The sequence below is a fragment of the Lepidochelys olivacea genome (genome assembly GCF_965140295.1).
Source record: "Lepidochelys olivacea isolate rLepOli2 genome assembly, chromosome: 5".
Classification (NCBI taxonomy): domain Eukaryota; kingdom Metazoa; phylum Chordata; order Testudines; family Cheloniidae; genus Lepidochelys; species Lepidochelys olivacea.
In genome coordinates this window covers 682,238-961,884 of record NC_140415.1, presented here as the reverse complement: position 1 = coordinate 961,884, position 279,647 = coordinate 682,238, and the positions used below count along the sequence as shown (strand labels likewise).

At 55.7% G+C, this 279,647-nt stretch overlaps 7 protein-coding genes and 1 long non-coding RNA gene across 14 annotated transcripts in view; 4 read left to right on the top strand and 4 right to left on the bottom strand.

Annotated features, from left to right (window-relative positions):
* Nucleotides 1–481: 481 nt before the first annotated feature.
* Nucleotides 482–52,892, bottom strand: NPR2 (natriuretic peptide receptor 2). 2 transcript variants are annotated; one of them, XM_084628184.1, is made up of 22 exons: nt 52,149–52,891; nt 31,617–31,816; nt 24,588–24,701; nt 18,455–18,590; nt 18,021–18,115; nt 17,519–17,651; nt 16,952–17,036; nt 13,762–13,882; nt 13,241–13,315; nt 13,073–13,150; nt 12,428–12,532; nt 8,041–8,112; nt 7,413–7,572; nt 5,839–5,994; nt 4,755–4,923; nt 3,877–4,023; nt 3,456–3,579; nt 3,045–3,113; nt 2,626–2,800; nt 2,317–2,415; nt 1,909–2,000; nt 482–1,389 (listed from the first exon to the last, which is right to left on the bottom strand). In XM_084628184.1, the coding sequence occupies exons 1-22, from the start codon at nt 52,855–52,857 to the stop codon at nt 1,327–1,329; spliced, it is 3,177 nt and encodes a 1,058-aa protein (XP_084484310.1). In that variant the 5' UTR covers nt 52,858–52,891; the 3' UTR covers nt 482–1,326. The 2 variants fall into 2 exon arrangements, with proteins under 2 accessions (XP_084484310.1, XP_084484309.1); XM_084628183.1 differs by having other exon boundaries at nt 13,073–13,315; nt 52,149–52,892.
* A 1,407-nt stretch (nt 52,893–54,299) lies between these two features.
* Nucleotides 54,300–59,215, bottom strand: LOC311521237. Its single transcript, XR_014711832.1, has 2 exons — nt 58,692–59,215; nt 54,300–55,419 (listed from the first exon to the last, which is right to left on the bottom strand). It is a non-coding gene; the product is annotated as an uncharacterized lncRNA (long non-coding RNA).
* Nucleotides 59,216–113,503: 54,288 nt separating this feature from the next.
* LOC311520961 (uncharacterized protein) lies at nt 113,504–137,964 on the bottom strand. Of its 3 annotated transcripts, none has more exons than XM_084628986.1 (2): nt 136,816–137,964; nt 113,504–118,407 (listed from the first exon to the last, which is right to left on the bottom strand). In XM_084628986.1, the coding sequence occupies exon 2, from the start codon at nt 117,302–117,304 to the stop codon at nt 116,342–116,344; it is 963 nt and encodes a 320-aa protein (XP_084485112.1). In that variant the 5' UTR covers nt 117,305–118,407; nt 136,816–137,964; the 3' UTR covers nt 113,504–116,341. The 3 variants fall into 3 exon arrangements, with proteins under 3 accessions (XP_084485112.1, XP_084485114.1, XP_084485113.1); XM_084628988.1 differs by having other exon boundaries at nt 137,521–137,964; XM_084628987.1 differs by lacking the exon at nt 136,816–137,964 and adding an exon at nt 132,928–133,006.
* A 7,345-nt stretch (nt 137,965–145,309) lies between these two features.
* MSMP (microseminoprotein, prostate associated) lies at nt 145,310–148,676 on the top strand (the record flags this gene model as incomplete). The annotated part of the gene is made up of 3 exons (XM_084629606.1): nt 145,310–145,421; nt 146,686–146,794; nt 147,480–148,676. 3 exons carry the CDS (start codon nt 145,310–145,312, stop codon nt 147,667–147,669), a joined length of 411 nt encoding a protein of 136 aa, XP_084485732.1. The 3' UTR covers nt 147,670–148,676.
* A 630-nt stretch (nt 148,677–149,306) lies between these two features.
* RGP1 (RGP1 homolog, RAB6A GEF complex partner 1) lies at nt 149,307–166,760 on the bottom strand. 2 transcript variants are annotated; one of them, XM_084627903.1, is made up of 9 exons: nt 166,673–166,760; nt 165,535–165,673; nt 154,627–154,763; nt 154,093–154,176; nt 153,007–153,156; nt 152,763–152,909; nt 152,168–152,295; nt 151,691–151,868; nt 149,307–150,636 (listed from the first exon to the last, which is right to left on the bottom strand). In XM_084627903.1, the coding sequence occupies exons 2-9, from the start codon at nt 165,648–165,650 to the stop codon at nt 150,413–150,415; spliced, it is 1,164 nt and encodes a 387-aa protein (XP_084484029.1). In that variant the 5' UTR covers nt 165,651–165,673; nt 166,673–166,760; the 3' UTR covers nt 149,307–150,412. The 2 variants fall into 2 exon arrangements, with proteins under 2 accessions (XP_084484029.1, XP_084484030.1); XM_084627904.1 differs by lacking the exons at nt 165,535–165,673; nt 166,673–166,760 and adding an exon at nt 156,672–157,223.
* Nucleotides 166,761–167,110: 350 nt separating this feature from the next.
* On the top strand, nt 167,111–237,733 carry GBA2 (glucosylceramidase beta 2). 3 transcript variants are annotated; one of them, XM_084628943.1, is made up of 19 exons: nt 167,111–167,317; nt 167,973–168,091; nt 183,198–183,289; nt 187,902–188,017; nt 189,620–189,838; nt 190,864–190,938; nt 199,150–199,389; nt 200,070–200,172; nt 218,453–218,606; nt 219,615–219,740; nt 220,636–220,820; nt 221,208–221,312; nt 222,669–222,776; nt 223,407–223,558; nt 223,698–223,804; nt 224,929–225,071; nt 225,296–225,411; nt 236,017–236,208; nt 236,292–237,733. In XM_084628943.1, exons 2-19 carry the CDS (start codon nt 168,087–168,089, stop codon nt 236,526–236,528), a joined length of 2,475 nt encoding a protein of 824 aa, XP_084485069.1. In that variant the 5' UTR covers nt 167,111–167,317; nt 167,973–168,086; the 3' UTR covers nt 236,529–237,733. The 3 variants fall into 3 exon arrangements, with proteins under 3 accessions (XP_084485069.1, XP_084485067.1, XP_084485068.1); XM_084628941.1 differs by lacking the exon at nt 167,111–167,317 and having other exon boundaries at nt 167,873–168,091; XM_084628942.1 differs by lacking the exons at nt 167,111–167,317; nt 190,864–190,938 and having other exon boundaries at nt 167,874–168,091.
* An 18,901-nt stretch (nt 237,734–256,634) lies between these two features.
* Nucleotides 256,635–265,553, top strand: LOC311520450 (avidin-like). The gene is made up of 4 exons (XM_084627901.1): nt 256,635–256,761; nt 261,055–261,265; nt 263,116–263,236; nt 265,119–265,553. Exons 1-4 carry the CDS (start codon nt 256,687–256,689, stop codon nt 265,150–265,152), a joined length of 441 nt encoding a protein of 146 aa, XP_084484027.1. The 5' UTR covers nt 256,635–256,686; the 3' UTR covers nt 265,153–265,553.
* Nucleotides 265,554–272,831: 7,278 nt separating this feature from the next.
* LOC311520451 (avidin-like) overlaps nt 272,832–279,647 on the top strand; it is a 10,068-nt gene continuing 3,252 nt past the window's right edge. Inside the window, exons 1-2 of the mRNA XM_084627902.1 lie at nt 272,832–273,669; nt 275,868–276,075. Coding sequence (XP_084484028.1) covers nt 273,598–273,669; nt 275,868–276,075 — 280 coding nt within the window. The 5' untranslated portion in view covers nt 272,832–273,597. The remainder of the gene's footprint in view (nt 273,670–275,867; nt 276,076–279,647) is intronic.

Here is a 279,647-nt window from a genome sequence, read left to right as displayed (position 1 = left end):
GTGCTCCAGGCAATGGTGCCTTCCAGGAAGGGGCTGGCTGAGAAGCCGGCGCTGAGCTCACAGGAAAGTGCTCCGGCCACCAGCCAAAGCAAACCCAGTGTGGGCAGCGAGCCGTTCTCTGAACGTGGTCCAGGAGACGCAGCGAGGCAGCCTCCAGCCCCGCTCTGCACTCAGGAGCCAGGCGGGGCCCACGGCTGCTGCATGGCCTTCCTGCCAGGGCTGGCCAGGTGGAGGGCGGGTGCATGGCCGTGCCCAGGGCATCACTGCACACAGGGCAACCGGCACACAATGCAGGAGCCAGTGTTCACAGCAGCCCCTGCAGCTGGTCACCAACTACCTGGCCAGGCAAAGAAGCCTGACTGGCCAGGTCTCCTCAGCCCTCCGCTCAGGGTGGCACCAGCTTCCCTCCACCCCCCAGACAGCCGCCCAGGGTCACACTGCGGCAGTGCTCTCCGCTTAGCCCCCCCAGAGACGTGCAGGGTCTGGTTCGGGAAGTCTGTATTTCAACACAATCGTCTGCACAGTTTGATCCCTATCTGTACACTGGAGGGAGGCTGTGGGCATGGCCACGCTGTGGGCGTTTGCCCAGCCCACTGGGTAGTTACAGGGCAAGGGGGAGGAATGCGGGACAGTTACAAGGGAAGGCGTGAGCAGCTGCATCGTGCTCGTGTGAACCAGGCCACAGGACAGTGGGTGAGGAACACCCCCACCTCCAGCTGAGGGCCAGCCCTGGCAGCAGCCCCCAGTTTGCTCACTTCGGGGGAGGGTGCAGAGTACTGGAAAGAAGGCCAAGTGCCATGGGGGAGCAGCCAGGCCCCTGGGGGGACGGGCTCAGAGCCGGCTGGGCCCAGGGGGTGGCGAGGCTGAGGGGCTCAGAGCCAGCCGAGCCTGGGGAGGAGATACCAGGTTACAGAGACTCAGGGCCCCGGGGGCTCGTTCTCAGGCGCTGCCCGGGGCCCTGCCAGCCCTGGTACAGCCAGGTTCTGAGGAGCCGAGTGGGGTCGTGGGCCCGGCTGGCTCCCGCTATCCCCGCCAGGCCCTGCACTCGGAGGCTGAGTGGAAGGAGACTGCAGCTGGGCGGGCAGGGCCAGGTGGGCAGCACGGCTGTGTATGTCTGCCAGCAGGGCCCGTGGAGCTCGGCTGGGTTGGTTGGGGCCTGCAGTCCGGAGGCAGAGCCCGGTGCCAGCCCAGGAGCCACCTGTGTGCTGGGCGCTCCCTGCCGCGGCCGGGGAGTGGTGCTCAGAGACGGCGCGCAGCCTCCTGCGTGCGGAGCTCAGTGACGAAGCCCCGCTCAGTGCAGAGCCCGAGTCAGCCCAGGGGCCCGCCTCAGATGATGCTGTCGTCTGTCCGCTCGCCCAGCAGCCAGTACGTCCGCATCTTCCCTTTCCCCTGGAAGGCAGAGGGGAGCAGGTCAGGCCCGAGCCATCACCTGGGGCTGGGCCCCACGGCCGGGCGGGCTCACCCGCCCCACATCCTCCATGTCCCGCAGCTGGGGCCAGGCCTCTCCAGGCTTCCCCTCTGCAGAGCTGGGGCCGCCCATGCCCCGCTGCACTCCCTGCCCCAAGAAGGGATGCCGCATTGGAGAGCTCGGCAGTGCCCGTTGTTCCAAGCCGTGCAGTGCGCTCCCGAGGGGCTCTCCCCGCTGCCAAGATGTGCCCGTCATGGGCAGAGCTGCTGTGGCTGAAGTTGGCACAGGGGCTGCTGGGCTCTCAGCTGTGCAGGGGCCCGTCCGTGCATTCCCATGGCCATGGCATCCTGGCTGCTGGCCCCACACCTGGCCCCTCCACCTGCTTCCAGCTCCGTGCTCACCTGCCAGTGCCCAGTGCCCCAGGAGCACTGAGATGCCAACAGCCCTGCCCCCGTCCATCTGGTGGGACCGGTCCTGGCAGAGCGGGACCCCAGACTCACCTTCATTTCCACGTCACCTCGGAGCTCCAGCTCGAAGCAGCCAAACTCATCCAGGACCTCCTTGGTGGTGGACGAGATGTGGATCTTCAGTGCTGGGTCAGAGGAGGGGGAGGAGTCACCAGGGGCCAGAGCAAGGGGTCTGGAGCTACCCCTGTGGACCCACGGCTTGGATCTGGGCTGGGGGTTCCTGGGCTAGATGGGCTCAACTGGGCAGTTCCCATGGTGCTGCCTCCAAGTCACCTTGCCATAGGGCAGCGAGGGCCAGCCCTGAACTTGCCCTGCAGCTGGGCGGGGGCCCATTGCCGTACCCACCAGGGAGCGGCCCAGGAGTAGGGAAAGCGGGAGGGGGATGGGTGAGCTGCGATGCCAGGGCACAGGGCTGGGCTGCCCGCTGAGGGGGAGACTTACCCTGCCCGTTGGACTCCATGCGCGAGGCTGTGTTCACCGTGTCTCCAAACAGGCAGTACCGGGGCATCTTCAGCCCTACGACCCCGGCACAGACAGGACCTGCCGGGGGAGAGAGCCGTCACCTCTGCGCAGGACCTGGGAACCCCTGCCCTCGCCCAGGCCCCCTCTGGCCCCAGGACAGCACGTCCCCCCCAGTCCTGCTGGTGACTCGGAGCGTGGTGCCCCACCAGGGAGCTGGGTGCAGGCCCTCCCTGGGCCCACCCGCTGGCTGCATGAGCCTCGTGTCTGCAGAGCGGGACCGCGGCTCACCGGTGTGGATGCCGATGCGCAGCCGGAGCTGGTCGTTGGGCCGATGCCGGATTTTGAAGGTTTTCACGGCTTCCAGCAGCGCCAGCGCCATGCGGACGATCTCGTTGGCGTGCAGTTTCCCGTTCCGCACCGGCAGCCCCGACACCACCATGTAGGCGTCTCCAATCGTCTCCACCTGGGGGCCAAGCAGAGTCAGGGACGAGCATCAGCAAACGCATGCCCGGGTCTGCCACCCCAGGGAGTTCAAAGCGGGAGACCCCACCCACACTCCCATCCCGCTGAGAGCCAGGCCCCGGGGCCCCTTGCCGAGGAGCATCTTCTCAGCTCCCCACCCCCTCCCTGGGGCACGAGCGCTGGGTTCCCCGCGACCACCAGGCCTGGCCCTGAGAGCACCATGCACAGCGGCCGGCCCGTCTCACCTTGTACACGTCGAAGTTATCGATGATGGCGTCGAAGCAGGTGTAGAGATCGTTCAGGAGGGTCACCACCTGGGGGCGGGGAGCACAGGTGAGGGCCGAGCGCCCAGCCTCCCTGGCCGCTCGCTGCGCAGCCGGCACTGCCCAGGGCGCCCAGCCACACCCCGCGGGCCACGGCTCCCCACGCACGGGGCCAGCCCATGCCGAGAGCCCCGGGAACTGGGCTGCCGGGGGGAGGGGAGGCTGCTCCCCTACAGACCCTCTCCCACAGGGCACCCCCTGGCTACCCGCAAGGCACTGTTCTCCCCCTCCCTGGCTACCTGCATGGGCTCTCCCCCCTGGTTGCCTGCATGGTATGGTCTCTCCCCTCCCCCGGTTACCCGCAGGGGCGCTGCTCCCCCCCACCTAGGTTACCTGCATGGGGGTGCTCTCAGCCGACAGGGCTGTGAACCCCACAATATCGCTGAAGTAGATGGTGACGCTGTCGAAGGCCTCGGCCCGCACCGTCTCCCCACGCTTCAGCTGCTCGGCCACGGAGCTGGGGGTGGGGGGCAGGTCAGTGTGAGCGCTGCTGCCCCAGACTGCCCCCCCGCTGCGAAAGGGGAGCAAGGCAGAAGCACCAGGCCCCTGCCCCCCGCCCCAGGCACCGTGCAGGGTGCACCAGGGCTAAGGCCTGTAAGCCCCATCCACCACCCACTCCCGGGGCACTCTGCCCTTCACTCCACCGCACGCTCACCCATCCCACGCCAGCGCACCCCCGTGGCGGAGCTTGGCATGTGCCCCCCGGCGTCCCCCCTTGCTAGCGCCCGCTCAGGGGCTTGTGTGGGTCACTCACTGGGGCAGGATCTGGTAGAGCAGGTTCTCGGCCTTGCGCTTCTCCTCCAGGTAGGCCTGCGTCCGCTCTTCCACCAGCTTCTCCAGGTTGTTGGCGTACTGCTCCATGCGCGACAGCAGGTTGTCCAGGATGCTGGTGCTGCCTTCCCTGCAGAGACAGGCCGGCAGAGAGGCCACGGGAGGAGACTTGTGGGGGGCCTTGTGTCCACGACACAGGGGCACAGTGACACCCCCCCCAGAGCCTGCTCCCCAAGGGCTGCTGCTCCCCAGTCGCCTCCTGGGTCTGGCGCTCAAGGAGCAGCTATGACACCACCCAGAACCCCTCTTGGTACCGTGACCGAGCGGGAAGTTTCTGGAATGACTTTGTGCTGTGCCTCAGTTTCCTCTATATTTTGCATGGGTCCGTGCGGGAGGGGGGAGAAAGGACCTTTTGTTCTCAGGGCGGCTGACACACGGGTCTGAACGTCACCCCGCTGCCTGGTCTGAGGCCGGCCCCACATCAATGGAGGAACCCAGTCACCAGGACAGTGACAGCCGGCACCCAACACCCCAGGGGGAGCAGAACCCCCGCCCCAGCTGAGCACACAGGACTGGGGAGGTGGGAGATAAGAAACCCCCCGTCTTACCCCTGCCTGAGGGGCCGTGTGCGACACCGTAATGCTCCTGTGTTCGCACACCCCGGGTGCTGGGAGTGACACCGTCCTGCTTCCCCGTTCCTGCCCGGAGCGTGCCCCCATCGCACATCTCGGCCCCGCTCCCAGCTGTCCCCACGCCCTGAGGGCGTGCATCCAGCCGCACACACCTCCCCCAGCGCCCCTGGGTGCCAGCTGGCATGAGGCCGCGCCCCAAGCCCTGTCCCACCCCGGCCGGGGCACCCACTTGTTGAATCTGCGGATGAAGATCTTGATCTGGCTGAAGTCAGGGCGCTCGGCGGGGTCCTGCGCCCAGCAGCGCTCCATCAGCACGGCCAGCTCCTCGCTGTGCAGCCCCAGGTCGATGGAGGGCCGGAAGAAGGGCTGCTGGCTGTTCCGCACCTTCTGCACCACCTCTGCGGGGACAGAGCGCGGCACGGCGTGGGCCACGCGCCGGGGCAAGGGCACGGGGGGGCCCAGCCAGGCCCGGGTTGCCGTCTGAGCGGCTGGCTGTCCTCGCCCTGGGCTGGACCGGCCCTTGCACCTGGGGCTCCGGGCCCCCACCGCCCTGTCACCTAGGGACCCAGCCCCACCCCCCCACTCGCACCTGGGGCTCCAGGCCCCCCACCACCCTGTCACCTAGGGACCCAGCCCCACCCCCCCACTCGCACCTTGGGGTCCAGGCCCCCCACCGCCCTGTCACCTAGGGACCCAGCCCCGCCCCCCCACTCACACCTCGGGGTTCAGGCCCCCCACCGCCCTGTCACCTAGGGACCCAGCCCCCCCCCACTCGCACCTCGGGGTCCAGGCCCCCCGCCACCCTGTCACCTAGGGACCCAGCCCCGCCCCCCCACTCGCACCTCGGGGTCCAGGCCCCCCACTGCCCTGTCACCTAGGGACCCAGCCCCGCCGCCCCCCACTCGCACCTCGGGGTTCAGCCCCCCCCCACTCGCACCTCGGGGTTCAGGCCCCCCGCCACCCTGTCACCTAGGGACCCAGCCCCCCCCCACTTGCACCTCGGGGTTCAGGCCCCCCGCCACCCTGTCACCTAGGGACCCAGCCCCCCCCACTCGCACCTCGGGGTCTAGGCCCCCCACCACCCTGTCACCTAGGGACCCAGCCCCGCCCCCCCCACTCGCACCTTGGGGTCCAGGCCCCCCACCGCCCTGTCACCTAGGGACCCAGCCCTGCCCCCTGCCACTCGCACCTCGGGGTCCAGGCCCCCCACCGCCCTGTCACCTAGGGACCCAGCCCTGGCCCCGCCCCACACACTGTCACCTTGGGGCCCACCCCTCCGCCACCCCATCCCTAGGGACCCAGCCCCCCCTCACCCTTGGGGCTCAGGTCCATGCCCTCGATGTAGAAGGGCCCGTTGCGCAGGGCAATCTCCTGCAGGATGATGCTGAAGCTGTACACATCGGCCTTCTGCATCCCCTGGGGGGGCAGGCGCCCCTTCTGCAGCAGCTCTGGGGCCGTCCACAGCTTCTCTGGGAGGAGCAAGGGGCAGAGCCACGTCTGACCGGAGCCCCACGGGTCTGACCTTCACCCGCCCTGAGAGAACCCAGCAGCCCAGAGCCCCCAGGGCCAAGCCCCACCCAGCTCAGAGGAGCCTGGCCGGGAGCAGTGCGGTGGCAGGCTGTGGGGCAGCCCAGGCTTGAAGGACCACATGGAGCTGCCCTCTCAGCCCTGGGCAGGTTGCGGAGCATAGGCGCCCCCTTCTCCTCTGTGACGTTATTGACATGACCCGTGACCGTATAGATTACTGCTGTAATATTCGCAGCAGATATTGTACAAAGGTTGTCGTGTGCGATGTCTAGGGGAAGGTTCTGGTTTGCTGGTTAGGATGATGCTGTCTGTCTGGGTGTATCATTTTTGAGGCTGAAATTATGAATATTGGCTCTGTACTTGTATCGCAATGTGTTTGATTGTAAGTAGCCTCAGTGAAGCATGTGGTCAGCTTCTTGAGGAAGGAATTTGCAGATTAAGTGCCCAATCAGGAAACACTTAACTGACAATAGACCTTGGGAGACTCCAATCCACACATGAGAAGTCTTCCTGGGACGCTCAAAGTAGCATGTGAGCAATGGCTGCGGCCTGCAAACTGAGTCATGCATGGACATGTGACTTGCCCACGTGACTCCAAACTCCATCTTGTTGCTGTGATTTTGCACAGGAGAACAAAGGGGTTTCCGCTCACAAGAGAGAGAATATAGGAGGACCTGGAAACCCCTCCATTTAGTCTTCCATCCTGCTTCTTACCTCTGGAGGGACTTTGCTATAAACTGAAGCTCTGAACAAAGGACTGAATGACCCATCCCAGCTGGGGATGTTCTCCAGAGACTTGATTTGAACCTGCCGTTTATTTCATCCCTGCTACAAGCCTGACCCAAGAACTTTGCCATCACTGTATGTCATTGATTTCATTGAACCCATTCTAGCTCCCATCTCTATCCCTTTCCTTTTATGAATAAACCTTTAGATTTCAGATTCTAAGGGACTGGCAACAGTGTGATTTGTGGGTAAGATCTGATTTGTATATTGACCTGGGTCTGGGGCTTGGTCCTTTGGGATCAAGGGAACCTTTTTTCTTTTACTGGGGTGTTGGTTTTCATAACCATTTGTCCCCATAACGAATGGCACTGGTGGGGATACTGGGAAACTGGAGTGTCTGAGGGAATTGCTTGGGTGAGACCGAAGTCCTCTCTAGCTGGCTGGTTTGGTGCCTTAACAGTAAAGGACCCCCAGCCTTGGGCTGTGACTGCCCGGCTCTGAGCAATTTGTCCTGAATTGACACTCTCAGTTGCGTCCCGCCAGAGGCAGCATCGTCACATGCTCCTGGAGCGGGGCTCCTGGGGAGGAGGGGGAGGGCGGGGAGCAGGTGCACGCCGGGGTGGGGGGTACTCACTGGCATACAGCGCGTGGCTGTCCTCAGCATCGCAGCTGGAGCGGAAGCTGGCCAGCCCGTAGTCCGTGATCTTCAGCACAAAGCGGCTGTCCACCACGCAGTTGGAGGACTTGAGGCTGCCGTGGTGCCCAATGATGCTGTTGTGCAGAAAGGCCATTCCCTGTGCCAGACAGACACTGCTGAGACGTCGCCTGTCGGGACCCCTGGGGCTTCCAGACCAGGAGACAGCCCCGACCTATCCCCCAGCCAGAATCTGGGGGCACCCCATCGGGGCAGAAACTATAGCCCCTACGGCCCAGGGGCCACGAGAGCTGGCACGACCCAGCCACGGCTACCAAAGGGTCACCAGAGGGAGATCGCCAGTGCCCCACCCTGGCTAGCGGGCTGGTGCCATGGGGCTCCACACTTCCTGAGACATCGAAATCAGGGACAGCTGGTTCCCTGGCACCTTTCCTAGTGGGGTGTGGGGCCTAACAGAACAGGGAGTGTTGCCTGCAGGGCTGGTGATGCTGTCTGGCCATGGGGCTTGCTCACCCCAGTGCTGCTCCCCCAGTGCCAACAGGGCCCCAGCACGAGGAGCCAGACCCATGGGTCCAGGGCAGAGAGGAACCCCGCCACGCTCTCGTACCTTCACGATGTCATTGATGAGTGAATAGCGGAACATCCAGTCCAGGTTGATGCTCTCGTTCTCCAGGATGTCCTGGGAGAGGCCAGAGAGGGAATTGTGTCAGGTGTGGGCTCCAGGCACCCCAGCCAGGCCCTCTCATTGGGCAGGTGTGCCACACCCCATAGGACACACCAGACAACAGCACCATGACTCCCCCACCCCAAGACATGCCCCAGCCTTCATGACCCCATGCCAAGGCCCCTAGCCCTGGACACAGCAACCCCCACACTGAGACACGGCACTGCAATCAGGGTCATGCCTGGCGTAACGATGGGGTTTCTCTTTCATAGATTCACAGAGCACCAGGCCAGAAGGGGCCATTAGATCATCTAGTCTGAAGTGCCGCAGAGCACAGGCCATTCTAGTTCCCCCACATACCCCTGTACAGAGCTCACTGACTTTGTTTGGCAAAGCATCTCCCAGAAAGGCTCCAGTCTGGGTCTGAAGGGCCCGAGATGGAGAAATTGCCCTGGATCTTGGCAGTCTGTTCCAATGGTCAGCCACCCTCACTGATCAATACTGATGCTGTATTTCCAAGTTGAATTTGTCTGGCTTCAGTTTCCAGCCATCAGTGCCCAGGGTTTGCTGTCTGGGAAGGTCCTTACACACTGTCAGCAAGTCGCTGCTCAGTCTTCCCTTTGATAATGAAGTGTTGGGGGGATTTTACCTCTCTACAGCATTGGGGAGCCCGATACTAGATACTGCATCCAGTTCTGGTGTCCGCATCTTCAACCAGATCTTGGAGAGGGGGCAGAAAAGAGCCACAACAATGATTCGAGGGCTGCAGAAAATGCCTAACAGTGAGAGACTTAAAGAGCTCAGTCCAAAAGAAGGTGAGTGCCATGATCAGCGTGTAAACACCTTCACAGATGGAAAATCCCTGGCACCGAAGGGGAAAAGCAGAACCACCACCGATGGCTGGACGTTAAAGCCAGAGAAATTTCAATTGGAAATACGGCTGCTGAAGCATGGGAACGGACTGCCACGGGCAGTGGTGGATTCTCCATTTCTTTGTGTCTGCAGATCAGCCCCGGAGGCCTTCCTGGAAGATGCTTTAGTCAAACCCAAGTTCTGGGGCTCAGTCCCAAGGTAACTGGAGGGATTTCTCTGGCCTGTGCTCTGCAGGGGGTCACTGTCAGAGTAGCCATTTAAACTTTATGACTACAGGAATGTTCTTCACTTTGTACATTCTAATTCACATCGTTTGCCGCTGATACCTAGTTCCCCTTTTTCAATTTGAATTGCTGGCATCACTTCCCCACTGAACCAGGACGGGCTCTTCGCCAGAGTTCGCCTCTTGCACAATTGTGGGATCATTTTTGGCCAGCTAATAAACTCTGCTTTCAAAACTCCCACTTTTCAGTCACATTCTTCTCTCTAAATTTTTCCTCACCATAAATTGCACTCATAATTTTCCTCTGCGTTGGGAGAAGCCCTTCTGAAGCAGCAAGTACTGATCTCACTGGTAGAAACTGTCCTCCACTTGCTCGCACTGAGTGTGGTCAGGTCTCAGTCACGGTCCCTGGGCAACCACCAGCCTCTGCACCAGTGACGGATTCATCTGTACCCACCATAACGAGCTCCGCGGGCTTGGTGCAACACCTTTTGTATTCGAAAAGCACCATCTCTAATGTCTAGACACTGCTGAACTTGTACCATGGGAGGCAGGAGACCTCCCGACTGACGTCACCCACGACAATGCAACTTTCCTTTCCACTCACTGCAGAGAGATGCTGTGACGCAGCGGGAGGGGGGAGGTTTCAGTTTGGTGCTGGGTGGTGGAACGCAGGGAACCCCAGGGCTGAGGTCTAAGCTCCCTGCTCCCCCAGAAGGACTTGACTGAGGGGTCCTGGTTGTACCCACAAGCTCTGTTTTGGGCTGTGTTCCTGTTGTCCAATAAACCTTCTGTTTTACTGGCTGTGACGATGTGACTCAGCAGGGAGGGGGGAGTGTTGACCTGGGAATGTGCCCTGGGGATGGGAGACCTGAGAACCTGTCACCTGAGCCAGGAGGGGGAGGTAACACCTCTGCCCAGGAATGTGAACAGGGGCTGCAGCAGGGAACCTGCTGGGTGAGTTTTTAGTTTCAGTTTGGGGCTGGGGAGAGGAACACAGGGAACCCCAGGGCTGGGGTCTAAGCTCCCTGCTCCCCCAGAAGGACGTGATTGAGGGGTCCTGGTTGTACCCACAAGCGCTGTTTTTGGACTGTGTTCCTATTGTCCAATAAACCTTCTGTTTTACTGGCTGTCTGAGAGGCTCAGTGGATCCCAGGAAGAGGGGTGCAGGGCCTGGACTCCCCCACACTCCGTGACACTGGCTGGCTGAGAGTCTCAGTGAATCCCAGGAAGAGGGGTGCAGGGCCTAGACTCCCCCACACTCCGTGACAGGTGCCTAAGAAGGAGTTTGTCCTGCTCTCTTGTTGGGCCTGTGGTCTGCAACAGTCCCTGCCAGCCCCTTTCCTGGGCTCTGTCAGCTGCCGCAGCGTCTCCAGGGATCACCGCCCAGCAGCAAGCGAGCTGGTGGCATGCCCCATGTGACGTTATTGACATAATCTGGGACCATATAGAACATTGTTGCAACCAAGGTCCTGTCGTGGCACCAAATCTTGTATAAAGGGGGTCAAATAAGGTGTCTAACACTAGGTTATCGTTGGCTGATTATGATTATGCTGTCTGTATGTGTGTGTCATTTTTGCAGTTAAAGTTATGAATATTGGCTCTATACTGTCTGTAGTTCAAACTTGTGCTGTGCCACTGGGGGACACCCCAGACACGTTGGTGTCAGCTCTGCCCAGCCTGCTGGACGGCCCATTAAGGACCATCAGCTACACACCTGACCCGTTGAGAGAAGGCAGACACGCCTGGGGACTCAGCCAGGTAGGCAGGGACCTGAACTATGGAGAGAATTCTGAGGTGTTTCCAGGCCAGGTGATGGGCAGCTTGTCCTTGGGACAAAGAAAGAAAGACCACATGGCAAGAGACTATCAAAAGCTGCTGCAGCTCCTCCATCTTGTCTTCAATCCTGCTTCTTTCCTCTGGAGGGACTTTGCTACATAATGGAAGCTCTACACAAAGGACTGATGACCCATCCCAGCTGGGGATGTTCTCCAGAGACTTGATTTGAACCTGCCGTTTATTCCGTCACTGCTACAAGCCTGAACCAAGAACTTTGCCATCGCTGTATGTCCTTGATTCCATTGAACCAATTCTAGCTCTCATCTCTATCTTTTTCCTTTTATGAATAAACCTTTAGATTTTAGATTCTAAGGGACTGGCAACAGCGTGATTTGTGGGTAAGATCTGATTTGTATAGTGACCTGGGTCTGGGGCTTAGTCCTTTGGAATCGAGAGAACCTTTTTTCTTTTACTGGGGTGTTGGTTTTCATAACTATTTGTCCCCACAACGAGTGGCACTGGTGGGGATACTGGGAAACTGGAGTGTCTGAGGGAATTGCTTGTGTGACTTGTGGTTAGCCTGTGGGGTAAAACCAAAGTCTTCTCTGTCTGTCTGGTTTGGTTTGCCTTGGTGTGCAAATAAACCCCAGTCTTGGGCTGTAGCTGCCCTGCTTGAAGCCATTTGTCCTGAATTGGCACTCTCAGGTGGGTCCCACTGTGACGAAGCAGGACTGTTCTTAATGTTTCCTCTGAATAGTGTGGGGGTGCCTCAGTTTCCCCTAGGCAGTTCTTAAGTCTCTAGGTGGTGGGATAAGGGACTGTAATTGTTGCAGAGCAAAGGGCCAGGGTACATAAATGGCCGACACTCTGTCTCCTGGCAACTGATGGCCTGGGCCCTTCCCCCCTGCAAGGTGAGAGCTAAAGCCTTGGAGAATCCGGTGCCCTCCTGGCCCAGGAAAGGAACAAAGCCCAGAGGAGGAAGGGCTGGAGGGAGTTTCAGTTTGGGGCTGGCTGGGACATGGAGTGAAGGGCAGACGTGGTTGTCTGGCTCACTGCCCCCCAAAATGGACCCGGCTGAGGGGTCCTGTTCTCTGCACCTACAAACTCTGGTTTAGACCATGTTCCTGTCGTCTAATAAACCTTCTGTTTTACTGGCTGGCGGAGAGTCACATCTGACTGCGGAGTTGGGGGGCAGGACCCTCTGGCTCCCCCAGGACCCCGCCTGGGCGGACTCGCTGGGGGAAGCGCACGGAGGGGCAGAGGAGGCTGAATGCTCCGAGGTCAGACCCAGGAAGGTGGAGCCGGGTGAGCTGTGTGTCCTGCAGACAGGCTGCTCACAGAAAGGCGACTGCCCCAGAGTCCTGCCTGGCTTCATGGGGAGCAGTTCCAGAGCATCACCCGGGGACTCTGTGACACCCAGCAGAACCAGCATCATTACACCCCAGCCCCTGTCACCTGCAGGCTGCCCCGCGGGCAGTATTCTGTCACAATGCAGACATTGGGCGGGTCGATGCAGGCGCCGATGAACCTGGTCAGGTGGTTGAACTGGATGTCCCTCATCTAGGGCGGGAAACAGAAGCAGGGACCCATCAGAACCTGGCGGGTCACCGCGCACCACCCAGGCCTGAGAGGGGATGGAGCCAGTCTGGTTGCTGCAAAGCTCTAGGCCGCACGCACTCTGGAATCAGAGCCGCACAACATGCCTGACGGGAGCACAGCGATGGCTGTTCCTGGGCCCCGGCTCAGGCCCTGAGAGCCAGATTCGGGCTGGATGATAAAATGGGGCGTGTGGAGTTCTGGGTGGAGCAGGGAGGTGGGTGCATCTGCCCGTGTGCGTTGCTGCTTGTGTGCCCCCCACATGGACACGTGTCTCTGGCACCTTTGCCATGTGGGACCCACCAGGCTCCACAAGGCACCTCATTGTGAGCTGAGCACGGCCAGGCAGAAGTGCTGCCAACCAGGGCTCTGAGCCATGCCGCGCTCAGCCAGTGCTGGGAAGCCCCCGCCGGCATCACCTCACCCGTACCCCAGCACAGACCCCTGGGCCCCCCATCACCTCCCCGGCCGGGAGCCCAACCTGCCCGGCTGCCCAGTACATACGTGTTTGAGTTCGAAGAGCACCTGCCTCGTCAGCTCGATCCGCTTCTTATTCACATGCTTGATAGCCACCACGTTCCCCTGGGGGCCAGGGACAGGGACAGGGTCAGCGCCGCACGGGGCGGGAGGCTCAGTGCAAGGGGACGGGGCAGGCGAACACCAGGGACTCACCTTGAAGTGGCCAGTGTTGGCAAAGATCTGGTATTTGCCATGGGCCGTCATCAGGGAGCCATAGCTGGAGCCGCGCTGGGAGGGAAGAAGGCAGTTAGGAGAGCACGGCAGGGAGAGAGTGGGGGGCAGGGGTGTGGCCTGGGGGCGCTCTGGGCTAGGGGGTGGCATGAGGGCCAGGGGGCAGCAGGAAGGGCGGGGGTAAGGCATGGACTGGCTTGGTGGGTGCCTCGTGGTGAAGGGTGAGTTATAAGAGCCACATGGGGATGGCTGGGGAGGCGACGGGATAGTTCCTAGAAAGGTTCTATGGAGGATGGCTGAGGGAGCGTATAGGGCACGGTACAAAGGGCAGGGCTCCACAGGGGAGGGGCCGAGGCGTACGGGCTCTATAGGGCAGGGGCCGAGGCGTAGGGGCTCTATGGGGGAAGGGGCCGAGGCGTAGGGGCTCTATGGGGGAAGGGGCCGAGGCGTCCGGGCACAGGGATGGCTGGAGGCGTGGGGCGTAGGGGGATGCGGGTTCTCACCAGCGACAGGGTGAGCCGACTGCCCGCCCCCTTGTAGTTGCGCTCGGCGTTCCCAAACTGCAGCTCATCCCAGCGGATCCTCCACAGCATGCTGGCCAGCTCCTTCTCCAGCAACAGCTTCCTGGGGAGCACAGGGTGTCAGGGAAGCCCCCGGATCCCCGCGCTCACAGGTGACACGTCTGTGTGTGGGGGGGGCTTGGCCTGGCGTGTCCCAGAGGGTCCAGCCCCAGGGACTGCCCGGGGTGCAGTGAGACCCTTGTGCCACGCAGCCCCCTCCAGCCCCTCTCGGGGCTCTGTCCAGTCACACTGGGCGTGCGCGCAGGGGATTCACTCTGCTGCGTGTGAGCAGCACGCCCCTGCAGTGGAGCACAAAGCCTGTGCACATGTAACACGGGGTGGGGGCCCGTGACCGTTAGCCACAGCACCGGGGTGTCTGAGGGAATGGGGCGCTGCTCCCTGGGAGCAGCCCCCTCCGGAGCCTCCTGTGGGATCCCCGTGGGGGACCCAGTCACCCTGCGCTGGGCGTCTCGTGGATGCCGGGGCTCGGTGCCGACCAGACGGGAGCCAGGGAAGGAAAGGAGGCGCTCGGGTGGTGCAAGCAGCAGGCTCACTGCTGGAAGGGCCCCGGAAAGCCCTGGCCACAGCCTCCCGGCCCCTGCACCAGTGCTGCGACGCCAGCCAAGGCCTTCCCAAGCAGCCTTCGCGGCCTCTCTCCCTCAGGCTGGAGGGTTCCTGCCCTCGGGGGGAGCAGCTCTGCCCCCCAGCAGGCACCACCCGGTGCTCCTGGCAAGTGTGGGGGTGGGGACCGGACTTGGACCAAGTTGGGCACTACCAAAAATTACACAAACCTGCCGCCCCTGACTGTGCCGGGGGGGAACACCAGGCCAGTGGCTTGGATACCGCGGGGCGGGAGGCAGGCTGGTGGCTCGGACGCTGTGCCGGGAGGGAGCGCCAGGCCAGCAGCTCAGATACTGCCCTGGAGGGTGCCAGGCTCATGGTTTCCCAGTTGAGACGTAGTGGGATGGTGCCATGGGGCTGAGCTCCCCGGGAGACTCAGGGGTTAATACAGAAGCTCTGAGCAGAGCAATTCCCAGAGGAACCCAGCTGCCGGAAGTGAAGTGCTCTGGAAGGTGGGCGTGCCCCCAGGCTGGGCAGTGTGGCCTGGAGCCGGCCGGGCGGAGGACCCAGAGCTGCCCTCCGAAAGGCAGCTGGTATCAAGGGACCTGGCCGTGCTGTGTACGGCTGCTCCCCTCCACAGCTCCCTCCCCACTGGGGCTGCCTGGGCAGAACTGCTGGCTCAGCAATCACAGGGTAGGACATTCGCCCAGGAGCCCCCAGGACAGGACGACTCTGCCACCAGCCAGGCCCTGCGCCTTGGCGCTCTGCAGATGGGACTGGCTGGGCCAGGCACCGAGCACCCAGGGCACGGCAGAGCCACCCCCACTCCCGGGCCCCCTCCTGAGGGCTCCGTTCTACAGGCCCCTCTGCCTTTGGCCTCTGCTGAGTGCCAGTGGGGAGGGGGCTGCTGAGGACCCACCCCACCGCACCCTGCACACGCACCCTCCAGTGCACACGCACTGGCTGTGATCTAACTGGGGTGGGACACCAGGCTCCCTTGGCGTTCCTGGCAGCAGAGCACCAGGCTGGGCCCCGGAAGCAGGGCACCATGGCTGGGCCCCGGGAGGAGAGCGCCAGGCTGGGCCCCGGGAGCAGGGGGCCAGGCTGGGTCCCGGAAGCAGGGGGCCAGGCTGTGCCCCGGGATCAGAGCGCATGGCTGGGCCCCGGGAGCAGGGCGCCATGGCTGGGTCCCGGGAGCAGGGCGCCATGGCCGGGCCCCGGGAGCAGGGCGCCATGGCCGGGCCCCGGGAGCAGGGCGCCAGGCTGGGCCCCGGGAGCAGGGCGCCATGGCCGGGCCCCGGGAGCAGGGCGCCCTGGCCGGGCCCCGGGAGCAGGGCGCCGTGGCCGGGCCCCGGGAGCAGGGCGCCGTGGCCGGGCCCCGGGAGCAGGGCGCCGTGGCCGGGCCCCGGGAGCAGGGCGCCGTGGCCGGGCCCCGGGAGCAGGGCGCCGTGGCCGGGCCCCGGGAGCAGGGCGCCTGGCCGGGCCCCGGGAGCAGGGCGCCCTGGCTGGGCCCCGGGAGCAGGGTGCCATGGCTGGGCCCCGGGAGCAGGGCGCCTGGCTGGGTCCCGGAAGCAGGGCGCCATGGCTGGGTCCCGGAAGCAGGGCGCCATGGCTGGGTCCCGGAAGCAGGGCGCCATGGCTGGGCCCCGGGAGCAGGGCGCCATGGCTGGGCCCCGGGAGCAGGGCGCCTGGCTGGGTCCCGGAAGCAGGGCGCCATGGCTGGGTCCCGGAAGCAGGGCGCCATGGCTGGGCCCCGGAAGCAGGGCGCCATGGCTGGGCCCCGGAAGCAGGGTGCCATGGCTGGGCCCCGGGAGCAGGGCGCCTGGCTGGGTCCCGGAAGCAGGGCGCCATGGCTGGGTCCCGGAAGCAGGGCGCCATGGCTGGGTCCCGGAAGCAGGGCGCCATGGCTGGGTCCCGGGAGCAGGGCGCCATGGCTGGGTCCCGGGAGCAGGGCGCCATGGCTGGGTCCCGGGAGCAGGGGGCCAGGCTGGGTCCCGGGAGCAGGGGGCCATGGCTGGGCCCCGGGAGCAGGGCGCCATGGCTGGGTCCCGGGAGCAGGGGGCCAGGCTGGGTCCCGGGAGCAGGGGGCCATGGCTGGGCCCCGGGAGCAGGGCGCCATGGCTGGGCCCCGGGAGCAGGGCGCCATGGCTGGGCCCCGGGAGCAGGGCGCCATGGCTGGGCCCCGGGAGCAGGGCGCCATGGCTGGGCCCCGGGAGCAGGGCGCCATGGCTGGGCCCCGGGAGCAGGGCGCCATGGCTGGGCCCCGGAAGCAGGGGGCCATGGCTGGGCCCCGGGAGCAGGGTGCCATGGCTGGGCCCCGGGAGCAGGGTGCCATGGCTGGGCCCCGGGAGCAGGGTGCCATGGCTGGGCCCCGGGAGCAGGGTGCCATGGCTGGGCCCCGGGAGCAGGGCGCCATGGCTGGGCCCCGGGAGCAGGGCGCCATGGCTGGGCCCCGGGAGCAGGGCGCCATGGCTGGGCCCCGGGAGCAGGGCGCCATGGCTGGGCCCCGGGAGCAGGGCGCCATGGCTGGGCCCCGGGAGCAGGGCGCCATGGCTGGGTACAGCCATCTCACCTGAAAATCAGAAAGCTGGAGATTCCAAACATGACGAGGGTGAGGCCGGTGCCCAGCGCCACGATGGCCAGCGTGGAGAGTGGGGCTGGAGAGAGCGGAGAGCTCGTTAGAGGGGGCAGGACTCCCCACACGGCCCCCAGGCCCTGTCCTGACCTGTCAAATGCTCAGCCCTTCCCTCGGGGCACCCAGCATGTGCTGCCCGGTGCCCGATGGGCCCAAACCCCAGCCCTGAGGGCAGCAGCCAGAGGCCTGACAGAGCTCCCCATGCTCAGAGATCAGGGGAGAGGTGGGGGGCTCAGGAGGGCGGGCAGCCCCAGACCTGGCAGGGGAGCAGGAGGCCTGCAGCCCCAAGGCTCCCGGCTTAGCTGGGTATTTTCCTGCATGTGGGGCAGGCGCCTTCCAGTCCAGATGCTGCTGGGGCAGAGGGATGCAGGGCCCCGACCCGCCCATCCCCAGGGACAGGCTGAATGGGAGGCAGGGATGCCGGGGGCTCAGGAGAGAGGCCCAGCAGGATGCAGACTGCCCAGGGCAGGGGTGCAGGCCCAGGCAGCTCCCCATCACACCCACTTTTATCACAGGAGGGATCATCCACATCGAAGACGCAGGGGGGGTTGTCGAGGGGGGGGACCCCCTTCACCCAGTGAATGGGCCTCCCCAGCCAGTTCAGCTTCTTCTCCGCGCCCGCGTAGTGCCCTGCCACCTGCATGGAGAGAGGGCACAGCCGGGCCTCTGCGGGGCTGCTCCACAGCGACCCCTCCCACACCAGGCCACCAGCCCCCCCGGCCCATACCAGCACATCCCCCACCCCTCTACGCACCCCCTTCCTTGACGAGCAATCCCCCAACAGCCCAGAGCACGGGAGTCACTAAGCCTCCCCCTCCCCCCATGCACCCGCTTTGTCCCCCCAGATCCCTCCGACCCCTGCCGGGGGCACTGACCCTGCTGCATCTCCCTCCCCCAAACCCCATGGCAGGGTCAGCTCCTGCTCCCAGCCCTGCCCTGGAAGGTCACTCCGCAGCTGGGACAGTCCTGTGGACTCTGGAGCCCCCCGGCTCGGGGCTGCACCCACCTCGTATTCCCCGCTCTCGGGGTCGCCCATCACCCACAGACTGAAGTCCGTGTCCCGGTCATTGTTGCTGTCCATGCTCACGAGTCCGGTGACCCCTGGAAGGGAGGGGCAGGGGTGAGCACCTGGGGCTGGAGAGGCAGAGGGAGGGGGTGGGGGTGGGGGTGCGGGGGTCCCCTCCTGACCAGTGAGCGCTCGGCACCAGCTCCTCTCCCGAACTCCGACGAGCAGCAGCTGGGCCTGGGGCTGCTTGTCCCCGTCCCCCGGCAACTAGTGTGCCAGGCCGGGCGCTGAGCCCGAACACACCCACGGGGGCCAGCACAGGCCCCGGCTGCCCTGGCAAAACGCTGCTGGGACAGTGAGGGGGAAGCGGCCCGTGCCAGCCAGAGCACCTGGGCTGGTATCTCCCTCCCCGCACAGGCTCCCCAGGCCGGTACCCTGGAACTTCCGGTCCCGCATCTTCTGCACGATGCGGGTGCCGTCCTTCTTGGAGCCGCCCTCGGCCAGCGTCTCGTTCAGTGCCATGGCGTAGAGCAGCACGCCATCGTAGAAGCAGCCGGCCACCAGGTTCATCTGCCCGCGGGAGAGAGTCATCAGAGCCCTGCGCCTGCCCTGGTGCCTGCACCAGAGACAGCCCCGTACCCGGCACAGCGCCAATCCCCAGCACGGCCCCCCAGCCCTGATCCGCGACACGGCCCCCCCAGCCCTGATCCCCGACATGGCCCCCCAGCCCTGATCCCCTATACAGCCCGTACTGCCCTGATCCCCTACACGGCCCCCCAGCCCTGATCCCCGACACGGCCCCCCAGCCCTGATCCCCTACACAGCGCGTATAGCCCTGATCCCCTACACGGCCCCCCAGCCCTGATCCCCTATACGGCCCGTACTGCCCTGATCCGCGACACAGCCCCCCCAGCCCTGATCCGCGACACGGCCCCCCAGCCCTGATCCCCGACATGGCCCCCCAGCCCTGATCCCCTATACAGCCCGTACTGCCCTGATCCCCTACACGGCCCCCCAGCCCTGATCCCCGACACGGCCCCCCAGCCCTGATCCCCTACACAGCGCGTATAGCCCTGATCCCCTACACGGCCCCCCAGCCCTGATCCCCTATACGGCCCGTACTGCCCTGATCCGCGACACAGCCCCCCCAGCCCTGATCCGCGACACGGCCCCCCAGCCCTGATCCCCGACACGGCCCATACAGCCCTGATCCCCGACACGGCCCGTACTGCCCTGATCCGCGACATGGTCCATACTGCCCTGATCCTCTACACGGCCCCCCCCAGCCCTGATCCGCGACACGGCCCCCCCCCAGCCCTGATCCCCGACACGGCCCGTACAGCCCTGATCCCCTACACGGCCCGTACAGCCCTGATCCGCGATACGGCCCCCCAGCCCTGATCCCCGACACGGCCCCCCAGCCCTGATCCGCGACACGGGCCGTACAGCCCTGATCCGCGACACGGCCCCCCCAGCCCTGATCCCCTACACAGCGCGTATAGCCCTGATCCCCGACACGACCCCCCAGCCCTGATCCCCGACACGGCCCGTACAGCCCTGATCCGCGACACGGCCCCTCCAGCCCTGATCCCCTACACGGCCCGTACAGCCCTGATCCCCGACACGGCCCCCCCAGCCCTGATCCCCGCCATGGCCCCCCCAGCCCTGATCCCCGACACGGCCCGTACAGCCCTGATCCCCGACACGGCTCCCCAGCCCTGATCCCCGACACGGCCCGTACAGCCCCCCCAAAGCAGCTGCCGTCTCTCTGTCCAAGCTCCCAGTGGGAGGTGCCTGGCGCCTGCACACAGCAGGTGGGCTCCCCACACGTTCCCCAGGGCACCACCAGATCCCCTGGCTTGTCCTGGGCCACACCAGCAGGCAGCAGGGGAACCCACTCCAGCTCCATGGGGTCACACTTGGGGGGCAGCACGGGGCCCTTGGGGACAGCAGGGGTTGGGGGAGAGGACAGCTTCCCAAATCTCACTCCAGAGATTGCTTGGCAGAGAAGATCTGCCCCCAGGCACTGAGCCCTGGAGTTTCCTGGCCTCTGGCCCAGCTAGCCTGGCTCCCTCGCTGGAGCTGTCCCCTGCCCCTGCCCCTGTCATTGCTGTGCAGGCCGTGAGCTGGCTCCTTGGGAGGGGAGTGTCCGCGCCCGCCACTCGGGCAACCCCAGGGAGCGGGCGCTGCCCGACACAGGGAGCCAGGCAGTGCTGCAGCCTGAGCATCACCCATCACAGTGCTGCACCCATAACCTGGGGGACTGGGGTCTGCCGGGCAGGCACCCCAGGGCCCTGCCCAGCCCCACTGCAGCTGGCTGGGCTCCCAGCTCAGCCCAGCCAAACTGGGAGTGCCGCCAATCCAGCCACGCTCCAGAGACTCACCAACAGCAAGAGCAACCCCCGGCTCCAGGCCCCTGCTCCAGTCATTCCACAGCAGCCTTCAGCCCCGTCCTGGGGACCTCGGCCACCCACCAGCCCAGCCCCACGGGGAAGCTTCTAAAGGTCCGTCTCCACAGCAAAGAAACACCCACGACCGGCCCATGCCAGCTGACTGGGCTGCGGGACTGTGTCATTGCTGTGGCTGGAGCCCCGGGCTCTGGGCCCTGCGGGGTGGGAGGATCCCAGAGCTCAGGCTGCAGAATCCACACAGCAGGGAAACAACCCCGCAGCCCAAGCCCCATGGCCCAAGTCGGCTGGCACGGGCCAGCCAGGGGCTTTGCTTTGCTGTGCAGGCAGACCCTGAGACGACTACAGACTCCAGCTTCCTGTCTGAGGAGTGACTCCCAGCCACCTGGCCACAGGGCAGTGGAGTCTGGGGTCCAGCTCAAACCAGGACCTTCACAGAATGGGGCTGAACCCCGAGAATATCCCCTCTGCAGCACGGGCTGCCCTCATAGGAGGGATCTCAGCAAACGGCATCACCAGGCAATTCCCGTTGTTCATAAAGACACAGAGAAGTTAAGCAACTCATGGTGCTACCTGAGCCACAGAAGCCAACGCCCCACTGAGGAGCTGAGCCTGCCACAGCCCTGGGCCAGCCCCACGCCCCAAGGAGGGGACGGCAGCCCCCTCACTCAGGGCTCTGTCACTGCGAGGCACGGGTCCCTTCCAAACTGTTTTTAATCTTGTGCACACGTGTGAGTCTGGCTGGTTTCATTCACCACAGAAATAGCTGAGCCTTCCCTGGGCTTGCAGCCTCAGTGACACCTTGTGGCGGAGAGTTCCGCAGGTCGATCACACATAGTGCATTTCCTTTGATCAGCTGTAACGTTGCTGCCCCTTGGTTTCCCCGGAACTTCCTTGTCCTCGTGGCACGGGAGAGGGCTCTCACGAGCAGCCACCCCCGCCCCACGTGCACAACCGGCACTGTACAGAGCGACAGCCCAAGAGACTCCCGCTGCCGCGTGCCCGATTCGACCGCACGCGTCGCCCCTTCCGTGTCCAGGAGGTTGTTAAGCGACACTCTCGGAGCCTTCCTAAACCCAGGCCCTGAGCAGCAGCCCTCAGCCTCCCCCTGCCTGCACCACAATCAGAGCTGTAATTCCGTGAGCCTGCCGGCAGGGCCAGCCCACGCTGCCCTTGTAGGGGCCTCCCCAGGGCCAGTCCTCAGTGAGTGACAGAGCCTGGGGGAGCTCCCACGGCTGCTTGGGGTTGGCGGGTCAGAGACAGGGCTGGCAGCCATGGCTCTGCCTGGCCCCCGGGCTCCGGGACGCCGCGCGTGTGGACCAGCTCACTGGCGTGTGCATGCGTGTGGATATCAGCACTGTGTGTGCGTATGGTCACCGGGCATGTATGCTCAGCGTACGTGTGTGTGTAGGCAAGGGCGGCGTGCGTACGTGTGCATATATGGGGAGGGCTGAGTGTGCGTAAGAGCAGTGCTCGTGCAGTCAGCGTACGTGTGGGCGTGCACGGTCCGTAGGTGGGGCGTGCGTATAAGGACGGCGCTCGTGTACAGTGAGTGGACGTGCGCATAAGGGCACTTTGCGTGTGTACATGTACATAAGGGCAGAGTGCACGTGTACCGTCAGCACACATGCGTGTGAGGGCAGGGTGTGCATGCATAGGGACAGCGTGCACACATACCAGGTCAGCGTGTGTGTAAGGTCAATGTGCACGTACGGGCAGTGCGTGTGCGCGCATAAGGGACGTGTGCAGGTACAATCAGCGTACATATAAGGGCGGGGTGTGTGTGGACGTGTAAGGGCCGTGCATGCGTGTACGTGTGTGTGCATACAAGGGCAGGGCTGTGTGTGTCAGGGCAGTGTGCACACGTGTAAGGGCAGCGAGAGTCCGTAAGGACAGTGTGCACACGTGTAAGGGCAGCGTGTCTGTGTAAGGACAGTGTGCACACACGTGTAAGGGCAGCGTGTCTGTGTAAGGGCAGTGTGCACACGTGTAAGGGCAGCGTGTCTGTGTAAGGGCAGTGTGCACACGTGTAAGGGCAGCGTTTGTTTGTAAGGGCAGTGTGCACACACGTGTAAGGGCAGTGTGTCTGTGTAAGGACAGTGTGCACACGTGTAAGGGCAGCGAGAGTCCGTAAGGACAGCGTGCACACACGTGTAAGGGCAGCGAGAGTCCGTAAGGACAGTGTGCACACGTGTAAGGGCAGCGTGTCTGTGCAAGGACAGTGTGCACACACGTGTAAGGGCAGCGTGTCTGTGTAAGGACAGTGTGCACACATGTAAGGGCAGCGTTTGTTTGTAAGGGCAGTGTGCACACACGTGTAAGGGCAGTGTGTCTGTGTAAGGACAGTGTGCACACGTGTAAGGGCAGCGAGAGTCCGTAAGGACAGCGTGCACACACGTGTAAGGGCAGCGAGAGTCCGTAAGGACAGTGTGCACACGTGTAAGGGCAGCGTGTCTGTGTAAGGACAGTGTGCACACACGTGTAAGGGCAGCGTGTCTGTGTAAGGACAGTGTGCACACACGTAAGGGCAGCGTGTCTGTGTAAGGACAGCGTGCACACGTGTAAGGGCAGCGTGTCTGTGTAAGGACAGTGTGCACACGTGTAAGGGCAGCGTGTCTGTGTAAGGACAGTGTGCACACGTGTAAGGGCAGCGTTTGTTTGTAAGGGCAGTGTGCACACGTGTAAGGGCAGCGTGTCTGTGTAAGGACAGTGTGCACACACGTGTAAGTGCAGCGTGTCTGTGTAAGGACAGCGTGCACACACGTGTAAGTGCAGCGTGTCTGTGTAAGGACAGTGTGCACACACGTAAGGGCAGCGTGTCTGTGTAAGGACAGTGTGCACACGTGTAAGGGCAGCGTGTCTGTGTAAGGACAGTGTGCACACGTGTAAGGGCAGCGAGAGTCCGTAAGGACAGCGTGCACACGTGTAAGGGCAGCGTGTCTGTGTAAGGACAGTGTGCACACGTGTAAGGGCAGCGTTTGTTTGTAAGGGCAGTGTGCACACGTGTAAGGGCGTTTGTTTGTAAGGGCAGTGTGCACATACGTGTAAGTGCAGAGTGTCTGTGTAAGGACAGCGTGCACACACGTAAGGGCAGCGTGTCTGTGTAAGGACAGCGTGCACACGTGTAAGGGCAGCGTGTCTGTGTAAGGACAGTGTGCACACGTGTAAGGGCAGCGAGAGTCCGTAAGGACAGCGTGCACACGTGTAAGGGCAGCGTGTCTGTGTAAGGACAGTGTGCACACGTGTAAGGGCAGCGTTTGTTTGTAAGGGCAGTGTGCACACACATGTAAGTGCAGCGTGTCTGTGTAAGGACAGTGTGCACACACGTAAGGGCAGCGTGTCTGTGTAAGGACAGCGTGCACACGTGTAAGGGCAGCGTGTCTGTGTAAGGACAGCGTGCACACACGTGTAAGGGCAGCGTGTCTGTGTAAGGACAGCGTGCACACGTGTAAGGGCAGCGTGTCTGTGTAAGGGCAGCATGCACACGTGTAAGGGCAGCGTTTGTTTGTAAGGGCAGTGTGCACACATGTAAGGGACTGTGTGTGTAAGGGCTTCCTACAAGCTCAACCAGTGCCATGCACGTGTGAACAAGACCCTGCAGCCCCACAGCACAGACCTCAATGGCTGGGGCTCACGGAGAAGCACTGTCAGGAATGGGGGCTGGGTGGGGCCCCAAGATACCCCGCTGTGAACGAGGGCTGGGCGGGGCCCCTAGAGCCCCCAGTGTGAATGGGCCAGATGGGGCCCCTAGATCCCTCCACCGCGAACAGGCCAGGCGGGGCCCCTAGATTCCCCTGGTGTGAATGGGGGCTGGATGGGGCCCCTAGATCTCCCATTGTGAACAGGGGCCAGGTGGGGCCCCTAGATCCTCCGGCGCAAACAGGCCAGGTGGGGCCCCTGCCAACCCGTGGCACAGCCAGAAGGGCCCTTTGCTTCTACCAGCCTGTTCCCTTCCTGCTCGGAGCCCTGGGAGAGGTTTCCCAGAGCGGGGCAGGTGGGTGGGATGGGGACTGGCCGGGACCCAGCTGTTTCCCAGCCGCCAGCACTCCCGAGTGGGGAATCTCAGGGCCTGCGGGGGGAGGTGTGGGTGCGTGTGCGTGGGAAGGTGCCAGGCAGACAGCAGCCCCGGCACACGCACAGGCAGGCCGAGCCCACTTACCAGCGAGTAGCCGAGCTCCACCTTGAACTCCTCCTTGGCTCGCAGGATCAGTTGGGTCTGGAAGTGCTGGTACTCGGGGTTCTGGGGTTCATGGTAAGTGATCACCAGCACCGTCTGCAAGGCAAAGCACAGGCCACAGCTTCAAACCCAGCAGCGAGCCCACCCTGCTGGGGCCAGGGAGGAGAGGGCGACAGCCCCGCTCAGAGAGGGTGTTCTGTCTCAGGGCCCCAGGGGTGACCACATGGGAATTTTCTGTAACATTTTTATGCAATCTATGTGTGCCTCAGTTTCCCCTGTGTGCTGCACTGTTACCTAGTGGGTAGAAAGGCTTGGTGCTCTCTGCAGCGGCTCAGAGACTCATAGAATCATAGAATATCAGGGTTGGAAGGGACCCCAGAAGGTCATCTAGTCCAACCCCCTACTCAAAGCAGGACCAATTCCCAGTTAAATCATCCCAGCCAGGGCTTTGTCAAGCCTGACCTTAAAAACCTCTAAGGAAGGAGATTCTACCACCTCCCTAGGTAACGCATTCCAGTGTTTCACCACCCTCTTAGTGAAAAAGTTTTTCCTAATATCCAATCTAAACCTCCCCCACTGCAACTTGAGACCATTACTCCTCGTTCTGTCATCTGCTACCATTGAGAACAGTCTAGAGCCATCCTCTTTGGAACCCCCTTTCAGGTAGTTGAAAGCAGCTATCAAATCCCCCCTCATTCTTCTCATCTGCAGGCTAAACAATCCCAGCTCCCTCAGCCTCTCCTCATAACTCATGTGTTCCAGTCCCCTCATCATTTTTGTTGCCCTTCGCTGGACTCTCTCCAATTTATCCACATCCTTCTTCAAGTGTGGGGCCCAAAACTGGACACAGTACTCCAGATGAGGCCTCACCAATGTCGAATAAAGGGGAACGATCACGTCCCTCGATCTGCTCGCTATGCCCCTACTTATACATCCCAAAATGCCATTGGCCTTCTTGGCAACAAGGGCACACTGCTGACTCATATCCAGCTTCTCGTCCACTGTCACCCCTTGGTCCTTTTCCGCAGAAAAAGGTGTGGATGGCTCCCAGCAGTCTGGGGCTTGGGCCCCATATCCAGGTAGTTTGTGAGACGACAATGGCAACCCCAGTCACCAGGACTTTGATACCTAGCAACCAGCGGCCATGGACGGCTACCTCTCACCAGGAAGCCAAGCAGCATTTGCCCAGCTGGAGAACAAAGGGCTGGGGAGGTGCCAGGGGCTGGTTTAGGGCTGGCTGCTGAGGGCTGGGGGCACACACCGACTGGGACACGGCAGTCAGGGGCTAGGTTTGGGGCTCTGGGCGGACCTGACAGGCTGGAACTTTCTAACCAAGGACTTTCCGTGCTGTGTGCGAGTCGACTAATGACCCCGACTGTCTGCTCACACTGGCTGTGTCCCTGCAGACGCTGGCCGAAGGCCGCGCTGCTCCCCAAGATGGACAGGTCTCCCTCTCAGGGTCTGCCTCAGAGGGACTCGCGGAGCGGAGCTCACGGGGTGGAGCAGGGGGGCTGCAGGCCCAGTGGTCCTGCTGAAGGAGGCGGAGAGGCCGCGTGGCTCACCCTGGGGCAGAGTGACACCCTAGGGTGTCTCGCACAGGATGGGATCCTTGCAGAAGCTGTTCCAAAGCTGGGGTCATAGCACCGGTCCTGTGGGTCTGACACCATGTGTCCCCCTGGGGTCTCCCAGAATCCCCCCACGGGTGGGCGCCCACTGCCCTGTGTCCTGCTCACTGAAGCAGGAATGGCTTTTGTGGGGGCCCCCAAACCTGACCCCAGGATTGGACCTGGAAGCCCTGGTGCAGCCCCGACCCCTGACCCCCAGCCTGGCATCGGCCCAACCCCGACCCCCAGCCCTGACTGTGCATAGGCCCAACCAGTGATGAGCTGCCAAAATCTTAACAACCGGTTCCCTCCTCACCCCACGAGGGGGTCGTTGCCCAGCCCTGCCCTCCGGGACTCCTGCCCCATCCACCCCCCTCCCCTGTCCCCTGAGCCGGGCAGGAGGGTCTCGTGGGCCACCGTAGTGGGTGCCCACCCCGCCCCTAAGAGCCAGAGGCACCTGCCGGGGGGCGAGGTGGGGAGTCCCGGCGGTGCTTACCTGGGGCAGCTCCCGGGAAGCCTCCGGCAGGTCCCTCTGGCTCCTAGGGGCGGGGGAGCGTAGCTGGGGGGGGAGCAGGGGCGGGGAGCTGCCGGTGGGGGCTCTGCACCCACCAAATTTTCCCCGTGAGGGCTCCAGCCCCGGAGCACCCCCGGAGTCGGCGCCTAAGGTGCCACTTCTGGCCGGTGGTTAAATTTAGAAGCCCTTTTAGAGCCGGCTCTCCATCGCGGAACCACCGGTTCTAAAGGGGCTTCTAAATTTAACCACCGGCTCCAGCTCACCACTGGGCCCAACCCCTGACCCCCGGCCCCGACCTGGCGTGGGCCCAACCCCTGACCCCAGCCCAGTGCCCGGCCTGTGACATGGGGGAATTTTGGTAATATTTTTATGATCCCCACGCGTGCCTCCATTTCCCTCTGGCCTTGGCGTGGCCAGGCACTGAGTGGAGGGGAAGAGAGGAGGTGCTGACTCAGCAGCCTGGCTGGAAACCAGAGTCATTAACGTGACTGAAGTCCACAGGTGTGTGAGGGGCAGCTCCGGAAAGCCAAGGCAGCCCCTTTGGTGGGAGCGTCGCACCGAGCGATAACAGCCGAGGAAGGAGATTCCCCTCCCTCTCTGCAGGGAAGCAGAGCAAAGCCCTGAGTGGAGCCCAGAGGACCGGTGCCAGGTGGTGGTGCTAAGAGCTGAGGGTGCAGAGACCCTGAGCACACACCTGGGACAAACAAGAAAGGGCGAGACAGCGAGCCAGGGCCCAAACGGATTCTACAGCAGCTTGGCTGGGTGTTGGCTAGACTGACCCATCTGAACCTCTGCATCTGTCTGCTGACCTCGGGACCTTCGCACGCTGTGCCAGGTGACTAATAAACTGCTGCCAGGTATCACCGAGCACGCCGTGCCCTGGGGGAGCTCCCTCGGGGGTCTGGCTCTGCAGGATTTTCTGCAGGGAACCTATAACGGGGTGGCTCACCCCTTAACAGCTGGAGAACTGGGGCTGGCCTACCCTGATTGCAGACTGAGCGCCCCCAAGAGGAATCAGGTGATGCCAGGAGAGAAGCAGCAGGAAGCTGCGGAGAAGGGGGAAGTCCAGGAAGTTGTGGTTATGTCTGCAGAGAGCAAGGCCTGTCTACACTCCAGTCAGGCTGATGTGAGCTGCCTTGTGTCGAACTAGCCAGGCATGTCTCAACACTTCCATTTCTATCCCGCCCACGCAAGCGCCCTGTTACAGCGACGCAGTTACACCGCCTCCCCGACGGGCGAGGTAGGTAGGTCAATGCAGCATGACGATGTCGACCCTAACGACCCTCCAGCTGCTGTCCCCCAATGCCCAGCACAAGCACTCTGGTCACAGCCGTGAACTCGGCTGCCCAGGGGTCACAAAGACCGGAACCCACCTCCCTATTGAAAAACCACCGGACATTTCTGAAATGGCTTTTCCTGGTTGCCCAGCTCGCCTAGCGGCTCTCCACTGTCGTGTACAGCCAGATACTGGATCTCCCGGGCCTGTGGGGAGCACAGCCACGGACCAGCCATAGAAACGTGGACAGTTGTGAGCAGATTGCTTGGGGGACGCAGGCGAAGGGGTACGGCAGAGACCAGCGGCAGTGCCGTGTGACAGCAGAGGAGCTGTGGTGGGTGTACCAGGAAGCCAGGGAGGCCAACAACCAATCTGATGCCAAGCCACAGACCCGCTGCTTATACAAAGAGCCGCATGCCATCCTCAGCAGAGACATACACCCCCCCCCCCCCGCCAACCACCCTGGATGCCTCCAAGAGCCTGAGGCAGACCACTGCTGTCAACAGTGAGGACGAGGAGGAGGGACACGCAACTGGTGGGTCCTGCTACGCCACGAGCCAGGACCATCTGAGACTCCCCACAGGCCAGACAGTCCTGCCTGGATGCGCCTGATGCATGGGAAGGAACGTGAGTGCATTTCTCATGGAGTTTAAATGCAGTGGTGGTGACGGGCCGCACTGTTAAAGGACACAGCAATCCACTTCTTATTCGTTTACGCGTACTAGAAGAGGTAACACACATCGACCAGAGGGAGAGTTGGTATCTGCTTTTCACTGCCCTGTAGAGTCAGGCAAGGGTGGCAGCTGGAGCAGCTTATTTATGTGCTCAGGGATGTTCCTTGACTCCTCCTTAGAGCTCTCGGTGAACCATTCACAGAGGTACTCTGCCATCCTCTCCCGAAAGCCTCTAGGGACGGCAGCCCGATCTCTTCCTCCACAGTAGGACCCCTTCCCACGCCAGTCTGCGATGAGCTCGCCTGGCGCCACTGCAGGAAACCGGCTTCGGGACACCAGCAGCCGCTGCGCTCTCTGTGCCTCTCGTGAGCGAGAGCTCCGCTGAAACCCCCAAGGCCCGTCGAGTGCCCGTCTTCAGTGCCATCGCCCCGTGTGTGTTTACAACTCTCTCCTCACTCCCTTGCCCCCCGGCCCCAGCCGCCAGGGTCCCCAGGGCTCTGAATGCAGAACAGAGCTGGGCACAATCTCTCCAGCCAGCAGTGAGAAAGTCTTGTTAAACTGTTAGGGGAGCAAGGGGATTTCTGCACCTTTGCTTTCACTTGCCGTCGTGACTACGCTGACAAGGGTACCGCCACTGCGGCTTTGGGGGGAATGCCTGAGCCAGAAGAGGAGGAGAAAGAAGAGGACTCGGGATGCCATATCCAGTGAGATCCTGCAAGGCAGCGCTGCATCCGACTGTGAGCAGAGGGCCCTGAGAGAGAATACTGCAGACTGTATGGAGAAGGAAAAAGCAGACAAGAGAAAGGCCCCAGGGTCCCAGCAGGCCAAGGAGAGGGAGATGCACCAGGCCATAATGGGACTTCTCCGGCAGGAAACACAGATGCTGCAGACTCTTGTGGACATACAGGGTCAACAAGCCTGGGCTCTCCTCCCTTTGCAGTCCATGGAGAACTCCACTGCAGCACCTCCCTATAGCCCTCTTAACAGTCCACGTCGCCTGAGGGGTGCCCCCCTGCCTGCACGCCTACACCCCGAGAACCAGCAAGGACAAGCCCAGGTTCCTATACACTGACGTGGGAGAGCCACGACTGCGGTATGGGTGGCCAACACGGGATGAAAGAGACAAGAATGTTCTTTCCCCTTGTTTAGTTCTGTTCCTTTCTTTCTAACTTTGTATCATATTGGTTTTTAACTGCACACCGTTTCTATGCACTGGTTTTGGTACCCAATAAAATCTGATTTGGGGGAATACCATTTATCTTTATTTCGCCACACAGGATACAATAGGCCTAGTGCTACTGAAAGCACTCCCGACTTGTTGTTGTCCAGGGCACCAGAATTCTTGGGCTTGGCGACACACAGTGTCATAATGATAAAGGTACAGCACGCAGCGCCAAATTAACAGGTCCACTGACAAACTGCTATAATCAGAAATGGTCACCAGCCCCCGCACAATTCGTAACAGCCCCAACACGTAAGGGCCGGCTGGAGCACTGTCCCCCACACCACATTGCTCTGGCTCACTGGTAAAGGGCTCTTTCAAGGCCTCCCACAACCACACAGCTCTGCACTGAGCTCTTCTCACAGTCCTTCTGTCTAGCTGGTCAAACTCAGCAGACAGCCACTCCCTCTCCATGCCAGCGGCAGCTTTCTCCCCAGTGCCTCACTGATATTCTGCAGGACACAACAGACAGCTCTAACCATTGGGATGTTTTTCTCACTGAGATCCAATCTTGTGAGCAAACACCAGCAGCGTCTCTTCACTTAACCAAAAGCACATTCCACTGGCACATCTTTCCTCGGTGCTGTCCAGGGGGCCGGTGTACGGCTTCCTGAGCCAGAGGAGTAAGGGGTAGTCTGGGTCCCCAGGATCACTACCGGCATTTCAGCATCACCAGAGATGATCCCCGGGTCAGGAAAAAGTCCCTGCCTGCAGCTTTCTGAGCAGCGCTATCTTCTAAAGATGTGCACGTCCCCTGTGCACGTCACGCACCTCCCCTGACCAGCCAACGCTGATGCCGGTGAAGTGTCCCTGGGGGTGCACCAGCCCTTTCTGCTGATGTGCTCTGTGGCAAGGTGGTCTGGGGCCAAAATAGAGCGAAACGCGCCGTCTATTGCTCCACCACTGTTCGGGAACCCCACAGCTGCAAATCCAGCCACTACGTCCTACACGCTGCCAAGAGCCACGGTCCTGCCTAACAGGAGACGATTAATGGCCCTGGGGGCTCGCAGGACAATGGCCTGCGCTGTGCATTTTCCAATTGCAAACTGATTTCCCACTGACCGGCACCACCACCCTTCCCCAAAAGCCAGCGTGATGCCGGATGATGCGAGTTCGCGTTGGGACACCAACCCACGGAGCGCTGCCCTGAGCATGGCCACAGCGCCAGGACCCCAGCAGGCGCCTGCAGGAGTGATGCACCAAGTGCAGCGGCGTCCTGCCGCGAACCGGGCGCCAGCCACTGTCTGTAGCGTAGACGTGGCCCGAGGCGGCTCCTGCAGGGCCCTGAGTCAGCCGCTGAGGGGGAGGCCTGCGGAGAAAACCCACTCCAGGCGGGAGGTGCTGGGGGGCAGGACTGTGCCGGCTGCAGCTGGGAGGAGGGCTGCCTAGCGTTCTATCTGAAAGCCTGCTCGCTGAGCTCATGAGGGGACACGCTGAACTGGGGCTGGAGAGGCAGGGGCAATCGGATCCTAGGCAGGGAATGCTTCATTCTCTTCGGACCGGGTGGTGCTCCTTTAAGAAGCCCTGAGAAGGGGAAAGCAGAGGCTGAGCAGTGCAGGGTTGCTCTGGAGGCAGAGGGAGACAGGGACCGTGTGCACCCACAGGCCCAGGGCTGGAGTCTTGGAGGCTGTGGGACTGCCTGGGGGCTGGCACCCTGGAGGGTCGCTCCGCAGGGACTGGCGTGGGACAGGCCCAAGCCAAGCCCCAGCCCCGGGGGGTACCTGGAAGGCCTGACGCAGGCCCACGTCCTGACTCTGTCTGTTCTGCCAGGGTTTCAAGGCGTCGCGAGCGGCATTGGCACGCAGGCTCTCCCCAAACACGTCCACGTAGAAGAAGACATAGTCGCCATTAGTCAGGCTCTCCCGCTGGGCCAGCCTCATAATCCGGTGCAACATCTCCAGGGGGCCGCAGATGTAGATGACTGTGGGGGTGGGAAACACAGGGGCAGCGTCAGTCACTGTGGGGAAGAGAGGGGAGGGAAGGGGCAGTGTCAGTTTGCTGCAGAGGAGGGGGACAGGCTGTGTCAGTCGCTGCGGGGCAGAGACAGGTGGAGAAGGGGGGACAGGCTGTGTCAGTCGCTGTGGGGCAGAGACAGGTGGAGAATGGGGGTGATGAGGTGTCAGTCGCTGCGGGGCAGAGACAGGTGGAGAATGGGGGTGATGAGGTGTCAGTCGCTGCAGGGCAGAGACAGGTGGAGGAGGGGGGACAGGCTGTGTCAGTCGCTGTGGGGCAGAGACAGGTGGAGAATGGGGGTGATGAGGTGTCAGTCGCTGTGGGGCAGAGACAGGTGGAGAATGGGGGTGATGAGGTGTCAGTTGCTGCAGGGCAGAGACAGGTGGAGGAGGGGGGACAGGCTGTGTCAGTTGCTGCAGGGCAGAGACAGGTGGAGAAGGGGGGACAGGCTGTGTCAGTCGCTGTGGGGCAGAGACAGGTGGAGAATGGGGGTGATGAGGTGTCAGTCGCTGTGGGGCAGAGACAGGTGGAGAATGGGGGTGATGAGGTGTCAGTTGCTGCAGGGCAGAGACAGGTGGAGGAGGGGGGACAGGCTGTGTCAGTCGCTGCGGGGCAGAGACAGGCGGAGAATGGGGGTGATGAGGTGTCAGTCACTGAGGGGCAGAGACAGGTGGAGGAGGGGGGACAGGCTGTGTCAGTCGCTGCGGGGCAGAGACAGGTGGAGAATGGGGGTGATGAGGTGTCAGTTGCTGCAGGGCAGAGACAGGTGGAGGAGGGGGGACAGGCTGTGTCAGTCGCTGCGGGGCAGAGACAGGCGGAGAATGGGGGTGATGAGGTGTCAGTCACTGAGGGGCAGAGACAGGTGGAAGAGGGGGGACAGGAAGTGTCAGTCGCTGGAGGGCAGAGACAGGCGGAGAGCATAAGCTTCAGCCACAATGCACAGCACAACCACATGCCCCTGCTCACAGCCCCAGGCCTGGGCTCTCCCGAGGCTGGCCAGCTGGGACCTGCCGTGCAGCTCAGGGCTGCGGGCCCCCTGGGAACACTCAGAGCCGTCTTGGGCAGGAAAAGCTGGGAGCCTGCGCAGAGCTGGGGGACTGGTCCCAGTGTGATGCAGGGCCCCGAGCCCTGACGGTCCAGCCTGACGGAAGGGCAGTGCAGGAGGCTCAGGGCCGATCACACCAGATCAGCAGAGGAACGTACCCAGACCCCACCCCCACCACGTGGACAGGTTCGCAGGCACATGGGCACTGCCAGACAGGACTGAACCGGCACCCATCAGCCCAGGGCCCCGACCATGGGCAGTGCTAGATACTCCAGAGGAAGGCGCAACAACCCCACAGTCGCAGGTGTGGGATTATGTACCCCACCTCAGGTCCCACCCTGGTCTCTAATAGTTAGAGATTGCTTCAAGCCCTGAGAACAACGTTTAATCTCCCTGCCAGAACGGTTAGCATTAACTGCACCCTGACTATTGCTGTAATGCTCAGGAATGGCCAATCCCCTTTGAAACTTGTTAAAAGTTTGACCTCAATTAAATCCTGTGGCAGTGAGTTCCACAGGTTAATTACACACCGTGTGAAAAAGAGTTTCCTTTGATCCATTTTCAATGTCCCTCCTTTCTCCTTGTGGGGGGAGCTGGGGACAGGGAAAGTTCCCAGTCTACCTTTCTATTTAAGGCGACTTCACTCCCACAAAAAACCCTCAATGCTCCATCATCCCCATCTGGACGGCACTTCTGCACTCCAACCCCCCCCCCAACAAGTCACCCCCCCCCAGTGAGTCACCCCCCGGGACAGCACATTTGCACCTCAACCCCACCCCCAACAAGTCACCCTCCTGAGACGGCCCCTCCACATCCCAACCTCCCCAATGAGCCATCCCCCCATGACAGCTCCTCCACACCCCAATCTCTTCCCCAACAAGAACCACCCCTCCACACGGCCTAGGGTTGCCAGGTGCCCCCTTTTTCGACCGGAAAGTTCAGTCAAAAAGGGCACCCGACAGTGTCCAGTCAGAAACACTGACCGGACACCCAAAGTCCTGCAGGGGCGCCAGGACCGTTGGGGCCAAGCAGGCGGGCAGGGAGGCGCTGTGAGGGGATCGGGCACAGAGCTGGCAGCGGGGGCAGCAAGGGGCCATGCCCCCCACTTTGCTCCTCCCAGCGTGTGCCCGCGCGGGAGTCTCCATTCCCGCCTCCTCCAGTGGCGGGAGCAGGGGCAGCAGCGCCAGGGATGGGCCGCCCAGGCTCCCACCCTGCTCCCGCTCCCGCCCCCCACATCAGCGCCCCTGCTGCACTGCTGCCCGCTCCCACCTTGCATGGGTGAGTGGCTGGGGCAGAGTGCCCCTGGCCCAGGGCAGCTCACAGGGAAGGAGATCCCTGCTCCCTCGGGCAGGGGGGCTGCACCTACCCCTTGGGAGTGTTTCACCTCACTGCCCACACCCCGCACACAGAGCCTGCAGCTGCCCTGTCCCCAGCCAGCCCCTGCGGCGGCAAAACCCCCGTGTGCCCCGCTCCCACAATGGGGCCGGCTTGGCTCCGAGCCTCATCCCCCTTCCTGGGCACGCACCCTGGCCACGCAGCCCTCCCCCATCCCTGCACAGGACCTAGAGCCAGCTCCCCTGCCACTCATTCCCCAGGAGGACCACAGATACCACAGTGTCCCCCCCCCGCCCGATCCCAACACCCTGGAATTACTATGTGTTGTTTCCTCGCCTCTGGTGTGTACGTGTGTGCTGGGGGGGGGTCCATGTCAGTTTTGGAGTTTATTTAAAGGTCTTTGACTTTTTTGGGAATCTTTTTTGGGGAGGGTGCTGAGGTTTAGCTCAGTTGAGTCAGTATCTCCCCTTCTCCCCACATTCTTCCCTCAATGATGTGTCTTAAAGAGGGTCCTAAACACCCGCTGCCCTGTCGGGGCTATTCCAGGACTTGCCTGGTTGAGCTGTGGACCTTTTCTCTGCACAGCGCAGAGAGCTCTGTAGAGAGGACCACGTCACCTGCTCTCACCGTGAGCTCGCGGAAGGTGGGGCTCAGGTGCTGGCTCTTTGGATAGAGGAGGGGGCAAGAACGAACTTCTCAGCCAAAACGAACACGCAGCCAGCAAAAGTCCCTGTTTTGCTCTCGTCGTACGGAGGGGAGAGGGGGAAGCAGAGCAGGTGTCCGTTGCTGAAATGCATTTCCTGTGTTTATATCTCAGGCCGCACCGTACTTGTGTAGTAACTCTCAGCATCCCAACGGTTCTCTGCTGAAGGGTTGTTCTGGCAGCAGGCTCATCCCTCGTCTTGCGCACAGCGTCTCTGGCGCGCTGCGGTGGCAGGGATACAAGTAATGGTACTTAATGCAGTAGGAGCCAGCAACTCCTTGACACTTCCCAGATACCCTGACAAATACCAAGATAAGTATTACAGCGAAGCTTCACCGCCCCCTTTCCTCAGAACTTGTGATAAGGGTTAAGATTGGAAGAGGGGGTAGGAAACACACAATTTCCTGCAGTGATTCCTCCTTTGGGGTTTAGGTGTTTTTGTTTTGATTGGAGGGGAGAGGAGTGAGTGGGGGCAAGGCCTCAGGGAGATGGGTCAAAGCAGGGTGTCCGGTTTCCATGCACCGCTACAGACTAGGGACCGAATGGCTAGGCAGCAGTTCTGCGGAAAAGGACCTAGGGGTTACAGTGGACGAGAAGCTGGATATGAGTCAGCAGGGTGCCCTTGTTGCCAAGAAGGCCAATGGCATTTTGGGATTTATAAGTAGGGGCATAGCGAGCAGATCGAGGGACGTGATCGTCCCCCTCTATTCAACACGGGTGAGGCCTCATCTGGAGTACTGTGTCCAGTTTTGGGCCCCACACTACAAGAAGGATGTGGATAAATTGGAGAGAGTCCAGCGGAGGGCAACAAAAATGATTAGGGGGCTGGAACACGTGACTTATGAGGAAAGGCTGAGGGAACTGGGATTGTTTAGTCTGCAGAAGAGAAGAATGAGGGGGGATTTGATAGCTGCTTTCAACTACCTGAAAGGGGTGCCAAAGAGGACGGCTCTAGACTGTTCTCAGTGGTAGCAGATGACAGAACAAGGAGTAATGGTCTCAAGTTGCAGTGGGGGAGGTTTAGGTTGGATATTAGGAAAAACTTTTTCACTGGGAGGGTGGTGAAGCACTGGAAGGGGTTACCTAGGGAGGTGGTGGAATCTCCTTCCTGAGAGGTTTTTAAGGTCAGACTTGACAAAGCCCTGGCTGGGATGATTGAGTTGGGGATTGGTCCTGCTTTGAGCAGGGAGTTGGACTAGATGACCTCCTGAGGTCCCTTCCAACCCTGATATTCTATGATTCTAACTGGAAAGTTGGCAACCCTATCACACACAATCCCCCAATGAGTCTATGACGCAGTGGAAATGTTCTTAATGTTTTGTCTGAATACTGTGTGTGCCTCAGTTTCCCCTATGTGTTACTCAAGTACCTAGGTGGTGCGACAAGGGTGTGTGATCATTGCAGAGGCCCCTAGAGGGCAAGTGTGACACCGACTGGCTGCCTGAGACAGAGAATGGCTGACAACCTGTATCCTGCCAACTGATGGCCAGAGCAGGCCCCTGCAAGAATCAGCTGGGGATGTTAGAGAACAAAGAGAGAGGTGGAGGCCAAGTGAGGTGACCTGCTGTTTGCCCAGGAAAGAGACAATGCCCGGAGGGGGGCAGCTGGGCCTGACAGAGGCTGGGCTCCTGCAAGCTGGTCAGTCTCCTGTTTTGGGACTCAGGGAGGATGGGGGGAGCGCTGGGCTCTGGAGTCCCCCCCAAGATGGACTTTGCTGAATGTTAGTTCAGAAACCAGGAACAAGCTCTGCTCTACGCTGGGTTCCCCTGTGATGAAGTGGCACTGTTCTTAATGTTTCCTCTGAATATTGTGAGGGTGCCTCAGTTTCCCCTATGCAGATCTTAAGTATCTAGGGGGTGGGATACAGGTGTATGATCCTTGCAGAGCCCTAGAGGGCAGGTGTGTGCAGGGGTCTGGACACAGAGAATGGCCAACACCCTGTTTCCTGGCAACTTCCTGCAAGGTGAGAGCTAAAGGGTTGGAGAACAAAGGAATCAGGTGACCTCCTGGCCAGGAAAGGGACAAAGCCCAGAGGAGGAGGAGGGGGTGGAGAGAGTTTCAGTTTGGGGCTGGCTGGGGACATGGAGTGAAGTGCAGATGGGGTTGTCTGGCTCACTGCCCCCCAAAATGGACATGGCTGAGGGGTCCTGTTCTCTGCACCTGCAAGCTCTGTGTTAGACCATGTTCCTGTCGTCTAATAAACCTTCTGTTTTACTGGCTGGCTGAGAGTCACGTCTGACTGCGGAGTTGGGGGGCAGGACCCTCTGGCCGCCCCAGGACCCCGCCTGAGCGGACTCGCTGTGGGAAGCGCACGGAGGGGCAGAGGAGGCTGAATGCTCCGAGGTCAGACCCAGGAAGGGGAAAGCTGGGTGAGCTGTGTGTCCTGCAGACAGGCTGCTCACAGAAAGGAGACTGCCCCAGAGTCCTGCCTGGCTTCGTAGGGAGCAGTTCCAGAGCATCGCCCGGGGACACCGTGATATCCCCACACTTAATAACCCGTCTGTGTCACACGCTGGCTGGGTCACTGCTGGCTGCGGAGTGGGGGCAAGAGCCCTTTGGGGGGGTGAAGCTCCCCAGGGGGACTCACTGCGGGGAGCTCCCAGGGCAAGCAGGGGGCTGAACGCTCCCAGGTCAGACCCAGGAGGTGCCGAAGCCGAGCAGGCTCCTTGCCCTGGTGAGGGTGCCCTGAGACGCTGCCCCAGAGTCGTCTAACTTCATCCAGAGCCGTTCTCACTGAGACTCCGTGACAGTCACCCCCCAGAACGGCCCCAACGTGCCCCTGAATCACTCCCCGGGTCAGCCCCCCCAATGAGCGTCACCGCCCCCCCGGGACAGCCCCTCCACCTCCCACCAAGGCGAGTCACACCTCCAGTTGAGGGTCGTTGCCAATGCCTTCCCAGCAGCCTCTGGCTGGCTGAGCCAGGCCTTCCCCGGCTAATCCACTCACCGCACAGGGACCAGCCGGCTGCACCCCAGCCCCAGCCCCCATTAGCTGGTTCCCCAGAGAGCCGGTGGCTCCCAGCTGCCTGTGCCGGGCACGCAGACAGAGGCTCTGTGACTGGTCAGGGGGAGAGACGCAGCCAGGGCTGAGGGGAGAGTGAACTGGGCCCTGACAAGAGCCGGCCAGTCCCAACGCACCGGCATGTCTCCTCCCCAGCCCAGCCCCTCTCCTGGCACCCTCAGCCTAGAGCGCCCCAGGGCCAGATCTCCCCAGCTCTCCAGGGCTGTCTGCAGCCAGGAGCTGGGGGCTCCTCCCTCGACCCCCCAGCGCTCGGTGCTCCTGGTGCTCGTTCGCTGTGTTCGGCCGTGTAGCACGAGCGGCCTCCGAGCAGGGCAGCACTGCAGCCCCGGACGCTTGGGAACACAGGCCGTGCCAGGCCCTGGACGACTCGGCCCGCCAGTGCCTGATGCCCTAGCCCAGGCGTTTACAACCTTTTTAGAATCACAGAATATCAGGGTTGGAAGGGACCTCAGGAGGTCATCTAGTCCAACCTCCCTGCTCAAAGCAGGACCAATCGCCAATTTTTGCCCCAGATCCCTAAATGGCCCCCTCAAGGATTGAACTCACAACCCTGGGTTTAGCAGGCCAATGCTCAAACCACTGAGCTATCCCTCCCCCGCAACATGCGATACAAAGTGCCCGGCCTGCCTGTGGCCCAACAATTGCTAAACGCCGGGGCCGGTGCTAGGGGTACCAAGCAGGGCAATTGCCTGGGGCCCCTGCAGAGCTAAGATGCTCAGGCTTCGGCTTCAGGCCTGGGTGGCGGGGCTCGGGCTTCGGCTTTCTGTCCTGAGCCCCAGTGAGTCTAACACCGGCCTTGCTCTCTGGTTTATCTTGGCGGCCCCGGACACCTGGTTGAGAACTGCTGCGCCAGAGGAAGGCGTAACCCTCTGCGTAGCCGCACCAGGCCCCTGCCCACCTGGCCCAGTGCTGTGTGGCTGATGCTGGGTGTGTTACTTGCAGTGCCAACGAGGCTAGTTAGACTATTGCGAGCAGCAGAGGTGAAGGGGCTGGTGCCTGGTCAGGGCCACTGCCCTTGCTGGACGGGGCAAGACCCTTCACCCAGCCAATATGGCGTCACCCCTGCCCTGAGCGGCCCCCACCACCTGCCAGGGAACCTCCCAGCAGAGACAGACCAACGTCTGGGGAGCCAGTGTTTTCCCCAGGAATTGAAACTGGGGGAGTGTTTGAATTTACCGGGGAGGAGGTGTCAAGGCCGCAGAGGGCTGAGACCGTGAGGGTGAAGGTGGCTGTATGGCATGATAGTAAAAACTGAAAAATGTTCATGACCATTTCATTAGATTTAACTCACGTTTTAAAATCATCACACAAATTAAAGTTGGCTACTCAAGCCTTTTATGAAGCACGACATCTGCATCCTTCTTGGTTTCTTGTAATAATTTTGCACAACTCTGTTAATGAACTTCTTGAATGCAATGCGTTCATCTTCGGTGGCTTCTCGTGTGTCCGGTACTTCCAGTCCTTCAACTGATAGGCTCATTAGTTCAGTCACAGGATCAGGCAGAAGGCGACTTCTTTCTGAACACAAAATTTGATTCAATGAGGCAAAAGAACGCTCAGCTGTGGCTGCTGTGACTGGGAGTAGCAAGAGAGGAATTCCGACTTCTTTCCTCCCAAGAAACAGAGCACAATGATCGGGCTAAGCCACGAGCGATGATAAAAAAGAAGTTGAAGTCAAATCTTCATTCATTCGTCGTATGATATTCCACTCTGTGTTCAAATTCTCTATTCTCTCTGGAGCACACGGCAGCCCCATGGCTGCTTGTGCCTCACTCCCCTCAGCTGTCAGTGTTTTATAGGACAGGGATCTGTAAAAGCTACGTAGAGGTTGAGTAGAATCTAGAGGTCGCTGTTGTAGATTTTTAAGAATCAAGTCTTAAACACTTCTTGTCCTTTTCACTTAAGGATTCAATATAAAAGCCTTCATTAGTCAACTTCTGGAAGGAAGTCTTTCCTTCTTCCAGTACTTTTTCAATGGATAGCTCTCGGATTGATCCAAATGTAGCTTCTGTTGCTGGACAAAGATCTACTACTGTTGTAGCAGATGCCCGGATGGCATTGTTTAATGACCCAAGTGGTTTCCACAATAGACTTACGAGAGAGAGAATGGTGATAGTCTTCTCTGAACGTAGTAGCAAAAGTAATCCACCAGCCTCACTACTTAGATCCATCCCACCTTGGTAGGACTTTCCAAAGACAGTAATAACGGCTGGAGTAATTTTAAGACAACAGTCAAAGATCGCTCATGAGAAAGCCAGCGGGTTTTCCCAGGTTGGACTAATTTGAACTTCAGTCCCAGTGTATCTTCTATTTGTTTCCAAGATATTCAGTCTTTTTGGACTCTTACTGAAAAAAGAATATAATGAAGACATTACATTTATAGCTTTTTTAATGTCTTTTGAAGATTCTGCAGCTCGTCCTAGCGCTAGTTGGAGTAGATGGCCTCTGCAGTGTGTATAGGAGAGGCTAGGGCTACACTTTTCTCTGAGCAAAGCTTGTGCTCCACCATGTCTTCCAGAGAAGTTTGCGGCTCCATCAAATGCACAAGCAGCTATCTCTTTGGGGTCCAATTGACAAGCATTTAACTCTTCTAAGGATGTGGGTTGTCACAGATGCAGCCGATGTGTCTTCTATAACTTGAACATCTAGAAACGCATCTACTGGCCTATCACTGACATCAAGATAACGTACACAATGACTTAATACTTGATGCCCGTCACGGAGTCCCTGGGCGATGCTCTGGAACTGCTCCCTACAAAGCCAGGCAGGACTCTGGGGAAGTCTCCTCTCAATTTTTTGAATGTGGTGAGAGAGTTCTTCACTTTTTCAACTGTTGAGTCTTTCACTGTTGCACCGCATGCATCTAGCCAGTCAGCTGAGTTTCCTGCAGAAAGACAGTGAGCATTTGCTGGTCTTGTTCGGAACCAGTTGTTCAACTCTAGGATGAACAAGTGACCATGCACTTAACATTGGCTTCCGGTTGGTAGCGTGTGGTATCTCTTGCTTAAATGGAAAGTAGGATGCCACAGCCATGTTTGTTCACATGAACTGTGTTGTGTCTCCAGCATTCTTACCAACCTCATTAAGTACTTCTAAAATTGCCTTTGAAACTGGGCTTATGAGGCTTTCTGCATGTTGATGCACTCCACAGGCATGGTGTTTTGCAGCCTTTCCACATAGTTTGTCAGCATTCGCTTTGCTGATCAGTCTGACAAACCAAGCTCCTCCACTTTTACCAATTATAGCATTGGGAAGCTTTCCTTCTTCGTAAGCTTCTTTGCAAGAGGTGCACCAGTAGCCATCTTTTGTAACTTCAATAAATGGGAACACTTTGACCGACAAACATCAGGAAATGCCTTTAGGTTTTGGAGACACTGTTTCTTCAGTAGGTAGCTGTATTCGTGCTTCAGGCTGGTCGGATGTAGATACACCACTTGAACCTTCAGACGACATGTTGATATGTTCTTGGTTCTTGACGTGTTCTTCACCTTAGTTGGTTTTTGAGGCCTTTGAGTGGAAAAATTGTTGCATTGTTTTTTGTCTTTTCATTTTCACTTTGACCTGCAACATACAAAAGAGATATGAATAAAGTAAATGTTTTGTTAGGATAATGCAAATTTAACATAAGGGTAACGCAAAATACACCAAAACACATAACAGTTGTAGATTTCTAAAACAAATGTAATTTTTTAAAAAATTTATTTAATTTAAATTGACTTTTGAAAAGTAAGCCATCATGGGATAAGAGGGAAGTCCTCTCATGGATTAAAAGATAGGAAACAAAGGGTAGGAATAAATTATCAGTTTTCAGAATGGAGAGAGGTAAATAGTGGTGTCCCTGAGGGGTCGGTACTGGGCCCAGTCCTATTCAACATACTCATAAATGATCTGGGAAAAGGGGTAAACAGTGAGGTGGCAAAAATTGCAGATGATACAAAACTATTCAAGATAGTTAAGTCCAAAGCAGACTGCGAACAGTTACAAAGGGATCTCACAAAACTGGGTGACTGGGCAACAAAATGGCAGGTGAAATTCCGTGTTGATCAATGCAAAGTAATGCACATTGGAAACCATCATCCCAACTAGCCATAGCAAGTGACAGCATCTAAATTAGCTATTACCACTCAAGAAAGATCTTGGAGTCATTGTTCTCTGAAAACATCCACTCAATGTGCAGGGGCAGTCAACAAAGCAAACAGAATGTTGGGAATCATTAAGAAAGGGAGCGATAATAAGACAGAAAATATCATGTTGCCTCTATATAAACGCATGGAACGCCCACACCTTGAATACTGCATGCAGATCTGGTCACCCCATCCCAAAAAAGGTATACTGGAATTGGAAAAGGTACAGAGAGGGGTAACGAAAATGATTAGGGGCATGACACAGGAGGAGAGATTAAAATGACTAGGAATTTTCAGTTTAGAAAAGAGATGACTAAGGGGGGATATGATAGAGGTCTATAAAATCTTGACTGGTGTGAAGAAAATGAATAAGGAAATGTTATTTAATCCTTCACACAACACAAGAACTAGCAGTCACCCAATGAAATTAAATGGCAGCAGGTTTTAAAAAAAAAAAAAAAAGGAAGTATTTCTGCACACAACATAAAGTCAACCTGTGGACCTCCTTGCCACGGGATGCTGTGAAGCCCAAAACTATAACAGGATTAAAAAAGGAACTAGATAAATTCTGGAGAATAGGTCCATCAGTGGCTATTAGCCAGGATGGGGACGGATGCAACACCATGCTCTGAGTGTCCCTCGCCTGTGTGCCAGAAGCTTGGAATGGGCGACAGGGGATGGGTCGCTTGATGATTGCCCTGTTCTGGTCATTCCCTCTGGGGCACCTGGCCTTGACCACTGTCGGCAGACAGGATATTGGGCTATATGGACAGTTGATCTGACCCAGTGTGGTCATTCTTATGTAAAAAATAATTATAATAATAAAAATGTTTAGTACAGAAACTCCCCAACATAATGACCTCTCAAGATAGCAACAAGGTGAGATAACAACCTTGGCAAATAATGTATTTTAAAAATCTTGGCCTCCTAGGAAACATATGTCTATAAGTTTCCATTCCCAGTCACAAATCTAGTATTCTGGAGCAAAGTCACTAAAATATAGTCCAACAAACAAATGTTTATTTAACGAGCCCCTCGCTTTCCCCTCCACCGCACCCCACTCACCGCTGTTGTCCTTGGTCAGTGGAGACTCAGAGTTCAGAGGTGCTTTCACATGAGTTCATCTCCCAGGTGGGGGCAAGAAGGCCCCTTGCTCGTTCCTCCAGCTGCTCACGGTTCGCTCTGGCCACTGCTGTTCGTTGTGCCACCGTTCGCTCCATCGCTCTGTCCCCCATGGCCCTGCGCCATCACCTTCGGCTGCCACCTCCACCGTGACCTCTGCGAGTCGGTCTCTTGAGGTTCCACCGGCTCTCAGTGACTTCAGCCGAGCGCTCGGGGGGGAACCTCGCGGCGAGTGCAGACTGGGCCGTGTCTGCCACAGAAACCCTGTCCCCCAGCCGGTCTGAGCACTTAGACCTGATTCTCAGTGACTTCAGCCGAGCACTCAGGGGGGAACCTCGCGGCGAGTGCAGACTGGGCCGTCTCTGCCACAGAAACACTGTCCCACGGCCGGTCTGAGCACTTAGACCTGATTCTCAGTGACTTCAGCCGAGCGCTCGGGGGGGAACCTCGCGGCGAGTACAGACTGGGCCGTCTCTGCCACAGAAACCCTGTCCCCCAGCCGGTCTGAGCACTTAGACCTGATTCTCAGTGACTTCAGCCGAGCGCTCGGGGGGGAACCTCGCGGCGAGTGCAGACTGGGCCGTCTCTGCCACAGAAACCCTGTCCCCCAGCCGGTCTGAGCACTTAGACCTGATTCTCAGTGACTTCAGCCGAGCGCTCGGGGGGGAACCTCGCGGCGAGTGCAGACTGGGCCGTCTCTGCCACAGAAACCCTGTCCCCCAGCCGGTCTGAGCACTTAGACCTGATTCTCAGTGACTTCAGCCGAGTGCTCGGCGGGGAACCTCGCGGCGAGTGCAGACTGGGCCGTCTCTGCCACAGAAACACTGTCCCACGGCCGGTCTGAGCACTTAGACCTGATTCTCAGTGACTTCAGCCGAGCGCTCGGGGGGGAACCTCGCTGCGAGTGCAGACTGGGCCGTCTCTGCCACAGAAACGCTGTCCCACGGCCGGTCTGAGCACTTAGACCTGATTCTCCGTGATTTCAGCCGAGCTCTCAGTGGGGGAACCTCGCGGCGAGTGCAGACTGGGCCATCTCTGCCACAGAAACACTGTCCCCCAGCCGGTCTGAGCGCTTAGACCTGATTCTCAGTGACTTCAGCTGTAGGGGTCACTGAGCAGAACAAAAGACTCGCTATGGAGCCTGATCAGCTCTGTCTTTAAACAGTGGAGAGGGGCAGGTCAAATCGTACTTGTGACTCAGGCAGACCATCAAGCAAAACACCTGTCCCCACCCTCTCTCTCTCTCTCTCTCTCTCGATGCCCTCAGTCAGCACAGGCGAAGTACCGTTCTACTGCCCTTTACTCAGACAATAAGAACAACAACATTTCATTCCCACCCACCTCCCCCCGCATTCAAGTGATTTGTAACCCAGCTCCAGCCAAAATCTATCACTTGGGCAAGGCAGCTCTGTTTGCTGGATACCTCAGTAGATGAGGTGTGAATGTAAATACAATCTGGTCCTGAAGCCTTTCCCCCCAGCCCCCAGCTCATCACTAGCTGTCCGGGAGAGTGTGACATTGCACTCTATATGATTTTATGAAAATATGCTAATGAGTGTGAATATGATGCAACTTGAATATACTTCATGCAAAAGGTCTCTTGTAAGGTATCACTACAAAGCTTCTAATCTACTGAGTGTGGTCATCCTAGTTGTATGTATGTATCATTCTTGTATCTGAAACTAGAAATATGAAGTATAACTCTGAGGGCCTATTGTAACGATGCAAAGTGTGGGCCATTAATGGTGGTTTGGAATTTTGATGGCTCTGTTTACTTGTAAGTCTTTACTTGTGCTGGCAAGTGGGTAATGAAGTCTTACAGTGACATGTGATCATGTCACCTGACCTGGAATCCATCTTTAAGCTGGTGCTTTTCCATTCAGAAGGAGGGGTGGGGACCCAGAGAGGGAAAAAGGATTCCCACCTTGTGCCAAAGCTATATAAGGGGGTGGAACAGAACAAAGGGGGCGGCAGTCATGAGAAATCCCCTCGCGACCACCTGAGCTGGAACAAAGACTGTACCAGGGAAAAGGATTGGGCCCAGACTAGGAAGGCGTCCAGTCTGTGTTAGAAGCTTATTGAAACATCTCTGCGGGTGACATTTTATCTGTATTCAGATTTCTTACTGTATTAGGCTTAGACTTGTGTGTTTTATTTTATTTTGCTTGGTAATTCACTTTGTTCTGTCTGTTATTACTCGGAACCACTTAAATCCTACTTTGTGTATTTAATAAAATCACTTTTTACTTATTAATTAACCCAGAGTATGTATTAATACCGGGGGGAGGGGCGGTCAGCTGTGCATCTCTCTCTATCAGTGTTACAGAGGGCGAACAATTTATACGTTTACCCTGTATACGCTTTATACAGGGTAAAACGGATTTATTTGGGGTTTGGACCCCATTGGGAGTTGGGTATCTGAGTGCTGGAGACAGGAACACCCCTTAAGCTGTTTTCAGTTAAGCCTGCAGCTTTTGGGGGACGTGGTTCAGACCTGGGTCTGTGTTTGTAGCAGGCTGGCGTGTCTGGCTCAAACCAGGCAAGGGTTCCAGAGTCCCAAGCTGCCAGGGAAAACGGGCTCAGAGGTAGTCCCAGCACATCAGGTGGCAGGTCCCGCGGGGGGTTCTGTGACCCAACCCGTCAGAGAGAACTCATTTAGACTTTGCTTACAAATCGTCATTTGAAATTATTAGGTTGGTCAACATCACTGACATTGTCATAAAAAACAACAGCTGTATAAGGAAGCTAGTCTATGTTCATACTTTTCAAATCTGTGATACTTTTTCAGATACGCGTATTTTATCATACACTGTATATGCTTTAAAGTGTGTATTAATGTTTCCATTTCAATTCAAATTTCCAAACAATCACTAAATTGGCAACACTGAATGTAACTAGTTCACAAAACTGGGGGGGGGGGATTGGGGAAATTCAGGGGTGTGTAGGGAAATCCCTATGGGGAGCAGTGGATAAACTGTCTCAGCTCTGCAGGGGCAGCCCCACACTCAGCACAGGGCGCCAGGAGCCCATCATGGGATGGGTCCAGCTTGGAAATCCCGCTCCCCGGAGGATGGGGACAGTGGAGAACTCGGCCTGTCGGTGAGAGTGCTGAACCCGACCCCGTCCCACACTACATTCAGGGCTGCCCCGGACGGAGTCCAGTGTCCCGAACCTGCTCGCCTCCATGCCCTGAGCTCCCCAGTGCACGGCCCTCATGGCACTGGGGATCCCTGGACCAGCCCTGCCCCCACCCACAAGCTAGCTGGGGGCCAACAGAGGGAGGGAAGGTGAGGGGACGGGGGTGGGGGACAGGCAGCTCACTGGGGAAGAATGGGAAGTTCACCTGGCTCCTTCTCCCCTGGCACCCGGTCCACCCAGCCCCTCACCCACCCCCCGCTCTCACCCCCCCCACTGACACCCACAACCCCCCACCCGGGCTGTCACTCAACGTGCCTCTTCACTGCAAAAAAGGCTCCTAACTCGGTCACAAGAGCAGCGCAGACATGACCCGTGGCTCGCCGAGTTCTAGCCCAGGCTGCCCCACAGGGTGTAACTAGGCTGCTGGGCCCGGTTAAATGCCACGGAGCCGAGTCAGCGCCACGAATGGAACTCGAGGTAGGAACACACCTTTCCAGCAGTGCGGAAACAGCCCCGCATGCACCCCACCCGCACACCCACCCGCATGCATCCACCCGCACACCCACCCCCGCGCGCACCCCCGCATACCCACCCCCGCGCACACCCTCTCACGCACACCCCCGCACGCACACCCCCGCACGCACACACCCCCGCATGCACCCACCCCCGCCCGCACCCTCTCGCGCACACCCACCCCCGCGCGCACCCCCCCCGCCCGCACGCACCCACCCGCACGCACCCACCCCCGCACACCCTCTCGCGCACACCCCCGCATGCACCCACCCCCACACACCCTCTCGCGCACACCCCCGCATGCACCCACCCCCGCATGCACCCCCTCTCCCTCTCCCCACCTCAGGCTGCGGCCCGAGAGCCGATGGTGCCCGAGCGCGACAGGCCTGTTGCTGCATGTCACACTAGCCAGGAGCCAGAACATGGACATCCCCCCCCACAGCGCCTTCCCAGGATCAGCCGCTCCAAGGGCAGCCCCCCTGTGCCCCCCTGGTCTGACCCCCGTAGGACGCGGGACGGAGGCGCCAGGAGCAGGTCTCTTTGCAACCCATCCCATCCTGAGTGAAAAAACGGTCACTGGGGGATAACCCACCTCAGCCCTTGGACACTCGTCCCCAGGGTTCATAACCCTCCCCCCGCCCTGCCCCTCACCCAGCTCCTCTCTCTCGGCACACCCGGACCAGAGCTTATGGCCCTGCCTGTCCCGCCTTTGCTAAGTGCCATGGAGAATGAAAGTGCCATTTCTAGGGTGGCCGGCAGGGGGGTTCAGTCCCTAGGGTGGGGGATGAGGGGGACCCCCTGCAGAGACTTGTATGATCTTACAGGAGAAAAAATGATATACATGAATGTGACCCCCAACCAGCCAGCCCCTCCCCGTCCCTGCGTGTCCCAAGCCAGCCCTCCTGCATGCCCCCAGCCATCCAGCCAGCCCCCCACACCTCTAGCTAGCTCCCATAGAATCCAACCAGCCCCACAGACATCCTCAGTGAGACCCATGTGCCAGCCACCCCCACACAGACCTCCAGTCAAACCTCTTCGCCAACCCCCCACATGCTGGGCACTGCTCCCCTTGCAGGCCTCCAGCCAGCCCCACGTACCAGGCCGACCCCAGCAAGTAGCAAAGTAGGGACCTGCCCTTTCCCACTGCTCCAGCCTCGCACCTGCCCCCCATCCCCTGCTCTGGCACCTCCAGAACTCAGCCCCCACCTGCCCCTCTTCCTCTTATCCCCCGGCCCAGTCCCTCTGCCCCTGACGGGGCCTCACCCGGCCCCGGGCCTGCCTTTGATGGGGGACAGGCTTCAAAACTGGCCCCGGCTGCTCTGTGGGCTCCTCTGGACGGGGCAGAAAACTTCTGGGGGAAGCCTGCTCTGAGCTGTGCCCCTTGGCTCAGCCCCAGCCCTGGGGCCAGGAGCCCCGACACCCACATGGGGCAGAGCCGAGGATCCCTGGCCAAAGCCACCAGGCTCCAAGCGGGGTGAAAACATGTTTGGGTTTGCGGCAGCGGCAGGAATGTGCAGGTCCCTGGATTCCGGCGCTAATTGGAAACAGAGCGGCTGCCCTGCCGGCGCCTCCCCGGACAGGAAGGGGACAGCCAGGCTGCTCTCCCCAGCCAGGCTGGAGCATTGCCCACAGCCCCCGGCCCGCCAGCTGAAACCCCCTCCCCAAGGGGGCCCCTTGCCCCAGCAGGGGGGCCAGAGGCGGGGAGCAGCCAGGGCTTCCCCCAGCCCGCGAGCAGGCCGGTGGAGGAGGCTGCGGCAGGAATGTCACAGGGTGCCGCAGGCCAAGCCCCGGCACACAGGCATGCCCACGCCCACGCGGGGGAGAGGGGGCCGCACCGGGGGCTGGAGCAGGGCAGCAGAGGTGAGGCGGCTGCAGGGCGGGGGAGACGCCAGGCTCTGGCACAGGGCTGGGCGCTGGAAGGAGCCAGGAGGGCGCAGGGTCCTGGTTCCAGTATCACTCCCAGGCAGGGATCCACTAGCTCCGGCCTAAGGCCCACCTTCCGTCTCAGCCCAGCGCTTCTCAGGCTGGTCTCAGGCCTTCAGCCCAAGCTGAGGCCTGCTGGCCCCACAACGAGTGGGGCGGAGCGGGAGCTCCCTTCTAGCCCCTAGTGCAGTGCTTAGGACGTTCACCTGGGACGTGGGAGACGCCGCGCACCCAGAGCGCGATGAGCAGAGGAGACCTGGCTGTGGAGTTTCCGCACCCCGAGCAATGGGGCCAGTCAGTCGCTGCCACCCCTATAAATAACTAACCCATCCCTGGAGCAGGGACTTAGCAGGGGTCTCCAGCACCTGGCGAGTGCCCTGGCCACTGGACCACCCCTAAGGCCCCTCCTCTGGCCTGGCCCAACTGCCCACTGTCAGTCACACAGCCCTGGCGCTGGTGTGAGGGCCGAGTCACTGACCCCTCCCTGATCTGAGCGTCGGGCCCTGGGGCCCAGCATTCAGACCCTTGGCTAAGTTCAGGGGCCGGGTCCCCTCACGCTCACAGGGATGCAAAACCCCCCCAAGGGCCAGGTCACTGCAGCTCCCAGTTCCTAATGCTCAGCAGCAAGAACTGAGGCCAGAACTGCGTCTCCAGCCTGGGCCTGCACCCACCTGCCCCAGCATGAGTGTGGGGCAGCACAGGGGGCACCCCAGGCTCAGCACCTGGGGCAGGAGCCCGTGCGAAGCACCGACTGCCCCAGGCCCCACTCCTGCTGTGGCCAGGCTTCCTGGGAGCAGAGCGGAGTGCCCACCAGCCGCGCCGGCTCCAGCATCCCGACTCCCTGCCCTTCTTAATGACACAGCATCTTAGGATCCATTAGCCAGCAGCCGAGCAGCTGCCTCCGGAATCAATAACCCCTTCTCATCAATAATGAACCAGCCTCAGGCTGCCCTTGGGCTCCAGCTGCTCTGTAACCCTCTCCATTTCCTCCTGCTCCCAATATAGCCGCTCTCCCAGGGCCACCTCCCCAGGCCGGCGGCAGCTTTATCAATCCATCAGCAGGCTGGCGCAGCCCCCAGCCCCTCCCCCCTCCCCCGGGCCTGGAATCCCAGCTCCGTCCATCTGCCGGGAAAAGTCACGCACTTGATTCCAGCTCCGCGCTCTGCTCCCCTGCAGCTGCCCCTCCCGGGGACCGTGCTGGGGCCGGAGAAGGTGACAGTGCCCAGCCTGGCCCAAAGGGCGCACGGCAGCTCAGAGATTGGCACTGCTCTGCCGCTCCTGCCAGGGGGGTTAGCCCACGTTGCCTTCCCCAAGCTCTGCCCAGGCCAAACCCCACCCCCCGCATGGCGCTAGAATGTCCTTTGCCACTACTGGGCTGCCCCCTCCCCTCTGCTTGTCTCTCGCTCTGCATCAGCGCGGCGCCCGGCCCGACGGGGCCCCCGTCTCGGCCGGGGCCCGGGCAGCGCCCCTCTCGGCCGGGGCCCGGGCAGCGCCCCTCTCGGCCGGGGCCCGGGCAGCGCCCCTCTCGGCCGGGGCCCGGGCAGCGCCCCTCTCGGCCGGGGCCCGGGCAGCGCCCCTCTCGGCCGGGGCCCGGGCAGCGCCCCTCTCGGCCGGGGCCCGGGCAGCGCCTGGCCCGACGGGGCCCCCGTCTCGGCCGGGGCCCGGGCAGCGCCCCTCTCGGCCGGGGCCCGGGCAGCGCCCCTCTCGGCCGGGGCCCGGGCAGCGCCCCTCTCGGCCGGGGCCCGGGCAGCGCCCCTCTCGGCCGGGGCCCGGGCAGCGCCCCTCTCGGCCGGGGCCCGGGCAGCGCCCCTCTCGGCCGGGGCCCGGGCAGCGCCCCTCTCGGCCGGGGCCCGGGCAGCGCCCCTCTCGGCCGGGGCCCGGGCAGCGCCCCTCTCGGCCGGGGCCCCCGTCTCGGCCGGGGCCCGGGCAGCGCCCCTCTCGGCCGGGGCCCGGGCAGCGCCCCTCTCGGCCGGGGCCCGGGCAGCGCCCGGCCCGACGGGGCCCCCGTCTCGGCCGGGGCCCGGGCAGCGCCCGGCCCGACGGGGCCCCCGTCTCGGCCGGGGCCCGGGCAGCGCCCGGCCCGACGGGGCCCCCGTCTCGGCCGGGGCCCGGGCAGCGCCCGGCCCGACGGGGCCCCCGTCTCGGCCGGGGCCCGGGCAGCGCCCGGCCCGACGGGGCCCCCGTCTCGGCTGGGGCCCGGGCAGCGCCCGGCCCGACGGGGCCCCCGTCTCGGCCGGGGCCCGGGCAGCGCCCGGCCCGACGGGGCCCCCGTCTCGGCCGGGGCCGAAGTGCTGCTATCCCAAATAACAATCAAGTCCCACCCAGTGCCCCGGAGCCAGCCCAGGAACCCACACCGGAGCCAGGCCTACAAAGCCTATGGGGGTGTGGGGCCGCGCCGGAGGGGTGCGGGGCCACGCCGGAGGGGTGCGGTTCCTGTAGGGCACAGCCCGGGGCTGGGGGCTCCCGGCTAGTTCGTTCCCCTCTGGCTGGTCTCACCCCCCTGCCTGGGCACAGGGCTCAGCCCAGGAGCCACTGGGGTCTCTCCTGGCTCCTGCTGGCCCCGCCCCACCCCGCAGCTCCCTTTACACTTCGGCCGGAGCCGCTGCGTCCCCCGCCGCAGGGCCCCCCAGAGCTGAGCCGCCCACGCTCCAGGCTGGGAGCAGCAAGCCCCTGCCCCGGCTCCCCGCTCCGCGGCTCCTCGCCCCCCTGCGGCTCGACCGCTTCTGCCCCCACTCCGCCCCCCGAGACCGCCGGACGGCCACAGCGCCGGGCAGGCTGGGTCCAACCCGGGGCCGAGGAGAGCTGGGCGGCTGGTGCTCCTGGGCTGGGGGCGGCGGGGGCTGCGCCGGACCGGGACTGCCCCTCGCAGCGGGCCGGGCAGGGGCTGCCTCCAGCGGTTGTGCCCTGTGCCGGGGCGGGGACGGCGCTGGGGCAGGTGCCGTGGAGGAGACCAAGGCGTGGCCGGTGGCGGGGCACCGGGCGGAACCCCGGGCTGGTACCGAGACTCCTCGGGGCGCGGCGATGCCTCCTGCTCCGCTGATGCTCCCGCGCGCGCACTCAGCCCCATTTCCAAAGGGCTGCGCGCGCCCTGGGTGCCCACCCAGAGAGCAAAAGGGGGAAGGACCCCCGAGTGCGCCCCGCCCCGCGCAGGGCCCCGCGCCCCCCGCCCTGCCCCGCCGAGCCCCGCGCCCCCCGGCCGCTGCGCCCCCGCGCAGAGCCCCGCGCCCCCCGGCCGCTGCGCCCCCGCGCAGAGCCCCGCGCCCCCCGGCCTGCCCCGCCGAGCCCCGCGCCCCCCGGCCGCTGCGCCCCCGCGCACTCACCGCGCCCGCGCGCAGAGCCCCGCGCCCCCCGGCCGCTGCGCCCCCGCGCACTCACCGCGCCCGCTGGCCCGGATGAAGTGGATGGCCGCCTCCGCGCCGCCCTCGTCGGGCGCGTAGATGTGGTACCGCACGGTGAGGTTGAGCGCTTCCTGCAGCTCCTGGTACACGCCCTCGATGGTGAAGTAGTGGGGCCGGTCGTCGGTCTTGTGGTCGGCGTAGAGCAGCGCGGCGCGGGCGCTCCAGTTGAAGTGCGCGTGGAGCTGCGAGACGAAGGCGCCCAGCTGCGGCGCCGAGGGCCCGGTGCGCACCGTGGTGCCGTAGTGGCCGCGCTTGTGGCTGAAGCCGGTGGCCACCGCCCCGGCCGTGATGAGCGGCAGGCGCCAGTGCGAGGCGAAGCGCCCCACCGAGGCGGCGGCGTAGACGCAGCCCGGCCCGAAGAGCACGTCGGGGTCGTGGTAGAGCTTCAGGTCCACGGCGTTGAGGGGCGCCACGTACTCGGAGCAGGCGCCCTCCAGCTCCGAGCTCCTGAAGTGGAGGCGCACGGCGAGCGGGCCGGGCAGCAGCGGGGGGTCGCCGCGCTCCAGCGCCTCGAGCGCCAGGCGGATGGCGGGGCCCACGCGCGGCCAGGCCCACGCGTAGCTCACGTTGCGCTCGGGCAGCACCACGGCCAGGCTCAGGCTGCGGTTCGCGCCCTCGGGCTCGGCGCGCCCGGCGGCCCGCAGCGCGGCCAGGAGCAGCAGCCGGAGCAGCAGCCGCGGCGCCATGGGGGGCCCGGCCCGGCCCGGCCCGGCCCCGCTCCGCCCCGCTGCGCGGCCCCCTGCCCAGCCCCGGCCGGCGGCTCCCTGCTGCCGCCGCTCGCTGCCTCCGACTGCGCCCGGCTCCCCGGGAGCGGCCGCCTCCGCCCCGCGGCCCCCGCCCCCGGCCCCGGCCCCCGCTGCCCTGCGCCTCCCTCCGGACGTGACTGCACAGAGCCCGCCGCGGAGCCAGCCCAGCGCCCCCTGCCGCCGCCAGCCCCGCGCGACCCCGCCGGGCCCCCGGGCTGCGCGCGGGCCGGGGCCGGGCCCCCGGGCTGCGCGCGGGCCGGGCCCGGGGCCGGGCCGGGCCGGGGCCGGGGCGCTGCTCGGGCCTGGAAGCGGATCCGCGGCCCCGCGGCCCCGGCCGCTGCTGCTCGCCGGGGGAGCCGGGGGCCGGCGCCAGAGCGGGGCGTCCCCCCGGCCAGCCCCGACCCCCCGCAGGCCGGCGCCGAGCTGGGGGCTGCAGCCCGTGTGCGCCTCGCGCGCTGGCCCCGCGGTCCCGGGGCGCTGCGGCCGGGCAGGCAGCCGCGGGGGAGGAAGCGCGTTCACTCAAGGCTCCTCGGTGGAAGCTCACAGTGCTCCGCCATCCTTAGGGACAAGAGTCAACGTCCTGGGGAGCTGAAAGGGGCTCTCCTCCTCTCCGGGCTGGGCTGCCTCTCCTAGAAGCTGGGGGCACCCCGTCCCCAGCAGGACCCCCCCCCCCTGCGGGACAGGGGGGTGACATGAGCTGTGGTCCTCAGGGAAGAGCCTCTGCATCAAGCCACCATCACAAGTATCCCCCTTGCAGGCAGCAGGACTATGCCCCCCTCCACATTACACCCCCCCCATGGCTTCCACCAATGCCCCCCCATCCCTGCCTCCACAGGCCCAGGGAAGGTGGCGCCTTCCCCTACCCTGTGCTCCAGCCCAGCAGCTCCCCAGACTGTGTCAGGCCCTTGGATGGTCCTTCCACAGCAGAAGCGCAGCCACCCGAGCTGCCAAACCAGCTGCAGGCCGCTGGCCCCTCCACATAACCCCTGCCTCCAGCAATGCCCCCAGGTGGGGGAGCCGCTATGCCATGGAGTTATACAGGGCCCTGGCACAGGACTGGAGCCAGAGCATAGGGTGGTGGTGGGGAGATTACACAAAGATTATGGCAGTGGCATGGGAGGGTGTCACGGAGTCCCCGGGCGATGCTCTGGAACTGCTCCCCATGAAGCCAGGCGGGACTCTGGGGGAGCCTCCTCTCTGGGAGTAGCCTGTCTGCAGGACACACAACTCACCCGGCTTCCCCCTTCCTGGGTCTGACCTCGGAGCATTCAGCATCCTCTGCCCCTCCGTGCGCTTCCCCCAGCGAGTCCGCTCAGGCAGGGTCCTGGGGAAGCCAGAGGGTCCTGCCCCCCAACTTCACAGTCAGACGGGACTCTCAGCCAGCCAGTAAAACAGAAGGTTTATTAGACGACAGGAACATGGTCTAAAACAGAGCTTGTAGGTGCAGAGAACAGGACCCCTCAGGCAGGTCCACCATGGGGGGGGTGAGGGCCTCCCTCTCTTTCCCCAGCCAGCTCCAAACTGAAACTCTCCAGCCCCTCCTCCTCTGGCTTTTGTCTCTTTCCTGGGCCAGGAGGCCACCAGGTCTCTGTTCTCCAATACCTTCAGTTGGCACCTTTGCAGGGGGGAAGGGCCAGGCCATCAGTTGCCAGGAAACAGGGTGTCGGCCATTCTCTGTGCAGACACCATCACACCTGCCTAGGGCTCTGCAACAATCTCACCCCCTTATCCCACCACCTAGATACTTAAGAGATGCATACGGGAAACTGAGGCACCCCTACAGTATTCGGAGAAAACATTAAGAACAGTCCTGCTTCGTCACAGAGGGGCTCTCAGCTGGCAAACTAGACCAAGCTTTGCTGTTGGAGCGGAGTTGAGCGGACCCAAGCTCTGCTCTTCACACACGTGGAGCAGGAGGCCTCATGGTACCATCTGTGCGAGCGCTCGAGAGCGTTGGGGGTGTGGCTGGGACGGGGTCCCGAACCCTGAGTTGCGGGGCAGAGGAGCTGCTCTCCCCAGGACAGGCCTGGGCCTATGCCACTCAGGGCCCTGCTAAGGCTGTTTTCTCAGCAGACTGCAGCCTCGGGCCTGGCAATGTGGCACACTCCGGCATGTGGACTCCACGGCTGCTGGTGGGAATTTGGTCCGGCTCCATGGCGCAGAGCAAGTGGGGAGCCCGTGCTCAGCACAGCTCCCTGGGGAACGACTCCAGACAGTGCCCTGGGTGTCCTCCGTAGCGCCAGTGCGGGCAACATCTGGGAACCGCAGCTGTGGCTCCTGTCTCCTTGCACAGCAGCTGTAGCGTGGGAGGGTGGCTGAGGGACGAGCCCCTGGCTCCGCTGCATGGGCCCTTCTGTTGAGAGCATCGTGACATGCCCAGGCAGGGCTCTTCCGCCCGTCTGAGCAGCTGCTGGGAACTCCACTGGTCTCTGCCGAAAGCTGAGCACGAGCGGATCCGCCTGGCTATTGCCAGACATTTGCATGGGAAGGATTTGATGAGCTCTGTAAAGTGTAGCATGTGAGGTTCCAAACGACTGGAGCTGCTTTGGAGTCTGCTCCCCAAAACCCCTCCCAGTCTGTGCTACCGGCTCCCCCCTCGGACACACTGCCTTCAGCCCCCTCTGACCCTGCCCTCCTGCCCCCCAAAATCCCCTCCCACCCTGTGCCACCGGCTGCCCCCTCGGACACGCTGCCTTCAGAGGCCTCCGAGCCTGCCCTCCTGCCCCCCCAATCCCCTCCCAGCCTCGCCCCTGGCTCCCCCCTCGGACACGCTGCCTTCAGCCCCCTCTGACCCTGCCCTCCTGGCCCCCCCAAATCCCCTCCCACCCTGTGCCACCGGCTGCCCCCTCGGACACGCTGCCTTCAGAGGCCTCCGAGCCTGCCCTCCTGCCCCCCCAATCCCCTCCCAGCTTCGCCCCTGGCTTCCCCCTCGGACACGCTGCCTTCAGCCCCCTCTGACCCTGCCCTCCTGTCCCCCAAAATCCCCTCCCACCCTGTGCCACCGGCTGCCCCCTCGGACACGCTGCCTTCAGAGGCCTCTGAGCCTGCCCTCCTGGCCCCACCCAATCCCCTCCCAGCCTCGCCCCTGGCTCCCCCCTCGGACACGCTGCCTTCAACCCCCTCCGAGCCTGCCCTCCTAGTCCCCTCCCAGCTTCGCCCCTGGCTCCCCCCTCGGACACGCTGCCTTCAGCCCCCTCTGACCCTGCCCTCCTAGTCCCCTCCCAGCTTCGCCCCTGGCTCCCCCCTCGGACACACTGCCTTCAGCCCCCTCTGACCCTGCCCTCCTGGCCCCCCCAAATCCCCTCCCAGCCTCACCCCTGGCTCCCCCCTCGGACACGCTGCCTTCAGCCCCCTCTGACCCTGCCCTCCTAGTCCCCTCCCAGCTTCGCGCCTGGCTTCCCCCTCGGACACGCTGCCTTCAGCCCCCTCTGACCCTGCCCTCCTGCCCCCCAAAATCCCCTCCCACCCTGTGCCACCGGCTCCCCCCTCGGACACGCTGCCTTCAGAGGCCTCCGAGCCTGCCCTCCTGGCCCCCCCAAATCCCCTCCCAGCCTCACCCCTGGCTCCCCCCTCGGACACGCTGCCTTCAGACGCCTCTGAGCCTGCCCTCCTGGCCCCCCCAAATCCCCTCCCAGCCTCATCCCTGGCTCCCCCCTCGGACACGCTGCCTTCAACCCCCTCCGAGCCTGCCCTCCTGCCCCCCCAAATCCCCTCCCAGCCTCACCCCTGGCTCCCCCCTCGGACACGCTGCCTTCAGCCCCCTCTGACCCTGCCCTCCTGGCCCCCCCCCAAATCCCCTCCCGCCTTGCCCCCGGTGAGTCACCTGTTCAGAGCTGAGTGGTGCCCTTGGCCAAGTGCCCTGTGGGGCTGAGGTCGCTGTTTGCCACGGTCACTCGGGGGCTGCCTGACCAGCTCTGCCCCAAGGCCAGCGTGAGGAGCCAGTGATCACCAAACCGCCCCCACGCTGGCCCAGTATGTGCACCTAGACGCTGCGCCCTGCAAGCCCCCCGCTGCCTCCCTCGCAGAGCCAGGAAACCCCAGATCAGCAAGACGTCCTACGTAACCCGCCCCCCTGGCCTTGCCCCGTCCCACTGGCATCACCCCTCCCCAGGCAAATGACGGGGGGAGGCAGGGAGCGGCTCTCGGGGGGACGTGGACCAACAGGCTCTGAGTGAAGGGCGCTCGCTCCCCTCCAGAAGCAGGGGTCAGAGCCCGAGCTCAGGTGGGCTCTGCGGGAGTCACCCGGCGGCAAAGGGCCAGAACGGCCCTGCCCATTGGGGGTTGCACCCAAAGGCACCATGGGCAGTGCTGCCCCTGGCCTCACCAACCGGGGCGCAGAGTGCCCGTGGCCACCCTCCTGTCCGGCTGCCTGGTGCAGCCTCCTGGTTTCTGAGACGGCGCGCTGGGCCGGGGGAGCGGGAGTGTCTGGCTGGGGCCCTGGAGCTGGGGCCGGTGCCCAGCGCCTGGCCTGGGCTGCGCAGCACAGAGCAGGTTTGCATGTGTCTGTCTTGCGCTGCACGCAGCATTCCTCTCATTCCTGGGCAGGCCCCATGGTCCCACGGGGCCGGCCCTGGAGCAAGGCCTGCTGCATGCGGGGCCGGCCCTGGAGCAAGGCCTGCTGCATGCAACGCCAACGCCAGCCCTCGTAAACTCGGCAGCAGATGTGAGAGCCGCTCCCCACCCCACCACAGAGGCAGCTCCCCCTGGGCCCCGGGCTGCAGCCTGTGCAGGGCTGTGGGAAAGGCCCCAGCCACCTGGCCTGATGCGCGGGGGGCACCAATCCCCTGCCACCCCTCGGTGCCCACTGGTCCACGCACAAGGAGCTGGCAGTGGTGCTGGGGAGGGCGGTCCTATGTGCTCCTGGTTCGGAGCTCCCAGGAGCAGATAGGACCCAGGGAGGTGGAGGCAGACACAGAAGTACAAAGGGCCGAGGGTGGGCTGAGCAGACAGGGAGAAAAAAGGGCTCAGAGGCAGAGGTGAGGCCTGGCAAGGGCAGTGCCCGGTGGTGTGAGGGGCAGGGGGGTGGGGCCAGGGCCCTGTGATGTAGGGGGCAGGGTAGGGCCCAGCAGAGGAAAGGGGCAGGCCCTATGGTGTGGGGGGCAGGGCAGGATCCAGTGGGGGAGGGGGCAGTGGCCTGTGATGTGGGGGGGAGGGGACAAGGCACAATGGTGTTGGAGGGGGGAGGCAGGGACCAGTGGTATGCGGGGGGTGGACAGGGGACAAGGCCTAGTTGGGGGGGGGGGGAAACAGAGCCCAGTAGGGGCGGTGGGCAGTGGCTTGTGGGGTGGGGGAAAGAGTGCCCAGTGGGGTAGGGGTAATTCCCCCCATCCCTGCCCCAGGCACAGACACTAGGCCTGAGGGAGGTGGCAGGTTTGGCAGGGCCCTCCGTGGGGTGAGGCCCCAGCCCCAGTGGGCACATTCCCACCATGGGTGTCATTTGAGGAGGGTGAGGGGGCATTGTCCCCCCCAAACTACAAGCTCAGGGCAGGTGCAGGACCCCCCCCCTGCCCCCGCGCACACACAGATGCAAAGCCCCATTGGCCTGGCTGGAGCTCCCCCCCATACAGCAGAAACGGGGAGTTCTGGGCAGCAGAGATACAAGCTGGCCGGCCGCACGCCTCGTCGGGAACCGCAAGTCCAGTCGGGCGGCAGCGACCGGTACCACACAGTAAGTGAATCTCGCTCAGTTCTGTGCTAAACGCAAGCTACTAAAGAATAAAGGGCAAGTTTAGAAAAGCTTTGACGGGGCAGGAACCTCTTTCATTTAAATTCACCTGGGTAAAAGCAGCGTTTTCCGCGGCACCGTCACCTTTCGAAGCTGTGGTACGTCTCCGGTCAGCTGCAATCCCGAAGGAACCTGAAGCTTTTCTCCGAGTGACGCACGTCTCAGAGCTACGAGCGCCCTGCACCCCGGGGGTGGGAACGCGGAGCTCTGCGGCAGACCTCAAACTCTCCTCCGCTTCCAGCGCGCCGTCGGCCGCCGCGAGTGGGCCCCACTCAGAGCCCCCAGCTCTGCCCCAGAGCTGCACCCGGGGGCCGGGGCCTGCTCCGCCCCGCAAGGCCTCTCCCTCTCTGGGGGCTGCCTCAGTGTCCCCAGCCAGCGCTGGGGTGGCTTTACTGACGAGAGGTGACACCTGGTGGCCACTGGGGGAAGTCCAGGCGCCCACCAGCTCCCGGGGCAGCCGGCTGCAGGACATGGCCCCCAAGGTCAAACCGCACAAGCCAACCCCACAGATCTTCACATGAGGAGCGTGTGGCATTTGGCCTGGCCTCTGGCTGTCAAGCTCCCCCAGCGCCTCCACGGTCCTGCCAGCAACCCCCACCCTGGCTCATCAGTTAATTCTGCCCTCTAGCCCTGCTCTGCACCCCTCGCAGCAATTAATGGAGTGGCCCAGGCCAAGTGCTGGGGATCGTTCTGGGCCTGGCCCCAGGGCAGCTGTGGTACTGCCCTGCTGGGGCTGGGCTGTTCTGCACCCCAGCCCCAAACTTCCCTCCTGCTCTGGGAGCCTGCGTGAGCTGTGCAGATGGGCTGCTGCAGCTCCCAGCACAGAGGACAAAGACCCCAGCCCGTCTCTGTGAAGAGACCACACTCAGGGAGAAAGACACTCCCCGCAGAATGCCAGGCCCCTCGTGCACGGAGCTGGCCTTCCGCCCAGGGCCTGCGGTGTGCACAGTTCTATGCACACGCTCACCCCTGGTGTGCCCACTCTCTGATCACAGGTGTGTGCAAGTCCGCATTGCATCTGCTGATCAGCCGGGTGACTGCACACACACTTTGGGCATGGAGCTGCACAGATTTAAATGTGAAGGCGAGGCCCATCCGTGCTCGTTATGTGCACACGCGGAGGTCCCCATGCAGGCAGTGCCCCTTGGGCTATGGTGGGAAGCGGCCTGAGGGAAAGAGAAGGGATTGACGCTCGTGCTGTCCCTCAGCACCTGGACCTGCTGCTCACGGGCCTGGAGCCCGGCCCCTCATCAGTCTCCTGTTCAGGTACCTGTTGGCGGACTGTGCTTGTGACTTTGTGGGGACTCGGGCTCCCTCCCAAGCCTAGACCCCAAGGTGAGGGCCCTCTGGGAGCCCAGCCGGAGAGCACCCCAGGGTGGGGGTCAGGGCTTGCGCATGGCCCTGCTGTGTGGAGGATGTGTGTGACTGGCGGGCGCAGGGCTGCAGTGGCCAGGTCAGGCTCTGTGCAGACACGGATGGGCCACAGAGAGTCCGTCCCAGCCAGAGGCCAGATTTACTGTTCTGTTACCCCAGCGAGTGTGGGGTGAGGGGGTGCCCACTAACAGACATTTCTTAGTGTTTCCTCGCTCGGCCCGTCTCCGCCAGCCGGCCCAGCTTACGGTTACCTGGCACCAGCGCTGCAGCGTCCAAGTCCTCCCCAGGCAGACCAGGGCTGCCCAGAGTTCTCTGTCCTGCACCTCCGCGGCCCAAGTGAAGAGGAGAGCACACAGACCACTCCCGCTTCTCGCCCCAGGCTAAGCTCCCGCTTCACACATCCCCCCCGATGAGCGCACTGCCCTTCCTTCCCAGGCTCGTGGTGTCTGGTAAGGACCATCCCTTCCCCCTTGATCAGGGGGCTCCCCTGTGCAGGCTCTGGCCCCCCACTCTGGACTGCATTCAGCCCCCCAGCTGCAGCAGCAGGGCCCTTTGTCATGTGATCTAGCAGATTTCTGCACCTCACCCAGCACAGCAGAGATTAGCCTGCTGTGATGAAGTGGGACTGTTCTTAATGTTTCCTCTGAATAGTGTGGGGGTGCCTCAGTTTCCCCTGTGCAGTTCTTAAGTATCTAGGTGGTGGGGTAAGGGTGTATGATCATTGCAGAGCCCTAGAGGGCAGGTGTGTGCAGGGGTCTGGACACAGAGAATGGCCAACACCCTGTTTCCTGGCAACTGATGGCCTGGGCCCTTCCCCGCTGGGAGGGGAGAGCTAAAGGGTTGGAGAACAAAGGAATCAGGTGACCACCTGGCTGGGAAAGGGGAGAGCCCAGAGGAGGAGGAGCTGGAGGGAGTTTCAGTTTGGGGCTGGCTGGGACATGGAGTGAAGGGCAGACGTGGTTGTCTGGCTCACTGCCCCCCAAAATGGACCCGGCTGAGGGGTCCTGTTCTCTGCATCTACAAGCTCTGTGTTAGACCATGTTCCTGTTGTCTAATAAACCTCTGTTTTACTGGCTGGCTGAGAGTCACGTCTGACTGCGGAGTTGGGGGGCAGGACCCTCTGGCTTCCCCAGGAGCCCCGCCTGAGCGGACTCGCTGTGGGAAGCGCACGGAGGGGCAGAGGAGGCTGAATGCTCCGAGGTCAGACCCGGGAAGGTGGAAGCTGTGTGAGCTGTGTGTCCTGCAGACAGGCTGCTCCCAGAGAGGAGACTTCCCCAGAGTCCTGCCTGGCTTCATGGGGAGCAGTTCCAGAGCATCGCCCGGGGACTCTGTGACACAGCCCTGACAGGGGTTTGTCCAACCTGGTCTTATAAACCGCCGACGACAGGGATCCCCAAGCCTCCTGTGGGCACCTGCTCCAGAGTTTAGCTCCCCTGAGAGTTCAAAAGTCTTTCCTAATCTCACCTACATCTCGCATGTTGCAGATTAAACCCATCATGTGTTGCAGTTTGCTTCTTCTTCTCCTGTCAGTGGCCATGGAGAACAGTAGATCCCTGTTATCTTTGTAACAGCTCTTAATATATCTGACGACTTATCAGGTCCCCCTCAGTCTCCTTTTCTCAAGGCTAAACAGGCCCAGTCTAACCTTTCCTCACAGGCCAGGTTTTCTGAACCTTCTTGTTTTGGTTGCTCTCCCCTGGAGTCCCTCCAATTTGTGCACATCTTGCCTAAGTGGGGTGCGCAGAATTGGACACGGTATCCAGCTGAGACCTCCCTGCTGTCAAGTTCAGAGGGAAGATTACCTCCCGTGCCTTACGTGCGACACTCCGGTTAGTGCCCCTCAGGGTGACATTACACTTTTTCACAACTCCACTACGCTGTGGACTCACATTCAGTTTCTGATCCACTACAACCCTCAGATCCTTTTCTGCACTGCTACCACCCCCCCAGTTGTCCCCCATTTGTAGCTGTGTATTTGATTTTGCCTTCCCAAGTGCAGTACTTTGCACTTGTCTTGATTGAATTTCATCTTGTTGATTTCAGATGAATTCTCTAATTTGTCATGGTCGTTTTGAATTCCAGTTCAGGCCACCAAAGTGCATGTAAGCCCTCCCGGGTGGTGTCATCCTCATATTTTATGAGCATATTCCCCACTCTATCAACAATGGAGTAGTACCAGAACCAGGACTGACCCCTACAGGACCCCACCAGATTTGCCTTCTAGGTCTGACAGCAAACCCTTCAGACCTACTCTCTGAGTACAACCTTTCAACCAGTTTCAACATAAGAACAGCCGTTCTGGGTCAGACCAAAGGTCCTTCCAGCCTAGTCTCCAGTCTTCCAACAGTGGCCAATGCCAGGTGCCCCAGAGGGAATGAACAGAACAGGGAATCATCAAGTGACCCATCCCCTGTCGCTCATTCTCAGCCTCTGGTAAACAGAGACTAGGGACACCATCCCTGCCTATCCTGGCTCATAGCCATTGATGGACCTATCCTCCATGATTTTATCTAGTTCTTTTTTGAACCCTATTATAGTCTTGGCCTTCACAAGATCCTCTGGCAAGGAGTTCCACAGGTTGACTGTACATTGTGTGAAAAAAATACTTCCTTTTGTTTGTTTTAAACTTGCTGTCTATTAATTTCATTTGGTGGCCCCTAGTTGTTATGAGAAGGAGTAAATAACACTTCCTTATTTACTTTCTCCACACCAGTCATGATTTTATACATCTCAGTAGTATATACCACGATAGTATTCACCACCATGTAATTTTTGACAGGTTTTCACGCCCCCTTTAGGGCTTACGTCCTGCCCTCCATTCCCGTTGGTGTGTGCCATCGGCCCTTATGAATTTCTTTTTGATTATTTTATGTTTGAATAGGGAGTATGTTGCATGTTTGTGCTTTGCTACAGGTGGTTGATTGTTCAGAGGAAAAGGTTGAAAAAATAGAAAGAAAAATAAAAGATTTTTTTTGTTTTTAAAAGGGTTAGTTTGAAAGAATAGAGGCAAGTTATAAAAGAAAGATTTTTGGTTAGGTTTAGCAAGGAGAGATGATTTTAAAGGCCTAGTTTGGCACGTTAAAGAATAAAAAAATTGAAATACATTTAAAAACTATTAAATATAAAGATAAGTTAAAAAGAACACATGGCAAAAAAAGGACATTTTATAAAGTGGAGACTGTTTGGTAAGCACATGGTAAAATATAAAGGGAGGTTAATAGAAAAGCATTTAAAATATTACATATAAGGCTAGGTTAAGAAAAGAGCATTTAAAAAACATTAAAAAATATTGAAAAATATAGACAGAGAACAGGGAAGAAAAGGGAAAAGAAAGCCCCTTTGCAAAGAGCAAAGACAGGCAGCACGTGATTGAGTCAGAGAGAGAGAGAGATCTTACCCCTGCGACTGTTCCTGGGGAAAGAGGGAGCTCCCAAGGCTCACAACCCCTCAGGCTAGTTATCGCCACCTTTGGATCGGACCAATCAGATGCTGCTCTACACCTGCGTCATAGATTACATTTTCCTGAACCAATCCTGTAGTCAAGGTTTTTAAACACGAGCCATGTCCCGCCCCTCAATACTCCCCTGTAGCATATCAAGCACTCACTGCTGCGGCACCTCATGCTGGTCGTCCAGGAATTAGCTCAGTTCCAGCACTCAGCACCTCCTGCTGACTGCTCTCCCTCCCAGACCCCAGTGCCCCTTTTCTTGGGGTGCTGCCCCACAGCCGTGCCCCCACACTCCCAGGGGAACCTCTTCCCCCTATCCCCACCTTGCCTCAGTGGCTACTGCCAGTCATCATCTAGCCCCCTTTCTCTGGGGGCAGACTGCAGTCTGTAACAGCCATTCATCATTGTCAAGGGGGTTGGACCAGCTGCCTCTGCCTATCCCTGGCCTGTACCTCTGCAGCCCCAGTACCTGCCTTGGGCCTTTAAACCAGGCCAGCCTGCTCCTCTTGCCCTTCCCCAGCACTGCTCTGCCCTAGGTCCCCTGTGCTCCCAGCAGCCAGGTCCTTCTCCCTCCAAGGCTGGAGAGGGACTGACCCAGCTCCTCTTTTAGCCCTTAGATCAGGGCCAGCTGTGGCCTCACTGGGTGCAGCCACAGCTCTGTCCCCTACTCAGCCAGCCTCCCTCAGCTGCTCTCACTCCTTTTTTCCTAGGAGCGGGTTAACCACCTTGCTGCACCCCCATGTCAAAATCCCACCCCTGGGGGTAGGGGAGGTCCGCTAGCCTGCGTGACCTGGAGATGTCCTGCCAGTCGCACTCGCTTCTCTTCACTGTCCTTCAGCTTCAGGGCCAGGTCTTCCTTCCCCCTGTGGGCTTTCTGCAGCTCCACCCCACTGTCCAGCGGGCCTGCTCCACTGCCTCCAACCGCGCCTGCAGGTCAGCATCCCCCAGACCCTCCACCTTTGGGTTCTGGGTCCATTTTGTGGCCTTCCCCATGACCACCTGAGTCCCGACCTCTTGCTGGGCCCACTCTGTCACAGTTCCTTTGGTTGAGACCTCCCCAGTGACTGTCCGGATCCTGACCTCCCGCTGGGTCCCCGATGCGGCCTCCGCCCCCTCCCGTTGGTGGCCTGTCGGCCATCAGCCCTGCGGCCTCAGCCTCAGCTCTGCAGCCATCATCATCAGCCCTGCAGCCATCAGCCCTGTTCATTTTTGACCATTCCGGGGCCCCAGGCACCTCCTTCCTCAGCCCCTCTCTTCCCTTGAGGGGGCAGTGCCTCTTAATGTGGCCCGGTTCATGGAAGCCCCAGCAGGCTCCCCATCTCTTCACTGCTTTGGGCCTCTCGTGGTCTTCCTTGGGTCCAGCTTTCTCACGGGGGCTTACCTGGACCCCCCGCCTCGGGCCTGGGCACACCCACTGTACGTGTCCGCGATGCCGACAGGCCCAACATGTCCATGGCCCCCTGGGTTCCCTCACCAGGCGGGCTGTCTTAGGGACTTGCTCCTTCCCCGGCTCGAGGTGAGGCACCCTGTCCCCATCCCAGTAGGGACAATCCCTTTTTAAATGTCCACACCGCCCACAGGCGTAGCAAGCCCTGTGCTCCGCCACAGGCCTCCTGGCCCTTGGCTTCTCACGCCATTCTCCACAGCTCCTCCGAAACTCCCTTCTGAGGAGTTTTACCAGGGTCCTCTGTTCCTCTGCCAGCTACCCTAACTGTTCCTGCAGGGCCCACTGCACCTCACAATGCCTCTGCTAGGTCTCCCCGACCTCATGCACACGTCGCTCAAGCCTCTCAGGCTGCTAGACTGCCCCTTTCCTCAGGGGACCCAACCTGTGGGACGGCACAAGAACCCTCTGCAAAGAACACCTCCGTGTAACCTGGATCCATCATCCCCTCTCTCCTCTGCTCAGCAATAGTCCCAGTCCTGTCCCTTGTATCGGGGTGACGGGCTATGCCCGCATTCTTCACCACGTGTAACAGGTCGGGACTCACCACCATGGCACCTCCTGCTGGTCATCCGGGCATTAGTTCAATTCCGGCACTCAGAGCGCCTCCTGCTGACCGGTGTCTTTCCTGTCTCAGGCCCACCATGTCCCTCCCAGAGCCCAGTGCCCCTTTCTTTGGGGTGCTGCCCCACAGCAGTACCCCCACACTCAGGGTCTCCCCTCTCAGGGGAACCCCCTCCTCCTATGCCCATCTCGCCTCAATAGCTACTGCCAGTCATCATCTAGCCCCCTTTCTCTGGGGCAGACTGCAGTCTGTAACAGCCACTCATCACTAGCAAGGGGGTTGGACCAGCTGCCTGTCCCTGCAGCCCCAGTACCTCCCTAGGCCTTAACCAGGCCTCTGCCTGGGGAGTTGCCAGGCTAGAGCTCCCCAGCTCCTCTTGCCCTTCCCCAGCACTGCTCTGCTTGAGGGACCCTGAGCTCCCAGGCAGCCAGGTCCTTCCCCCTCCAGGCCTGGAGTGAGGCTGACCCAGCTCCTCCCTTAGTGCTGAGACCAGGGCCAGCTGTGGCCTGATTAGGTGTGGGCCAGCTGTGGCCGCTTCCCCAATCAGCCGCCTCCTTTTTACTTAGGAGCGGGGTAAGTGCCCGGCTACACCTGCCTTATTCTTGCCTAAAAAAACAGAGCCCAAGCATCTCTCCCGCCAGGCAGCACTGTTACACAGGTGCTTTCATAAAGCTTAAAAGCATAAGCCCTTAGTTACAGTTTTTAACACCCCCCCCCCACCCCGTTTTAGACTAACATTGGTCATTTTTAGTGAGGAGAATTTGAAGCTGCAGCAAAGCCCGTTAGCAAAAACAGCGTCTGTGAGCCAGTGGGTCGGAGAGAAGAAGGCTGCTTCTCCCCCACTTTTTAACAAAGACAAGGGAAGGTTATATTCAGTTTTCAAAGGAATAAACACTTTCAAAGACAAGCCTATGTGAAGACAGAGTGTGTTTTTATGGAGCTCAAGGGGTGCGGGGTTTGTCAAAAGGGCAGCAGGTTGCCCCCAGAGTGCGCGTGCAGCTAGGTTACAGTTTGTCAACAACAGCAAGAAGTAGAGGAGGAGCGGGCTGCTCCCCTAGCGAAGGCCCACACGCCTCCCCCAGCCTGGGGGGATGTGTAACTGTTGCTTTGCAGGCCCTGCTACAAAGTATCTTTAAGTCTGTTTTTGTTAATATTTCTGACAGGCTGTAGGATGGGGGAGATAATACCTCGGGAAGTGGGAAGGAGCTTCCGCTTGCCCGTGCTAAAGCATAACCGCTAACACGGAGCGGCTGCCTGCAAACCTGTTTCTCTAAAAGAGTTGTCAACCTTCCCTCTAAAACTCAGGTCAGGTGTCTTACCCCCGTGGCCTGAGCTCTGGGGCTTTTTAATTTGTTTGTCCTCGGTTTAAATTTTAAAAAACATTAGAAAAGAAGAAGGGGGGGGAGTAGGAAGGTGTGTGGGGGCGAGGCAGATCCCTTATCTCTGGTAAAAACAGCAGCAGCCCCAGCAGCAGCTCACTTGTTTTACATAAGCTAATTTTTTCTTGGTTTTTTGTATAAATCCAAACTTTAAAAGCAATCTTGTCTATGTTTTGTTAATTTTGTTTTGTTTATTAAAACACATGTAAACTCCCCTCAGTTGCCATATTCTTACCCAGTTGCTGTTTTGGTATGTAAAAAACGCAATTTTTAAAAGGCCAGTGTTGCTTTTTAAAGCTGGTTCTGGCGGGACCCAACTGAGAGTGTCAATTCAGGACAAATTGCTCAGAGCAGGGCAGTCACAGCCCCAGGCTGGGGGTCCTTTACTATTAAGGCACCAAACCAGCCAGACAGAGAGGACTTCGGTCTCACCCCACTGGCTAACCACATGTCACACAAGCAATTCCCTCAGACACCCCAGTGCCCCAGTATCCCCACCAGTGCCCCTCGTTATGGGGACAAACGGTTATGAAAACCAAATACCCCAGTAAAAGAAAAAAGGTTCCCTCGATCCCAAAGGACCAAGCCCCAGACCCAGGTCAATGTACAAATCAGATCTTACCCACAAATCACGCTGTTGCCAATCCCTTAGAATCTGAAATCTAAAGGTTTATTCATAAAAGGAAAAAGAGAGAGACGAGAGCTAGAATGGGTTCAATGGAATCAAGGACAGACAGTGATGGCAAAGTTCTTGGTTCAGGCTTGTAGCAGGGATGGAATAAACGGCAGGTTCAAATCAAGTCTCTGGAGAACATCCCCAGCTGGGATGGGTCATTCAGTCCTTGGTTCAGAGCTTCCGTTTGTAGCAAAGTCCCTCCAGAGGCAGGAAGCAGGACTGAAGACCAGATGGAGGAGCTGCAGCAGCTTTGTATACTCTCTTGCCATGTGGTCTCTGCTTTCTTTGTCCCAAGGACAAGCTGCCCATCCCATGGCCTGGAAACACCTCAGAGTTCTCTCCATAGGCAGGTCCCTGCACACCTGGCTGAGTCCCAAGGCGTATCTGCCTTCTCTCAGTGGGCCAGGTGTGTAGCTGATGGTCCTTAATGGGCCGTCCAGCAGGCTGGGCAGAGCTGACACCAACGTGTCTGGGGTGTCACCCAGAGGCACAGCACAAGTTTGAAATACAGACAGTCTAGAGCCAATACTTATATCTTCAACTACAAAAATGATTCACACATATAGACAGCATAATCATAACCAGCAAACTTTAACCTTGTCTGAGACACCTTATCTGACCCCCTTTATTCAAGATTTGGTGCCACTACAGGACCTCGGTTGCAACCATGTACTATATGGTCCCAGTTCAAGTCAATAACATGACAGCCAGGCCAGTATCTTCAGCCTTTTTAGTTCACTAAACTTCTACAAAATATCCCTGAGGGGCTTTGTTTTGTTACAGCTCCGTCAATGCTGCTTTTTCATGTTAAACTTTAAAAAAAACAAACCAACCTAATAGGCTGCAATAGGCCTCACTGCACACAGGTTTCAGAGTAACAGCCGTGTTAGTCTGTATTCGCAAAAAGAAAAGGAAGACTTGTGACACCTTAGAGACTAACCAATTTATTTGAGCATAAGCTTTCGTGAGCTACAGCTCACTTCATCGGATGCATACCATGGAAACTGCAGCAGACACTTCATCCGATGAAGTGAGCTGTAGCTCACGAAAGCTCATGCTCAAATAAATCGGTTAGTCTCTAAGGTGCCACAAGTCCTCCTGTTCTTACTGCACACAGAGTAGCCTTAAAAAAGGTCACGTAGAGTTACATCTCCGTCAATGCCATATTTTCACGTTAAATGTTAAAAAACCTTTATATAATGAAACACGGCATGTTTAGCAAGTGTTAAAAGTCTGGGGGGAAAGTCAAGGGGTGGGGGTGTTCTTCAGACAGGCTCTTTCTGAGCTTCATGCAGTCACAAAGCAGTGTTTTTTGTCTTTTACAACCAGTAAATGGAATAAATACTTGTTATAACTTTTACAAAGTGTCTTTCAATGTAGTCTCACCATTTGTTAAAACTTTAACAGTGTTTAAAAAGTTAGGAAAGAAGTCTGTGTAAAAAAACAAACAAACTGAAGGGGTGACTGACCCCTCGGGCATGGCTAAGGCAGAGTATAGTGCATGGATCACTGTTCGCCTTATCTGCTAGTCTGATCTGTTTTTAAAATGTAGAGAAAGCCACAGACTTCCCCTCCCCACCCCCCACCCAGCACTGGTGCTTGTGCACAAGGGATATAGGCTGTTGGGGCATCTGGACCATTGCAAAGCAGCCCAAGAACCCCTCTTAAATCATACCATCTTCTGCTTTGGCTGGACCTTTTCATTTCCCCATGCAGGCCCTCTGCATTAGGACTTAATCATGACCCCTCTGATTTCATAGAATCATAGAATCATAGAATATCAGGGTTGGAAGGGACCCCAGAAGGTCATCTAGTCCAACCCCCTGCTCGAAGCAGGACCAATTCCCAGTTAAATCATCCCAGCCAGGGCTTTGTCAAGCCTGACCTTAAAAACCTCTAAGGAAGGAGATTCTACCACCTCCCTAGGTAACGCATTCCAGTGTTTCACCACCCTCCTAGTGAAAAAGTTTTTCCTGATGTAAGCAGTGTCAGGATGAGCTCCACCCTGACATCTGGTGGTGAGGTGTGGCAAGTTGTGGAAAAGAACTTCAGGGGCCGATCTCATTTGCATAGGCACACCCACCACGCCTAGAATGAGACCATAGCTGCCCAAATGGTCACTTTGGCTGCTGTGGGATCCCCAGTGTCTCTGTTATTGGGGCAGGAAGAATAAATTGTTATTACCCTGATTATGGGAACTGTGCTTGGAACTGTACGTGGCCTTTTGTTATGATGGAGGGATTCACCATCAACTAAGTAGCACTCGCTAGGCAAGGGTCATGGGTTCCAAAACTGTGTGAATGGAGAGAGGCTGGGGACAAGTAGTAGTACTTGGTGGCATGGGCCCCTTGGTGAGGGCCTTACATGCTGATTGCACTTCCTCCTCTCTCCACTGTGGAATATCAGAGCTAATTTTGATTTCATTAGAAGTCTAGTTATAGGCTGCTGAGCTGACTTTGGGCTGACAGTGCACCAGCACTGGGGCTCCCCTACTACAAGCTGAATTCACCTAAGAGCTGAAATCACTGAGTGTTGTGTTAAGTAGTGGGGGAGCCTGAAGATATATTGTGGAGCAGTTTGCGGGACGGCTGGTGAAGCAGTTCGACGCGGAGCAGTGTGTGGATGGCAGGAGCTGCTTGTGGGCCGTGGAGCTGAGTTTGTGGGGCAGCTGAGCGAAGGAGTTCGTGGGGCGGCTGACGGAGCGGAGCGCAGCTGAGCGAAGGAGTTCGTGGGGCGGCTGACGGAGCGCCGCTATGGAGCTATGGGGCGGTCAGCTTCAGATCACGTAAGGTGCCTCTTACCCCCGTCCCATTTCCACCCAGGTTGGGAGATAAAGCTCCGCCGATAAACTTTCGAACTCTGGGGCTGCCCTGACCAGGGACAGAGACTTTTGGGGCATTGGACTTTTGGGGTTGCTGGACTCAAGAACCAAAGGGAAAAGGGCATGCCCCAATTTGTCTGGGGTGGGGTTGTTTTTGCTCATGGGTTGTGTTATGAATCCTGTTGGGGGTGTTTCCCCAACATAATGCCACATTGTTTCTCTCTGTTATTAAAAGACTTTTGCTACACTCAGACTATGTGCTTGCGAGAGGGGAAGTATTGCCTCTTGGAGGCGCCCAGCGGGGGTGGTATATATTTGTCCCAGGTCACTGGGTGGGGGCTCGAGCCGGTTTGCATTGTGTTATTGGAATGGAACCCCTAGATATTGAACCCGGCCCTTGTTGCTGCCAACTCTGACGGGCAGAAGGGTTACATTTTTGGGGGCTCGTCCGGGATCGCCTGGGTCAGTACCCCTCGCAAGCACCTGTTGAGTGATCCACTACATTGGGAAACAATTTATATTTTTTTTTGTGCTTATATTTTGAGGAAATTACTGTTTGTATAATGGCTAATATGTCAGGTTTGTTGGGCCCTGGCTCAGCAGCTTCTAGCTCGGAGGCTGCAGCCTCGGCTGATGATTGGACAAAAGCTCTGGGGCAAATATTGGAAAAGGTTGTGCTGCCCCATGCTGAGTCAGACTCTTGTCGTAAGTTAAGATTATTTGCTGGGGAGGAGGAGTTTGAACCCTGGTTAGAGCATACCACTGAAATGCTGCAAGAGTGGGCCGTACCAGATGCAGAAAAGCGAAGATGCCTTATAGAGAGCCTTGGCGGCCCAGCATTAGATGTGATTCGCACCCTGAAGCTCATTGACCCTGGGGTCAGTGTGAAGGACTGCCTAGAGGCCCTTGAACACAACTTTGGGAGCGTAGAGGGCCCTGAAGACAGCTACTGTAAGTTCCTTAATTCCCGACAACAAAAGGGCGAGAAGGCTTCAGCCTACATACAGAGACTGGAGAGACTGCTTCAGAGAGCTGTCATGAGGGGAGCAGTGACTGCTGAGCAGATGGATCAGACCAGACTGGCTCAAATTGTAAGAGGAACTCAGTATCAGAACCCGATTCTACTTCATCTCCAGCTAAGAGAACGACGGGAACATCCCCCAAGTTACTCCCAGCTGATAAAAGAGGTCAGAGAGGAGGAAGAAAGGCAGGCTGCCAGTGAGTTTTGGGAAGCCCAAACATCGGAGCCAGCCAGCACAACACCACTGCAAATGGCCAGTGTACTGATGGTGAGCACCAGAGAGGAACTTGCCCAACAAATGCAGGTCCTGACGGAACGGATAGCTGAGCTGCAAAGTACCGTTGACCGAGTTAAGACTTCTAGGAATAAGAAGCCTCAAACTGTGGCGATTGAGAAGCCCGCACTTAGAGCCACCATCCCCCCCAGGCGAAGGGGGAAAGGTCAATTCTTCTGCTACCGATGTGGTCAGGATGGACACAGTGCTGCCAAGTGCCGTAATGAAGAAAACCCCTCCTTAGTGTATGGAAAGCTGAGGATCAGTTGGGAGAGATCCGGTAGCTGCCAGAGGGTCTGGGGACGGGGACCCCCCAGGTCTGCAGGATTTGAAGATTCCCCCAGAAAAGACTGTCCAGCTGGGATCCCTGCAGGACTGATAGGGCCTCGAGCAGAGGTCATGGTGAGGATCGAAGGGGTGGAGTGTAAAGCAGTGCTTGACACTGGATCTCAAGTGACTATTATATTTCAGTCATTCTACCAACAGATGCTTAGGCACCTGCCTATACAGCCACTGACTGGCCTTGGCCTATGTGGCCTCAGCATGGATGAATACCCCTATCAAGGGTATGTCATAGTGCACCTGGAATTCCCAGAGGAGGTTGCTGGGGTAAGAGAAGAGGTAGACACAGCTGCCTTAATATGCCCTGACCCTAAAGGGACTTCTGATGTGTCTGTGCTGATAGGGACCAACTCCAGTCTCTTCAAGGTACTCGCGGATTACTGCAGAAGGCGGGCTGGGGACCAGTACCTGAATACCCTGATGATCCATACGCTTTGTGCTGAAGCCTATAGGAAAATTGAGAGCGCTAAAAGGGACACATCTGAGCTACCGCTTGGGGCACTGAAGTACGCGGGCACAACCCCCTTAGTAGTGCCTGCAAGGATGGAGCAAGAAGTGCTTGTCATGAGTACCTGTCTGAAAGGCAGTAAAGGGACGTTAGCAATGATAGAGCAGCCGATGGGAGGAGAGCTCCCTGAAGGAGTGCTGGTCCCCAGTGGAGTCATAACCCTACCTGCTGAAGCCCAGGAAAGGGTGACTATACTGATTGCTAATGAAACGAGTCGTGATATTTTTGTGAAGCAAGGACAAAAGATAGCAGACCTCTTTGAGCCTGAGTCGATTGTAAAACCCCAGTATGAAACTCCACTTTCGGCAATAGACCCAGCAAAGTTTGACTTTGGAGATTCACCAGTGTCCGAGGACTGGAAAGATCGCCTGAGGAAGAAACTTTGTGAAAGATCCAAGGTGTTCTCACTGCATGAGTGGGATGTGGGATGTGCAAAAGGAGTAGAGCACAATATCAGACTACATGACTCTCGACCTTTCAGGGAGAGATCTAGGAAGATTGCTCTCTCTGAGATGGAAGATGTGCGACATCATCTTCAGGAGCTGGCTGCGAATGGCATCATTACAGAGTCCCGCAGCCCATACGCCTCACCCATTGTGGTAGTCCGCAAAAAGAATGGGAAAATCCGGATGTGTATTGACTACCGCACCCTAAACAGCCGTACTGTGGTCGACCAGTACACTATGCCTCGAGTGCAAGACGCCTTAGACTGTTTGCTGGGAAGCCAGTGGTTCTCTGTGTTGGATCTTCGAAGTGGATACTACCAGATCCCTCTGGGAGAAGAAGATAAGGAGAAGACAGCCTTCATCTGCCCATTAGGGTTTTATCAGTTCGAACGCATGCCCCAAGGGATTTCTGGAGCACCTGCCACCTTTCAACGTCTCATGGAGAAAGTTGTGGGAGACATGAATTTACTGCAAGTGTTAGTTTATTTGGATGACCTGATTGTGTTTGGAAGAACCTTAGAGGAGCATGAAGAAAGACTTCTTAAAGTGCTTGATAGGTTGGAGGATTATGGTCTGAAGCTTTCAATTGACAAATGCCAGTTCTGCAGAACCTCAGTGAAGTATGTGGGTCACATTGTGTCCCAAGAAGGTGTGAGTACCGATCCTGATAAAATAGAAGCACTCACTACATGGCCACGTCCAAGTAACTACAGAGAACTCAAGACCTTCCTTGGATTTAGTGGCTACTACCGCAGATTTGTGAAAAACTATGCTACGATTGTAAAGCCTCTGAATGATCTTACCAGGGGACATCAGTCCAGCAAGAACAAATCTAAGTCCAAGAATAAGGGGAGGTCCCCAAAGCCTCCTGTGCAGAGACACAATGGCCCCTTTGCACCATTTGGGCCACGGTGGGATGAGAGATGTGAAAGGGCTTTTCGAGAAATCATTACTTGCCTAACTCATGCTCCAGTCCTAGTTTTTGCTGACCCAAGCAAACCATTTATCCTGCATACTGATGCCAGTTTGGAGGGTCTGGGAGCAGTCCTGTACCAGGAAGTGGAAGGCAAATGTAAACCGGTAGCCTTTGCCAGCCGAGGATTGTCTGATAGTGAAACTCGCTATCCCACCCACAAGCTAGAATTCTTGGCCTTGAAATGGGCCATCACTGAGAAATTTCGAGACTACTTGTATGGTGCTCAGTTCCAGGTGTGGACAGACAACAATCCACTGACTTATGTGTTAACAAGTGCTAAGCTGGATGCTACAGGGCAGAGATGGGTGGCCGCCTTGGCTAGCTATGAGTTCAGCATTCAGTACCGATCAGGGAGAAGCAATGTAGATGCAGATGCATTGTCCAGGCGTCCGCAGGCTCCAGAAGTTGCTGTGATACCCACAGATGGAGTGAGAGCTATTTGCAGTGTGAGTCGCCGAGAGCCAGAGGCCCGTGAAGGCTTTCAGGGATGTGTTGCAGAAGCTTTGGGCCTGCCCCCTGAATGCATGCCTTCTGCTTCGGTGAACTATATTGCATTAGACCAATCTCCTTTGCCCATGCTCAATGCGGCTGACTGGCAAGAAGCCCAGCGGCAAGATATTGACATTCGTGATACACTACTTGCCAAAAGGGAGGGGCGAAGCCCAGCTGCGGTTGTCCCACCTAACCCGGAGGGTAAACTACTATTGAGAGAATGGACCAAACTAAAACTGATTCAGGGAGTGCTACACCGAATGACCACTGACCCTTTACAAAAACAACGAGCACAACTAGTACTGCCAAAAAAGTACAGAGCCCTGGCCATGAGGGCCCTGCATGATGACTTTGGGCATTTAGGGATGGAGAGGACCCTGGAACTTATTCGTAGTAGGTTCTATTGGCCCCGAATGGCTGAAGATGTTCGCAGGAAATGTGAGACTTGCGCTCGATGTGTTCAAAGGAAAACTCTGCCCACGAGGGCTGCATATCTCAAGAACATCACCAGCAACAAACCTTTGGAGTTGGTATGCATTGATTTCTTGTCTGTGGAGGTAGACAAGAGGAATGTTGGAAACATTCTAGTAGTGACTGACCATTTTACACGGTATGCACAAGCATATCCCACACGTGATCAGAGGGCCACCACCGTTGCTCGAGTATTGTGGGACAAATATTTCTCAGTCTATGGATTCCCGGCTCGGATACACTCTGATCAGGGGCGGGATTTTGAGAGTCACCTTCTGAAGGAGGTGCTGAAGATAGCAGGAATTAAAAAGTCTAGGACAACGCCTTATCACCCCCAAGGTGATCCTCAGCCCGAGAGGTTCAATCGAACCCTATTAGATATGTTGGGAACTTTGCGACCAGAGCAGAAGGCAACCTGGAGCCAGCATGTCGCATTTCTGGTGCATGCCTACAATGCCACAAAGAACGATGCTACGGGAGTCACCCCATATCTCTTGATGTTTGGGCGAGAACCAAGATTACCCATAGACTTGTGCTTTGGTGTATCAGAGGATGGAGATAGCTATGAAACTCATCAGCAGTATGTATCCCGACTAAGAGAAAAGCTGCGGGATGCTTATCGCTTAGCTACCGCTGCGGCTCGGAAGAACGCAGACCGCAACAAACATCGATATGATGCTAGAGTGCGTTCGCAGGAGCTCCAGCCGGGGGACAGAGTCCTGCTGCGAAATTTGGGTATTGCTGGCAAACACAAGATAGCTGACAGATGGAAGGCAATACCTTACCTGGTGATGGAAAAGCTGGGAGATCTGCCGGTCTACAAGATCAAACCTGAAGACGGTCCAGGGCAAATAAAGACGGTGCATAGAAACCTTTTGCTCCCTGTGGGGGAATTGGTAAGCACCCCTTGTGAGATGGGCCACGGCAGGGCCGCCGGGCAGAACAGAGGTGCTAGACCAAAGCCGCCATCCAACACAGACAGTGGGCCCCCTGCAGCTAACTTACCCCTATTCTGCACATCTGAGAGTGAGTCTGAGGAGGAAGACACAACCCTGGTGTATCCTGGGATGGAGACAAGATTTCAGTCTCGATCAGCTGAACCAAACGAGAGTTTTCCCTCTTCCGCCCTAAACCCAATGGCGGAACTATTTAGGCCCCTTTCTGATACCCCGGTGCTGCTGATGAGACCCCCCTGTGATGACAAACACAGGTTATTGGACAATGGGGACAGACAGGTAGAGGATGTCCTGGGCACCTTGGACCCTCCAGCGTTAGAACTAGGAGTGCAGGGGCCTACGCCAGTAGCCGAGGGACCCTCCAGGGAAGCCTCTCCATCCGTCACTCAAGAGGATGTTCCCCCTACCTCGGCAACAGAGATTCTCAATAGACGAGACAGGGTGATAAGACCAGTGAAACGGTTAACTTATGATGCACCTGGGGTGACTAGTGAGGAGCCAATACATTTAGCACACAGGCTTGTGGAAGCTAAAGTGGGCTTCCTGAGGCCCTTTGGAGGAAACCAATGAGTTGGTATAAAGGGAGTGTGATTTGTCGGGACGACAAAGTCTCGGCTGGGGGGAGGATGTAAGCAGTGTCAGGATGAGCTCCACCCTGACATCTGGTGGTGAGGTGTGGCAAGTTGTGGAAAAGAACTTCAGGGGCCGATCTCATTTGCATAGGCACACCCACCACGCCTAGAATGAGACCATAGCTGCCCAAATGGTCACTTTGGCTGCTGTGGGATCCCCAGTGTCTCTGTTATTGGGGCAGGAAGAATAAATTGTTATTACCCTGATTATGGGAACTGTGCTTGGAACTGTACGTGGCCTTTTGTTATGATGGAGGGATTCACCATCAACTAAGTAGCACTCGCTAGGCAAGGGTCATGGGTTCCAAAACTGTGTGAATGGAGAGAGGCTGGGGACAAGTAGTAGTACTTGGTGGCATGGGCCCCTTGGTGAGGGCCTTACATGCTGATTGCACTTCCTCCTCTCTCCACTGTGGAATATCAGAGCTAATTTTGATTTCATTAGAAGTCTAGTTATAGGCTGCTGAGCTGACTTTGGGCTGACAGTGCACCAGCACTGGGGCTCCCCTACTACAAGCTGAATTCACCTAAGAGCTGAAATCACTGAGTGTTGTGTTAAGTAGTGGGGGAGCCTGAAGATATATTGTGGAGCAGTTTGCGGGACGGCTGGTGAAGCAGTTCGACGCGGAGCAGTGTGTGGATGGCAGGAGCTGCTTGTGGGCCGTGGAGCTGAGTTTGTGGGGCAGCTGAGCGAAGGAGTTCGTGGGGCGGCTGACGGAGCGGAGCACAGCTGAGCGAAGGAGTTCGTGGGGCGGCTGACGGAGCGCCGCTATGGAGCTATGGGGCGGTCAGCTTCAGATCACGTAAGGTGCCTCTTACCCCCGTCCCATTTCCACCCAGGTTGGGAGATAAAGCTCCGCCGATAAACTTTCGAACTCTGGGGCTGCCCTGACCAGGGACAGAGACTTTTGGGGCATTGGACTTTTGGGGTTGCTGGACTCAAGAACCAAAGGGAAAAGGGCATGCCCCAATTTGTCTGGGGTGGGGTTGTTTTTGCTCATGGGTTGTGTTATGAATCCTGTTGGGGGTGTTTCCCCAACATAATGCCACATTGTTTCTCTCTGTTATTAAAAGACTTTTGCTACACTCAGACTATGTGCTTGCGAGAGGGGAAGTATTGCCTCTTGGAGGCGCCCAGCGGGGGTGGTATATATTTGTCCCAGGTCACTGGGTGGGGGCTCGAGCCGGTTTGCATTGTGTTATTGGAATGGAACCCCTAGATATTGAACCCGGCCCTTGTTGCTGCCAACTCTGACGGGCAGAAGGGTTACACTAATATCCAATCGAAACCTCCCCCACTGCAACTTGAGACCATTACTCCTCGTTCTGTCATCTGCTACCATTGAGAACAGTCTAGAGCCATCCTCTTTGGAACCCCCTTTCAGGGAGTTGAAAGCAGCTATCAAATCCCCCCTCATTCTTCTCTTCTGCAGGCTAAACAATCCCAGCTCCCTCAGCCTGTCCTCATAACTCATGTGTTCCAGTCCCCTAATCATTTTTGTTGCCCTTCGCTGGACTCTCCAATTTATCCACATCCTTCTTGAAGTGTGGGGCCCAAAACTGGACACAGTACTCCACATAAGCCCTCACCAATGTCGAATAGAGGGGAATGATCATGTCCCTTCATCTGCTGGCAATGCCCCTACTTATACATCCCAAAATGCCATTGGCCTTCTTGGCAACAAGGGCACACTGACTCCTATCCAGCTTCTCATCCACTGTCACCCCTAGGTCCCTTTCTGCAAAACTGCTGCCGAGCCACTTGGTCCCTAGTCTGTAGCGGTGCATGGGATTCTTCTTTAGATTTTAAAAATCATAAGAAAAGAAGGAAGTGGTGGGGGGAAGTCCGGGGGGTGGCATGGGGACAGACTCCTTATCTCTGGTGACAACAGCAGCAGCCCAGGCAGCAGCTCACTTGTTTTACATAAGCTAATTTTTTCTTGGTTTTTTGTATAAATCCAAACTTTAAAAGCAATCTTGTCTATGTTTTGTTAATTTTGTTTTGTTTATTAAAACACATGTAAACTCCCCTCAGTTGCCAGTTTTCATATTCTTACCCAGTTGCTGTTTTAGTACGTTAAAAATGTGATTTTTAAACGGCCAGGCCAGTATCTTCAGCCTTTTTAGTGCACTAAACTTCTACAAAATATCCCTGAAGGGCTTTGTTTTGTTACAGCTCCGTCAATGCCGTATTTTCACGTTAAACTTTAAAAAAACCAAACAAAGGTAATGCTTCCAGTAGGCCTCACTGCACACAGAGTAGCTTTAAAAAAGGTCACGTAGAGTTACATCTCCATCAATGTCGTATTTTCACGTTAAATGTTAAAAAACCTTTATATAATGAAACACGGCATGTTTAGCAAGTGTTAAAAGTCTGGTGGGAAAGTCGAGGGGTGGAGGTGTTCTTCAGACAGGCTCTCTCTGAGCTTTATGCAGTCACAAAGCAGTGGTTTTTGTCTTTTACAATCAGTAAATGGAATAAACACTTATTACAACTTTCACAAAGTGTCTTTCAATGCAGTCTCCCCATTTGTTAAAACTTTAACAGTGTTTAAAAAGTTAGGAAAGAAGTCTGTGTAAAAAAAGAAGCAAAGCGAAGGGGTGACTGACCCCTCGGGCATGGCTAAGGCAGAGTACAGTGCATGGATCACTGCTCGTCTTATCTGCTAGTCTGATCTGTTTTTACAATGGAGAGCAGCGGTGGCCAACCTGGGGCTCCGGAGCCACATGCGGCTCGTCAGAGGTTAATGTGCGGCTCCTTGTCTAGGCACCGACTCCGGGGCTGGAGCTACGGGCACCAACTTTCCAGTGTGCCGGGGGGGCTCACTGCTCAACCCCTGGCTCTGCCACAGGCCCTGCCCCCACTCACCCTTTCCTACCCCCTCCCCTGAGCCTGCTGTGCCCTCGCTCCTCCCTCCCCCCAGAGCCTCCTGCACCCCAGGAAACAGCTGATGGGGAGGGAGGGGAGGTGCTGATCAGCAGGGCTGCCAGTGGGTGGGAGGCACTCGGAGTGGGGGGGAGCCGATGGGGGGCTGCTGACGTGTTACTGTGGCTCTTTGGCAATGAACGTTGGTAAATTCTGGCTCCTTCTCAGGCTCAGGCTGGCCACCCCTGATTAGGGAAAGCCACAGCTCCAGCCTGCGCTGTATTAATTTAATAAAATCCATGGACCCAAAACAAACACAGGAGCTTGTCCCTGTGTCTCAGCACAAGGGTTGCAAACATCTAAAAACAAAGATATTCGGGGGCCATTTAGGGATTTGGGCAAAAATTCGGGATTGGTCCTGCTTTGGGCAGGGGGTTGGACTAGATGACCTCCTGAGGTCCCTTCCAATCCTGATATTCTATGATTCTATGAGTCTAATAATGCAACAGAAAAATTCATTCTTAAATCTCAAAGTCCTAAGAAAATGAAAGCTTAATAGAATTTTCACACGGATTTGTTGAAAAGTGGGGAGGAAAAACAACTTCTCTCTGATCCACTGGATTACAGAATAAGGGGAATATAAATTAGCTGTTAACACGGTTCTGTGCTTTTCACTCTGGGGCATTTCTCCATGCTCTCTCTTTCTCTCTCTCTCTCTTTTTTTATTGAAACACACATGTAAAAATGTTAAATAAAGGGATGTGTCTTCACATAGGCTTGTCTTTGAAAGTGTTTATTCCTTTGCAAAACTGAATATAACTTTCCCTTGCGTTTGTTAAAAAGTGGAGGAGAAGCAGCCTTCTTCTCTCTGACCCACTGGCTCACAGACGCTGTTTTTGCTAACAGGCTTTGCTGTAGCTTCAAATTGTCCTCATGAAAAGGATACGGCAAAGCTTTTAAAACCTTTTCGTTAGTAAGGGTCTGTGGGTTTAACCCTGGGGTACTGCTGCATGCTTATTCGTTATTGGAACACACCTGTAACAGTGTTCAATGGAGGGCTGTGACTTCAGATAGGCTTGTCTTTCAAAGTGGTCTTCTTCTTTTCTAATCCACTAACTTAAAAAGGCATCTTCAAATTGTCCTCACCAAAAAATGACCAAGGTTAGTCTAAAGTATAGGGGAACTTCTTAAAAACCTGTTTGTTACGAAGGGTTTATGGTTTTAACCTTTATTAAAGCACCTGTGTAAAAGTGCTACATGGCGGGAGAGATGCTTGGGGTCTGTTTTTTTAGATAAGAATAAGGCAGTTAAAGTGGGGTGGGGGTAGTGAGGGGAGGGGAGGGAATCATAGAATCCTAGAATATCAGGGTTGGAAGGGGCCTCAGGAGGTCATCTAGTCCAACCCCCTGCTCAAAGCAGGACCAATCCCCAACTAAACCATCCCAGCCAGGGCTTTGTCAAGTCAAGTCTTAAAAACCTCTAAGGAAGGGGATTCCACCACCTCCCTAGGTAACGCATTCCAGTGTTTCACCACCCTCCTAGTGAAAAAGTTTTTCCTAATACCCAACCTAGACCTCCCCCACTGCAACTTGAGACCATTACTCCTTGTTCTGTCATCTTTTACGTAGAGAATAAATGGACATAGGGGGGTGGGAAGAAAACCTGGATTTGTGCTGGAAATGGCCCAACTTGATTATCATACACATTGTAAGGAGAGTGATCACTTTAGATAAGCTATTACCAGCAGGAGAGTGGGGTGGGGGGCGGTATTTTTTCATGCTTTGTGTGTATAAAAGATCTTCTACACTTTTCACAGTATGCATCCGATGAAGTGAGCTGTAGCTCACGAAAGCTTATGCTCAGATAAATTGGTTAGTCTCTAAGGTGCCATAAGTACTCCTTTTCTTTTTTCTTTTCTTTAATAACTTGCCTCTATTCTTTCAAACTAACCCTTTAAAAACAAAAATCTTTATTTTTCTTTAAGTTCTCTCTTTCTATTCTTTCAACCTTTTTCTCTAAACAATCAACCAAATGTATCAAAGCACAAGCATGCAACATACCCCCTATTCAATCATAAAAAATAATTAAAAAATTCAAAATGGCTGACAGTGCCAAACCTCGACATCAACGGAAACGGGAATGGAGGGTGGGACATAAGCCCTAAATTGGGCATGGAAACCTGTCCAAAAATACACGGTGATGAATACTATCATGGTATATACTACTGACCTCTATCATATCCCCCCTTTATCGTCTCTTTTCCAAGTTGAAAAGTCCCAGTCTTATTAAGCTCTCTTCATATGACAGCTGTTCCATACCCCTAATCATTTCTGTTGCCCTTTTCTGAACCTTTTCCAATTCCAATATATGTTTTTTGAGATGGGGTGACCACATCTGCACCCAGTATTCAAGATGTGGGCGTCCCATGGATTGATATAGAGACAATAGGATATTATCTGTCTTATTATCAATCCCTTTCTTAATGATTGCCAACATTCTGTTAGCTTTTTTGACTTTTTTTATAACCACCTTATAGTAATTTAATCTGGTCCACATTTCCCCAGTTTGCTTATGAGACTATCATGTGGGACTGTGTCAAAAGCCTTACTAAAATTAAGATATACTACATCTACGGCTTTCCCCCTATCCACTAGGCCAGTAACCTTGTCAAATAAGGAAATTAGGTTGGCTTGGCATGCTTTGTTATTCACAAATCCATGCTGGCTCTTCTTTATAACCCTGTTATCCTCTAGGTACTTACACATTGATTTTTAAGAATTTGTTCCAGTATCTTTCCAGGTATTCAAGTTAGGTTGACAGGTCTATAAATCCCCAGGTCCTCTTTGTTCCCCCTTTTATGGAGAGGCACTATGTTTGCCCTTCTCCAGTCCTCTGTGATGTTAGGAGTTCCTCTGTCCTCCAGGAGTTCTCAAAGATAATTGCTAATGGTTCTGAGATTCCTTCAGCTAGTTCCTTAAGTACCCTGGGATGAATTTCATCAGGCCCTGCATCTAACTGATCTAAATATTCTTTAATCTGTTCCTTCCCTATTTTAGCTTGTGTTCCTCCCCACTTGTTGTTAATATTAATTGTGTTGAGTATCTGATCACCATTAACCGTTTTAGTGAAGACTGAAGCAAAATAGGCATTAAACACCTGAGCCTTGTGATGTCATTATTTACTATGTCTGCTTCTCTGCTGAGCAGTGGACTTACACTTCCATTCATCTTTCTCTTGCTCCTAATATATTTAAAACCCTTTTCTCATTGCGCTTTATGGCCCTTGCTAAGTGTAAGTCCTTTTGTGACTCAGCCTTTCTGATTTTGTCCCTACATGCTGTGCTGGTCTTTTGTACCCCTTTGCTATTCATCCAGGTTTCCACTTTTTGTTGGGTTCCTTTTTGATTTTCAGGTCATGAAAAAGCTCTTCATGGAGCCATATTAGCCTCTTCCTATTCTCCTACATTTCCTTTGCACTGGGATAGGTTGCAGTTGTGCCTTTAATTTTGTCTCCTTGAGAAACTGCCAGCTGTCCTGAACTCCTTTGTCCCTTAGATTTTCTTCCCATGGACCTTACCTACCAGTTGTCGGAGTTTGTTAGGGTTGGCTTTTCTGAAATTCATTGGCCTTATTCTGCTGCCTTCGATCCTTCTTTCCTTGGAATCAAGAAATCAACATTTCACAATTACTTTCACTCAAATTCCCTTCCTCCTTCAGCTTCGCTACCAATTCCTCCCTGATGGCCAGAATCATGTGTAAAATGACTGTTCACCGGGTTACCTCCTCCACTTCCTGAAACAAAAAGTTGTCCCTGACACATTCCAAGAACTTACCAGAAATTTTGTGTTTTGCCGTATGACTTTTCCCACAGATGTCTGGGTCATAGGTGCGGGAACTAGGGTGCGGGGGGTCCCCCAGGTTATACACGGGGCTCCGCTCCTGACCCCACACTTGCCCCCAGACTGAGCTCCCTTACCCCTGTCCAGGTCCCCCCCTCCTGGAGACATGGCCCAGCTCCAAGCCCCAGCTCTGGTGGGCAGTGCAGGGCATGGAGAAGGGTGGGGGGCACAAGGTAAAAAGTTTGGGGACCACTGCTGTACAGGTTCATGGGCTTTCCGCCCCACACTATAAAAAGTGTTCCAGTGCTGGCCTGGGCAGTTAAAGTCCCTCACTACTGCCGGGTCCTGTGATTTGGACATTTCTGTTATTTGTTCTAGAGATGCCTCATCCGCCTCCTCCTCCTCCTGATTGGGTGGTTTATAATAGCCCCCCATGACATCACACCTACTTCCCCCCTTTTATCTTGACCCAGCGACTCTCCACTGCTCTGCTCCTCTCTCCTCCTGGACCTCAGAAGAAGTGTGGATATTTTTGCTGTACAAGGCAACACCTCCCCCCTTTTCCCTGCTTGCCCTTCCTGACCAAGCTGCTCCTGCCCGTAGCAATAGTCCAGTCATGAGACTTGTCCCCCTGCAATGCCAATTAAGTCATCATGTAGCAGATGTGGCGACACGTCCAGTCCTTCCTGGTCATTCCTTATGCTCGTTGCGTTTGTGTACAGACCTCTAAAATGTTGGGCAGATTACCCCACTGATTTCCCCCGGTTGCTCCTATGACCCGATTGGAAACCCCCCCTCCCCCCCTCACAATATCTACCCTTGAGGTTGCCTTTTTTGTTGTTGTTGCATGTGGGCTTTTGTCACCTGCCCCCTTTGAACCTAGTTTAATGCCCTCCTCATGAGGTTGGCAAGTCGGTCAGATGCTCATGTGGATCCTACCTCTTCCCAGCAGCCCTTCGTCCCAGCACAGCGTCCCCTGGTCGAGGAACCCAAAGTCTCGTCTGTGCAGCCACATATTCACCTCCAGGATGCATGTGCCCTGTCTGGGCCCTCACCTGCAGAACACACCCTGCACCCCGACTCCTTCACCCTCACTCCAGAGCCCTGTAGTCACAGCTGATCAACTCTGGGTCACGCCAGGTGCCCACGCGGCTGAGCAGCATGGGCTAATGGTCAGAGAGCTGGACAAGCCTCGGCAACCTTTCCGTGACGTTTCAGATGCAGGCTCCAGGCAGGCCGTGCACCTCCCGGGACATCAGGTCAGGGCAGCAGATGGGTGTCGCCAGCCACCAGCTTCCTCTCGGGTGCGGTGTCCATAGGCCTTCAGCTTTGAAGCAGGTGGCCCCTCCCCAGCCACTGGGGTCTGCTCCTCATCTCCTGGGGCCAGTACAGCATTTGGGTCCTTCATCAGGACTGGGTCAGTGAGATGTTCCTCGGAACCAGCCGTTAGCGGCTCCTCGGAGCTCCCATCACGTCGCCGGCCTGGACTTGGAGGGGGAGCGGTGGGACTAAGGGCCCGAAACTCATACAGATAGAAACCCTATTAGCTGCTGTACCGGCCCCGGGGCAGAGGCCACAGCCAGGAGCTGAGGGTGGGTGCAATCTAACCACAGAGCACCATGCCCCCCATGGGGACTCGGAGCCCAGCACCCCCCTCACCCCACTCACCCCCATCCCAGCGGCTCTGTGGCCCCAAGCAGCTCAGCGCTCTCGGCCCAGAATTCCTCACACTGGTCATGGTTCTAATGACACGTGTTCCCGCCTGGCTCGGGGGCAGGGAATGTGAAATGGGGCCTTTTCCCTCTTGGGGGGCAGCTCTCATCTAGCCTCAGGCCACCCAGGGGACTGGCTCCCCCATGCTGCTGCCCCTCAGGGCTTCTTCCCTGGAGTCCTTCCCCTGGTCTGCCTCAGCACAGGTGACAGATCCTTCCCCCCATCCGTCTGGCTGGGATCTGGCCTTTTCCAGGGTCTCCTCTCCAACTGCCCCAGGAGACACCCTCCCTCTGGCTGCTACCTGCCAGCCCCCACCTGCAGCCCTCCCTCAGCCCTGCAGGGAAATGACCCAGCTTCTTCCCAGCTGACCCCACCCATTTCCCCAACCTAGTCCCCAGCCCGGGAGGGTGGGGGTCGCCGATCTGTCACAGGGGAGCGCAGACTCAGCGTCACCTAAGGGCTAGCCAGCCTGGGACAGTCCCACGTCTACGCAGCAAAGCTAAATATCTGAACACGTGCCTCCCCCGGCACTGCAGCCGTGTTGTGTTGTGGCAGGGAACACAAGCCAGCCTGGGCTGAGCCTACAGAAACCTGCCTCCTTATTGAACTACGTCGCTAATCGCCGCAGCACAGAGAGAGAGAGACAGACTCATTCTTGGCTTGAGCACAGAGGATAGTTACAGATGGTTGGACAGAGAGGGCAAGCACAGAACTCCAACCTTATTATGTGTAAGCAGGGTCTGAAGGAGTTCTCCCCTGACAGCTCACTGGGATGGGGAGAGACTTCAGGAGCAAACTGTATTTGCATCATGAACACACCTACTCTGCGTCGGTATCCAGCATTCAGAGCAGTGCTGCCCAAAGTTACCAACGTTGGCTAGCGTTGGGATACAAATCACTTTAGCACTGACTGCAGGGGGAGTGAAATGCTGTTATCCACGTTGTTGTCTTTGTTGTATGAGTAAAGGGGAGCAGGGCTGTGCTTAACCTGCCCAAAATGAGGGGTTTGCCCTCAGCTAAAAGGACCTTGTTAAGCCAGGGGCTCGAATGCCAGAGCCCCATGAAAGTAAGAGGGGTGGGGACAGGTGTCCTAGCCAGGGGGTGTTGATTCTCCCTAAAGGTCCCCAGTCTGCTTTAACCTGTTCCTCCCCACTGTTCAAAGATAGAGCTCAATAGGCTCCATTTAGAGCCTGTTATTTTTAAGTGTTTAAATCAGAGCTGAAATCTCTTGTGGTGAGGCAGCGTTTCTGCCTGGCCTGCTAAAATCTGAACAATCACTAAGAGACGGACCTGCCGAGGTCACAGCCGAGAGGCAGGGGCAGCAGAAGGTAACTAACAGTCGGCTGGCAGGAGCCACATGAGCACTTGGCAGGGCAAGTGCTCAGAGGCCGGAGCAAGCCAGGTGCCTTCTCCCCCGGGTGGGAGGGGAACTCACACAGCTGCGCCTCTGAACCCTGGGTCCTCACTGACCCAGGACAACCCCTGTGAGTGGGGTGTGGTGAGGGAGCAGAGGGGGGCACAGAAAGGGAACTGTTGGTTGTAGATCTCAGGATCATGAGGCAGAAGCTCTGCCCCACGCAGTCTGGGTGGGTGTCCTGCTCACAGTTTATGTTTATGAATCCTGCTTGTGGCATTTTCCCTAATTAATGCAGGGCGACTTCCCTCCTTTCATTAAAAGTTTCTTTTCTACATTCAGACTCTGTGCTTGCGAGAGGGGAAGTTTTGCCTCTCGAGGTGCCCAGGGGTGGGGTGTAATTGTCCCAGGTCACTGGGTGGGGGCTTGAGCCGGTTCTGTGTCGTATGGTTGAAAAGGGACCCCTAGATATGGAACCCGGCCCTGGTTGCTGCTGGCTCACCTGGCAGGAGGGTTACATACTCCCCTAAGGAGTCGGAGTATCTGGGGTGGGTGCTCATTATTAACGACTCAGGTGATCATGCCACCAGTCATAGGCGCCGACTCCAGGGGTGCTCCGGGGCTGGAGCACCCACAGAGGAAAAGCAGAAAGCTCCTCGCCCCACCCCCCCGCCCCAGCTCACCTCTGCCTCTGAGCGCGCCGTCCCTGCTTCTCCTCCCAGCTGTTTGGAGGGGCTTTGTAACAAGCTGTGGGAGGGAAGGGAGAAGCGGGAGCCGCGCGCTCAGGGGAGGTGGCGGGGAAGAAGCAGGGGCGGGGATTTGGGGAAGGAGTCCAATAGGGGCAGGGAGGGGGCAGAGTTGGGGCGGGGACTTTGGGGAAGGGGTTGGAATGGGGGCGGGGCAGCGGTGGAGTCGGGGCGGGCCCAGGGGGGTGTAAGCACCCACTGGGGCCAAGAGAAGTCGGTGCCTATGGCACCAGTAAGTAGACTGGCGGTGCCAACCTCGCTACATGAAGCCCATCCTGGCATTGCACGCGCGAGGGGGCTCGCACACCCTTGTGTGAGATGGCTGGGAAGGGACTGGGAGATCACAAGTGTCGGGCGACACTGTGCGGTTTGCCAGTCCAGCTGCCATGCTTCACCAAAAGTTCCTTTGCACCCATGGGCGTGGCCTCAGCATCCCTGGGAGAGGCTTCATGGCGACTGTGCAGGTCCATTCAAAGTGGATCGAGGCAGGCGTACTGCCCACTCCACAGCCCAGACTAAACTGCGACTTCCCTTTGCCATTTGCCTCTACCTGAGACAGAGGGGAGGGACAACGGCACCCAGCTCTCTCGTGCTGCAGTTCGGGAATTTATTTTATGACAAAAGAGCATCCAACACGTTGGAGCTGCGCTCTGCCACCCTTCTTAGTGTGGGCTGTGCAACTGAGACGAGAGGGAATAAAGACGATGGCCCATGGGAGCCCAGCAGGCCAGGCTTCTTTTCCAAGATCGCGGGACACCAGGAGCGACACCTGGAAAGCCAGATGCAGAACTCTTAATGGGAAGGAACCTAGGAATTCACCTGCTCTCTCTGCACCCTGATGAAGCTGCTGAGAGAGGAGCAGGCTGGATCCAATGTACGAGCATCGCCACAGACTTTAGGGGTAAGTAACACACTATATGCTCTTAATTTTTGCAGTGGCCCTTGCTGGTTATCAGGTCACATGGTAGCACAGGTGGGACACTGTCTTGGGCGCCCAGGTTACCAGGTGGAAGGCACATTGGTAGACATTAGTCAGGTTAATCTGCAGGACCATGAGCAGATGCCTGCAGAGAATTCTCATTCGGAGCTGGCGGTACCAGGTGTTATGGTGCCATTAGACCATCCAATTGCTCCATCCAGACATATGGAGACGGCTGAGGCCTGCGTACCCATCACTGCAGTGGACCTGGATGCGAGGCCAGCCCAGGGGGTGTGTTGTCAGAGAGCCCTGCTGCACCCACTGTCAAGAAGCACGAGTGTTTCCACTGAGCCGTTCCAGAGAATCTCCCAGCCCTAGACACCGACTGGCTGAGCAGCGACACGATACTGACAGCAGAGGGTGGAACAAGCCTTGTAAGGGATGGAGGATCAGGGACGTTGATCTGAACGCTTCCTGAGCAGGTTGGGTCGGGCTGTTAGAATGGCACCCTGCACTCTGTCCTCCCCCCTCCCCACAGGGCGCCCTGCACGCCGTCTCCCCCCACCCCCGACCCACGAGGCGCCCACACGTCCCCTCCAGCTCTGGCCCCAGCTCCACTGAACGGACCAGCTGCACTGGAGCTGGGCTCTCTGGTACACCGTGATGCTCCTCTTGACGGAGGGTGGCTTCGTCACTGAGCCAGCGGGTCTCCAGCGCCGAGGGACGTGTGAGCCATCCCATGGGACAGGCACATGGCAGCAAGGCCTACAGCACGGTCCCGCTCCTCTCCGGCTGCTGAAAGCCAGCGAGAAACCCCTGGGCCACCACCGTTGGGGATCACCAGCACCTCCTCCAGGGAGGGTAGCCAAGCACCAGCCCTGAGTCGCAGGCCAATCCATGGGGCTTGAGAAACTATCACTCGCTCCAACGGGTTTTCTGACTGCAGCCATGTCTACGAGTGTCCCTGGCAGGGCTGGCGATGGGCTAATCCCGGCAGCACCTGCCTGACACCGTAGGGACTCTCGGAGACAGAATCTGACCTGCCCTAAACCCTGGGTTATTCTGCATCTTAAATGAGCCATCAGCTCTTGAGGGCTCCCTGCACACGCCGCCCAGAGGAGCAAACACACCATGTGGTGGCGCTATTTTGCACAGCTCCTCCCAAGGAGATCCTCACCTCCCAGAGGGTGTGACCCCCAGGCTGCTGCACACAAGCAGGAGATGATGGAGACCACAGGACACTGTGTCTCCGTTGCCATGGTTGGCACAGAGATAGCCAAGTGACGGGGCCCACACAAGAGACTTGACAGGCAGATGGACGTGTGGCTTAGGCAGCAGGGCACTTGGTGGTGAGGTCAGGTTCCACTTCCTTCCAGGGACACTGCGTGATCACACCATGAATTGGTGGGGGGAGTCAGGCCCCGTGCTCCCAGTGGGGTGTTTTGCCTGCACCGAGAGCCCTTGCAAGGGTCACGCTGACACCCTCTGCGCAAGGGGACCGGCAATGGACAGGCTGCAGGGCCTGGCGTGTGCTCCCCGCCCAGGGCGAAGGCACACTAGCAGCATGCTGCCCATTGTCCAGGTGAGACAGGCCAGACTGGCAAGAACACTTGCATGACTGAAGCACTTGCATGAGAGGAAAGTGATCAGGAACAGCCAGCATGGATTCACCAAGGGAAGGTCATGCCTGACTAATCTAATCGCCTTTTATGATGAGATTACTGGTTCTGTGGATGAAGGGAAAGCAGTGGATGTATTGTTTCTTGACTTTAGCAAAGCTTTTGACACGGTCTCCCACAGTATTCTTGTCAGCAAGTTAAGGAAGTATGGGCTGGATGAATGCACTATAAGGTGGGTAGAAAGCTGGCTAAATTGTCGGGCTCAACGGGTAGTGATCAATGGCTCCATGTCTAGTTGGCAGCCGGTATCAAGTGGAGTGCCCCAAGGGTCGGTCCTGGGGCCGGTTTTATTCAATATCTTCATAAATGATCTGGAGGATGGTGTGGATTGCACTCTCAGCAAATTTGCGGATGATACTAAACTGGGAGGAGTGGTAGATACGCTGGAGGGGAGGGATAGGATACAGAAGGACCTAGACCAATTGGAAGATTGGGCCAAAAGGAATCTGATGAGGTTCAATAAGGATAAGTGCAGGGTCCTGCACTTAGGACGGAAGAACCCAATGCACAGCTACAGACTAGGGACCGAATGGCTAGGCAGCAGTTCTGCAGAAAAGGACCTAGGGGTGACAGTGGACGAGAAGCTGGATATGAGTCAGCAGTGTGCCCTTGTTGCCAAGAAGGCCAATGGCATTTTGGGATGTATAAGTAGGGGCATAGCGAGCAGATCGAGGGACGTGATCGTTCCCCTCTATTCGACATTGGTGAGGCCTCATCTGGAGTACTGTGTCCAGTTTTGGGCCCCACACTTCAAGAAGGATGTGGATAAATTGGAGAGAGTCCAGCGAAGGGCAACAAAAATGATTAGGGGACTGGAACACATGAGTTATGAGGAGAGGCTGAGGGAGCTGGGATTGTTTAGCCTGCAGAAGAGAAGAATGAGGGGGGATTTGATAGCTGCTTTCAACTACCTGAAAGGGGGTTCCAAAGAGGATGGCTCTAGACTGTTCTCAATGGTAGCAGATGACAGAACGAGGAGTAATGGTCTCAAGTTGCAGTGGGGGAGGTTTAGATTGGATATTAGGAAAAACTTTTTCACTAAGAGGGTGGTGAAACACAGGAATGCGTTACCTAGGGAGGTGGTAGAGTCTCCTTCCTTAGAGGTTTTTAAGGTCAGGCTTGACAAAGCCCTGGCTGGGATGATTTAACTGGGAATTGGTCCTGCTTTGAGCAGGGGGTTGGACTAGATGACCTTCTGGGGTCCCTTCCAACCCTGATATTCTATGATTCTATGATTCTATGAACAGCGCTCAGGGCCTGGATGGAGGGAGGCAGGACAGACTGACGAAGCCAGGGCTTGTTTCGTCTGCAGCCATCTGGCAATGAGGAGATGGGACCGGAGGAGTAAAGCCAGCTCAGGGCTAATGCAACGTGAAGGAACTGCCTGAGGTCGGTGGGCAGGCAGGAGCTCAGGGCACCGAGAACAGAGGCACCCGCAGGGGCTGCCAGCCTGGGCACTGTTACATGTAAAGCACTAAGATGGCAGCTCCAGGTGCAAGGGAGCCCTGCCCAGAGCCGGTCCCTCCTGCACTATGGGATTGGGGTCTGAGAGGCACCAAAGGGGGCAGGGGCAGGAGAACAGCTTACTGGCTCCTCTCCTGGCATTCGCACAGCCAGCCAGGGCAGAAGGGAAAGGCACTTGCTGTTAACGAGCAAGGGTGCCCCCTAGGAGTCCGTCTTCAAAGGTGGGCAGCAGTGGTCAGGAGAGAAGGAGACCCGTATAGATGGGAAGTGGGGCACGGGCAGCAGGTGGAGAGAGACCCATTGCTAACGCAGAGACTGACCAGGGACATCCCCCAGGGTCCCCCTCCCATCCGGGTATCCCAGGACGGTGGAGCTTAGGCATTCCTTGCAGCTCTGGAAGAATGAGACCCATCCTCCTCACATGGGTCTGGCCAAATGGCAGTGCCAGGGGAAGCAAAGAGCCATCAGGAGGGACCACCTTGGAAGAACTCAGCTCACGGGGAGACAGTGATGCCCCTCTGACTGGGCTCCCATCCCTGGCACCCTGCCGCACTTCAGCCCCTGAGATAGAGATGATGAAGGTGAACACAGGTCACTCAGAGCCAGCAAAGTACGTTAAGATGGACTGGCCTGTGCTTTGGGATGGGTCCTGCCCCATGTGCAGCGCAGCGAGCCTGCGGCATGAGATAATCCATGGGGATGGATTCCTGCACACGGGGTGACCTTTGCATTTACAGGTTTCCTGTGCCCTTGTTGTCACGGTAACCTGAAGGATTCCTTGTTTGTGTTTGGATTTTATGTGCCAATGATGGAAAAAATGGAGCAGAGGCAAATATTTGAAAGGAAAAATGTGGGTAATGCAGCAGCTGTGTTGTTCCACGGGTTCAGGGCAGGTTCAGGGGACAAGCTTGTTTATGAGCGGGCTGGAGGCCGGGAGCATCTATCTATCTTCTCTGGGTTGGGCACTGACCTCTAGCCCTGAAAGCCCCAAAGGCACCCCATGGCCCCAGTACCACAGCCCAACTTGGCCAGCTCACCTCAGAAGAGACACTTGCATGCAGAGACTTTAAGGCCATACCAGACCCCAGTGATCATCTAGGCCAACCTCGTGCATAGCACAAGCCCTAGAATTTCACCCCGTGAGTCCTGCATCCAGATCCTTACTTGTGGCTGAGCTAGTGCGTATCTTGCAGAATGGCATCCCATCATGCTGGGTGTGACCAGAACCGCCGTGTCTCATGGCCAACAAAGTGACATCTTCAGCATTTGACTTGGTGCTCAAAAATAGCATTATACCAGATCAGTGCAGCACGTATGAAAGGGATTAGACACTAACTGACAGATCTCAAAATGTATTTGTAAATCAGGAAAATCATCCAAAGGGGCTGTTTCTAGTGGGGTCCCACAGGAATCTGTTCTCTTCCCAATGAAAACCAATGTCTTTATCAATGGTCTAGAAGGAAATGTAGTGTCCTTTTCTTCTTATCTGGCCCCTCCATCACTGGAGGTTTGCAACCAGGGTAGCCCATTCAGGACAATCCTCTGCTAATCTCTGTGTGGATGAATAGACCTTTTGGTCCCCCCAGAAGACCATGTGTCCAGCCAAGATCTTCTTTTTCTGCCTTAAGAAAAGGAGGACTTGTGGCACCTTAGAGATTAACCAATTTATTTGAGCATAAGCTTTCGTGAGCTACAGCTCACTTCATCGGATGTATACTGTGGAAAGTGTAGAAGATCTTTTATACACACAATGCATGAAAAAATACCTCCCCCCACCCCACTCTCCTGCTGGTAATAGCTTATCTAAAGTGATCACTCTTCTTACAATGTGTATGATAATCAAGTTGGGCCATTTCCAGCACAAATCCAGGGTTTAACAAGAACGTCTGGGGGGGAGGGGGGGGAGGGTTGGAAAAAACAAGGGGAAATAGGTTACCTTGCATAATGACTTAGCCACTCCCAGTCTCTATTCAAGCCTAAGTTAATTGTATCCAATTTGCAAATGAATTCCAATTCAGCAGTCTATCGCTGGAGTCTGGATTTGAAGTTTTTTTGTTGTAAGATCACAACTTTCATGTCTGTAATCGCGTGATCAGAGAGATTGAAGTGTTCTCCGACTGGTTTATGAATGTTATAATTCTTGACATCCGATTTGTGTCCATTTATTCTTTTACGTAGAGACTGTCCAGTTTGACCAATGTACATGGCAGAGGGGCATTGCTGGCACATGATGGCATAGATCACATTGGTGGATGTGCAGGTGAACGAGCCTCTGATAGTGTGGCTGATGTTGTTTTTTCCTACCCCCCCCCCCCCCGAATACAGACTAACATGGCTGTTACTCTGAAACCTGTTTTTCTGCCTTGTGTTCTTCTGCCGTCAACTTTTCCTTCCAGTGCCCCTAAAGATGCATCGCCTGCTGAACCTCTGAAGATGTGCCCTGCACATTAAATCTCACTTCAAAAGGTCTCTAACTGGTTTCTCAGAGAACGTAAAATCATTGATGGTAAAATCTGCAGATAACAAAAATTAGTTGAATGGTAAATAATGACAAGGGCAGGTCAGTTCAACCAAGTGATCTGGGTCGCACGGTAAACCGGGCTCATTGGGACAACATGCGTTTTAATAAAGCAAAAGGCAAGTGCATCTATCTAGTGAATGCAGGTCACACTTATAGTTCGGGGACTGGATCTCAGAGAGCGGTTACTCAGAAAAGGACTTAAGCTTCATGGTGGAAAGAGTCTGCACATGAGCTCAGAGTGCGATGTGGGACTAAGAGAGTGAATGGGATGCGTGGGTGTCTCAGCCAGGAATATCCCGTGGGCGCAGGGAGTAGCATTACCACTGTGTCTGACATCAGGGAGACCGTGCCTGAATACGGGATTCAGTTCTGGCGGCCACACTTCGGAATGAAGGGTGACTAACTGGAAAGGGTTCAGAAAAGAGCTACGAGAATGAGTCAAGGTCTGGAAAACTGTCTGGACACCGAGAGACTAAAGAAACTGAGTCTCTTAAAAAGAGAAGAAGGTTAAGAGGTGACTTGATCACAGTCTGTAAGTACCTACCCAGGGAGCAGATTTCCAACAGCAGAGTGCTCTTTCGTTTAGCCGACAAAGACAGAACAAGAGCCAACGGCGGGAGGCTGAAGCTAGACAAATTCAGGTGCTAGTTTTTCATAGTAAAGGTAATTAACCATTGGCACCAGTTCCCAAGGGACATGGTGGATTCTCCATCACTCCGAGTCTTTAAATTGTGATGGCATTTCTGTCTAATATGACTGCTCTTGCTCCCAAGTAGCGCTGGGTGGGGTCATGTGGGCTACGCAGGTCAGACGGGATGGTGCTGGCTTTAAAAATCTCTGAATTTACAGGCTGGAAACTCGGGGTAAGAGCTACTCTGGCTGTTGCAGCCCTCCTGGCTGCCCTTCACAGCTCAGGTGAGGAACCAGATTTCCTCAGATGGGAGCAGGGACAAACCCAGCCACCCTCTGACCAACCCCCAACCCCCTCCCCAGGGACACCGAGCTGCCAAGGAGCTGGAATCGGGACCGGAGTCCCTCTGGGAGTCAGGAGGAGTCATGCAGAGGAGACCTGGATGAGACTCCCCAGCGCACATTCACCTAGATTCTGTCTAGTCTACTTTTAAATACCTCCAGCAACCGCGCTCCCAGCCCTTCCCCGATTGGGGCAGGTGTGCCGCGGCCTGATACACCTGGCTGAGCTTTCCCCTTGCAGACATCACCCTCGTATGCCGCCACCATCCCACTCTCAAGGGATTGGTTCTGAGGTTCAGCCTGAATTCTCTGTGATGTCCTTCTGCTGAGATCCCCACACCCCTTGTCCTGCGTCACCCTTCTCCACCCTCCCATGCAGACTGACCCTGGTCCCCACCGTTAGTGAACAGGGATTAAGATGCGAAAGGGCCGTCAGGATGTTTCCTGAAGTTCAGTGATCTGTTCCAAGCTGGGTGAACTCCAAAAAGTGAGTAGCCGAAATGATAGAAAGTAAGGGAAGATTTTTCTACAATTGTTTCAATTGTTAGATTCAAGAGCTGGTAACAAAGTTCCTACCGTCTTCCTGTGAGAAGGTAACAGATTTTTTCAACAAAGGAAATGCAGTAGGTCGAATCTACCTGGATGTCAGGGAGGCGTTTGATACAGTTCCACAAGGGAAATTATGAGTTAAATCGGAGAAGATGGGGATTAGAAGGAGAATTGAAAGGTGGATAAGGAACTGGCTAAAGGGGAGACTACAACAGGTCACACTGAACTGTCAGGCCAGAGGGAGGTTACCAGTGGAGTTCCTCAGGGATCAGTCTTCAGACCAATCTTATTTAACATTTTTATTCCTGACCTTGGCACAAAAAGTGGGCGTGTGCTAACAAAATCTGCAGATGACACAAAGCTGGGAGGGATTTGTCAATAGGGAGGAGGCTCAGAATGTCCTACAGGAAGATCTGGATGACCTGGTAAACTGGAGTAATAGAAATGGGGCAAAATTTAATAGTGCAAAGTGCCAGGTCATGCACTTAGAGACTAACAACAAGAATTTTTGCTATAAGCTGGGGACTTATCAGTCGGAAGTGACAGAGGAGGAGAAAGACCTGGGTGTATTGGTTGATCCCAGGATGACGATGAGCCGCCAACGTGATGTGGCCGTGAAAAAGGCTAACACAGTCCTGGGATGCATCAGGCGAGGTGTTTCCAGTGGAGATCAGGAGGCGTTAGTACCGTTATACAAGGCACTGGGCAGACCGCACCTGGAATACTGGGTGCCGTTCTGGTCTCCCACGTTTAAGAAGGATGAATTCAAACTGGAACAAGTGCAGAGAAGGGGTACTAGGATGATCCAAGGAATGGAGAACCTATGTTATGAGAGGAGACTCAAAGTGTTTGGCTTGATTAGCCTAATCACACAAAGGCTGAGGGGAGATAGGATCACTCTCTGTAAGTACATCAGAGGGATAAATACCAGGGAGGGGGAGGAGTTATTTGAGTAAAGCACCAATGTTCTCACAAGAACAAATGGGTATAAATTGGCCATCAACAAGTTCAGGCTTGAAATGAGACGAAAGCTTCTAACCATCAGGGGAGCGCACTTCTGGAACAGCCTCCCCAGGGCAGCAGTAAGGGCAGAAAACCTAACTGGCTTCAAGGCTGAGCTTGATACGTTTATGGGGGGGTTGGTATGACAGGACTGCCTACGATGGTGTGTGGCCCATTGGTGACTGCCTGTCACAAAAATCCCCAACCGCTGGAGACAGGACACTAGATGGGGAGGGCTCTGAGTTACTACAGAGAATTCTTCCCCAGGTATCTGCCTGGTGGGTCTTGCCCACATACTCAGGGTCTAACTGATCACCATATTTGGGGTTGGGAAGGGATTTTCCCCCAGGTCAGATTGGCAGAGACCCTGGGCTTTTTTTTTTTTGCCTTCCTCTGCAGCATGGGGCATGGGTCATTGCAGGTTTAAACTAGTGAATTCTCTGTAACTTGCAGTCTGTGAACCATGATTTGAGGACTTCAGTAACTCAGCTGGAGGCTAGGGGTCTGTTACAGGAGTGGGTGGGTGAAGTTCTGTGGCCTGCGATGTGCAGGTGGTCAGATCAGATGATTGGGATGGGCCCTTCTGACTTCAGTAAGAGTATCTGAGTAAGAACAGACATTACAATTTTAAACGCAACCAGTGTCCCATAAGCGACTTGCCACAAGATGTCAGAACATGTTCGTGTTAGAGCTGAGTGGGTCTAATATTTCATTTTCTTTCTTGAGATAGGTTTCAGAGTCACAGCCGTGTTAGTCTGTATTCGCAAAAAGAAAAGGAGGACTTGTGGCACCTTAGAGACTAACCAATTTATTTGAGCATGAGCTTTCGTGAGCTACAGCTCACTTCATCGGATGCATACCGTGGAAACTGCAGCAGACTTTATATATACACAGAGAATATGAAACAATACCTCCTCCCACCCCACTCTCCTGCTGGTAATAGCTTATCTAAAGTGATCATCAAGTTGGGCCATTTCCAGCACAAATCCAGGTTTTCTCACCCTCCCCCCTCCCCCAAACTCACTCTCCTGCTGGTAATAGCCCATCCAAAGTGACCACTCTCTTTAAAATGTGTATGATAATCAAGGTGGGCCATTTCCAGCACAAATCCAGGTTTTCTCACCCCCCCACCCCCTTCCAAAAACCACACACACAAACTCACTCTCCTGCTGGTATCCAAAGTGACCACTCTCCTCACAATGTGTATGAAAATCAAGGTGGGCCATTTCCAGCACAAATACAGGTTTTCTCACCCCCCCACCCCCTTTTTTCAAAAAAACACACACACAAAAACTCACTCTCCTGCTGGTAATAGCTTATCCAAAGTGACCACTCTCCCTACAATGTGCATGATAATCAAGGTGGGCCATTTCCAGCACAAATCCAGGTTTTCTCACATCCCCCCCACCCCCATACACACACAAACTCACTCTCCTGCTGGTAATAGCTCATCCAAACTGACCACTCTCCAAGTTTAAATTCAAGTTAAACCAGAACACCTGGGGCGGGGGGTGTAGGAAAAAACAAGAGGAAACAGGCTACCTTGCATAATGACTTAGCCACTCCAAGTCTCTATTTAAGCCTAAATTAATAGTATCCAATTTGCAAATGAATTCCAATTCAGCAGTTTCTCGCTGGAGTCTGGATTTGAAGTTTTTTTGTTTTAAGATAGCGACCTTCATGTCTGTGATTGCGTGACCAGAGAGATTGAAGTGTTCTCCGACTGGTTTATGAATGTTATAATTCTTGACATCTGATTTGTGTCCATTTATTCTTTTACGTAGAGACTGTCCAGTTTGACCAATGTACATGGCAGAGGGGCATTGCTGGCACATGATGGCATAGATCACATTGGTGGATGTGCAGGTGAACGAGCCTCTGATAGTGTGGCTGATGTTATTAGGCCCTGTGATGGTGTCCCCTGAATAGATATGCGGGCACAGTTGGCAACGGGCTTTGTTGCAACGTGCTCCTGTCAGATAATTTCTAAGTTATTATCTGCAAAAATACTAGAGTTTTTAGTTGCCTAAGTAGCCCCTGGAATCACGGGTACAGTTGTCTCCTCCCCCAAGTCTGAAATGGCGCCCCTTGGGCAGGCACAGAATCCCCCCCCACGTGCTGGCCTGACTGGAGCCGCCCCCACAATACAGAAATCAAACTACGCCCATGGTCCCACTCCCCCTCCTGCGTGGAGCTGCACGTATAGCCCCAGTGCTGGAGTGTGACGGCCTTTTGCAGCCTTGTCCCATTGCAAACTCATGTCCAGTCTGCAGCCCCACTGGGTCTTTCCAGCTGTCCCTGACTCCAGCCCCTTTCCCTGTGGAGCGCGTCGCTGCACCCTTCCATCCTGGCAGCTTCACCAGGCCCTTTGCTCACCTGTCTGAGAGGTGAGTTAGAGGGGACAGGACCTACCATTGATCCCTGCAGTACCCACTAGCACAGGGGTGGGCAAACTACGGCCCGGGGGCTGCATCCGGCCCTTCAGATGTTCTAATCCAGCCCTCGAGCTCCTGCTGGCAGGAGTGGGTGGGGCCTCGGAGAAGAGGCGGGGCATGGGTGGGGCCTCGGAGAAGGGGCGGGGCATGGGTGGGGCCTCGGAGAAGGGGCAAGGGGCGGGGCAAGGGTGTTCCGTTTTGTGCAAGTAGAAAGTTGGTGACCCTACTGCCCCTGCTCCCCCCGAAGCCCCACCTATACTCCACCCCCAGCCTCACTTGCCCCCCCCCGCCTGCCACTCATGCCTCTTTGCCCCCTCCTTGCTGGCCAGCTGCTCACTGCTCGTGGGCGCCTCTTCACCCCTCCTGTGAGGCTCCCATGAGGGTGGAGCGGGGACAGGAAGAAGGGGGGTCTCAGTGGAAGAGGACGAGCAGGAGCAGGGTCTCGGGGCGCAGTGTGGGCGGGGCCATGGCTGGGGGAACCCCCTTTTCGGCAGCGGCGTGCTCCAGTCCAAAGGCGGTGGGCTGGCTGTTTGGAGAGGCTTAGCCTCCCCGTCTCCTATACCCTCTGCCTAGGCGTGGGTGTATATTTACATTCTCTCTCCCACTCACTTGCACACTGTGGGAGTCACGACCGTTTTGCCTCGTGGTGGGATTTTACCGCGATTTCAATGAAGCGGGGGGTTTAGTGAAGCTGGGGAAGCAGCTAATGCTGCTGCACAATGCCGCTCAAGGGCATAAACCCCGGCCGGGCTGTGCAATCAAGGTCTGGACACAGGCATGGGAAGTAGGGGTGCGGGGGGTCCTGTAGGACCCCCATGTTTTGCAGCCAGCATCTCAACCACCCGGGGTCCTGGCCGCCAGTCTCACTGCTGGCCCGGGGTCCCGTTGGAGTGGGGGTGCTGAGCTGCATCCCTCTTACCCCTGTCCGTGTCCCCCCCTCCCATAGCCACGTCCCTGCTCCCGGCCCCAGCTTTAAGGGGTGGTGAGGGGAACGGATAGGGATAAGAGGGGTGCAGCTCAGCACCCCCTCTCCAAAAACTGTTCCAGCACCACTGGGTCCATCGCGCTGCACAACCCAGACTCTTGGGTCAGGTGCAGAGTGGGCCGAGGACCGCGTGTGTAGCGTCAGACCGTGGTGCGGGATGGGAAGGGCAATGGGAGAGGAGGAGCCAGCCCCAAGGAAGCCGAGTCCCAGCAGTCTGTGGGGAGAGTGTGACTGGGGGCAGAGTGACGGCAGTGACGTGATCTCACTCACGCTGCCGGGGAGGAGAGAGCGGGATCCCCCCACCCAGGGCAGTGCATCTGATCTCTCACCCCGCATCCCAGAGCCCTGCCACCTCCCTGCTCTGATTACTAAGCTGTCTTGGGGGCAGAGGCACAAAAGGGGCCAAAAATGGCCAGGAGACAGAAAGCGAAGAGCAGGTCAATGTTCACTGGGGAAAAGGTTACCAGCAGGGTCTCCAGGCTCTGTACTAGGTCCCGTGTTGTTTAATATATTTATTAATGAGCTGGGACAAAGTTATTTAGGTTAGTCAGGACTGTGAGGAACTTCAGAGAGACCCAAGCAAGCCAGACGAACCAGCAACTTGATGGCAAATGAAGCGGATGTCTCTAAATGCAAAGGGATGGAAGGGGGGATTTAGACTCTCCTGACACCTGACTGGGTTCTACGTTACCTGCCTCAGTCCAAGAAAGGGACCTGGGTGTCACTGCACAATGGAGACCTCTGCTCCCTGCATCACTGCGGTGAAAGCGGCTAACAAGAGGTCAGGAAACATTGGGAATAGGATGGGGAATGCTGCAGAGAATCTCCCAATGCCTTGACAGAGAACAATGGTGCATCCACCTCTCAAATACTGTGTGCAGCTCTGGTCACCCCAGACCAGACTGGGCAGAACCAGAAGAGGTCAGAAGGACAAGGGGAGGCCCAAAGGGCCAGATGAAAGGAGAAGGAAGATTGGGATTGTGTCCTGAGAAAGGAGACGGGTAAGAGGGGAGATGATTAAAGTCTATAAATACTGAATAGGCTGGAGAAGGGAGTTTGGGAGCTTTTCTCCCTGTCTCAAAACACGAGAACAAGAGGACAGCCAAGGAAACTGAAAGGTGACAGATTTGAAAGGCATCAGAGGAAATGCTTTTTCACAGAGTGCGTAATTAGCCTGTAGAACTCATTGCCACGGAAAGTCATGGAGGCCAAGAACTTGTCAAGAATCAAAGAGGGAGTGGACATTTATAGGGTTATCAGGCATGTCTGGAGTTATCAAAACTAATGCTACCAAAAATTCTGGCAGGGCTATTAAATCTTCTGCTTTATGGCTTGAGCCAAACTCTAACTCTCAGAGACCAGGAAAAAACGGATGTTGGGGCAGATAATCTCACACCTGCTTGCTGTGCACTTCTTACATGTTCCTCTGTCAGAGCTGATTCTGGTCAGTCGAGACGACAGGATATCGTACTAGGTGGACATCAGGTCTGACCACTCGACAGCTCCTATGGTCCCCACCCCTCTGCTTACTGTCACATCTGGAGCCTCCTGAGCCAGGACATGAAAGCACCAAGATGTCCACATGTCAAAGCTGGGTCCCCGGGCTCGTGTCAGTGTGACCCTCACCCCATCCCCACAGGGTCATAGATTCAGAGACCTTAAGGCCAGAAGGGTCCATTAGATCTAGTTTGATCTCCTGTACATCACAGGCCAGAGAATCTCACCCAGGTACCCCTGCATTGAGCCCAGTGACTCATTGGGCTAAAACATCATCCAGAAAGGCCTCCAGTCTGGATCTGAAGACACCAAGAGATGGCGAATCCGCCACTGCCCTGGGGAGTTTGTTCTCAGGGTTAATCAGAGATACAAATTTGTGCCTTTTTTCTAACCCGACTTTGCTTCTGCTTCCAGCCATCGGTTCTTGTCCTGCCTTTCCCTGCTAGATGCCAGAGCCCTTCGGTTCGGGGATTTTCTCCATGGGAAGGTATGCGGGCATTATCATCAAGTCACCTCTCAGTCCTCTGTGTAGTATGCGGCACAGATGGAGTGCCTCACGTCGCTCACTGGCAGAGATCTTTGCCAACCCTTGAATCTTTGCTGCGCCCTCTTGTCACAGGACGGCACAGGCCACTCCATAGGCCTTTGGAGAGGGAGGAGGCCAGTTCACCTGTCAGGTGATCCCCATTAGAAAAGGTGCCTGGAGCCTACAGAGGGGGAGCATGGGTGACTCAGGCCTGAGGGTCAGCTGGGAAGGGGGCAGGGAGAGCAGACATGGGGCTAGGAGATCGGGGCTGGGAACAGGAGACTGGCCAGAAGCCAGAAGGCTGGGTAGTGGGAGAAGGAGACTCCCAGGGAAGGCCCAGGGGAGCGCTCTGTGGCCACGGTCCTGTACACAGGGCAGGGAGCTGAGACAGGGCGGACAGACCCAGCAGGGACATGAGATGCTTATTATGCCCCAGGCAGCGGGTGCTGCTCACAATATTGCTCTGTTTGAACTCTAGCAGTGGGTTCCAGGGTGGGCCCCGAGCTCGCCAGTCTGAAGGGGATGACTGGGCTGATGAGGAGCAGGAGGAAGGAAGGCGGCGGAGGTGTCCATCTCCATAAATGAGCCTGTTGCATAGTCCAGTCTGTGCCAGAGAAGTATTCTTGAGGAGCCCTGGGAAGGAGAATCGGGGGGTGGGACATCTGCAGGGCCAGCCCATGCCGGAAGGGCCGCTCTGAGGTGGCGACCCTATGACAACACTCCAGTTTTTCAAGACCCTTTGCAAAGTGTGCACACCAGAACCAGATGCAGGATCCAGCATTGGTTTCACCAGGGCTGTGTACAGAGATGTGGCATCGACACCATGCCCTGGGAGACAGCAGCCCAGGACGGGGCTCACTGGCGAAGAGTTGCCAGAGAAGGAACGGTCACTTGTGAGGAAAATTGCCTTGCCCTGGTCAGAAAAACACCAGAAAAGAAAGGATAGATGAGTGGCATGCAGCAGGCTTGGCCCAACCCTGCCTTCCAACATCTCCTGCAACATCTGCCACCAAGTTTGTGGCTCAGGGATTAGACTCCTGTCACCGAAGGCCCCATACAAAATAAAACCTGCGGAAGAGATCATCCTCGGCCCCGAGGGCCTGTTGACACTGCCCAGAGGTAAAATCCCCTCCTGTGCCTCCCCCATTTCACCCCTCACAGACGGCATTAGACCTTGTGCCACAGCGTCATGGGGGGGCTCCCGCTGGGTTGCTTGCGCACCGCAGGCCCTAGATCCCTTTCAGAGTCGCTGCTTCCCAGCTCAGGCCCCCATTCTGCAGGCAGGGCCCGCACGCCTCGGCCCTAGACGTACGGCCTTGTATTTGGCTGTGCTGCTGTGAGTCCCACCCCCCTCCAGGAGGTCCTTTCGCTACGAACCCTGCCCTGTCCCGGGGGGGGGGTGTCGCTGCAGCCTCCTCCCATCCCCAGGGGGTTGTCTCACGGCCTTTCTCTGCCGTGCACCCCGTTACTCTCACTTGGTGCACGGGCTGGCTGCTGTCGGTCGGGGCTGGCGAGAGTGTAAGCACAATTACAGTGTCTGTAGCCCCCACTCTGCCCCATGCACTGAAGCCCTACAAGCCCCCAACACCCTGCATCACCTCCACGATACCCCAGAAGCCTCCAGCGCCGAGACAGGGCTGCGCGGTCAGCCAAGCCCTGGCCCTGAGAGGTGGCTGCAGCTCCTTTGCTCCCGGCTGGGTCACGGCTCCCAGCACCTCCAGCACTGAGCCAGGGCTGAAGCCAGTCTGAGCCCTTCCCACAGTGCTGACTGCATCCCCTGCCGCACCCCCAGGCCTGGGAATCTCCCGCCTGGAGCGGGCAGGTCGGAACGTGCTGGCCCCCTCGTTCCTCCGGATGCTGGCTGCACGGGCCGTGCTGCTGCGCCCAGAGTTGTTTGCACTTGGCGGGACGCGACAGGAGGGACCCAGGGTGTTTAGGAAAACAGGACTTGGCGCTTGTGGGCCATACTGGGAAAATAAAAACACCCGGGCAGCCAGCTCCGCAGTGAGTGTGAGGGGCTGGCACTCCATACATTTCCTTCAGCAGGTGCTTTGTAGTCTCAGCACGGAAATGAGCACATTATTCATTTCAGCTTAAACCCCTCAATGTTTCCTGTCCTGTGAGTCAGAAACAACCCTGGGAGATCACAGCTCATTCCTGCACCATGAGGGAAAAGAGCTGTCCAAGCCAGTGCCAGGCTCCCGTCAGGGACATGGCCAGGGGTGCGCACGAGAGCCAGGGGCATGGAAACCCCAGCGAGGGGCTGTGGGGTGACACGGGGTGGGGGGAGGAGTGTTAGGGCCCTCAGGAAACCCCAGGGAGGGGCTAAAAGATGACAGGGTGTCCTGATGCTCTGGAACTGCTCCCCATGAAGCCAGTCAGGACTCTGGGGAAGTCTCCACTCTGGGAGCAGACTGTCTGCAGGACACACAGCTCACCCGGCTTCCACCTTCCTGGGTCTGACCTCGGAGCATTCAGCCTCCTCTGCCCCTCCGTGCGCTTCCCCCAGCGAGTCCGCCCAGGCGGGGTCCTGGGGAAGTCAGAGGGTCCTGCCCCCGAACTTCGCAGTCAGATGTGACTCTCAGCCAGCCAGTAAAACAGGTTTATTAAACGACAGGAACACGGTCTAACACAGAGCTTGTAGGTGCAGAGAACAGGACAGGTGCAGCTGGGTCCATTTTGGGGGCCAGTGAGCCAGACAACCCCATCTGCACTTCACTCCATGTCCCAGCCAGCCCCAAACTGAAACTCCCTCCAGCCCCTCCTGCTCTGGGCTTTGTCCCTTTCCCGGGCCAGGAGGGCACCTGATTCCTTTGTTCTCCAACCCTTCAGCTCTCACCTTGCAGGGGGGAAGGACCCAGGCCATCAGTGGCCAGGAAACAGGGTGTCGGCCATCTTCTGTGTCCAGACCCCTGCACACACCTGCCCTCTAGGGCTCTGCAACGATCACACACCCTTATCCCACCCCCTAGAGACTTAAGAACTACCTAGGGGAAACTGAGGCACCCCCACACTATTCAGAGGAAACATTAAGAACAGTCCCGCTTCGTCACACAGGACCATGGGGATAAGAGTCCTGCCTGGCCCCCAAGAGGTGGGAGGACACATATGCTAGACCATAAGTTCCCGGACAAGATGGCAATCTGGGGCAGATAAGTATGGTGGCTAAACAGAGCTAGAAGCAGCTGGAAAGGCTTCCCAAGGGTCAAAGACCTGAGGTGAGAGATCAACCTGTCCTGGGACAGTCCAAGGGAAGCAGCCACACGCAGTGGCTAATAGAAGAGAGCAAAGAGCGGACGCAGCTAATGGTGCCAGGGGGCAACGGTGAGACCAAGGGAAAGTACAGCCATTATTAAATGTGGGTGGGCGGGCCCTGTCCATGAATGGTGCACAGCTCAGCTGCAGGGGGCTCTGTTACAGAGATGTGTGTGCAGCCAGGAGTGCATTTGCACAAGAGGTTAATAAGGGACCCCAGTAAAACACCTAGAGGACATCTACACTAAAGAAAAAAATCCTGCCGCAGTGAGTCTCAGACTCTGGGCCCACTCAAAGTAGCAGTGTAGACACTCCCGCTGGGGCTGGTGCCGGGGCCGTGAAACCCGGTGAGGGGGAGGGTCTCAGAGCCCAGGCTCCAGCCCGCGTGGGAATAGCTACACTGAGCCCCGCAGTGCGAGCCCCAGGGGCCTGAGTCAGTTGACCTGGGCTCTGCCGCTCGCTGTCGTGGGTGTTATCTTGCAGCGTAGACGTATCTCTAGTGACAAAGAGGGAACCATGGGCAACAGGCCCATCGAGCAGCCAGCCCAGGCAACAAGCCACCAGGGGGTAAGGGAATCAGCCACCAAGCGCTCTCGCCCACTGATGTTGTAGAGAAGCGAGGAGGTACCGACAGGCTGGGGACCGTGGCACGGATCCGTGACTCCGGAAGGGAGATGATCCTGGCGTTCCATCCCCACGTCGAACTTCTATTCTTTGCACAGTGGAGGCATCGGAGCATGGCCAGGACTCTTGGGCAGCTGCTTTCTGCCACGGTTCCAGCAAGGAGGGGTGAAGAGGCACCCACGAGCAGTGAGCGGCTGGCGGGGGGAGGGGCGAAGAGACACGAGTGGCAGGCGGGGGGGCCAGTGGGGCTGGGGCATGGGTGGTGCTTCGGGGGGGAGCAGGGGTGGAAGGGTGGCCAACTTTCTACTTGCACAAAACGGAACACCCCTGCCCCGCCCCTTCTCCGAGGCCCCACCCCATTCACGCCACCCCCCCTCACTGTGTCACTCACTCTCCCCAACCTCACTCGCTCGCTCATTTTCACCGGGTTGGCTCAGGGGGCCGGGGTGCAGAAGGGGGTGAGGGATCCGGCTGGGGGTGCAGGCTCCGGGGTGGGTCCAGGGATGAGGGCTTTGGGCTGCAGGAGGGGGCTCTGGGCTGGGGGGTAGAGCTGAGGAGTTTGGAGTACGGGAGTGGGCTCTGGGCTGAGGCAGGGGGTTGTGGTGTGGGAAGAGTTATGGGCTCTGGCCTGGGGGTGCAGGTTCCAGGGTGGGGCAAGAAATGAGGGGTTCAGGGTGAAGGAGGGGGGAACTGGGCTGGGGCAGGGAGTTGGGGTGTGGGGGGGTGAGGGCTCTGGGTTTCAGGAGGGGGCTCTGGGCTGAGGGGTTTGGAGTGCGGGAGGGGTCTCTGGATTGGGGCAGAGGATTGGGGTATGGAGGGGTGAGGGCTCTGGCTGGGAGTTCTGACTCTGGGGTGGGGCCGGGGATGAGGGATTTGGGTTGCAGGAGGGGGCTGCGGGCTGGGATCGAGGGGCTCAGAGGGCAGGAGGGGGATCAGGGCTGAGGCAGGGGGTTGGGGTGTGGCCTCCATCTGGGGATGCAGGCTCTGGGGTGGGGCTGTGGATGAGGGGTTTGGGGTGCAGGAGGGTGCTCCAAGCTGGGATTGAGGGGTTCAGAGGGCAGGAAGGGGATCAGGGCTAGGGCTGGGGCTGGAGGTCCAGGAGGGGGTTAGGGGTGCAGGATCGGCGTGGCGCTTACCTCAAGCAGCTCCCAGAAGCAGCAGCATGTCTCTTCTCCAGCTCCTATGCGGAAGTGCGGCCGGGTGGCTCTGCACGCTGCAGTATCCACAGCCACCACCCCTACGGCTCCCATAGGCTGCAGTTCCTGGCCAATGGGAGCTGTGGGGGCGGCGCTTGGAACTGGGGCAGTGTGAGGAGCAGCCAGGCCACACCTCCATGTAGGGGCCAGAGGGGGGACATGCTGCTGCTTCCAGGAGCTGTTTGAGGTAAGCGCCACCTAGATCCCACCCCATTCCAATCCCCGTCCTGGGTCCCCTTCGTCCCCGGATTCAGGCCAGTGCCTGGCACAGAGCCAGCACTCTCTGCCCCCCCGGGATGCCCTTCTCCTGCCTGTAGTCAAAGGGAGCCCATCCACACTCATAGGTGCCATTAATCACACCTGTCTTGCCTAGAAGAGGCTACAGGGATGAAAGGAAACACCCTGAAATGGCTTGGCTCTTTCAGATCTAACCTGGAGGGCTGTCCTGGACAATGGCCCCCACCAAGCACCTAACAGCGACTGGTTTCTACTCCAAGCCCAGAAAGGTGACTTTTAATATAAATAAATTATTCCTTAATTATTACCTGGAGGCTGGCAGTGATTATGAATCTTGACAAGCTCTGAGCTTTCTGTTGATAGCTCATGTGTTCTTCTTTATGTGCAAATATCCTGTAAGATGGGTTTGGTGTGGTGAGTTTGTCAGGTCTGAGGTGAGAGCTGGTTGCAAAGAACAGGGGAGCCTTTGCCAAGGGGTCTTTGTGTCACAATGCCAGGATTTGGCACCTCTTGAATTTTAGAGTGCCAAGGGCCTGTGAGAGGAGTGGGTTGGAGAGCATGTGTGTTAAAGGGGCATATGGGGGCACTGCAGAAAGAGGGTCTGAGCAACCTTAACTCTGCACCTCCTGGGGTCCAGAAATTTGAGTTTTGCTCTGCTCAGTGTTCAGCAAGAGGACGACCTACCACCAAGCAACTGTAATAGTGGGTTAATGTTTTTTGTTTGCCATGGAATTTCCTAGTTTTTAACAGGAAGAGAGATGTTTTAAGAGGAAGAGATATGTTAGGGATTAGCAGTCATTTAGGCAGTTGTGCGTATCAATGTTTCACAGTTTGCATACTGGGCCAGCCATCCCCCAACCAGCTGGGCTCCACCAGACCTGCTTCGGCCGACCTATCCAGCCATGCTTCGACCCAGTCACTGTATTCCCCCCCACTATTGTACCCACACTCTCCTCTCCCCTCCCCACAAGCAGGGAAGTTTTCACTCCCTTGTTGCCATTTTACGCATGGCCACACTCCAATTCACATCCAGTGCCTGGAGCGAAGGACAGCTATGTTACAGTGGAATGGCATTCCTGGTCGTGTTTCACAATGGTTGGTGGGTGAAGATTGTGGCAGGGTTGGCAAGAGAAATCACAGACAAGGTTTCTATTCCAGAATATCAGAAGGGTAGCTGTGTTAGTCTGTATCCACAAAAACAATGAGGAGTCCGGTAGCACCTTAAAGACTAACAGATTTATTTGGGCATAAGCTTTCATGGGTAAAAACCCCACAGATGCTGTGTCACGGAGTCCCTGGGTGATGCTCTGGAACTGCTCCCCATGAAGCCAGGCAGGACTCTGGGGCAGTCTCCTCTCTGTGAGCAGCCTGTCTGCAGGACACACAGCTCAGCCGGCTTCCCCCTTTCTGGGTCTGACCTCAGAGCATTCAGCATCCTCTGCCCCTCCGTGCGCTTCCCACAGTGAGTCCGCTCAGGCGGGGCTCCTGGGAAAGCCAGAAGGGCCTGCCCCCCAACTCCACAGCCAGACGGGACTCTCAGCCGCCAATAAAAGGGAAGGTTTATTAGACAACAGGGACATGGTCTAACACAGAGCTTGTAGGTGCAGAGAACCGGACCGCTCAGCTGGGTCCATTTTGGGGGGCCGTGAGCCAGACAGCCACGTCTGCACTTCACTCCATGTCTCCAGCCAGCCCCCAACTGAAACTCCCTCCAGCCCCTCCTCCTCTGGGCTTTGTCCCTTTCCCGGGCCAGGAGGTCACCGGATCCCTTTGTTCTCCAACCCTTTATAGATTCATAGAAGGTTAGGGTTGGAAGGGACCTCAGGAGGTCATCTAGTCCAACCCCCTGCTTGAAGCAGGACCAATCCCCAATTTTTGCCCCAGATCCCTAAATGGCCCCCTCAAGGATTGAACTCACAACCCTGGGTTTAGCAGGCCAATGCTCAAACCACTGAGCTATCCCTCCCCACCCCCCCTTTAGCTCTCACCTTGAAGGGGGGAAGGGCCCAGGCCATCAGTTGCCAGGAAAAAGGGTGTCAGCCATTCTCTGTGTCCAGACCCCTGCAACACCTGCCCTCTAGGGCTCTGCAATGATCATACACCCTTATCCCACCACATAGGTACTTAAGAACTGCCTAGGGGAAACTGAGGCACCCCCACACTATTCAGAAGAAACATTAAGAACAGTCCCACTTCGTCACATCTCTCCCCCCTTCAAGATCGAACTGAGCGGGGTCACTTTAGCCAGTGACCCGGGGAAGTTCGAAGTCACCAACGTTCCTATGGATGCCCCAGCATCTCTCCCATTCCTTGGTAGGAGTTACACCAGGCCCTTCTGGTTTCACGCCCTCCCTTAGGTCGGGGGTGGTCGATAGCACTCACAGGCTGCATGTGGGAAGATTTATGCGGCCCGTGCCCTTTGGCCACCCCCAAAACCCCAAGGGGTCAAACTGGGATTCAGTCTTCTCCCCAACAAGCTGGCCAAACACAGCCACTTGGTTATAGGACTGTTTAACTTTCTTAACAGCTTTCACTCCATCTGAGACCTTCTCAAAGCTCTCCACACTGGGTCTTTCAACAGGACAGTCAGTGGATCCATTCACAACAGAAAATTTCTGGCTCTTAGGAACTGAATCTTTCTCGATTAAATCACTTTCACACTCTTCAGTTGCAATAAACTGCTTGCAAAGACTCCATGAGGATTCCTTTCCCTGGGGCTTTTCTATGCAACAATTCACCCCTCACAGAAATTCTGCTCTCACCCTCTTCACCTAGGGCTTGCTCCAGAGGAACACTTTCCTGAGCAACAACAGACTCTTTCTGGGTCTCCCTTACATCCAGATTCACCTCTGGCCTATCCGGTGGATTCCTACACAATCCCCTTTTCAGGCAAACTGACAGACTGCCTAGATAAAAGGTCAGAAGCATTCTCCTTCCCTTTGCCACACACAAGTTCAGGAATCCTTTCCTTCTTGGTACAGGTTTCCACACCCTCAGTAGGTAACACAATCACATCACCTTCATGCTCTCCTTGTGCCCTGGCTAGGATCTCACCCTGATTAGACAGAGTTGCGACACCCTTTCCAACAACACACTAGCAACAGGCAAAATACAAGCACCAGAATTGTCCGGTCTCTGGGATTTTACATAGACACTAACTGGATGTGACCTAGTTACAGGGCCATTCTCCCGAGCAGACCCAAACTTAGGACCCTTCCCTTCCTGGGCTTTAGCTGAATCCAGAACAAACTCTGAGACAACTGCACGACCCTCAACCATCACAGGCTGAAAGGCCCCTTCTGTCTGCTCCACAGACAAAGAAGAGCCGGACACACTTTCTCCTTTCCCAGACACACAGCTTGGGATCTCTTTCCCCTTGTCCCAGCATACAAGGCTGGTCACAGACAACTGCTTGGAGACCAGGGTAGCTCCCTCCATAGGCAAGTCAATACCCCTGACGGACACAGGCACGTTTCCTTCACTGTCCTAATTCTCCACCCAGCTAACAGGTAAGGGCCAGGGACACTCATCTTCCACTCTCCTCGCCTTCCCACCCTGCTGACTAGACACAGCCATCAGCTCACAAGGCTGCCTAGGCTCATTCAGACTTTCCTTACCAAGCACCTTGCCACTCCCCACAGATCCCCTGCCCTGCCTGTGTCTCCCCCCCTCAGCTGGGGTCTCAGCTCCCACTGTGCTCAGCGCTGCCCTTGCTGTCCCAGTGGGGGTAGGCAGCGAGCTCCCTGCTTTCCTCACTGCATCAGAGCCAGCGTGAGCCCCCTCTCCAGTGTGCAAGGGGGCAGGGAGCATCTCTGTCCCACGCAGCCCCAGGGGTCTGGTTACAGGCAGGCCAGTAGCCTGACCCTAGCCGCTCCTCCCCGGTGCCAGCCAGGTCATCTGCATTTTCACGGACCATTTCCCTCTCCACCAATTGGTTCCCTGGATTCAAATTCAAACCCTTGGCAGTTACAGGAGCAGGGCCTGGATCCTGTCCCAAAGAGAGACAGTCACCCCATAACAGGGTCTCACAGCTGATATCCCGGAGCACCCCAACGACCAGCCAGCCCCACCCCTCCTGGGTCTGCACAGGGATCTGGGCCATAGGCAGGGCGAGGGGCTTCGTCCCTGGGACCCTCACCCAGCTCACACAGCCCCTCAGCATCTGAGGCTGCACCACCCGGGGCCTGACACCAGTTCTCTCTGTCCCAGGATCTCGCCACCCCAGGAATGTCTCCCCATTGACCATCACCTTCCGCTCCCACTGGCCCCAGGAAACTCCACACAGACATAGGTCGGGGTCAGGAGTGGGACTGTCCACCTCCCCACCCATCTGGCTGACAGAGTCTATGGCCTTGGGACCCAGCAAGGGAGCTAGACACCGGGGCTTTTCTGCAGGATCCCCCTGGTTCAAATCGCCAGCCTGCTCAAAGGCAGTGACGTGGGCATCCACATCCTCCCCATCCTTAACCAGAGGCAGCAATTTAGTCTCGAGGTTCCCTGTGGAACTGGCCCCCCGGGGTCTATCCCCACTCACCCCGGGGAGGTCCCCTAGGCCTCTCCGCTCCCCACCGCCATTTCATGCTGCTGCTGCTTCTGCAGCTCTTTCTCGGGCTCTCGCTGTCTCCCACAGTCCTCTTGCTCTCTCGGACTCAGCTCCAATCCCGTCCGTCTCCGATCCCCAGATGGGGAACCCGATCATGAAGACCCCCGTCTGGTCGGGGACAGGAGTCTTGGTGATGCCTGGCTACCACTCCAGCTGCTCCCAGATCCTGCTATAGCCCCATTTGGCTCAGGAATCTGTTCCTTAGAGCGGTCATCCTCCTCCAGCTGCACGATTAACTCTGCTTTGGTGAACTTTCCAATGCTCAACCCTCTCTTTCTGCACAGGGTTACAATGTCCTTCTTCAGGAGACGGTGACAGGCCATCACTCCGCTGTTCAAGTTGTTGTGGACTCACAGGCCTGTGTGCTGTCAGCTCCCCACAGTTTCCAGGGAGAACCCCTCGTGTGCCAGCCCTTCTCGAGGTCTCCACCTCTTTGCCAGGGTTGAGCTGCAGACTCCTCCACCCCTTGGACTGCTCGCTGCAATCCCCAGGGGGACCCCATTACTGCACAGTCCTTCTCACTGGTCACACACTCCAGGGGTTAAGTGCCCCCTGAAATTGCTCCTCTGAGCCTGCAGCATGCCTGGTCCTCGTCAATCCCCCTTTGTTTTACTGCTCCCCAGTTACTTACTGCAGGAAGCGCCATCCATGGGGTGCAGTACATCCCATTGCTGACACCAGTTGTCACTGAGTCCCTGGGCGATGCTCTGGAACTGCTCCCCATGAAGCCAGTCAGGACTCTGGGGCAGTCTCCTTTCTGTGAGCAGCCTGTCTGTAGGACACAATAACAGCTTCCACCTTCCTGGGTCTGACCTCAGAGCATTCAGCATCCTCTGCCCCTCCGTGCGCTTCCCACAGCCAGTCCGCTCAGGCGGGGTCCTGGGGGAGCCAGAGGTTCCTGCCCCCCAACTCCGCAGTCAGACGGGACTCTCAGCCACCCAGTAAAACAGAGGTTTATTAGACGACAGGAACATGGTCTAACACAGAGCTTGTAGGTGCAGAGAACAGGATCCCTCAGCTGGGTCCATTTTGAGGGGCAGTGAGCCAGACAACCACGTCTGCACTTCACTCCATGTCCCCAGCCAGCCCCAAACTGAAACTCCCTCCAGCCCCTCCTCCTCTGGGCTTTCCCCTTTCCTGGGCCAGGAGGGCACCGGATTCCTTTGTTCTCCAACCCTTCAGCTCTCACCTTGCAGGGGGGAAGGGCCCAGGCCACCAGTTGCCAGGAAACAGGGTGTCGGCCATTCTCTGTGTCCAGATCCCTGCACACACCTGCCCTCTAGGGCTCTGCAATGATCATACACCCTTATCCCACCCCCTAGATACTTAAGAACTGCATAGGGGAAACTGAGGCACCTCCACACTATTTAGAGGAAACATTAAGAACAGTCCCACTTCGTCACATGCTGAAGAAGTGGGTTTTTTACCCATGAAAGCTTATGCCCAAATAAATCTGTTAGTCTTTAAGGTGCCAGCGGACTCCTCGTTGTTTTCATTCCAGAATAGTTTTATCTTTGAAAGATCCTCTGACCCCCGCTCAATAGCTTTACCCTTCTCTCAGAAACAGCGAGGAGTCAGACATGTAATGTTTTGATGCCAGAACAGTTCACATTCTCTGGTCATCCAGGAATCTTCCATATCCCCTGTCAAGGTTCCTTCCCCACACTGAACTCTAGGGTACAGATGTGGAGACCTGCATGAAAACCTCCTAAGCTTACTTTTTCCAGCTTAGGTTAAAACTTCCCCAAGGTACAAACTATTTTAGCTTTTGCCCTTGGACTTTATTGCTGCCACCAAACGTCTAACAGATATATAACCGGGAAAGAGCCCGCTTGGAAATGTCTTTCTCCCCAAAATCCTCCCAAACCCTACACCCCCTTTCCTGGGGAAGGTTTGATAAAAATCCTCACTAATTTGTATTGGTAATCACGGACCGAAACCCTTGGATCTTAAAGAACCATGAAAAAAAGATTCTTAAAAGAAGAATTTTAATAGAAGAAAAAGTAAAAGAATCACCTCTGTAAAATCAGGATGGTAAATACCTTACAGGGTAATTAGATTCAAAACAGAGAATCCCTCTAGGGAAAACCTTAATTTACAAAAAGACACAAACACAGCTTATTTTCTCAGCCATTTAAAGAAAACAGAATCTAACGCATCTCTAGCTAGATTACTTATTAAGTTCTAAGACTCCATTCCTGTTCTGTCCCCAGCAAAAGCATCACACAGACCGAGAGAGAGGCTTTGTTTCTCCCTCCCGCCAGCTTTTGAAAGTATCTTGTCTCCTCATTGGTCATTGTGGTCAGATGTCAGCAAGGTTATCCTAGCTTCTTAATCCTTTACAGGTGAAAGGGTTTTTCCTCTGGCCAGGAGGGATTTCAAAAGTGGTTACCCTTCCCTTTGTATTTATGACATGCCCCCCCAAATCACAGATAGGGTGAAACGATGGCTGTGATTTCTTCCTGGAGCTCTAGGAAAAAACAGAGTTAATAAGACACATGTACCTCTAAATATACTACCTAGTACATAAAGACTAACAATATTTTCCACATCTCAAGGACGATTTTAACCAGTTGATTCTGGGAAACTTTCACGGGAGAGTGCATCAGCCACTTTGTTAGAAGCTCCTGAGATGTGTTGGATGCCGAAATCAAAATCTTGGAGAGCTAAACTCCAGCGAATAAGTTTTTTGTTATTTCCCATGGCTGTATGAAGCCACCATAGCGCAGCATGGTCAGTTTGCACGTGGAAACGCCATCCCCAAAGATATGGGCGTAGCTTTTCCAGAGCGTAGACAATGGCATAACATTCTTTTTCACTGATTGACCAGTGGCTTTCCCTCTCAGACAGCTTCTTGCTGAGAAACACTACAGGGTGGAATTCTTGATCCAGTCCTTCCTGCATTTAAACTGCTCCCACACCATGCTCGGACGCATCTGTGGTTACTAGGAACAGTTTGTCAAAGTCTGGGGCCCTTAGTACAGGGTCAGACATGAGTGTCACTTTAAGCTGGTTAAAGGCCTTCTGACGCTCTTCGGTCCACCAAACGGCATTTGGCTGTTTCTTTTTGGTTAGGTCTGTCAGTGAGGCGGCGATTTGGCTGTATTGCGGTACAACAACTTTTTGTAGATGTTCCAGGTGTTCTGCCCAGGAATCCGAAAATATGGCCACATCGTCAAGGTAGGCGACTGCATATTCTCCTAATCCCGCGAGGAGACCATCTACAAGTCTTTGGAAGGTGGTGGGGGCATTCCGCAGCCTGAAAGGGAGGACATTAAATTCATACAGCCCGACATGGGTGGTGAAGGCTGACCTTTCCTTGGTGGATTCATCTAGCGGTACCTGCCAGTACCCCTTGCTTAAGTCCAAGGTAGAGATGAACTGGGCCCGTCCCAGTTTCTCTAATAGCTCCTCTGTGCGTGGCATTGGATAGTTGTCTGGGCGAGTTACAGCATTTAGCTTACGGTAGTCCACGCAAAAAACGTATCTCCCCATCTGGTTTGGGAACTAGAATCACAGGAGATGCCCATGCACTTTCAGAGGGGTGGATTACCCCCATCTGTAGCATATCCTGGATCTCCTGTTCTATAGCAGTTTTAGGAGTTTGAGGAGACACCTGGTAAGGTTGGGCTCTAATTGGGTGAGCATTACCTGTGTCAAGGGAGTGGTATGCCCGTTCAGCCAGTCCTGGGGTGGCTGAGAACGTCGGCACATAGCTAGTGCACAGCTCCTGTATCTGCTGTCGCTGCATACACCCAAGGGTCATGGAGAGGTTCACCTCTTCCACACCACCAGCACATTTCCCTTCGTAGTAGACACCTTCAGGCCACTCAGCGTCCTCTCCTCCCTGGGCTGTAAACTGACAAACCTTTAATTCTCTGGAATAAAAGGGCTTTAGAGAATTAATATGGTGCACCTTAGGCTTTCGGTTGGAGGTGGGGAATGCTGAGATAATTAACAGCTCCCAGGCGCTCCTGGCCCTTCCCACGACGCTTCTATTTTATGGGCCTGGAGCGCCTTTAAGACCATGACCTGGTCTCCTACTTTGAAGGAACATGTTTATCATACCAGGCTTTTTGCTCTTTTTGAGCATCCTGTAGGTTCTTTAGCAAGGGCTAAAGAGGTTCGGAGGGTGTTTTGTAGGTTGGTTACAAAGGCCAGAATGTTAATTCCTGGAGAAGGTGTAAATCTCTCCCATTGCTGCTTCACCAACTGCAATGGCCCCTTAACCTCACGGCCATATACAAGTTCAAATGGGGAAAACCCTAAACTGGGATGTGGTACAGCTCTGTAGGCAAAGAGCAACTGCTGCAACACTAGGTCCCAATCATTGGAGTGCTCATTTACGAATTTACGTATCATGGCCCCCAAAGTCCCATTAAACTTCTCCACCATGCCATTTGTTTGATGGTGGTAAGGAGTGGCAACCAAGTGATTTACCCCATGAGCTTCCCAAAGGTTTTCCACAGTTTCTGCCAGGAAATTAGTCCCTGCATCTGTGAGGATGACGGAGGGCCAACCTACGCTGGCAAAAATGTCTGCTAGTGCCTGGCACACACTTTTAGCCCTGGTGTTGCTTAGAGCTACTGCTTTCAGCCATCGGGTGGCAAAATCCATGAAAGTCAGTATGTACTGCTTTCCTGTGGGTGTCTTTTTTGCAAAAGGACCCAGAATATCCACAGCTACACACTAAAATGGAACCTCAATGATGGGGAGTGGCTGGAGAGGGGCTTTGACCTGGTCTTGAGGTTTTCCCCACTTTTTGGCATACCTCAAAAGACCAGACATAGGTAGAAACATCCTTGCCCATTCCCTCCCAGTGGAATGACCTCCCCAACCAGTCTTTGGTCCTGTTCACCCCAGCATGGCCACTAGGATGATTGTGAGCTAAGCTCAAGAGCTTGGCCCGGTACTTAGTTGGACTACCAACTGTCTCTGAGGATGCCAGTCTTCCGGGTGTCCACCAGAAAGAGTTTCCTTGTATAAAAGTCTTCTTTCTACAACAAACTTGGAACAATTAGAAGTGCTGAGAGGCGGTGGGTTGCTCTGTGCCGCTGTCCAAGCTCTCTGGAGGCTTTCATCTGCTTCCTGTTCGGTCTGGAACTGTTCCCTTGATGCTGGAGACATCAGTTCCTCATTGGATTGTGGATCTATGCTTGGTCCCTCTGGAAGAGATGTAGGGGATGGGGCTGTTTCCATTGACTGTGAACCGCTCTCCGCTGGGGCACTATGTTGGGGTTCAGGCTCCGGCTGAGCATCTTGTGTAGGGTTATCGGCTGCTGCCAGTTCAGGTTCGGTGGGGCCCTCTGGTGTTGGGGTTGCAAGTACTGGGTTCGGTGCTGACACTGGGTCTGGTGTTGGTTGTTTGGCTGGTTCCGGTTCTGGGACTGGTTCCGTCTGGGTCTCTGGGACTGGATCCACTACTGCTGTTGCAGACATTGGCCTGGGGTCTGGATCCATCACCTCTGACCAGATCCTGATAGAAGTTTCCGGAACAGAGCTAGGCCTCACGGCTTGTTTAGCCTGGTTGCGGGTGACCATTCCCACCCTCTTGGCCTGCTTCACATGATTGGCCAAGTCTTCCCCCAACAGCATGGGGATGGGATAATCATCATAGACTGCAAAAGTCCACATTCCTGACCAGCCCTTGTACTGGACAGGCAACTTGGCTGTAGGCAAATTGAAAGAGTTGGACTTGAAGGGTTGAATTGTCACTTGGATCTCTGGGTCGATTAAATTTGGGTCCACTAAGGAAGCATGGATAGCTGACACTTGTGCTCTGGTGTCCCTCCACGCGGTGACCTTCTTCGCACCCACACTCAGTTTCCCTCCGCTCCGAAGGTATCTGGGAGGCATCTGGGACTGAGGACCTCTGGTGTGATTCCGGTGCAATGAACTGTAATCTGTTGGGGTTCTTGGGGCAGTTGGCCTTTACATGCCCCGGCTCGTTACATTTAAAACATCGTCCAGCGGATGGGTCACTGGGGCGAGGTGGGCTGCTGGAGAATGGTATGGCGGGACGATAAGGTGGCTGGAGAGTTCCTTGGGCAGTAGGTGGGGCCTTGGGCTGCCCCCGGTAGTAGGGTGTGGTCTGAGGTTGTCGCTTCTGGTATCCGCTCCAACTGCGACCAGTTTTTTTTCTTTTCTGCCACCTCCACCCATTTGACTCCAATCTCCGCCGCCTCGATTACAGTTTTGGGCTTCCCATCTAGGATGTATTTTTCTATTTCCTCAGGAACACCCTCTAAGAAGTGTTCCATTTGCATTGGGAAGGGCAAATCTTCTGCAGATTTAACACTTGCTCCTGATATCCAGGCATTCCAATGTTTCACAATATGGTCGGTGCGTCGGGTAAATGACACGTCTGGTTTCCACCTTAGGGCTCTGAACCGCCGACGGGAATGCTCGGGTGTTAGCCCCATTCTGACTCTCGCCTTAGTTTTAAACAGTTCATACTGGTTCATTTGTTCCTTAGGCATTTCAGCTGCCACCTCTCCTAAGGGTCCACTGAGCGGTGGCCTCAGCTCTACCATGTATTGGTCTGTAGGGATGCTGTACACAAGGCAGGCCCTTTCGAAGTTTTCTGAGAAGGCCTTCGTATCATCGCCTGCCTTGTAGGTGGGGAACTTTCTGGGATGGGAAGGGGTACCTGGAGGAGGATTGCTAGGGTTTGTTGGTATATTCTGTGGAGCCTTTGCCTTCTCCATCTCCAGTGCATGCTTCCTCTCTTTTTCCTTCTCCTCCAGTTCTTTGGCCCTTGCCTCCATAGCTCTCCTGAGGGCAGCCTCTTGGTTTTTTCGCTGCCTCCATTTCCGTGTCCTTTGCCTCCACTTCTCTCCTGTGGGCAGCTTCTAGGGCTTTTTCTGCCTCTTTCACTGCCTCCAGTCTGGCTCACTCCAATCTGTGTTGTGTCTTGGTTTCTGTCATCTTTGCCTTTCTGTTTTTAACTAACTTTACACCTGAGAGTTAGAAAACAAAACAAACAAAAAAAACCTTGGCTTGTAAAATTTTGCTGTGCTGTAATAGGATACCTATATTCTCTGATAGTTCCTTCCCCACTCTGAACTCTAGGGTACAGATGTGTGGAGCTGCATGTAAACCTCCTAAGCTTACTTTTTCCAGCTTAGGTTAAAACTTCCCCAAGGTACAAACTATTTTAGCTTTTGCCCTTGGACTTTATTGCTGCCACCACCAAACGTCTAACAGATATATAACTGGGAAAGAGCCCGTTTGGAAACTTCTTTCCCCGCAAAATCCTCCCCAAACCCTACACCCCCTTTCCTGGGGAAGGTTTGATAAAAATCCTCACCAATTTGAATAGATGATCACATACCCAAACCCTTGGATCTGAAGAACAATGAAAAAGCAATCAGGTTCTTAAAAGAAGAATTTTAATAGAAGAAAAATTAAAAAGAATCACCTCTGTAAAATCAGGATGGCAAATACCTTACAGGGTAATCAGATTCAAAACACAGAGACTCCCTCTAGGCAAAATCTTAAGACACAAATACAGGAGTCTACATTCCATTCAGCACAGCTTGTTTTCTCAGCCATTTAAAGAAATCAGAATCTAACACATCTCTAGCTAGATTACTTACTAAGTTCTAAGACTCCATTCCTGTTCTGTCCCCGGCAAAAGCATCACCCAGACAGAGAGAGAGAGAGAGAGGCTTTGTTTCTCCCTCCCCCCAGCTTTTGAAAGTATCTTGTCTCCTCACTGGTCATTTTGGTCAGGTACCAGCGAGGTTATCCTAGCTTCTTAACTCTTTACAGGTGAAAGGGTTTTTCCTCTGGCCAGGAGGGATTTTAAAGGCATTTACCCTTCCCTTTATCTTTATGACAGCCCCATTAACGTTCTTCCAACACTTGCCAATAGCTTTCATAGTGTTGCTATAGCAGTTAGCTATAGCCAAATCCGAGACAACTATCACAGCTCCTAGCCACAAATCTGCACTGCCCTCCAAATCTGCTCCCCTACGGTGTCTGAGGTGCACAGCAGGAACACGCCGGGATCATGTCCATCCTCGGGAGTCATCGCAATGGCCAGTAGATCACAACCTCTTACGTCACAGGTCAGACACTGCAGAGTAGGCACAGCATGGTGCCAATGTCAGCCACCAATCTCCGCCCGTCACGGAAAACTCAGCTGCATTGTGCTGTCCAGCCAGGAGGAGGTGTTGTGTGCAACGTACCTCAGCCACTCCAGGCAGGACATTAAAGGGTCTCGTGGGAACATCTCAAGAGTGTATCTCTATGATAAGGAAGCTCTGAAGCCCATCCATAGCTAGTAGAGGAGCCTGACCTGCTCGTAGCAGCCCTGCAGGTACAGGACCTGGTGCCAGCAGTAAACTAGTGCCAGAGGAGAAGAGAAACACAAGGGAAGCAGCAACAAAGGTCGCAAGCAGAAGGAACAAGGTTGCAGGATCAGTCTCATCCACATGCCACTCTCCAGTGCCTCAGAGAACTTCCAGTTTGATAGAACTACATAAGGAATGGATAGACTGGAAGAAGTATTTTGCAAGACTTCACACTGCAACAAAATTCCACAAGGAAACTGAAGATATACAAGTACCCTCTTTAATTTTTGCTATGGGGAAGTAGGCAGGGCACATCTTTAAATCCTTTGACTTTATTGAAGACAGTCACAAAGATGACTAGGAAAGGGTTTATGGCTATGCTTGATGCATACTTTATACCCCAGAGAAATATGGTCTATGAAAGAGTGTGTTTTCACAAAAGAATTCAAGGGCCAGAGGGAAATGTTAACAGTTTTATCTGAGCTCTGTGTACATTGGCCGAAAACTGTGATTTTGGGACTGCAAAACATGAAAATATCAGAGACAAAGCTGTAGAGGTAGCAAAGCAGTCTGAACCAGTCAAACAGCAGAACAAAAGGCAGGAGCAACTTGAAACACCTGAAACTGGCTTTGAAGCTGTAAACAAAAATGACGGCTAAAAGTCAATATAATAAAACCCCTGAGGCAAGGAGAGAACTCCTTAACTAAGAGGAACAAATGCCAGTCAAGCACCAAAGCCTTTTAGCCTAATTGCACGAGATGAGGAAAACTGAATAGCCCAAGAGATGATGTCTGTCCAAAAGCACAAGGTATAATAAATGCACAAAACAGGGCATTTTGTAGCTGTTTCCACCACCAAAGCTGTCAGGGAATGGATTGATATTACAGACAATCAAGAGCCATTGTTTCTGGGATGTGTCACGAGTGATGATACAGAACCTGCCTGGAGTGTGAAACTGAACATTCATGGCAAGACTATTGACGTTAAAATTGACTCAGGAGCTGATGTCACAGTGCTCTCAGAAGGGACTTACAATCACCTTGAACCCCTCCCAGAGCTGGCATCACCTGGCCCAGCTCTGACTAGCCCTACAGGTGTTCTGAGCTGCAGGGGCCAGTTCACCACAGAAATAACTTCCAGAGACAAAGGCTGTGCATTCACCATGCATGTGGTCAAAGGATCAAAGACCAACAACCTTCTCAGCTGCAGCGCGGCAGCCGTGATGGGCCTAGTGAGAAAGGTGGAGAAACTCGATGGACTATTTGGTGATGCTGGACTTTTGAAAGGAGACCTAGTACAAATCACCTCTAAGAGAGAATGCTGAACCATATTACCTTGGCTGGTACCTACAAGACAGAGGATGTGGAAAAAGCTAATGTACTCAATGCTTTTCTTGCCTCTGTCTTCACGAACAAGGTCAGCTCCCAGACTACTGCCCTGGGCAGCACAGCATGGGGAGGAGGCGACCAGCCCTCTGTGGAGAAAGAAGTGGTTCGGGACTATTTAGAAAAGCTGGACGAGCACAAGTCCATGGGGCCAGATGCGTTGCATCCGAGAGTGCTAAAGGAGTTGGCGGATATGATTGCAGAGCCATTGGCCATTATCTTTGAAAACTCATGGCGATCAGGGGAAGTCCCGGATGACTGGAATAAGGCTAATGTAGTGCCCATCTTTAAAAAAGGGAAGAAGGAGGATCCTGGGAACTACAGGCCAGTCAGCCTCACCTCAGTCCCTGGAAAAATCATGGAGCAGGTCCTCAAGGAATCAGTTCTGAAGCACTTAGAGGAGAGGAAAGTGATCAGGAACAATCAGCATGGATTCACCAAGGGCAAGTCATGCCTGACTAATCTAATTGCCTTCTATGATGAGATAACTGGTTCTGTGAATGAAGGGAAAGCAGTGGACATGTTGTTCCTTGACTTTAGCAAAGCTTTTTACACCGTCTCCCACAGTATTGTTGCCAGCAAGTTAAAGAAGTATGGCTGGATGAATGGACTATAAGGTGGATAGAAAGCTGGCTAGATTGTCCGGCTCAATGGGTAGTGATCAATGGCTCCATGTCTAGTTGGCAGCCAGTATCAAGTGGAGTGCCCCAAGGGGCCGGTTTTATTCAATATCTTCATAAATGATCTGGAGGATGGTGTGGATTGCATCCTCACCAAGTTTGCAGATGACACTAAACTGGGAGGAGTGGTAGATACGCTGGAGGGCAGGGATAGGATACAGAGGGACTAGACAAATTGGAGGACTGGCCCAAAAGAAATCTGATGAGGTTCAACAAGGACAAGTGCAGAGTCCTGCACTTAGGACGGAAGAATCCCATGCACCGCTACAGACTAGGGACCGAATGGCTCGGCAGCAGTTCTGCTGAAAAGGACCTAGGGGTGACAGTGGACGAGAAGCTGGATATGAGTCAGTGTGCCCTTGTTGCCAAGACGGCCAATGGCATTTTGGGATGTATATGTAGGGGCATTGCCAGCAGATCGAGGGACATGATCGTTCCCCTCTATTCGACATGAGTGAGGCCTCATCTGGAGTACTGTGTCCAGTTTTGGGCCCCACATTACAAGAAGGATGTGGAAAAATTGGAAAGACTCCAGCGGAGGGCAACAAAAATGATTAGGGGTCTGGAACACATGACTTATGGGGAGAGGCTGAGGGAACTGGGGATGTTTAGTCTGCGGAAGAGAAGAGTGAGGGGGGATTTGATAGCTGTTTTCAACTACCTGAAAGGGGGTTCCAAAGGGGATGGCTCTAGACTGTTCTCAGTGGTAGCAGATGACAGAACAAGGAGTAATGGTCTCAAGTTGCAGTGGGGGAGATTTAGGTTGGATATTAGGAAAAACTTTTTCACTAGTCGGGTGGTGAAACACTGGAATGTGTTACCTAGGGAGGTGGTGGAATCTCCTTCTTTAGAAGTTTTTAAGGCCCGGCTTGACAAAGCCCTGGCTGCGATGATTTAATTGGGGATCGGTCCTGCTTTGAGCAGGATGTTGGACTAGATGACCTCCTGAGGTCCCTTCCAACCCTGATATTCTATGATTCTAAGACCTTTCTACACTGAAAAAACCAGGGAATGAACTGCTAAAGTTCAACACACCTTGGCTCTGGGGGCCAAATCAAGAAATTGTCTTTAAAAAGGAAAAAGAAATGACCTCCACAGCTCCAGTTCTCAAGTACTATGATGTGAACAAACCCATCCTGGGCAGTGCAGATGCAAGCAGCCCTGACCTAGGTGGTTTCTTGTTCCGACAGCATGGCTCTGTGTGGAAACCAGCTGCATTTTGCTCTCAGGCTTCACAGAAGCAGAAAAACGGTATGCACAGATTGGCAAGGAGCCTGGCAAGCGTATGGGCATGTGAGAACTATTACAGCTATCTGTGTACACAGGATTCATTTACATTGATACCAGACCACAAATTGCTTGTAAACATTGTTTATGGAAAAGACCTGGACCAAGCACTGCTGAGATGCCAACATCTATTGCTAAGGTTAATGTGATTTAACCCAACTGCTAAGTATGTTCCTGGGGAAAATCTGGTTGCAGCAGACACTCTGCACAGAGCCCAGCATCGCACTCAACTACTAATGAGCTCGAAGAGGACATAAAGGCATACATGGATGCTGTGGACACATACAGACCAGTATCAGGAAGGAGACTACTCCAGTTACAAAAAGAAACCTTGACAGACACGCAACTTCAAGAAGTTCTAAGTTACATTAGGGGCGGCTGGCCCAAGTGTCTAAAGGACACAAAGGAACTGACAAGGGACTACTTTGTGGTACATGGATAATTAAGCTAGCCAAATGGACTCATGATTAAAGGCAATTGCATCATAATCCCAAACAAAATGAGACAAGAAATCCTAATCCTCATCCATGAATCACATCAAGGATTCATTAAATGCCGTGAACAGGCCAACCAGTCAGTGCGGTGGTCAGGCATCGTCAAGGGCATACATACAATAAAGTATCCACCTGTTACCATTGTAGAATTAACAGACCAACACAACACAACAAACCTTGAATAACAACACCTCTACCAGTCAGACTCTGGAAGAGACTAACTGCAGATTTGTGCGAATTCAGAGGACATCATTACCTGGTCACAGTGGACTGTTTTTCCAGGTATATAGAAATAATGTACTTGAAAGACATAACATGTTGCAGCGTTACTGAGCAACTGAAGTGCACTTTAGTTTATTTTGATATTTCAGTACAACTAATGACGGACAATGGACCACAATTCACTGCAACAGAATTTAAGTCTTTCTGAATGAAATTCCATTTTGATCATATTACTAGCAGCCCACATTACCCTCTCAGCCTCTCCAGAAAGCCAAGAAAAACCTACAGCAGGAAGATCCATTTCTTGCTCTTCTGAGCTACAGATGAATACTAGCAGGAGCTATTGGATATAGTCCAGCCCAACTCCTGATGGGAATACAACTCGGAACTACTGTTCCAACACTGGAAAAGAGCCTGTCTCTAAAGTGGCCAAACATGCAGAGAGCAGCCAAATCGGATTAAAAGGCAAAATGAGCTTATAACACATTTACACAAAAGACGTCTATCAGAGAACTGCTGGGTCTAGAACCTGGTGACCAACTTCCTATCAAACTGGATAAAGAGAAAGGATGGACAACGTTCGGTGTTGTAAAGAAAGAGAATTCAGTACCCCCCAGACGATATGTGAGCAAGACTGATGGTGAGAGTTCACCTGAAACCATCGAGAACTACAGTTTGTTCCCCAGAAATAACAAACAGAGCAAACTCTACCGATGGTGGATGCAGAACACGAAGGAGACTCAACTATTAAGCACAGCCCGTTGTTGTAACTAATGGACAGCCAGACGACCAAGTTGTTATGTGTTCGAGTCCTGTAATTAGAAAACTAGAATGACTGCGAGACACTTCACAGGCTGATCTGTCTCCAACTTCACAGACGGCGCGATTGTATGCGATTGTATGCGATGCATCCGATGAAGTGAGCTGTAGCTCACGAAAGCTCATGCTCAAATAAATTGGTTAGTCTCTAGGGTGCCACAAGTCCTCCTTTTCTTTTTACACATCTCGTGTCTCTCTCTGTGGCCAGGCCAGATCTCTTTGTAGCCGGGCCAGATCTGGTACCTGCTAATAGCAGCCTCGCAACCTGCTGTGTACACGGTGTAAATGACAACATCCAAATCCGCCTCTAGTCAGCAACCCCCCGGCTCTCCCACACACTTCTGCCACCTTGTGATCCAGGGAGCAGCCAGAATCCACATGCTGGCTATGCTACTCGCACTTCTTTTCCCTCTGTGGCCAGGGGACCTGTGTGGTCAGTTCCAAACCTCTCTGCTACGTGTTTTTAGAAATGCCGCATGAATCGATGCTCCAAGGTCAGGAAGTAGCCACTTGCCCCATGCCCCCCACAGGCCTCATTGAGTAAAATACAGATTTTCCAAACCACCAATCCAAATCTTGCTTGCCACCCGTCCTCATTTCCCACCCTCTTTGCAGGCATAACTCCTCTTGCGGTCAGTGTTCCCTGCACCCTCACTGCAGAGTCATCTGGCTCCTCTCCACCTGATACAACAAACATTTTGGTTAGATCGCCTGCTGACTATTCTGCGGTGTTCCCAGGAAACCTCCCCATAAAATAAAAACATGTTCTATTGTAACGGAGAACGGGTAGCAAGCAACCTCGGTTATCAAATCTTTGTTGCACAGGTGTACAAAGGTTCAGACTAGAAAGATCAGTGGCCTGGTTTTCTCCTGGGCAGTGGCCTTGCTACACTCCCGCAAACTACCCAGGCAAGCATGAAGCAGCTTCATAGAACCCATCTCATTCCGCCCCCTTTTTTGGCACATGCAGCCTGTAAGCCTTCCAGGCTCCACATCTATGCAAGCCAAGAAGGAACATGTTCTTAAATACCATTCCCAGCTTGGGTCCCCCAAAGCCTGTGTGGAAGCCAAGCACGACCTTGGTAAAAACTGACCAGCTGAAACCAATTGACCCACACCTCAACGATTTAGTTTGATCTCTAGCTCTTCAAAAAAAAAAAAAACCAAAAAAAACCAACACACACCTAGAACCATTTTGAAAAATTGCTTTTTTTTCAGGGCTTATATCTCCACAACCCCTGGATCAAATGACCCCAAGTTTGGGTCACTGATCCTGTCCTGCAGCCTCTTGAGGCAAACCAAATCTCAAAGGAATCAGAGTGAGCACATTGATTTTAGAGGATTTAGAAAGGTTGTGATGCAACCTTAACTCTGGTGACACTGCTGCATCACTACAACAAATCGTGTCGCTTCTGAGCCAGGCTGACGACTTCAGGCAGGCTCTCGTAGGCATTATGGCAGAAATGAGCCTTGAGAAGGGATCTGGGGAAGGATCTGGCTCCCTGGATTGGGCAGAGGGAGGGCATTTCAGGTGCAAGGGGCTAGCAGTGTAGAGTCACCTAAGAGAGCCCATTGCCGACCAGTGGTGGGGTGCCCCTGGGGGGCCTGTCAGGGGAAGTATGGGCCTGACCATATATGCCCAGACCTAACATGGCTCTGTGAAGCGGTGAGAAGGGGAAGGTCTGGTCTTCCTCTCTCTCCCAGGGGGATATAACCCTGTCACCTGGGACAGCACATTCCCACCAGCAGAGAAACCCAGTGGATTCTGGCCAGTCCCAGTGCCCCAGACAGGGCTGAGCTGACCCCTTCTGCAACCCTGTTCAGATGGAGCTTCTGTCCCCAATGCCTTCTGCTCTGCATCCCCAGAAACCTCCCAGAGAGACAAGCACAGTTGGGCCTGGGCTGGGGCAGGACATGTGCGGCTGGGTGACACGTGGAAAAAAATACAAGCTCTGGCAGCCGTGGAGGCTGCAGGACTAAAGTAAAACCGGGAAAAGCATTTGCCAGGCCAAATCCAGCTGTCGTGCTGAAGGTCCCATGACCAGCACAGAACCAGAGAAATGTGGGGCAGGAAGGGACCTTGAGAGGCTGCCAAGTCCAGCTCTATGCGCGGAGGCAGGACCAAGCAACCCTAGATCATCTCTGACAGGGGTTTTTCCAACCTCTTTATAACCTCTTTGATCACCATCCTCTTTATAACAGCCCTTAACGTATTTGGAGACTTATCAGGTCCCCCTCAGTCTCCTTTCCTCAAGCCTAAACATGCCCAGCTTTTAACCTTTCTTCATAGGTCAGGTTTTCTAAACCTTTTATTGCTTTCTTCTGAACACACCAATTTGTCCACATCTTTCCTAAAGTGCAATGCCCAGAAATGGATGCAGTACTTCAGCGGGGGCCTCCCCAGTGCCGAGCAGAGCAGGACAATTACTTCCCATGTCTTATACACCCCGGAATGATATTAGCCTTTTTCAACTGCATCCCATTGTTGACTCATTCCACTTCTCATTGACAAGAGCCCCCAGATCCTTTTCAGCAGCGCTACCACCTAGCCAGTTATTCCTCATTTCGTAGTTGTGCATTTGATTTTACCCTCCTAAGTGAAGTACTTTGCACTTGTCTTTATTGAATTCCATCTTGAATTCAGACCAATTCTCCAAATTGTCACAGTCTTTTTGAATTCTAATCTTGTCCTCCAACGTGCTTGCAAACCTCCCAACTTGATGTTATCTGCAAACTTTATATGCATACTCTCCTCTCCATTAGCCACGTCATTAATGAAAATATTGATTAGTACTAAAGCCAGGATTAATTCCCGTGGGACCCCACTAGATATGCCCTCCCAGTTGGACGGTGGATTATTGATAAGTACTCTCTGAGTACACTCTTTCAACCTGTTGTGCACCCACGTTATAGTAATTTCATCTAGACCATATTTCTCTCATCTGCTTATGAGAATATCATGAGGGACTTTGTCAAAAGCTTACAAAGATATATCACTTCTACTGCTTCCCCTCTATCCACTAGACCACTAAACCCGTCAAAGAAGGAAATTAGGTTGGTTTGGCATGATTTGTTCTTAACAAATCCATGCTGGCTATTCCTTATAATCCTACTTTCCTCTGGTGCTGACAAAATAATCATTTAATAATTTGTATCTTTCTTAGGATCAAAGTTCAGCTGACTGGTCTGTAATTTCTCAGGTCCTCTTTGTTCCTCTTTTTAAAGAGAGGCACTAGGTTTGCCCTACTGCTGGCCACTGAAACCTTACTTGTCTTCCAGGAGCTCTCAAAGAGAGTTGCTAGCAGTTCCAAGCTTGCTTCAGCTAGTTCCGGAAGTACCCTAGGATGAATTTCATCAGGCCCTGCTGACTTGAATATTTTATCTAAATATTCTTTAACCTGTCCCTTCCCTATGTCAGCTTGCATTCCTTCCCTCTTGTTAATATTAACTGAGTTCAGTATCTGGTCACCATTAAGATTTTTAGTGAAGACTGAGGCAAAACAGGCATTACACAGCTGAGCTTTCTTGATGTCATCAGCTATTAGCTCTCCTGCCCCGCTAAGTAGGTCTTTCTCTTGTGCCAACTGTATTTAATGAACCTCTTCTTATTGCTGTTTACACCTGTGAACAGGTTCACAGTCCAGCACCTCATGGGTGGAGACCCTGGCAGCTATCTTGCCTAGTGGTTACAGAAGGAGGGGTAGGGGAACCCCGGGCCCTCCCACTTAGAGTTGCCAACCCCCCAGGGTTGGCCTGGAGTCTCCCAGAATCGGCACTGATCTCCCGGTGACTACGGAAAGCAATCCAGGAGATTGTAATAGGATATTTTAAGAAAATGACATTATGTCATGTTGGGAAAAAAAAATCTCCTGGATTTGGCCCGCAAGGACTGCCACTCACCGATATTCATTCTCCCAGTCTGGATCCAGCTACATTCTCCTCCAGAGCTCTCAGAGCAAGTCCTTCTCCCTGCCCGGTCTGCTCCCACCTGAGGTGTCTGGCTTCCTTTTAAACCCCACCTCCAACTGGAGCATGCTCAGCATGGGCAGTGGGGCTGGGCCCTGCTTTTTATCCCCTTGCTGACCAGTGAGGGGTTTGTACACCCCATCACAATGCCCCTTGCCAGGTGTAACTCGTTTGACTGATATTTTGTACTCCTCCTTAGCAATTTGTGGAGTTCCTCCAGAGGCTCCCTGGAGAAAGCCAGAGCCACAGCCGAAACGTCACCATGCAGAAGAGTACCAGACACATGATGGTTCCTGCCCTGGGGACTTGTTGAAGTCAATTTACCTGCCCCTTGGCTCTGATCTGCTCAGGCAGAGCCTGGGTCTGGGATGATGCACAGGCAGACTCAGGGGATCCAAAGGGGAGTATTGTCCACATCTCTAGTACTGGCTTTCTGGGGCGTTTCCAAGTTTCAAGTCAAGGTGGCAGATGCCAGCAGCTGCAGCTGTTTAAAAGGGCTGGGCCCCAGTTATCCTGAGATACCCCATCCTCAAATAGTCCCACTGCATGTAGAACTGAGCTGTTCCAGCAGCCACTCCCCTGGGGTATTGGTGCGGCGGGCTGGGTCCCCCAAGTGGGCCTGTGACGAGCTGGGGAATCCGTCAGTACAATTCTGGCTGACGGTGTGCAGGTGTTCTTAGGAAAATGCCTTTCCACCTCTGTGTACCCACCATGGGCTGGCAGGGCCGGTAGCACATACACACCACACTAGGGACAACGGAGGGTAGGTGACCTTAATGACTGTATTCTGACCAGTCAATAGGTACGCTAAGGAGGTTGGCTGGAGCTGGGAGAAGCCATTTCCTTCAGCTTGTCTGTAGGGGGCTGGGGTGGGGAGAGTGGAAAATGACTAGCAGCAGCAGAAGGGCTGTGTAAAGGGCTGTGTAAAAGGCAAAATCACCTCCCTGCTCCTGTTTCTGCACCCAAGGACGGCGTTACCCTTCGGGCGCAGGATCCCTCTGGGAGCCATGTTGTGTGCCCCTCGATCCTTTCAGGGGCACTGCTTCCCCAGATGCAGTCCCCAGGCCTAGGAGTGCCCTGCCTTCCTCCTTCCTGGATGTATGAACTTCTGTCTTCAGTGATAGGAATGCAGGGAAGAAGGTGGCTAGATGAAGGGGTGGAGGCCGTCTGTGCGGGACTGGAGGATGAACTGCGGCACCATGAGCCCTAGGGCCACAGAGAAGTCAACACGACCCCAAGAGATCAGAGACATGGGCAAGAAACAGCAGCTGGTGAGTAGCGTGAAGTCGGGGAGCTGGAATGGCTCATGGGCATGAGGGGGAGGGAGCAGCTCACTGGACAGGAGTTTGCCTTGTCATGTGGTAGTAGGGAAAGGCAATGGGATGTGAGGGGCAGAGCAGGGCGGTTCCAGTCCCTCAGCCCCGTGGGGCCACCTGGCCCAGGTGTTTGTGTTCAGTTTCGGGTGTCTTGATATCAGAAAGGGCCTGGTGACCCGGGGATCAGCGAACGCACAGGGACAGAAGGGGCAGGGCAGGAGGGGAAACACCCCTTGACACAGCGAGGCTGTGCCCAGCACTGGACCGGGTCCTGGCAATGCAGACAGGTGGCAAGGGAGTGCCATGCTGTGAACACAGACAGCCTCTGGCCCTGGGAGAGAGGCAGTCCCATGGTGGGGATCCCTGGAGCTGGGTGGGGTATCGGAGCAGACTGGAGAATGGGCAGGAGGCTCTGGGGGCTGAGGGGCCCGAGGGAGGAGAGGAGCGATCGCACCCTCCAGAATGTCAGCAAGGGGAGGTGCTGAGCCAGGGCCAGGAGCTGGGAACCAGCGGCATGGAGCCGTGGTCTGGGCAAGGGGGCACTTGCCGGAGACTTCCAGAGACCATTAGGGAAGAGACAGGAGCCGCACAGACTGCGTGGGGCCTCGGAGCCAGTGACGCAGCTTCCCCCTCAGGACGTTGTCCCTGGGAGCAGGGGGACGCTGGGGCGGCCGAGCTCAGCCCAGCGATAAGTTTGATTTTTTTGCTGTTTCGAGAGAAAATAAGGGGAACGGAGCCAAGGCCTCCTCGGAGCCTAAAACAGCAACTGCCACTTCCTCGGGTTTATGGTGTTTGCTCTGCCAGGGCCAGCAGCAGCCTGTTGCTTCCTGCTCTGCAGCTGCATCCCCGGCTCTAGGCTCTGGATTCTGGTTTTACAGCCACTCCTGGGTCCCTCCAAGGGCAGCCTGTCGTCCATCTGCTTCCATTGCCCAACACTTCCTGTGGGTTTGTTGCTGCGGCATGTCTCTGCAGTGTCTCATCCTGCCCGGACACCGCCCGGCCTCCTTCCCTGGCAGCGTCGCCTGCACGCCCCCCCGGGCCACGCCCGCTGACAAGAGACGGGCCCTGCGTGCCACGTTGCATCGCTTTGGATAAAGGGAAACCCCCCACTGCACCCACATGCCAATATCTCCCCCAATCTGGCCCAGGGCCCATCTCTAACTCAGCTTCCCCATCCTAGCCTCTCAGAGACACCAGCAGCCTTGTAAAAATATCCCAACGCCAATGTTCATCGCCTTCACCAGTACAAATTTCTGCCTAATTTCTGATTTGAATTTGTCTGGCTCCAGGTTTCAGTCGTTGGTTCTCGTTCTGCCTGTCCCTGCTAGGTTAATGAGCCCTTAGTACCCTGCCAAGGTCACTTGAAATCTTCTTTTCGATACACTGAACAGATCGAGCTCTTTAACACTCTCACTATCAGCCATTTTTCCCAGACCTGGAATCAGTTTTGTGGCTCTTCTTTGTACCCTCTCAAATTTTTCAACATTCTTTTTAAAATGTGTCCCCCAGCCCTGGACGCAGGACCCAGGATTGGTCTAACCGAGGCCCTATATAGGGGCAGAATCACCTCCCCACTCCTCCTTGCTACTCCGCTGTTTATGCATCCAGGCGCTGCATTAGCTCTTTGGGCTGCAGCACCGTGTGGGAGCCCTTGTTGAGCTCTTGTACGTTCTGACCCTGCGTCCTTTTCAGAGTCCGGCTGTCTAGGGCACAGTGCTCCGGTCCGGAAGGAAGGCCAGCATTTCTTGTTCAGCTTCCAGAGTCCATCAGGGCCAGGCAAAGCCCCGGGGCTCGGTCGCTTTATTCCCTAACCAATCCCACGTGGCAGGTGCTCGGATACCACAGTGAGCGGCACCAGCAGAGAACCCCAGCGAAATAGGCCCCTGAAGTATTTCTAGCAAGGACCCAGGCTTTCAGGAGTCCCTGAGAAAGGAGGCAGTTGTGCCCCAGACGAGGCTGCCAGTCCGTCTCAAAGCGAGCGGCATCCGAGCCCAACGTGCACCATCCATGAGCCCCGGCTGCTCATCAGTCATGTCTGGCACCCATGGCGAATGTGGGGCAAGTCAGACATGCCCTGTGCATTGCAGAGCAAACCCCCACAGTGCTTGGGACTGCCGCTCAGGGGGCATGGGGGAGTCTGGCTGATGAGACTGAGTGGGAGCTGGATGGAGCCTCACACCTCCCAGAGGAGATCAGACAGGGCCCGCTCTGCAAGGGGCTAAGAGCTTTGTTTCAGAGGCCTCAGCAGTGCTGCACCCACCTGCCAGGAGCCCTTCCACACTGACTGCAGAGGTCCTGGTGGCACAGCGTCCCTGGGCAATTATCAGTACAGAAAACCACAGCGAGGCCCTGGCCACAGCATCCAGGGAGGGCAGGCCAGTGACCTGCGGCAGGATCCTTGTGCCTCCTTTAGCTGCTTTGTGTTGACACTCTGGAAATGGCAGCATCCTACCAAAGCTACGCACTGCCTGGGGGCCTCTTGATCCCCCAGACTGTGTCCCTCCCGCTGCAGCATGGGGAGGCTGGGAAGGGATTAATCCGAGCCCCTTTTACGGCAAGGAGGCTGTTGGGTACCTGGGGGTTCTTGCTGCCCCAACAATGAATCCTGCTGGCAAGTGTTTGTCACCTTGCTCTGGGACCTGATCGCTCTGGTAGCTGGTGTCTTGGGCGTGCTCCAACCCCGACAGCTCTGAGAGGTGCCCATTGAGGAACAAGTTAAATCCTGGCACTGGTCTGGCTGATACAACGGTCAGTCGTGCAGCAGAAATGGCAGATGAGTTCCCTGGCTACTTCTGTGTTAGGAAAGAAGCCGGATCCTCTGCTCATCTCTGACAGTGACAAGGAAACACGTTCTAGTCCATCAGTAGCTGGGAGAGTGTCACATAGCAGCTAAACATTTCTAAGTCTGTGGACCCAGATAATTTACAACTTGTCCACACTTCCAGAAGGACTGAAAATTGCGGAGGGTTCAGAGAAGAGCCAGGAGAATGATTAAAGAATTGGAAAACACACCTGACAGTGAGAGACTCCAGGAGCTCCATCTGTTCAGCTTAAAGAGAAGGTAAAGGGGTGACTTGATCACAGTCTGTAGGTACCTATGTGAGGAACAGAAAGTTGTGAATAGAAGGGTCTTCAATCTAGCAGACAAAGTTATCACACGATCTAGTGGGTAGAAGATGAAACTAGATCAATTCAGACTGGAAATAAAGGACAAATTTTAAGTGAGGGCAATTAAGCATTAGAACAATTTCCCAAGCGCCGTAGTGGATTCTCTGTCCCTGCCAACGTTTAAATCAGAACTGGACGTTAGTCTAAAAGATCTGGTCATCAAGCAGGAATTAAGCCAGGGATGCCTTATGGCCCGTGCTGTGCAGGGGGTCAGGCTGGTCCTAGGGCCCGTGCTGTGCAGGGGGTCAGACCGGTCCTAGGGCCCACGCTGTACAGAGGGTCAGACTGGTCTTATGGCCCATGCTGTACAGGGGGTCAGACTAGATGATCACAATTGTCCCTCTGGCCTTGATGTGTGACTCACATCCCTCTTATATGTTGTCTCTTTAAGATAAACAGTTCCTGTCTTTGCACCCTAACCCAACCTAGGGAGTCTCTTTAGCTTCTAATCTTTCTCACTGCCCGTCTCTGACCCCTCTGTTTCTGTGGTGTCCTTTCTGAGACGGGGTGAGCAGAGCTGTATACCAGGTGGGTGTTCCAATGATTAAGAGTCATTCGGATATTTTCCATATAATTCTCCATCCCAGCCTGTCACGGAGTCCCTGGGCGATGCTCTGGAACTGCTCCCCATGAAACCAGGCAGGACTCTGGGGCAGTCGCCTTCCTGTGAGCAGCCTGTCTGCAGGACACACAGCTCACACAGCTTCCACCTTCCTGGGTCTGACCTCAGAGCATTCAGCCTCCTCTGCCCCTCCGTGTGCTTCCCACAGCAAGTCCGCTCAGGCGGGGTCCTGGGGAAGCCAGAGGGTCCTGCCCCCCAACTCCGCAGTCAGACGTGACTCTCAGCCAGCCAGTAAAACAGAGGTTTATTAGACGACAGGAACATGGTCTAACACAGAGCTTGCAGGTGCAGAGAACAGGACCCCTCAGCTGGGTCCATTTTGGGGGGCAGTGAGCCAGACAACCACATCTGCCCTTCACTCCATGTCCCGGCCAGCCCCAAACTGAAACTCCCCCCAGCCCCTCCTCCTCTGGGCTTTGTTCCTTTCCTGGGCCAGGAGGGCACCTGATTCCTTTGTTCTCCAACCCTTTAGCTCTCACCTTGCAGGGGGGAAGGGCCCAGGCCATCAGTGGCCAGGAAACAGGGTGTCGGCCATTCTCTGTGTCCAGACCCCTGCACACACCTGCCCTCTAGGGCTCTGCAACGATCATACACCCTTACCCCACCCCCTAGATACTTAAGAACTGCCTAGGGGAAACTGAGGCACCCCCACAATACTCAGAGGAAACATCAAGAACAGTCCCACTCTGTCACATCTCTCCCCCCTTCGAGATCGAACTGAGCGGGGTCACTTTAGCTGGTGACTTGGGGAAGTTCAAAGCCACCAACATTCCCATGGATGCCCCAGCATCTCTTTCATTCGTTGGTAGGAGTTACACCAGGCCCTTCCAGTTTCACGCCCTCCCTTAGGTCGGGGGTGATCGATAGCACTCGCAGGCCGCATGTGGGAAAGTTTATGCGGCCCGTGCCCTTTGGCCACCCCAAAACCCCAGGGGGTCAAACTGGGATTGGGTCTTCTCCCCAACAAGCTGGCCAAACACAGCCACTTGGTTATAGGACTGTTTAACTTTCTTAACAGCTTTCACTTCATCTGAGACCTTCTCAAAGCTCTCCACACTGGATCTTTCCACAACAGAAAATTTCTGGCAGTTAGGAACTGAAACTTTCTTGATTAAATCACTTTCACACCCTTCAATTGCAGTAAACTGCTTGCAAAGACTCCATGAGGATTCCTTTCCCTGGGGCTTTTCTATGCAACAATTCACCCCTCACAGAAATTCTGCTCTCACCCTCTTCACCTAGGGCTTGCTCCAGAGGAACACTTTCCTGAGCAACAACAGACTCTTTCTGGGTCTCCCTTACATCCAGAATTACCTCTGGCCCATCCGGCGGATTCCTACACAATCACCTTTCAGGCAAACTGACAGACTTCCTAGATAAAAGGTCAGAAGCATTCTTCTTCCCTTTGCCACACACAAGTTCAGGAATCCTTTCCTTCTTGGTACAGGTTTCCACACCCTCAGTAGGTAACACAATCACATCACCTTCATGCTCTCCTTGTGCCCTGGCTAGGATCTCACCCTGATTAGACAGAGTTGCGACACCCTTTCCCAACAACACACTAGTAACAGGCAAAATACAAGTACAAGAATTGTCTGGGCTCTGGGATTTTACATAGACACTAACTGGATGCGACCTAGTTACAGGGCCATTCTCCCGAGCAGACACAAACTTAGGACCATTCCCTTCCTGGGCTTTAGTTGAATCCAGAACAAACTCTGAGACAACTGCACGACCCTCAACCATCACAGGCTGAAAGGCCCCTTCTGTCTGCTCCACAGACAAAGAAGAGCCGGACACACTTTCTCCTTTCCCAGACACACAGCTTGGGATCTCTTTCCCCTTGTCCCAGCATACAAGGCTGGTCACAGACAACTGCTTGGAGACCAGGGTAGCTCCCTCCATAGGCAAGTCAATACCCCTGACGGACACAGGCACGTTTCCTTCACTGTCCTAATTCTCCACCCAGCTAACAGGTAAGGGCCAGGGACACTCATCTTCCACTCTCCTCGCCTTCCCACCCTGCTGACTAGACACAGCCATCAGCTCACAAGGCTGCCTAGGCTCATTCAGACTTTCCTTACCAAGCACCTTGCCACTCCCCACAGATCCCCTGTCCTGCCTGTGTCTCCCCCGCTCAGCTGGGGTCTCAGCTCCCCCCTTGCTCAGCGCTGCCCTTGCTGTCCCAGTGGGGTAGGCAGCGAGCTCGCTGCTTTCCTCACTGCATCAGAGCCAGCGTGAGCCCCCTCTCCAGTGTGCAAGGGGGCAGGGAGCATCTCTCTGTCCCACCCAGCCCCAGGGGTCTGGTTACAAGCAGGTGGGTAGCCTGAGCTTAGCCGCTCCTCCCCCATGCCAGCCAGGTCATCTGCATTTTCACTAAAAAGAAAAGGAGGACTTGTGGCACCTTAGAGACTAACCAATTTATTAGAGCATAAGCTTTCGTGAGCTACAGCTCACTTCCTCAGATGCATATCGTGGAAACTGCAGCAGGCTTTATATATACACAGAGAATATGACCATTTCCCTCTCCGCGGATTGGTTCCCTGGATTCAAATTCAAACCAGTCACCCCCCAACAGCGTCTCGCAGCGATATCCCGGAGGACCGCAACGACCAGCCAGCCCCACCCCCACTGGGTCTGCACAGGGATCTGGGCCATAGGCAGGGCGAGGGGCTTCGTCCCTGGGACCCTCACCCAGCTCACACAGGCCCTCAGCCTCTGAGGCTGCACCATCCAGGGCCTGACACCAGTTCTCTCTGTCCCAGGATCTCGCCACCCCAGGAATGTCTCCCCATTGACCATCCCCTTCCGCTCCCACTGGAGGTCCGAGGGGCCTGGCCCCAGGAGACTCCACACAGCCATATAGGTTGGGGTCAGGAGTGGGAGCCTGTCCACCTCCCCACCCATCTGGCTGACGGAGTCTATGGCCTTGGGACCCAGCAAGGGAGCTAGACACCGGGGCTTTTCCGCAGCGTCCCCCTGGTTCAAATCGCCAGCCTGCTCAAAGGCAGTGACGTGGGCATCCACATCCCCCCCGCCTTAACCAGGGGCAGCAATTTACTCTCGAGGTTCCCTGCGGAACTGGCCCCCCGGGATCTATCCCCACTCACCCCCGGGGAGGTCCCCTAGGCCTCTCCGCTCCCCACCGCCAGTTCATGCTGCTGCTGCTTCTGCAGCTCTCTCGGGCTCTCGCTGTCTCCCATGGTCCTCTTGCTCTCTCGGACTCAGCTCCAATCCCGTCCGTCTCCGATCCCCGAATGGGGAACCCAATCGTGAAGACCCTCGTCTGGTCGGGGACAGGAGTCTTGGCGATGCCTGGCTCCCACTCCAGCTGCTCCCAGACCCTGCTATAGCCCCATTTGGGGTCAGGAATCTGCTCCTTAGAGCCGTCATCCTCCTCCAGCTGCACGATGAACTGTGCCTTGGTGAACTTTCCAATGCTCAACCCTCTCTTTCTGCACAGGGTTACAATGTCCTTCTTAAGGAGACGGTGACAGGCCGTCACTCCGCTCCTCCCAAGTTGTTGTGGACTCACAGGCCTGTGTGCTGTCAGCTCCCCACGGTTTCCAGGGAGAACCCCTAGTGTGCCAGCCCTTCTCGAGGTCACCACCTCTTTGCCAGGGTTGAGCTGCAGACTCCTCCGCCCCTGGGACCGCTCGCTGCAATCCCCAGGGGAACCCTGTTACTGCAAAAGTCGTTCTCTCTGGTCACACACTCCCAGGGTTAACCGCCCCCTGAAACCGTCTCTCTCTGAATCTTCAGCACGCCTGGTCCCCATCAATCTGCCTTCCTTTTACCACTCCCCAGTCACTTACTGCAGGAAGTGTCGTCCACGGGGTGCAGTACATCCCACCACTGCCACCAGTTGTCACGGAGTCCCTGGGCAATGCTCTGGAACTGCTCCCCATGAAGCCAGTCAGGACTCTGGGGCAGTCGCCTTTCTGTGAGCAGCCTGTCTGCAGGACACACAGCTCACACAGCTTCCACCTTCCTGGGTCTGACCTCGGAGCATTCAGCATCCTCTGCCCCTCCGTGCGCTTCCCACAGCGAGTCCGCCCAGGGGGGTCCTGGGGAAGCCAGAGGGTCCTGCCCCCCAACTCCGCAGTCAGACGTGACTCTCAGCCAGCCAGTAAAACAGAAGTTTATTAGATGACAGGAACATGGTCTAACACAGAGTTTGTCAGTGCAGAGAACAGGACCCCTCAGCTGGGTCCATTTTGGGGGGCAGTGAGCCAGACACCCCCCCCCCCCCGTCTGCCCTTCACTCCATGTCCCAGTCAGCCCCAAACTGAAAACTCCCTCCAGCCCCTCCTCCTCTGGGCTTTCCCCTTTCCTGGGCCAGGAGGTTACTGGATTCCTTTGTTCTCCAACCCTTTAGCTCTCACCTCGCAGGGGGGAAGGGCCCAGGCCATCAGTTGCCAGGAAACAGGGTGTCGGCCATTCTCTGTGTCCAGACTCCTGCACACACCTGCCCTCTAGGGCTCTGCAATGATCATACACCCTTACCCCACCACCTAGATACTTAAGAACTGCATAGGGGAAACTGAGGCACCCCCACAATACTCAGAGGAAACATCAAGAACAGTCCCACTCCATCACACAGCCCATCTCCATTTGGTTTGTGTCTTTGGCCCGGGCCCCTGCTGCTCACGGAGCAGAGATTTCACTGAGGTGCCCAAAGTGATACCCTGGAATTTGTCCTGCGTCGAGAGTTAAACCAGCACCGTGAGAGCTGTAGGAGCAGGTCAAGTGACTCTCTTTATCGTACGTTTCTGAGCATTGACACACGGAATTCCCCGGCCACCCTGCTGCCCGTTCGCCTGGCTTGGTTAGGTCCCTCTGAAGTTCCTCATGGTCCTTTCTGCTTTTATTAACCAAAATAAGGTTGTCACCTGGGAATTCTGCCCCATCCCTGTGAGCCCATGTTCCAGGGCATTAATTTATTCCACCAGGCGAGGCCTGGCACAGAACCTGGGGATGCCCCACTGTAAGTCTTTCACCGTGTTCAAACTGGCGATTCACGCCTCGTCTTCGCGTTCTGACTTAGCCAGCACAGCACTTTGCCTCTAACCCCAGCACTACTTAGCTTCCCCGTCGGTGCTCGGAAGCCCAAGGACACTATACTGGCGGGTTCTCCTTTATCCACTGTGCCCTGACATGCTCAGAGGAGTCCTGGAGGCTCCTGAGGCAGGATTTTCCTTCGCAGAAGCTGGGCTAGTTTGTCCCATTCGTGTCACAACCATCTATTGCTTCGGCCAGTCTGCCAGGGGCCGATTAAAGCTCGTTGCTCTGAAATCCCCAGCCTCCTGCCTTGCCTCTTTCTCGAAGTCAGGGAGCCCAGAGGATGCTGGGGAGGTTCCTACCACAGCCCGGCTTCTCCTGGTAGTAAAGCCGAGGACCCGTCTGAGACTGAGGGGTCAGAAGCAGGGGGGCTGGACCAGACAGATCAGTTAACAAGCAGAGTCCCTGGGCCTGGGGGTTCTGAGGAGCCTGCGTGTGAAGCAGGTGAGCTGATGACAATATGCCGCTCTCTGAAACCAGCTCCTGCCCCAAAAGGCTGGACGGTGGGGAAAGCTGCACCTACACTTAAATAAGGCCGTTGGGGTACAAGCTGCTGGCTTTAGGGTAGCCAACTTTCTAATAGCAAGAAAACCAAACACCCCTGCCCCACTCCTTCCCCGAGGTCCTGCCCCTGCCCTGCCCCTTCTCTCAGGCCACGCCCACCACTCACTCCACCCCCCCTCCATCCGTCGCTCACTCTTCCCCACCCTCGCGCACTCACTCGTTTTCACCAGGCTGGGGCAGGGAGCTGGGGTGCGAGAGGGGGTCAGGGCTCTGGGGTGGGGCCAGAAATGAGGGGTTCAGGGTTCAGGAGGGGGCTCCGGGCTGGGGCAGAGGGGTTAAGAGTGTGGCAGGGGGCTCTGGGCTGGGCCAGGGGGTTGGGGTGCGGGAGGGAGTGAGGGATGCGGGCTCCGGGAGGGAGTTTGGATATGGGAGGAGGCTCAGGGCTGGGGGTTGCGGTGCAGGAAGGGGTGTGGGTTGCAGGCTCTGGGAGGGAGTTTGGGTACTGGAGGGGGCTCCGGGCTGGGCCAGGGGGTTGGGGTGCGGGAGGGGGTTGGGGCGTGGGCTCCAGGTGGCGCTTACCTCAGACGGCTCCCAGAAGCGGCCGGCATGTCCCTCCAGTTCCTCGGTGAAGGGGCAGCTACAGGGCTCTGCATGCTGCCACTGACCACAGGCGCTGTCCCGCAGCCCCCACTGGCTGCGGTTCCTGCATTTGCTCACCGGGATGGAGGGCGGCAAACCGAGGCCCAGCACAACTGAGCCACTCCCATTGCTGATGCTGCAGGGCCTTGGGTGTGATCCTGCTGTGCCGCCAGCTGGCAGGCGGCTGCATCCTGTCCCTTCATCCTATAAAAATCAAAAGGGAGGGTCACCAGTCAAGCCCCAGCCCAGGGTGCTAGAGCCATTATATAACAGAAGCCGCTTCAAGCCGTGGGGTGCAGCAGCTCCCCAGCACCTCTGCCCTGTCTGCTACGAGGTGAATGGGATTTGTTGGGGAAGAGTCAACATGGCGTTTGTAAAGGGAAATGAGGCCTCCCCACTATATTACCTTTCAGTGCGCGGGGGGTCAACAAGCTTGTGGGCAAAGGGGGCCAGTGGACAGAGTGTACTTGGACTTTCAGACAGCCTGTGACAAGGTCCCGCGCCAAAGGCTCTTACGCAAAGGAAGCTGCCATGGGATAAGAGGGAAGATTCTCTCCTGGGTTGGTAACTGGTTAAAAGACACGGAACAAAGGGAAGGAATAAATGGTCAGTTTTCAGAATGCAGAGAGGTGTTCCCCAGGGAAACAGTGGTGTCCCCCAGGGATCTGTACTGGGCCCAGTCCTATTCAACATATTCATAAAGGATCTGGGAAAGGGGTAAACAGTGAGGTGGCAAAATTTGCAGATGATACAAAACTACTCAAGATAATGAAGTCCCAGGCAGACTGCGAAGAGCTACAAAAGGATCTCTCAAACCTGGGTGACTGGGCAACACAATGGCAGATGAAATTCAGTGTTGATAAATGTAAAGTAATGCACATCGGAAATCATAATCCCACCTATATGTACAAACACATGGGATCCAAATTAGCTGTTCCCACTCAAGGAAGATCTTGGAGTCATTGTGGATAGTTCTCTGAAATCATCCACTCAATGTGCAGCGACAGTCAAAACAGCGAACAGAATGTTTTGAACCATTAGGAAAGGGATAGATAATAAGACAGTAAATATCATAATGCCACTAGATAAATCCAATGTACGCCCACATCTGGAATACTGTGTGCAGATGTGGTCGCCCCATCTCAAAAAAGATCTATTGGAATTGGAAAAGGTGCAGAGAAGAGCAACAAAATGATGAGGGGTGGGGAACGGCTTCCATATGAGGAGAGATTAAAAAGACCGGGACTTTTCAGCGTGGAAAAGGGACGACTAAGGGGCGATATGATTGAGGTCTATAAAATCACGACTGGGGTGGAGAAAGTGAACAGGGAAGCGTTATTTACTCCTTCTCATAACACAAGAACTGGGGTCATCAAATTAATTTAACAGGCAGCAGGTTTAAAACAAACAGAAGGAAGTATTTCTTCACACAACGCAGAGTCAACTTCTGGAACTCGTTGCCAGAGAATTTTGTGAAGGCAAAACTATAAATGGATTAAAAAAAAAACCAATTAGCTAAGTCCATTGAGGATAGCTCCATCAATGGCTATTAGTCAAGATGGTCATGGATGCAACATCTAAGCCTCTGACTGCCAGAAGCTGGGAGTGGACGACAGGGGATGGATCACATGATGATTGCCCCTGTTCTGTTCATCTGGCAGTGACCACTATCAGCAGACAGGACACTGCGCTAGATGGACCATTGGTCTGACCCAGTATGGCTGTTCTTATGTTTCACATCTGCCATTACTTTGTGTAGCTGCTTTCATTTTCTCTTCTGCTGCCTCAGTTTCCCCTCAGTTCCCAGGGCTGATTGCCAGCCTGCATTCTCTCCATGGGCAGGGCTTCCAGCCCAGCAAGGCCTGACACCTCACTGACCTTTCACTGTGTGCCTCGCTCTGCTCTGGGGCAGCCACAGGAGCAAATCTCCCTCCTGCAGCACCTCTCCAACAGAGTCTCTCTGCCTGTTATGGAGATCACCTGACTCCTTCCCAGCTGGGTCTGAGAACTGAACATTGCTGGCTGGCTCCAGCCCCCCTAGCCTTTAAAGGGGCAGGCAACCCTGTTACAAAGGGTGACCCAAGGAATTACAGACTAGTAAGCCTTGCCTCTGAACTGGGTAAACTGGTCAAAATGCTAATTAAAATAGATTAACAAAACAACTGGAAGACCATGACATGATAGGGTCCGAGCAGCATGGATTTGGCAAAGGAAAATACTTTGTCACTAATCTCTTAGACTTCTGTGTCAATAAAGTACTGGATCCAGGAGAAAAGGTTGACTTTCAAAAGGCCTTTGACTAAGGTCCCCACAAGAGGACACTAAACAAGCCTTCAAAATACACTGTCAACCCAAGCCAGGGAAGTGGGTTTCATCGCAGACAGTGCAATGAAAACCTCTACAAAAGCCAGCACGTCGTCAGGAGGCATAAGGAAAGGGATGAAGAATAATAAGAAAAACATGACCTTGCAATGATGAGTCAATGGTGTAGCCCCATCTGACCGCAACGTGCAGCCAGCCCACCTCCCACAGGACAGCACAGAGCTAGCGGGGTTCAGAGATGGACAAGGAAAATGCTCAAGGGCTTGGAAAAACTCTCCTGTAAAGAGAAATGGAAAAGAGTGGGACTGTTACCTTAGAGACAAGATGAATAGGAGGATCCATGATAAAAGAATATAAGACAATGATCGCTCCAGAGAGCTTCCTTTGTTGTGTGCAGTGCTGTTGTAGCCATGTGGGTCCCAGGCGATCAGAGAGACACAGTGGGGTCCTAATACCTTGTATTGGGCCAGCGGCTGTTGGTGAGAGAGACACACTTAGGAGCTACACAGATCTGAGGAAGAGCTCGGGGTGAGCTCAAATGCTTGTCTCTCTCCCCAACAGAAGTTGGTCCAATATAAGATATCCCCTCCCACACCTTGTCTGCTCTAGAGAAGGGAGGGCAAGAGAATAGAAGCTGCGGGTCTCATAACACAAGAACAAGGAGACATTCAATGAAACTGAAAGGAGGCAAATTCAAAACTGACAAAAGGAAATACTTTTTCACATAATGCATGGTTAAACTGTGGAACTCACTGGTACAGGAAACCATTGAGACCAAAACCAGCACAATTCTAAGAGACTGGATATTTTATGTGGATGAGAAGAATATCCAGAATAATAATTGTTATTTCTAACAAGAATTCCATACGGAACATTAAACCTCGTACTTCAGGGTTTAAAACAACCCCTAACTATTGGGAATTAGGATAAGCCCTAGTGCAGGGACAAATATCCCACATCTCCTACTGAGGGGTTCTTGCACCTCCCTTTGCAGCAGCTGGCAAAGGCCACTGGGAGAGAGAGAGAGGACCTTGAGTCCGACCCAGTCTGGCTACTACCCTCTAGCCCTCTGGCACAGTAGCTGATTCTAAGGAGCAGTTGCAAACTTGTGTTAGCAGATTAACCACTTCATGTGTAATTTCCTGCAGAACTCAGGGCTGTGCCATCTGGGCTGGGGGACTTGTGGCTCTTTGATTTATCAATTTCTTCCGGTATCCCCACTTCCGACACCTCGGTCTCTGGAAACACCGCATCCTTTTTACCAGAAAGGAGCAGGTCCAGAACAGGAATCTCCCCAACAGACACGAAAAGAAATCGTGTCGCCTCTCAGCAATATCCTTATTTTCCATGATTGCTCTCTGTATGCCCTGCTGATCTGGCAGATCAGCTGGTTCGCTCACAGGCTTCCTGCTTCTCATCTGCTCCAAGAATCTCTTGTTCTTATGTCTCTGGTTCTTTTTTCTACTAATTCACCTTAGCCTCCCAATTCCTTCCTGCTTGTTCCCTGCTGTACACCTGGCTCCTACCTCCTGGCCTCTCTCAGGCTGTTTCCAGGCTCTGAGCGGTTACTGCTTGGCACCAGTAACCCGGGACCTGCCATTAACCAGGCGGCTCACGCGTCCACGCCGTCGTGCATCTCGCACATTTATTACCGCAACCTCCATGCGGAGTTTGAGGGTTTTCATTTCCTCATCTGATAAATCCCCCATTTGATGGAGATTCCCCGTCTGAAGTTCAGGGTCCCGGTCAGTCGCTGGTGCCTTTCCTACCCCAAGGACACTGAAGTTAGCTGCACTGCGGCTCCTGTCGCTTGGCAGAACCCGCCTCTGGCCTGGCCACAGCGGTGTCTCACCAGTGGGGGAGTGACAGGAGGGGACTGAACACTCCCTCCCACTGCGCATTGCCACACCCCCACACCTGCGGCCCCTTTGAGACAACCAGTGGGGGGATGGGCACCCACAAAACCAGGAGTGCAAATGTGCTCCGCTGCTCAAAGGGTGCCAGAGGGGTGAACTCCCTGACATGTGCGTGCGGACCCGCAGGGGCAGGCGAGCTCTCTGCTCTGCAGCAGCTCTGAGGCACTCTGCTCATCAGGGAGACGAGGGCATCCTGGCAGGGAGGCTGTGGCCATGGTTGGTGAAGGGAGAAGGCTCAGACAAGCTCTGAACTCCAACTCATGGGGGCTCATCCCTGATGGAACTCCAGAGAAATCCATTGGGTTTGCACCAGGTATTAATTCGACCCATTGTCTCTGTGGATGGCCGAAGTCATGGTGTGACTGTACTCATGGCCCCGGTTGTTGTTGGTAGCTGTAGTCACATTGGGTCTTGTGGGGGTTGTCGGTGTGTTGTCTGGTGACGGCTGTGTGTTTGCTTTGTTGCTTGGTAGTTTTGGTCCCGGGCTTTCTGCAGGGAATAGTAGCCAGGTTTGTGTGCAACTTCATCTTTTGACTGGGCGCTAGTTTCCTTGCTTTTGCACACGATGGACGCTTGACTGTCTTGGTTAATATCAGGAGACAAAGCCCAATTAGTTAGTGCTTTGCAGGAGCTGAAGGTTCTGGTCACTACAGAAACAAAACACCCCCTGAAATCTCACTGGTGGAGGTTTTCCGGGATGAGAGACAGCTCAACAGAACCGGGGAAGCTTCCACAAAGGCCTCTTTCCCTTGACCCCCGTCACTGCCAGCCCTGGTGGTTTGTCTCTGAGTGACCCTGCACATGGAGACCCAGAGAGGGTCCCTGCTCCATGACCTCTCTGCCAATCCTTGCACCTGCCAGGATTTCCAACTGGAGCCGGTTCTGGAGGGCATGAATCAGCTTTTCACAGCTTGTTAAAAATCTTGATCCTACCTCTTGTTTTCATGCCTTTCACATCAGGAAATGAGTTTTACAACTTTTCCAGTGGGGCACAGCTGGTGGCCAGGGTCATAAAGCTGAACTTTATAAATGTCTCCTGGTGGGACTGAGAGGAGACGTTCAGACAGGAGAGGGAGAGAGAAGGAGCAAAGCACAGAGACGGAGAGAGAGGAGCAGGGGGACTTCATCAGGATTAAGAAGGGTGCAAGCACAAACTGCTGCCATGGCCAGGAAGGGGCAGAAGCTTGCCTGTGCCTGGGGCAGGATCTGCCTGCTGGTCTCTTTCCTCCTCCAGCTCCAGGGGTCCCAGGCGAAATGTTATTTCCAGGCGCAAGGTAAGGCAGCCGCGGAGATTACAGCTGGGATGTGCAGGTGCTGGGAGAGGCCTTCAGCTTTTCCTTGGGGTTGTCAGGGCAGTGGGAGCTCCGGGCTCCCGGGCTGCAAAGCAATAAACAAATTGGGCTGAGCCTTGGGAGTGTGATTACGGGCCAGTGATGACTGAAAAGCAGCCCGTAGCCCACAGCATAGCTCCCCTGGGCTCTGGCTGAGAGCCGGCCTGCTGGGCCATGGCCTAGCTGCTGCCAAGAGCTGGGCCGTGGGCAAGGCACGCGGCCGAGGTAGCGAAGGGAAAGCGGAGGTCACCGTCCCTGCAGGCGGGCAGGAGTGCTGGGGCCGTGCCGAGGGGCACAGCCGCGGGTGGGCAGGAGTGACGCGTGTCTGCATCAGGTCCAGGCCTCACTGCGTCTCACAGCACAGGAGGACGTGGCACAGAGACTTGCCAAGAAGGCAAACAGGTGGAAACGTGTCTGCTCTCTGGCCCCGGCCACAGCTGCCGGGGCTTCTCGGCCTGGTGCCGGAGCCCAGGCATGAGTGTGGGGCGGGAGTTACTGGTTATCTTCAGCGGCACAGGGCTGGTGGAGTGGCTCTGGGGTTGCTCCCCCAGCCCCTTTCTCACATCGGGGGCAGGTGGGGGGACCTGGGGTCACACCCCCAGCTCCTTTCTCACATCGGGGGCAGGTGGGGGGACCTGGAGTCGCTCCCCCAGCTCCTTTCTCACACTGGGGGCAGGTGGGGGGCCCTGGGGTCACTCTCCCAGCTCCTTTCTCACATCGGGGGCAGGTGGGGGGACCTGGAGTCGCTCCCCCAGCTCCTTTCTCACACTGGGGACAGGTGGGGGGACCTGGGGTCACTCCTCCAGCCCCTTTCTCACACTGGGGACAGGTGGGGGGACCTGGGGTCACACCCCCAGCTCCTTTCTCACATCGGGGGCAGGTGGGGGGCCCTGGGGTCGCTCCCCCAGCTCCTTTCTCACACTGGGGACAGGTGGGGGGCCCTGGGGGTCACTCTCCCAGCTCCTTTCCCATATTGCGGAGCAGGCTGGGGGACCTGGGGTCGCTCCCCCACCCCCTTTCTCACATCAGGGGCAGGCAATGGGGCCCTGGGGTCACGCTCTCAGCCTGTCCTTTCCCATGGCAGAGAGAAGGCAGCAGGCCTGGGGGTCCCCAGCCTGTTCTCACATTGCAGAGCAGCTGGGGGGCCCTGGGTCATGCTCTGGGTGGGCAGGGTCATGTGCGCTCATTGGGGCCGGCTTCCTTGCAGCTCCCTGTCACTATGAAGGGAAGCAGTTCACCCTGGGGGAGTCCTGGCTCAGCACCACCTGCCTGCTCTGCACCTGCCTCCATCCCGTCGGCGTGGGCTGCTGTGAGATGTAAGTGGGGACGTGCCGGGGAGGGTGGCTGCTGTGGTTCCATCTATTGTGGTTGCCCCAGGAGCCCCGGTCAGGGATCAGCCCCTGGTGGTGGGGGCCGTGCATGCGGAGCAAGCGCCAGCCTGTCCATGTGACAAGCAAACAGGCCCCACTGCGGTGCAAGCCGGAGCGTCGGCACCCGGCACCCCGCCTGCGCAAGGGGCTGCAGGGCCACGTTGGGACCTGTGTGGGGGCTGGGGCCTACAGGGAACGGAAATGGCATCTCCCTTGTGCTGCCGTAGCTGCACCCCAAGCAGACAGCTGCACCCCACTTGCGCTGGGAGGCAGAGGCGAGGAGGCCGGGGGAGGTAAGACCGGGGCACCGTGGGGCTGGGCTGTGCTCAGGGCTGGGGCAGTTCATGGAGGGGGCCGGGAGAAGTATCACTGACACAGGAAATCCGGAGAGAGGCTGACCTGTGGGGTAGCCGGGAGGCGCAGGAGCGGGGCTAGGCCGTGGCCAGGCCTGGGGGAGGGAAGCGCTTCCCGTTTACCTTACAGGTGAGTCAGTGGAATGCACTAAGGAGCCACTTGGCCCGGCCTGTGATCCCTCCCGATGCCCCGTAGGGTCTGGGCTTTCCAGGCAGCTTCCCCGCTTCCTGCAGGATGGCTGCAGACAAAGCACCCCTCTCCCTTCTCTCCTGTCCAGCACCCAGCACCCCATCGATTTTCCAGACTGGTGCATGGCCCACTACGACTCGCAGACCTGCCAGATTTCGGTGGTGCAGAAAGCCAACCCCAGCCTGCCTTGCGTCAACAGCCTGGAGCACGAGTGGGGCTCGGCCGGCACCCCGGAGCCAACGATCAACAAGGTGCTAGAGACTCGGCTGAGCAGGTAGAGGCGGGGACGCGCCGCCTCCACCCCGGCCCAGCGCGAACCGCCACCGCCCTGACGCGTCTCTTGCATGTTCCGTCCCTGCACCACGTCCCGTGGGACGCCGCTGCAGCCGCCTTCCAGGGAAACCACTCGCCGCCCACTACTGGAATCTCTAAGTTAATATTTACAACCTAGCACTGCCTTGCCCCGGCTTTGCCTTTGCCTTCAGCTTCCTGAACCAAACCAGGGCTCCCCCCCGCGCCCCAGTGCAGGCTTCACACACACGAAGGGAGGTCCCGGCAGAGACGGGGGAGGGGGGGGCGCTGGACGAGCCCCTTGCTCCCTTTTTCAAACCCCAGCCAAAACACCTCTGAGGAAGGCCTGGGAAGCAGGGGATGCTTGTCTGAGTGCCCTGGATCTGTGAGCTCAGCCAGTGCAATAGCCTCAATGCTCTGTGGGCACCAAGGAGAGCAAGGAGGAGTCCGCGATGCCTTCCTGGGGGCTGGGCTGGGCAGCCGAGCTGGGCTCCCTCCAGGCACACAGCCCTGCAGGGAGCAGGCAGGCCGATTTCTGGCTGCTGAGGTGGTGGAGAGCTGCTTTTCTAATATCTCCCCGTAGAAAGGATCGAATTCGCACAGCACTGTGGCAGCCTCCGTCTCTCCCTGCATCACCTAGGAACTGCACCCTGGGCCTCCCCCTGCAGCAGGCCAGCAGCCCCAGTGCAGGGCAGTGACACAGGGCCAGCGAGTGCTGTGGAGGCCCGGGCCCTTTGCACGCACACACCCTGCTTGCAAAGTCACTGCACCTCCCCTGCCGGCCCCTTTGCCTTTTGGTGAAATGGGTGAGGCTCTGTCCTGCCGTTGAGGTGTGGGGGCAAAAGCCTCCTCTGGAACCACTGCAGCCCCTGCACCCACAGCTCCCTGGGGAGGAAGACGCCCGCCTGCACCACGTGCCGCCCCCCAGCCCTGGTGCAGGAGAGCTCGGCCCGGAGGCAGCCGTGTGCTGGGGGCACGGGGTGCCCCAGGCCATTCCTAGGAGAGGAGTCTGGCCCCCTTGGGCGAGAGCGGGCAGATGGGAAGTGTGTGAGCCCAGGAGCCCTGCTGAGGCTCAGTGAGCTGAAGTGACCTGAGCGCCGGCTGTGAGCTGGCTGCCCCGGCAGCCTGGCCCGGCCAGCGCCACATCTATGCTGTGCAGAACCTTGTGCAGATGTTTCTGTTCTTGCAATAAAAGTCTGAATTAAATCCCACGAGGTCTCTGGTCAGTGACTGTCTGGGAGGGGACAGCTCCCAATAGCAGGAAAGGGCCCCATATCACACCCCCTGCACGGAGCACACGCTGACCTCCCACAAGGGGCAGGCCGGGCCACACGCAGCAGCACTGGGGCCGTTTGCTCAGAGCCAGGATGGGACGTGGCAGGAATGGCCTGTCGGACAGCAAGGAAGCACCCCGCCACCAGGCAGGGGCAGTTACAGGGATCCGTCCCCCCAGCACAGGGCAGGGCTGGGGCAGTTACAGGGACCTCCCCCCTCCCCAGGGCTGGGGCAGTTACAGAGATCCATGCCCCGCAAAGGGCAGAGTTAGGGCTGTTACAGGGACCTCCCCCACCCCGTCCGGCGCAGAGCAGAGCCAGGGCTGCTGTAAGGACCTGTGAAGGCTGTGGGCTGGGCACTCAGGTGTTTATTCATTTGCACACCCAGAGCAGACAGCGGGGAGAGAACTCAGGAGCCTGGAGGGGTCGGGCCTGGCCCCTCTGCTGCCTGGCCCCGGTCAATCCCAGCACTTGGAGCACAGCGCTGGGTGCCCCAGGGCTTCAGCGAAGCTGCTGCCTGCTCTGATGGGCGGGGCTCTCCCCGGGTGCCGGTCGGTCGATGGGACCCAGTGCTGCCCGCACCTGGGGGCAGGGGGGTGTGACACGTCGCTCGGCTGCAGGGGGGATTTCACTGCCCGAGCGATGGAGTTACACTGACCTCGTTGCCTGGCCCGGCCCAGAAGCAGGGAGAGAAGAGGCACCACTCATCCGCCCTAGGGAGAGCAGGGCCAAGAACCCAGCCTCCGGGCCAGGATCTCCTTGCTCCCAGCCCAGGCGGGGCCCCCTGGTCTAAGGCCCTGGAGCAGCAGCACCTGCCCCTGCCTCCGTGGGACCCTGGCCTCTCCCTGGGGAAGCCAGCTACATGCAGGAGCTCAGCTTGGGCGTGCAGGGCACCTGCCTCCCCTCTGCTGGGGTTGCCCCAGGCCGGGAGCTGACTCTACCAGAGGGGGCTGCAGTTCCCATGCGGGATGGACACGCCTCAGGGCGGTCACAGGCTGGAGGGCTGTTGCTCCCAGCAAGGGCACTGGACATGTGTCAGCTGGAAATGGGGTCCTTCCCGTGGCGAGGAGGGGGGGAGATCCCAGCGGGAATGGACGTGGGCTTCCTAGGAGACTGGTGCGGGTAGTCACTGGAAGGGCGACCCTGGGCTGGGCACAAGGCCCCGCACTGGGGAGAAAGCAGCCAGGCCGCGCACTGCTAGTCATCCCCCTTATAGAGAGCACTGGGGTTCCTGTGCACACCCAGGGGACCAGGAGCCTGGCTCCCGGCCCAGAGACGCAGCTCAGGAAGGAGAGGCCAGCTAGTGTTGGGCACAGAGTGTTGTCTCTCAAACAGGCAGGGTCGCCCAGCTGGCACAGGGCCTCCGAGTGGGCCTGTGCCCCACCGCCCGGCAGCTGCCATCCCTAGCAGGTGACGTGAATGGCGCCCCAGGCTCCCACCTAGATCCTGCCCCAGCTCAGATAGTGATGGAGTTTGTGCTGGAGAACTGGGACACATAGGAGGCCAGGACGGGATTGGTCGGCAGGACTTTGATGGGCAGGTCCCAGCTGAAGGTATCCACTTCGATTTGCTCCACCCCAGTCCAGGTGATGGTTTCCGACGGGTTCTCAGGGACCGTGTGGGCCTCCCCTGAGTCCCGGGAGGTCACGAACTCAAAGTGCAGCCTCCACTTCAGAGACACTGTGGGTGAAAGGAGGGTCAGAGGCTGTGAGTGCGACGACACCTGGACGGCACGGCAGGGGGTCCCCGCTCAGCAGCCACATTAGCTCCAGCCAGCTTGGTGAAGGGGTCCCCCTTTCTAAGAGGGCAGTGTGACGAAGCGGGACTGTTCTTAATGTTTCCTCTGAATAGTGTGGGGGTGCCTCAGTTTCCCCTAGGCAGTTCTTAAGTATCTAGGGAGTGGGGTAAGGGTGTATGATCATTGCAGAGCCCTAGAGGGCAGGTGTGTGCAGGGGTCTGGACCCAGAGAATGGCCAACACCCTGTTTCCTGGCAACTGATGGCCTGGGCCCTTCCGCCCTGCAAGGTGAGAGCTAAAGTGTTGGAGAACAAAGGAATCAGATGACCTCCTGACCCGGGAAAGGAACAAAGCCCAGGGGAAGAGGGGCTGGAGGGAGTTTCAGTTTGGGGCTGGCTGGGACATGGAGTGAAGTGCAGATGTGGTTGTCTGGCTCCCTGCCCCCCAAAATGGACCCAGCTGAGGGGTCCTGTTCTCTGCACCTGCAAGCTCTGTGTTAGACCATGTTCCTGTCGTCTAATAAACCTTCTGTTTTACTGGCTGGCTGAGAGTCCCGTCTGACTGCGGAGTTGGGGGGCAGGACCCTCTGGCTTCCCCAGGACCCCGCCTGGGCGGACTCACTGTGGGAAGCGCACGGAGGGCAGAGGAGGCTGAATGCTCCGAGGTCAGACCCAGGAAGGGGAAAGCTGGGCGAGCTGTGTGTCCTGCAGACAGGCTGCTCACAGAGAGGAGACTGCCCCAGAGTCCTGACTGGCTTCATGGGGAGCAGTTCCAGAGCATCGCTCGGGGACGCCGTGACAGGCAGCAACCCCCCCAGCACCGGTACAGCTGTCTCCTCTCTGGCGCCTGTCTCTGACGGGGGTATGCCAGCACAGGGCAGGGCAGGAGTCTGAGCAGGCGTCTGAGCAAGCAGGGGCAGGAGCCTCTAGGGATGGCAGTGGGGCGATGCCAACCCCCCCCAGCCGTGAGCACGAGCAGCTCCCTTCCGGGCACTCACCGATATTGGTGGTGAAGCCGGGCGTGGAGCTCAGCGGGACGGGAAGGCTGAAGCTGCTCCTGGCTGTATGCAGACAGGATTCCTGGTGGCGGGCGTGTGTGCTGTAGGAGACGGGCTGCCCGCGCCGCCGTTGGAACTCCTCCTGGATACTCTCCTCTGTCTGCAGGCTCACCGAGTACTGGGAGCAGGCACACACATGGGGGAGGGCAAAGCGCCCTGGCTTTCAGACACCGCTGCGCGATCCCAGCCGAGAGCTCGGCAGAAGGCTCTGAAGGGCCTAGCTCTGAACAGCTCGCAGCCCCCCCCCCAAACCAAACCCACCAGGAAGCCCAAGGCAGGACTCTGGACTGCCCAGAAGCGCCCAAAGCAGCCCAGTGTCTGCTGCACTGCTGCGAGCCCGCCTGCCCACGTGCACCCCTGGCCAGACAAGGGACGGGCTGCTTGGCCGCGTGGCCGGGAAGCAGGAGCTGCACTCACCTGCAGGCAGGGGATGTCCCCTTCCGAGAAGTTAAATGTCCCGAGGATGTCTTCTCCAATCTTATAGACAGTCTTAAAGATCCCGAACTTGCCCACCTTCCCCCGGGTGTTGCTGATGTTATACACGTCTGTGGAGAAAGGAGACGGGCAGATGAGCCAGGGCTGCTGCTACTCCCCGCCTGGAACAAAGCCCCAGCCCAAGAGCATGGCTGTGCCCCTGAAAGACTGGACTCCTGCCGAGGACAGCTCTCGGGGAGCATCGGGGACCCCTCAGCACACGCACTGTGCACGCTGGTCACAACAGGGCCCTGGCTGGCTATGGACAGAGATGATTTGATCTGTTAGGGCCTTACACAGGCAGGGCAGCGTGGGGCAGCTGTCAGAACGTCAGGGCTCTGGACACGCAGCGAGGCTGCTGGATTGGCTGGTAAGAAAGATCTGCAGAGCCGCTGCTGAGGAATCCAGGGAGCTGGGAATGGGAGACGAATAGGCAGCAGTGCGCACGCCCGCTGGGGACAGGGCAGAGACCGCACAGACCAGGCACGAGCTGGAAGAGGCAGGGAGGGATGGTACGATCAGGTGGGGAACAACCTACGCAGGCTGCGCCGGGAGGTGGCTGCCATCAGCAGCTCCGTGGCCAGGTCCGCCAGCCGGGAGTCTTTCTTCACCCTCTCCTCCTCCTCCAGGAAGGGGTTTGAGGGGGCGACCACTTCGTCCTGGGGGAACTGATACTCTTTGAGCCCTGGGGAGAGAGCGCAGAAAGGGTCACAGCCTGGCAGTGGGCTGCGCATGCCCTGCCCTGCCCTGCCCTGCCGGGAGAGTACCGCAGCAGGCCTTACCGTGCAGCACCAGCACCCGGAAGGGCACCCGCAGCAGCTTGATGGGAGAGTTCACCCGCTGGCAGCCGATGGTCAGCTTGTACACATACTTCACTGACTGCCCCCGGAAGGAGGGCGGCCCGTCCACAGGCAGCGTCTCGCAGTACGAGTCTGAAAGGAGGGGGGCAGGGCTCACTGTCCATGGGTCTTACAACGGAAAGAGTTGAGCAACCTTATCTGTGGGAGCCAGCTTGGCCTATACTCCACACAACACTCCCCTGCAGTCTCCCCTCAAGAACGCCGGAGCCTCACAAGCTTGAGGGAATTACCCTACAGCGCCCCCACCTGGGGCACAGAGGCGTACTACCACCCCCGTTTCACAGACGGGGACCCGAGGCGTCGTGGGGTTCGGTGGATTGGTGGTAATGTGGGACTTTAACTACCCAGACATCTGTGGGAAAAGTACCACAGCAAACCCCAACATTCCCAGGAAGCTCTTGGAATGCACTGGGGACAACTTTTTGTTTCAGAAAGTGGAGGGAGTAACCGGGGGACAGCTATTTTAGACTTCATTCTGACCAGCAGGGAGGAACTGGCTGTGAATCTGAAGGTGGAAGGCAACTGGGAGAAAGGGATCAGGACATTACAGATTTCATGATTCCAAGGAAAGGAAGGAGTGAGAGCAGCAGAATAAGGACAATAAATTTCGCAAAAGCTGACCTTAACAGACTCCAAGAACTGGTAGGTAAGGTCCAAGGGAAGAAAATCTAAGGGACTAAGGAGTTCAGGGCAACGGGCAGTTTCTCAAGGACACAATAGTAAATGCACAACTGCAAACTAGACCGGTGCGAAGGAAACGTAGGAGAATAGTAAGAGGCCAATATGGCTCCATCGGCAGTTCTTTAATGACCTGAAAATCAAAAAGGAATCCTACAGGAAGCGGAAGCCTGGATGTATTGCTAAGGAGGCATACAAAAGAACAGCACAAGCTTACAGGGACAAAATCAGGAAGGCTGAGGAACAAAATGAGTTACACCTAGCCAGGGAGATAAATGCGCCGTGAAACAAGCCCCCTCTCTCCCCGAGGGACGAGAACACAGTCCTTACAGGATTTCGACTCTCCGGGATCCAGGCGCAAGTCACAAAAGAGAATCTTTGGGGATGTGGACAGGATACACTGACCCCGCTCTCCTGAAAGGTAAAGAACAATAATTGCTGCACAGGACCAGAGCACCAGGCGCAACCAGCCCAGTGTCCCCCCACCCCTGACACGTCCCTCCCAGACAGTGCTCAGTGCAGGAGGCATCCTTGCCCAGCTGCCTGTCACCCGAGAGAGGCAACTGCTAGAGCATCTGATGTGCCCTGGAGCCGCAGGCCTGACAGCTCCAAGAGCTTAATCCTAGCTGGGGTCACTGCTTTTCTGAATCTCACTGTTTGGGGCCGAAGGTGGGAAATAGGGATTCTCTGCCCTGCATCTCAGCATGCTACGGAGCAGCCCCGCAAGCTCTCTCAGTACCAGTCACTATTTTATCTCTTCTCAGTCTCTTACTCCAAGTCCCTGCTGCATCCCCTCACACGGGCACCCTTCCCCCTGACACACACCCTGAGGCCCAGCATAACAGAGGCCAGGCCAGCACTCACCTCTGTTGGGGACAAACACTGTCTCGTTCTCAGCCTGCACATCGTGCTTGCTGTCATCCGAGGGAGGCAGCGCCACCCGGTTCTCGCTGGCATGAAACTGGCAGTGAATCTGGGCGCTGGCCCATGCCAGCATCTCACTGGGTGCAGAGGAGAGAGACAAGCAGTGAGACATAGCCCAGCAGACACCAAGTCAGGCAACGCACCCAGAGGGGAGGACACAAGGGGAATCACTCTGCTCCCCGTGACATCACATGCCCCGGAACCCCACTCGCTGCACTTCTCCAGCTGCGGGTGCTGAGCCCAGGGTCAGGACAGCACCTAACATATAAAACCTGGATGGTTAGGGAGATGCCCCTCCCCATGCCATAGGATTCTGCCACAGCTCTATCCAGCAGACCCCCAAACTGCAGCCCCCTTAGTCCAGGTGCTGCTACCGGGGAAATTCTTTATTAGACTTTGTCCTAACAGACAAAGAGCAACTGATCAAAGAACTAAAAGTTAATGGTAGCTTAGGTACCAGTGATCATGACTTGATCACATTTATAATGTGCAAGCAGAATAAAGTCCAGACCCATAATATATACACTTGGTCTTTTAACAGGGCCAATTTCACAAAGCTGAAAACAATTAGAAGCTAAATCAGCTATTGCGAATAATTGAATCAGAAAAAATTGAGTGGTAATTTGGGATCATTTAAGAACACCTTACTAGAGGCCCAAAAAGCTTCCCACAATTGAGGAAGACCACCACGCCGGTTAAAAAACTGACCTGGTTTAGAGAGGAAGTTAAGGACAGCTATAAAAAATTAAATAATAATATATTACAAATGGAAGAAAGGGCAAGTTGATAGTAATGAATATAAATCAGAAAGTAGGAATTGTAGAAAATTGACAAGGGAAGCAAAGGGACACAGGGAGAAATCTATAGCTGTCAGAGTCAAGGACAATTATTAGGAACAAAAAGCTTCCTCACAACGGTATTGGTCCATTACTCGATGGAAATGTTAGTTATCAATTATACCACAGAAAAGGCAGACGTGTTCAATACATATTTCTGTTCTTTATTTGGGGTAAAAAAGATTATATAGTCTCATTATATGAGCAAAAACAACGAGGAGTCCTTGTGGCACCTTAGAGACCAACACATTTATTTGGGCATAAGCTTTCGTGGTCTAGAACCCAATTCATCAGATGCATGGAGTGGAAAATACAGGAGCAAGTATAAATACATGAAAAGATGTGAATTGCCTTACCAAGTAGGAGGTCAGTCTAATGAGACAATTCAATTAACAGTAGGATACCAAGGGAGGAAAAATCACTTTTGTAGTGGTAATGAGGGTGGCCCATTTCAAACAGTTGACAAGAAGGTGTGAGTAACAGTAGGGGGAAATTAGTATGGGGGAAATTAAGTTTTGTAATGACCCAACCACTCCCAGTTTTTATTCAGGCCTAATTTGATAGTGTCCAGTTTTCAAATTAATTCCAGTTCTGCAGTTTCACGTTGGAGTCTGTTTTTAAAGTTTTTTTGTTGAAGAATTGCCACTTTTAGGTCTGTTATTGAGTGACCAGGGAGATTGAAGCGTTCTCCTACTGGTTTTTGGATGTTATAATTCCTGATGTCAGATTTGTGTCCATTTATTCTTTTGCGTAGAGACTGTCCGGTTTGGCCAATGTACATGGCAGAAGGGCATTGCTGGCACATGATGGCATACTACAATATTGTGATATTTTGTCTTATTTTGTATCCCTTTCTGAATAGTTCCTAATACTGTTAGCCCTTTTGGCTGCTGCTGCACGTACAGCTGAAGTTTTCAGAGACTATCCACGGTGACTCCAAGATCTCTTTCTTGAGAGGTAACAGCTAATTTAGACTCCATCATCATACACGTATAGTTGGGATTATGTTTTCCAATGTCCGTTACTTTGGACTTATCAAAGCTGAATGTCATCTGCCATTTTGTTGCCCAGTCACCCAGTTTCATGAGATCCCCTCTAACTCTTTACAGTCAGCTTTGGACTTAACTATCTTGAATACTTTGAACTTACCAAGGGCCACGGTGGAGTCTTCATCACTGACAACGTTTAAATCAAGATGGGATGTTTTTCTAAAAGATCTGCTCTGGGAATTCCGTTGGCAAGATCTACAGCCCGTGCCGTGCAGGGGGTCAGGCCGGTCCAAGGGCCCGCGCTGTGCAGGGGGTCGGTCCGGTCCTAGGGCCCGTGCTGTGCAGGGGGTCGGGCCGGTCCTAGGGCCCGTGCTGTGCAGGAGGTCGGGCCGGTCCTAGGGCCCGCGCCGTGCAGGGGGTCGGGCCGGTCCAAGGGCCCGTGCTGTGCAGGAGGTCGGGCCGGTCCTAGGGCCCGTGCTGTGCAGGGGGTCGGGCCGGTCCTAGGGCCCGTGCTGTGCAGGAGGTCGGGCCGGTCCTAGGGCCCGTGCTGTGCAGGGGGTCGGGCCGGTCCAAGGGCCCGTGCCGTGCAGGGGGTCGGGCCGGTCCTAGGGCCCGTGCCGTGCAGGGGGTCGGGCCGGTCCAAGGGCCCGTGCTGTGCAGGGGGTCGGGCCGGTCCAAGGGCCCGTGCTGTGCAGGGGGTCGGGCCGGTCCTAGGGCCCGTGCCGTGCAGGGGGTCGGGCCGGTCCAAGGGCCCGTGCTGTGCAGGGGGTCGGGCCGGTCCTAGGGCCCGTGCCGTGCAGGGGGTCGGGCCGGTCCAAGGGCCCGTGCTGTGCAGGGGGTCGGGCCGGTCCTAGGGCCCGTGCCGTGCAGGGGGTCGGGCCGGTCCTAGGGCCCGTGCCGTGCAGGGGGTCGGGCCGGTCCTAGGGCCCGCGCCGTGCAGGGGGTCGGGCCGGTCCAAGGGCCCGCGCCGTGCAGGGGGTCGGGCCGGTCCTAGGGCCCGTGCTGTGCAGGGGGTCGGGCCGGTCCTAGGGCCTGCATTAGATGGGGTGGGGGGAGGGGTCAGACTGACTGACCACAGTTGTCCTTTCTGGCCTTGGAATCTAGGAATCTCAGTGGGGATACCGTGACCTGGGGACTTGCTCCCTCCCATGCTCAAAGCAGGCTGTAGATTCTGCCCGCCAGCTCTTACTGCAAGCCTGGCTCCAGGGTCAGCCTTCTGCAGAGGGCTGAGAGATGTGCAAAGCTCTCTGTTTATTAGCAATGCTCAGTAGTGCCTGGGACCCCAGACAGGATCAGAGCCCCGGTGTGCTGGGTGCTGCCCAGAGACAAAGTTAGTCAGCCATTGCCCTGAAGAGCTGGGAGCCAACTGGCTAGGCAGCAGTTCTGCAGAAAAGGACCTGGGGATTACTGTGGTCGAGAAGCTGGATATGAGTCAGCAGGGTGCCCTCGTTGCCAAGAAGGCTAACAGCATATTGGGCTGCATTAGTAGGAGGATTGAAAGCAGATTGAGGGAAGTGATTATTCCCCTCTATTTGGCACCTGGTGAGGCCACACCTGGAGCATTGTATCCAGTTTTGGTCCCACCACTACAGAAAGGATGAAAACAAATTGGAGAGGGTCCAGCGGAGGGCAACGAAAATAATTAGGGGGCTGGGGCACATGACTTATGAGGAGAGGCTGAGGGAACTGGGCTTATTTAGTCTGCAGAAGAGAAGAGTGAGGGGGAGATTTGATTGCAGCCTTCAACTACCTGAAAGGGGGTGTGATGAAGTGGGACTGTTCTTAATGTTTCCTCTGAATAGTGTGGGGGGTGCCTCAGTTTCCCCTAGGCAGTTCTTAAATATCTAGGGGGTGGAGTAAGGGTGTATGATCATTGCAGAGCCCTAGAGGGCAGGTGTGTGCAGGGGTCTGGACACAGAGAATGGCCGACACCCTGTTTCCTGGCAACTGATGGCCTGGGCCCTTCCCCCCCTGCAAGGTGAGAGCTGAAGGGTTGGAGAACAAAGGAATCAGGTGACCACCTGGCCCGGGAAAGGAACAAAGCCCAGAGGAGGAAGGGCTGGAGGGGGTTTTCAGTTTGGGGCTGGCTGGGACATGGAGTGAAGTGCAGACGTGGTTGTCTGGCTCACTGCCCCCCAAAATGGACCCAGCTGAGGGGTCCTGTTCTCTGCACCTGCAAGCTCTGTTTTAGACCATGTTCCTGTCGTCTAATAAACCTTCTGTTTTACTGGCTGGCTGAGAGTCACGTCTGACTGCGAAGTTGGGGTGCAGGACCCTCTGGCTTCCCCAGAAGCCCCGCCTGAGCGGACTCGCTGGGGGAAGCGCACGGAGGGGCAGAGGATGCTGAATGCTCCGAGGTCAGACCCAGGAAGGTGGAAGCTGGGTGAGCTGTGTGTCCTGAAGACAGGCTTCTCACAGAAAGGCGACTGCCCCAGAGTCCTGACTGGCTTCATGGGGAGCAGTTCCAGAGCATCACCGGGGACTCCGTGACAGGGGGTTCCAAAGAGGATGGAGCTCGGCTGTTCTCAGTGGTGGCAGATGACAGAACGAGGAGCAACGGTCTCAAGTTGCAGTGGGGGAGGTCTAGGTTGGATATTAGGAAAAACTTTTTCACTAGGAGGGTGGTGAAGCACTGGAATGCGTTACCTAGGGAGGTGGTGGAATCTCCTTCCTTAGAGGTTTTTAAGACTTGGCTTGACAAAGCCCTGGCTGGGATGGTTTAGTTGGGGATTGGTCCTGCTTTGAGCAGGGGGTTGGACTAGATACTTCCTGAGGTCTCTTCCAACGCTAATCTTCTATGATACTATGATAACTGTAAGAGCTCACAGTGTAAACAGACGAGGCAGAGAGGAAGCATTATTATCCCCATCTGACGAAGGGGAACTGAGGCCAAGAGAGACGAAGTGACTTGCCCAGGGTCAGACAGGAAGTCTGTGTCAGAAACAGGAGTGCTCTCTAATGCCTTTGCTGACTGGTCAGGGGGGCAGTGCTCATGTACACTGCCGGGTGAACCACGGTTCTAGTCATTCTTAAGAGGCTGGTGATGGATACAAATCAAAAGGGACACATACAATATTGCGTTCTGAGGGGTGGCTTAGAACGATGGAGGAGCTCTACAAATGGACCCCTCTCTGCGCAGATTAAACTGAAGTTGGAGACAAATGCTCCAGCCTGCTGAACCCAGCTCTCCCGGGACTGACTCCAGGAGGGTCAGGCTAGACGCCCCTCTGTTATGTACACATCAAGGCCAGGAGGCTGTGTCCGCCGGGAGGTGAACTCCCCCAGCCGGTTTCCGACCTGGACCAATACCAGGAAACCCCAAGATGCTGGATTCGGGAGACAGGTGCGTATCTCCATCAGGGATACCTCTGAAAGCTGCATCCACCCTTCTCAGTAATCCCTTCTCTGCACTTTGGGACTTTGGGGAAAACGGGGCCTTTTCTCTTGTGCTGCTGTGTGCTCTGAGCCCAGGCCGCCCCCTCCAGTGCGTGTCACTAGCGCCCCCAAGAGCCTCCCCAGACGGCACGTCTGCAGCAGCACCGCGGGTGTCTCCTGCACTAGGGCTCAGGACAGGGAGACTCCCCAGGCGGGCCTCTGGGGACCGCGCTGGAGTGAAGGGGTGAAACAGAGTGCAGGAAAGGACGGACCTTTATTCCTCGGCCCCAGTGATGCGGCAAGAGTGTGGTAACAAAGGGTGACACCTGGCTCACGTGACAGGGAGCAGCCGCTACGGATCCCAGGAGACGCTGTTACATCTTTTCTTTTTAAATTACACGGGAACCAAACGTAACACCAACGAAAGCGACATCTGCAAACGAGTTAGCCGACTAACACAGCCCCCAAATGCACGCCTCTGGGACAGAGGTCGAGATACTGACCCCCTGGCAGTAACGACCCCCCTGAACCTCTGAGGAGTTTGGAGCACATGGTCATTTCTTGTTCTCAAAACACTCCCTTCCGCAGTGACCTGACAGGCTGCTGAGGTGGATCCGCCACCTGGGCCCGCTTTTCTGGCTGGCGGGGGCAAAAGCACAACCATTACGCTCAGTGCTTTGAGTAGCCTTACACAAGCATGGCCTGACTGGGTCAGACCAAGGGTCCATCTAGCCCAGTCTCCTGCCTGCCGACAGCGGCCAGTGCCAGGTGCCCCAGAAGGATGAACAGAACAGGTGATCACCAAGTGACCCATCCCCTGTCGCCCATTCCCAGCATCTAGCAAACACAGCCCTAGAGCTGTCTTTGCTTAGAGTTAGATACCCTCCTTTGCTTTTGCACAACTGACTCTGGGGGAGAGTCTAAGCTCTGACACTCAGCTTTGGCATGGATGGTACAGCTGTTGCCTCAGCAGGCTGCTAGCCATTATCTCCTGAGTGTCTGACATTCTCTCCCACTTGCAATGGGGGTAACTGCCTTGCTTTGACATTTTATATCATAGTATTTCTTCTGTTTTAGTTGCTTGGCCCATTGCGCTTTGTAAGTACAGCAGAACCTCAGTGTTACAAACCCCAGAGTTAAGAACTCGCCAGTCAACCACACACCTCAATTGGAACTGGAAGTACATAATCAGACAGCAGCAGAGGAGAAAAAGAAAAAGAAAGAAAGAAGCAAATCCAGCCCAGTACTGTTAAATATAAACTACTAAAAAATAAAGGGAAAGTTCAAAAAAAGATTTGACAAGCTAAGGAAACTTTTTCTGTGTTTGTTTCCTTTATATTCAGAGGGTTAAAAGCAGCATTTTCCTTCTGCACAGTCAAGTTTCAAAGTTGTATTAAGTCAATGTTCAGTTGTAAACTTTTGAAAGAACCAGAAGGTTTTGTCCTGAGTTACAAACATTTCAGAGTTACGAACAACCTCCATTCCCGAGGGGTTGTAACGCTGAGGCTCTGCTGGACTTGAGGGTGGCAGTCCTTGGCTCAAGATGCTTAGGAGATTCGGAATTAAGGTTTCTATCCTTCTGTCCACAAGTCTCTAACTGGTGTGCTGGTGATGCTAACAAGCACTGCGAATGCTGTAAGAGTCTGCTAGGTATGGCTCCCTTGAATCAACAGAGCTTTTCACCTCTTAATCAAGGTCCTTGCCACCTGCACTTTCCTGCTGACCCAGCTGACTGTGCATAGCAGGGTCTTGGCATGGTGTACTTGAATTGCTCTATCAAGCAGAACAGCCACAATGAGCCATTTGTGAATCTTGAGCTGTTACTAAGTGGGAATGTTCTGTAACATTTTTATGAGTCCTATTTGTGCCTCAGCTTCGTTGTTCTGCATTGTTACCCTGTGGGTTGGGAGGGACTGTTCGCTCTCAGAGCAGGCTGGGAGACACAGCTGTGGGTATCACCAAGCTGTCTGGGCCCAGGCCCCACATCAATGGAGCATTTGAAAAGACAAAGGCAAATCCAGTCGCTGGGACATCGACACTTAGAGACGGAAGACCCAGAGGGATCGGGATTTCCCACCTCTCAGCAGGGAGGCTGAGCAGCATTCCCCAGCTGGAGAACAAAGGACTGGGGAGGTGTGAGATGGGGATCGGAGCTGGGACTCTCACCTGGAGTCTGACCAAGGAGATCCAAGGAAATAGGTTCCCTACAGCTTGGCTGGGCTCTGGGCTGGTCAGACTGGAGGATGCTCTGGCAGCGCTGTGGGACTGTCACTGCAGGTGCTGGGCGAGGTACATTCATCCCCGAGGGGTGGACGAGTTTCCATCTGGGTCTGTCTCCGTGGGATTCAGTGAGTGGCGCTCACGGGCAAAGCAGGGGGCTGCAGGCCCAGAAGTCCAGTCTGAGGGGGCAGTGAAGCCGAATGGCTCATAGGCACCGACTCAGTGGATGCTCCGGGGCTGAAGCACCCACGGGTAAAAATTGGTGGGTGCTCTGCACCCACCGGCAGCTCCCCGCCCCGCCTCAGCTCACCTCCGCCTCTGCTCCTCCTCCTCCCCTGAGTGCACCGCACACCCGCTTTTCCCCCCTAGCTCCCAGAACTTGCGCCGTGAAACAGCTGTTTCGCGCGGCAAGCGCTGGGAAGGAGTGGGGAGGAGGGGGAATGCGGTGCGCTCGGGAAGAGGCGGGGCCTGGGCAGGGATTTGGGGAAAGGGTCCAATAGGGGCAGGGACTTTGGGGAAGGGGTTGGAACGGGGGCAGGGTGGGGAAAGGGTGGAGTCAGGGCGGGGCCAGGGGTGCGTGAGCACCCACCGGCGCCGGGGAAAGTTGGCGCCTATGGAATGGCTTACCCTGGAGGAAGAATGAGACCCTTAGGGGGTCCGGCACACTGAGGGGGCTCCTCTGAAAGACCGTTCCAAAGCTGGGGGTGTAGCACCGATCCTGTGGATCTGTGATATGAGCCATTCTCTCTTATTAATTCACCTGGCATCCCATGGTGAGCAAACTATGATTTACCCTACATTACAGGTTGTACAGTACCAGCCCAAATTTAGAGAAAACTGGAGTGGCAGTTCGCCATTAAGTGGCAATCTTTTTCCTGCTTCATTCAGAGAGATTAGTGCCAGCCTTGGACCATAAGAACATAAAAATGGCCATACTGAGTCTAGGTGACCAGACAGCAAGTGTGAAAAATCGGGACGGGGGTGGGGGGTAATAGGAACCTATATAAGAAAAAGACCCAAAACCGGGACTGTCCCTGTAAAATCCAGACATCTGGTCACCCTAACTGGGTCAGATCAAAGGTCCATCTAGCCCAGTATCCTGTCTTCCGACAGCGGCCAATGCCAGGTGCTTCAGAGGGAATGCACGGAACAGGGAATCATCAAGTGATCCATCTCCTGTCGCCCATTCCCAGCATCTGGCAAACACAGGCTAGGGACACCATCCCTGCCCATCCTGGCTCATAGCCATTGGTAGACCTATCGTGCATGAACTTGTTTAGTTCTTTTTTGAACCCTGTTATAGTCTTGGACTTCACACCATCCTCTGGCAAGGAGTTCCACAGGTTGGCTGTGCGTTGTGTGAATACTTCCTTCTGTTTGTTTTTAATCTGCTGTCTGTTCATTTCAGTGGGTGACTCCTAGTTCGTGTGTTGTGAGAAGGAGTAAATAACACGTCCTTGTTTGCTTTCTCCACACCAGTCACAATTTTATAGATCTCTGTCATATCGCCCCTTAGTCGGGTCTTTTCCAAGCTGAAAAGTTCCAGTCTTATTAACCTTTCCTCGTATGGAAGCTGTTCCGTACCCCTCATCATTTTTGTTGCCCTTTTCTGTACTTGTTCCAATTCAGATACATCTTTTTTGAGATGGGGCGACCACACCCGCATGCAGTGTTCAAGGTACGGGCGCACCATGGATTTATACAGAGGCAACATGATATTTTCAGTCTTATTCTCTCTCCCTTTCCGAACGACTCTCACCATTCCATCTGCTTCTCTGAATGCCGCTGCACACAAACAGCTGCCAGTGTTTTGGGTTTTTTTGTTTTTTTTTTCCAATTTGAGCATAGTTCTGCTGAGTTGTTGTCACGGAGTCCCTGGGCGATGCTCTGGAACTGCTCCCCATGAAGCCAGTCAGGACTCTGGGGTAGTTGCCTTTCTGTGAGCAGCCTGTCTTCAGGACACACAGCTCACACAGCTTCCACCTTCCTGGGTCTGACCTCGGAGCATTCAGCATCCTCTGCCCCTCCGTGCGCTTCCCCCCAGTGAGTCCACTCAGATGGGGCTCCTGGGGAAGCCAGAGGGTCCTGCACCCCAACTTCGCAGTCAGACGTGACTCTCAGCCAGCCAGTAAAACAGAAGGTTTATTAGACGACAGGAACGTGGTCTAAAACAGAGCTTGCAGGTGCAGAGAACGGGACCCCTCAGCTGGGTCCATTCTGGGGGGCAGTGAGCCAGACAACCACGTCTGCACTTCACTCCATGTCCCAGCCAGCCCCAAACTGAAACTCCCTCCAGCCCCTCCTCCTCTGGGCTTTGTTCCTTTCCCGGGCCAGGTGGTCACCTGATTCCTTTGTTCTCCAACCCTTTAGCTCTCACCTCGCAGGGGGGAAGGGCCCAGGCCATCATTTGCCAGGAAACAGGGTGTCGGCCATTCTCTGTGTCCAGACTCCTGCACACACCGGCCCTCTAGGGCTCTGCAATGATCATACACCCTTACCCCACCACCTAGATACTTAAGAACTGCCTAGGGGAAACTGAGGCACCCCCACACTATTCAGAGGAAACATTAAGAACAGTCCCACTTCGTCACAGTTGTGCTTTCACCCTTGCTTTGGGGGAATCATCTTGCAGGAGGTCAGCCCCAAAACCACAAGCTTGCATCACCCAAGACCTCAGCCCTTTGTCAATCTCAGAGTATTTCAGAACAGGTGATTCTGACAGTTTTTTCAACTGCCGAAAGCTTTTCTCTCAACACTCGTGGCCGCGTCTCCAGGTGGAGCTCTGTGCGGATCATTGTACCTTGACAACTTTGGGATGAATTTGCTCAGCAAAATTAACACGGCTGTGGGGCAGTTATGTACTTGCAAATTGTCACCCCCTCCCTGGCCCTTCATCCACGGCTCCTCATGGTGGTGTGCGAGGTCTCTGGGGGCAGGACCCCGGCTGTATGTCTGTGCACTGCTCAGCACAAAGATGTCCTGATGCCAAGCGGAGCCCCTGGGTGCTCCGGTAAGTTACTATTCTCCTCTCAGTGACCCGGCGTCCGGGTGGAACCAGTCCTTCAGGTTTAAAAGCCAGTTTAGCTCCCTTCTTCCCCTGTAACCTTGTGGGTCATTTCAATCACTCCAAACTGGGGGTGGGGAGGCCTCACCCCCAGAGACAGATCCTTTGCCTAGTTTATTCCCCTTGGCCAAACGGAGCTGACCCTGCAGGCCTGGTCACTGACTAAGCAGGGGACAGGCAAGTCCCAGTTGGGTGCTGCCTGAGCAGAGGGGCCCCCTGGGGTGGGGAAGGCTGTGAAGTGACAAGGCCACAGCATCCCCCCCCGCCCCCTTCTCCTCCCAGGACCCCGCCCTGGCCTCCACTCTGCTCCGGGGGCCGCCCAGGCTGGGACCCCATCCCCCTGGGGCTGGCGGGGGGCTGGTACCTGCTGGCGGAGGTGGAGGTGGCCGAGAGCGGGTTGGTGAAGACGATCCCACACTCCAGCATCTCCCCGGCCAGGAACACGGGCCCGCGGCTCAGCTGGGCCAGAACCTCGATCATGGCTCCGGCCACGCCAGCTGCACCTGCAACCGCCCCAGACCTGGGTGAACCCGCACGTCTGCCGGGGGGGACCCGAACCCCCGCGTCAGAGACACCCCCACCCCACCGCGCCCCCCACCACACCCCGGGGCAGCCCCAGACCTGGGTGAACCCACATGTCTGCCGGGGGGGACCCGAACCCCCGCCTCAGAGACACCCCCACCCCACCGCGCCCCCCACCGCACCCCGGGGCAGCCCCAGACCCGGGTGAACCCGCACGTCTGCCGGGGGGGACCCAAACCCCCGCCTCAGAGACACCCCCACCCCACCGCGCCCCCCACCGCACCCCGGGGCAGCCCCAGACCCGGGTGAACCCGCACGTCTGCCGGGGGGGACCCGAACCCCCGCGTCAGAGACACCCCCCCACCGTGCCCCGACCCCCTCCCACCGCACCCCGGGGCAGCCCCAGACCTGGGTGAACCCGCACGTCTGCCGGGGGGGACCCAAACCCCCGCCTCAGAGACACCCCCACCCCACCGCGCCCCCCACCGCACCCCGGGGCAGCCCCAGACCCGGGTGAACCCGCACGTCTGCCGGGGGGGACCCGAACCCCCGCGTCAGAGACACCCCCCCACCGTGCCCCGACCCCCTCCCACCGCACCCCGGGGCAGCCCCAGACCTGGGTGAACCCGCACGTCTGCCGGGGGGGACCGGAACCCCCGCGTCAGAGACACCCCCACCCCCACCCCACCGCGCCCCCCACCGCACCCCGGGGCAGCCCCAGACCCGGGTGAACCCGCACGTCTGCCGGGGGGGACCCGAACCCCCGCCTCGGAGACACCCCCACCCCACCGCGCCCCCCACCGCACCCCGGGCGGACCCTGAGACCCGCCGAGACCCGAACCTCCGCGGGCAGCCGGGCTGGGACCCAGGCGTCCGGGGGGCCTTCGGCCAAGACGGCAGCCCGGGCTTCCTGCCGCGGGGCCTCCCCCGAGCCCCGCCCCGGCGGACGCGGGACCCCCCCGCGGGCCCCGCTCACTCACCGGCGGGACACAGGGACCCTCGGCAGCGCAGACAGCGACCCCGGCCCGCTCGGGAATCGTCGGCTCCGCTCGGAGAGGTTCGGGCTCCGCTCGGCTCCGTTCGGGAATCGTCGGCTCCGCTCGGAGAGGTTCGGGCTCCGTTCGGGAATCGTCGGCTCCGCTCGGAGAGGTTCGGGCTCCGTTCGGGAATCGTCGGCTCCGCTCGGAGAGGTTCGGGCTCCGCTCGGCTCCGTTCGGGAATCGTCGGCTCCGCTCGGACAGGTTCGGGCTCCGCTCGGCTCCGTTCGGGAATCGTCGGCTCCGCTCGGAGCGGTTCGGGCCCCGCCATTCGGCTCCGCTCGGAGAGGTTCGGGCTCCGCTCGGCTCCGTTCGGGAATCGTCGGCTCCGCTCGGAGCGGTTCGGGCCCCGCCATTCGGCTCCGCTCGGAGAGGTTCGGGCGCCGTTCGGCCGGGTTCGCGTTCCGGTCCCCGCTCCCCCCGCCGGCCGAGCCGGTTGGGCTTCGGGCCGGTTTCCTCCCGAGTCCCGCCTTCCGGGCCCGCAGAGCTCGCGCGGGGTGAGGCCGGCAGGTCAGCGGCCGGCGGGCGGACAGGCGGACAGCCGTTGGGCGGGGGGGTTTGCAGGCGGACGGACAGACAGACGGACAGGTACCGGGGGGAGGGGTGCAGGTGGGCGGACAGGGACCGGGGGGGGAGGGGGTGCTTGCAGACAGACAGACGGACGGGCGGACGGACAGGGACCGGGGGAGGGGGTCGCCGCGCTGAGCTCTGCCCCAGGGCGGCCGGGAGCTGAGCGCACCGAGCAGCGCACCCTGAGCTGGGCGCGGGGGGGGGGGGCTGCACCCTGAGCTGGGCGCGGGGGCTGCACCCTGAGCTGGGCGCGGGGGGGGGGGCTGCACCCTGAGCTGGGCGCGGGGGGGGGGGGCTGCACCCTGAGCTGGGCGCGGGGGCTGCACCCTGAGCTGGGCGCGGGGGGGGGGGCTGCACCCTGAGCTGGGCGCGGGGGGGGGGGCTGCACCCTGAGCTGGGCGCGGGGGGGGGGGGCTGCACCCTGAGCTGGGCGCGGGGGGGGGGGCTGCACCCTGAGCTGGGCGCGGGGCAGGGCACAGGGGGGGGCTGCACCCTGAGCTGGGCGCGGGGCAGGGCACAGGGGGGGGCTGCACCCTGAGCTGGGCGCGGAGGGAGGGGGGGCTGCACCCTGAGCTGGGCGCGGGGGGGGGAAGCTGCTAGGGCAGACACGACGGCAATGGCAGACGGTGCCAAGCTGATGGAGCGGTTTGAGGGCACTGCCCGTGGGCACCAGGTGCCGCCGTCCGGCTGGCGGATCTGCCTGGCCCATGAGTTCGAGGAGAAGAGGAAACCCTACCAGGCCTCGAACGTCTCCGCCTCCGACGTGGTGAAACATCTGGGCCTGGGCATGCGGTAGGTGGCTCTGCCCTTCTGTGGCCATTGTGCACTCAATGCCCCCGCACAGCACTCCGCGATCACTGGCCCCTTTCTCTCCCCCAGGGATTGAATGAGCCACCCACAGGCCACCTGCCTAGTCAGTATCCTTGGGCGCTTTGCCTTGCCCTGCTTGTCTGAGAGCCTGGCATGGCTCCCTCAGCTCTTCTCCCCGCGACCCCCGAGCAGACAGGCCTGTCAGGCCTGCCCGATTGGCCGGTTCCCCCCACGTGCATCCCTCCTCATTATCACCCTGGCGTCCTGTCCTCTGGGTGCATTTCCCAGTCTGGTGGGTAGATTGGCACGGCAGGATCCGCGGTGAACTTCAAGGTCTTCTGCACTTCTCCTTTCCTCGGCTGTAGAAAGCTCTTCTTGGGGTTGGTTTTTCCTTGTCTTGATCATTAGCACAGAGAGGGAGGAAAACACACCTGCAGGATATGCTGTGTTCTCCGTGGGGTCACAGCGCCACTTTACTTAAGGTTGCACCAGTATTTCCATTTTACAGGGGTGAAAAAAGGTCTCTAGAAAGCTCCTAGAGCAGTGGTTTGCAACCTTTCCAGACGACTGTGCCCCTTTCAGGAGTCTGATTTGTTTTGTGTACCGCCAGGTTTCACCTCATTTAAAAACGACTTGCTTACAAAATAAGACAAAAATACAGAAGTGTCAAAGCACACTATTACTGATAAATTGCTTATGTTTTAATTTTTACCATGTAATTATAAATTGACTGGAATATAAATATTGTATTCACATTTCAGTGTATGGTCTATGGAGCGGTACAAACAACTCAGTGTCTGTATGAAATTTTAGTTTGTCCTGACTTCGCTATTGTTTTTTATCTAGCCTGTTGTAAAACTAGACGAATGTTTAGATGAGTTGATGTATCCTCTAGAAGACCTCTGAGTACCCCCAGCAGTACACGTAACTGGTTGAGGACCACTGTCCTGGAGTATCAGTGTCAAGTGTTTACTGTCGTTTATGAATGGCTTGGTTTTTCTTTGGCAGTTTGTGGTGATACAATCTAATGTAAGGTTAGGGATGACTGATCTTATAAAGTGCCATGTGATTAAAATTTGTCTAGGGTCTGACACTCGTTAGATGCTTTCTTAATGACCAGAACAGCCTGAGCTCCGAAATGTGTGCAGTTCTGTGCTGTGAATGGGTTGGACGATGTCTGTTAAGCTGCACCGTTTCTGTATCACTACTCACTCAAGGGTTAGGAGTGGCTGTTGGAATGTTGACAGCGGTACTGTAACCGACCAGGGTCCCCATTGCTACTTCCCAGTTGTGCCCGCGCGTGTGTGTGTCTCTGTCTCTCTCGCTTGCTTTCCTGTGTGGCCCTTGTCATTGTCACCTCTGAGCCTAACCATTTGCCTTTTCCTCGCCTCTGCCCTGTGAGATGGGGCCCTGCTGTTGTCCCCGTTGCACCGCTGGGGAACTGAGGCACGGTCACAACGTTGGTCTGCAGCAGAGCTGGGCTTCTGTGTTCCTTGGGCCACTGCACCTGTATTTCCCCTCCGGGCTCAGCCTTTCTGGGTGGAGACCCACACCTCTCTCTTCTGACTGGGGTATTCCCAGGCTGCCTAGGTCCCTGCCGTCACTTTGCATCTCCCAGCAGAGAGAGTCTGCTTGCTTTCTCCTCAGAGACTGGTAACAGAGTGGTCGTTGCAGAGATAAGTTGTGAGACCGCACTTGCTTTATTGTTAAGGTGAAAAGCATTACAGAGAAAACGTAATAAAAACCATGACAGAGCCTACACAGGTGCTAATGAGTTTACCAGAGTTCATGGATTCTGGCGTGAGCAGTCCTTTGACCCACCCCCACCCCCCCTGAGGATTCCTTGCGGCTACTGCCTACCAGGGGCATCACAGCTTCAGCTCAGAAGCAGCGCCCAGTCCTTCCAGTCCTACCCTAAGGATCAGGACCCTCCATGGCCTAGGGGTCCTGTGGTTCCAGCCTGTTTGCTGGATTAGGAAGAAGGCCCGGAGGCAGTTTAAACTCAGCTATTTATCCAAAACTCTTATTTGTCTGTTGGTCTCTGGAGAAGCCAGTTTGAAGGAGTATTTGCATATCCCTGGGGTGGGAGGGGGAAGGGGGGGCTGTGGCTTCAATGGCTGATAACTGAGGAAGTGCACTAGCCTCCCCGCTTCTACTAGAGCAGGAATATACAGTGTCCCAACAACATGGCTGCAGTAGCGTTTTTAATGCAATGACCTCCAAAGGGATTAACCCTAATTCTGTCAGGTTTAATTTAATTCAATAAAGTTTTGTTAATTTGAACAGGTTTTTTCCGGGCATTACAGGGTATTGGCAGTCTATCACAATAAAGTTTGCCGATGACCCACAAATTGGTGGCAGTTCAGTTGTACAGACTGATCAGGATTTGCATGGTTAGATGGGCTCATTTGAACAACATGTGTTTTAATACAACAAAATGCATGGCTATAAATCTAGCAACCAAGATTGTAGGTCACACTTGGGGGGGCTGTTTTGGAAAGCGGTTACTCCTGGGGGATAACTACCTGAGCCTGAGCTGGGAGGGTGGTGGAATGACTAAGAGCAAACAAGATCCTTGGCTGTATAAACAGGAGAGTGGGAGTAGAGAGATGCTATTACACCTGTACATAGCAATGGTGAGAGTACTGGTCTGATTTCCACACTTCAAAGAGGATGTTGAGGAAATGGAAGGGGTTCAGAAAAGCGCTATATGTGAATGGTTTGAGGTTTGGAAAACCTGCCTGACTTTGAGACACTAAGAAAGCTCCACCTGTTTAGTTTAATAAAGGGGAAGTTAAGAGGGGAGGTGATCACGGTCTATGAATACTTACATGGGAGAAGGACTTTGAGTATTAATTGTACCCTCAGCAAGTTTGCAGATGACACTAAGCTGGGAGGAGAGGTAGATACGTTGGAGGGCAGGGATAGGATACAGAGGGACCTGGACAAATTGGAGGATTGGGCCAAAAGAAATCTGATGAGGTTCAAGGACAAGTGCAGAGTCCTGCACTTAGGACGGAAGAATCCCATGCACCGCTGCAGACTAGGGACTGAATGGCTTGGCAGCAGTTCTGCATTGAAGGACCTAGGGGTTACAGTGGCTGAGAAGCTGGATATGAGTCAGCAGGGTGCCCTCGTTGCCAAGAAGGCTAATGGCATATTGGGCTGCATTAGTAGGAGGATTGAAAGCATATTGAGGGAAGTGTTTGTTCCCTCTATTCGGCACTGGTGAGGCCAAATCTGGAGTATTGCGTCCAGTTTTGAGCCCCACACTACAGAAGGGATGTGGACAAATTGGAGAGAGTCCAGCGGTGGGCAACTAAAATTATTAGGGGGCTGGGGCACATGACTTATGAGGGGAGGCTGGGGGAACTGAGGTTATTTAGTCTGCAGAAGAGAAGAGTGAGGGGGTATTTGATAGCAGCCTTCAACTACCTGAAGGGGGGTTCCAAAGAGGATGGAGCTGGGCTGTTCTCAGTCGTGGCAGATGACAGAACAAGGAGCAATGGTCTCAAGTTGCAGTGGGGGAGGTCTAGGTTGGATATTAGGAAACACTATTTCACTAGGAGGGTGGTGAAACACTGGAATGCGTTACCTAGGGAGGTGGTGGAATCCCCTTCCTTAGAGGTTTTTAAGGTCAGGCTTGACAAAGCCCTGGCTGGGATGATTTAGTTGGGGATTGGTCCTGCTTTCAGCAGGGGATTGGACTAGATGACCTCCTGAGGTCTCTTCTATGATTCTATGACAGCAGAGGGCTCTTTAATCTAACAGGCAAAGGCAGAATGAGATCCCATGGCTGGAAGCTGAAGGTAGATGAGTTCACAGTAATAAGGCAAAAATGTTTCACAGGGAGGGTAACCGGCTGGTGGAACAGCTTCGGGCTTGTTTCCCCATGTAGCGCTGTAGTGGAGACAACGGGAGGGCGTCTCCTGTTGGTGTAGCGAATACACCTCCACGAGCGTTGGTAGCTACATTGATGGGAGAAGCTCTCTCGTCACCATGGCGCTGTGGATGCTGGGGGTTAGATCAGTATAATGGAGCTGCTCGGGGGGGGGGGGTTGCACCCCTGCATGACATGGTTACACCGATCTAGGAATGCATTGTAGCCTGGCCTGAGCGTGGGCCATGCTGGAGCCTTTCTCAAAGACACGCTCTATCTCAGCCCCAGGGCTGGGCTGGGTGCAGGACTCACTCGCTGCATGAAATCGTGGCTGTGTGGTGCAGGCAGGATGCTCCTCTCAGTCTGTTCTGCCCTTCAAATCAACGCATGCTAGACATGTGTCCTAGCTGTAGGCGCCTTCCTCAGCAACAGGGTCTGGGTAACTCCCTGCTACTCGGGGCCTTATGGACACAGTGTTACCACGGGGCAAGCCCTGGTGAGAGAGCCTTGGCCTCATCTTGATACAGTGACCAAGGGCGTAGAGTGATCCAATGTGTCACGTGCGATGCTAGCAGAGTTGTAATCCTCCTAACAGCGTGGGATCGCTGGCCACGAGGGGCGTAGGAGTCGGTCCCCCCAGGGCTCCGGGCTCACCTGTGTAGACCAGAGCGCCAGGTCACTCCCACTGAGGGCTTGAATTTCTGGTCCCCCTGCAGCTGACACCGTGCGTGTGATGCTCTGTCCCGCTTTTGTCGCGCCAGGTGGGATCACCTGTGGGGGAACGAGTGCCGGACTTCTGGCTGAGCGGCTCCTAAACCTCCCAGCCTGGTGTAGCCACTGCAGGGGGACAGGGCTGTACTGGCCTCACCTGGGTTACATTGTGCTTTGGTTCAGGGCACTTAGGCCTGTCATGCCTTACGCTGGGAGCATATGGCATAGGGCCAGCGTACTAAACACTGATTATCCTTGGTCACGCCCTATCCAGCGATGGTATTGCTGCCATTCAATGCTAGTGGGGTGGAGGGGGGGGTCTCTGTCTCCCCAGGGGGGGCCCCTGTCTCCCCAGGAGGGGCCCCTTATCCATATAACCCCACTCAACTCTCCCCCAAACCTTGCTTCTGGCCCCTGGCTCCTCAACCCCTGCTTCCCGCAACAGGCTGACAAGTCTTAGGCTCACAAGAAGTGCTGGGATCCTGGGGAAGGACACCTGGAGGGACAGGTTTTAGAGCAGTAGCTGTGTTAGTCTGTATCAGCAAAAACAACGAGGAGTCCTTGTGGCACCTTAGAGACCAACACATTTATTTGGGCATAAGCTTTCATGGGCTAGAACCCACTTCATCAGATGCATGGAGTGGAAAATACACTACCAGGTATAAATACAAAGCACATGAAAAGATGGGAGTTGCTTTACCAGGGGGTCAGTCTAGTGAGACAATTCAATTAACTGTAGGATACCAAAGGAGGAAAAATCACGTTTGTTGTGGTATGAGGGTGGCCCATTTCAAACAGGTGACAAGAAGGTCTGAGTGACAGCAGGTGAAATTATTTTTTTGACTTAAATCAGATTTTTTTGATAAGAGGCTTTTTGAGGAAAAAACCTGTCTAAAGTTAGTTGTAATTAAGATACATTATAGCTCAAAGATCTCTCATCATGGACTAGGGATTATAAATTCTAATTCTATAGTATGAGACAATATATTCATGTAATGGTTAAGAAAAGTTTTGTAAATGAGTTCCAATAGTTCATGGATTAGGGACCCAATCTTATGGGGCTCCAGGGGCTTCTGTAGAGATTATTTAGGTTAATCTTTCTATCTACCCAGTGGGACTCAGTGCTCAGTCTAGAAGATACCCTCAGAGATGCTTAGTTTTGCAGTCCTCAAACTGTGGATTTGTGTTTCCAGAGATAACATGCTTGTTAACAGCAAAAATGTTTTTAAATAAATAATATTTAGAGGTGAGAAATAACAGACCTCAACCGTCTTGTCCCTCTGCAAATTTGTGTACACAGAGTCAATCCCGTACCTCTCTCTAAAAGTGCAAAGTTTCTGAAAGTTCAATGAATAGAAGATTGTTGGGGGCGAAATAGATCTAGACCAGGAGAAGAAGTCTGGAGATAAATGTGAGAAGGGAGGGACAGGCAGTAGAAACAAAAGTGAAACTGTTTGAGCAGCGTATTCCAGAACTCTTGAGGTTTTTCTGAGTGTACCCTTCATTGATTTGCAAAAAGAAAAGGAGTACTTTTGGCACCTTAGAGACTAACCAATTTATTTGAGCATAAGCTTTCTTCATTGATTTGAGATCTACCATACCATTCTCTCACTAGAAGGGAAAACCTATAATGGCAGAAAGCCATAAAAGAGACCCAGTTTGGGAATATTTTAATGAAGTTCCTCTACCTGTGGGTAAGACAGGCATGCGTGCGAAGGCAAACAGTGGAACAAAGAAATGCAAGGCCTCGTTTCCCGAATGAAACAACAACATGAGAAGTGTTCCTTCTCAGGAGGAAGCTGTGTTGAAGATGATGAAAAGATCTGAACATGCAGGATCTTCAGGTTGGTAAACTTTTTTATTTCATACTTCTTTCTTAAGGACTGCCCGTCTTCCTTCTGGACTATTCTCGAATTCTCATGTTTGAGCAAAACATATAGTTGTTACTCTATGGTCCTGTCATTTCAGATGCAGTTGTGATAAAAAATAAATACCTGAAATCGGCAGAACTTCCTTTTACAATTTCACCTTTAAAGCACTGCTGAGTGTCAGCGAATGCAATGAGTAATAAGAAATGAGCAGTATGGTAATAATAATTAAATAACTGCATTGACTTATTTTGTTTAGGAGAATCCATCCTCAACATACAGGATTCTGAAGACTATCCACCTTCGAGATCACTATCATTTTCTATAGTTTCAGAGTTATCTGCCAATGAGAGTGTTTCAGTCACATCGTATATGTCACATAGCCACAGTCTATCACCCGCAGCAAAAAGGAAAAAAAATCACCATCATCCAGAAACAGCCATAGATAAGTTTGTGCTAAGAACCAGCAAATTACAAAGAGAGGTAGTTGATGAAAAAATTGCCCAGTTAGTTTATCCAACAAACTTTCCTTTCCATATGATTGAGAACCCACACTTCATTAACATGGTTCAGTCATTAAGACCAGGATACAATCCACCCAACAGAGCAGATGTCGCAGGCAAATTGCTGGATAAAGTGTATGGAAGAGAAATTGAGCAGTGTGCAAAACGTCTAGAGGGTAAAATTGTTAACCTGAGTCTTGATGGGTGGAGCAATGTCCACAACGATCCTGTTGTATGTGCTTGTGTGACCACAGAAGAAGGGAGTGTCTTCCTTACAGAAACAATTGATACGTCAGAAAATACACACACAGCAGAATACTTACAAGAAGTAGCAGTAAAAGCTATAACAAACTGTGAAAAAAATTCAGATGTCTAGTACACAGCTTGATCAGACAATGCTGCAAATGTATCCAAGATGAGAAGAAATTATTTAGAAGAGAGTGAAGAGCATCCCAAGCTAATAACATACGGTTGCAGTGCTCGTTTGACGCACCTCCTAGCCAAAGACTTCAGCGCTCCAGAAATAAAGGCTGATGTTGTTGAAATTGCAAAATAATACCATAACAATCACTTTGCAGATGCTGCTCTGAAAAAAGTGGGAGGAACCAAGCTAACGCTCCCACAAGACGTGCGATGGAACTCGGCAGTGGACTGTTCTGAGCACTGTATCAAGAACTGGCCTAATCGGATGACCGTTTGTGAACAAAATCGTGAAAAAATAGATGGCCCTGTCACAGCCAAAGTTCTCAATATTGGGCTTCAGAGAAACGTTGAACACGTGCTGAGCACCCTGAAGCCTGTTTCTGTAGCCTTGCACAAAACGCAGGGAAATGGCTGTTTTATTGCTGACGCTGTTGAAATTTGGAAGGAACCGAGTAAGATCTTCAAAAGAGAAATCTGCAATGACAGAGTTAAATTACCAGCATTAATAAAACGAATGGGACAAGCACTATCTCCAGCTCATTTTCTTGCAAATATTCTCAATACTCAGTGCCTGGGTCAAAGTTTAACTGCTGAAGAAGAGGAGTTGGCTAGGACATGGACATCCAGCAATCAGCCCTGCATCATGCCAACTATAATAAACTTCAGAACTCAGGGTGAACCATTCAAGAAATAGATGTTTGCTGATGATGTTTTAAAGAATGTCACAGCAGTGAACTGGTGGAAGTCACTTAAGCACTTGGATTCAGAGACTGTTGAAGTGATAATCTCACTTTTAACAGCAGTAGCTGCTTCTTCCAGTGTAGAAAGAATATTTTCTTCCTTTGGACTAATTCATTCCAAATTGAAAAGGAGTACTTGTGGCACCTTAGAGACTAACCAATTTATTTGAGCATAAGCTTTCGTGAGCTACAGCTCACTTCATCGGATGCATCCGATGCATCTCTAAGGTGCCACAAGTACTTCTTTTCTTTTTGCGAATACAGACTAACGCGGCTGTTACTCTGAAACCATTCCAAATTGAGAAATCGTTTGGGACCTGAAGAAGCAGAAAAGCTTGTTTTTCTTTTCCAGATTATGAACAAACAGGAAAATGAAGGTGAAGACGACTGCAGAAACCAATATTTTAAGTTTCTCATGTTGACCTGGCTGACATAGTCGACTGATTTTTGCTTTTTTAAAAAAATATTTCATTTAACTATTTAAGTTAAAAACAATTTTAACAAAAACAAACCTGATTTTAAAAAACGTGAATGTTTAACTAAATTCAAAAATTCATATGCTTGTTTTGTTAAAATATTATATGTTTGTTGTTGAAGAAAAATAATCCAGAATACATCACGTTGTTGTTTTAGTTAATTACAACAATTTAAATGTCTGTCTGGTGATGTTCTCCTCCTAATACAGCATGGCAAGAAAATCTCCAAATATTAATGATTAACCTGTTGAATTGGAGATAGTTCACCTCCCAATAACTTCATAAATATCTGCTTCAGTTACCTTTGGTAAATGAAATAACCAAACAATCATTCATTTTCTGATATAGCTGTAAAACTAATCTGAAAAGTTTTCAGAATAAATCACTTTAAAAATGTATAGTGTATACCTTCTAAAACTGAAGCCTACGTCTCTCTCTTGCTGAGCGGTGAGGAACGTGTATTCAGGTTATAACAACCAACAAGAATGCACTTCCATGTAGAAATCCATGATTAAATCGAGTCTTCCTGACTAGTGATTTAAATAATGATTTAAATAACTTTGATTTAAATCAAATCCACCCTGCTTTTCAATGGTGATAAAATGTTAGAGATTTGGGGGTTGTGTAGAATAATCATCTGAACTTGAGCTCCCAGGAAGACACTGTGGCCAAGAGGCTAATGCTATCCTTGGATGCATAAATGGGAGGTAGTCAGTAGGAGCAGGGAGGTGATTTTACCTCTGTGTACAGCACTGGTGAGACCACTGCTGGAATACCATGTCCAGCTCTGGTGTCCATCATTCAAGAAGGATGTTGATAAATTGGAGAGGTTCAGAAAAGAGTCATGAGAATGAGTAACGGATGAGAGAACCTGCCTTATAGTGATGGACTCCAGGAGCTCAACCTGTTTAGCTTAACAGAGAGAAGGTTAAGGGGTGACTTGATTCCAGTCAATAAGTACCTCGTGGGAACAAATATTGATAATAGAGAGCTCATCAATCTAGCAGATAGAGGTAGAGCATGATCCAGGGCAGGAAATTCAGACTGGAAATAAGACACATTTTTAACAGTGAGGGGAAGTAACTGTTGGAACAGTTTACCAAGAGCTGCGATGGATTCTCCATCACTGACAATTGTTAAATCCAGATGGGATGTTTTTCTAACAGATGTGCTCTAGGAATTATTTTGGGGCAGTTCTCTGTCCCGTGCTGTGCAGGTGGTCAGACATCCCTACGGCCCGTGTTGTGCAGGGGGTCAGGCTGGTCCTAGGCCCTGTGCTGTGCAGTGGGTCAGACTGGATAATCACAGTGGTCCCTCCTGGCCTCTCCTGGGGGCAGGCTGCTGAGCTAGGGGACCTTTTGTCTGCTCCAGTGAAGGTGTTTCTGAGTCCTGTGGCTGCCTTGTACCCGTTTGCCGGGCTGAGATCCCCTGTTCTGTTCTGTCGAGGCTGTAACCATGCTCACCACTGTGGTGTCTGAGTGTGCAAAGCAGGGGCGAGCCCAGTGCTCAGAGCCAGGGGGCTGAGGGCCAGTCCTGGCTCTGACGCTGTGCGCTGTGTGACCTTGCATAAGACCCCTCCCCTTTCTATCATGTCTAGACCTGTTCAACCAATGGAAAGATGCCCTGGCCTGTCTCCGGGATGGGGAGGGTTCATTTCTTAATATCTGTCCAGTGCTCAGAAAGTGCTACCCCCCAGGGAAAGCCCTTAAGGTCAGTTCTGCATCCCCCTACCCTGCTTCCAAGGCCAGTGCCCTGGAGCCTTGTGGGCGGTTGCCGTGTGTTACAGACCCAGGACCAGTGTCTCTCTGAAGTCAGGGCAGGTGACTCTGTGGCCATGTACAATCTTGTTCAAGTCATGCCATACAGCCTATAGAGGGCCATCTGCACGGGGTGCCCTCTGAGCAGGAGGCGAATGTCTGTGTCCCTACCACTGATGGCCACGGCATGTGTTCCGGGTTCAGTCTATATTGTATTTGCTGCTTTGCGTTTCCTGCAGCCCCTCTTGAAACGTAAGCGGCATGCTGGAGCGAGCATACCCAGGATTCAGCCTCTCTCCGCACACACCCAGAATCTGGTGTCTCATGCTAAATTACTATTTCCCACCCCCACCAGGAGGCCTGCCCAGGCTTGTTCTGGTCTACCAGCCACCCTTCCCAGGCCGGAGGGGTCAACCTGAAGCCGGCTCATCATCTGCCTTTAGGGAAACCAGGCTTGTATTTTCAGTAACTCCTTTTAAACAGCATTTTGGTTCAGTCTCAGATAGAAAATGCTGTCACGTGCCATTCCCTGGAGCATTCCACTTGTCGTGGCCAGGCCCCGCTCTGGCTGTGCTCCATCTTGGACTTGTTGTGTTCACATCTGCCTGTACACTGAAGAGCCTTCGGGTAGGGAGAGGTTAGGGTTGGCACAGCCCCCTGCTGTACAGAGCCACGTTTGCTTTAGTTATGTAGCACCTAAAGGACACTTTACAAGTCCCATGAGGTAGGATTTGAAACTGGGATGGGCTGCATCTGTTCAAACCATGCTGCAATGGTCATCCTGACCAACCTGATAGCCTTGTATGACGAGATAACCAGCTCTGTGGATATGGGGAAAGCGGTGGACGTGACATATCTTGACTTTAGCAAAGCTTTTGATACGGCCTCCCACAGTATTCTTGCCAGCAAGTTAAAAAAGTATGGATTGGATGAATGGACTATAAGGTGGACAGAAAGCTGGCTAGATTGTCGAGCTCAACGGGGAGTGATCAACGGCTCAAGGTCTAGTTGGCAGCTGGTATCAAGCAAAGTGCCCCAAGGGTCTGTCCTGGGGCCGGTTTTGTTCAACATCTTTATTAATGATCTGGATGATGGGATGGATTGCACCCTCAGCAAGTTTGCAGTTGACACTAAACTGGGGGAGAGGTAGATATGCTGGAGGGTAGGGATAGGATACAGAAGGCCCTAGACAAATTTGGAGGATTAGGCCAAAAGAAATCTGATGAGGTTCATCAAGGACAAGTGCAGAGTCCTGCACTTAGGGCGGAAGAATCCCATGCACCGCTACAGACTAAGGACCGAATGGCCAAGCGGCAGTTCTGCAGAAAAGGACCTGGGGATTACAGTGGACGAGAAGCTGGATAGGAGTCAACAGTGTGCCCTTGTTGCCAAGAAGGCCAACGGCATATTGGGCTGCATTAGTAGGGGCATTGCCAGCAGATCGAGGGAAGTGATTATTCCCCTCTATTCGGGATTGGTGAGGCCACACCTGGAGTATTGCATCTAGTTTTGGGCACCCCACTGCAGAAGGGATGTGGACAAATTGGAGGGATTCCAGCTGAGGGCAACGAAAATGATCAGGGGGCTGGGGCACATGAGTTATGAGGAGAGGCTGAGGGAACTGGGATTGTTTAGTCTGCAGAAGAGAAGAATGAGGGAGGATTTGAGAGCAGCCTTAAACTACCTGAAGGGGGGTTCCAAAGAGGATGGAGCTCGGCTGTTCTCAGTGGTAGCAGATGACAGAACAAGGAGTAATGGTCTCAAGTTGCAGTGCGGGAGGTCTAGGTTGGATATTAGGAAACACTATTTCACTAGGAGGGTGGTGAAGCACTGGAATGCGTTACCTAGGGAGGTGGTGGATCTTCTTCCTTAGAGGTTTTTAAGGTCAGGCTTGACAAAGCCCTGTCTGGGATGATTTAGTTGGGGTTGGTCCTGCTTTGAGCAGGGGGTTGGACTAGATGACCTCCTGAGGTCTCTTCCAACCCTAATCTTCTGTATATTCTATGAACTGTGCTTACACTAGGGTCTGCCCCAGTGGACTCTCCCTCTAGACAAAACACCATTGGTGAAGATGGTAACCGAAGGGCATGGGGGGGACGGGAGGGCAAGGTTCACATCAGCATGTGTGTACGTAGCAAGCCCAGTGCCAGCAGTCTGTGCCAGATCTGCAGTGTCTGGCTCAGCACTGGTCTGCCAGCTCCCTGGACAGGGGCCAGTAATGATCTGGATGTACAATGCCAAGTATGCTGTTGGGTCTTATCATGCCTGTCAAACCAACCCGAGAGCTTTCTTTGACAGGGTAACAAGTCTTGTGGATGGGGGGGAAGCGGTAGACGTGGTATATCTTTCGTAAAGCTTTTGATACTGTCTCGCGTGACCTTCTCATAAACAAACTAGGGAAATGCAGCCTAGATGGAGCTACTGTAAGGTGGGTGCAAAACTGGTTGGAAAACCATTCCCAGAGAGTAGTTACCAGTGGTTCACAGTCATGCTGGAAGGTTCCGCAGGGATCATTTCTGGGTCCGGTTCTGTTCAATATCATCATCAGTGCTTTAGATAATGGCATAAAGAGTACACTTATAAAGTCTGCAGACGATACCCAGCTGGGAGGGGTTGTAAGTGCTTCGGAGGATAGAATTAAAATTCAAAATGATCTGGACAAACTGGAGAAATGGTCTGCAGTAAATAGGATGAAATTCAATAAGGACAAATGCAAAGTACTCCACTTAGGAAGGAACAATCAGTTGCACACACACAGAATGGGAAATGACTGCCTAGGAAGGAGTATTGCGGAAAGGGATCTGGGGGTCATCGTGGATCACAAGCTAAATATGAGTCAACAGTGGAACACTTTTGCAAAAAAAAAGCAAACCTCATTCTGGGCTGTATTAGCAGGAGTGTTGTGAGCAAGACACGAGAAGTAATTCTTCCACTCTACTCCGGGCTGATTAGGCCTCAACTGGAGTCTTGTGTCCAGTTCTGGGCACCACATTTCAGGAAAGATGTGGACAAATTGGAGAAAGTCCAGAGAAGAGCAACAAAAATGATTAAAGGTCTAGAAAACATGACCTATGAGGGAAGATTGAAAAACTTGGGTTTGTTTAGTCTGGAGAAGAGAAGACTGAGAGGGGACATAACAGTTTTCAAGCACATAAAAGGCTGTTACAAGGAGAAGGGAGAGAAATTGTTCTCCTTAACCTCTGAGGACAGGACAAGAAGCAATGGTCTTAAATTGCAGCAAGGGCAGTTTAGGTTGGACATTAAGAAAAACTTCCTCACTGTCAGGGTGGTTAAGCACTGGAACAAATTGCCCAGGGAGGTGATAGAATCTCCATCATTGGGGATTTTTAAGAGAAGGTTGGACACACACCTGTCAGGGATGGTCTGGATAATACTTAGTCCTGCCATGAGTGCAGGGGACTGGACTAGAGACCTCTCGAGGTCCCTTCCAGTTCTATGATTCTATGCTAAATATGGCACTGGTGCAGCCACTGGCAGACTCCTGTGTCCAGCTCTGGTGCCTACAGTTCAAAAAGGATGTTGAGAAATTGCAGAAGGTTCAGAGAAGAGCCACGAGAATAATTAGAGAATTAGAAACCCTGCCTTGTAGTGAGAGACTCAAAGAGCTCAATATATTTAGCTTAACAAAGAGAAGGTTAAGGGTGACATGATTCCAGTCTGTATGTACCTAGATGGGGAACAGAAAGACAAAGTGGGGGGGGGTAATATATTTTATTGGACCAACTTCTGTTGGTGAGAGAGAAAACTACACTGCATGTGTGGGGAACAAATATTGATAACGGAGTGCTCATCTATCTAGCAGGGACAGATACAACATGATCCAGTGGCTGAAAGCTGAAGCTAGACAACTTCAGATAGGAAATAAGGTGTTCCTTTTTGACAGTGAGGGTAATTAATCATTGGAACAGCTTACCAAGTGTGGTTGTGGAGTCTCCATCACTGACAACTTTTAAATCAAGTTGGGATGTTTTTCTAACAGATCTGTTCTAGGAATTATTATGGGGAAGTTCTCTGGCCCGCGCCGTGCGGGGGGCCGGGCCGGGCCGGTCCGAGGGTCCGCGCCGTGCGGGGGGCCTGCGTTGTGCGGGGGGTCAGACTGGACAATCACAGTCGTCCCTTCTGGCTTTGGAATCGCTGAGGCAACGACAATGAAGGTGCCAGGCGCTGGTCAGTCAGCCCAGGCTGGAAACATCCCGAGGCTCCATCGTTCTCTTGACCTGTCGGCTGCTTCCTGCGTCCTCCCTTGGCCCCTGGGCCCCTCACGGGTCTCCTTGCGCCCTAGTCGCTTCTTCTGTGTGTTCTCGGGTGGCGACTCCTCGTCCCTCCTGCGGGCTCTGGATCTCTCCGGGGCTCGGCGCTCGCCCCACAACGCCAAGGGCCTCCCGCTCTGTCGCCCGCCCTGCATTTCTTTGCCTCCTTCCTCGCACCCCGCGCTCCAGGCTCGGCTCTGGTCTTGTGGGGGACGGTTGGAGGATGGTGCTTTGCCCTGCCCTGGGGCGTGGGGTGTGTCTCATTCACTCAGACGGCGCGTTTCTGCCACGTGCTGTCCTGCCGTTGGCTGACGGTCAGGCCTCTTGGGACCCCAGCCGACTCGTTCCCCAGGTGGGCACGGGCGAGTTTGCCCAGGGCCACTTGCGTTCCCTTCTCCTTGGGCAGGCTGGGGCCATGACCTGCTGTGGCCCTCCTCAGGTCTCCCTTCCCCTCGGCAGGTATTTGCGGTGGTGGTACAGGAAGACACACGTGGAGAAGAAGTGTCCCGTCATCGACCTGTTCAACCCACTCCCCCTGCGCCAGATCTACGGTGAGCTGCCAGCCCGCCCTGGAGGGGGCCGTGGGGGGGAGCAGGGTCACTCTGGGGCACCGAAGCTGGATGGAGTCTCCCTGAGCCCAAGGTTTGGGGGGGCAGGTGGGAAGATGCCATGGTTACCCCAGGGCTGAGGGCTTAGGGCAGGCAGTTGTGGATGGGAGGATGCTGGTGCGGGCAGAGTAGGAGACACCCCAAGGCGGCCGCCAGCTGGAGCTGCTGTGGGGCTACCCCGGGTGTGGGGGGGCGCACGGCGGGGCAGGTGAGTTCTGTGGGTAACCCTGAGTATAGGTGGTGATGCGGGGGTTACCAGAGGGGGCAGGTGCTGCAGGGGTTAGCCTTAGGGGTGGGTGCTGGGGGTACTGGGGTGGGTGCTGGGGCGGTGCTGCGGGGATTACCCCAGGGGGCAGGTGCTGTGGGGCGGGTGGGTGTTGTGAGGGTTACCAGAGGGGGCAGGTGTTGCGGGGCAGGCAGTGGCTGCTGCAAGAGGTACCCTGGGGGGTGGGTGCTGGGGCAGGTGCTGCGGGGGTAACTCCAGGGGGCGGGTGCTGTGGGGCAGGTGGGTGCTGCGGGAGGTACCCTCGGGGCAGGTGCTGTGGGGCAGGTGGGTGCTGTGGTGGTTCCCCCAGGGGGCAGGTGCTGCGCGGGTTCACCGGTGGGCGGGTGCTGTGGGGCAGGTGGGTGCTGTGGGAGGTACCCTCGGGGCAGGTGCTGTGGGGCAGGTGGGTGCTGTGGTGGTTCCCCCAGGGGGCGGGTGCTGTGGTGGTTCCCCCAGGGGGCAGGTGCTGCGGGGGTAACTCCAGGGGGCGGGTGCTGTGGGGCAGGTGGGTGCTGCGGGAGGTACCCTCGGGGCAGGTGCTGTGGGGTGGTTGGGTGCTGTGTTGGTTCCCCCAGGGGGCGGGTGCTGTGGGGCAGGTGGGTGCTGTGGGAGGTACCCTCGGGGCAGGTGCTGTGGGGCAGGTGGGTGCTGTGGTGGTTCCCCCAGGGGGCGGGTGCTGCGGGGGTTCACCGGTGGGTGGGTGCTGTGGGGCAGGTGGGTGCTGTGGGAGGTACCCGTGGGGCAGGTGGGTGCTGTGGGAGGTACCCTCGGGGCAGGTGCTGTGGGGTGGTTGGGTGCTGTGTTGGTTTCCCCAGGGGGCGGGTGCTGTGGGGCAGGTGGGTGCTGTGGGAGGTACCCTCGGGGCAGGTGCTGTGGGGCAGGTGGGTGCTGTGGTGGTTCCCCCAGGGGGCAGGTGCTGCGGGGGTAACTCCAGGGGGCGGGTGCTGTGTTGGTTTCCCCAGGGGGCGGGTGCTGTGGGGGTAACTCCAGGGGGCGGGAGCTGTGGGGCAGGTGGGTGCTGCGGGAGGTTCCCAGGGGACGGGCAGGTGCTGTGGTGGTTCCCCCAGGGGGCAGGTGCTGCAGGGGTAACTCCAGGGGGCGGGTGCTGTGGGGCAGGTGGGTGCTGTGTTGGTTTCCCCAGGGGGCGGGTGCTGTGGGGGTAACTCCAGGGGGCGGGTGCTGGTGCTGTGGGGTGGTTGGGTGCTGTGTTGGTTCCCCCAGGGGGCGGGTGCTGTGGGGCAGGTGGGTGCTGTGGTGGTTCCCCCAGGGGGCAGGTGTTGCGGGGGTAACTCCAGGGGGCAGGTGCTGTGGGGCAGGTGGGTGCTGCGGTGGTTCCCCCAGGGGGCAGGTGCTGCAGGGGTAACTCCAGGGGGCGGGTGCTGTGGGGCAGGTGGGTGCTGCGGTGGTTCCCCCAGGGGGCAGGTGCTGCAGGGGTAACTCCAGGGGGCGGGTGCTGTGGGGCAGGTGGGTGCTGTGTTGGTTTCCCCAGGGGGCGGGTGGTGTGGGGGTAACTCCAGGGGGCGGGTGCTGTGGGGCAGGTGGGTGCTGTGGTGGTTCCCCCAGGGGGCAGGTGTTGCGGGGGTAACTCCAGGGGGCGGGTGCTGTGGGGCAGGTGGGTGCTGCGGTGGTTCCCCCAGGGGGCAGGTGCTGCAGGGGTAACTCCAGGGGGCGGGTGCTGTGGGGCAGGTGGGTGCTGTGTTGGTTTCCCCAGGGGGCGGGTGCTGCGGGGGTAACTCCAGGGGGCGGGAGCTGTGGGGCAGGTGGGTGCTGCGGGAGGTTCCCAGGGGACGGGCGGGTGCTGTGTTGGTTCCCCCAGGGGGCGGGTGCTGTGGGGCAGGTGGGTGCTGCGGTGGTTCCCCAGGGGGCAGGTGCTGCGGGGGTAACTCCAGGGGGCAGGTGCTGTGGGGCAGGTGGGTGCTGCGGGAGGTTCCCAGGGGACGGGCGGGTGCTGTGTTGGTTCCCCCAGGGGGCGGGTGCTGTGGGGCAGGTGGGTGCTGCGGTGGTTCCCCAGGGGGCAGGTGCTGCGGGGGTAACTCCAGGGGGCGGGTGCTGTGGGGCAGGTGGGTGCTGTGGTGGTTCCCCCAGGGGGCAGGTGCTGCGGGGGTAACTCCAGGGGGCAGGTGCTGTGGGGCAGGTGGGTGCTGCGGGAGGTTCCCAGGGGACGGGCGGGTGCTGCGGGAGGTTCCCCCAGGGGGCAGGTGCTGTGGTGGTTCCCCCAGGGGGCGGGTGCTGTGGGGCAGGTGGGTGCTGTGGTGGTTCCCCCAGGGGGCAGGTGCTGCGGGGGTAACTCCAGGGGGCGGGTGCTGTGGGGCAGGTGGGTGCTGTGGGAGGTACCCTCGGGGCAGGTGCTGTGGGGCAGGTGGGTGCTGTGGTGGTTCCCCCAGGGGGCAGGTGCTGTGGTGGTTCCCCCAGGGGGTGGGTGCTGTGGTGGTTCCCCCAGGGGGCAGGTGCTGTGGTGGTTCCCCCAGGGGGTGGGTGCTGTGGGGCAGGTGGGTGCTGTGGTGGTTCCCCCAGGGGGCAGGTGCTGCGGGGTAACTCCAGGGGGCGGGTGCTGTGGGGCAGGTGGGTGCTGCGGGAGGTTCCCAGGGGACGGGCGGGTGCTGCGGGAGGTTCCCCCAGGGGGCGGGTGCTGTGGGGCAGGTGGGTGCTGTGGTGGTTCCCCCAGGGGGCAGGTGCTGCGGGGTAACTCCAGGGGGCGGGTGCTGTGGGGCAGGTGGGTGCTGCGGGAGGTTCCCAGGGGACGGGCGGGTGCTGTGTTGGTTCCCCCAGGGGGCGGGTGCTGTGGGGCAGGTGGGTGCTGCGGGGTAACTCCAGGGGGCGGGTGCTGTGGGGCAGGTGGGTGCTGTGGTGGTTCCCCCAGGGGGCGGGTGCTGTGGGGCAGGTGGGTGCTGCGGTGGTTCCCCCAGGGGGCAGGTGCTGCGGGGGTAACTCCAGGGGGCAGGTGCTGTGGGGCAGGTGGGTGCTGCGGGAGGTTCCCCCAGGGGGCAGGTGCTGTGGTGGTTCCCCCAGGGGGCGGGTGCTGTGGGGCAGGTGGGTGCTGTGGTGGTTCCCCCAGGGGGCAGGTGCTGCGGGGTAACTCCAGGGGGCGGGTGCTGTGGGGCAGGTGGGTGCTGCGGGAGGTTCCCAGGGGACGGGCGGGTGCTGCGGGAGGTTCCCCCAGGGGGCGGGTGCTGTGGGGCAGGTGGGTGCTGTGGTGGTTCCCCCAGGGGGCAGGTGCTGCGGGGTAACTCCAGGGGGCGGGTGCTGTGGGGCAGGTGGGTGCTGCGGGAGGTTCCCAGGGGACGGGCGGGTGCTGTGGTGGTTCCCCCAGGGGGCGGGTGCTGTGGGGCAGGTGGGTGCTGTGGTGGTTCCCCCAGGGGGCAGGTGCTGCGGGGGTAACTCCTGGGGGCGGGTGCTGTGGGGCAGGTGGGTGCTGCGGGAGGTTCCCAGGGGACGGGCGGGTGCTGCAGGAGGTTCCCCCAGGGGGCAGGTGCTGTGGTGGTTCCCCCAGGGGGCGGGTGCTGTGGGGCAGGTGGGTGCTGTGGTGGTTCCCCCAGGGGGCAGGTGCTGTGGTGGTTCCCCCAGGGGGCGGGTGCTGTGGGGCAGGTGGGTGCTGTGGTGGTTCCCCCAGGGGGCAGGTGCTGCGGGGTAACTCCAGGGGGCGGGTGCTGTGGGGCAGGTGGGTGCTGCGGGAGGTTCCCAGGGGACGGGCGGGTGCTGCGGGAGGTTCCCCCAGGGGGCAGGTGCTGCGGGAGGTTCCCCCAGGGGGCGGGTGCTGTGGGGCAGGTGGGTGCTGTGGTGGTTCCCCCAGGGGGCAGGTGCTGCGGGGTAACTCCAGGGGGCGGGTGCTGTGGGGCAGGTGGGTGCTGCGGGAGGTTCCCAGGGGACGGGCGGGTGCTGCGGGAGGTTCCCCCAGGGGGCAGGTGCTGCGGGAGGTTCCCCCAGGGGGCGGGTGCTGTGGGGCAGGTGGGTGCTGTGGTGGTTCCCCCAGGGGGCAGGTGCTGCGGGGTAACTCCAGGGGGCGGGTGCTGTGGGGCAGGTGGGTGCTGTGGTGGTTCCCCCAGGGGGCAGGTGCTGTGGGGTAACTCCAGGGGGCGGGTGCTGTGGGGCAGGTGGGTGCTGCGGGAGGTACCCAGGGGGCAGGTGGGTGCTGCGGGAGGTACCCAGGGGGCGGGCGGGTGCTGGGTTGTACTGTACTGAGTGGAGCTCCGCCTCCCCTGCTCAATGCAAGTGCCCCACGTCCCGCTAGCCCCTCTCTCCTGCCAGGTTCCTGCAGGGAGGAGTGAATCTGCTGCTTGGTCTCTCCCACAGGGTGCCCGCTGGGTGGGTTTGGGGGAGGTACCATCACGCGAGGCTGGAGGGGAGAGTTCTGTCGATGGCAGTTGAATCCCGGCGTGTACCACTACAAGACAGTCGTAGCTGACCAGGTGGGTGTGTTTGCATTGCAGGCTGTGGGGTCCTGCCGCCTGGTCCCCTGGCATGCCCTTTCCTCCGCGGCTGGGCACGTTATCCACGCTAGGCGGTGCAGCCTGAAGGCCCCGTTCCCCCTCTGCGCCCGGGGTACGGTATGGGCATGGCTCCACCCCACTCCCCACTGCCATGCAGCCACCTCTCGGGTGGAACGTGGAAGCTGCTAGACAGCGCTGTGCAATGGGGTAGAGGAGGAGGCGGCCAAGAGAAACTCGTGGTTCTGGCAGCGTGGGCCATGGAGCGGCTCCCAGCAGCCGTGCTGGGAGGGTCACTGCTGCCCAGCCCCAGGTCGTTAGCTCCTCGCACGGCCGCTCAGGGACCGCCTCTGCCAATTATTCTGTCAGGGTGACATGAGCAGTGAGCGAGTGACAGATCAGCACAGCAATGGGAGGGGCTGGGAGCCACAGGCCCAGCCTGAGCCGTCTGGGGTCCTGAGCGGCCCAGACTGCACGAGGGCTTCAGGGCTAGTGAGCATGGTGCCTGCCCAGGATGGAGCCCTGGGGGACGTGCTGCAGCCGCACCTGGTACTGCCAGTTCCTTTCCCTCCTGCCCATATCTGACCCCATGGGCTGGCAGGGCAGTCACAGCAGGATCTGGGTCTGGCCCGGGAGCCTCTGCCCTGGGCCCTGGGACTGCAGGGTTGGCTGGACAGGCAGGGTGGGCTCGGCGAGTTGGGGCTGAGCCGAGATGCTGGGGTGAAGGCCCCGATGTCCGGGGAAAGGGGCCAAGGGCTCTTTGGGGCGCATGCCTCGTCAGGAGCCCAGTGTTCCGGCTTTGCAGCAGAGCTGACGCATCCTATAAAACCCGCAGCGAGACGCGGCGCACGGCCTGCGGTGCTGACCCTGGCCCAGGACCACGGTTTCAGAGCCGCACCTGCACAGCAGCGGGCTCGAGGGAGGGAGTGAGGGCGGCTGCAGCAGCTCCACGCCCCCTGGTGCCGGCAGGACACAGCCGTGCCGGAGCCGGCCAGGCGGGAGGCTAGTCTGCAGAGTTGGTTGAGCTGATTTGCGCTCCGTGCAGCCCAAGCCCCAGCAGGCTGAGCAGCCATGCAGCGGCTGGAGGCAGGTTCCCAGCGCTTCCGTTGTCGGTGAGCTCCTCCCTCGCGGTTCTGGTGGCTCCTCTGCCACCTGCCGTGTGACTTTGCCCCCTCCGGCGCAGGGTCCCCCCGGGGCCGAGTTGGCTGTTCCCTGCCCAGATCTCTTGGGTCGCCTCCCTGTGAGTGCCCTCGGGGCCTGCGTTCCCGTCCCCTCTGCCCGGCGGATGACAACAGTCACTGCTGCACTTGAAGTGAGTCCAAAGCCCAGCACCCTGGCTGGGAATGCCCGGCCACCCGCCCCTCCGAGCCAGCCCAGGGCTGGTGAGTGGCTGCACAGGGAGACGCACGGTCTGTGGGGTGGGCAGGACGCAGGCCATTTAGGGCCTATAGGTCCGATCCAGCTCTTTGAGCTGCCCTGGGCAGCCAGTGCTGGGGAGGGTTCTGCTGCCGGAGTCGAAGCGTGCCCAGCTCCGGGGGGCTGCCCAGCCTTCCCATCTCAGTACTCTGTGCTCTCCTCTCCCAGTTCACCATCTGCTTGCGCCGGAAGGGACAGACCGTTTACCAGCAGGTCCTGTCTGTGGAGAGACCCAGCGTGCTTCAGGGCTGGAACTGGGGCTACTGCGGCCACTACGCCTTCTACCACGCCCTGTACCCTCGGGCCTGGACCGTCTACCAGCTTCCTGGGCAGGACGTGGTGCTCACCTGCCGGCAGATCAGCCCCATCATCCCAAACGACTACCAGGTGAGGCTCCCCCTTCTCCAGCCTTCATCCCTGCCTCCGTCAGGGTCTAACCCCTCGTAGTCACTGTCCTCCTCACAGGGGGTCTGCTTCTCCCTGGCCTCCACTGGAGGGATCAGCGCAGAGCGACATGAGGGGTTGGGAATGGAGCCTGGAGTTCCTGGATGGCAGATAAAGCAGTAGGCCTGGGCGCCTGGGGGATGGTCTCAGTCACGGCCTGGGCGCCTGGGGGATGGTCTCAGTCACGGCCTGGGCGCCTGGGGGATGGTCTCAGTCACGGCCTGGGCGCCAGGCCTGGGCACCTGGGCGATGGTCTCAGTCACGGCCTGGGCACCAGGCCTGGGCGCCTGGGCGATGGTCTCAGTCACGGCCTGGGCACCAGGCCTGGGCGCCTGGGGGATGGCGTGGGAGAGGCCTCCATCCTGCCCTGGCCCAGATCCCTCTCATCCTGTCACCAGCAGGTTTTTCCTTATCTGCCTTTGCTTATCACTCCATTGCCTCACCTCGCCCCTGGGGCCTGGCAGTAGGGTCACAAAGAGGCAGATAAAAGCCTGCTTGGTCTTTGGTCCTGGTTATCAGTCCCAGATAGAGGATAAGGCAGAGAGGGCTGGGAAGTTCCTGAGGACTCTGGGTGAGAGGTGGCAGCTGGAAACCCGCCAAGGGAAAGCTGCACTGACAGTCTCCGGCCGGCTGGGCTGTGTCCTCCCAAAGCCGGCGGGGGCAGTGGGCTGGTCTGCCCTGCCGCAGGTACCTGGCTGTGTGCAGGGGCAGTCGTTACTTTATAAACAGAATTGGGGGAGGGTGAGAGATGGGCAGCGAGAACAAAGAATGGTCTCCAGCAAAGAGAGACTGTAAGGCTGAGGCCGTTGCCTTTGAGTGTAGCTGAATCAGGGTGGATGCGATAAAATCACAGAAGAATGACAGGGAGGGGAAGGTGTAGCAGAAGCATCTGCTCTCCCTGTCTCATAGCATAGGAACAAGGACACATTCACAATGGATAAAAGGAAATGCTTTCCCACATGTTGTAGAATTATCCTGTGGAACGCACTGCCACTGGATGGTGCTGGGGCCAAGAGCTCAACAGGGATTGGACGCTCATATCGGTAACAAGAATGTCCAGTGTTACAAAATTAAATGCTGTAAATGCCCCTGCTCCAGGATTTAGCCCAGTCTCTAGGGGGAGGCTTCCTCCAGGCAGATTATCACAGCCTGCCGCGGCGTGATGCTGCACCGGATGGAGGGCTGAGTCTGCAGCAGCCTGTGGCTGATGGAACTGGGTCTCCTAGCTCAGGCTGCAGCGACTCCTGGCCCACCCGGGGTGCCGCGTTACACAGACCATCTGCTGCTGGGTCCAGAACACTGGAGTAGATGAGCCAGGCCCCGTCCAGCAGCCTCTATGCGCCTACATGTCGTTCAGCAGCACCACGAGGCCATGGGTGCTACAGACTTGTGGGGAAGGGCTCAGCCGTGCCCCTGGGAATTGGGTCTGCCTAGCCAGACGAGCGAGAAGGGGAGTCAGCAGTTCAGCTGGTTGGTCGGCTGGTGACCTGCCAGAGCCGGTTAGTTCTGGGGCTTCCCCAGACAGGCTAGAGGGGAGGGCTGCGGGGCTTTCTTCCTTCCTCATTTCTATCAAATGCTGCCCTCCCACCAGAGGCAGTCTGGGGTGTGTCAGGGCAGGGCCCCTGTGAAGTCTTGCACCCCAAGGTTTTCTCGCCGGCAGTTCTCACCCGCCTGCCCCCTTTTTGCAGTTTCTGCCCCTTTGAGCTCCCCCTTTCTTACCTGTTCCTGGTGCCTGTCCCAGACCTACATACGGCCCCCTTCCCACTGGGCTATGGCCCAGCCTCGCTGCCCAGCTGCCTGTGTCCAGAGCACAGAGGTCCTGGGGGCTCCAGGGCAGTCTCTGGCGCTGACCCCGCAGAGGGGGCATGGAGCCACTGTTGTTGGAGCATATGGGGGTGTTTGGCTGTCCTGCCCCAGGGGATGCTCCCAACAGCTTCTCGCTGTCCTCCCATCCCCATGGCCAGTCTATCAGCTGGGCCCCAGCCCGGCTCACCCTCGCCACGGGAGACTTCGGCAGCGATGCTGTTGATTAGCTGGAATCACTCAGGTCCAGCTGCTCCCCAGGCTGGGGAAGCTGCCACAGAAGGCGCGTGATCCCCCAATTCCCCGACAAGTGCAGGTAGCCAGCGGTGCAGCCCTGTGTGTAATCCAGCTGAGTGCTGCCTAGCTCCTTGTGACGAAGTGGGCCTGTTCTTAATGTTTCCTCCGAATAGTGTGGGGGTGCCTCAGTTTCCCCTATGCAGTTCTTAAGTATCTAGGTGGTGGGGTAAGGGTGTATGGTCATTGCAGAGCCCTAGAGGGCAGGTGTGTGCAGGGGTCTGGACACAGAGAATGGCCGACACCCTGTTTCCTGGCCACTGATGGCCTGGGCCCTTCCCCCCCTGCGAGGTGAGAGCTGAAGGGTTGGAGAACAAAGGAATCAGGTGACCTCCTGGCCCAGGAAAGGAACAAAGCCCAGAGGAGGAGGGGCTGGAGGGAGTTTGAGTTTGGGGCTGGCTGGGACATCGAGTGAAGGGCAGACGTGGTTGTCTGGCTCACTGGCCCCAAAATGGACCCAGCTGAGGGGTCCCGTTCTCTGCACCTGCAAGCTCTGTTTTAGACCATGTTCCTGTCGTCTAATAAACCTTCTGTTTTACTGGCTGGCTGAGAGTCACGTCTGACTGCGGAGTTGGGGGGCAGGACCCTCTGGCTTCCCCAGGAGCCCCACCGAGAAAGGGATGTCTCCATGCTAGTTCTGTAAGTGAACAGTATGTGGCCCAGGTCAAGATGGGGCTCTCTTGGTTAAGGGCCCCCATCTTGACCTGGGCCACATACTGTTCACTTACAGAACTAGCATGGAGACATCCCTTTCTCCACAACCTTGTCTCCCAACAAGCTGGCCAAACACAGCCACTTGGTTATAGGACGGTGTACCTTTCTTAACAGCTTTCACTCCATCTGAGACCTTCTCAAAGCTATCCACACTGGATCTTTCAACAGGAAAGTCAGTGGATCCATTCACAACAGAACATTTCTGGCTGTTAGGAACTGAAACTTTCTTGATTAAATCATTTTCACACCCTTCAGTTGCAGTAAACTGCTTGCAAAGACTCCATGAGGATTCCTTTCCCTAGGGCTTCTCTATGCAACAATTCACCCCTCCCAGAAATTCTGCTCTTACCCTCTTTACCTAGGGCTTGCTCTAGGGGAACACTTTCCTGAGCAACAACAGACTCTTTCTGGGTCTCCCTTACATCCAGAATCACCTCTGGCCCATCAGGCGGATTCCTACATAATCCCCTTTGAGGCAAACTTACAGACTTCCTAGATAAAAGGTTAGAAGCATTCTCCTTCCCTTTGCCACACACAAGTTCAGGAATCTTTTCCTTCTTGCTACAGGTTTCCACACCCTCAGTAGGTAACACAATCACATCACTTTCATGCTCTCCTTGTGCCCTGGCTAGGATCTCACCCTGATTAGACAGAGTTGCTCCACCCTTTCCCAGCCACACACTAGCAACAGGCAAAATACAAGCACCAGAATTGTCTGGTCTCTGGGATTTTACATAGACCCTAACTGGATGCGACCTAGTTACAGGGCCATTCTCCCGAGCAGACAGAAACTTAGGACCCTTCCCTTCCTGGGCTTTAGCTGAGTCCAGAACCAGCTCTGAGACAACTGCACGACCCTCAACCATCATAGGCTGAAAGGCCCCTTCTGTCTGCTCCACAGACCAAGAAGAGCCGGACACACTTTCTCCTTTACCAGACACCCAGGTTGGGATCTCTTTCCCTTTGTCCCAGCACACAAGGCTGGTCACAGACAACTGCTTGGAGATCAGGGTAGCTCCCTCCATAGGCAAGTCAATACCCCTGACAGACAGAGACCCATTTCCTTCACTGTCCCAATTCTCCACCCAGCTAACAGGTAAGGTCCAGGGACTCTCATCTTCCACTCTCCTCGCCTTCCCACCCTGCTGACTGGACACAGCCATCAGATCACAAGGCTGCCTAGGCTCATCCAAACTTTCCTTACCAAGCACCTTGCCACTCCCCACAGATCCCCTGCCCTGCCTGTGTCTCCCCCCACTCTGCTGGGGTCTCAGCTCCCACTGTGCTCAGCGCTGCCCTTGCTGTCCCAGTGGGGCAGGCCACTGCTTTCCTCAATGCATCAGAGCCAGCGTGAGCCCCCTCTCCAGTGTGCAAGGGGGCAGGGAGCATCTCTCTGTCCCACCCAGCCCCAGGGGTCTGGTTACAGGCAGGCAGGTAGCCTGAGCCTAGCGGCTCCTCCCTGCTGCCAGCCAGGTCACCTGCATTTTCACTGACCATTTCCCTCTCCGCCGATTGGTTCCCTGGATTCAAATTCAAACCCTCGGCAGTTACAGGAACAGGGCCTGGATCCTGTCCCAAAGAGACACAGTCACCTCACAACAGGGTCTCGCAGCTGGTGTCCTGGGGCACCCCAACGACCAGCCAGCCCCACTCCTCCTGGGTCTGCACAGGGATCTGGACCATAGGGAAGGCGAGAGGCTTCGTCCCTGGGACCCTCACCCAGCTCACACAACCCCTCAGCATCTGAGGCTGCACCACCCAGGGCCTGACACCAGTTCTCTCTGTCCCAGGATCTCGCCACCCCAGGAATGTCTCCCCATTGACCATCACCTTCTGCTCCCACTGGGGGTCCGAGGGGCCTGACCCCAGGAGACTCCACGCAGACATATAGGTTGGGGTCAGGAGTGGGAGCCTGTCCACCTCCCCACCCATCTGGCTGACGGAGTCTGTGGCCTTGGGACCCAGCAAGGGAGCTAGACACCGGGGCTTTTCCGCAGGGACCCCTTGGTTCAAATGGCCAGCCTGCTCAAAGGCAGTGAGGTGGCATCCACACACCCCCCCTCCTTAACCAGGGCAGCAATTTAGTCTCGAGGTTCCCTGCGGAACTGGCCCCCCGGGATCTATCCCCACTCACCCCTGGGGGGTCCCCTAGGCCTCTCCGCCCCACCACCGCCAGTTCATGCTGCTGCTGCTTCTGCAGCTCTTTCTCGGGCTCTCGCTGTCTCTCACAGTCCTCTTGCTCCCTCGGACTCAGCTCCAATCCCGTCCATCTCCGATCCCCCGATGGGGAACCCGATCGTGAAGACCCCCGTCTGGTCGGGGACAGGAGTCTTGGCGATGCCTGGCTCCCACTCCAGCTGCTCCCAGACCCTGCTATAGCCCCAGTTGGGGTCAGGAATCTGTCCCTTAGAGCGGTCATCCTCCTCCAGCTGCACGATTAACTCTGCTTTGGTGAACTTTCCAACGCTCAACCCTCTCTTTTTGCACAGGGTTACAATGTCCTTCTTAAGGAGACGGGGACAGGCCATCACTCCGCTCCTCCCAAATTGTTGTGGACTCACAGGCCCGTGTGTTCTCAGCTCCCCACGGTTTCCAGGGAGAACCCCTAGTGTGCCAGCCCTTCTCGAGGTCACCACCTCTTTGCCAGGGTCGAGCTGCAGACTCCTCCGCCCCTTGGACTGCTCGCTGCAATCCCCAGGGGAACCCTGTTACTGCAACAGTCCTTCTCTCTCCCCGGGCCAAGCTGCAGGCTCCTCCGCCCCTGAGACTGCTCACTGCAGTCCCCAGGGGGACCCCATTACTGCACAGTCCTTCTCGCTGGTCACACACTCCCAGGGGTTAACCGCCCCCCGAAACCGCTCCTCTCTCAGCCTTCAGCAGGCCTGGTCCTCGGCGATCCCCCTTCGTGTTACTGTTCCCCAGTCACTTACAGCAGGAAGCGCCATCCACGGGGTGCAGTACATCCCACCGCTGCCACCAGTTGTCACGGAGTCCCTGGGCGATGCTCTGGAACTGCTCCCCATGAAGCCAGTCAGGACTCTGGGGTAGTCGCCTTTCTGTGAGCAGCCTGTCTTCAGGACACACAGCTCACACAGCTTCCACCTTCCTGGGTCTGACCTCGGAGCATTCAGCATCCTCTGCCCCTCCGTGCGCTTCCCCCCAGCGAGTCCACTCAGGTGGGGCTCCTGGGGAAGCCAGAGGGTCCTGCCCCCCAACTCCGCAGTCAGACGTGACTCTCAGCCAGCCAGTAAAACAGAAGGTTTATTAGACGACAGGAACATGGTCTAAAACAGAGCTTGCAGGTGCAGAGAACGGGACCCCTCAGCTGGGTCCATTTTGGGGCCAGTGAGCCAGACAACCACGTCTGCCCTTCACTCGATGTCCCAGCCAGCCCCAAACTCAAACTCCCTCCAGCCCCTCCTCCTCTGGGCTTTGTTCCTTTCCTGGGCCAGGAGGTCACCTGATTCCTTTGTTCTCCAACCCTTCAGCTCTCACCTCGCAGGGGGGGAAGGGCCCAGGCCATCAGTGGCCAGGAAACAGGGTGTCGGCCATTCTCTGTGTCCAGACCCCTGCACACACCTGCCCTCTAGGGCTCTGCAATGACCATACACCCTTACCCCACCACCTAGATACTTAAGAACTGCATAGGGGAAACTGAGGCACCCCCACACTATTCGGAGGAAACATTAAGAACAGGCCCACTTCGTCACACTCCTGGCCTGTTCTCGCTGTCCGAGCCTCGGGTCAGCCCCGTGCCTGGGCGTGAGGTTGCCCCGGAGAGCATAAGAACATAAGAATGGCCCCACTGGGTCAGATCAAAGGTCCATCTAGCCCAGTATCCTGTCTTCCGACAGCGGCCAATGCCAGGTGCTTCAGAGGGAATGCACGGAACAGGGAATCATCAAGTGATCCATCCCCGTCGCTCATTCCCAGCCTCTGGCAAACAGAGGCTAGGGACACCATCCCTGCCCATCCTGGCTAATAGCCATTGATGGACCTATCGTCCATGCATTTATCTAGTTCTCTTTTGAACCCTGTTATAATCTTGGCCTTCAAAACATCCTCTGGCAAGGAGTTACACAGGTTGACTGTGCACTGTGTGAAAAAATACTTCCTTTTGTTTGTTTTCAACCCGCTGCCTATTAATTTCATTTCATGGCCCATAGTTCTTGTGTTATGAGAAGGAATAAGCAGCACTTCCTTATCTACTTTCTCTACACCAGTCATGATTTTATAGACCTCAATCATCTCTCCCCTTTTCCAAGCTGAAAAGTCCCAGTCTTATTAATCTCTCCTCATATGGAAGCCATTCCATACCCCAATCATTTTTGTTGCCCTTTTCTGAAACTTTTCCAATTCCAATATATATATTTTTGAGATGGGGCGACCAGAACTGCACGCAGTGTTCAAGATGTGGGTGTGCCATGGATTTATATATAGGCAACATGATATTTTCTGTCTTATTGTCTATCCCTTTCTTAATTATTCCCAGCATTCTGTTCACTGTTTTAACTGCCCCCTGCACATTGAGTGGATGTTTTCAGAGAAGTATCCACAATGACTCCAAGATCTTTCTTGAGTGGTAACAGCTAATTTAGACCCCGTCATTTTATATGTATAGTTGGGATGATGTTTTCCAGTGTGCATTACTTTGTATTTATCAACATTGAATTTCATCTGCCATTTTCTTGCCCAATCACCCAGTTTTAAGAGATCCTTTTGTAGCTCTTCGCAGTCTGCCTGGGTCTTAACTATCTTTAGTAGTTTTGTATCATCTGCAAATTTTGCCATCTCACTGTTTACCCCTTTTTCCAGATCATTTATGAATATGTTGAATAGGACTGGTCCTATTAGGTTACAGACTACAGTTGCATCCGATGAAGTGAGCTGTAGCTCACAAAAGCTTATGTTCAAATAAGTAACCTATCATTTAATTCAGCTTCTGGACCAAATGACTGGAAGATAGCTAATGTGATGCCAATTTTTAAAAAGGGCTCCAGAGGTGATCCCAGCAATTACAGACCTGTAAGCCTGGCTTCAGTACTGGGAAAATTGGTTGAAACTATAATAAAGAACGGTTTCAGAGTAGCAGCCGTGTTAGTCTGTATTCGCAAAAAGAAAAGGAGGACTTGTGGCACCTTAGAGACTAACCAATTTATATGAGCATGAGCTTTCGTGAGCTACAGCTCACTTCATAGCATCTGATGAAGTGAGCTGTAGCTCACAAAAGCTTATGTTCAAATAAATTTGTTAGTCTCTAAGGTGCCATAAGTCCTCCTTTTCTTTTTGAGACTACAGTTAGTAGTTCTACAATTTCACATCTGAGTTCCTTCAGAACTCTTGGGTGATACCATCTGGTCTGGTGACTTATTGCTGTTTAATTTATCAATTTGTTCCGAAACCACCTCTAATGATACCTCCATCTGGGACGGTTCCTCAGATCTGTCACCCAAAAAGTATGGTTCAGGTTTGGGAATCTCTCTCACATCCTCGGCCGTGAAGATCGATGCAAAGAATTCATTTAGTTTCTCTGCAATGGCCTTATCGTCCTTGAGTGCTCCTTTAGCACCTCGATCGTCCAGTGGCCCCACTGGTTGTTTAGCAGGCTTCCTGCTTCTGATGCACTTTAAAAAAAAAATTGTTATTACTTTTTGAGTCTTTGGCTAACTGTTCCTCAAATTCTTTTTTTGGCCTGACTAATTGTATTTTTACACTTCATTTGCCAGAGTTTATGCTCCTTTCTATTTTCCTCACTAGGATTTAACTTCCACTTTTTAAAGGATGCCTTTTTGCCTCTTACTGCTTCTTGTACTTTGTTGTTTTGTCACGGTGACTCTTTTTTGGTTCTCTTACTATGTTTTTTAATTTGGGGTGTACATTTAAGTTGAGCCATATTATGGTGTCTTTAAAAAGTTTTCACACAGCTTGCAGGGATTTCACTTTTGGCACTGGACCCTTTAATTTCTGTTTAACTAACCTCATTTTTGTGTAGTACCCCTTTCTGAAATTAAATGCTTCAGTGTTGGGCCGCTGTGGTGTTTTTCCTGCCACAGGGATATTAAATTTAATTATATTATGGTCACTGTAACCAAGTGGTCCAGCTATAGTCACCTTTTGGGCCAGATCCTGTGCTGGTTTGGTTGGACGGCTCCAGGTGCACCAATTGCCCTCGGGGCCTTTACCCCTTCGTTTCCAGCACTGTGGGCATGCCTCCCTGGTGCAGCTTGGTGCAGAGCTGTCCTCCGGCACTGGTGCCCTGTGCTCTGGGCCCTCAGCCTTGGCCTGAGCCCTCCGCCGCTCGCTATAGCAAAGGAGTCCCCAGGTCTTGCTGCAGCGGCCCCATTGCTCCCCGGCCCAGCCAGCTCCTTGTGGTGTGGGGGGATGCTCCGGGCCGTTTGCTTGGCAGGCTCCGAGCTGCATGCGCCTGGCGCCTGTTTCCCCAGGACACCAGCCTGCCCGTGGGAGTGTTCGTCTGGGAGCTGGAGAACAGCAGCGATGAGGCCGTGGACGTCTCCATCATGCTGACCCTGCAGAATGGCATGGGCACCAAGGAGGACAAGAGAGGGGGCCACTGGAACGAGCCCTTCAGCCTGGAGAAGGACGACGCACGGGTCTCAGGAGTCCTGCTGCATCACTGCAGCCCCGTGAACCCCTACACCCTCGCCATCTCCGCCAGGGAGCAGGTAGAGGGGCAGGCTGGGCAGGCTGCTGTGTCTCAGTGCTGGGGGTGGGGGGCACCCGCATCTGTCCCTGGTGGCAGAGGCTCAGCGCCTGCAGGATTTGGGTTCTGGGGAGGTTCTTGTGCCCCTCAGTCTGTCCCTGCCTGATCCCAGGGGCAGGGCTCCCAGCACCGGGCTCTCCAGCTACAGCGATGTCTGTGGGCATGGGGGAGGGGCAGCTGCTGCAGGCTTCAGCCCTGGAGCTTCGGAGCTGGGCATTGAACTCTGCTCTGCAGCCACGGAGGAGCCAGTGAAGCATGGATGGGGTGTGTTTGCACCGGGGGGAGAAGGGGGCTGTGGCCATTGGGAGGCCCTGGGCTCAGGGCCCTAGTGCTGGCCCCAGTTCCAGGGAGGGCAGGAAAGTGGGTCGTAGGCTCTGAAGGGCTCTTACTCCCTGTCATCCCCTCTGTAGGCTGGGGGATGGGTAAGACCTGGACTTCCAGGTCCCTGGGGTGCGGGGGGAGCTGGGATTGATGGGGGTACAGAGTTGGGGCCAGTGGCTTACCAGAAAAGGAGTGACTCTCCCTGAGATCCAGTCCTGAACACTGCCAGGGGCCTGGGCGCAGTCAGCCAGCAGTGTTAGCCGTGCTGCTAGAAACGAACGGCTCCCCCAGACTTAGCGCGTCCTTCTCTTCCTCCGCTAGGCTGGCACAAGAGTGACCCACTTCACAGCGTTCAACCCTGCTGGCACAGGGCAGGCGGTGTGGCAAGACCTCCTTCAGGACGGCAGGCTGGGCTCTCCGGCAGGTGAGGTGATGCACGGGCCAGGTAACTCTCTGAGCAGAGGGGTGCACAGCTCTGCCGTCAGCGAGGCAGGGAGCTGCCAGACTGGGTCTGACCCAAGGCCCACCTAGTTCAGTACTGTCCCTGCTTCAGAGGAAGGTGGGAGACCCACAGTAGCTGCTGTGGGATAATCGGCCTCCTACAAAGAGCTCATCCTGCTCTCTGATAGTGAGAGAGTGGTTTAAACCCTGAAGCCGGAGGTTTAATATCCCTGCTATGATCGCGCTGGGTAGTCTTGTCAGCCCTAGAAATGTCCATCTTCTCTCTTTGTCTCCTGCTAAGTTCTTGGCCTCAGCAACTTCCTGTGGTAGTGAGTTCCACAGGTTAATTGTGCACTGTGTGGACATGCATTTCCTTTAATCGGATGTGAATTTTCCGACTTTGAAGTTCGTTGACTGTCCTCTTGTTCTTGTGTTCTGAGATACGGGGAGCAGACATTCCAAAAAGGCATTAGAATATTCTCCAGCTGGTTCCTTGTGCCTCTGAAGGCACCTCCTTGCTAGCTGTTTAAATCACTGTAAACATGAAAGGGTCAATTTTATGAATTTGTTGAGATGCGGGTCAGATTTTAAAGGTGACATCAAATAAACTAGATTTGCCAATTGTCTTAAGTGTTCCAGCCAATCTTCAAATAGAATCTAATAGGCTAATCCCTTTGAATTGAGTCCAGGGAGCGCTAGTTTACTAATTTAGTGCTAGGCTCTTTTCAGGTCAACTTTTAGCATGAATAGTGTTAAATCAGTAAAAGCAGCAGAGAGTCCTGTGGCACCTTATAGACTAACAGACATATTGGAGTATGAGCTTTCGTGGGCGAATACCCACTTTGTCGGATGCATGGAGTGGAGATTTCCAGAGGCAGGTATAAATATGCAAGTAAGAATCAGGCTAGGGATAACGAGGTTAGTGCAATCAGGGAGGATGAGGCCCTCTTCTAGCAGCTGAGGTGTGAACACTGAGGGAGGAGAAACTGCTTTTGTCGTTGGCGAGCCGGTCACCGTCTGGGTTTACTCCTGAGCTGATGGGGTCAAATTTGCAAATGCACTGAAGCTCAGCAGTTTCCCATTGCAGTCTGGTCCTGACGTTTTTTTGCTGCAGGGTGGTGACCTTTACATCTGCTAGTGTGCGTCCAGCGAGGCTGAAGTGTTCTCCTACAGGTTTTTGAATCTTGCCATTCCTAATATCTGATTTGTGTCCATTTATCCTTTTACGTAGGGACTGTCCACAGATCAGCCACACCGTCACCGGTTCATTCACCTGCACATCCACCAATGTAATCTATGCCATCCTGTGCCAGCAATGCCCCTCTGCTGTGTACATCGGCCAGACTGGACAGTCCCTACGTAAAAGGGTAAATGGACACACATCAGATATTAGGAATGGCAATAGACAAAAGCCTGTAGGAGAACACTTCAGCCTCCCTGGACGCACACTAGCAGGTGTAAAGGCGGCCGTCCTGCAGCAAAAAACTTCAGGACCAGACTTCAAAGAGAAACTGCTGAGCTTCAGTTCATTTGCAAATTTGACCCCATCGGCTCAGGATTAAACCCAGACGGTGACCGGCTCGCCAACGACAAAAGCAGTTTCTCCTCCCTCGGTGTTCACACCTCAACTGCTAGAAGAGGGCCTCATCCTCCCTGATTGAACTAACCTCCTTATCCCTAGCCTGATTCTTGCTTGCATATTTATACCTGCCTCTGGAAATTTCCACTCCATGCATCCGACAAAGTGGTATTCACCCATGAAAGCTCATGCTCCAATACGTCTGTTAGTCTATAAGGTGCCACAGGACTCTTTGCCGCTTTTACAGATCCAGACTAACACGGCTACCCCTCTAAAGTGTTAAATCAGGACACTTGGTTATTCTCAACCAATCAACAGTTCACCCAGAATCACATCAGTATGTGATCAAGAGTTCACCAGTCAAGGGAAGACGCAACCAACGTTTACAGATACACTGAATTTCATCAAAGAAGGAAATCAGGTTAATCTGGCATGATCTACCTTTGGTAACCCATGTTGCACAACATCCCCTTTTCTGTTTACCGCCAGGAATTTAATATAATTATTCTTTCTTTCACAAGTTGTTCCAAAGTCTTGCATAGTGCTGAGGTCAGACCTCTACAATTGCCCAGATCACTTTTTTCTTCTTTTTTAATTATAGGTACAGTGTTAGCTATTCTCCAGGCATAAAGTGCTAATGCCAAATAGACAGATTTATTAAAAATCCTTGCTACTGAATAAGCGCCCTCATAAGCCACCTCTTTCAGTATTCTGGGATGAAAATTATCTGGCCCCCCTGATTACAGCACATTATGTTCTTTGATTTTTTCTTCCAGTTCAGATGTGGTAATTTCTGTTTCTATACACTCCTTTCCATCAGCCATCATGCCCATGTTCCTTATTATCTTAACTGAAAAATGAGGTAAAGTATTGGGATAACAGGGCAGAGTTTGACAGCCCTGGGAGTCCTTTCCGATTTATGTTTTATGTCTCTAAAGTTCATGCTTCAGGGTGTAACAAAGTGGTCTTTGGCGGGACACTTCTGAGAGTATCAATTCAGGACAAATTGCTCAGAGCCGGGCAGTCACAGCCCAAGGCTGGGGGTCCTTTACTACTAAGGCATCAAACCAGCCAAACAGAGAGAACTTCGGTTTCACCCCACTGGCTAACCAGAAGTCATACAAGCAATTTCCTCAGACACTCCAGTTTCCCAGTATCACCACCAGTGCCCCTCGTTATGGGGACAAATAGTTATGAAAACCAATACCCCAGTAAAAGAAAAAAGGTTCCCTCGATCCCAAAGGACCAAGCCCCAGACCCAAGTCAATATACAAATCAGATCTTACCCACAAATCACTCTGTTGCCAATCCTTTAGAATCTAAAATCTAAAGGTTTATTCATAAAAGGAAAGAAATATAGATGAGAGCTAGAATTGATTAAATGGAATCAAATAAATACAAAAATTGCAAAGTTCTTAGTTCAGGCTTGTTTCAGGCTCGATGGGATTTCTGCTGATTTAAACCAGTCAAGTCTCTGGACTACAAACATCCCAGCTTGGATGGGTCATTCAGAGCTTCAGTGTGTAGCAAGGTTCCTCCAGACATCACAAGCAGGATTGAAGACCAAATGAAGAAGATGCAGCTGCCTTTTATAGTCTTTTATGTGGCCTGTGCTTCCTTTGTTCCAAACACAAGCTGCCCAGCTCATGGTTTGGAAGCCTAAGGGTGTGGCTACACTTCCAGATGTAGAGCGCCGGGAGTTAAACCAGCCCTCGGAGACAGCAGCAGGGAAAGCGCTTGTGACGGGTTGGGTCACAGAACCCCCCGCGGGACCTGCCACCTGATGTGCTGGGACTACCTCTGAGCCCGTTTTCCCTGGCAGCTTGGGACTCTGGAACCCTTGCCTGGTTTGAGCCAGACACGCCAGCCTGCTACAAACACAGACTCAGGTCTGAACCACGTCCCCCAAAAGCTGCAGGCTTAACTGAAAACAGCTTAAGAAGTGTCCCAGTTCCCAATGGGATCCAAACCCCAAATAAATCCGTTTTTACCCTGTATAAGGCGTATACAGGGTAAACTCATAAATTGTTCGCCCTCTATAACATTGATAGAGAGGTATGCGCAGCTGTTTGCCCCCCCAGGTATTAATACTTACTCTGGGTTAATTAATAAGCAAAACGTGATTTTATTAAATATAAAAAGTAGGATTTAAGTGGTTCCAAGTGATAACAGACAGAACAAAGTGAATTACGAAGCAAAATAAAATAAAACACGCAAGTCTAAGCCTGATACAGTAAGAAAACAGAATACAGGTAAATCTCACCTTCAGAGATGTTTCAGTAGGCTTTTTTCACAGACTGGACGCCTTGCTAGTCTGGTCCCAATCCTTTCCCCCGCTCAGGTGGTAGCTAGGGGATTTCTCATAACTACAGCCCCCTTTGTTCTCTTTGGCACAAGGTGGGAATCTTTTGTCTCTTTGGGTTCCCCCCCCTTTCTAAATGGAAAAGCCCCAGATTTAAGATGGATTCCAGGACCTGGTGACATGGTCACATGTCCTGTGAGACCCCAAGCCTCCATTCTTCACAGGAAGGCCTGCCTGCAAACAGAGCCATCCACAGTCAATTGTCCTGGTTGATGGGAGCCATCGAGATTCCAAGCCACCATGAATGGCCCACTCTTTGCACAACTAGGCCCTCAGAGTTATATTTCATATTTCTAGTATCAGACACAAGAACGATACATACATTCAACTAGGATGACCACAATCAGTAGATTAGAAGCTTTGTAGTGATACCTTACAAGAGACCTTTTGCAAGAAACATATTCCAGTTACATCATATTCACACTCATTAGCATATTTTCATAACATCAGCTGGAGTGCACCGTCACAGCGCTGCCGTGTGTTTACACTGTCAGCTGCAAGTGCGCTGGCATGGCAACGTTAGCAGCTCTTGCAATGCCACAGAGAGCAGTGCATTGTGGTAGCTATCCCAGCATGCAAGTGGCTGCAGTGTGCTTTTCAAGTGGGGGGGGTGGAGTGTGACATGGAGTGTGTATGTGGGGGGAGAGACTGTGCTTTGGGGGGCAAAGTGTGTCAGCATGCTTCTTGTAAGTCCAGAGAGCATCAGACCCCTACACACCCACCCACCCACCCGTCTTGGCGGCAGCAGCATTCCACAGTAATGGTTTGCTTTGTGTCCCGGAGCAGATAAGCAGCCGGCTGTCAGAAACGGAGCTTTGAAAAGGAATATCCACATGCCTGCAGCCGAGTTCAAAACAATGACCAGAGTCCCCACTTGACTTCAGGGGATTATGGGACGTTTCCGGAGGCCAGTCACAGCGCAGTAATGATGCAACACATCGTCCACACTGACACCTGGGCGTTTCAGCCGGGGCGCAGCAAGCTTTATGCTTCTCGTGGAGGTGAATTACCAGGAGCGCTCCAGCTGCCGAGTCCAGGCGCTCTAAGTCCCTTGTCAGTGTGGACACCTCAGGAGTTAGGGCACCCGGGGCTGATTTAATGCGCTCTAACTTGCAAGTGTAGCTAAGCCCTTAGAGTCCTCACCATAGGCAGGCCCCTGCATACCTTGCTGAGTCACAAGGCGTGTCTGCCTTCTCTCAGTGGGTCACTTGTATAGCTGATGGTCCTTAATGGGCCACCAAGCAGGCTAGGCGGTGCTGACACCAGACTGTCTGGGGGTGTCCCCCAGAAGCATAGCACAAGTTTGAAATACAGACATACATACATATCTATAACTCATAACACAAAGGTGATACAAACAAGATTATCACATCTAGCAAATTATAACATTTTTGCAGATATCTTACATGGCAGATCTGGCTGATTACTTCATGGGCGTTACCCCAGGAGCCAACATTGGAAACAGGTCTAGAGCCAACACTCATAACTTTAAATACAAAAATGATACATGCATCCAGATAGCATAATCATAACCCGCAGATCATAACCTTGTCACAGACACCTCACATGACCTCCTTCATACAAGGTTTGGTGCAACTATAGGACCTTGGTTGCAACAATGATCAATATGGTCACAGTTCATGTCAGTAATGTCACATAGAGCTTCTGTATGTCACCTGCAGGGGTCAGGAAGGAATTCCCCACCCCATGTACTTAGGTGGATTTTTTTTTTGGTTTTGTGCATTTTCCCCCTCCTTCCTCTGAAGCATCAGGGATGGTCACGGCTGGAGATGGGACACTAGGTGGGTAGGCCAGGGCTCTGAGGTGGCACCAAGCGCTCGCTCTCTCTCAGGGGCTTGGCTGGCTGGTTCTTGCTCACATGCTCATGGTCTAGCTGGTCACCACAGGGACCGTGGGGGGTTTCTATTTCCTTTGCAGTGTGTGGGTGCAAGTCACTTGCCAGGATCATCTGGGAGTATCTCACTTCGTCAGTTCCCTGTCTCGTGGGGGCCTCAGGCATGGTTCCTCTCGGCGCCTCCTGGCCTCTGCTCATGGCATGTCACAGCCCGGTCTCCTGAGGGCTGCAAGACTTTGGTCTCCTTTCCGTTGTTGGGTTTAGAGTGCGGTGCTGGGTGGGGTCAGTGGCCTGGGACATGTTGGAAGTCAGACTAGAGATCTGGTGAACACTTCTGGCTCTGTGAATGCACCAATCCTGTCTTGCAAGCAACTGTCACAGACAAGGGCTGAGCTCAGTAGCTACATCAAAGAACAAAGCAAGTCACCGAGATGGCTTGGACATTTACTGGTGATCATCCATCATCGGGCTTTTGGCACCGAATACATCTATCCCCTTCCAGTGTTAGTCCAAGGAGTAAGGATGCCGTTGTGATTAAGACACTTCTAAGCGTGTGGCCTCTGCTGTTGGAATGAATTGCTCCCGATGGGACCAGTTTACAGTATCAAGCAATTGCTTAAAGCTATAGTTCAGAACACAGTTTGCTTGGACTTGCACAGGAGGGCATGCCTCAGCATTAGGTGACATCTAAACTACAGTGATGTGAGGTCTCACTACAGAGCATAGACTCACCAAGAGAACCCACAGCCATTGATGTTAAAGAACAGCACGGGAAATACAAGCTTTGGAATGAAATCTGACCCCTTCTTCTCCCATTTGTGACAGGATCCCTGGGTTGCAGCCTGGGACTGTGGGGCCCCTGTTCCCCCTGAACTCTCTCCAGCCTGGGCTGTCTCTCACAATGCCTTGCTAGTGACCAGCAGCACCCCCTCCCGGCGCTGTGATCACTCAGCACAACCACATGTGGAGCCCCACACCCAGCGAGATTGCCTGAAGGCTCCCAGAGCCACTCGCGAATCACACAGGGAGGCACCAGCCAAATCCCCCCAGCTCCCAGCACTGTACCCCAGGAATAAACCGTCTTGCACTGCTCAAGACGAGCTGTGCACGTTTATTAATTGGTTCACCACGTCATCAATGGAAAGTGGACATACACCGGCCTTTGCCAACCCGAGCAGGTTCACCAGACACCTCAGGCAAACTCACTGGTAAAGATAAACAGTTGGGGTATAGAATGTCACACCATTAACCCTGGAACCTCTCCTCATGGTTGATCTGAGTGTCCATTTTGCAGCTGCTTTGCAGGTTCATTCACCTCTTGGTCCTGTGACCCTGGATGAGGGGAGAGGCTGTCTCCAGGTTCTCTGAGCTCTGGGGGTCCCACATGGTGACCTCAGTTTTATATACCCTGATTCCAGGGTTTGTTAGAGGGGCACCTTCTCATTTCTCCTGGGCACTTGCCAACTGATTTCAGCTGTTGCTCTGCAGCTTCCATGGGTATCCAGTAGATGGCACAGGTGTATAACACATTTCTTCAGTGCTTTTCTTATCAAGGCTTTGTATGTTAGGTTCAGTTCAAGGACTGTATTTCCATATTAGCCCACATTGTTAATTGGAATGTCCTTTCAAAGTTATTCCCCAATTTTATCTTTCAATATTCCTTCGTCTTTGTCATACAATTCCTATTTCTTCTAGAGTGCCACAATTATTTACAATGAAAACCAACAAAGTCCCTTATCTTCCAAATCTACATGTCTGTGTAGGCGTGCCTGGCTGTCCCTCACTGTCAATATCAGGGGGCGGCCATGGCTCTTTGCTACAGTCCTTCATGTGGTTTTGATTGTAGATAAGCATTTCATATTATTTAGGGCTTGCAGCAGAACAAGGGACACTATTCACATATAGACTCAGAATATCAGGGTTGGAAGAGACCTCAGGAGGTCATCTAGTCCAACCCCCTGCTCAAAGCAGGACCAACCCCAACTAAATCATCCCAGCCAGGGCTTTGTCAGCCTGACCTTAAAAACCTCTAAGGAAGGGGATTCCACCACCTCCCTAGGTAACGCCTTCCAGTGTTTCACCATCCTCCTAGTGAAATAGTTTTTCCTAATATCCAACCTAAACCTCCCCCACTGCAACTTGAGGCCATTACTCCTTGTTCTGTCATCAGCTACCACTGAGAACAGTCTAGAGCTATCCTCTTTGGCACCCCACTTCGGGTAGTTGAAAGCGGCTATCAAATGCCCCCTCATTCTTCTCTTCCACAGACTAAACAATCCCAGTTCCCTCAGCCTCTCCTCATAACTCATGTGCTCCAGTCCCCTAATCATTTTTGCTGCCCTCCGCTGGACTCTTTCCAATTTTTCTGCATCCTTCGTGTGGGTGGGGGGAATGTCCAAAACTGGACGCAATACTCCAGGTGTGGCCTCACCAATGCTGAATAGAGGGGAATGATCACATCCCTCGATCTGCTGGCAATGCTCCTACTAATACAGCCCAATATACTGTTTGCCTTCTTGGCAACAAGGGCACACTGTTGACTCCTATCCAGCTTCTTGTCCACCGTAACCCCTAGGTCCTTTTCTGCAGAACTGCTGCCGAGCCTCTCGATCCCCAGCCTGTAGCGGTGCATGGAATTCTTCCATCCTAAGTGCAGGACTCTGCACTTGTCCTTGTTGAACCTCATCAGATTTCTTTTGGCCCAATCCTCTAATTTGTCTGGGTCCCTCTGTATCCTGTCCCTACCCTCCAGTGTGTCTACCTCTCCTCCCAGTTTAGTGTCATCTGCAAACTTGCTGAGGATGCAATCCATGCCATCCTCCAGATCATTAATGAAGATATTGAATCATTAGGTCTGTTTTAGTCTTTCAGGAACCAATAGTTAGATCCATCAAATGGGGTATGTCTATGCTGCACGCTCCCTTTGGCACTGTGTACATCTACACTGCAGCTGCTCCTCCGTCTGAAGAGCCATTGCAATTTCAAGCCCTTGTAGATCGAATAGTGCGGACTTACAGCTTCCCTCTGTTTCTCTTGGCGAAGCGTCCCATCAGTCTAAGTTCAAGTTCAATGGTAAAAGTCTTTCTATTGTGGATGGTTAGTGGCAACCAGCAAATGCTGTGTGGACTGACCCAGCCTCATGTCAGTCACTCGCAAAGAAAGCTGGTCAATGATGTTGGTTTCCCTGTGAGGGTTTGTAAGGAGTTCCTGCTCACCCTCCTCCAAAGCGGATAGTAATGGCAGCAGCAACATGCAGAACAAGAGAGAGCCCTTCGCACTCGGTGACTTCTGACGAGGATGGTAGAAGAATGGATGCGTTAGGAAGGAAGTTATTCAGCCTCACTTCGTATGAAACTGGCAAACTACCAAGCAGTCATGTCTCGTTACCATTTCCTTTTTGGGGGAAAAAGTCTTGGCCAGGTCTTTGCCGGAGGATTGACAGAGACAGGTGAATGTGTTAGTACAGGAGGGCAGCGTGTAGCAGAGCATGGGCTAAGAGCTTCACTCGATGTTTGTGATTCAGTGGCAAGATCAGTTGCATCTTCAGTTGCTCTTCGCAGACAGAGACAATACCTAAGATAGGAAATCCCCCAGGTGAAGGAGATGGACTTTTTAGTGACAAAACTAATGACGTTTTAGGAAAGATAAAGGATACAAGATCAACAGCAAAATCATTAGGTCTGTTTTAGTCTTTCAGGAACCAACTTTTAGATACATCACAAACAGTTTTACCCCCTTTATCTTTGTTGTCTTACTACACCCAAAGATGACAAGGATACCAACAACAACAAACCCTACAACTTCTCAGCAGCAACAGAGAAAGGCTTTAAACTATTCATGGCATCGAGTCATTCTGCAATTTCCTCTTCTCTAAGAAATCTGAGAAGTGATGATTGAGATCTGCCAACCAGTCAATGATACAACTGTACTTCCCCTTTTTGAATGTGAGCTTTCTCACGTCCTCCATGCATGGGTCGGACAATAGTGGGCTTAAGAAATTACAGAAAAAGGTTTTACTATTCAATTCAGAGCCCTCCCTCTATCCAGCATCATCCCTCCCCACCTTTCTCTCCTCAGGGACTCCTCCCGTGAGACTATGATAAGAATAAAGAACGAGGAGTGCTTGCAGAACCTTAGAGATTAACAAATTTATTTGGGCATAAGCTTTCGTGGGCTAAAACCCACTTCATCAGATGAATGAAGTGGAAAATACAGTAGGAAGATATATAGATAGATGAAAGCTACTATTTCACATTTCGGGACGATTTATATCTTCAAGTCAGCGGCACTGCTATGGGTACCCGCATGGCCCCACAGTATGCCAACATTTTTATGGCTGACTTAGAACAGCGCTTCCTCAGCTCTCGTCCCCTAACGCCCCTACTCTACTTGCGCTATATTGATGACATCTTCATCATCTGGACCCACGAAAAAGAAGCCCTTGAGGAATTGCACCAGGATTTCAACAATTTCCATCCCACCATCAACCTCAGCCTGGACCAGTCCACACAAGAGATCCACTTCCTGGACACTACAGTGCTAATAAGCGATGGTCACATAAACACCACCCTATACCAGAAACCTACTGACAGCCATACTTATCTACATGCCTCCAGCTTCTGTCCAGACCACATCACATGATCCATTGTCTACAGCCAAGCTCTAAGATACAACCACATTTGCTCCAATCCCTCAGACAGAGACAAACACCTGCAGGATCTCTATCAACTACAATACCCACCTGCCGAAGTGAAGAAACAAATGGACAGAGCCAGAAGAGTACCCAGAAGTCACCTACTACAGGACAGGCCCAACAAAGAAAATAACAGAACGCCACTAGCCATCACCTTCAGCCCCCAACTAAAACCTCTCCAGTGCATCATTAAGGATCAGCAACCTATCCTGAAGGATGACCCATCACTCTCACAGACCTTGGGAGACAGGCCAGTCCTTGCTTACAGACAGCCCCCCAACCTGAAGCAAATACTCACCAGCAACCACACACCATACAACAGAACCACTAACCCAGGAACCTATCCTTGCAACAAAGCCCGTTGCCAACTCTGTCCACATATCTATTCAAGGGACATCATCATAGGACCTAATCACATCAGCCACACTATCAGAGGCTCGTTCACCTGCACATCCACCGATGTGATAGATGCCATCATGTGCCAGCAATGCCCCTCTGCCATGTACATTGGCCAAACCGTACAGTCTCCATGCAAAAGAATAAATAGACACAAATCAGACGTTAAGAATTATAACATTCAAAAACCAGTTGGGGAACACTTCAACCTCCCTGGACACTCAATTGCAGACCTAAAAATTGCAATTCTTCAACCAAAAAACTTCAAAAACAGACTCCAATGAGAAACTGCAGAACTGGAATTAATTTGCAAACTGGGCACCATCAAATTAGGCCTGAATAAAGACGAAGAGAGGGAAGAGCATCTTCGCAAGCAGGCTGGCTAACCTAGTGTGGAGGGCTTTAAACTACGTTCACCGGGGGAAGGAGACCAAAGCCCTGAGGTAAGTGGGGAAGTGGGATACCGGGAGGAAGCACGATCAGGAGTGCACGAGAGGGGAGGGCTCCTGCCTCATACTGAGAAAGAGGGATGATCAGCGAGTTATCTCAAGTGCCTATACACAAATGCAAAAAGCCTGGGAAACAAGCAGGGAGAACTGGAAGTCCTGGCACAGTCAAGGAATTATGATGTGATTGGAATAACAGAGACTTGGTGGGTTAACTCCCATGACTAGAGTACTGTCATGGATGGATATAAGTTGTTCAGGAAGGACAGGCAGAGCAGAAAAGGTGGGGGAGTTGCACTGTATGTAAGAAAGCAGTAGGACTGCTCAGAGCTCTGGTATGAACCTATGGAAAAACTGAGAGTCTCTGGATTAAGTTTAGAAGTGTGAGTAACACGGGTGATGTCGTGGTGGGAGTCTGCTATAGACCACCGGACCAGGGGGATGAGGTGGACGAGGCTTTCTTCCGGCAACTCGCAGAAGCTACTAGATCGCACACCCGGGTTCTCATGGCAACTTCAATCACCCTGATATCTGCTGGGAGAGCAATACAGTGGTGCACAGACAATCCAGGAAGTTTTTGGAAAGTGTAGGGGACAATTTCCTGGTGGCAAGTGCTGGAGGAACCAACTAGGGGCAGAGCTCTTCTTGACCTGCTGCTCACAAACCAGGAAGAATTAGGGGAAGCAAAAGTGGATGGGAACCTGGGAGGCAGTGACCATGAGATGGTCGAGTTCAGGATCCTGACACAGGGAAGAAAGGAGAGCAGCAGAATACCCTGGACCCTGGACTTCAGAAAAGCAGACTTTGACTCCCTCAGGGAACTGATGGGCAGGATCCCCTAGGAGAATAACATGAGGGGGAAGGAGTCCAGGAGAGCTGGCTGTATTTTAAAAAATCCTTACTGAGGTTACAGGGGCAAATCATCCCGATGTGTAGAAAGAATAGTAAATATGGCAGGCGACCAGCTTGGCTTAACAGTGAAATCCTTGCTGATCTTGAACACAAAAAAGAAGCTTACAAGAAGTGGAAGATTGGACAAATGACCAGGGATGAGTATAAAAATATTGCTCGGGCATGCAGGAGTGAAATCAGAAAGGCCAAATCACACCTGGAGTTGCAGCTAGCAAGAGATGTTAAGAGTAACAAGAAGGGTTTCTTCAGGTATGTTAGCAACAAGAAGAAAGTCAAGGAAAGTGTGGGCCCCTTACTGAATGAGGGAGGCAACCTAGTGACAGAGGATGTGGAAAAAGCTAATGTACTCAATGCTTTTTTTGCCTGTGTCTTCACGAACAAGGTCAGCTCCCAGACTACTGCACTGGGCAGCACAGCATGGGGAGGAGGTGACCAGCCCTCTGTGGAGAAAGAAGTGGTTTGGGACTATTTAGAAAAGCTGGACGAGCACAAGTCCATGGGGCTGGATGCACTGCATCCGAGAGTGCTAAAGGAGTTGGCGGATGTGATTGCAGAGCCATTGGCCATTATCTTTGAAAACTCATGGCGATCGGGGGAAGTCCCGGACGACTGGAAAAAGGCTAATGTAGTGCCAATCTTTAAAAAAGGGAAGAAGGAGGATCCTGGGAACTACAGGCCAGTCAGCCTCACCTCAGTCCCTGGAAAAATCATGGAGCAGGTCCTCAAGAAATCAATTCTGAAGCACTTCGAGGAGAGGAAAGTGATCAGGAACAGTCAGCATGGATTCACCAAGGGCAAGTCATGCCTGACTAATCTAATTGCCTTCTATGACGAGATAACTGGCTCTATGGATGAGGGGAAAGCGGTGGACGTGTTGTTCCTTGACTTTAGCAAAGCTTTTGACACAGTCTCCCACAGTATTCTTGCCAGCAAGTTAAAGAAGTATGGGCTGGATGAATGAACTATAAGGTGGATAGAAAGTTGGCTAGATTGTCGGGGTCGACGGGTAGTGATCAATGGCTCCATGTCTAGTTGGCAGCCGGTATCAAGTGGAGTGCCCCAAGGGTCGGTGCTGGGGCCGGTTTTGTTCAATATCTTCATAAATGATAAGCTATTACCAGCAGGACAGTGGGGTGGGAGGAGGTATTGTTTTATGATCTCTGTGTGTATATAAAGTCTGCTGCAGTTTCCGCGGTATGCATCCGATGAAGTGAGCTGTAGCTCACGAAAGCTCATGCTCAAATAAATTGGTTAGTCTCTAAGGTGCCACAAGTACTCCTTTTCTTTTTGCGAATACAGACTAACACGGCTGCTACTCTGAAACCTTTCATAAATGATGTGGAGGATGGTGTGGATTGCACCCTCAGCAAGTTTGCAGATGACACTAAACTGGGAGGAGAGGTAGATACGCTGGAGGGTAGGGATAGGATACAGAGGGCCCTAGACAAATTAGAGGATTGGGCCAAAAGAAATCTGATGAATCATAGAATCATAGAATATCAGGGTTGGAAGGGACCCCAGAAGGTCATCTAGTCCAACCCCCTGCTCAAAGCAGGACCAATTCCCAGTTAAATCATCCCAGCCAGGGCTTTGTCAAGCCTGACCTTAAAAACCTCTAAGGAAGGAGATTCTACCACCTCCCTAGGTAACGCATTCCAGTGTTTCACCACCCTCTTAGTGAAAAAGTTTTTCCTAATATCCAATCTAAACCTCCCCCACTGCAACTTGAGACCATTACTCCTCGTTCTGTCATCTGCTACCATTGAGAACAGTCTAGAGCCATCCTCTTTGGAACCCCCTTTCAGGTAGTTGAAAGCAGCTATCAAATCCCCCCTCATTCTTCTCTTCTGCAGGCTAAACAATCCCAGCTCCCTCAGCCTCTCCTCATAACTCATGTGTTCCAGTCCCCTAATCATTTTTGTTGCCCTTCGCTGGACTCTCTCCAATTTATCCACATCCTTCTTGAAGTGTGGGGCCCAAAACTGGACACAGTACTCCAGATGAGGCCTCACCAATGTCGAATAGAGGGGAACGATCACGTCCCTCGATCTGCTCGCTATGCCCCTACTTATACATCCCAAAATGCCATTGGCCTTCTTGGCAACAAGGGCACACTGCTGACTCATATCCAGCTTCTCGTCCACTGTCACCCCTAGGTCCTTTTCCGCAGAACTGCTGCCGAGCCATTCGGTCCCTAGTCTGTAGCTGTGCATTGGGTTCTTCCGTCCTAAGTGCAGGACCCTGCACTTATCCTTATTGAACCTCATCAGATTCCTTTTGGCCCAATCTTCCAATTGGTCTAGGTCCTTCTGTATCCTATCCCTCCCCTCCAGCGTATCTACCACTCCTCCCAGTTTAGTATCATCCGCAAATTTGCTGAGAGTGCAATCCACACCATCCTCCAGATCATTTATGAAGATATTGAATAAAACCGGCCCCAGGACCGACCCTTGGGGCACTCCACTTGATACCGGCTGCCAACTAGACATGGAGCCATTGATCACTACCCGTTGAGCCCGACAATCTAGCCAGCTTTCTACCCACCTTATAGTGCATTCATCCAGCCCATACTTCCTTAACTTGGTGACAAGAATACTATGGGAGACCGTGTCAAAAGCTTTGCTAAAGTCAAGAAACAATACATCCACTGCTTTCCCTTCATCCACAGAACCAGTAATCTCATCATAAAAGGTGATTAGATTAGTCAGGCATGACCTTCCCTTGGTGAATCCATGCTGGCTGTTCCTGATCACTTTCCTCTCATGCAAGTGCTTCAGGATTGATTCTTTGAGGACCTGCTCCATGATTTTTCCAGGGACTGAGGTGAGGCTGACTGGCTCAACAAGGTTCAACAAGGTTGAACAAGGGCAAGTGCAGAGTCCTGCACTTAGGATGGAAGAATCCCATGCACTGCTACAGACCAGGGACCAAATGGCTCGGCAGCAGTTCGGCAGAAAAGGACCTAGGGGTTAAGTGGACGAGAAGCTGGATAGGAGTCAACAGTGTGCCCTTGTTGCCAAGAAGGCCAATGGCATTTTGGGATATATAAGTAGGGGCATTGCCAGGAGATTGAGGGACGTGATCATTCCCCTCTATTCGACATTGGTGAGGCCTTATCTGGAGTACTGTGTCCAGTTTTGGGCCCCACACTACAAGTAGGATGTGGAAAAATTGGAAAGCATCCAGCGGAGGGCAACAAAAATGATTAGGGGACTGGAACACATGACTTATGAGGAGAGACTGAGGGAACTGGGATTGTTTAGTCTGCAGAAGGGAAGAATGAGGGGGGATTTGATAGCTGCTTTCAACTACCTGAAAGGGGGTTCCAAAGAGAATGGATCTAGACTGTTCTCAGTGGTGGCAGATGACAGAACAAGGAGTAATGGTCTCAAGTTGCAGTGGGGGAGGTTTTGATATTGGATATCTAGGATATTAGGATATCTAGGATATTGGATATTAGGAAAAACTTTTTCACTAGGAGGGTGGTGAAGCACTGGAATGCGTTACCTAGGGAGATGGTGGAATTTCCTTCCTTAGATATTTTTAATGTCAGGCTTGACAAAGCCCTGGCTGGGATGATTTAGTTGGGGATTGGTCCTGCTTTAAGCAGGGGGTTGGACTAGATGACCTCCTGAGGTCCCTTCCAACCCTGATATTCTATGATTCTATGAGTGAATGGGTCATTACACAAACTAAAAACTATTTCCCCACCTACTGTTACTCTCATCTTCTTGTCAACTGTATGAAATGGGCCATCCTGATTACCACTATAAAAGTGATTTTTCCTCCTGCTGATAATAGCTCACTTTAATTGATTTGTCTCCTTAGAGTTGGTAAGGCAACCCCCATCTTTTCATGTTCTCTGTGTGTGTGTGTGTCTGTGTGTATATATATATATATATCTTCCTACTGTATTTTCCGCTCCATGCATCTGATGAGGTGGGTTTTAGTCCACGAAAGCTGATGCCCAGATAAATTTGTTTGTCTCTAAGGTGTCACAAGTACTGTACTTCCTCTGCTTTTAATGGTAGGGCCCTTCTAGAAAGGAGCATTTCGCTAACGCTGTGTGACTGTCACTGTGGTGCTTCCCTCTCCCCAGCACACCGAGCCTAATTAGATTGTGGTCACTGTTGCTTAGTGGCTCAGCTCCTCTCACTTCTTGAATTGGCTCCTGTGTGCTACTTAAGACAAAGTCAAGAACGGCGTAAGATGGCCACACTGGGTCAGACCAGTGATCCATCCAGCCCCGTATCCGGTCTGCCTACAGTGGCTGGTACAAAGAACATAACATAAGAACGTCCATAAAGGGTCAGACCAAAGGTCCATCTAGCCCAGTCTCCTGTCTACCGACAGTGGCCAGTGCCAGGTGCCCCAGAGGGAGCGAACAGAACAGGGAATCACCAAGTGACCCATTCCCTGTCGCCCATTCCCAGCGTCTGGCAAACAGAGGCTAGGGACACCATCCCTGCCCATCCTGGCTCATAGCCATGATGGACCTATCCTCCATGAACTTATCTAGTTCTTTTTTGAACCCTGTTATAGTCTTGGCCTTCACAACATCCTCTGGCAAAGAGTTCCACAGACTGTACATTGTGGGAAGAAATACTTCCTTCTGTTTGTTTTAAACCTGCTGCCTGTTCATTTCATTGGGTGATCCCTGGTTCTTATGTTGTTTACCCTGTTATATAACACTTCCCTGTTCTCTTTCTCCACACCAGTCATGATTTTATAGACCTCTAGCATATCCCCCCTTAGTCGTCTCTTTTCCAAGGTGAACAGTCCCAGTCTTATTAATCTCTCCTCATACAGCAGCTGTTCCCCACCCCTCATCATTTTTGTTGCCCTTTTCTGAACCTTTTTCAATTCCAATAGATCTTTTCTGAGATGGGGTGACCAGAACTGCACGCAGGGTTCAAGGTGTGGGTGTGCCACTGATTTATATATAGGCAATATGATATTTTCTCTCCTTTTTTTCCCCTAATGATTCCCAATATTCGGTTAGCTTTTTCAACTGCCACTGCACATTGAGTGGATGTTTTCAGAGAACTATCCACAATGACTCCAAGATCTTTCTTGAGTAGTAACAGCTAATTTAGACCCCATCATTTTATATGTAGAGTTGGGATTATGTTTTCCAATGTGCATTACTTTGCATTTATCAACATTAAATTTCATCTGCCATTTTGTTGCCCAATCACCCAGTTTTGAGAGACCCTTTTGTAGCTCTTCGCAGTCTGCCTGGGACTTAACTATTTTGAGCAATTTTGTATCATCTGCAAATTTTGCCACCTCACTGTTTACCCCTTTTTCCAGATCATTTATGAGTATGTTGAATAGGCCTGGTCCCAATACATACCCCTGAGGGACACCACTATTTACCTCTCTCCATTCTGAAAACTGACCATTTATTCCTCCCCTTTGTTTCCTATCTTTTAACCAGTTACCAATCCATGAGAGCACCTTCCCTCTTATCCCATGACCGCTTCCTCTGCTTAAGACCCTTTGGTGAGGGACCTTGTAAAAAGCTTTCTGAAAGTCCAAGTAGACTATATCCCCTGGATCCTCCTTGTCCACATGCTTGTTGACACCCTCAGAGACTAGTAATAGGTTGGTGAGGCATGAATTCCTTTTTCAAAAGCTGTGTTGACTCTTCCCCAACAAATCATGTTCATCTGTGTGTCTGATGATTCAGTTTTTTTACTATAGTTTCAACTAGTTTGCCTGGCGCTGAGGTTAGGCTTACCGGCCTGTAATTGCCAGGGTCACCTCTGGTTCGCCTTTCTTTGTAGGTACAAGAACTTTCTATTCCAAGAAGCAATCAGTGAAAGTGTTTAGAAATTGTTTCTCTGCACTTTGTGCTTTTGCCCAATTTATCAGAGGGGCTAAGTGTTGAGTCTAGACCAGCCTTGCTCCTTGCCTGAGCCTGCAGGACAATGTGGGGCTGGCGGCAGATTCTGGGACGCTCTTTTGGGGGGGTGAGAGTCCCAGCGTTCTCACCGTCTGCTTTTCCTACCCAACAGGTAAGGGCAGCCTCACGGAGAAGGGGGAGGTGACTGCAGCAGCTGTTTGCGCCAGCTGCACAGTGCCGGCCCGGGGGCACAGGACGCTGGAGGTGGCCCTGGCCTGGGACATGCCGCGCATTCACTTTGGCTCAAAGGAGAAGCTGCATCTCAGGTAGGTGGCCAGATTCCCTGTGTGCTTCCAGGCACAGCTGCCACCCACCAGACGGAGCTGTGTGGGCTGTGTGCCCAGCCTTCTCCCGCCGCCACTCAATGTGGACCCGTCACCAGCTCCAGTGCGTGCATCTTGCATGGTCACCGTGCCCCTGGGATGCTGCCCAGCTTCCCCCTTATCCCCGCAGCACATGCCCTGCCCATCCCACTTCCCTGCACCCCAGCCTGGTCCTGGGCCCCAGGGACAAGGCTTACCTAGCCCCAGCTGGTCCCATCACGGAGCAGCCGTGCCTGCTGGGGCATGGGGTCTGCATGGGCCGCCCCAGCCAGGGCAGACTCCTGAGTGGTGCACGTGCCCTGGGCAGAGTCTGCCCAGCAGGCTCAGGGGGTCTCTCAGGGCACCTTTGCCTGCATTGCCCATTGTTTAACCGCCGAGACTCGGTCAGACCCTGTTTGGGCTGGGCCAAGAGAAGGGGATTCTCCATTGCTCGGAGTCTTTATATCAAGGTTGGGCCCTGCTCTGGCTCAGCCCAGCACTGGGCCTGGTGCAAGGGCTGCTGGATGGGGTCTGCAGCCGGTGTGCTGCAGGAGCTCAGACTGGATGGTGACACGGGTCCCTCCTGGCTTCCTGGCTGCTTGGAATGGCGCACTACCCGTCTGGGTGCCCCAGCCTTGGGAGACCTCGTCCTAGCCCCACTAGGCGAAGCCAGCTGCAGCCGCTGCTCCTTTCCCACCCGCGCCCAGTGCTCAGGGAGAGCTGGGAGTCCTGCCGTTCACGTTTCTGTACGGCACTGCCGGCACACGTGGCACCCTGAGGGAGGGTGGAAGGGAGAGCACCGGCAGGGCCCCTGCCCCTCCCTGCAGTGCCAGGGCTGTGCTGAGAACAGGCCCTGTCGGTTCCTGGCCTGAAGCGCTGTGCTGGCCGGGGCGGGTGTCCCCGCCCTGCGGGGGACAGGCGGCACCTGGCTGCCTCCTGCAGACCTGCACCCAGTAACGTCTCTCCCCGCAGGCGGTACACGCGCTATTTCGGCAGCGCAGGGGACGCGTGCCCTGCCCTCTCCCACTACGCGCTCACGCACTGTGAGCGGTGGGAGGAGAAGATCGAGAGCTGGCAGAGGCCCATCTTGGAGAGCAGGTAGAGTGGTTGCCTGGCTGGTAGCTGGGGCCATCTCCAGTGGGGGGAGCCCCCTGGCCAGGCCACAGACAAAGGGTTGGGCAGAATTGACAAGCTGCTGCTGTCACCGGGGTCTGCAGAGTTGGTTTGGGGCAGGTTTGGCCTCCTGCCAGCCGCAGAGTGGCTCGTTGGAGACTCACTGCATCCCCCCAGGTGGCTGGTCCTGCTGCACCCGGCTCCTGAAGCATGCGAGGGCGAGCGTGCCGCTCCTGCGTGTACATGGGGGCGGGTGTCTTGTTGTGTGCTCCCCCATGCAGTGGGGCCTCTGGGGGTCTCCTGTCAGAGCCTGCCACCTGGTGGGTGAGCCCCGTGCCCATGTGAGGGCAGGTGCTGGGCCCCGGGGCCGGTCCTCTCCTCGCCGGGTCCCTTATCCCAGAGCCGTGGTGCAGAGCTCCGTGCAGGGTGTCTCCTTCACGCCTTGCTCCCCTGGCTCTCCGGGGGAAAGGGGAAGCTGCGCACATGCGGGCCCAAGGAGCTTGCTGTTGCTGGCTGAGCCAGCCCATGCCGGCGCTGAGCACCGGGAAGGACCCAGGAGCCGGAGCTCCCACCCGGCCTGAGAGGCCGGTCGCTCCTCAGCTGTGAGTAGTCCCCTCAGGGCAGCTGCTGGGGCGGGCTGGAGCCTGCGTCCCCCTCGGCCTTCTGCCCCCTCCCCAGCAGGGGGCGGGCAGGTGTGTCTGAGTACACTGCCCCCCCAGTTCTGTGTCCCGAGGAGGGCAGGTGGGGGGCCCTTCCCGGGGTCTGAGGAAGGTGGGGTGGGTTATAGGGCTCCTGGCCCATGAGGCCAGGCTGTGGCTCCGTGAAGCGGGATCCACAGAGGTGACGTATTCGCTCTCCCATCTGGCCCTCTTGCCCACAGCCACCTGCCCCCCTGGTACAAGTCAGCTCTCTTCAACGAGCTCTACTTCCTGGCGGACGGCGGGACTCTGTGGCTGGAGCTGCCCCCGGAGGCCTGCGCGGAGGACGTGCAGGGCCCCGCGGGGGCCGGGCTCTCCCAGCTCTTCCCTGTCCTGCGGGAGTACGGAAGGTTTGCTTACTTGGAAGGTAAAGTGCAGGGCTGAGAGCCGCAGGGCGAGGGTCCCACTCACCCCCACCCGACTGAGCCCAGGGCAAGCGGCATGTCACCCTCTGGGGCGGCCTCGCTGACCCACTTCCCTCAGGACGGGGGGAGGGAGCAGCCTGCCCCTCCCATGGAGTCCATCGGGGGCTGTGCCCCCTCGCCCAGGGCATGGGCGACGCCTCGCCGCTAACAGCCCCAGGAAGGGCAAATTCCCTGCTGGGCACAGGGCTCCTCCCGGCTCCAGTGCTGGGGACAGGGCCCATCCCACTCCTCCCCCGCTCCCCGTGTTGTGTGGAGGGGTGGGGACCTCTGGTGCCCCTGCGGCCCCCCGGCAGGATCTGCCCCCCTCACTGTCTGTGCTGGGCTTCCAGGCCAGGAGTACCGGATGTACAACACCTACGACGTTCACTTCTACGCCTCCTTCGCCCTTGCCATGCTGTGGCCCAAGCTGGAGATCAGCCTGCAGTACGACATAGGTGAGCACCCAGCGGGCCCAGCCCCCTGCCAAGCCCGGACCCCTCGGTGGGTTCACAGGGCCCCAGCCAAGTGCTCTGGAACTGCTCCCCAGGAAGCCAGGCAGGACTCTGGGGAAGTCTCCTCTCTGGGAGCAGCCAGTCTGCAGGACACACAGCTCACCCGGCTTCCACCTTCCTGGGTCTGACCTCGGAGCATTCAGCCTCCTCTGCCCCTCCGTGCGCTTCCCCCAGCGAGTCCGCCCAGGCGGGGTCCTGGGGAAGCCAGAGGGTCCTGCCCCCCAACTCCGCAGTCAGACGTGACTCTCAGCCAGCCAGTAAAACAGAAGGTTTATTAGATGACAGGAACATGGTCTAACACAGAGCTTGTAGGTGCAGAGAACAGGACCCCTCAGCCGGGTCCATTTTGGGGGGCAGTGAGCCAGACAACCACGTCTGCCCTTCACTCTTCGTTCCCAGCCAGCCCCAAACTGAAACTCCCTCTAGTCCCTCCTCCTCTGGGCTTTGTCCCTTTTCCGGGCCAGGAGGTCACCGGATTCCTTTGTTCTCCAACCCTTTAGCTCTCACCTTGCAGCGGGGAAGGGCCCAGGCCATCAGTTGCCAGGAGACAGAGTGTCGGCCATTTATATACACCTGGCCCTTTGCTCTGCAACAATTACACCCCCTTATCCCACCACCTAGAGACTTAAGAAATGCATAGGGGAAACTGAGACACCCCTACAGTATTCAGAAGAAACATTAAGAACAGTCCCGCTTCGTCACAGTTCCTGGGCCCCTGGCTAAGCCCACTGCCCCGCCCGGGCCCCTTGTTTGGGCTCACCGATCCCTATCCTGGCTCCTCGCCACACCCAGGCCCCTTGATAGGCTGTGCCCAGCTCTCGCCCCGCCCAGGCCCCTCATCGGGCTCAATAACCCCCCACCCCAGCCCCTCAGTGGGTGCACCAGCCCCTTGCTCCACCCCCCATCTGGCCCAGGGCACCAGCAAACTGGCACACACCCTGCCCCCCCCAAGGCAGGGAGGGAGCCATCTGTGACCGTGCTGCTCCGGCCGGGGAATCCCATCTGGGCACTGGGGGTGGTTTCCGCCTCTTTGCTGCACCCGAGCAGGGCAGGGATCAAGTGTGGCCCCGGGGCCCTCAGCAGCAGCCGTCTGAGCTCACTGCTCCTGCCAAGGCCGGGGGCCGTCACCCATTCTGACCCGAAACTGGGAACCGCCGGGTGGTTTTCCAGGCACAAGCACCCCACACCTGGCACCAGGGTGAGCGGTCTCTGCAGGGGTAACGGGTGCTCACCCCACGGGCCGGGGAGACCTTGGCATGGCTGGGGCCTGCCAGCTCACTGAGGGTCTGTGTCCCCCAGCTGCCGCTGTGCTGAACGAGGACACGCAGCCCAGGCTGTACCTGATGAACGGGCAGACGGCCCAGGTGAAGCTGAGGAACGTGGTGCCCCACGACATCGGGGAGCCTGGTAAGGTCTTGCCCTGGCATGTGGCTGGGGCCAGGGGTGGGCTGTGCCAGGCAGCCCATTCTCCAGCTCAGTTATAAAAGCCCCACACGCTGAATTCATCCAGCTCCCTAGCTGGGCACAGCCCCATTGGGAACGTGTCCTCAGATGCAGCCAAACTGTCCCTTGGTGTGCCCGGGGGGAAGAGGGGCGGGAGGGAGTGGGGCAGGGAGGCCACCACCAGGAGCGCCCCCCCATTGCCGCTAGGTTGGGGGGAAATGCTGTGGAGGTGGGTGTGCAGTGCACTTACAGAGATGGGGACACCATTCCCAGGCGGGCTCACTGGTGGCAGGGAAGGGGCGCTGTGCCGTTACAGGAGGGGTCGCTGCGGGCGTGGGGGGGGCGCCGTGCCGTTCCAGGCGGGCTCACTGCGGGCGTGGGGGGGGCACAGTGCCGTTACAGGCAGGCTCACTGCAGGTGTGTGGGGGGGGCGCCGTGCCGTTCCAGGCGGGCTCGCTGCGGGCGTGGGGGGGGCGCCGTGCCGTTACAGGCGGGCTCACTGCAGGCTTGGGGGGGGCGCAGTGCCATTACGGGGAGGGCGGCGGGGCTGCCCCCCTGGGCAGGGCTGCTGAGAGCTGCTCTCTCCCTGCTCAGAGGACGAGCCGTGGCAGCGGGTCAACGCCTACCTGATCCACGACACGGCCGGCTGGAAGGACCTCAACCTGAAGTTCGTGCTGCAGGTCTACCGCGACTTCTCCCTGACCGGGGACGCTGCCTACCTGCGGGACATGTGGCCCGTCTGCCAGGTACAGCCAGAGCCTCCCGCTGGGGCTGCGGCGTGGGGGGAGAACGCGGCGCCCTGCGGCTGGGGAGAGGGGAGCAGCGCCCGGCACAGGGCTGTGTCCTGGGGGCAGTGGGGCCACGGTCTCGGTCTCTCTCCCACAGGCTGTGATGGACGCGGAGCTGAAATTCGACACGGACGACGACGGGCTGATAGAAAACTCGGGCTTTGCTGACCAGACCTATGACGCCTGGGTGGCGACTGGGGCCAGGTGAGGGGGCGGGGGGGGAGGGGGCGGCGGCTCGGGGCCAGGAGTGGGAGAGTGGCGGAGGCGGGGGGCGGCTCGGGGCCAGGAGTGGGAGAGTGGCGGAGGCGAGGGGGCAGGGGCGGGGGGCGGCTCGGGGCCAGGAGTGGGAGAGTGGCGGAGGCGAGGGGGCAGGGGCAGGGGCAGGGCCGGGGAGTTGGTGGCTGCTGGGGCCTGATGCAGTGCGGGGCTGGGCTGGGGTCACCCGGCGTTTTCAGCCCTGTTGGAGCATGTGACGGCTCCTGGAGAGCTGCACCAGGGCGAGTGGCTCCCTTCGGGGGCTGGCTCCGTCTGCACCCGCCGTGCCGGGCTCCCCGGGGCCCCGAGGGCAGCACTTTGCCCGAACCACAGCCCAGGACAGCCTGGGTGTGCCCGGGCAGGTGCCTACCCCAGGGCACGTGGTGTCACTCAGCGCCGGGGAGTCATTGCCGGTACTGCCCGGAGCAGCCGATCGGGGCCCGGGGCGTTTGTGCCGAGTGGCTGCTGCTGACTCTTCACAACGTGAAAATACGGCCAGCAAGAGCTGGCTGGTGGCTGGAAGACAGCGAGTGCAGCAACTCTGCCCCTCTGCTGACAGCCCGGCCTCTCTGCGAGTCTCTCTTCTGGCCGTGCCGGCTGGGGGTGTCGCTGGTCGGTGGCCGCTCCAGAGCCCTGCTTTGCCAGCTGAGGCAGCCCTGGCTTGTGTCCCCTCCCGCCTTTGCTCACTGGGTGACCAGGGTTAGCCGGCTACCTGCCTGGCGCGGTGCTCAGTGCGGAGCGCGAGCCCCGGCGTTTCCGGGGATGGGCGGGGGTGCCTGCCGGGGTCTCTGTGCCTGGCAGCACGGGGCTGCTGCTGCTCCAGCTCCCATGGGGCTGAAAGGACAGGTCAGGGGGCTGCACTCTCGGGGCTGCACCGCCCCCCCAGGTAGGGGTGGGGGCAAGGGCTGTGAGGCTCGGGGACGGCAGGGTGGATGGGAAGTGCAGCCCCCGTCTCTGTCTAGGGCCCTGGAATGTGCCCGTCATGGTAGCGCCAGGGCTGTGAGGCCGACGTGGCGGATATGTCGGCATGGCGGCAGCGGCTCGTGCCCAAACCCGTCTCCTTTGCTTTGCAGCGCGTACTGCGGCAGCCTGTGGCTGGCAGCCGTCTGTGTGATGTGCAAGGTGGCTGGGATTGTGGGTGACGACGAGGTCCTACAGAAATACAGCGCCATCCGAAGGAAGGGCACAGAGGCGTTTGAGCGGCTGCTGTGGAATGGTGCGTATGGGCAGGCTGCCTGGGCTCCGGCTGTCCCCACGAGGGGTGCTGCGCTGACCCACCCTCAGCCCGGGGTGCGGGCTCCTGCTCCAGGACACTGGGTGTCTGCCTCGGGCAGCGAGTGACTCCCGCCCTGTGGGGCGCCGTGCGGTGTGAGAGGAGGAGCTGCCGGTGTCAGGGGCGGGGGTGTGACTGTCTAGCTGACTCTCTCGTCCCCACTGCAGGGAAATACTACAATTACGACAGCAGCGGGGGCCCCTTCTCCAGCACCGTCATGTCCGACCAGTGTGCCGGGCAGTGGTTCCTCCGGGCCAGCGGCCTGGACGACGGCGAGTTCCAGGTGAGAGAAGGTTTGTCGCCACCCAGGGTGGGGGGTGGTAGGTTGAGAAGGAAAATCTACAGATGGCACAAGGATTAGGGGAGTGGCAATTGATGGGGATGGGGCAGCCATACAGAGCAATCTGGATGGCGTGGGAAGCTGGGCCCATTCAAACACAATGGGACAAATGCAAAGTCAAACGGTCATACTGTCTGGGGGACTTAGGAGCGTGGGCACAAAACCTCAGACTGGCTGTGAGCACTGTCCTTAGATTTCACCAGCCAAGCAACAAGTGCAAAGCCCTGAGGCCCTGAAGCCAAATCAAGGAGTCATAGAACCATAGGGACTTTGAGAGATCTCTAGTCCAGTCCCCTGCACTCATGGCAGGACTAAGTATTGTCTAGACCATCCCTGACCGGTGTTTGTCCAGCCTGCTCTTAAAAATCTCCAGTGATGGAGATTCCACAACCTCCCTGGGCAATTTATTCCAGTGCTGAACCATCCTGACAGTTGGAAAATGTTTCCTAATGTCCAACCTAAACCGTCCTTGCTGCAATTTAACCCCATTGCTTCTTGTCCTGTCCTCAGAGGTTAAGAAGAACAATTTCTCTCCCTTCTCCTTGTAACAGCCTTTTATGTGCTTGAAAACTGTTATCATGTCCCCTCTCAGTCTTCTCTTCTCCAGACTAAACAAACCCAAGTTTTTCAATCTTCCCTCATGGGTCATGTTTTCTACACATTTAATCATTTTTGTTGCTCTTCTCTGGATTCTCTCCAATTTGTCCACATCTTTCCTGAAATGTGGCGCCCAGAACTGGACATAAGACTCCAGTTGAGACCTAATCAGCACAGAGTAAAGCAGAAGAATAACTTCTCGTGTCTTGCTTACAACACTCCTGCTAAGACGTCCCAGAATGAGGTTTGCTTTTCTTGCAACAGTGTTACACTGTTGACTCATATTTAGCTTGTGATCCACTATGACCTCCAGATCCCTTTCCTCAGTACTCCTTCCTAGGCAGTCATTTCCCATTCTGTGTGAGTGCAACTGAGTGTTCCTTTCTCAATGGAGTACTTTGCATTTGTCCTTATTGAATTTCATCCTATTTACTTCAGACCGTTTCTCCAGTTTGTCCAGATCATTTTGAATTTTAATCCTGTCCTCCAAAGCACTTGCAACCCCTCCCAGCTGGGTATCGTCTGCAGACTTTATAAGTGTACTCTTTATGCCATTATCTAAATCACCGATGACGATATTGAACAGAACTGGACCCAGAACTGATCCCTGCGGGACCCCATTCCTTATGTGCTTCCAGCATGACTGTGAATCACTGGTAACTACTTTCTCGGAATGGTTTTCCAACCAGTTTTGCACCCACCTTATAGCAGCTCAATCTAGGTTGCATTTCCTTAGTTTGTTTATGAGAAGGTCATGCGAGACAGTATCAAAAGCTTTAGTAAAGTCAAGATAGACCACGTCTACCCGCTTCCCCACATCCACAAGGCTTGTTACCCTGCCAAAGAAAGCTCTCAGGTTGGTTTGACACGATTTGTTCTTGAGAAATTCATGCTGACTGTTACTTATCACCTTATTATCTTCTAGATGTTTGCGAATTGATTGCTTAATTATTTGCTCCATTATCTTTTTGGGTATAGAAGTTAAGCTGATTGGTCTGTAATTCCCTGGGTTGTCTTTATTTCCCTTTTTAGAGATGGGCACTATATTGCCCTTTTCCAGTCTTCTGGGATCTCTCCCGTCTTCCATGACTTCTCAAAGATAATCGCTAATGGCTCAGATATCTCCTCAGTCAGTTCCTTGAGTATTCTAGGATGCATTTCATCAGGCCCTGGTGACTTGAAGACAGAAGAACATAAGAACAGCCGTACTGGGTCAGACCAAAGGTCCATCCAGCCCAGTATCCTGTCTACCAACAGTGGCCAATGCCAGGTGCCCCATAGGGAGCAAACCAGCAGATTGAGGAACGTGATCGTTCCCCTCTATTTGACATTGGTGAGGCCTCATCTGGAGTACTATGTCCAGTTTGGGGCCCCACACTACCAGAAGGATGTGGAAAAATTGGAAAGCATCCAGCGGAGGGTAACAAAAATTATTAGGGGACTGGAACACGTGACTTATGGGGAGAGGCTGAGGGAACTGGGATTGTTTAGTCTGCAGAAGAGAAGAATGAGGGGGGATTTGATAGCTGCTTTCAACTCCCTGAAAGGGGGTTTCAAAGAGAATGGATCTAGACTGTTCTCTGTGGTGGCAGATGACAGAATGAGGAGTAATGGTCTCAAGTTGCAGTGGGGGGAGGTCTAGGTTGGATATTAGGAAAAAAATTTTCACTAGGAGGGTGGTGAAGCACTGGAATGCGTTACCTAGGGAGGTGGTGGAATCTCCTTCCTTAGAAGTTTTTACGGTCAGGCTTGACCAAGCCCTGGCTGGGATGATTTAGTTGGGTATTGGTCCTGCTTTGAGTATGGGGTTGGACTAGATGACCTCCTGAGGTCTCTTCCAACCCCGATATTCTATGATTCTGTGGTCTCTCTCCTGCCATCCTGTAGTGTGTGGTTGCTCTAGAGTATTTGCTTCAGTACTCCTGTTCTTTTTGTGGATACAGACTAACACGGCTGTACTCTGAAAATCACACACCACACAACAAAAACACTAACCCAGGAACCTATCCTTGCAACAAAGCATGATACCAATTCTGTCCACATATTTATTCAAGTGACACCATCATAGGACCTATTCACAACAGCCACACCATCAGGGGCTTGTTCACCTGCACATCTACCAATGTGATCTATGCCATCCTGTGCCAGCAATGCCCCTCTGCCATGTACATTGGCCAAACCGGACAGTCTCAAACAAATAAATGGATACAATCTGACTTCAGGAATCAGAACATTCAAAAACCGGTAGGAGAACACTTCAACCTCTCTGGCCCCTCAGTAAAAGACTTAAGGGTAGCAATTTTGCAACAGAAAAGCTTCAAAAACAGACTCCAAGGAGAAACTGCTGAGCTTGAATTAATATGCAAACTAGATACCATGAACCTGGGTTTGAACAGAGACGGAGTGGCTGGGTCATTACACATATTGAATCTATTTCCCTAAAGTTAAGTATCCTCACACCTTCTTGTCCACTGTCTAAATGGGCCATCTTGATTATCACGGCAAAGGTTTTTTTTCTCCTGCTGATAAAACTCATCTTAACTAATTAGCCTCTTACAGTTTGTATGGCAACTTCCTCGTTCTCTGTATGTATATATCTCTTCTTACTATATGTTCCATTCTATGCATCCAATGAAGTGGGCTGTAGCCCACGAAAGCTTATGCTCTAATAAGTTTGTTAGTCTCTAAGGTTCCACATCTACTCCTGTTCTTTTTGCAGATACAGACTAACACGGCTGCTACTCTGAAACCTGTCATTAATGGACTTAACCTCCATGAATTTATCCAGTTCTCTTTTAAACCCTGTTATAGTCCTAGCCTTCACAACCTCCTCAGGCAGGGAGTTCCACAGGTTGACTGTGCGCTGAGTGAAGAAGAACTTCCTTTTACTTGTTTTAAACCTGCTGCCCATTAATTTCATTTGGTGGCCCCTAGTTCTTATATTATGGGAACAAGTAAATAACTTTTTCCTAATTCACTTTCTCCACACCACTCATGATTTTATAGACCTCTATCCTATCCCCCCTTAGTCTCCTCTTCTCCAAGCTGAAAAGTCCTAGCCTCTTTAATCTCTCCTCATATAGGACCCGTTCCAAACCCCTCATCATTTTTGATGCCCTTCTCTGAACCTTTTCTAATGCCAGTATATCTTTTTTGAGATGAGACCACACCACATCTGTATGCAGTATTCAAGATGTGGATGTACCATAGATTTACATAAGGGCAATAAGATATTCTCCGTCTTATTCTCCATCCCCTTTTTAATGATTCCTAACATCCTGTTCGCTGTTTTGATGGCCGCTGCACACTGAGTGGATGTTTGCAGAGAACTATCCACAATGACTCCAAGATCTTTCTTGAGTGATAACAGCTAATTTAGACCACATCATTTTGTATGTATAGTTGGGATTATGTTTTGATTATGAATATGCATTACTTTGCATTTATCAACATTGAATTTCATCTGCCATTTTGTTGCCCAGTCACCCAGTTTTGAGAGATCCTTTTGTAGCTCTTCGCAGTCTGCCTGGGTGTCACGGGGTCCCCGGGCGATGCTCTGGAACTGCTCCCCACGAAGCCAGGCAGGACTCTGGGGAAGTCTCCTTTCTGTGAGCAGCCTGTCTGTAGGACACACAGCTCACACAGCTTCCACCTTCCTGGGTCTGACCTTGGAGCATTCAGCATCCTTTGTCCCTCCGTGCACTTCCCACAGCGAGTCCGCTCAGGCGGGGCTCCTGGGGAAGCCAGAGGGTCCTGCCCCCCAACTCCGCAGTCAGACGGGACTCTCAGCCAGCCCATAAAACAGAAGCTTTATTAGATGACAGGAACATGGTCTAAAACAGAGCTTGTAGGTACCCAGAACAGGACCCCTCAGCCGAGTCCATTTTGGGGGGCAGTGAGCCAGACAACCCCATCTGCACTTAACTCCATGTCCCAGCCAGCCCCAAACTGAAACTCCCTCCAGCCCCTCCTCCTCTGGGCTTTGTCCCTTTCCCGGGCCAGGAGGTCACCTGATTCCTTTGTTCTCCAACACTTTAGCTCTTACCTTGCAGGGGGGGAAGGGCCAGGCCATCAGCTGCCAGGAAACAGGGTGTCGGCCATTCTCTGTGTCCAGACCCCTGCACACACCTGCCCTCCAGGGCTCTGCAATGATCAAACACCCTTATCCCACCCCCTAGATACTTAAGAACTGCCTAGGGGAAACTGAGACTCCCCCACAATATTCAGAGAAAACATTAAGAACAGTCCCGCTTCATCACACTGGGACTTAACTATCTTGAGTAGTTTTGTATCATCTGAAAATTTTGCCACCTCACTGTTTACCCCTTTTTCTAGATCCTTTATGAATATGTTGAATAGGACTGATCCCAGAACAGACCTCTGGGAGACACCGCTATTTGCCTCTCTGCATTCTGAAAATTGACTGTTTATTCCAACCCTTTGTATAGAATCATAGAATGTCAGGGTTGGAAGGGACCTCAGGAGGTCATCTAGTCCAACCCCCTGCTCAAATCAGGACCAATCCCCAACTAAATCATCCCAGTCAAGTCTTTGTGAAGCCAGGCCTTAAAAACCTCTAAGGAAGGAGAGGTTTCAGAGTAGCAGCCGTGTTAGTCTGTATTCGCAAAAAGAAAAGGAGTACTTGTGGCACCTTGGAGACTAACCAATTTATTTGAGCATGAGCTTTCGTGAGCTACAGCTCACTTCATCGGATGCATAAAGTGGAAAATACAGCATCTGATGAAGTGAGCTGTAGCTCACGAAAGCTTATGCTCAAATAAATTGGTTAGTCTCTAACGTGCCACAAGTCCTCCTTTTCTTTTTAAGGAAGGAGATTCGACCACCTCCCTAGGTAACGCATTCCAGTGCTTGACCACCCTCCTAGTGAAAACGTTTTTCCTAATATCCAACCTAAACCTCCCCCACTGCAACTTGAGACCATTACGCCTTGTTCTGTCATCTGCCACCACTGAGAACAGTCTAGATCCATCCTCTTTGGAACCCCCTTTCAGGTAGTTGAAAGCAGCTATCAAATCCCCCCTCATTCTTCTCTTCCACAGACTAAACAATCCCAGTTCCCTCAGCCTTTCCTCATAAGTCATGTGCCCCAGCCCCCTAATCATTTTTGTTGCCCTCCGCTGGACGCTTTCCAATTTTTCCACATCTTTCTTGTCGTGTGGGGGCCAAAACTGGACACAGTACTCCAGATGAGGCCTCACCAATATCGAATAGAGGGGAACGATCACATTCCTCGATCTGCTGGTTCACTCCCTCTGGAGCACCTGGAATTGGCCATGGTCGGTAGACAGGATACTGGGCTGGATGGACCTTTGGTCTGACCCAGTACGGCTGTTCTTATGTTCTTCTGTCTTCAAGTCACCAGGGCCTGATGAAATGCATCCTAAAATACTCAAGGAACTGACTGAGGAGATATCTGAACCATTAGCGATTATCTTTGAGAAGTCATGGAAGACGGTAGAGATCCCAGAAGACTGGTAAAGGGCAAATATAGTGCCCATCTCTAAAAAGGGAAATAAGGACAATCCAGGGAATTATAGACCAATCAGCTTAACTTCTATACCCAGAAAGATAATGGAGCAAATAATTAAGCAATCAATTCGCAAACATCTAAAAGATAACAAGCCTTGTGGATGTGGGGAAGCGGGTAGACGTGGTCTATCTTGACTTTACTAAAGCTTTTGATACTGTCTCGCATGACCTTCTCATAAACAAACTAAGGAAATGCAACCTAGATTGAGCTGCTATAAGGTGGGTGCAAAATTGGCTGGAAAACCATTCCGAGAAAGTAGTTACCAGTGATTCACAGTCATGCTGGAAGCACATAAGGAATGGGGTCCCGCAGGGATCAGTTCTGGGTCCAGTTCTGTTCAATATCGTCATCGGTGATTTAGATAATGGCATAAAGAGTACACTTATAAAGTCTGCAGACGATACCCAGCTGGGAGGGTTTGCAAGTGCTTTGGAGGACAGGATTAAAATTCAAAATGATCTGGACAAACTGGAGAAACGGTCTGAAGTAAATAGGATGAAATTCAATAAGGACAAATGCAAAGTACTCCATTGAGAAAGGAACACTCAGTTGCACACACACAGAATGGGAAATGACTGCCTAGGAAGGAATACTGAGGAAAGGGATCTGGAGGTCATAGTGGATCACAAGCTAAATATGAGTCAACAGTGTAACACTGTTGCAAGAAAAGCAAACCTCATTCTGGGACGTCTTAGCAGGAGTGTTGTAAGCAAGACACGAGAAGTTATTCTTCTGCTTTACTCTGTGCTGATTAGGTCTCAACTGGAGTCTTATGTCCAGTTCTCGGCGCCACATTTCAGGAAAGATGTGGACAAATTGGAGAGAATCCAGAGAAGAGCAACAAAAATGATTAAATGTGTAGAAAACATGACCCATGAGGGAAGATTGAAAAACTTGGGTTTGTTTAGTCTGGAGAAGAGAAGACTGAGAGGGGACATGATAACAGTTTTCAAGCACATAAAAGGCTGTTATAAGGAGAAGGGAGAGAAATTGTTCTCCTTAACCTCTGAGGACAGGACAAGAAGCAATGGGCTTAAATTGCAGCAAGGGCGGTTTAGGTTGGACTTTAGGAAAAACTGCCTCACTGTCAGGGTGGTTCAGCACTGGAATAAATTGCCCAGGGAGGTGGTGGGATCTCCATCGTCGGAGATTTCGAAGAGCAGTTTAGACAAACACCTGTCAGGGATGGTCTAGATCAGTGGTCACCAACCGGTCGATCCTCGAGGATCTCCCAGTCGATCGCGATCTTCGGCGGCCCAGCGGGGTTGCTGCTGAGACCGGCTCCCTGCCTGCCCCAGCCCCACACCACTCCCGGAAGTGGCCAGCGCGGTCCCAGGGCAGGGCGGGGCGGCAGGGGTCTCCCTCCGTGCACTGCTCCTGCAGCTCCCGTTGGCCGGGAATGGGGAGCTGCGGCCAATGGGAGCTGCGGGGGCTTTGCTTGCAGAGAGGGGCCGCGTGCGAAGCCACATGCTGCCCGCCCCCCGCAGGGCTGCATTGGCCCCTTCTGGGAGTGGTGTGGGGCTGGGGTAGGCAGGGAGCTGGCCCTAGCAGCAGCCACGCTATGCTGCCGACCGGGAGCCACCGGAGGTAAGTGCTGCCCGGCGGGAGGCCGCGTTCCAACCCCCAGCCCTGAGCCCTCTTCCGGAGCTAGTACCCCAAACCTCCTCCTGCACCCCAAGCTCCATCCCTGACCCTCCCCAGAGCCAGCACCCCAAACCCTCTCCTGTACCCCAAGCCCACCGCCTCCTGCACCCCGACACTGTTCCCCAGCCCTGACTCCCCTCCCAGAGCCTGAACCCCAAACCCGCTCCTGCACCCCAAGCCCCACCCCTGACTCCCCTGCCAGAGCCAGCACCCTGTATCCCCTCCTGCACTCCAACACTCTGCCCCAGCCCAGTGAAAGTGGGGTGGGGGAGAGCGAGCAATGGGGTGGGGGGAAGGAGCGGGGGCTTCGGGGAAGGGGCGGGCTCGGGGAAGGGGAAATCCTGGGTTGCACTTAAATTCAGAAAGTGACCTTGGGCGTGAAAAGGTTGGAGACCCCTGGTCTAGATAATACTTAGTCCTGCCATGAGTGCAGGGGCCTGGACTGGAGACTCCCCGAGGTCCCTGCCAGTCCTAGGACGCGCTGAGCTGCGCGTGCCCTGCTATGGCACACAAGGCTCCTGTGATGTGTTCACGGGGCAGCCACGGGCAGGAGCAGGGAGCTGCTTTTACCCTGCGCGCAGCACTGGTGCAGCCGAGACTGGGAGCCACAGGCACTCGTTTTAAAAAGGCCTTGAACAACTGGAGAGGGTGGGGAAAAGCCACCCCGATGGTGTGAGGGTGAGAGACTGAACGTGCGCTGTCTGGTCAGTTTACCAAAGAGAAAATGGAGCGGTGACTTGCCATGTGCACAAGGTCAGCCTGGGGCATGATCCCGGGGACTGCTGGGCTCTGTAATCCAGGAGGGACAGGCAGGACAAGAAGCCAGAGAGTTTGAGGGTTAAGGAGGGGCTGGCTGAGTGGGTAAGGCTGCCGGTCAGGGGTTGAGTCTCGCCCCTCCAGTTCAGCCAGCTGCAGAATGGGAACCTGACCCCTCAGGCTAGGGCACCCAGAGGCAGGCAGACGTGGGGCCGGCCACCTCGCTCCCCTGTTTGCCGCTGGCTCGGGAACGTTGGCGAGCCATTGGAGCAGACCTGCAGGGGCCGTGGTGGCTCGCCACCTCGCTGTCGTCACGTCCAGCCTGCCGCCTCTCCACAGGGCTCAGCCCCGGGCATCTGGGTGCTCGTCCATGGCCTGTGCTGTACAGAAGGCAGATGAGGTACTGGCCCTATCTGCCTATGCTGTCATAGAATCATAGAATCATAGAATATCAGGGTTGGAAGGGACCCCAGAAGGTCATCTAGTCCAACCCCCTGCTCAAAGCAGGACCAATTCCCAGTTAAATCATCCCAGCCAGGGCTTTGTCAAGCCTGACCTTAAAAACCTCTAAGGAAGGAGATTCTACCACCTCCCTAGGTAACTCATTCCAGTGTTTCACCACCCTCTTAGTGAAAAAGTTTTTCCTAATATCCAATCTAAACCTCCCCCACTGCAACTTGAGACCATTACTCCTCGTTCTGTCATCTGCTACCATTGAGAACAGTCTAGAGCCATCCTCTTTGGAACCCCCTTTCAGGGAGTTGAAAGCAGCTATCAAATCCCCCCTCATTCTTCTCTTCTGCAGGCTAAACAATCCCAGCTCCCTCAGCCTCTCCTCATAACTCATGTGTTCCAGTCCCCTAATCATTTTTGTTGCCCTTCGCTGGACTCTCTCCAATTTATCCACATCCTTCTTGAAGTGTGGGGCCCAAAACTGGACACAGTACTCCAGATGAGGCCTCACCAATGTCGAATAGAGGGGGACGATCACGTCCCTCGATCTGCTCGCTATGCCCCTACTTATACATCCCAAAATGCCATTGGCCTTCTTGGCAACAAGGGCACACTGCTGACTCATATCCAGCTTCTCGTCCACTGTCACCCCTAGGTCCTTTTCCGCAGAACTGCTGCCTAGCCATTCGGTCCCTAGTCTGTAGCTGTGCATTGGGTTCTTCCGTCCTAAGTGCAGGACCCTGCACTTATCCTTATTGAACCTCATCAGATTCCTTTTGGCCCAATCTTCCAATTGGTCTAGGTCCTTCTGTATCCTATCCCTCCCCTCCAGCGTATCTACCACTCCTCCCAGTTTAGTATCATCCGCAAATTTGCTGAGAGTGCAATCCACACCATCCTCCAGATCATTTATGAAGATATTGAATAAAACCGGCCCCAGGAGTGACCCTTGGGGTACTCCACTTGATACCGGCTGCCAACTAGACATGGAGCCATTGATCACTACCCGTTGAGCCCGACAATCTAGCCAGCTTTCTACCCACCTTATAGTGCATTCATCCAGCCCATACTTCCTTAACTTGGTGACAAGAATACTATGGGAGACCGTGTCAAAAGCTTTGCTAAAGTCAAGAAACAATACATCCACTGCTTTCCCTTCATCCACAGAACCAGTAATCTCATCATAAAAGGCGATTAGATTAGTCAGGCATGACCTTCCCTTGGTGAATCCATGCTGGCTGTTCCTGATCACTTTCCTCTCATGCAAGTGCTTCAGGATTGATTCTTTGAGGACCTGCTCCATGATTTTTCCAGGGACTGAGGTGAGGCTGACTGGCCTGTAGTTCCCAGGATCTTCCTTCTTCCCTTTTTTATAGATTGGCACTACATTAGCCTTTTTCCAGTCATCCGGGACTTCCCCGGTTCGCCACGAGTTTTCAAAGATAACCTGTCTCCGAGGCCCAGCCCCTGGGGCGGTGCAGGCCGGGCCCTGGGTTCAGGGTGCGGCCCTGTGTGGCTGAGAGGCCTGATGGCGTCTCTCTCCGCAGGTGTTCCCCAGGAGCCATATTGTCAGCGCGCTGAAGACGATCTTTGAGCTGAACGTCATGAGCTTTGCCAATGGGACGATGGGCGCCGTGAACGGCATGAGGCCCGATGGGAGCCTGGACACATCCAGCCTGCAGTCCAGCGAGGCCTGGGTTGGGGTTGTGTACGCTCTGGCAGCCACCATGATCCAGGAGGTGGGTGTGTGCACGGCGCCCCTTGGCACGAGCAGCCGGTGCCAGGTGACTCTGGGCCTGACTCTCTCCTCCCTCTGCTGCAGGGCCTGGTGCAGGAGGGCTTCCACACAGCGGAGGGCTGCTACCGGACCGTGTGGGAGCGGCTGGGCATGGCCTTCCAGACGCCGGAGGCCTATTGCCAAAGGAAGCTCTTCCGCTCTCTGGCCTACATGCGCCCCCTCAGCATCTGGAGCATGCAGCTGGCCCTGGAGAGCAGAGCCCGCCAGGCGCCTGCCGCCACGGAGCTGCACCCAGTGCCGGAGACCTCCCCCCAGCCGTGAGGGAAGGAACCGGGGAGCATGTGCTGGGCCCCTCTGCAGGCCAGGGACTGTGTGGAGGCCGCTTGCCCCTTTTTAAAACGTGATTTTAATTGCTGTATCTTCCCTCCTCTTTCCCTAGCCTGTCTCTCTCCCCAGTGCACACAGACGTGCCCCTGCCCCCTCAGAGCAGCAGGGCCCCATGCTTCATGCCCTAGCTGTGTCCCTCATCCCCGGGGCCCTCCTAGCCACAAGAGAGACAGCTCCCCAGGCCCAGATGCCTGAGTGGGGAGAGCAGCCCCGAGAGAATGAGGAGGAAGGAGTGTCCGTGGGGGGGCTGTGCCCAGGATCCTTCCTCTCCCGCGTGGCTCCGGGGCTCTGCCATGCACAGGGCAAGTCCCCTCGGGAGGTGGGGAATCCCTATGGCCGGCAGGTCTCACTGCCTCCCTCAGTGCCTGTCCTGCCTGCGGCCCCACCCGGAACCGCCCGGCAGAAGGCGTGGAGGGAGGAGCACGTGGGTGTGGTGCGCACCCTGCCGGCACTTGGCTGGCACTGTCGGGGCGGGCGTGTGCCCCGGCTGCTGGGGTGCAGATTTCACCTGCCCTTGCTGGCTCAGCTGTCACCTTACACGGTGCATTTTGTCGCCATCTGTAATCGCTGCACCTGCATGTGGGGCGTGGCAGAGCAGCATCCACTGCAGGACACAGACCATCCGTGGGCGAGGGCCTGGTACCTGCTGAGCCCTCGCTGCAGGGAGAAGCCCCTGGGAAGCTTGGCAGCAGTTATGCTCCCCCTGCCCCCCCCCCCAGCTCCCCCCCTTTCAGCAGCACGGCCCATGGGAGAGGCGCAGGGAGAGTTGAAGACGTGGGCACTGCTGTGAGGGAGGGCACCATTGCCCTTCCCTGGCCCGAGGGGCTGCCCAGCTGGGCTGGGTCCCTTCAGGGTGCCTAGTCCAGGCAGGGGCCATTGGCAACCCGTGGCAAGAGCAGTTCCCCAGCATGATCCACCCCAGGCCTGGGGACCGCTGCCTGGCCTCCGACAATCCTCATTCCAAATGAACTCTTCTTGGACGGGCGGTGTCTGTCCCTGGCACTGCAGCACCCCCACCCCTGCATGGCCACTGCACACCATCACAGCTGGCACTGGACCATGGGGCTCAAGGGAGCTGTTTTTAAATGCTGAATAATTTTAATTTAAAATCATCATAATAAAATATCATCTGCATGTGGGCCTGTCCCTCTGCCTGCGGCTGTAGCCCAGTGACCCTGGCTCCTGCAGGGCTGCTGCGTTCCACCCGTGCTCCCAGAAACTCTTCCCGCTCCTCTGGCCAGCAGCTGCAGTGGCCTCCAGGCCTGTCTGCGGCCTGGGAGCCAGTCGTTCCTGTCTTGCGTCGACTGCTGAGTCTGTCTGTGTCTATCACCGCAACACCCAGCGTGGCTCAAACGGCCAGGACCTCCCAGTCTCCACCTGGAGATGTTCCCCGCCCTGCCCTGCAGGCTGCCCCAGCCAGCGCACGGGGCGTGGGCCTGAGCTGAAGCAGTCTGCGGGTATCAGCGCTGCCAGGGAATCGGCATGGGATCTAGGGTGAGCTCCTTGGCAGCGGGCGTCCCCCCGCTGTGAGCACCCAGCTGGAGAGGCCTGTGCCGGCCGAGTACTCGGCGGTATTACATCCCAGCCACAGCCCTGGAGTTGCCCTGGGGAAACCAGCTTGGCGTGTGCTCCCCAGCCTTCAGTGCCCTGCAGCCGCAGGCTGATGCGAAGCTCTGTCCCAGGCTAGTGCCCCAGCCCCTCTCACGCTGGGATTGTCCCACCTTCCCCTGCTGGGTTTGCACATGCGCCTCGTACGCTCACAGCTGGCTGCCAAGGGGCCTGAGCACCCACAGACCCCCAAAGTCCCTGGGTGCTGCTGGCACACGGCACCAGTACCCCAGGCTCCGTGCTCGGGCTGCTGGGCCAGGTGCGGCAGCTTCCTACTCGGCACCTCGACGGGGCTCACGACGCCCCGCAGCTGGAAGTTGAAGCCGGACCAATTCAGACTGGCGACAAGGCCTGAATGTTCCCCAGGAGGGTGGCTGGCCCTGGAACCGGTTGCCAAGGGATGCGGGGGGTTCTCTGTCAGCTGAGATGTGTGTCTGGAAGCTCAGCGCTGGCTCAGGCGGGAGTTAATTCAGGGCAGTCGTGTGCGCTGTGCAGGGGGACAGACTGGATCACAGGGGTCCCTTGCGGCCTTAGAGTCTGTGAATCTGTGAACTCGTCACTTACACGTTTGGGGGCAGGAGGGTAGATGAGTTTGTTCCAGGGAGCTGGTTTTCGATGGCACATGGGAGCCTGGATTTTTATAAGAACATAAACACTGCCACACCGGGTCAGACCCAAGGTGCATCGAGCCCAGTCTCCTGTCTCCCGACAGCGGCCAGTGCCAGGTGCCCCAGAGGGAATGCACAGAACAGGGAGTCACCCAGCCCCTGTCGCCCGTTCCCAGCAACACCGTCCCTGCCCACCCTGGCGAACAGCCATTGATGGGCCTGTCCTCCATAGAATCTAACTCGTTCTTTTTTGAACCCTGTTATGGTCTTGGCCTTCACAACAGCCTGACTGGCTGGTCTCTTCCCTACTCCGTGCTCCTCCCTCCTGCCCTTAGTGCCCGGCGGCCTTGCTGACAGTGGGCGCTCTCTTCCCTGAGCTCATTAGCTCCTTCAGAAAACCAGCTGCTCCGGGTCTAGTGTGGCACCAGACAGGAGCTGTCCCAGCCTGGGGAGCTGCAGTGGCTCAGAGTGTGGGTACCAACCACAGGGCAGACTGAAGAAACGGGCACAAACCCTAAACTGGCTGTGACTTCTATAGACTTCACCAACCAAGTAGCAAGTGTGAACTCCTCAGGCACAAGGTCAGCCTAAGCATGGAGTCACAGACAGCCCTCTGCAGCACTCGGGTCTGCCTTGCCACCCAGGAGAGCCTGCCTTTGTGATAGATGGTCCCTTATGCCAAAACTCAACAATATTCAGGTTACTCCCAATCTCAAAGGACCAGGCACCCCAGGTCAATTGCACCCTAGATCTTACTCCAAAGACGCTTGTAGCCAGCCCTATACTAAATGAACTAAAGAGCTAGTAACTAAGAAAGAGAAATAGAGTTATTTGCAAGGTTAAAGCAGGTAAACAAAGACACACGAGTTACAATCTCTAGGTTCCAAAAGATGAAAGAAGCTGCTGTAATGAGCAAGCTCTGTGTCCTGTGGGGCTAGCCCAGGCCAAGCACTGGGGATCTTTTGCTTATGCTTGGTGATCCTGGCCCCCCAGAGTCCAAACACCATCAAAGACACAATTCCTTCTCGTCAGGGATTATCCCCAGAGTTCAGGCTGGTGGGATGAGTCCACCTGCACGTCTCCTCTTCATGGGAGTGGGGGAGCAATTAGCAAAGTCTTAGTTCTTGGATGTTTCACAGTGGCTCATTGGTTTCAATGGGCCTTCTTGGTGGGCAGAGCTACCACTGTAGGAAGCCAGCACTTTACACTAATTAATGCTTCTTTCCTGTTGGATGAGTCACACGGTTACAGAGCTTTACAGGCAAACCCTCAGTATAACATGGGGTACGGCCGTTGTCTGTGAGATTACTACGTGCAGTATCCCACAAGCATTTCATCAAGTCTAAGCACTGAATATTCTTATCAACTTCACATCTGTTTTAACAACACGAACACACAGGTGAGCCAGACTGGTTTCCAGCTGGGTATCAGTCAGTGTTCATCTGAGAGCCTAAGGGCCTTGGCGTGAGCTGGCAGCTAGCCCTAGGTAGGTTTATGCAGCATCCCTCACCATGGCATCTGGGCACCCTGGTATTTCCACTCCTAAGTCGCCATGTTATCAAGTCCCAATTGTGAGAAAACGAGCTCTTGCTCTAAGTAGCTGGAACACAAAAGGCTCCTCGTCCTCGGGCTCCGAATGGAGCCCCCAGTCCTGACATGAGTTTGAATATCTGGCCGTGCGGGGAGCTGCTGGAGCACGGCCTGTCGTTCAGCCTTGTGATCCAGCCTTGTCATCTGCCTTGTAGGTAGTGATCAATGGCTGCATGTCTAGTTGGCAGCCAGTATCAAGCGGAGTGCCCCAAGGGTCACTCCTGGGGCTGGTTTTGTTCAATATCTTCATTAATGATCTGGAGGGTGGTGTGGATTGCACCCTCAGCAAGTTTGCAGATGACACTAAACTGGGAGGAGAGGTAGATACGCTGGACGGTAGGGATAGGATACAGAGGGACCTAGACAAATTAGCGGATTGGGCCAAAAGAAATCTGATGAGGTTCAACAAGGACAAGTGCAGAGTCCTGCACTTAGGATGGAAGAATCCCATGCACAGCTACAGACTAGGGACCGAATGGCTCGGCAGCAGTTCTGCAGAAAAGGACCTAGGGGTGACAGTGGACGAGAAGCTGGATATGAGTCAACAGTGTGCCCTTGTTGCCAAGAAGGCTAACGGCATTTTGGGATGTATAAGTAGGGGCATAGCGAGCAGATCGAGGGACGTGATCGTTCCCCTCTATTCGACATTGGTGAGACCTCATCTGGAGTACTGTGTCCAGTTTTGGGCCCCACACTACAAGAAAGATGTGGAAAAATTGGAAAACGTCCAGCAGCAGGCAACAAAAATGATTAGGGGACTGGAACACATGGCTTATGAGGAGAGGCTGAGGGAACTGGGATTGTTTAGTCTGCAGAAGAGAAGAATGAGGGGGGATTTGATAGCTGCTTTCAACTACCTGAGAGGTGGTTCCAGAGAAGATGGTTCTAGACAATTCTCAGTGGTAGAAGAGGACAGGACAAGGAGTAATGGTCTCAAGTTGCAGTGGGGGAGGTCTAGGTTGTATAATAGGAAAAACTTTTTCACTAGGAGGGTGGTGAAACACTGGAATGTATTACCTAGGGAGGTGGTGGAATCTCCATCCTTAGAGGTTTTTAAGGCCCGGCTTGAGAAAGCCCTGGCTGGGACGATTTAGTTGGGGATTGGTCCTGCTTTGAGCAGGGGTTTGGACTAGATGACCTCCTGAGGTCCCTTCCCACCCTGATAGTCTACAATCTAGTGTGAGGCTGAAATACAGGGGCCTTGGACTCTACTGGAATATGACTATGATTAATGGTAGCCATCTGAGGGTGTCCAGGACGTTCTCCTCCCAGGGTTCATCCACCCTGCTCCAATCCAGACTCTCCCGTGAGGTTAATTAGCCTGATGCACAGACACAGAGACCCCCTTCGGTGCGAGCATCAGCAAAGTCCTGCAAGAGCCTCGAGCCAAGACTCGTGTCCCCTGAGCAGTGCCATTGGACCCCGTGAAAGTCCGGCGGGAGCCTGAGCAGTCAGGCCACACCTCACCCTGGAAACATGGGGAACATGCATTGGTCTCAGCATGGCATCCCGGCCTGGGCCTGCTGTCCGCTGCAGCCAGCAGGAGGATTCACCTCGTCATCCGCCTGTGCACCAGCCCCTCAAATGCAGCGTGACGAGTACAGGCCGTGCAAGGCCTCCCAGCGAGTGAAGCTGGGATGTGCCCTCAGCCTGACCCCCCAACACATCCTGCCCCTCCCGGTTTAGCCCCCGTCGCACTCCCAGGGCTAGCTGCGGCTCTGCTCCCGTGTCACGCTCGCCAAGAGCCTCTTCCCTGACCCGTCTTGCGGGCGCAGCAGTGAGTTCAGGAGAGAGTCGCCTGGCGGGAGAGCTGTTGCAATGAGACAAGAACGGTTTTCAGGGCTGGGCCTGTGGACACAGCCCTGCCTGCCACGGAGCCTGGCCTGCACGGGTGGACTGGCCCCATCCCAACAGCAGCCGCGAGGAGGCTCTTGTGGCAGCGGGAAGCAGAGCAGGGAGGAGCTGGGGAAAAGCTGCTGCTGAGTCTGGGGGCCTGCACCCAGCAGCAGAAATTCCCCACCTGCTGCTGCACCACTGCCCTGGGTACGGCAGCAGCTTGTCTCCAGCCCCGCTCCGCTCCCCGGCCTCCCTCTGCCCTGGGGCCCTGAGCAGCGCGGTGGGGAGAATCAAAAGAAATAAATCGTTTTAGCTGTTTGGACAATTAATGCTTTCTTTTAAAAAGCCCAGCGTCTTGTAACGATTGGATAATTTCTGTATTTCTGTAGGTGAGCGTAGTTATGTGAAGGACGTTGAGTGATTCAGACTGTTTTTGAAAGGCTTTCAGGGGCAGAGCATTGATTACTTACAATACTCTGTAGGGCTATAAATATAATCACTGCACCGAGCTACAGAGAGCCCTGCCCGGGAGAGAGATTTCCAGCATTTAGCAAGGTGGCTGGTCACGTGGCCGCGATCTTTGCAGCTCCCACAAATATTGACAAGTAACGGGAAACCTGGCTCCATGGGGGGTGTTTTGTGTTACTGGGCTGTTCCTTGTTTATTCTCCAGCCCCCGTACGGGTGAGGAGTGTGGGGGGGTAAAACTCGGAGACAGCAGCAGGGCCCGGGTGGCAATTCCCCTGTCGCGGGGGGGGGGGGGGGGGCAGTGCCCGCCTCTTTGTCTGAGCAGCCCGTGCAAGGCAGCCATGTTTGTGTGAATTAAAGGTTGACTTTTCAACCTGAAATTCTCCTGCGCAGGTTGGCAGAGGGGTGGAGGGAGTTCAAAAGTCAGTAGACAGACTGAAAAAACATGACTGGTTTTTGCTTTTGTCTTTTTTAAGATCTCAGGATGTTGGGGCCAATCTTGTGATTTTTCGGAGTCTGACTCATGGTTTTTGATCTCTCGAGGTTGGCAATCCGGGCGGGCTCGCACGATTCTCCCACTGCTAGTCCAGGGCCTGGGCACCCTGCTCTTGGTCTGACTGGGCTTCAGGGCCTGCGTTTCTTCCCTTCAGGAAGCTGCGACCAGTGTGTTCATTGAGTCATTGGAACAAAACGCTACCGAAAAAGGGAGTTTAAAACAAGCCAACATGCAGATTTAGTCTCATCTAATCTTATGCTTCAGATGAGCTCAGGTAGACGGACTTTCTTCTTCAGCTACTGGACCAAAGCTCGAGTCAGCCCACGTCCTCCCAGCCAGCCCAGGGCCGCTGCTGGGTCTCAGGCCTGGGCTACAGCGCAGGGGTGTGAAGGATCCACATCACTAAGTGCTGTAGCTACGCCGACCTCACCCCGGTGCAGAGGCAGCCAGGGCGACAGACGGGGGCTTCCGTCAGCCTCGGCCCTGTCGAGCAGAAAACCCCCCTCCTAGGGCGCAGGCTGTGTCTACACGACAGGGCGCTGTGGCTACATCACTATTGTCCTCAGAGTGTGAACGTGCCCTGAGGGTCTCTGGCGCTGGTTCTCCCAGCCTGACCCGCCCTGGTCAGTCTGCTCTGGCTGCTCCAGAGGCTAGAACCCTTAGGGCCACTCGCTAGGCACGGCCCCTTCACAACCCTGAAGCGAGAGCTGGTAGCTGAGTACTGAAGGGGCCTGACCGCGCGTGCGGAGTGTACCACGGCCTGGCCACCACGGCATGGTCTGAGCCGATCTCGCAGAGCGCCCCGGGTTTGAACTTCATCCCGAGCAGGATGGCGTTAAATAGGAGGCGGCAGTGCTGAGCCCAGCGCCCCTCCAGCTCCGCGCCTTGCTGTTGGAGTGACCCTTGGGGCCAGTTCTGCAGCCAGCTGTTACTCCACGGGACACGTCACATCCCTGCTGACTGGGATCACCTCCTCCTGGCACTTAGAATCATAGAATCATAGAATATCAGGGTTGGAAGGGACCCCAGAAGGTCATCTAGTCCAAGCCCCTGCTTGAAGAAGGACCAATTCCCAGTTAAATCATCCCAGCCAGGGCTTTGTCAAGCCTGACCTTAAAAACCTCTAAGGAAGGAGATTCTACCACCTCCCTAGGTAACGCATTCCCATGTTTCACCACCCTCCTAGTGAAAAAGTTTTTCCTAATATCCAATCTAAACCTCCCCCACTGCAACTTGAGACCATTACTCCTCGTTCTGTCATCTGCTACCATTGAGAACAGTCTAGAGCCATCCTCTTTGGGACCCTCTTTCAGGTAGTTGAAAGCAGCTATCAAATCCCCCCTCATTCTTCTCTTCTGCAGGCTAAACAATCCCAGCTCCCTCAGCCTCTCCTCATAAGTCATGTGTTCTAGACCCCTAATCATTTTTGTTGCCCTTCGCTGGACTCTCTCCAATTTTTCCACATCTTTCTTGTAGTGTGGGGCCCAAAACTGGACACAGTACTCCAGATGAGGCCTCACCAATGTCAAATAGAGGGGGACGATCACGTCCCTCGATCTGCTCGCTATGCCCCTACTTATACATCCCAAAATGCCATTGGCCTTCTTGGCAACAAGGGCACACTGCTGACTCATATCCAGCTTCTCATCCACTGTCACCCCTAGGTCCTTTTCCGCAGAACTGCTGCCTAGCCATTCGGTCCCTAGTCTGTAGCGGTGCATTGGATTCTTCCATCCTAAGTGCAGGACCCTGCACTTATCCTTATTGAACCTCATCAGATTTCTTTTGGCCCAATCCTCCAATTTGTCTAGGTCCTTCTGTATCCTATCCCTCCCCTCCAGCGTATCTACCACTCCTCCCAGTTTAGTATCATCCGCAAATTTGCTGAGAGTGCAATCCACACCATCCTCCAGATCATTTATGAAGTTATAGAACAAAACCGGCCCCAGGACCGACCCTTGGGGCACTCCACTTGATACCGGCTGCCAACTAGACATGGAGCCATTGATCACTACCCGTTGAGCCCGACAATCTAGCCAGCTTTCTACCCACCTTGTAGTGCATTCATCCAGCCCATACTTCCTTAACTTGCTGACAAGAATACTGTGGGAGACCGTGTCAAAAGCTTTGCTAAAGTCAAGAAACAATACATCCACTGCTTTCCCTTCATCCACAGAACCAGTAATCTCATCATAGAAGGTGATTAGATTAGTCAGGCATGACCTTCCCTTGGTGAATCCATGCTGGCTGTTCCTGATCACTTTCCTCTCATGCAAGTGCTTCAGGATTGATTCTTTGAGGACCTGCTCCATGATTTTTCCAGGGACTGAGGTGAGGCTGACTGGCCTGTAGTTCCCAGGATCCTCCTTCTTCCCTTTTTTAAAGATGGGCACTACATTAGCCTTTTTCCAGTCATCCGGGACTTCCCCCGTTCGCCACGAGTTTTCAAAGATAATGGCCAATGGCTCTGCAATCACAGCCGCCAATTCCTTCAGCACTCTCGGATGCAACTCGTCCGGCCCCATGGACTTGTGCACGTCCAGCTTTTCTAAATAGTCCCTAACCACCTCTATCTCCACAGAGGGCTGGCCATCTCTTCCCCATTTTGTGATTGCCCCTCCGCAGCGACAATGGAAGAAGCGCTGGTGGGGGGAAGAGCTTTTTGCTTTGGGCTCTTGCCACCACCACGGGTCCACCCCCCCCCCTCCCGATACCCTGATGACAGTCGGGAATGCGGAAAGGTGGCTGGAGTGTTGGCAAAGGCGGCTGGAAAGGAGCGATCTGTCCACGCTGCCTCTCAGGGCCTGCCAGGGGGAGCTTGTCCCGCCCTAGGACTGGCTTCAGGGCACTAATTGGGAGGGCTGGGACTAGCCATTAATCAAACCCAGGGCTGACTTGAGTCCTGTGTGGCTGGCAGTGCAGGAAGATGAAATGTTCGGGCGGGCAGGGGCGATCTGTGCAGGGAACCAGGACCCACGTGCCCTGAGCAGTAACAGCCCAGCCCAATGGGCTCCAACCTGGGAGGGGGTCTGGACAGCGCCCGTCTCTCTCTGCCTGCAGCTGGAGGGGCCTAAGAAACACCCTTTCCACTGCAGGGCCAAGGGGGCGAAGGTTTGGTGTCACTTGACTCGGTTCCTGTGGCGTTTGTCCTGGAGAAGCAGCCCCGCTCCCTTCGCCGCAGCACGGTGGCCTTGGCCTCACTGACAGCCATGGGCACAGCCAGACGGCTCCTAGCGAGAGACACCTCGTCCTCCTGCCGGGTCTGTGGCCCCTGGGCGCCCGTAGTCTGGGCTCCCCCTCCCAGGACGAGATGGGGCTGAAGTCCGTGACAGGGACACCTGGGAGGTGGTGACAGGTGCTCTCTAGCACCTGTCCAGTCTCGTTCCCTGGTTCCTTGAGGGGGACAAGTGCTCCTGTCCTGGGACAATGGGGTTTCCAGCCCTAGGAGATTTCAGAGGCCGCCTGGGGGCAGAGCTGAATGTCCCCCCACATCTCACTAGGGACGTGCTGCTTGCAGCTCCATAGTGATGGGCGAGTAGAGTGTCGCTCCCCGCGCAGGAATTTAACCGTGTCCCAGGCGGGGCGTCCGCGCTGGCTCGCCTGCCCCAGGGGACGGCTGCTGGCTTGACTAGGGAGGGGCAATGCTACAGGCCACAGGGCAGAGACGCCAGGGTCTGAAATCCCACCGGCCACAGAGAAGGGCCATCCACCATTTGCCACTGGAGGAAGGGGGACTCCTCTCTCTGTTAACGAGGGCTCGCCAGAGCCAGCTACCTCCAGCCCAGACCCCTCTGCCCAATGCCATGCAAAGCAGGGCTGTCCTCGGTGGCACTGCCAGGCAGGCAATGAAAGGATGGGAAAATCCTGCCAGATGAAGCTGCCCAGACTCCTGTGGAGGAGAGTTCACTCCTCGAGTTCCCTGGTCTCTGGCCGCTGGGTCACCCACAGCACATGGCACCGAACTGTTTGCCGCACTGGCTGGAAAGGACATCGGTTCCCTCCAATGGGGCCTTTCCCCAGTGCAGCTGGTTCTGGTAAATTCAGTATCCAAAGGGCCTGGCCTGGGGCTGGAACAACAGTTTTCAAAATCCCCAGGTTACACAAGAGCTGAGCGCTACCCGTAACTGAGGCAGTACTTGCCAGCTGGGAACCCAAATGCTTTTCTCTGCTCCTCCTCTGACGTGAGCTCCCACCCTGTTCTTAAAGGGGCCACTTCTTTTAAATCAAATGCAAACACCAAAATGAGGCAGTAAACTGAATATTAACACAGCCTGCAAACTCCCTCCTGCACGCAGTGTTCAGCAATGTTCCAGCGAGTACTCCAGGGCCCTCAGGACTGCCGGAGGTTATTTATCTAATGATAAGGCCTGTGCTGTTGATCTGAATTTCCTGCCTTCAAACATCTGATGATGGATTTTTCCCACCACCAAAACGTGCACCAAGGCCTTCACATTCACAGCATGAACTTCCTCCGCTCCCGCAATAGCTGTGACAGCTGGAGCCAGCTCGCTGTTCTTCTCTATGCTGGTTAGCTGGGTGACGAGGGGAGACAGCATGTGCTTAGCCAGTGGGTTACACAAGCATTTGTAAGATAGAGCAGGAGTGCTGGGGAGCAGGATTCCTGGGTTCTTATTCCTGGCTCTGAACAGCGGGGACAAGTGGTTGCACTGGCTAGCACATAGTATTTAACTGGGCCCGTTCCTTAGTGGGGTTCCCAGCCTCTCCTGGCGTGACCTTGTGTAAGTGCTCCGATATCTTCTCTGGAACACATGACTTATGAGGAGAGGCTGAGGGAACTGGTATTGTTTAGTCTGCGGAAGAGAAGAATGAGGGGGGATTTGATAGCTGCTTTTAACTACCTGAAAGGTGGATCCAAAGAGGATGGATCTAGACTATTCTCAGTGATAGCAGATGACAGAACAAGGAGTAATGGTCTCAAGTTGCAGTGGGGGAGGTTTAGGTTGTATATTAGGAAAAACTTTTTCACTAGGAGGATGGTGAAACACTGGAATGCGTTACCTAGGGAGGTGGTGGAATCTCTTTCCTGAGAAGTTTTTAAGGCCCGGCTTGACAGAGCCCTGGCTGGGATGATTTAGTTGGGGATTGGTCCTGCTTTGAGCAGGGGGTTGGACTAGATGACCTCCAGAGGTCCCTTCCAACTCTGATATTCTATGATTCAAAGCAGGAGGTGCTAGCTGCCTGCCGAGGGCTGGTGCACGAGGGCTGGGTTAATAACAGGCAGCAATATTCACTGCAGGGCATGGCAGCCGGGATTCTAGCTCCGTGAGCTTTCCCACAGAGGAGTTCAGGGAACGTCCTTCTCAGCAATCAGACTATGGTGAGAGATTGTGCCACACACTCTCAAAGAAACTCTGGAATTACCTGATCAACATCCTATACAGCAACCGGAGAAGATCAAGAATGAGCGCTCAAAACTGGATGCTCTCATAAAAAAACAACCTTCCACACAAACTTCCTCGTGGCTGGACTTTACAAAAACTAGACAAGCCATTTACAACACACACTTTACTTCTCTATGTAAGCAGTGTCAGGATGAGCTCCACCCTGACATCTGGTGGTGAGGTGTGGCAAGTTGTGGAAAAGAACTTCAGGGGCTGATCTCATTTGCATAGGCACACCCACCCCGCCTAGAATGAGGCCATAGCTGCCCAAATGGTCACTTTGGCTGCTGTGGGATCCCCAGTGTCTCTGTTATTGGGGCAGGAAGAATAAATTGTTATTACCCTGATGATGGGAACTGTGCTGGGAACTGTACGTGGCCTTTTGTTATGATGGAGGGACTCACCATCAACTAAGTAGCACTCGCTAGGCAAGGGTCATGGGTTCCAAAACTCTGTGAATGGAGAGAGGCTGGGGACAAGTATTAATACTTGGTGGCCTGGGCCCCTTGGTGAGGGCTTTACAGGCTAATTGCACGTCCTCCTCTCTCCACTGTGGAATGTCAGAGCTAATTTTGATTCTATGAGGAGTCTAGTCACAGGCTGCTGAGCTCGCTTTGGGCTAATGGTGCACCAGCACTGAGGCTCCCCTATTACAAGCTGAATTCACCAAAGGGCTGAACTGACTAGGAGCTGAAATCACTGAGCGTTGTGTTAAGCAGTGGGGGAGCCTGGAGATCTATGGTGGAGCCGTTTGCGGACGGCTGGAGCGCCTCGTGGACAGGCCGGTGGAGCCGTTCATGGGACGGCGGGAGCTGCTGGTGGGCAGCAGAGCGGAGCCAAGCAGAGCAGTTCGTGGGGCCGCTGGCAGAGCAGAGCGAAGGCCTATGGAGCTGTGGGGTGGTCAGCTTCAGATCACATAAGGTGCCCCCTTACCTCTCTCCGCCCCCCCCATCTCCACCCAGGTTGGGAGGTAAAGCTCTGCAGATAAACTTTCGAACTCTGGGGCTCCCCTGACCAGGGAAAGAGACTTTTGGGTCATTGGACTTTTGGGACTTTGGGTGATTTGGGGTTGCTGGACTCAAGAACCAAAGGGAAAGGACATGCCCCAGTTTGCTTGGGGTGGGGTTTTGCTCATGGGTTGTGTTACGGCCGGCTGGTGGTGTTTCCCCAACATAATGCCACATTGTTTCTCTCTGTTATTAAAAGGCTTTTGCCACACTCAGACTATGTGCTTGTGAGAGGGGAAGTATTGCCTCTGGGAGGCGCCCAGCGGGGGTGGTATAGATTTGTCCCAGGTCACTGTGCGGGGGGCTCGAGCCGGTTTGCATTGTGTTATTGGAATGAATCCCCTAGATATTGAACCCGGCCCTTGTTGCTGCCAACTCTGACGGGCAGAAGGGTTACATCTACAGAGGAAAAAGGACACTCAACTGTCTTAACTTCTACATGCCTCAAGGGGCCACAACAGTGGTTCCCTTAACTCACCCAACAATATTGTTAATCTGTCCAGCTATACTCTTAGCCTGGCGGAAGAGTCTGTCCTATCTCGGGGCCTCTCCTTCTGCTCCACTGACCCCATAAACATGATACAGTTCTGCAGAAACCTGGAATCTTACTTTCAACGTCTCTGACTCAAGGAATATTTCCAACACCACTGAACAGCATACTAACCCACAGAGGTCTCCCTACCAACACTACAAAAAGAAGGATTCTAGGTAGACTCCTCCTGAAGGTCAAGACAGCAGACTGGACTTCTACCTAGAGTGCTTCCACCAACGTGCACGGGCTGAAATTGTGGAAAAGCAGCATCACTTGCCCCACAACCTCAGCCGTGTGGAACGCAATGCCATTCCACAGCCTCAGAAACAACTCTGACATCATAATCAAAAAGGCTGACAAAGGAGGTGCTGTCGTCATCATGAATAGGTCGGAATATGAACAAGAGGCTGCTCGGCAGCTCTCCAACACCACTTTCTACAAGCCATTACCCTCTGATCCCACTGAGGGTTACCAAAAGAAACTACAGCATTTGCTCAAGAAACTTCCTGAAAAAGCACAAGATCAAATCCGCACAGACACACCCCTGGAACCCCGACCTGGGGTATTCTATCTACTACCCAAGATCCATAAACCTGGAAATCCTGGGCGCCCCATCATCTCAGGCATTGGCACCCTGACAGCAGGATTGTCTGGCTATGTAGACTCCCTCCTCAGGCCCTACGCTACCAGCACTCCCAGCTACCTTCGAGACACCACTGACTTCCTGAGGAAACTACAATCCATCGGTGATCTTCCTGATAACACCATCCTGGCCACTATGGACGTAGAAGCCCCCTACACCAACATTCCACACAAAGATGGACTACAAGCCGTCAAGAACACTATCCCCGATAATGTCACGGCAAACCTGGTGGCTGAACTTTGTGACTTTGTCCTTACCCATAACTATTTTACATTTGGGGACAATGTATACCTTCAGATCAGCGGCATTGCTATGGGTACCCGCATGGCCCCACAGTATGCCAACATTTTTATGGCTGACTTAGAACAACGCTTCCTCGGCTCTCGTCCCCTAATGCCCCTACTCTGCTTGCGCTATATTGATGACATCTTCATCATCTGGACCCATGGGAAGGAGGCCCTTGAGGAATTCCACTAGGATTTCAACAATTTCCATCAACCTCAGCCTGGACCAGTCCACACAAGAGATCCTGGACACTACAGTGCAAATAAACGATGGTCACATAACCACCACTCTATACTGGAAACCTACTGACCGCTATACTTACCTACCTGCCTCCAGCTTCCATCCAGGACACACCACATGATCCATTGTATACAGCCAAGCTCTACATTACAACTGCATTTGCTCCAACCCCTCAGACAGAGACAAACACCTACAAGATCTCTATCATTCTTAAAACTACAATACCCACCTGGGGAATCACAGAATCATAGAATATCAGGGTTGGAAGGGACCCCAGTAGGTCATCTAGTCCAACCCCCTGCTCAAAGCAGGACCAATTCCCAGTTAAATCATCCCAGCCAGGGCTTTGTCAAGCCTGACCTTAAAAACCTCTAAGGAAGGAGATTCTACCACCTCCCTAGGTAACGCATTCCAGTGTTTCACCACCCTCTTAGTGAAAAAGTTTTTCCTAATATCCAATCTAAACCTCCCCCACTGCAACTTGAGACCATTACTCCTCGTTCTGTCATCTGCTACCATTGAGAACAGTCTAGAGCCATCCTCTTTGGAACCCCCTTTCAGGTAGTTGAAAGCAGCTATCAAATCCCCCCTCATTCTTCTCTTCTGCAGGCTAAACAATCCCAGCTCCCTCAGCCTCTCCTCATAACTCATGTGTTCCAGTCCCCTAATCATTTTTGTTGCCCTTCGCTGGACTCTCTCCAATTTATCCACATCCTTCTTGAAGTGTGGGGCCCAAAACTGGACACAGTACTCCAGATGAGGCCTCACTAATGTTGAATAGAGGGGAACGATCACGTCCCTCGATCTGCTCGCTATGCCCCTACTTATACATCCCAAAATGCCATTGGCCTTCTTGGCAACAAGGGCACACTGCTGACTCATATCCAGCTTCTCGTCCACTGTAACCCCTAGGTCCTTTTCCGCAGAACTGCTGCCTAGCCATTCGGTCCCTAGTCTGTAGCGGTGCATTGGGTTCTTCCGTCCTAAGTGCAGGACCCTGCACTTATCCTTATTGAACCTCATCAGATTTCTTTTGGCCCAATCCTCCAATTGGTCTAGGTCCTTCTGTATCCTATCCCTCCCCTCCAGCGTATCTACCACTCCTCCCAGTTTAGTATCATCCGCAAATTTGCTGAGAGTGCAATCCACACCATCCTCCAGATCATTAATGAAGATATTGAACAAAACTGGCCCCAGGACCGACCCTTGGGGTACTCCACTTGATACCGGCTGCCAACTAGACATGGAGCCATTGATCACTACCCGTTGAGCCCGACAACCTAGCCAGCTTTCTACTCACCTTATAGTGCATTCATCCAGCCCATACTTCCTTAACTTGCTGACAAGAATACTGTGGGAGACCGTGTCAAAAGCTTTGCTAAAGTCAAGAAACAATACATCCACTGCTTTCCCTTCATCCACAGAACCAGTAATCTCATCATAGAAGGCGATTAGATTATCAGGCATGACCTTCCCTTGGTGAATCCATGCTGGCTGTTCCTGATCACTTTCCTCTCATGCAAGTGAGGAAACAGATTGACAGAGCCAGACAGGTACCCAGAAATCACCTACTACAGGACAAGACCAAAAAGGAAAATAACAGAACACCACTGGCCATGACGTACTGCCCCCAGCTAAAATCTCTCCAGCACATCATCAACGATCTACAACCTATCCTGGAAAACGATCCCTCACTCTCACAGACTTTGGGAGACAGGCCAGTCCTCGCTTACAGACAGCCCCCCAACCTGAAGCAAATACTCACCAGCAACTACACACCACACCACAGCAACACTAACCCAGGAACCAATCCCTGTAACAAACCCTGTTGCCAACTCTGTCCCCATATCTACTCTAGCGACACCATCAGAGGACCCAACATCAGCCACGCAAACAGGGGCTCGTTCACCTGCACATCTACCAATGTGATAGATGCCATCATGTGCCAGCAAAGCCCCTCTGCCATGTACATTGGCCAAACCGGACAGTCTCTACGCAAAAGAATAAATAGACACAAATCAGACATCAGGAATGGTAACATATAAAAGCCAGTAAGAGGACACTTCAATCGCCTTGGCCATTCAATAACAGATTTAAAAGTAACCATCCTTCAACAAAAAAAACTTCAAAAACAGACTTCAAAGAGAAACTGCAGAACTGGCATTAATTTGCAAACTACACACCATCAAATTAGGCCTGAATAAAGACTGGGAGTGGCTGGGTCATTACAAAATTAATTTTCCCTCTGTTGATACCTTCTTGTCAACTGTTGGGAACGGGCCACATCCACCCTGATTGAATTGGCTTTGTTAGCACTGGCCCCCCACTTGGTAAGGCAACTCCCATCTTTTCATGTGCTATATATTTATACCTGCTACTGTATTTTCCACTCCATGCATCTGATGAAGTGTGTTCTAGCCCACGAAAGCTTATGCCCAAATCGATGTGTTGGTCTCTAAGGTGCCACAAGGACTCCTCGTTGTTTTTTCTCAGAAATGTGTCAGCCAGTTCCTGAAAAAGAGCTAGTTGTGACTGTCACGGAGTCCCCGGGCGATGCTCTGGAACTGCTCCCCATGAAGCCAGGCAGGACGCTGGGGAAGTCTCCTCTCTGGGAGCAGCCTGTCTGCAGGACACACAGCTCCCCCGGCTCCACCTTCCTGGGTCTGACCTCGGAGCATTCAGCCTCCTCTGCCCCTCCGTGCGCTTCCCACAGCGAGTCTGCCCAGGCAGGGTCCTGGGGAAGCCAGAGGGTCCTGCCCCCAAACTCCGCAGTCAGACGGGACTCTCAGCCAGCCAGTAAAACAGAGGTTTATTAGACAACAGGAACATGGTCTAACACAGAGCTTGTAGGTGCAGAGAACAGGACCCCTCAGCTGGGTCCATTTTGGGGGGCAGTGAGCCAGACAACCACGTCTGCCCTTCACTCCATGTCCCAGCCAGCCCCAAACTGAAACTCCCTCCAGCCCCTCCTCCCCTGGGCTTTGTCCGTTTCCCGGGCCAGGAGGGCACCTGATTCCTTTGTTCTCCAACCCTTTAGCTCTCACCTTGCAGGGGGGAAGGGCCCAGGCCATCAGTGGCCAGGAAACAGGGTGTCGGCCATTCTCTGTGTCCAGACCCCTGCACACACCTGCCCTCTAGGGCTCTGCAACGATCGTACACCCTTACCCCACCACCTAGATACTTAAGAACTGCCTAGGGGAAACTGAGGCACCCCCACACTATTCAGAGGAAACATTAAGAACAGTCCTGCTTCTTCACATCTCTCCCCCCTTCGAGATTGAACTGAGCAGGGTCACTTTAGCCAGTGACCTGGGGAAGTTCGACTCCACCAACGTTTCCATGGATGCTCCAGCATCTCTCCCATTCCTTAGGATCGGCTTGCATCAGCCCCACACCCAGCCCTGTGTCTGAGCGTCCATGAACATTATAAAGGCCTTGGCAAAGTCGGGGTTTACCAGATTTACCGGGCCCTGGATAACAGCCTCCTTCAATGCACAGAGCACCTTCTGGCACTGCTCGGTCCAGACCAGCTCCTCTGGCTTCCCCTTCTCACATAGCTTAGCGATGGGGCAGCTGGGGAGCTCAAGTGGGATACAAACTTCCAGTAGTACCCCACCATCCCAATAAAGGTCTGGACCTGTCTCTTGGTCTGGGGAACAGGCCACTCTCTGATTATCTCCACCTTACACTTTTCAGCTTTTATCGGCAGTCCTGTCTCCTTGAGGCAGCCCAGCACCCTCTTCACCTGGGCCACAGACTGTTCACTTACAGACCTAGCACGGAGACAGTCCTCTCTCAACAACCTTGTCTCCCCAACAAGCTGGCCAAACCCAGCCACTTGGTTAGAGGACTGTTTAACTTTCTTAACAGCTTTCACTCCATCTGAGACCTTCTCAAAGCTCTCCACACTGGGTCTTTCAACAGGAAAGTCAGTGGCTTCAGTCACAACAGAAAATTTCTGGCTGTTAGGAACTGAAACTTTCTTGATTAAATCACTTTCACACCCTTCAGTGGCAGTAAACTGCTTGCAAAGACTCCATGAGGATTCCTTTCCCGAGAGCTTTTCTATGCAACAATTCACCCTTCCCAGAAATTCTGCCCTTACCCTCTTCACCGAGGGCTTGCTCTAGAGGAACACTTTCCTGAGCAACAACAGACTCTTTTCAGAGTAACAGCCGTGTTAGTCTGTATTCGCAAAAAGAAAAGGAGTACTAGTGGCACCTTAGAGACGAACCAATTTATTTGAGCATGAGCTTTCGTGAGCTACAGCTCACTTCATCGGATGCATACTGTGGAAAGTGTAGAAGATCTTATTATATACACAGAAAGCATGAAAAAATACCTCCCCCCACCCCACTCTCCTGCTGGTAATAGCTTATCTAAAGTGTATGATAATCAAGGTGGGCCATTTCCAGCACAAATCCACAGCCTCCAGAGGCAGGGCCAACCCCAGCCCCGCAAGGCAGCAGGGCCAGCGCCCATCCCTGGGGGTCGCCCTGACCTTCGGCTTGACAGTAACAGCAGCTGCAGCCCCTCAAACAACAAGGGGGCAAATACAGGCTGGCGCCTCCCAGAGCCAGGGCAGAAAGGCCGCCAGGGCCTGGCAAGGGCCCTTCCGAGCAGCCTGCTGCCCATGGCAGGACTGGAGACAAGAGAAACCGGGGCATGGGGGGCTTAGGCTGGGGGGGCTCAGGTTTGGGGCTCAGGCTGCAGGAGGCTCAGGTGGGAGACTTGGGGTGCAGGGGGCTCAGGTTGGGAGACTTGGGCTCCCGGCATTTGGGTCACAGGGTTTGGGCCCAGTCTGACTTGGAGCTGAAAGTTCAAAGGAGCCCAAAGCTGCAGGACAGAGACCCTCCCTGCAACCTGCCGGGATTCCCAGAGTTTCTTGTGCCCGGAGCCAGGGACCTCTGTGTGGTGCCAAGTGAGAGCATCCCTCAAACTGAACCTCCCCTGCCCCATGGAGCCTGCTGCCCCCAGGCCAGGAGCTCCCCCCTGGGGCCCTCCTGCCCCTAGAGCGCCACGCTCTGTATAGCCCAGCCGGGGTCCTCAGGCCAGCACCGCCCACTGCGTGCTGCGCTCACATCAGCCCCCCTGGCCCCACCTGGCACACAGGGGCCCATCCAGCGAGCGGCCAAACGCTTCCCACCAGCAGCCCAGCAGGGCAGGCGTCACATGGCCGGTCACCGGCAAACGCTTCTGGGAACTTCAGGTCCCACTGCAGGAAAAACAACTTTCAAAAGCCAGCACTTGCTCAATACCTGGCACTGCCAACGAGTGAGGTCACTGGAGCTATAAATAGGGGCCTGACTGGGAGCCCCAGGCATGAGTCCCTGGAGGGAGACTCACCTGGTGTCTGCAGGTGCCTGCCACTCCCAGAGATGATGGGGAAAGTCGCCTTCTCCTTGCTCCTCGCCCTGGCTCTGGTGACCCTCGGGGTCTCCTCAGCGAGAAAGGTATGGGGCAGGGCGAGGGGCCGAGGGGGCCGGGCGCTGGCTCTGGGACGTCTCAGGTGGGGCAGGGCGAGGGGCCGAGGGGGCCGGGCGCTGGCTCTGGGACGTCTCACGTGGGGCAGGGCGAGGGGCCGAGGGGGCTGGGCGCTGGCTCTGGGGCGTGTCAGGGCAAGGGGCCGAGGGGGCCGGGCGCTGGCTCTGGGACATCTCACGTGGGGCAGGGCGAGGGGCCGAGGGGGCTGGGCGCTGGCTCTGGGACGTCTCAGGTGGGGCAGGGCGAGGGGCCGAGGGGGCTGGGCGCTGGCTCTGGGACGTCTCAGGTGGGGCAGGGCGAGGGGCCGAGGGGGCTGGGCGCTGGCTCTGGGACGTCTCAGGTGGGGCAGGGCGAGGGGCCGAGGGGGCTGGGCGCTGGCTCTGGGACGTCTCAGGTGGGGCAGGGCGAGGGGCCGAGGGGGCTGGGCGCTGGCTCTGGGACGTCTCAGGTGGGGCAGGGCGAGGGGCCTAGGGGGCTGGGCACTGGCTCTGGGGCGTGTCAGGGCGAGGGGCCGAGGGGGCCGAGCGCTGACTCTGGGGTGTCTCCGGCCGGGGCAGGGCGAGGGGCCGAGGGGGCTGGGCGCTGGCTCTGGGACGTCTCAGGTGGGGCAGGGCGAGGGGCCGAGGGGGCCGGGCGCTGGCTCTGGGACGTCTCAGGTGGGGCAGGGCGAGGGGCCGAGGGGGCCGGGCGCTGGCTCTGGGACGTCTCACGTGGGGCAGGGCGAGGGGCCGAGGGGGCTGGGCGCTGGCTCTGGGGCGTGTCAGGGCAAGGGGCCGAGGGGGCCGGGCGCTGGCTCTGGGACATCTCACGTGGGGCAGGGCGAGGGGCCGAGGGGGCTGGGCGCTGGCTCTGGGACGTCTCAGGTGGGGCAGGGCGAGGGGCCGAGGGGGCTGGGCGCTGGCTCTGGGACGTCTCAGGTGGGGCAGGGCGAGGGGCCGAGGGGGCTGGGCGCTGGCTCTGGGACGTCTCAGGTGGGGCAGGGCGAGGGGCCGAGGGGGCTGGGCGCTGGCTCTGGGACGTCTCAGGTGGGGCAGGGCGAGGGGCCGAGGGGGCTGGGCGCTGGCTCTGGGACGTCTCAGGTGGGGCAGGGCGAGGGGCCTAGGGGGCTGGGCACTGGCTCTGGGGCGTGTCAGGGCGAGGGGCCGAGGGGGCCGAGCGCTGACTCTGGGGTGTCTCCGGCCGGGGCAGGGCGAGGGGCCGAGGGGGCTGGGCGCTGGCTCTGGGACGTCTCAGGTGGGGCAGGGCGAGGGGCCGAGGGGGCTGGGCGCTGGCTCTGGGACGTCTCAGGTGGGGCAGGGTGAGGGGCCGAGGGGGCTGGGCGCTGGCTCTGGGCCGGGGCAGGGGGCTCTTGCTTGGGGCAGGATGGCGTGACAACCTGGGGCGAGGAGCAATGGGGTCAGACACTGAAATGAGTCTTGCGGAGGCCAGAGGGGGGTAGGGAATTTCCCCCCTGCCGCGATTTTACTCTCAAGGGAAAGCAGCAGCATCTCTTGCAGCAGCGTTTGGACTGAGCCGCTGCACGTCCCAGTGGGGAGATTCCCCCTCCCGCAAAGGGCAGGGACAGGAATGGCTCTGGGGTTTGTTGTTTTATTGTGACGGGAAAGAACTCCCGGGGTGCCCGGCAGATGTTGGAGCCGGGAGCAGAATGTCGCAGTGGGTGGGCAAAGGGGCGGGGCAGGAAATGCCCCCCGTGAATGTGTGACAATGGGCAGTGCGGTGCTTGGGGTGCCCTAAAACCCAGAGCAAGCTGGGGGAGCCGTGTCACAGCCAGCAGACACAGCTGGGTAAGCAGACGCACAGTGTGAGGGGGCCAGATGCAGCAGGCTCGGCTCTGCAAAGCTCCCAATCTTCAGCACTGGGACACAAGACTCCCTTCGATTTGATAGCATGACACCCCCTTTTCTGGCTACTGGTCACCTTCAGGGTGTTTGGCACCAGGATCCTGTGGCTGGGCCTGTGCGAGGGTAGAGCAGGGTGAATTGGGCATGCGGGAATTCCGAGCCTGGATTCCTCCATGGGCCAATTAACTCAGTTTCCCATCGCCAAACCTAGTCAATACCAGCTTCTTCAGAGGAAGGTGTGTGGAAGCATGGAGGAGGCAGTAACCGGATTAAAGTGCCCCAGAAGGGCTTCCGCCTGACCCCAGCAGTCAGGGGTGCACTCCTGCCCAGAAGCAGGAGGGGTCAGAGTCCTCCCAAAACTTGTATGTGTTTTAATCGTTACTGTTCTATTTCAGTCTGGTTTCATTCACCATAGAAACATCTGAGCCTTTTCTGGACACTGCTAAGCTTGTGGCCTTGATGAAATCATGTGGCAGAGAGTTCCACAGACTGTGCAGAGTATGAGAAAGTATTTCCTTTGGATCAGTTTTAAATTTGCTGCCTTTCAGTTTTATGTAATGTTCCTGTGTTATGAGAATGAGCAGCAGCACCCAGGAACCTCCTTTGTCCTAGTCACTATCATGTGTCCCTCTGTCATGTTAGCTCTTATTTGTCACCTCTCTGTCTCCCCCGCTCCATCTCTACCCATCCTTGTCACCCCTTTGCGAACCCCTCGACTCCCGCAGTGTCTGGTTTGAAGTGGGGAGCCCAAAACGGAACACGGGCTCCTTGGAAGGGCTCCCCAGGGATTTATAGAACATACCAAAAAAAACAATGTTAAGAGACTGGTAAGAAAAAGTCAAGCACTCAAAAGTTAGGAAATACCAGGTTGCCCAGACAACCTGAATTCATCTGCTCCATGCTACAGTCTCTAATTCCACAGTCACAGCCCGGCCCCTGCCCAGTCGGTGCACACAGGCTCATTGGATGCCTTGTTATGCCATATTTGCTTTTATGCTCGTTATTCCGGTGTGGCCCTGGGCTTCATTTACTGCACACTGTTTAAAGCCTGCACGGAACACCGAGCTGCTCATGTCCTCCTGGGTTTCTCAAAGTAGCTCTTCCTGGAGTATTTTAGTGGGTTACAAATATTCATGAGTTTCTGTTCCTGGAAATCCTTGGGAAGGGCTCTGAAATGAGCGAGGAGAATGCTTTGCCTAGAACATCTGCCTTATGGTGAGAGAAAGCAGCTCGAGCTATTTAGTTTCTCACAGAGACGGCTTAGCGGTGACTGGAACATGGAGCAGAAATCCATACGCTGGGCAGAGAGTTCAGAACCAGCCAGCAACTTGATCTAGCAGCCAAAGGCAGAACAAGACTAGAAATCAGGTGTAAAATTTTAACGGAGGGGAATTAACCTTGGGAATGCCTGACCTAGGGACGTGGTGGAGTTTTAAAGTCAAGACTGGGCGTCGTCCTCAGAGCTCTGCTGTAGCACAGCCAGGAGGGACGCTCGTGATCTGCAGGGCCCTTCTGCCCCTAAAATCCATGGTATGAAGTGTCCCCATTTTACAGGTGGGGAACGGAGATGCCAAGGTCAAGGCCAGATCTGTCACAAGTGTTGGCTCATTTTGGATGTCCTATTTGTGAGGCCGAGGGTCTGGTTTGTCAGTGAACTTGGCGTTTGACAGCACTATCCTCGCTCAAAGCCCAGCTCCCACTGACTGCAGGGGTGAGCGCCCCGCGCTTCTGCAAATCTCAGCCCCATCGTCTCGAGTCAGGCGCCCAGAAAATGAGCGCACCAGGGCTCTTTGTGAAAAGGCTGGTGTAGGTGACTTGCCCAGCATCACCCGAGACCCGTGTGGCAGAGGCTGGGACAGAATCTCATCTCCAGGGCAGCATTCAGCTTCCACCATGACACCATCCTCTCTCTTCCTGCAGTCCCCTGCCTCAGTCACTCGCACCTTCCAGCTTCTGCAACAAATGAGGCAGGGGTCCTACGGACCACGGCTGGTTCCCTGCACAGCCCCAGGTCAGCCCCAGAGCAGATCTGTACCGAGCACTGAATGAGATGGGTCCTGTGGGAAACTAGCGTGTGAGCTTGTAGTTAAAGACATGGCCCTCGCTGCCATGAGATCTCACTGAAGCCATCAGCTGAGCAGGCTTTGGAGAGGGGCTGAGTGTTCCTGTGGGTAATGGGAACAGCCGGAGACAGTGTGCAAGGAGAAAAACACAGCACAGGAAGGGATCTGACCCCAGAGCCAGCCATTCCCTGCAGGTTTGGGGCAGAGAATCCGATCACAGACCCATGCTCTGTCCCTCTCCTTGTTTGTGGGTCTGGCTCCCGTGTTCGGCGCTCTCAGGGGCATGGCCTAGGGGAGCATTGGGCCCTGCAGCGCTGCGGGGGAGGGACCCATCCTGCTGACCGTGTCCCTCTTTCAGTGCATCCTGTCTGGACTGTGGAAGAATGAGCTGGGCTCTAACATGACCATCTCTGCCGTGAACACCGATGGGGGATTCACCGGTTTGTACCACACAGCAGTGACGGCCACCGACAAACACATCCGGGTGTCACCCCTGAAGGGGTCCCAGAAGCCCACGAACCAGAGGAAGCAGCTGACCTTTGGCTTCACCGTGAGCTGGACGTTCTCAAGTACGTGGCCCGAGGGTTCAGTGCCCGGGGTGGAGGGGAACGGAGGGGAATTCAGTGCTAACCAAGCTGAAACACTTCCCTGCCCAGTCTCTGCACCGTCCTCTGCTCTTCCAGCCCCTTAACGCTCAGCTTTGGCCAGTGCCAGGGGCTCTGAGCCAGAACTGAACAGACTGGAAACAAGATACAAATGTACCAACCTCAAACCAAAGGGCTGGGGCCCGGCCTCAGACCCATGGTGGAGGGCCCATTGCTCACCCTGGGCTGTGTCTCCAAGGCCATGTGGTCAGAGCTCCTGGGGTCCATCCTCGGCTCTGCCTGGGACTTGCCGAGGGCTCTTGGGCAGCTTCCCCATCACCTCTCCACCTGCCTACGGGGACCCTTTCACCTCCCCAGCTGGGTGCGAGGCTTCAAGTGCTCTGGGGACGAGAGCCCTGGGGGACACTGCGAGCTGCTTTGTCTCCTCCCTGGCTTGTCTACGGCAGCCTGCTAGGGCTGCTGCCAGAGCTGTGCACATCCCAGCACCGGTGTTGCTGTGAACTGTTAGTCACTGTCTGTATTAGGTAGTGCCAAGGTCCCTGTGGCGCTAGGCGCTGTACAGACCCAGCCCCTGGCTCAGCGCTCAGCCATCCCGTGCGCACAGGGCACTTGTCGGCCTCCCCAGGCTGGGTGCGAGGCCTTGCTCAGCAGACGCGCTGGGAACCATTACTGGGAACCGCCTCCTGGGGGGCTCCGAAGCAGCGGACAGAGGGTGGGGGCAGCAGGAGTATGTCCCCCTGCAGACGCGGGGGCTGTGAGACACAGGGGTGGCAGGGGAGCCTGGAGGAGGGCGTGCAAACTGGAGCCATCCAGAGCAGACTGAGGGGTGGGGATGGAGCCTTAAGGCTCATGGGGGGTGGGGGGAGGGAGGGAGGAGAAGCAGGAGAACCTGAAGCAGGAACTTCCATTCAGCACCTGCCTCCAGCCCCATCCCATTAGTCTTCCCCATTCCCTTCTGCCCCTCCCCAGCCCCTATCCCCCGCTTCCTATCCCACCCTTTCCTCACCCTGCCCCATCCTCATCTGCCCTCCTGACCCCTCTGCCCCCTCCAGCCAACTCTGCCCCCTGTCCTGCATCTCTTCACCCCTCTGCACTGCAGACAGGCTGCGCCCTCTATCCCTCTGCCCGGCCTGGGGAAAACAGGGGGCCAGTGAGCGCACAGGAAAGGCAAGTTCTCGCTCTCAGTGCCGGGGCCCAGGACCAAAGAGGCAATTGCAGGGAAAGTCCCGCTCAGCCCCACGCTCAGGGAATCTTGGGGGCACTTAGCTGACAAACTCTAGCAAGTGTCTACGGAGCATGTGTGAAGGGAGACTTTTCAGGGACTTGTAACTTGCCCAACTTGGGGCTGGCCAAAGGCCAGTCTCCCCCACTGCCAAGTGTTGAGTCCCAGCTCAAGCATGGGGCACTCAAACTTCCCAGTGAGAAGGTGGTATGAATTTTTTAACATGGCAAAATTAACGTATTTTCCCCCAACCTTGTTCTTGGAAATGGCTGAACCATATTATGTTAAGAAGTAAAAGAACCCCAAACCTCAGCAGCCTGAGGCAGATGCCTGGCATGGGAAACTTCAGCTGAACTGTTGAAATGAGGCAAGTTATAAACAACTGAGAACAGGGTCTTCTAATGGAAAACTTTGGGCACCCTTAACTCTCGGTGCTGCTGCCAGCTCCACCGATGTCTGACTCTTTCTCCTGTTCTGTAGCGGTTCCGTCCACTCCAGTCGTGCTTTAAGCAACTCCGCCTCCTTCCCTGGGCCCTGGGCTCTGTTTCTCGGGGGCCTCGCTGACTTTCACTCCTGTCGGGTTCCCCTGCAGACTCAATGACCGTCTTCGTGGGCCAGTGCTTCATGGATGATAAAGGGAAGGAAACTCTGAAGACCATGTGGCTGCTGCGTGAGGAGGTCAGCTCCCCCGGCGACGACTGGAAAGCGACCAGGTGGGTGACTGGGCACCGACTGCCCAGGGGCGAAGGACTGGAGCGGGGACTGGCCCCGTCTCTGTGCCAAGGGCAGGGCTGGAATCCCGGCTCTGGTCCAAGGGCTCCTAGCGCTGGAGATGTAGGAAAACCAGCCTGCGGGGACAGGGCATGGCTCTCAGCCCAGAGTCACAAACCCATGGGGACCCTTCGCCCTCCAGTGTCTCGCTGGGGGAGGATGAAGTGGTGTGAACCGAAGGCAGGTTTATTCCCCAAGGCTGCAGAGTTCCCTGAGCCCTGTCACACCTCAGGGCTGTGATCCCGGCGGCCAGAGCCAAGTCCCCCCAGGCCTGTGAGAGACTAATGGGGAAACAGAGAGTGGGCTGGGGCAGCTTGTCACTGGGAAGCAGCCCCTGGGAACAGAACCATCTCCGGGGGTGCAGGCGGCTGGGGCACCTGGAAGAACTGGGAGAGTATGGATAATGAGGCTTCGGGCAGCCCTGGCAAAGCCATTCCCTGCTGTTACCCTGGGCTGGGCCCCAGCAAAGGCCTAGTTACCCCATGACACAGCCAAACATGCCTGCCACTGCTGAACCTTTCCCCTCACGGGGCTGCTAGTGCCCCACGGCCCTGCCCGCCTTGTGGAGAGGCCCACGGGGAGTGGGGGAGGGGGCTGCCTGCCCTGGGGGCACCTCCCGGGGGGCACCAAGGGGAGATTTGAGCCAGTGGTTGCTGGAGGGCCCCTGCCCCCAATGGCCCTGCTGAGCACCACGGGGATGTGCAGCCTGCAGAGCCCCTGCCCCCCCCCGGGTGCTGCTGGGTGGCTCTGAGGCCCTGCCAGTGCGGGGTGCCCACAGCCACGCTGCCTCCCTGGGGTGGGCGGCTGGGTGCCCCCCCGAGGTGGAGCCTGGAGGAGGCGTTTCCCCAGGCAGCGGTGCTCAGGCAGGTGGCCTGGGAGGGGGTGTCCTTCTTTGGTCTTTTCTCCTTCTGAGGCTGTTGCACTTTGTGCCCCTTCTGCCCCCTCCTCCCCCCGTATCGGGCAGCACCGAGCGCATGGTCTGTGCTGGGCAAATAACAGGTGAGAACAAACCACAGAGGGAAAATATCAGGCGCTGACGGGCTGCTCAGTCTAGCAGGGAAAGGCAGGACAAGAACCAATGGCTGGAAGCTGAAGCCGGACAAATTCCCATCAGAAATAAGGCCCAAATGTTTAACCCTTGGAGCAAGAGGCCAGGGCAGTGCTGGGTTCTCCAGCTCTTCACGGGCTTCAGTTCAAACCTGGCTGCTTTTCTGGAAGATGCTTCAGCCATTCACGAGGTACTGGGCTCAGGGCGGGGGGCGGGGGGCATTGTGGCTGGCCTGTGCTACACAGGAGCTTAGCCTGGATGAGCTGATGGTCCCTTCTGACTAAGGGTAAGATTCTGTCCCAGGAATTTTTAGTAAAAGTCAGGGACTGGTTGCGGGCAATGAACAAAAATTCATGGAAGCCTGCAACAAACAAAGAAACAAACAGAGCCTGCCAGGGCTTTCAGCTGCTCCTGCCGCAGGGGCCCCACAGGGGCTGACCCAACCCCAGCCGCTGCTCCAGCAGGCTGGAGACCACTGCCCAGAGGCCCCAAGGTTGGCTGCCAGTCAGCTGTTTTGGTGCCTCCCCACACCCCAGCCGCCACTCCAGAGACCCCGGTGCTGACAGCTGGAGAACCCAGCACTGCCCTGGCCTCTTGCTCCAAGGGTTAAACATTTGGGCCTTATTTCTGATGGGAATTTGTCCGGCTCCATCCCTGCTCCAGAAGAAGTCCTGGAGGTCACGGAAAGTCACAGAATCTGTGACCTCCCTGACAGAATTGTAGCCTTACTTCTGACTGTCACTCTGCGAATCTATGAATTCTGCACTTCCCCGCAGGGTCGGCACAAACATTTTCACCCGGATCAAGTGACGGAACATGGGCGAATCCATGAGGAGCGACGGTGCCTGGTGACCCTGTTTGCTGGGCTGCAGAATCGCCCGTCTCTGTCTCCACCTCCCCCTCGCTCTCCGGTGACCCCCCAGAATCGCTGTCCCCACCCCCGCATGCTGCAGTTTAGTTCCTTAGGTGCCGGATTCTCTCCCATTAGCCAGGCCCTTCCTGGGACACCCCTTGGCAGGTTCATCCCCCTGGGTCGCTCCTTTGCTCCCTGCCCATGGCCGGGATACAGAATGCAGCAGCCGGTTTACAGCCCCAAGGAGACGCCCTTCCCGGCTAAACGGCCCTTCGCTCACTCGGGAGGTTCCTGTCCAGCGCTCTCAGCCCTGGGTTTCGTTTGTCTTGGGCATCCGGCGCCGCCCACCTTGAGATCTAGGCACCAGAAGCCAAATAAACATTTTTCACTGGAAAAACAGGGCTCAGTTCTGTGTTGTTCTCCACGGGAGGCATAAGGCTCCGGAGGAACCTGGCACGGGGAAAGGGACGGGCAAAACCTGTGGATTAAAGCTCTGGAGATTCAAAGTCACGTGTTCCCACCCACCCCTGACTAAAATCCCACTGTAGCTTGGATCTGACTGGAGCAGTTGGGAACCTTGCCCCCCGCCATTGAGCAGGAAGGGAGAGGCCTTGAAGCGGGACCTGACCTCATCTCCTGGGATTTGAACAGCACACGGCGCATGGGGCTGGCTGGCCCTGGTGCAGAGGGTGGAAGGGTCAGTCCCTGGGGCAGGCCCACATTAACACACTGGGCCAATAATCCAAAGGGGGAGGGAGGCCTTTGGGGAGCAGGACCTGCTCCACCCCCATGGGGAGCAGCCAGTCCTGGATCCCACAAGGGCAGAGGCAATTCTTGATTTAGTCCTAAGTGGTGCACAGGACCTGGCCCAACATGTGCACTGCAGAGCTGAACCACTCGGTCATAGCGACCATAATATAATTAAATGTAACATCATTGGGCCGGGGCGGGGGGATACCAAAGAACCTCAGCACAGGAGCATTTAACTTCAGAAAGGGGAACTACACAAAAAGGAGGAGGCTAGTGAAACAGAAATGAAAAGGAACCATCCCAAGCGTGAAATGCCGGCAAGCTGCCTGGAAGCTATTTAAGCCCCATAATAGAGGCTCAAATCAAATGTACACCTGAAATAAAAAAAATAGTAAAGGGGACCAAAGAAAAAATGCCACGGTGGCTAACAACAGAGTAAAAGAGGCGGGTGGGGCAAAAGGTTCCCTTTCAAAATGGGAGGGTCAAATCCAAGTGGGAACAACAGAAAGGAGCATCCGCTCCGGCAAGTCAAGTGCAAACGTGTAATTAGACAGGCCTAGAAGAGCAACGAGCCAAAGACTCAAAAACTAACATCAAACCTGTGCTAAATACACCAGCAGCAGGAAGTCTGCCAGACAATCAGTGGGGCCCCTGGACAATGGGGGTGCCAAAGGAACCCTTCTTCTTCTCCGTATGGCTGATGGAAACGTAGAGCAACAACAATACTCTACATTCAGATGGGTAAGCGAGATAACTGCCTGAGGCCTTCTTCATATTTGTGAATCGGGCATTGAGTCGTTATATGGTCCTGGTCTGTTCTGGGTGGCCAGTCACACACTGGAGAGTCTTTACTTTTCCATTTGTGCAGCAAGTATCCACATCCGCCATAGTTTGTGCGGATACAGATTAGGGTTCCCATGAGCTTTGTGGGAGATTGAAGCCAGGAATCCTCTGCATCCGGTTTTTTACAAGGTGTTTATTTGTGACTTCTTGTGACTCCATTCGGCTTTCCAAGCTTCATCAGGGTTGAAGCTATATTGTTGAAGGCTAAATGCGAGGGTCCAAAAGGGCTCACGTGACTTCAAGCGATGGTGTGGGACATTGCTAAGGTCCTGGTGGATGGGAAAACATTCGTTTTCCACGATCCTCTGGAATTCCCGAAGGGTTGCAGCATCGCAGCGAATGGATGGGGGAGCCATGTGTGACAGCACCAGCAGCCAAGGCGTTGGGGTCAACTTCAGCTGGACATCAACAAGTTGAGTGCGGCTACTTCTGGTCCATGCTGGTGCCCAATACTCAGCTATGGGGTCGACAAGGGCCCTTGCTGATGTCCGTAATACTGATGCTGATGGTCCCCAGCTTGTGCTAGCCAGTTTCTGGACCAGGTTGACCCTTGTCTTCATCTTGGCAGCTACCTTCTTCAGATGGTTGTGGAAGGTTAGTGTGTGATCCAGCTTCCCTGCAGGATAGGTCGGCATGGGGTCATGTTGCGCAGTGTAGCCGCAGAAGGTCACTTTCAGGGTGTGCTCAGTGTTCCTGTTATCAAGATGGAATGCAGTGCTGTGGTTTTGTGAGGATTTGCCTTGAGCTTCCCTTTCCAGAAATATTCCTCCCTGGTGTTTAGGTCCCCATTCAAGGTGGACTTGAGGTCGTTGAAGGTGGCTACTTGCATTGCCAGGGCAAGATCATCCACATATGCAACTTTGCACGACTTCGTTGGAGGCATGTTGCTCGTGTGATATTGAAAATTGTCGGCGCGAGTACTGAGCCTTGTGGCAGCCCATTGTTGAGGAACTGGGGTGAACTGACTTTGTTGCCCAAGTGGACACATAGCTGCCTACTGCTCAGCATCATCCATAGCAGACATAGTGTTTTGTGGCAGCGAGTGATCCTTGCGAGCTTCAGCATCAAGCCTTTAATCTAGACCATGTCGTAGGCAGATGACAGGTCTACAAAGCTGCACCCGTCTCAGATTTCCTCTGGAATCTGGCCTCCCTGTGGCTTACAAGGGCCAAAACTTGATCACAACAACTGTGTTTAGGCCAGAAAGACAAGGCCATTGCAGAGATGCTAAATGAATTCTTTGCATCAGTCTTCACTGCAGCAGATGGGAGGGAGATTCCCACACCTGAGCCATTCTTTTCAGGTGACAAATCTGAGGAATGTCCCAGATTGAGGTGTCAATAGAAGAGGTTGTGAAGTTCCCCTGGTGTTATCTGGACTGGTGATCTGCTAGGTCACTCCAATCCTTGACTCTGGGAGCCAGCCTGACCCTGCTCTGCTCTGAGAACCCCCACTCCCGGGCTGTTCACTCACAGCCTCTGGCATGTCAGCTGCTCCTTGGATTGTGCAAGCGAATGACACTAGCCAATATCTCCGGTCCCAGACACAACCCTAGGAACCTCCATCTTGCAGTCTCCAGTTATGCCCGCTGGACGCTGCAAGCTTGTATGAGTTCATCAATTTAAAAAAGAAATTGATATGTACCAGGCTTGTTATCCCAAGGGGAGTCTCTGACATGCTTCAAACCAAACGCCCTGCTTCAGGTAGAATAAACAGACAGATGTATTAACTATAAAGATAGATTTTAAGTGATTATAAGTCAAAACATAACAAGTCAGTGTCACAGAGTGTGGGGGAGTCCAGGCCCTGCACCCCTCTTCCTGGGATTCACTAAGACTCTCAGCCAGCCAGTAAAACAGAAGGTTTATTGGACAACAGGAACACAGTCCAAAACAGAGCTTGTGGGTACAACCAGGACCCCTCAGTCAAGTCCTTCTGGGGGAGCAGGGAGCTTAGACCCCAGCCCTGGGGTTCCCTGTGTTCCTCCACCCAGCTCCAAACTGAAACTAAACCCCCCCAGCAGGCTCCCTCGTGCAGCCTCCGTCCACATTCCCGGGCAGAGGTGTCACCTCCCCCTCCCCCTCCCGGCTCAGGTGACAGGCTCTCAGGTCTCCCATCCCCAGGGCACATTCCCAGGTCAACACTCCCCCCTCCCTGCTGCGTCACATTGTCACATCTCTCCCCCCTTCGAGACTGAACTGAGCGGGGTCACTCTGACCAGTGACCTGGGGAAGTTCGGGGCCCCCTCTCCGGGACAGCGCATCCGCTATCAGGTTGGCACTTCCCTTCACGTGGACCACGTCCATGTCGTAATCCTGCAGGAGCAGGCTCCATCTCAGGAGTTTGGCGTTGGCTCCTTTCATCTGGTGCAGCCAGGTCAGGGGAGAGTGGTCGGTGTAGACGGTGAAGTGTCGCCCGAAGAGATAGGGCTCTAGTTTCTTGAGGGCCCACACCATGGTCAGGCACTCCTTCTCGATGGCCGCGTAGTGTTGCTCCCAGGGTAGCAACTTCTTGCTCAGGTACACGATGGGGTGTCTCTCCCCCTTTTCATCCTCCTGCATTAACACCGCCCCCAGTCCCGTGTCTGAGGCGTTGGTGAACACCACAAAGGGCTTGTCAAAGTCTGGGTTTGCCAGAACTGGGCCACTGACCAGAGCCTCCTTCAGTGCCCGGAAAGCCTCCTGGCACTGCTCGGTCCAGACCACCTTGTCTGGCTTCCCCTTCTTGCATAGCTCAGTGATGGGGGTGGCGATGGTGCTAAAGTGGGGCACAAATCTTCGGTAGTATCCTGCCATCCCAATAAAGGCTTGGACCTGCTTTTTGGTGTGGGGAGCGGGCCAGTCTCTGATCACCTCCACCTTGGCTGGTTCTGGCTTTAGGCGGCCGCTCCCCACCCGATGGCCCAGGTAAGATACTTCCGCCATCCCCACCTTGCACTTCTCCGCTTTTACAGTCAGCCCAGCCCCCTGGAGTCGGTCCAGCACTTGTCTAACCTGGGACGCGTGGTCCTCCCAGGTCTGGCTAAAGACACAGATGTCATCAATATACACCACGGCAAAACTCTCCATCCCCCTCAGTAGCTGGTCCACCAGGTGCTAGAAGGTGGCCGGCGCTCCCTTGAGGCTGAAAGGCAGGGTCAGGAACTCATAGAGCCCCAGAGGGGTGATAAAGGCCGATTTCAGCCGGGCATCTGCATCCAGCGGCACTTGCCAGTAGCCCTTTGTAAGGTCCATGGTGGTAAGGTACCAAGCTCCTCCCAGCTCATCTAGGAGCTCGTCCGGCCTGGGCATGGGGTAGGCATCAGATACTGTGATGGCATTGAGCTTCCGATAGTCCACACAGAACCGGACCGACCCGTCCTTTTTGGGGACCAGCACCACCGGCGAGGCCCAAGGGCTGGCCGATGGCTGGATCACCCCCAAAGCCAGCATGTCCCGGACCTCTCTTTCCAGGTCCTGAGCAGTTTTCCCTGTGACTCGGAAGGGGGAGCATCTTATCGGCGGGTGCGACCCTGTCTGCACCCGGTGGACAGTCAGATTAGTGCGTCCAGGCTGGTTGGAAAACAGCTGTCCGTACGGATGCAGCACCTCCCTGACCTCAGCTTGCTGGGCAGGGGTTAGCTGATCCGAGAGGGGAATTGTTTCCAGGGGGGAACCAGCTCTGGTCCCAGGGAATAGATCTACTAAAGGGTCATCTCCCTGCTCCTCCCACTGTCCACACACGGCCAACACCACCTTCCCCCTGGCATAATATGGCTTCATCATATTCACATGGTACACCCGGCGGTGGTGCGCCCGGTTCGACAGCTCCACCACATAGTTTACCTCATTGAGCTGCTTGACGACCTTGAAAGGGCCCTCCCAGGCGGCCTGTAGTTTGTTCTTTCTCACTGGGATGAGAACCATCACCTGATCCCCGGTGGCGTAGGCCCGGGCCCGGGCTGTGCGGTCATACCAGACCTTCTGCTTCTTCTGGGCTCTGGCCAGATTCTCCCTGGCCAGGCCCATGAGTTCAGCCAGTCTCTCTCGGAAGGTCAGGACATACTCCACCACTGACTCTCCATCGGGAGTGGCCTTCCCCTCCCACTCGTCTCTCATCAGGTCCAGGGGGCCCCTCACCCTCCTGCCATATAACAGTTCGAAAGGCGAAAATCCGGTAGACTCCTGGGGCACCTCCCTGTACGCGAACAGCAGGTGAGGTAAGTACTTGTCCCAATCCTGCGGGTGCTGGTTCATAAAGGTTTTCAGCATCATCTTTAGCGTCCCATTGAACCTCTCCACCAGCCCATTGGACTGGGGGTGATAAGCTGAGGCCCAGTCGTGCCGGACCCCACATTTCTCCCACAAGCACCGGAGTAGGGCCAACATGAAGTTGGAGCCTTGGTCTGTCAAGACTTCCTTGGGGAACCCCACCCGGCTGAAAATGGTCAGGAGCGCATCGGCCACGGTGTCAGCTTCAATGGAAGCTAAGGGCACTGCCTCGGGGTAGCGGGTGGCAAAATCTACCCCCACCAGAATGTATTTCTTCCCCGACCGCGTCGTCTTGCTGAGAGGCCCCACGATGTCCATGGCCGCCTTCTGGAAAGGCTCCTCTATGATGGGCAAAGGTCTCAAAGCTGCTTTCCCCTTGTCCCGGGCCTTCCCCACCCTCTGACAGGGGTCACAGGATCGGCAATACTGCCGGACCGTGGTAAAGACCCCGGGCCAGTAAAAGTTCTGTAGCAACCTCTGTCACGGAGTCCCCGGGCGATGCTCTGGAACTGCTCCCCACGAAGCCAGGCAGGACTCTGGGGAAGTCGCCTTCCTGTGAGCAGCCTGTCTGCAGGACACACAGCTCACCCGGCTTCCACCTTCCTGGGTCTGACCCCGGAGCATTCAGCATCCTCTGCCCCTCCGTGCACTTCCCACAGTGAGTCCGCCCAGGCGGGGTCCTGGGGAAGCCAGAGGGTCCTGCCCCCCAACTCCGCAGTCAGACGGGACTCTCAGCCAGCCAGTAAAACAGAGGTTTATTAGACGACAGGAACATGGTCTAACACAGAGCTTGTAGGTGCAGAGAACAGGACCCCTCAGCTGGGTCCATTTTGGGGGGCAGTGAGCCAGACAACCACATCTGCCCTTCACTCCATGTCCCAGCCAGCCCCAAACTGAAACTCCCTCCTCCTCTGGGCTTTGTCCCTTTCCCGGGCCAGGAGGTCACGGGATTCCTTTGTTCTCCAACCCTTTAGCTCTCACCTTGCAGGCGGGACTGGCCCAGGCCATCAGTTGCCAGGAAACAGGGTGTCGGCCATTCTCTGTGTCCAGACCCCTGCACACACCTGCCCTCTAGGGCTCTGCATTGATCAGACACCCTTACCCCACCACCCAGACACTTAAGAACTGCCTAGGGGAAACTGAGGCACCCCCACACTATTCAGAGGAACCATTAAGAACAGTCCCACTTCGTCACAGGGGGTTCCAAAGAGGTTGGAGCGCGGCTGTTCTCAGTGGTGGCAGATGACAGAACAAGGAGTAATGGTCTCAAGTTGCAGGGGGGAGGTTTAGGTTGGATATTAGGAAAAACTTTTTCACTAGGAGGGTGGTGAAGTACTGGAATGGGTTACCTAGGGAGGTGGTGCAATCTCCTTCCTTAGAGGTTTTTAAGGCCCGGCTTGACAAATACTTGGCTGGGATGATTTAATTGGGGATTGGTCCTGCTTTGAGCAGGGGGTTGGACTAGATGATGTCCTGAGGTCTCTTCCAACCCTAAACTTCTATGATTCTATGATTCTATCTGAGTTAAAGAAAATCAGTGACAGAAACTGGATTAATTGCTCCCATTTAAAGGGACCCAGCATCTCGTCAGAGCTGGTTTTGGTTTTGGGTTGGTGGCCCCATCCCTCCCCGTCCTGCGGATCCCTCCTGTGCCTGCCCACCCCCCTGGGTCCCCTCCTTCCCCCTGCAGGCCACGGCCTCCTGTGCTTCTCCAGCTGACCCCTCCCCTGTCGGCATTTCTGCCCCTCAGCCCGGCCCCAGCTCTGTCCCCACAGCGCTTGGCACTGCTCTGTCCTGCTCTTGCCCTCTCGTCCTGCTGTTGCGGCTGCCCACATGCTCTCTCCTCACTCGCCCCGTTCCTGAGGGTGACTAGTTGCCGTCCTGATTCCTCATCCATGAGTCACGTTTGCTGGCCCTTTAGCGTCGTGTCGCTGGCAGCCTTTGCCGTTGCAAGGTGCTGTGTGTTCACAGAAACCACCCGGAAATGGGGGCCCATTTCCCTGCGCTGCTGTTCGTACATATTCTCCGGAGCCGTGCAGAGCCACCCCGTGGGGAGGAACCAGCAGCTCTTGGGTCCCCCAGGGGGGCCATTACTGCCGCCTTCGCCGGTCAATTGTCTCATTGCAACAGCCGCAGAACCTTTGGACTCCACCGTTCCTGGGCCTCAGGGCCCAGCGAGGAGCGAACCTGATGAGCCTCTGCACCAAAGTGCTCTCAGCCAGGCCTGGGCCTGGCTCCATCGCTTCACACGGACTCAACCGATGCTCTGGGCATCAGGGGTTTCCAGAGAGCCACAGTCCTGGCCTCGGGTTCGGTCGGAAGTTGCACAACACTGCTCGGGTCACACGGCCCTTTTCACTTTCTCTTTCTTTTCCTCAGAAATTAAACTTAAGCAAAAATCTCTATTTCTTGGAACTGCTAATCAGTAAATAACCAGCACCCATCCCAGCCCCGCCTGTGTCTAGGGTTATAAATAGGGGCCTGAGTGGGAGTTCCAGACACGAGTCCCTGGAAGGAGATTCCTCTGGCACCTGTGGGCAGCCTCCACTCGCAGTAACAATGGGGAAAACGGGTTTCTCTCTGGTCCTTGCCCTATTTCTGGTGACCGTTGGTGCCTCTTCAGAGAGAAAGGTACTACACAGGGCGAGGGGCCGAGGGGGCCGGGCGCTAGCTCTGGGGCGTGTCAGGGCGAGGGCCCGAGGGGGCCGGGCGCTGGCTCTGGGGCATGTCAGGGCGAGGGCCCGAGGGGGCCGGGCGCTGGCTCTGGGGCATGTCAGGGCGAGGGCCCGAGGGGGCCGGGCGCTGGCTCTGGGGCGTGGCAGGGTGAGGGCCCGAGGGGGCCGGGCGCTGGCTCTGGGGCGTGGCAGGGCGAGGGCCCGAGGGGGCCGGGCGCTGGCTCTGGGGTGTCTCCGGCCGGGGCAGGGCGATGGGCCGAGGGGGCCGGGCGCTGGCTCTGGGGTGTCTCCGGCCGGGGCAGGGCGAGGGCCGAGGGGGCCGGGCGCTGGCTCTGGGGTGTCTCAGGGTGGGGCAGGGCGAGGGGCCGAGGGGGCCGGGCGCTGGCTCTGGGGTGTCTCCGGCCGGGGCAGGGCGAGGGTCCGAGGGGGCCGGGCGCTAGCTCTGGGGCGTGTCAGGGCGAGGGCCCGAGGGGGCTGGGCGCTGGCTCTGGGGCATGTCAGGGCGAGGGCCCGAGGGGGCCGGGCGCTGGCTCTGGGGCGTGGCAGGGTGAGGGCCCGAGGGGGCCGGGCGCTGGCTCTGGGGCGTGGCAGGGTGAGGGGCCGAGGGGGCCGGGCGCTGGCTCTGGGGCATGGCAGGGCGAGGGCCCGAGGGGGCCGGGCGCTGGCTCTGGGGTGTCTCCGGCCGGGGCAGGGCGAGGGGCCGAGGGGGCCGGGCGCTGGCTCTGGGGTGTCTCAGGGTGGGGCAGGGCGAGGGGCTGAGGGGGCCGGGCGCTGGCTCTGGGGTGTCTCAGGGTGGGGCAGGGCGAGGGGCCGAGGGGGCCGGGCGCTGGCTGTGGGGTGTCTCCGGTCGGGGCAGGGCGAGGGCCCGAGGGGGCCGGGCGCTGGCTCTGGGGGTCTCTGGCCGGGGCAGGGAGCAGTGAGAGCCGGAGGGGAGCGATGGGCGATGGGTCAGGCGCTGCAATGACCCGTGGGGGTGAGGGCAGGCGGGGGGCCTTTCCCCACGCCGGGATCCCGCTCTGGAGGCAACGCAGCCCCGTCGGGCACAGCGACCTGCGGGCTGAGCGCCGCACGCCCCACTCAGCCAGGCAGGTTGTGTCCCAGTGAGGAGACTTCTCGGGGACCGGACAAGAAACGCCCTGAGGTGGTGACGGTGCCAAGCCAGGGAGCCCCGCCAGGGCCCCAGGCTCCAGCTCACCAAGCTCGAGCAACCCGCGGGGGGCCTGGAGCCGCTCCCTGCCGGAGCCGCCAAGCAGGACGCTCAGTGCAACGGGCTGGAAGCCGCAGGCTCAGCTTCTCAGAGCCCCGCGTTACCCCGTCAGCAGAGATCAAACACGACTGAGCGGCTCCCTCAAATCGGAAACCCCTTTTGTCCTTCGAGAGCGCCCGGGTCTCAGCCCCCAGCTCGCGGGTCCCTGCCTCCCTGAGCCGCTGGGGGCTGGAACCGGGCGGATTTCACTGCTGCTTTGCCTGGGCATTCGCCTTCTCGGGTCCGAAACGTCCCAGGCCAGAGTCACTCTGGGGACTGGGCTTTCTGAGCAGCCTTGGCAGGGGCAGCTCGGCTGCGGATCCCTCCCCGTGCCGTGGGCGTAGGAGAGGCCAGGCGGCACCCAGAGCACCCCCGGGCGGGGCCGGAGACAGCACGTCCCGGACGACGTTGCGCTGCACCCGTCCCGTCCTCGTGCCCAGCAGTCCCAGGGCAGACCTGCTCCGGGGGACCGGGAGAGGCGCCAGCGGCAGGGAACCTGCCACCTCTCTCGGGCCCCTCGGGGCCCTGCGGCTCCGGGGGATGGACGGCTGCTGTCTCCCCTGCCTCAGAGACGCTCCCCTCGTTGTGTGTGGGGAGGGGACGGTGGGATGGAGAGAGGAAGGGGGACGCCTCCTCCGTACCCCCGGGTTCGGAGAGAGAAGGCAGAGCCCCCGCCCAGCGGCAGAGGGAGGCCGGGTGCTGTGGTTGGGAGGGTTTTATTTTTATTGGGCAGGGGGTTCCCCTCAATGGCCAAGAGTCAGAGCACAGACCCCCTTGGTCACTGGTCGTCCTCTGCTTTGTGGGGTCTGTGTCCTGCGTTTAGGGCTCTCGGGGTCACAGCCTCAGCTGGGGTCTGACCCTCCTGACTCCACCATCCCCCTCCCGCTGACTGCACCCCCCTCTTTCAGTGCATCCTGACTGGCGACTGGCAGAACGACCTGGGCTCTAACATGACCATCTCTGCCGTGAACGGGGCCGGGCAGTTCTCTGGGTTGTACCTCACAGCGGTGTCAGCCACAGAAAAGCCGATCCTCGTGTCGCCCCTGAACGGATCCCAGCATGTCGACAACCTGGAGCACCCAACCTTTGGGTTCACCGTCAAATGGAGCTTCTCAGGTACGTGGCCCAGTGGCTTTGGGGACAGGGCTGGCCTTACCATGAGGCGAACTGAGGCGCCAGACTGTGGGGGGCACCACTAGGACCCAGAGTGTAGAAAATTGTGTCTGCTGCGGATTCTCTCTGCTCGAGATGCCCAGAGAGGGGGGAGTGCTGGGCTGGAGGAAGGAGGGCACAAGAGACATAAGAGGCAGGCAGGAGAAAGGTGAGAGGGAATCACAGAAAGCAGCAAGAGCTGCAGGCAGAGAGAGGAGGAGGAGCCTCTTATGTACCTGTCTAGCACCCCAGGAGCCTGGACTGATTAACCCCAGCTTCTCGGGGAGCTTCCTGTGTCCTCCTGCGTCCCTGAACCCACTTGAGGAGAACAGGCCGTCAACTGAAGGAGTAGGAGCCAGTTAGGCCCTTAAGACGCTGACATCTTCCCTCACTCAGGCCCTGCTACCAGCCTGCTTATTTGTCCCCTTCAACTGAGTGTTGAGAGCCACTGTAGCTGGCCCAGAACAGCAGCCATGAGTGAAAGAAGAAAACGCCCCTCTGGGGCAGCATTCAGAAAAAGAAAGCAAGCAAAGGAAGCTTTTCTATCTTAGCAGGAAGGAGCTCTCCTGAGATACGTAGACACAAATGTTCACGATGAGCCTTCCGGCCCCAAGGAGGATGTGAGTGGTGAGGAGATGCCTGATCTTCCAGTCAGTCAGAGTGCAGGTGACCTGGCAGCTACTGCAGCATCCGTATCTCCATCTCAAATGGATGTAACCATGCACTTTCCTGAAGAAAAGTGTAGATCAGAGAAGAGTGTGGTGGAGGCGCAAGAAACGGCTGCTGCTGAGTTTAGTTCCTTAAGTCTAGAGGATCCAGGACTGTGGACCCCCCTGAGCGGTAGCCTGAAGGACTTCCTTGTACTGCACGGGCCACAGCAAGTGAAAAACTTCATGTCCCCAAAGACAATGGTGGTCAGTGATGCAGCATCAGCAACTTCTAGTGAGGCTGCTGAATTTTTTAATGTAATTCAAAGCATCGATGGATCTTTCTCTGCATCAACTCATCGATGGCAAATTTTGAAGCAACATCTGGGAACTTCTTCTCTGACACTGAAACCACTGAGTGCCAAACAATGGGAAAGTCGAGTGGAGGCGATAAAGCCTCTCAAACACCAAATTGGGAAGATAGATGATGCCATAGTTGCCATTATGGAGGATAATGCTGTGACAGGAACTGTTCATGGGAGAACAGTGGCAGAGGGAAATGGAATCACCAGAAACATACCTAACTTCAAATTTCTGTGTGGCTTAGTGTTGTGGCATGACATACTGTTTGAAATAAATGTTGTAAGCAAGAGACTCCAAGGTGTTGACCTTGATATATCTGGAGCAATGGAACAACTGGACAAAGCAAAGTCATACCTACGGTCTTACCGGTCAGATGAGGGATTTCAAAACGTTCTGAAGAGTGCCCAGAAGTTGGCAGAGGAACTTCACACTGAAGCTATTTTCCCACCCATTCAAGAACACAAGAGTCACCGAAGAAGAAGACATTTTGATTATGAGGCACAGGATAATCCCATAAGAGACCCCAAACAACAATTCAAAGTTGAATTCCTTAACCAGGTGCTAGATTGTGCAATACAGGCAGTTGAAGAACGTTTCATGCAGCTCAGGGAACACAGCAGTAGATTTGGGATGTTGTAGGATATTCCCAAACTCCTCACGATACCTGAAGAAGACCTACACCAGCAATGCAGGGCACTAGAGACAGTGTTGATGACACATGATGACATGCGCGATATTGATGCGAGTGATTTAGGGGATGAACTGAAAGCCCTTTCAAGATACATTTCAGCAGGATCAACTCCAAAGGCTGTTCTGGAATATATGTGCACAGATAAGATGACCACCCTCTTTCCAAATGCTTTTGTTGCTCTGCGTATACGTCTAACACTTCCTGTAACAGTTGTGAGTGGAGAACGCAGCTTCTCCAAGCTGAAGTTAATAAAAACATGTCTACGCGCCACACTGACACAGGAGAGGCTGGTCGGCCTTGCCATCATCTCAACAGAGCACGAGCTGGCCCAGACTATGGACCTTCAGCAGGAAGCAGTTCAAATCTTTGCAACCAAGAAGGCTCAGAAAGCACCACTTTGGCTATTCAAACAGATACAAATGCCGGTGTTTACTAGGCAGACAAGAAACGTTACATTCGCTATTCAGGCGTTTGAAAGTTAAGTGTTACTTAAAATGTTTGAACAAGGCATTCTAAGTCGTGAGTTCTCCTTTACTGGGGTAGGTAGCAGAGCAGCACCCTGAGAGGAGTAAAACAGGAAGAAGGCAGAATTGAGACCTTTCAAAGTTTTGGCCCATGCGAGGGGGTATGGGGGCCTCATTTGAGCTCCCCACCTCAGGTACCAAAATGTTGTGGGCCAGCCCTGTTCGGGGACCAGCGCGGGGGTCACAGGGAGAGGAATTCGGTGCTCAATGGATAGGCTGAAATCCCCCCAGCTCCACCTGGGGCAGTGCCTGGCGCCCCCCACCCAGCCCACCCCAGGCCATCTTCCGCAGCCTCCTCCTCCTCCTCCCATTCGTGACCCTGCCTGTCGCAGGCCACCCCTTTGGCCTGGCACTGCCTCCCCATCTCATGCACCCAATGGCCAGCAACCTGCTGTGGCTGACAAGGCTCATCACAACGTAGTGATCCTCCCCGCCCCCCACAACACTCAGTAACTTTGGTTCCTGTGCCAAAGTCCCTGCCATCATTTCACCTCCTCTCTGGGTGGGGAACCAGCTGTTTGCCCTGGGACACTTCTGTTCTGGAGGGGCACGTTTTGGCAAAGTGGTTGCATTTGCCACATCCTCGGCATTCTTGCCCATATGCAGGATGGTTCCTATGGCATGGTCACGGCCGCATTTAGAACAACCCTTCATTGCCCCTGGCTGCTCTTTTTTCACTGGATCCCAGGTTTTTGTTAGCAGCAGGACGGCTTCCAGCCTAGGCGCTTGCCAAAGGCAGACTCAGTGCGATGGGGGCACTTGTCTGTCTGGCTCACCCAGCCCTCCCAGTTGTTTTCAATCATTTCGTCTGCACGATATTATACGTCCGCAGCATGTTCAAGGGTTTGGACAGCCTCGCTCGCACCGCGTTTGACACAACACACGCACAAGGCGGTCTCACTGAGCAATTCGCTCGGTTCTCAGTAGTCACATGATTGTGCTGCCAGGTTTAAATCAGTCACATATTGATCCCCATCGGTCTGACTTCTGGTGAAAAATTGTGCTTCTCACACATGAAGTTGCTTTGCGGTGCACAGAATGCCTCAGACTCACTCTTTGAGACCTCTGTGTTTTCTCCATCTGCATCATCATCAACTTGAAACCTCCCCTCGTGCTCCTTCACCTGTCCAGGAAGAAATAACTCTGTCTGCCGCCATCCATCTATTGTGTCTGCACCCAGAGCTGGTGCCAGGCATAAGCAGACTGAGCAATTGCTTAGGGCCCCGAGCAGCTCAAGGGGGCCCCCTTTAATTATTACTATGTGTTGTGGGGGGGAATATTCCCACTTAGGGCCCGCAATGGCTGGTTCAG

Coding starts and splice junctions, on each gene's coding strand:
- NPR2 (XM_084628183.1), bottom strand. CDS start 52,857: ATGGCGCCGCGGCTGCTGCTCCGGCTGCTGCTCCTGGCCGCGCTGCGG. Junction 7,573..8,040: donor TCATCAATGACATCGTGAAG/GTACGAGAGCGT, acceptor TGTCTGGCACAG/GGAATGGCCTTTCTGCACAA. Junction 5,995..7,412: donor CAGCCACGCGCTGTATGCCA/GTGAGTACCCCC, acceptor TGCTCCTCCCAG/AGAAGCTGTGGACGGCCCCA.
- LOC311520961 (XM_084628986.1), bottom strand. CDS start 117,304: ATGCCTCCCAGATACCTTCGGAGCGGAGGGAAACTGAGTGTGGGTGCG.
- RGP1 (XM_084627903.1), bottom strand. CDS start 165,650: ATGATCGAGGTTCTGGCCCAGCTGAGCCGCGGGCCCGTGTTCCTGGCC. Junction 154,764..165,534: donor ACCTCCACCTCCGCCAGCAG/GTACCAGCCCCC, acceptor CTCTGCACCCAG/TGAGATGCTGGCATGGGCCA. Junction 153,157..154,092: donor TCCCGGAGAGTCGAAATCCT/GTAAGGACTGTG, acceptor CCCTCCTTTCAG/ACTCGTACTGCGAGACGCTG.
- GBA2 (XM_084628941.1), top strand. CDS start 167,916: ATGGCAGACGGTGCCAAGCTGATGGAGCGGTTTGAGGGCACTGCCCGT. Junction 188,018..189,619: donor AGACAGTCGTAGCTGACCAG/GTGGGTGTGTTT, acceptor CTCCTCTCCCAG/TTCACCATCTGCTTGCGCCG. Junction 221,313..222,668: donor CAGCCTGCAGTACGACATAG/GTGAGCACCCAG, acceptor TGTGTCCCCCAG/CTGCCGCTGTGCTGAACGAG.
- LOC311520450 (XM_084627901.1), top strand. CDS start 256,687: ATGATGGGGAAAGTCGCCTTCTCCTTGCTCCTCGCCCTGGCTCTGGTG. Junction 261,266..263,115: donor CGTGAGCTGGACGTTCTCAA/GTACGTGGCCCG, acceptor GTTCCCCTGCAG/ACTCAATGACCGTCTTCGTG. Junction 263,237..265,118: donor GACGACTGGAAAGCGACCAG/GTGGGTGACTGG, acceptor ACTTCCCCGCAG/GGTCGGCACAAACATTTTCA.